Raw genomic sequence first — 229783 nt, 5'->3', positions numbered from 1 at the left:
GTTGGTGAAAATAAACATGAACTTTGGCTTGTTTTGTTTTTTTCCCTATTCAGGTTCAGATACCTTAATATCTATCCATGTAGCTCAGTTTAAAGATCCTATATCTAATCAAGTCCTCTCATATCAAAAATGAGATTAAGAAAAAGATTTTGAGACTGGCCTAACATCACACATTAAATAATATTATATTCATAATTTGAGCTCAGATTTGACTTCAAATTCAGTATTCAAATACTCTGCTGCCTTTGCTATTTCTTATTTTAAAATGATTTATTAGAAAAGTTAATGCTAAGGAGCAGCTAGGTGGTGCAGTGGATAGAGCACGAGCCCTGAAGTCAGGAGGACCCGAGTTCAAACATGACCTCAGACACTTAATAATTACCTAGCTGTGTGACTCTGGGCAAGCCACTTAACCCCACTGTCCTGCAAAAAAAACAAAACAAAAAGTTAATGCTAAGTATCAACACAACTCAACATGCTTAATATTTATCTATCTATATATATATATATGATTAAAATTTGGCTATTCAACCACTCTAAGTATCTGTCAGAATTGCTTTTATTCCGATTTATCATTGAAAAATTTTAACAGGTTCTTATTAATTTTAGATATCAAATTTCTATATGCCACAGAATCTAGGAGAAGGATTAGACCTATAATTTTATTGGCATGCCCTTTGTTATCTAAGACCAAGATGGCATCACTATGTTTGAGATAAATGACAGTGTGTCTGACTGTGGCTAATCGGCCCCCACATGAGCTCAGAATGCTCTACCATAGGTTGGGCACAAAGAGTCCACATGAACACCTTACTCTAAACTTACATATGCCATGCTTCCTTTGAGCAATGCTGCCTTCCTCAGAGCACAGCCCCCTCTCTGATGAGGGCACGCCATGCGGGTTGGGAGGGGGAGCTGTGCCAGTGTCTCCTGTGCTGTACAATCAAGTTCTTCAATGATATTTTCAGGGTATCTCGGGATCACTTCTGACCCCCTTCCCTGTGTGAGTTCTCCAAAAAATTGCCTTTTACTGGCATAAGCAACTTCACCTTTTCTGCACCTTATCGTCTACATCCAGGGGTATGGAACTAGTTCAGTTGCCGAGTCATTTCAGTTGTGTGGTCTTCATGATCCCATTTGGAGTTTTCTTGGCAAAGATACCAGATTTGGTCTATCATTGCCCTCCTGAGGCAACTCAGTAACTTGCCCTGGGTCATGCAGTGTCTGGGACCAGATTTGAACTCGGGAAGAGGAGTCTTTTTTGACTCCAGGGCTGGCACTCTGTACTATGGTAAGACCTAGCTTTCCCCTAACTAGCTCAGAATCACATAGTATGTGTCAAGGGGTAAGACTTGGAAGTATATTTTTCTGGCTCTGAAACCAGTTCTCTCCAATTTTCCATAGTTTCTCTTTTATCTGCCACAAGTATTTTTTGCAAATGTGTTTTTTTATCTAATAAAAATGACTTTACACAGATCAAACTTTTTTTTTATTGTAGTGTATCAGCACATCTATTTTGGTCTAATAACTCCTCATGGTTGTTATTGAATAGGAAAAAAATTACATTTTCCTGTAACAAGAAACAAATTGTTTTCCTCCAATATTAAGGTTAAGTCTCTTATAGCTGAATTTGAGATATAAGATGTGTAAATAAATTTATTTTCCACTAGATTGTCAAAGGACATTTGTTAACTCTTTTTTTTTTTTGAGTTTTCATTTTCTTAAGATTTACCATTAATCTTGTCAACATTTGGTTATATGTTTTGGGTATTTATTCTGTTCCATTGAGCTGGTTCTCTTTTATTCCTGTTTCCTAAATCGTTTTTATAACTGCTTTGTATTATAGCTTAAAGCCATCTAGGAGTGGCAAGACTACCATCAGCTTTTCCACTCATATCATTTTTGACCATTTATTTTTCCATCTAATTTCATTATGGTTTGATAGTCCTATAAATTTCTTAGTGATTTGATTGGTATTGTATTAAATTCACAAATTTATTTGAGGACTGTCATTTTTATATCCAGCCAACTCATTCATGAACACTGAATGCTCCTCTAAGTATTTGTTTTCACCTATTTCAGACATAATTTTCAAGTTGTCTTTTATAGAAGTCCTTTATAATTTGAGTAATTCCCAAATATTTTATGATTTTTATTGTTACAAATGGAGCTTCTCTTTTTGTTTTTCCTACTCTTCGTTGCTGGTAGATAAGACTGAAAATGATTCTTGTGGGTTAATCTTGTATTCTTCCTGAATATTCTTTCAATTGATTTTTTGGTTTATAGATAGATTTTTTTAAGATAACTTTATCACCGACAAATATTTTGAGCCCTTCGTTTTCAAAACTAATGCGAATGCTTATTTCCTGTCCTACTAGGATATCAAGTAAAAGCAGCTAAAGTGATCATCCTTATTTTGTACCTAGTCTAAGTGAGAACACTCCCCCCTGTCATGTTATGTTGACAGTTAATTGAAGACATTTTTGTACACCTTGTTGCCACCTTTATACTTGTTCTTTTTTGTTTTTAAAAATCACAAATGAATGTTGAATTTTGTCAAGACTTTCCCCCTGCATTTATTGATATTATATGGAATTATTTTGTTTTTATTCATATGTTCCATTATATTGATAGCTTTTCAGTTGCTGAACCATCTTTGCATGCCAAGGAGAAAACTTGCACTGGTTGCGATGAAAACTTTTTAGTGTTTTTTTAAACAGATTTATTTTTTTAATGAATAGAAACCTATCTTCTCTCCTTCCCCTACTCTACATTCCTCCCCCATCTGATTGTAAACTTCCTTGTGAGAAACATGCATAGTCAAGTAAAACAAATTGGCTGTATTAAAAATACTCGGTCTCACTTTGCACCCCAAATCCAGGATAAAAGGTGACTTGCAAGGTGCTCCAGCTTGAATTCTGGTCATCTCACCATTAGCCCTAGTTTCTGTTTCTCAATCAGCTCCATTCTCTAGTCTCAATCCAGTCTTCTTGGCAAAACTGATCTTGTGCCCTCCATTTTCTGAGGCAGGGGAAGTCCCCCATCTTCAGTCCCCGCCACTGCCATAGTGTGAGAATCATAGAGGACCAGTGTAGCTCACATTTCTCCCTCTTCTATCCCGATGCATGGTCTCTCTGTGTCTCCATCCTTTCTTGGCCAAAAGCCCTAGAAAGTTCAGAAATTTCTGTGTAATGCCTGCTCACTGACACTCTCAGGTCACCAGTCTCCATGGAAATAGCTCTGGGATAGAAGTTACAAAAGAAATATTTCAAGTAATACTCTGATATTCTAAGATTCTGACGTACTAGAAATATTAAACCCAGGAAAATATTTCATCCAATAAAGACACAATTCATAAACAACAAAAGGGCATTTGTGCTCAATTAAAATATGACTTTCCAAAGGGTGGTTGCAATGTAAATTCTCAGCGGCTAACAAAAGAACAAAGCTCTGCTTCTTGCTGAATTGTGATGTGCATTCCATCTAAATGGATGGAGTAGTTTAGGACAAAGTATGTTGGGATTTTGATACTTGAAAATAAAATTGGTCTGATGAACAAAAGGACCTTCTGCAAGGTCAATATTTAAAACTGCAACATTCAATACAAGGTAATAGCTTTGATAATTGATAGTTATTTATGGTTGACCATAAATCCAATCTGATTCAATAAGCATTTAATGATCACCTTACCATGACCAAGGCACTGGCGAGGGTGCTGGGCATAAAAAGACAGAATGAAAAATGTACCTATCCTCAAGAAGTTTATTCTATAAGAGGGAAATATAACATATAAACATAAATTATTTTCATCATAATTTAAAGGAAATTAATATTCATAATGAAAGACTTTCCCTAAGAAATGGTGCCTGAGCTGAGCTTTCAAAGAAACTAGTGATTGGAGGGAGAATTGAGAGAGTGCACCCAGTTATGAAGGTCCTCCTGTGCAAAGGTGAAGAGGCAGGTAGGAAACGGCATTCTAAATTCAAGGAATGGCAAATAGGCCAATTTATATAGAACTTAATGAATACATAAAGGGAAGGCTGGAACAGCAGATGGCAAAAGCCAAGCCACAGAGTTTGCATTTCATTCTTGAGACAATCAGCAACAATAAAGTTCTTTAATTGGAGTTTTGTGGTCACATGCGTTTAGGAAAATCATTCTGGTAGCTATGTAATACATAATACATGAGGGGGAAGCTAGGTGGGGCAACGGATAGAGCACTGACCCTGCAGTCAGGAGGACCTGAGTTCAAATCAAGCCTCAGACACTTAATTGCCTAGCTGTGTGACCTTGGTCAGTTAACCCCATTGCCTTTAATAAAATTTAAAAAAAAAGATGAGGAAAAAGAACAGGTGATTAGATTATTATATTTAGGAATTAAGTGATCATTGTTAACCTTGGAGAACAGGTTCAATTGGGTAGTGAAATCAGAAGCCATATTAGAACTGTAAAGTGAAAAGGTGGCTTCGTAGTTTGGCTCTGTAAGAAGAATGAAAGGACAAATAGTGTGAGGGAATGGCAGGATGAGGTGGAGGTGTTTTATGTTTGGGGTAATATGTTTGGAGGCAGCAGATGGGGAAAGACTGAAGAGATGAAGGAGATGATAGCTTTGGCCCATTAGCTGGGTCAAACTGCTAGAGAGGAAGGGAGGGGATGCTATCAAGGGCACAAGTGGAGGAGTTGGTTTCAGTACTAGAAGAGAAGAGGGTTTTAATGATGCTTTTTTTTTAAGCAAAACAATGTTTGATAAGAGATACATTGATAGATGCTGTGGAGAGTGTGCTAGACTCAACTGGAGAAATAGCCTTCTGGCAGTGAAAACCCAGTTGACAGTAGATAACACTATTTGTATGCCCTTAGATATTATCTTTGTGTTTCTGCCTGCTACCATTGTTGTTTAGTCCTTTCAATTGTGTCTGACTCAGCATGACCTTATTTGAGGTTTTCTTATAATGAGCTTGGATGGGTTTGCCATTTCCTTCTCCAGCTCATTTCACAGATGAAAACTGAGGCAAGTGGAGTGAATATAGCGGGTAAGTATCTGAGGCCAAATTTGAACTCAGATCTTCCTTCCTGTCACTCTATGCTCTATGTCCCCTAGCAGTCTACCCAGCACTTAAGAAAGGCTCATGGAACTCGGGACTAATCTTACTATCTTTCAGGTACTTGATATATATATATACATATATACATAAGGACTAATGCTTGCTCATGGACAATACATAACTACATACTTAGAAACAAGCATAATTTTCTTCTATTACTAAATCAATGAGAAATATCATTTATAAAAAGTGACAATACTTAAATCTTTACTAATTATGACAGCTAAACCACTTAATTCTATTCTCTGATAGGAATTCATTTACAGATTTATCCAAAACTCTGTTCTAACTCGATACCCACTACCTCTTGTGCATTTTGTCAACAGTCCTTGCCAATTAGTTGACAAGACTATTAAGCATCCACTTTTCCAGGTATTGTGCTAGATGCTGGGAATATTAACTTAGAAATGAAAGTCTTGGCCCATAAAGGGCTTAAAGAGTTTACATTCTTTAATGCCACTGCTCCTTAGAAAAGAATATGTTCATCTATTCCCTTCTGGATCCAATCACCATCTTTGGAACTTTCCAAATCAAAATACCCTCCTTTGGATTCCACTTGGTCATCCATTTTCTTCCCTTCTGGAAAGGTATACTCCTTGAGAACATGGGCTGTTTTAATATTGTGTCCTAAAACACTGCTTAAATAAATGCTTTTTCATTAATTCATGCTTGAAAAAATCAATTCCAACAACTCCATGATATGACCTCCCATAAAAAAAAGCTATAAACCAACTCTTTTTTGGTCTGTTTTTGTTTATAGATATTTCAGTCTCGCTACATCAAAGATTCCCCTTTTGTGATCATGTTCCAGTCATGTTGGTACCATTTAAACAAACTGCACAGTCCCGTAGGTTAAGCACACTTCCTTCCATTGCCCTGCAGAGTATTATTTATAGCTTTGATTACTGAGACAAATGCCATAATTCATGTCTGTAGTGGAACCCTGGGTATTAAATCAGGCTTTTCTGACAGCAATCAGAGCAGGGATTGTCAGTAAGTGATGCTTGGACAATGACAGATGATTTAATGACAGTTAAGCTTTCAAAAAGTTGACAACCACTACACACCTGGCAGTAAAATTATTCTTTGATCTTCATCTGTAGGGAATAAAGTAACATTATTCTGAGATACAACACAGTCTGCGCGTTGGTTTCTCATAAAAAAAAAGACTTGAATTAACATTTTACTAAGAGAACACTTCATAAAAAAAGCAGTTCTACTCACCAAAACAGATAGCGAGGACAGGCAGATGGAGACGGCCTCTCCAGACCCTTAGAAGACTGCTGCCCATGCCATATGTAATCAGATAGAGGAGAGCCATCTAAACCTGCACGGAACTGGATGTACTGTATCACAGTCAAATGTTTATGCAGACAGGACATTCTGCTGTCAAGCCTTAGATTAATGTTTTGGCTTTTTCCCCTTTTCCCATCCACTATATTTGATTTCATTCCTTTGTACCTGAAGTAACAGGGAAAGGGTAGAGAAGATGGCCAAGTCTACCAAAAATTTACAGAATAAGCACACAGGAACTTATATTTTTGGAGAACTCTGCTGTTTTCACAAGAGTCATTCCTGTGACGTAGGAACAGTAGCCTCCCAATTTATAGATAAGGAATTTATATGTTAATGACAAAAGAAATTAAAGTCACAAACACTGGCAAAGGGAAGACAAAATTATCCCTATTTATAGAAAATGTTTTACTTAGAAAAATCCAGAGAATCAGCAAAGAAATAGATAATAGCTCCTTCAGCAAAGTAGCAGTATACAAAAAAGATCCACACAACTAGTAGCATTTCTGTAAAGGAAAAGACCAAAGAGAAATTTTAGTGTGGGTAGGGAGATGCCTATTATTCAAAATGACTACAGAAACAAGAAAATATCTGAGTCCATCTACCAAGACATACACAAGAACTTACATAAATGCCAAATATGAAACATTATTTAAAAATTAAAGAATGATGAACAATCACAAGGATATTCAACTCATAGCTGGGTTGCAGCAATATAATAAAAGTACAACCTAGATTATTTTCCTTATGCCAATCAAATAACAAAGGGGTTACTTTATAGAACTCTTCAAAATAAAAATAAAATCATTTGAAGGACTAGAATTTCAAAGGATATGATGAAAAAAGATAGAAATGGAGAAAAGCATTAGCAGATCACACATTTACAAAATTAATAATAATATCCTGAGAAAGACTAGGTAAGAAAATTCCTGGAACAATTAAATTCCATCAGCCACAATTTGACAACCTGAGACCATAAGCTACTTAGGGAAGAATTTATATTTGACAATTTCTGGTGAAGCTAGGAAGAAGTCTGATAAACTTTTAACACTTGCTGAAGTTTATATCATTAAAAAAAATGATAGAAAAACAGAAGCTGATGCCTTTCACAACTTGACACAAGGCAGAAAACATTATAAGTACTGGATAAGTTTGAGTTCAATAAGAAAATTGAAAAGCTTTTGCACAAAATCAGTGCAGCTAGATTAAGGGCTTGCTAGTTGAAAAAAAATTCTAAGGGTCTGATTTAAGTGCTGAGTTTACAATTTCATTTGATCCTAACAATCCACTAGTGGCACCTACTTGCTGTGTGTGTGTATGTGTGTGTGTGTGTGTGTGTGAATGGATAAATGAAAATGGAGATGAAAAGTTTGTTTTCCAAACCATGCCACCTGCCCCCGACCTCAGCCTCCTCATTGCCCTCCCAATGAACCTTGGTTCCTGAACCTGGGCATCGATACCACTTCTGGACCATTTCCATATCATGATGCCACTCTTACATTTCCCTTATGTTGTCACATATCAAATGAATCTAAATTCCTTTGGACAGGAGGGGCTAGCTGGCTTTTTTTTTTGGATTTGTATCCCTGAAGCTGAGTACAATGCCCCTCTTGCCACATTCAAAAGAAGAATTACAAATTATAAATAAGCACTGGAAATACTCTTTCAGATCACTAGTAACAAATGTAAATCAAAACAGCTTTGCGGAGTCAAATCTGCAAAGATGACAAAGGGTGCCAATATGTCAGAGGAATTATGGGAAGAGTTTCATCGATACTTTTGTGCAGTTGTGAATTGGCTGAATGATTCTAGCAAGAAATATGTAATTATCTTAAGGAAGTATCTAAAATGTCCGTATCTTTTGGTTCAGATATCCCATGGCTTGGTATATAATATACTGTAAGGAGGTCAAAGACAGAGGAGAGGTCCCACATACACCAACATAGTCATAGAGGCACTTTTTGTAGTAGCAAAGGCGAATTTGTATAAATTAACAGCTAAATAAATCATGGTACATGGATGTAATGTATTTTACTTATACAATAAAAAAACAAGGAATATGACAAGTCAGAGAAGCATGAGGAAAACATGACCAAGTGAAAAGCTGAGAGAATGTACCTCCCTCCCTTCACTGTAGAGGTGAGGGACATGGCTGTTAAAGGGTATACATACATCAAAAATAGAAATGGATGATTTTGTTGAACTGCATTTTTTCCATCTTTTTTTAAAAAAAAATCTTTGTTGCAAGGCATGCATTTGACTTGATCAGAAAGGAAGACATTCAGAAATACATGTGATATAAAAATAAAAGTAATCAAAATAAAACTTTAAAAATGCTAATGACAAATTTGACAGGAAATGGTTCAAGTTATAAGAAGTAAACCAAATTGACTCATCTTGAATACCTGTATAATTTAATTAAACCATTCTAAAAAAAAGAAATTTGAAAAGAAATATGGCACTTAAAAATTTTGCTATTCAACCCTTTAGAACAGCAATCTCCTCATTGCACATAGGCTCCAGATAGAACTGGGATTCTGATCCCAGTCCCAATTCCAAATCCAGGCTTCTTTCAATGATGCCTAGTGGATTTGCCCCAAGAAGCTCCTTTTCAGTTACTTCTGAAAGGAAGGAATCCAGGAGACTTAGCATTTCTTGCTTTCTGCCAATTCAGTTCAATGGGCACTTTTAAAAGAACTGTGTCCATGGAGCAAAAAAGGTGGGAGAGCTCCGGAAAAGGGATTTGCAGAGTGGAGGAATGTAAAGATCCATAAAACAAAGCTCCTCCTGCTCTCAAGGATTTTCCAATCTAAGTTACTTAAGATTATACAGTCAAAATAGTCATTATAAAAAACATCTCATCCTGAAAAAAAAGTCTTTTCCCAATTTTACCTTTTTTTTTAAAGATACATTCTGGTGAAATATGAATAAAGTTCATTTACACAGGATCCTTTCAATTTACATTCTTCAAGCATTAATAAGTTATAAACAGCATTCATATTTATATAAAGAGACTTGCTGTTTATAAAGCACATTTACTGCATGATGGGAAATGTTACCTTGGGTTTTACAGAAGAGAAAAGAGGCTCCAAGAGGACTGACCTGAGGTTTTTTCTTCTACGGAGACTTGACTTATTTCATATGAATTCTGTTTATATCTGTATGTACATATGCATCTATATAGATACAGATATTATCTTCTACAGTAGCACATAAGTTTCTTGAGAGATTTATTTTTAAAAATCTTTATATTTACAGTGCTTGGCCCATCAGACGTACTTAATGTCTGATTTTCCAGGGGTTAATTTTGGTTTGTTTTAAAACAGGCTAGAGAGAGGTTAAAGTTACTATACATATCTTCAAATAGATGAAAGACTGTCATGGAGAAGATGGGCCAGGAAAACAGATTTCTAGCCAGAGAGTAAAAGTGACAGGGAGGCAGATTATGCTTAAGGAATCACTTAAAATCAACCGGACCTTTTCAGAAACAGAAAAGATGAGCTTTGGAGATATTGTGTACTACCCCCATCACTAGAAATATTTAAGTAGAAGTTTAATGTGTAAAGGGATCCTCAGTCACATGGGTGCTTAGATTTGATGATCCTGATAATATATAATAAAAATGGCCTCCAGAAATTCAGAAGAAAATTACAATAGAGGATGGGAAAGAATACAGGTATATTCTCTACCATCCTATTACTTTTCAAAGGATATTTTTATAGAACATGCAGCATATTGTCGATTACAAACCAAATTTATTCTACCACTAATGATCAAGCTAAGTTTGCTGTCTGTTATCTGTAAAATGGAAAAATGGAAGACCAAAGGTATCATTTCTTTTATGTCTCATCTGACATGGTAAGAAATAGTCAAGATTGTTGGGGGGGGGAAACTTGACAAAATAGTCAAAACCCTAGAAATGTTTCTTTACAAACAGCTTTTAGATAATGTACACAGATATAAATACATCATTCATTAAATACAACTCACATCTGGGTTTTATTATACTCCGTAAAATATACAGGAATCTTGATGTACTGAAAGAGTGCAAGTAAATACAGTATTCAAGCAGTCACTATTTCTATGTACATGCTCATTAATTTTTCAAAAACCCCACAAAATTATCAAATAGATCAAAATACTGTTCTGTGTTTTCACACTTTATGTTCAGAAAACCAGCTGAGAATTTACAATGTCATTAAGGTTTCCAGTTTCACAATAAAAAAAAAAAGGATAAAATTAAATTGGGAATTAATTTGCTGCAACTTAACTGTACTTTCTCTGAACATGCAAGATCTTGCAAGTCTGAGCAATTTCACTTGAAAAGCAGAACCAAATAAAATAGTTACTTTCCTAACAGCCCAAACCTCAGTTTTTCTTTTAAAAGTTGTAAAACCCTCTTTTTTTGGTGGGAAATTTCTGGCAGATTGCCTCCCCCCACCCCCTTCTTCATTCTCCTCTCAACAGTAGAGTGTTATAAAACACATGTCCAAACAGGATCCACAGGTTTGTGTTCTTATAAAAAAAATGTTGTACAACAAATAATTCTTCCAAAGAACCTGAACATTATATCTTTGGGTAATAGGGGATATTCTTTTTTGATGATTATTATTATTTTTAATCATATTCCAGGATTTAAATAATGCAAAATAAATGCAATGAGGAGGCACAAAAATAATTTCAGTAACCAATGTACATGTTATAAAAAACATGAGTTGCTGAAAAAAAAATTTATTCCCCAGGACCAGACAGACAGCTGCAACAGGGTGCCATGAAACGATCTTCCAATTTGCATTAAATTTCACTCTTCCCTTGAAGTCTTTTCAGTATATTTTAAATAATAGTTCAATTTTAAATTTTAAACTTAACCATCTAAAACTGTGCAACAATAATTGTTTTGGACTCCCCCCTCCATTTTTTTTACACTGTACATGTATCACCCTGACTGCATCGGTTAGCTGGTTTTTCAATATTAACATTATAAAAGTATGACAATTTTTCTTTAAAATTTTATCTAAAAGAAAAAACAAAACTTAAAAATACATCTGCTTTCTCTCATTGTACATTTAAATACAGTGTCAGAAGGCTTTCAGATTTTTGCTTATTTTTTTTTTTAAAAAATCAAACTTTAAAACCAAATTTGAACTTCATTTTTAGAAATATTAAAGTTTGGTTTAGATAAGTTTTCAACGAACCTATTCCAGTTTCCACAAAAAGTTATTAGATTAAAAAAACCTTTAAAGTATTTGGTCCTTTGGCAATTTGCTGTGCAACAATGCCCACTGTACCAAACTTTTATTGCCTTCAGATTTCATTAGTTTTATTGATAGGATTTGAAATGTAGTGTCTCCTTTTGTCTTGTACAATAGTGTTGCTTGTCTACACTAGCGTGTACAGTGTCCCAAAACGATGCCTTACACCTCAAAACCAAATTAAACCAAGTTGTTCTGATGTTACTTTCAGCTCTGAATATCAAGTCCACTTCAAGGCTTTATCTAGTAGCTTCTTTTAACAAACTTGGTTTTAGAGATCTTCCTCTACAGGTCAGCAATAGACCATCCACCATGAGCCCTTTTCCTTGAGGCTGATTTTGCATTTGAACACCGAGTGCTCCTTCTGGGACTGGACTTTAGTCTTCACAAAAGCACAGAAGCCATTCAGTAAGTCTCCGAGTCTGAATCGTTGAGTTCATCCTCTTCTGCATAAGAGTAGCCGTCTTCCCTGCCAATGTTGTTGAAATTGCAGTAAGAGCTATGCTCACTGCGCATGATTGGCAAGGGGTCAAATGTGACGGTCTTTGAGGTGTTAGTGTAATGATTAATGGCACTGAACGTTAGGGATGGTATTGTGCTACTTGATGAAATAGGCATCATGGTGGCCAGAATGAGGGCTAGACAATCAGCCACATCTTTATTGGGAGCACAGGCCAAAGCTGGGGTATACCCTAGAAGTAAACATAAGATGAAACCTTAAATCAGATTTTATTCAAAGTTTCTCAGAAAATCATAGAATCAAAGAATAATATATGCCTAAAAAAAGGACTGAATCTACCTCAATAAAACCATTTTATTGCTATGCATAATTCCTCCAACTGATGAGTATTCCAAACCCTTCAAACTTTTCTATCATATATAAATATATATGCACATATTTAGATACTTATTTGCTGGGTGACCCTGAGCAAGTCATTTAACCTGTTCAACTCAATTTCCTTATCTGTAAAATGAGCTGGAAGGGGAAATGGAAAACCACTCCAGTCCCTTTTGCCAAGAAAACTCCAAAGGGAGTCAGAAAGAAATGGACATGAGTGAACAATAACAAAAGCTCGGTCAACAGAGGAGACTATGGAGGGGAAATAAAGTATAAAAATGGAAAGGTAGGAATGGGCCGGGCTGTTCATGAAGAACTTTAAATGGCCAAATGACTCAATAGTTAACTCTAGAGGCAAAAACAAGTGGTGGAGATTCTTTATTCTGAAGTGGTGGAATGTGTTCCAAGCAAGCCAAGTTGGTTTTCTTGTGATTCAGCCAGGGCTACTAAATGGTTCTGGCTAATGGTGATAGAACAGAGAAAAACTGGCCCCCTCCACCCTCCACTCCCATTGCTCTTAACCTGGAGCAAAGAGCTGCAAACTTTTCCTCAGTCTGAGCCCAGGCTGAGGACGCTTTGTTCTCCACCCTTACTCCTGCCTCTGGCCAGTGCCCCTGCATACTGGCCCCTCCTTACTCTCTACATCTGGATGGGCTCCTCTACCAGCTCTAGTCTCTGGACCAAATCACACCCTGCTCTATAAAGCTCCAGGGACTCCCCAGTGTACCCAAGCAAGGTATTCTAACCCTTTCTCTTCAGGGAACTCTGCTGCAAGCTTCTCAAACACGCCAGACACTCACTCCCTGTCCATTTCCACTTGCTCAAATTCTGTGTTTTCCTTTAAGGTCCAGCTCAGGCCCAACTTTCTTCACCGGGCTTTCCCAGATGAACCTCCTCAAATGTGTTCTGCCCATATTGTGTTCTATATTGAATCACACTTCCTTGGAAGGGCAAGCCGAGTACTGTTTTTTATTAAATCGAGGGGTCCAAAAAACCACCCTGCTTTCTAAGCTTGGCTCCTGACCCTTTCTCCTAGGGGCTGGGGGCTCGAGGCCAGACCTGGAATGCATCATAAACATCTGTGAGTGGACTGAGAAGATAAACTCCCATCCTGCTTCTGGGAAGTCCTACTAAGCCGGACTCCCTAGGTTCAAAGCAGCTGCGCAGAGCTTCAGGATGATGCTGATCAGGTTCACTACGCAGGGGGTGGCAGATCATTCTCACTTCCAGTTCCCACAATAACACAAATTACAGACCCTTGCTATATTCTTTTTTAAATTACTGGAATCTGATTTATAAAATAGCATAAGTTGAAACAATATAGGTTTAAGAATTAGGAACTCTCCTTGAGTCAACTGCTGAGAACTTCCTCAAAGTCTCTCCCCACTTCAAATGCAGGTATGACACCCAGCTGGCTCCCTATGACTATCCACCCCGAGCCTTTCCTGCTCTCTTATCTAACCTCTCACTGCTGGGTGTGTCCAGACCTGATGACCCCTTCTGCCTCAGGGTCTCTCCGTGGTTGACACTCTCTCAATCCAAGTCTCCCAACCATCCTCAATCTGAGCAACTTCTCTCTGGGCTCTTCTCTTTGTAGCCCCTGAGCTGCCTCAACTTCATTGAAAGTTTGATTTTATCTAGGTATTTTGAAAATTAAATTTACTACCTTCTAAAAGTTACTGTATAAATTTCTATTTTGATCATGCACATTATTCATAAAGTCAATTTATCAACTTTATTTAGGAACCTTATCAGATTTCAGAAATCCTTCATTAGCTGGAAATTTCTTTTGTCCTATCCTTGTGGCCTTAGTATTTTGCAGGTTGAACTCTGGAGAAGCAAAAGGACTCAACAATTCTGAGCTTTAGTTTTTTTCATTTTAAAATTCTCTGAATAATGAGGAATCCTCAGAGGATACTAGACTACCCATAAATGAATTAAAACCATCTCTAAAAAATTTCCACCAAGTGGTGACTTCTGTTTTGCTTGAAGATTTCTAGTAAGGGACAATTTTCTTTCTCCTAAGGCAAACCATTCCACTTTGGGGTTAGCCAGTTGTGGTATTTTTTCTTTCTACTGAGCCCAAATATCTATTTCTCTATAATGCCACACAGTGCTTCTATTGCTTCTTGGCCAATTAAACAAAGCCCAATCTTTCTCCCATATAATAGCCCTTTACATATTTAAAAAAGTTATTACCCCCCCCCCCAAACCATTCTCTTTTTAAGTCACTCTGACCAATCTTAATACAATTTCAAGACCTTTTCTGATCCTGGTCACCAAAGGACTTAAAAACACTTAAATTTAAAGCATTTAAAAACATTTGCAGCATCTAAAGCATTTAAGTCAATTAAATTCAGATTTACACCAAGTAATGAGACTCCTTACCATTTTCATCTACAGCAAGCACACTTGCTCCTTTCCCCAAAAGTTCCTGTACGACAACTGTGAGTCCATTTCTGGCAGCAACATGTAAGGGTCTGAAAAAGCAGGAAAAGTGAATGATGAAGAACAATTTTGCAGTATAGAAAAACGATACAATCTAGTTAGCTAAACTGAAATGATAAACCCGAGCAGATGCCCAGAATCCAATGAAAAACAAGAGTGTTAGACCTCAATATAGAGAATGAAGAACTTGAGTCTAGACCCAATTCAACCTTTTTCTACTCCAAAGCTGAGAGGGAAGATGAATACTGGAGTGAAGACAAGAGTTACAACTGATTTAAACATCAGAGCTAGTTATTTAATCACTGGTCCAAATATATAAACTGTAATAGCTTCTCCTGCCATCTTAGTTTCTACAACTCTGGGAATTATAGAATGGAAGATGATATCAGAAGTCATCTCATTTCACCTCAAAACCAAAAACATGAATCTCACCTAAAAATCCCTGACAAATGATCATTTAATATTTATCTGAATAACTCTAATCATGGGGAAAGAAACTCTCTACTTACTAATGCAGCCCAATCTACCTTAAAGAAATCTGTCTGACAATTTTTCTTGATGTAGAGATTAAACCTATGACTGTAGCCCATTGGTCTTCCTTATGATACCATAAACCTCAAAAAAGTAAAAAACGAATATCACACAGAGGGCTATGGATGGTGGGTGTACAAAGGCTGTGACATATAACTTCTTTGAAAATGAACAGAAGGGGCAGCTAGGTGGCGCAGTGGGTAGAGCACCAGCCTTGGAGTCAGGAGTACCTAGAATTCAAATCCAGTCTCAGACACTTAATAATTACCTAGCTGTGTGGCCTTGGGCAAGCCACTTAACCCCATTTGCCTTGCAAAAACCTTAAAAAAACATAAAAACCAGAAAATGGGGGCAGCTAGGTGGCACAGTAGATAGAGCATCAGCCCTGGAGTCAGGAGGACCTGAGTTCAAATCTACCCTTAGACTGTGTGAACTTGGGCAAGTACCACAAAAAAAAAAAAATGAACAGAATAAAAAATGCCATCAGGGAAATAGATGATAGATAGGAAGATAAGATATGCTGGCAAGATTGCCACCTATCATCTTCTAAATGACCTCAGGGAAACTGTGAGTCTCTGAAGACAGTGATCATGTCCTTTTGTCATCTTTTTTTCAAGTTAGAAGTCTTCAATCACTTTGATCAGTATGATCATTAAGACTCTGGGGACTCTTACCTCATCCCCTTCTGGGTATTCTCCAGTTGGTCAGCCCAGACCTGGCCATGTCCCTCTCTTCTCCCTCAGCTTGAGGGTCTCCTTATGACCAGCCCTTCTGACAGAATGATGTCCTCTTCCTCTTTCACTGGCTGCTATGCCAGGATCTTGTGTCTCCAGGCAGATTTGGACTTGTATACAGAGACCCTGGCTTTCCCTTAATGGCCATCTCTCCACAGACCTCACAGGCTGGGCACTTAACCAATACTTGGTTTCAAACTGGTTCCCATTGAAATTTCATCCTTTTAGTTTAAAGTCACAATTTTGTGCCTGTCAAATTCCTGGATAACACTGTTTCATCTATCAGTTTAGTGACCTCTCTCCTTTCCTTCCTGTTTTACTATATCATCTATACAGAGATTTGCCACTCCCACTCTGCTCAAGGCTATTATTATCTCAATTGAACCCTACAATACTCTGGGACACAGGTGCTATCATTATCCCCATTTTACAAATGATCAAACTGAGGCAGAAGCTTAGTATCTTGTCAAGGGTCACACAGTCAATGTTTTAGGCTGCTTCTGACTCCAGGCCCAATGCTGGTCTCTACTGAGAGTTTTTACTTAAAAAAATTAATAAAAAGGTTTTATAGATGCTTTTATTTATTTTGGACCAGATCTTTGGACCAGATTTCATTACTGAACAACTAAGTAGCAGCAGCTCATCAGACTTCTATCAAGGAACATTCATATTAACATAGAATATTATAATTTTTGAAGGCATTTCTCCAAGTAATGGTTCTCTCAGCATCTTTATTTAAATGGTATAAAAAACAACTTAAACATTCTTTGAAGTTTAAGAGTCAATAATCTTTGGTAACATATCCTTCTGGATATGTTACTGGATAAAACATCACTTCTAAAACATTAGAAATCTACCCAGTTGGAAAAATTAAATTTTACCAGTATAAAAATTTATGAAATGTGACCATTCAATCAATGAACCATGAATCCAAACACACAAAATTCACTCAGTACTTTGCATTTATATCTTAGTATATAAAGTGGAAATGAGAAATACTCACGTTTGCAAAGCTGCATTGGTTGCATTGATGAGGTTTCTATCTGTTATCTTCTCCAGGATTAACAAGGCACTAGTTTCATGACCCTAAAAATAGAAATCAATAACTTTCTTAAGTGGACTATGTATTTAAGATTTTACCCTGGGTAACAGCAAACAGGTCTTGATATTTTATAGACATTTATATTTTAGAGACCAATAGATTAATTGAAGGTTTCTGCCCTAGTTACAATTTTCAACACAACAAAATATTTTGGTTGATATGATATGAAAACTTTATTTAAGTGATTGATGATAAAAATTTTGCCCCCAAATATTTTAAAGTTCATTTTTACTGCACTGTAAGATATTCTCTAATAATCCTGCATATGGTATTCAGTAATACTATTGCTTAAAATAATGTTTTTTAAAAATGAAAATATATACCAACCTTACTGCATGCCAAATGGAGTGCTGTGTTTTTACTGTTATCTTGAAGAGTCAGGTCTGCGTTAGCACTGCTAACTAGCATCTCTGAAGGGGAAGAGGGGAATTAGGAGGGAAAATTGCAGTAATTCTTACAGAAGGAATAGCATCTCAGTATTTTAATCACTCTCTGAACTGAGAATATAAAACAAAACCAACAAAATATCAGTAGCAAGAGCATTTCTGTTCATTTAAAGCAAAACTATTCAACTAGATTTGAAAATTTCTCAATCAACTGGGACAAATGAAAACATCAATTTAGTGACAAAAAATATAGTCAGCAAGGTTTGTAAAACTTCAGTAGCAAATACTCTTAACTACCAGCATCTTGTTCATTCTAGAAATAACAATTTTGCCCCTTTTTGTAGGAGGTCACTTTTAAATCTGTGGATTTACAAGCACTTATTTATAGGATTAAATGAATTCCTAGGTCATTTATTTACCAACAGTATTTGTCTGTCCATTTTCTGCAGCCATCATTAGAGGTGTTTTCCCAGAAGAATCCACAGAATTCACTTGAGCATTATGGCTGAGGAGCAGCTGTAAACACTCTACGTGATCTGTGAAGGCAGCTGCATGAAGAGGGGTTCTACAAAGCAACGAAGGTCACAATTATTAAAGCTCCATATTTTTTATTTGTAGAATAAAAATTATTCTTCAGTTTTGCAGAATTTTAGATCTGTAAAAGAACTTAAAGATATCTGTTTCATCATCTTCCTCCAATAACTAATTCTCCGATTTTTATATATTATTAAATTAAGGCTGAAAGGTTAAATTCCAGCAAAAAGGACAGATTTGAATTTTTCCTGATTCTCATTTCAGCATTCTTTCCAAAAATATCAAAGATTAGGATAAAATTGACAAACTGAACTGAAACATCTCATCCCCCTTTTTTCTATAATAACATTTGTGTTAGTAACTCAAGTGGATCTTGAATTAGAAAAGGACTAATTCAAAAGAGACATATTTAATTTTATTATTGTTATTGACCTTATTTGTCTAAACAAACATTTTTCTAGGAAAAAATCTAGTGCATTTGAACTAGATTCAATGTAATACATTCAATAAATAGAAACTGTTTTATCTATAAAATTGTTTCTAGGATTCTGAACTCTAAAAGGATTAAAAAACTTGTGTGTGTGTGTATATATATATATATATATATATATATATATGTTTATCTGAAAACTGACATCTTAATAACAAGTAATAACATGACAAGAACTAAAATGTTAAGAAGACAACATAGTATGAAAAGAAAACAGCTATAGGTGAACTCCTACCTTCCTTTAGTATCTGTTGAATTTACAATGCCAGTGCCCAATGTATCAATTAACATTTCAGCAGCACTTTCATTGTCATTTATCCTAAGAAAACAACAAGCTGGTTACTCAGGGCTCAAAAGAATTTATTTATAGTGTTGAAAACAAATGTAATTTATTTTGACTTTCTTACACAGCACAATGTAAAGGGCTGAAAGAATTTCCTTCCATTTTCTGGAAGACTTCTTGTTCCAAGAGTAGTTCGACACACGTCTCATGTCCTAAAAAAGTCAGATATTAAAATTCAAAGTTATTAAAGCTAAAATGTATGTTGTAGAGCTTAAAACAACTAAAATGATCAATTTATTAAATTCTTGAGGCAGCACACCATGTTCAGGTATCTGGTAGTCAGATGAATCTTTAAGACTCCTACCCAACAGCAGCAGGGCAACTTACCACAACATTTACACTGTTATTATCATCACTGACTCCCTTCTTTTCTTCTTCACTCTGAATATTTTTAGGTTGATAGTTTGGACATCACCATATCTAAATATATCCTTCTCCTTCCCTACTCATCAAATTGTTGCTCACAAAAAGAATTTAAAAAAGATAAAAATTAGTTTAGCAAAACTAAATTAAGTCAACAAAAGTTAATTAAGCATTTAACGTGTTGCCAGCCACAGTTACAAGTACTGAAGATTCAGATACAAGAATCCTGTTATCAAGGAGCTTACATTCTGGGGAGGCAAGAAAAGACATAAATGATACCGAATCATCAGGGTCAAAGGGAGGACTCAGAGAGAAGAGCTAAGGGCACTTCTCAAGGTTAGAAGGCAGCTCAGCTATGGCAGCAACATCCAGAGTCAAAAGCAGAGCTGGGAAAAGAATGAAGTTTGGCCTGCCTAGGTCTTCTTAAGTCAATAATCTTATTTGATAGTATATGCCATATTTCCCCCACTGCAGAAAAAAAAAAGAAAAGAGAGGAGAGAAGGTACATTTTCTCACCTCTTTTCCATGGCAAGTGAGTCTATTTCTAAGGCCCAGACTCATTATGAAGAAGTTTATCACCAGTAGGCTGGGCATTTGGTGATGAAGGTTTTCCTTAGAGAGGGGTAAAGTGGAGTTAAAAGAGATGGTTTTATTGTATGCTCAAAGATACCCAAGAAACTTATTTCTTGGGACATTATTGTCTCATATTAGATCTCATAATAGGCATTTGTGAAAAGACAACTTTGAAAATAATTGTGGTTCATTCACAAACACTGATTTCAGAGGATGAATACAAATTATATGAAGAATTTGATAAGATTCACCAAATTAAAACAACATATACTTTGATTCTCAGTGACTTCAATACAAAGATGGGACTAGATTAGGATGCTGAGAAATATATTGGAAAACATGGAGAGGAATGAGAAAGATCAAAGACTTGTTGACTATATATAGAAGCTTCACACCCCCCATATCAAGAATACTTCACTTGGAAAAAAAAGAATTAGAAGGGAGAATTCTGTAATTTAATCTCAGAAAGAGAAACTGAACAAGCTACAAATGAAATCCTAAAGAAAAAACCCTGAGACCAGATGGATCTACAAGAGAATTCTATCAGTCATCAAGGAATAATTAATTCCACTATTACAGAAATTGAATGAATAAGAAAATCAAAGAAAATCAAATTTTTATATGATACAAACACAATATGATCTAATACAAATACCATATATATGGACATTTATGCATACATTTATGTGTGCTTGCATGTGTGTATGTGTTTTTAAAGTGGAGAGCCAGAAGGAAATTACCTTTTGGATATATGGATAGAAGAGTTCATGACCAAACAACAGACAGGTGATCACAAAAGATAAAATGAACAATTTAATTAGTAACATTTTGTACTAACAAAACTGATGCAATTAAAATTATTTTATTCTTTGGGTTTTCTTTGTTTTTGTGGGGCAATGGGGTTAAAGGGACTTGCCCAAGTTCACACAGCTACTAAGTATCAAGCATCTGAGATAAGATTTGAATTGAGGTCTTCCTGCCTCCAGAGTTGGCTGCTCAGTCCGCTGCACCACCTAGCTGCATCTGCAGTTAAAATCAGAAAAGAAATTGATTGGGGGGGGGGGGGGGGGAGAAAGAAAGAGTATCTTTGCAGCAAGCTTCTCTGATAAAGACCTCATTTCTTAGATAATTAAGGAATCGATTTAATTTATACAAAAAAAGGCCGGTTCCCAACAAATCAAAGGTCAAGGATAGGGGTGGCTAGGTGGTGTAGTGGATAAAGCACCAGCCCTGGAGTCAGGAGTCCCTGGGTTCAAATCCAGTCTCAGACACTTAATAATTACCTAGCTGTGTAGCCTTGGGCAAGCCACTTAACCCTATTTGCCTTGCAAAAACCTAAAAAAAAAGAAAAAGAAAAAGAAAGAAAAAAGGTCAAAGATATGAACAATTTTCAAAGCAAGAAATTGAGGTAATCATCAAAAAATATAAAAAAAATTCCAAATCATTAATAGAGACATTCCACTTAAAATAACCCTGAGGTTCTTCCTTATCAAATGCTTCAGATTGACAAAAATGATAAAAATGTATTAGAATAGTTAAAGAAAAACATTAACCATGGTTCTGATAATAACTTAGCTACTTTTGGGTTTGAATCTTTAGAGATCTCAACTGTCTTGCATTTACAAGAATTGTCTTCAAAGTAGATTTAAAAAAAGCTACATTCATTAAATTTTTATGAATTAAAGTTCTTCTGTCCTTACAACCACCATTTATCCAGTTTTTCTGATGGGTCCCTTCTCTTTTTCACACAGTCATGACTTTCAGGCTCTCCTTACCTCTCACCTAGGCTGTGACAATGGCTTGACTCAAGTCTTTCCCCATTCTAATTCATCCATCTTCCCAACAAGCTGGCAGAATGGCTTTTCATAAGGCACAAGTGCTCTATATATCTTACCTCTAGGATCAGTTCCTCTACTCAGTCTTGAAGGACATATACAATCTGACAAGTCCATCCATGCCCTGCCCACTCTCAGATTCAGCTCCAATGAGTTTGTCCCTGCTCCTCACACACAACCCTCCAACCATTCAAGCTCCATGTCTCTGTGCTGGATGGTCTTCCCTATCAGCAGCGTCTGCCTCACAGAGCTCCATGCTTCAGTTCACACACTTCTTGCTGGATGCTTTTCCTGACCCTTCCAGTTTAATGCATTCTCCACTTAACAGCCTTGCATTTACTTGCATCATATATTGATGTATGTGCTCACTTCCTCAATAGAAGGTGGAAGAGGTTGTCCTCTTGCTTGGTCATCTGATCTATTTGCATTAGACATTTTCTTCACAATTCATGCTAAAATGTCACAATCTTTGGATTATTTTAAGACTAGGATTATAAATGTAATCCTTGAAATCCAATAGATAAATGTCATGTTTTGACAAAATTAAAAAATTGACTAAAATTCGAAGACATTGATTAACTTGGAAAAATTTTAATACTTCTAAATAACCTTAAAAAAATCAGGAAAGTTGGAAGAAAGGTAGATTTTAAGGGGGAAGATGATGAGTTCTGTTCTGCAAAGTTAACTTTGAGACATCTATGAGAGATCTGGTTGGAAAGGTCTTGTAGGCAGTTGGAATATGGGAGAGAGTTGAAAGCTGAATACTTAGATCTTGGAATGACCTAAATAGAAATGACATTTATAACCAGGTAAAGTGATGAGATTAGCAATAGAAACTAGAAAGACAAGAGGACAGATGACAGAATACTGGGGTAATTCTTATGCATATACAGCAGAAGTTAGGAAATGAACAAAGGCAGAAATTTTGTTCACATTTCTATATTGTTTCCTTTGAGTAAACTATAGTTTATAGCAGTGTTAGTATTATTTTACTTTTTGGTTATTACATTTAGATGCCATAGACTCCTTCTTTAATGCCTCTGTAGCATGGATATTAGATGACCATTCACTTTTGCAGACAAGGGAAGGCAAACTGATAAGTTCTATCATGCTGTAAAGTATGGTACTGAAAGAAAGATTCTCTGTGCTTTTTGAGAACCAGACTGCCGTGGATAAAGCACCGGCCTTGGAGTCAGGAGTACCTGGGTTCAAATCTGGTCTCAAGACACTTAATAATTACCTAGCTGTGTGGCCTTGGGCAAGCCACTTAACCCCGTTTGCCTTGCAAAAACCTTAAAAGAGAGAGAGAGAGAGAGAGAGAGAGAGAGAGAGAGAGAGAGAACGAACCAGATTGCCTAAGTTTGGAGAGGCTTAGGAGACTGGCCACTGGGTGATGAATTCTCTGGCCATAGGAATCTTTGTATAATAATTTTTTACAGGTTTATGAATTATTTGAAAATCAATAGCTTATGGAGAGTCAGATTATGAAGGAAAGAAATGAGACAATTGATATGGCAAGTCACTGAAGCAACATCAATCTGATTTTTATTTAAGTTGTTGAAACTAAAAAAAGTAAAAAAAGGTAAGAGAATAGAGGCTGACAGAGACTATCAATCATTTCCTAAAAAAATTTAACAGATTAAATCAATTGTCTTCATTATCAACAAGGGAGACTGAACAGATCAATGAATTGGACATATATCTCAAAATTGCTAGAAAATTGATTTTTTTAATATTTAAATACCAAATAGAAATTATGAAAATCAAAGTAGAGATGAACAAAACTGAAATAAAACAATCACTGAAATAATAAACTGACAAATTATTCACTAATTTGTTTTTAAGCATATCTTGTAATGATCACAATGCAATAAACTATTAATCAAATTTTAAAAACCCATTAAATAAGGGATTAAAAACCAACTGGTCACTAAACAACTTTATCCGAAAGAATTGATGGATCAGGGGGCAGCTAGGTGGGGCAGTGGACAGAATACCAGGCCTGGACTCAGGAGGACCTGAGTAACTGAATGATTACTTAGCTGTGTGATCTTAGGCAAATCTCTTAACCGCACTGCCTTGCAAAAAGAATCGACTGGATCAAATAATTTCAAAGGTAGTAACAATGATAAGACAACATTTCAAAATATTTGGGAGCAGCCAAAGTAGTGCTTAGAAAAATTATATTCTAAACACTTACATCAAAAAATGAAAACAAAGAGAAACAAATAGGCAAACTTTTATTAACAAATGAAATTTCACAAACCACACATCTTTATAGCTGTATGACTATACAGCTGATTCAAAGATGAAGAGACTATAAGATTCCACTGTATTTATTGCTTGCTGACTATAAATATCACTTTATTTAGAAGGATAAAATGACTTGAAAAGTCACCAAAGTATCTCCCAGGCAAAATACCAAAATCATATTACATATCTTTGAAAGATGTAATAACAAAGTTTTTTTCTACAACTGATTGGTGATCTCAAGTAAGGCTACAACAGGAATATATATAAACTTTCAAAAAATGGTTGTCACCAATAATGGAGGACATTCAGCATTGAGTCCAAAATAAAAGCTGAATTCCCAATAGATGCTGAATGAACATATCTCTTTTCATTAAATTTTATTACAGGGTAAACAAAAATCTTGACCCTAGAAATAAAAATTAATTTGATAGCCATGTTTTAACAATTGGGGGGAAAACTGTCAAGCAGTGAAGCAACCAGGGTTTGGAACCAAAATAGGGAGTTTAGAAGATTCAAGAAGATGTATATCCCTATGGTATAGTAGGAAGAGATAAGAAGAGATGTAGAGGTCAGATACCAGCAAGAATTTCTTTCCATTCTCTGTCCCATAAAATATACACCTTACCCATCCTGTGTCGCTTTTCCTTTTAGAAGAACCAATCTATCTTCTACCCTATCTCTACAATCAGTAAGGTTTTTCTTCATTGAAAGATTCTATTCCTTTAGTCCATAAACCACCTTTTCTCTCATGTCATGTGGGGAGGAATTTTGCTGAAGATTCTCTGGTAGTGTAGGAAGAACAAGTGACTCCACATCTTATTGGCAGAACTGGGTGGCCCTCTTTTCTTTAGATAGTTAGCACAATCCTTAATGATTATGGCATTTATTTAGAAGGTTCCATAGCACTCTGGGGAAAGTTCTTCATAAAGCCAAAGATATTATCTGTAAGGCACCATAGTAATTTGTTGTCTCAACAACTGATTATTTTATTTCCTTATATAATTTTCACAACTTAATAACAATTTACAGGTACATGTGCTACTTGCCTTAGATAGTAATTGACTTGGATCAACTACCAAAGTTGGTAAATATGGCTATAGTCTTATACTTTGAGGAGGAGCACGAGAGAAGTGACTTAAAGGAATTAGTAATAATATTAAATTGGGTCTATGGACACTTGGGAATTCAAACATTTAAAGACTGGCTAATAAATTTTCTTCTTTATTTTTTTGGTTAAGCAAAACTAAAAAGCTTATAACTACCATCCCTGCCCCCCCAAATAGAGTAATTGTCCTTCAATATCAAAAAAGATCACAATATGAGGGAGGTGATGCCATGGTGCCAATCTTACAATGCACATGAGATTGATTAAAGTGAGGAGGTGTTGTGCAAAGACATCATTATCAGTATCCCATGTGAGTCTAATGGTCTGACATAGTTATTAGATCAGGATAGTTAGTAATCAAAGGAAGACTTCGATCTTTTAGAATCAGATCTTTTCCATATCATCAAGGTACTGGCAATATGGTATCATCTCTGGATGGTCTAATCATCAGTATGGCAGCCTCATTCCCCCAAATATCCCTTTGTTTGTGTATTTTAGGAAGCTGAAACAGTGAAATAAAGACAAGGAATATGGAATTGAACCCTAGGCCTCCTTAGTTACAGAAGAAAAAAATATCTTAAGGATTTTTAAAGTAGTTAAGAGGCATTCAATTTGATCAGTGCATATTAACATAGAAACAATGTAAAGATTATCAGATTTCCTTCTGGGGGGGGGGGGAGGGAAGGAAGGGTGAAGGGAAAAGTGTAAAATTCAAAACCTTACCAAAAAAATGGTGAAATTGTATTTAATTTGAAAACAAATGAAATATTTATCTAAAAAAAGTACTTAAGAGCTTTCAAAGAAATTTTGGAGTAATAAGTCTTTAATTATAGAGAGACAAACTAAGGCAATGATTTTCTAGAAACAGTTTTCTGAGGTGAGAGAGAAATTTCATAAAAATTATCAGTAAAAACAAAAAAATTATCAGTAAAAACAAAGGAATAATGTGGAATAAGGCAGCTTTGTGTAAGTTCTCTCACCCCACAGCTGCCTGACACCAATGTCAAAAAAGTACATTGTAACACAAAACAAAACCCTTTTTGTTTTCTTGCTGTAAGCCATGAAGACAAACCTCAGAAACAGTAACAAATGAACTGTGCATGATATATTACAGTATTTTCCAAAAAGGATGACCAAAGTCATGGACTAGTTCAAGGCATTACAAATCTTTAGACAGTCTTTTATTTTAGAGTTAGTGTTATAAATCTGGTCACCTTTCAATCTTTTTACCTAATTTTATTAACACTTATTCCAAAAACTACCTTATTTAAAAAAAAACTTCAAAAAATATTTTTAAGAATGAGCTAATGAGTATAATGTAAAAGAATAACTTCATGTGAAATTTCTTTAATAGCTAAAAACAATCCTTTAACAATACTGCAGAGTTAATGCAAAATTGTGCTTTACTGTGATAGCCTTTCTTGAAATGTTTTCTTTTTAAAAATAAGTGAAATATTGGTACTCTGCTCTGGTATAAAAAATATTTTATCCTGTGATATGCTTCTAAGACAATATATGTATATTTTAGAATATGCCATATATTTGAATGGACATACATGTTATATACACTGGAATATGACACATTACAATGTCTAAGCTTTACAGTTTTTTGTTTTTCAATATATTTATAGTAGGATATACTCAAAATATATTGTATAAGATACACTGAAAAGAATAATGAATGAAACCAAATATTCAAGAGACTGGAGTGAGGAGGGAGAAGGATTTCAGGCATGGGGAATGGTCAACACAAAGGCAGTGAGACTGCAATGTCAAGCTGAATTTGTTGGCTCTGTGGGCTGCCCACTCATCTGAAGACTGAATGAAACCTTTCCTTTACATTATAAAAGAATACTTTACCATTGTAGCAGGCCCAGTGAAGCGATGTATAGCCATGATTGTCTGCTATGGCAGGAAGCACATCAGCGGATGCTGCTGCCTGTAACAGTGCTCCAAGAACACCAATATGACCACAGGCTGCTGACAAGTGTATGGGTGTTCGACCCCTACTGTCCCGCAGTAAACACTTGGCACCGTGTTGAAGTAATGCATCTACACATTCTTCATGACCTGTAACTGCCTAGAAAGAAAAGTAATTTGCATATTGGTAAAACTATACAAGAGTTATACTGTAAATGGCCCCAAATCACAAAGAGTCACACTATTGCCCTTAACCTATATTAAGATGAAACCATTATCAAGGTATTATCACTAGTGGAAAGACAGTTATTCTCCTTACTTTAGCCTTATGTGAACTCATGATTGCTATCCTTGCTTTTTTTTTTTGAGTTCAATGAGAGTAGTTCAAAATTTCTTATAAAATCTGAATTAGATTAGATTTCATCTACAAATTAATCTGGCATGTTATAAAAATGAGAAATTGAAGAAATTTTAAAAAGTGAAAGAATTCAGAAGAGAAAAGAAAGCTACAGTTGAAGGAATGCGATGGGGAAAAAATGAACTTAAGTTATGCTGTGGCACCACCGTATATCATCCTTGTGGGTCTTGGTTTCTTCATCTATAAAATAAAGACACTGGACCAGATAGCTTTAAGATTTTATGTTTTCAGTCACTAGACATTTTCTTATTTAAAATTGATCAGTACAGCCTAATTAACTGTATACCCTGACCTGATAATACTTTTCATATAATGGGTGAATTATTCAGGATTATTTGATGGTAAAATTTAATGAAGGAAATGAAAGGAAACAAAATTCAATGTGCATACATGTTAACAAAGAAAAAACTTTTCTTACCCCTCTATGTAATGCTGTTCTTCCCCACTTATCTTTGGCATCTACATTTGCTCCTTTGTTCAGTAGTGAATAAACACAGTCTGTGTGTCCATTCAGAACAGACAGCATCAGGGGAGTCCTGAGTAATGTGAGAAAGAGAGTATGATGTGCAAAAGATTTAATGGTAGCACTCATTTTACTATATGAAAAATAATGAATCAGAATAGTTTATTTCAATCTTTCTAAAGGTAGATAATATATATCTATATCTTGAAAGCATTACAATTTTAATTTAAGCATATTCAGTTATGCAGTTTGAAATATATATGGCCCAAAATAAAAAATATATGGAAATTTATATCCAAGAAAAGTATTTGTTAAAACTTACTGTCCATTTCCATCTTGAATGTCCACTGCATTCTGTGGCTCTGCATTCCCTATTAATAACCGTAAACACTCTGAATGGCCATTTGTTGCTGTAAATTAAAATATAAGGTCAACAGTGGAAATAATCAAAAATAATGATAGGTTAAGATTTTAATCATAGAACATGTTATCTTGTTCTGAAGACAAACTTCATACAGATACTTAAAAGTTACTTATACATCACGTAGGGAGGTCCTTTAAAGTAATGACAATGATAATAAGAGTTACCCATTTCCACTTCCAAAGCTGGAATTCTGTGATTCTACAATTCTCATCCATAAAGAATAACTAAATAGCATCCAGAGCCTGATGTTTTTCAAAGTAAGATCAATCAATCATCTACCAAATTTAGATCTAAACCTCCAAATCAACAGCCACCGAATTACAAGTAAGAGACCCCTGTAAGGTTTGTAAAGTACTGGACAAACATTTCATTTGGTCCTCAGAGTAATTCCAAAAAGTAGGTGCTATTATTATTATCCCCATTTTACAGGTGAGTAAAACAAGGCAGGTGAACGTTAAGTGACTTATTCAAGGTCATACAACTAGTGAGCATCTGAGGAGATATTTGAACTCAGCTCTTGACTCCAGGGCCCAGAGATAGAAGAAGGTACTTAGGGTATTAACTCCCTTATTTTACACAGTTAAATTTGGCCTGGAAAAGCATCTGCTGTCTTTCTTATTTAAAGGTGTCGACATTAGACTATTAAGAAGGTGGATGCTCCAAAGAACACTGAGTAAGTAAGTCCAATGGAAGCATTTTTCCAGTAACTATCAAGCAAAACATGGTGCTGCTCCAGGGCTTTTGTTAAGATATGTCCCTAACTTTTGTTCAGAGTCTGCAGACTGTCAGCTGCTCTTACTTTCTAGAAATCAGTGAATAGCTTCCACTGCTTTATTATGTTTATTATTTTTGCAGCTCATATTCAAATTGTTCCACTTCAACTTAAATAGAACAGATGTTTAAGAAGGGCCTACAGTCTAATAGAGAAAATTAGACATACACAGAAATAAAATATGAAAATCTCAATGAAAATAAGGCGCTACCTGGAGGAACTACTTTACAAAGGCTGACATCTAAGATCTCACAGGCAGGGAGGGAGCCTATCTAGCCAATTCATATTAAAGATGTGGTAGGTGTTATTGATGAAATTCTTTAGTTTTTCAGATGTATCATCAATGGAAGCCTCAACCCTTGCATGGAAGCATAGACCAGATACTACTTATATTTAAATATTTGGGTGAGTATTAAACATAACATATTGGCCATAGACTTATGGTAACCACAGTTTTCAAACCTGATATCAGAGCAGACAAGCTGAAAAAAAATAATTCCTTTTACAAAATTTCATTCGAAGGGTATTAACATATTTTCTTGAAATTAAGATGGACTTGGCAAATCTGATAGAAACAACTACTATAAGGTGCTTCAACTTGATGCTGCTAAAAGACCTGAAGTCTTTTTTTAAACAAATTTAAATTTAATTTTTTTTTTTACAATTACATGCAAAGATGGTTTTCAATATTATACTTTGAATGGCTTTATAACTTATCACAGCATCATAGGTCTGGAGCTAGAAGGAAACATTACATGGTATGATTTCTTATTTTTGCTGATGAAGATAAGGATCAACAGACTGATGTAATCAACATCTCACAGTTAGGTAAGCATTAACTTTGGAACTGAATCTAGATTTTATAATTCTGACAAAGATAAGAACTATCTTTAGGTAAAACACTGAAGAACAGGGTTGCAAATATCCTGAAGAATCACTGAATCCAACGAAAATAAGCTGAGCTTGACTTAAGAAAGCAGTATGGGTGCACCTGCAGCATGAATAGGTGTCCTCTTCACCACATAATCCTTGACTAAAATTGAGGCTCCTTGATTAATGAGCACATCCACACATTCCACATGTCCTTTAAAGGCTGCAAGGTCTAAGGGTGTCCTTCCATTGTTATTCCGCACATCAAGATCTAGCAAAGATTGTACCAACACTTCTAGTGCTTGATGATGACCATGATAGGCCTGAAAGAAAAATTGTAAAAATCCACATCCAATAAGATAGACTTTAAATAATTTCAGAAAGCACAAAGAAAATACACTCCTTTATACTACTATGTTTTAGATGAGGCCTAATATTTCATATTAAAAATTCTAATAGAACTATATTTTAAAAATTATTAATACAGGATATAAAATTAATGCCCTGGTTGCATTTATAGATAGGAAATGAAACACTGAGGTTGTTAACTTAGTCACTGTTGTTCACTCATTTTAGTGGTAATACTATTGAAGATTTTCTTGGCAAAGATACTGAAGTGGTTTGCCATTTCCTTCTTCAGCTCATTTTATATTTGAGGAAACTGAAGCAAACAATATTAAGTGATTTGGAAAGGCTCACAATTGAATGCCTTTGGTGTCTCTCCAACAGATATTCATTTTGTTTCTGCCTTTGTCTCTTTTCTTGACCCAGCTAAACGTTACATTTAAAAAATTAAAACTGTGGATTATCACATAAAGGGCAATGGAAATATGCATGGTAAGCAGCACTTGGGGCATGCAGATATACAGCCTATACCTGTTCATATGTACTATATTCACTGTGCATATACTGTTATACATAGTCAAAAAACTGTACCAAAAAAATATAAAAGATATCATCTAAGATACACATAATGAAGAAAGAAGGCAGGTTGATCATATAATGAAAAAGAGGGAAAACAGTGTGTGATTCAACAGGTGCACATATAAAAGTTAAGAGGAAAGCACTGAGGAGATCACAGATCCTCTGAAGCAGGTAGATTTAACTATAGAATAGTAACAAAAAAGCATCAATTCTGTGCCAAGCCTTTTAATAAATGCTGGGAATACAAACAGAAAAATGAGAAAGTATTTGCAATTTAGGAGTCCAATTTCTAATCATAATTCAGCTACAAGGATAGATGGTGCAGGCTCCCTGATCAAAGGACCCATAATAATTAGTAAGAGATGACCTAGAGAGATTGGGAAAAGCAGATTGGAGTCATTGGGGGAAGGGGTCCTATGCTGATCTGGTTGGTTTGGACTGCTAAGCACTTGTATTTTTCCAAGTATAAGCACATACTATCTGTTTGTTTTATTATCTTGATCTCAAAAAATAATTTTATGAATGAAAAATTCATCAGACAAATAAAGAACTAAGTAATTTAAGTAAATAATACTTACAGCTAAGTGCAAAGGGCTTATTGGTGCTCTGTTATCTGAATCATTTAACAAATCTGTACCCGAAGTTTCCATTAGCTAAGGAAAAAAAGATCACAATATAAATGTGGAAAATGTTGCTTTAAAAATAACACAGTAGTTATTCTCAATTTTTAAAAGTTTCAGGCTAATTTTTATTTATTTAAAAGTGCCTAAAAACCCCCAAAGATTTAAAGCTTTAGAACAGCAAGATATCTGAAGATAGACCAAAGGGGATTTGGAGGGAAGTTAACAAACTGTCAACACTATTTCGTTTTTTCTGGTTATTAGAGTTCCCTCTGATTATGCCTTCTATATGTAACACTGGCAGCTATGAGTTCAGTTAAAGCCACTATGACTGTGAAAGACAGGGGAAGAAAGATAATCTTTTTGAAGATAAGAAGGGAAAAAAAAAAGACAAAATGAAATCTCCTAGTGTACTTTAGGTAGAATCACATCTAAACAGTTTCAATAAAATATTTCAAGCATTATTTTAAAAAGGTATATACTTACAACATCTAAGGGAGTTTCACTGGCAATCTGAAATAAATTTTAAAAAAGAAAACATTTAATTTTATTTTTTGCAGGGCAAGGTCACACAACTAAGTAAATCTCATTATTTATTTTTATGTGCCACCCAGATGTCCCCAAAGCATATATTTTATACAGTATCACTAAAAATTAACATTCACTATAAAATAGTAGAAACATTCAATATTTAAAAAGTTGTTATTGTTTTGAATCTATATATTTGAGTGGTTACAAATCTATTACACTAGCTGAACTTGCTTTTCAAGAAAATAAAAAACTTCCCAAAAGGAGAAAGAGCAGTTTACATTGACTATTTCTGGATTGGATGGGCCTTGTTATTTTACAGATGTTGAGAGTTCTTAGTGATTGTCTATACCAATGCAGCTCTGAGGCCTAGGTTTTGGTTCCCATCTCTAACACATCCTGCTTATATGATTGTGGGAAAATTCATAGTGAATTGAAGTTTACAAAATACTCCTCTCTGCATCTTTATACAGTAGATAATGGTTGATATACTATTTTAGATAAATACTTTACTCTGTATTTTAAAATTTTTAAACAATGAATAATGTATTTATAGCTGCTACCAAAGAATTTAATTAAAATATACCTAAATCTGAATCTTGTCTTTTTTCCCTTAAAGTAGGTTCTAAATCTGTAATATATCCAAGAAATTCAACAGTAGGTCCTCAATCTTTTCCTTTTAACCTTTATTCCCTGTCATTTTTCCTTACAAAAATCATTAAAGTTTCCGATTTATTTTTTCTTTTCTTGTTTTAGGTTTTTTTTTTTCAAGGCAATGGAGTTAAGTGGCTTGCCCAAGGCCACACAGCTAGGTCATTATTAAAGTGTCTGAGGTCGGATTTGAACCCAGGTACTCTTGTGCTGCTGCTCTATCCACTGTGCCACATAGCTGCCATATCTGATTTATTTTTTAAAATGTTTCTGTAAGTTTTGATTTGATAAGGATAAAATGGCCATTATCTTATTCCACATTTTGGTCCTGACTCAGAAAATAAATTAATTCAGAACCAGTAGGGTCTTCAAAGGCTAGTGAAGTTAAGAATCTTGTCCAGAATCACATGGCTGGTAAGTGTCTGAGTTCAAATTCCAAATTTGGTGCCCTATTAACTATATCACATAATTTGCCTTGGTCAAGTAGGATAAAACGGTATGCAGCAATTCAAACCTAAATATATGAAGTCAATGTTTTTTTTTTTGTAGTGGCAAAATCTTAGCTAAATACTTTCCTCAATCAGAAGATGATGCCTTTACAAATTTCTGGAAGTCCTGGGAAGACATGGCAGATATCTAGCTAAAGGAGAAGTTAATCCTCAATTCTCCTTCCTTTTAGAAAGTTGCTATGTCACATTCAATTTGGATCAGTGTATACCATGGAAACAATGTAAAGACTGGCAAATTGCCTTTGGGGGGTGGGGGGGTGGGGGGGTGGGGGGTGGGGGGAGGGAAGTAAGATTAAGGGGAAAAATTATAAAACTCAAAATAAATAAAATCTCTAAATTAAAAAAGAAAGAAAGCTGACATGTAATGGAAGAGCCAAATTTAATTAGGACAAGTATGAATTTAAGATCTATGAATTTTTTAAACTTTTAAAACTCTAATTAGCTATCTATTCAATTGAACAAAGGATTATTCAAGGCTCTAAGAATGTAAAGAGGAAAAGGGCAGGCCCTAAAATTGAGCAGTAGGACAAGTGAAAACACCTGAGGAAGGTGAACTACATCAAGGATTTCTACCATGCTTCCTTTTGGGTCAGGTGCTAGGGCTAAGAGCTGGGAATATGAAGGGGGAAAAAAAGAATTCCTGATCTCCAGAGCCTTTTTTGTTAGTGGGGAAGGGAGCATGTTCACAAACAGCTGAAGCCATGATAAACAGAAAGGAAATGTAAGTAAACTTAAGAGGGAAAGCACTATCAATAGGGGAAGTCAGGAATGGATTTTTTACAAAAAGTGCATTAAAATGTAGATTCAACGTAAAGGACTGAGAAACTGAAGGAGGTGAGACCCCTTTTTAAATGGCTGAGGGAACAGAGAAGTTCCAAAATGAACTTGGAAGGGTTTGGTGAAGCAATGGGAAGAAACCCCAGACAAGAGAGAACATGCAGATAAAGGCCCCTAGACTGGTAAGGGCAAAGCTGATCAGAGATCATTACTGAAGAGAAACAGAGCTCTGATTTTGTGTCTCACAGTGACAGACAGGGAGTCCCTGAGGTTTCTGAGGAGAGAAGACATTATGTTAAGAGAATGGACTGGAGTGGGGGCACATCAGTGAGGAGGCAATGATCACACTCAAAATGAGAAGTCAGGGCATGAACTAGAGCAGCACCTATGTGAGTAGAGGGGACTGAGAGAATGGAGCTAATGACTATATGTGAAAGAGTGAGAGAGTGGGAGAACACCTCAGGAACTAGGAAAACTGGTAACATCAAATAGGAAAAGAAAGTTAGGAGGAGCAAGTTTCAGCAGGATTTTAACAGGATTGATCCAATTTGGAAGATCTAGGTGAGACAGTGCCATAACCAGGTTGGGCTGTCCACTAAGAAGGTGAAGTTGTGGTGAAAATGAGGGATGGGATTAGATTTGGTTGTCTTCTGTAAAATATAGAAGCTGGGGGCACAACTTAAGCATAGGCCTGAAACCAGGAAGACCTGGGTTCAAATCCAGTTTAAGACTCTGGGCCCCAGCTTCCTAGTCTGCAAAATGGGGATAATAGCAGCACTTCCCTCCCCAGATTTTGAGACTCAAAAGTAGAACTGTAAAGCATTCAACACTGAGCCTGAATCACAATAAGACCATCTAAATGGGAGTTATAATTACTCTCATTATTCATTTGTTTTTCTATTTATTCAAATAAAGACAGATTCTTTGCCAAAAGAAAGTTAGCCCTTACCAGTTCAAGACATAAACGGTGACCGTAAGCAGCAGAATAATGAACTGCATTATATCCTTGTTTGTCCCGGATCCCTGGATTTGCATCATTTCTTAGTAAATATTCCAGGCACCTAGGGAGTGACAATAAATTCATAATCAGAACATCCTCTATTTTATCTACAATCTCTCTGCTTCCAAATAACTATTCTCACATGGAAAACAGCATGTTCAGAACAGGGCAGGTGACACCTATCTTTTTAGGGCACTATGACTTTGCTCCTTCAAGAGTGGATACTCCTGCCCCCCCCCCCCAGTGTTCCATTGCTGGAGTGCCCCCTCTTTAGGGCTCCCCTTCCTCTAACATCCAGCCACTTCCATAGGAAGGAGGACAAGAGAAGAATCTCTTCTCTACTATTGTCATGTCCCAAGTCTAAATCTCACCCACTTTCCCAAATGTGAGTAACAAATGATATAACATGGTTCAGAGGATTACATGAATCTGGAGCTGGAGGTCTGAGACCTCAGAGGCAGACAGACAAACCTGCTTACTTTCTCGATATCTAGGCATGTCCAAGTTAAGAGAGACGGGAAGCATCTTGCAATTTTAAAGCCTACTCTTTCCATGGAATGATAGCTGTATTATTGTCTTTTCACTATTTCTCTGATAACCAAAAAATACCAAAAGGCTGATTAAGGCATATTTTCTATTACAGCAGATTGAAAAATACAACAGAGCATAAAAATAAATGGAGTTTTCCTTAATATGCAGTATCTATCTAAAACCATCAACAAATATATATAATGGGGATAAACTAGGAACATGTCCAATAAGATCAGGATGAAACAAGGATGCCCATTATCACCATTTGATATAGTACTAGAAATATTAGCTTTAGCAATGAGAGAAAAAATAAAGAAATTAAGAAGCAAAACTTTTACTCTTTGCAGATGATATGATGGTATTCTTAAGAGAATTTGAAAAAAAAATCATCTAAAAAAATTACTTGAAACAATTAACAGGATATAGCAGGATATAAAAGAAACCCATATAAATCATCGGCATTTCTTTATATGAACAACAAAGCCCAAGGAAAAGAGATAGAAAGAAAAGTTCCTTTTAAAGTAACTGCAGACAACATTAAATACTTGAGAATCTACCTTCCAAGATAAACTCAGAAACGGTATGAACACAATTGCAAAGCACTTTTCATACAAAGTCAGATCTAAACAATTGTAAAAAATTTCAATCATTCATGATTAGGTTGAATTAATATAATAAAAAAGGAGAATTGTATTCAAATTAAATTACATATTCAGTGCCATATCAAACTACCAAATAACTATTTTACTAAGCTAGGAAAAAATAGCAACAAAATTCATCTGGAGCAACAAAAGATCAAGAATATCAAAGGAACTGATAAAAATGTAAAGGTAGGTGGCCTTGCTCTACCAGATCTAAAACTGGCAGTCGTAAGTGGCAGTCATAAAAACTTCCTGATACTGGTTAAGAAATAGAGTAATGGACCAGTAGCAAATGACTATAGTAATCCAAAGACATTAAATGTTCTAGGATAAGAACTCACTATGACAAAAAATGTTGGCAAAACTAGAAAATAGTATGGCAACAATTAGGCATAGATCCACATCTCACATCCTATACCAAAATAAGGTTAAAATGGGTATAGAATTTAGACTTAAAGGGTGATACCACAGACTAATTAAAAGATCAGGAAATACTGTCAGATCTATGGAAAGGGGAGAAATTTATGACCAACAAGAAATAGACTATATTACAAAATGAATGATTTTGATTATATCAAATTAAAAAGGTTTTGCCCTAATAAAACCAATACTGCCAGAATTAGAAGGAAAACAGGAAGTTGGGAAACAATTTTCACAGTTTGGGGTTCTGATAAAAGTTTCATTTCTAAAATATATAGAGAATGGGGGGGGGGGGGGGGTAAGCTAGATGGTACAGTTGATAGAGCACCAGCCCTGGAGTCAGGAGGAGTACCTGAGTTCAAATCTGACCTCAGATACTTAATAATTACCTAGCTGTGTGGCCTTGGGAAGTGACTTAACTTCATTGCTTTGCAAAAACCTAAAAAAACTCAAACAAACCCCAACATAAAATATAAAGAGAACTGAATCAAATTTATAAGGCTACAAGTCACTCCCCAACTGATAAATGGTCAAAGGATATGAACAGATAGTTTTCAAATGAAGAAATTAAAACTATATAAAATTATATATGAAAATTAAAACAACAATGAGATTCCACCTCATACCTATCAGTTTGGTTAAGATAAGAAAAAGGTAAAATGATCAATGTATTATTGGTGGAGTTGTGAACTGATTTAATCATTCTGGAGAGCAATATGGAACTATGCCTAAAGAGCAAGAAAAGTGATCAATAGCCCCTTGACCCAGCAATTCCATTACTAGGTTTTATAACCAGAAGAAATCATAGGGGCAGCTAGGTGGTGTGGCGGATAAAGCACCAGCCCTGGAGTCAGGAGCACCTGGGTTCAAATCTGGTCTCAGACACTTAATAATTACCTAGCTGTGTGGCCTTGGGCAAGCCACTTAACCCTGTTCGCCTTACAAAAAAAAAAAAGAAATCATAAAAAAATGGGAAAAGTCCCATAAGTTCCAAAATACTCATAGCAGTTCTTCTTGTAGTGGCAAAGAATTGGAAATTAAAAGGATGCCCATCAATTGGGAAATGGTTGAACAAGATATGGTATAGGAATGTTAGGGAATACAATTGTTCTATAAGAAACAATAAATGGCTGGATTTTAGATAGAGAAGCACGGAACAAATTGCAGAAACTGATGCTGAGCAAAGGGAGCAGAATCAAGAGAACACTATGCACATTAACAACAGCATGATGAGTTGATCAACTTTGATGAATGAAGCATCTCTTAGCAGGACAGTTAGGATCTATTAAGGATAATGCCATCCACATCCAGAGGAAGAAAAACAAAAATGAAACAATATAAAACAAGAACAAAAACTATAGAATCTGAACACTATTTTCACTTTTAAAAAAATTTTTCTTATGTTTTCCCTTCCTATCTCATGGTTTTATTTCTTTTCCCTTAGTCCTAATTCCTCATATAGAATATTACTAAACTATAAACATGTTAAACTAATGTGTGTGTATGTTTGCCAGACTGTTTGCTGCTGAGAGGAGGGGGGTGGAAAGGGAGGGTGGAATGAAACTATGTAACTTATAAATATATGTATATATGTAGATGTATGTTGAAAAACTTTTATAACATGCAATTGGAAAATTATAAAATATCAATTGGAGAAAAACAGGAAAATACACTATTTTGAAATTTTCATGATTCTCAATCACTACTGTGAGATGTCCAGAAACAGTATTGGTTGGAAAAAATCCAAACCAAAACCAAAACCAAAACCAAAACCAAAACCAAAACCAAAAAGCAAAAAAACCAAGAGGTTGGAAGTCACTTAGCAAGAAGTAGGAAATAAAGAGAAATACAGGAACAACTTGTACTAAGAGCTGGGAATACAAATTAAGTTTCCGTCAAATGGAATCAGAACAGGGAGAGAGGATTGACTTTCCAGTTATCAGTTGGAGAATGGATTTTAAAAATTTTGACATATGAAATAATCAATGGAAAAACCATCCTGCAATGTTAAATGACAGATATAAGGAATTTAGGGAAATTTGGGAAGACTTATATATACTGATATTCTGAAGGTGAAGACAACAGAATTAGGAATTAATCTCTCAATCCACATAAAAACATTAAAATACATGGGAACTTGGTCATCTTGGTCCAGAGGAAAAATGCTCACTTTGATAGAAAGGTGGGAGATTATGTTATTTAACAAGGCTGCAAAAAAGAAAAGTTCTATAATGACAGTAACAATGGAAAATGAATTGCAGTTTGGAAAAAGACAACACTAAAACTTTTAAAAATTAAGTTAAAAAGACTTCATGTTAAAAAAAACAGAAACAAAAAACATTGAGTGTGACTCAGAGAATCCTAGAGTCAGAAGAAACCTTTTGGGAACACTGGATTTAACTCCTTAATCAATGATCAATTTAAAAAAAATGTTATGTATGAAGGAATGTTGTCAATTATAGGCCCCCTCCCCCCAATCTCAAAAGGTTACTTAATTATTCCTAGTTTCACTAAATACTTATTGGAATTTCTGTATTGGAATCATAAAACAATCCTGTATTTGCAATGCCAGCAAAATTTCTTCTGCTGGGGGAGATTTGATTTTGGAAAACAATTAGAAGTACAATTCATAAAAAGTAAGAATGAATACAATGCATGATTAAAAAATACTGTTGTGGAATGGAAGGAGAAATAGGTATGTCTACAAAGTAATGACCTAAGATGCCATTTACTTGCATGCCTTTCCAACTGGCTTAGAAAAGGAATTTTAAGAATAGTCATACCAGTACTGTGAGCAGTAGAATTATCAAAACAATCCTCTGGACCACACAAGTTCTGGTTAAGTTTGGGCACCTTAATGGTTTTTTCCATGGCAAGCCTCTGGTTTGCCCTTATTTCTCAAAGGCTCTGGGAGTGAAGTTGTGACATTTGGAAGATCCTATCATGAAGGTTTTCAGTATAAACAAGGTGACTAATCTGAGGATCAGAAGATAAAACTGGGAAGAAGGTAATCAGATGGCTTAGCTGGCCACCAAGTGGTTGTTTTGGTTTGTTTTTTTTTTTTAAACAAAGCAGCTTAAAAAGGGGAAGGGATTTCAATATATCAAAGGAGTACTCATACCAATGATATCCCTGGTTTCTCAAAATATTGAATGGACATTTGAGTACATCAGCATATGCTTGAGTTGTATTACTTTATTATAGTCACAACACAAATTCATTTTTATGTGAAATATGAAACACAATGAACAAATACTTTACACCTACGGGAATCATTCAAGTCTAATCAAATTTATTAGACTTATACAATAATAAAACAGAAATAATTCTACAAAGAGAAAAAATATTATACTATAAGCAGAATAACAATAAACATGAAGACTGAGTGCTCCTTTAAGAGCTGAAATGAAAAGTTATTTTTGGAAAAGAACACCTGTGATAAAGAGGGACAGAGGGTGTTCCAGTGAAAATGCTTCATACACGGTAACTTCTTTTGAAGCATACAATGTGCACGAAACAGTTATCTCATCTGAAAGATACTGACATAATAATTTTATCACTGAACCATCATTTCTCAGTTTTTTCAACTTCTTATAATTATGAACCAGAAAAACCTGGTTTTGCATATCACAAAAAATGTCAAATTAAATCCAAATGGGCACTTAAATTTTAGGTATGTCACATCCTCATGACACTTGAATGTTACCATATACTAATATGCTATTCATTATGAAAAGCTACTTTGAACTATGCCTGCAAAAGTTACTAACTTGTGCAAATTCACTATTTTAACAAGACTTCAATTAGGCCTAAATGCCAAAGAGATTAAAGAGGAAAACCTGTATCTGTGTACAAAAATATTTATAACAATTTTTTGTGATGAAAAAGAACTTGTAATTAAGAGGCTACGAATTAATTGCTAAATAGAATTCCATGATATAGGAATGCAAAAGAATATTACTTACCATAAGAAAAAAAACTATCAAAAAATTGTTTCAGAGAGACCTGGGAAAACTTGGATAAATGGATGTACTGTGAAGTGAGAATAATCAGAAAAACTCTAATATAGTTAAAAATTTGCATCTCTGAAAGACTTTGATCACTCAGTGATCAATTACAATTCCAGAGTGATGATGAAGAATGTGACCCATCTCCAAGAGGTGACAGATACAATATGCATCAAGAGACATATTCATGTCTCTTTCATGTTTGGACACAGCCAATGAGGGTATTTGTTTTGCTTCATTGGTGTTTTTTTCTTAATCAGTAGGCCAGATTTAAACTCAGGTACTCCTGACTCCAGGCCCATGCTCTATCTACTGCACCACCTAGCCACCCTGGGTTGAGTTACTCTTGACCGTACCTACATGTTCTTTTATTGCTATCTGGAATGCTGTATTCCATGTTCTCTGTTTCTTTACAATGGTGGCTACTAAATCATGGATGATTCTTTGGTACATAAATTCTATTTTTGAATGCTTGTAGTATTGTTTGACTTTGTTATTTCTGTACATTTTCATAAATTTTTATCGATCTAAGACATCTAGACAATTATCATCTTAGTCTCTTTTTATGGATTTCATCTGATGACATGTAAATTTTTTTCTTCTTGTTCTAATCTCTGAGTCACTCGCTTTTGTAATGAGATAATGTACATTTATTTGTGACCTATATTTTTTAGTCTTCTGACTTTTCTTTTAACATTGCTTATTGTTTCATTAAGTTACTGGCTTCTATTTGGTGTATTCTAATTATTAAAGAAACTGTTACTCGAGGAAAAGTTTTGTACATTTTGGACTAAGATATTACCCTTTCCAAATCTTTCTTCCACAGCTTCTTTTCTTTTTCTTTCTTTCTTCTACAGTTTCTTTTCCAATTTTTTTCCTTTAGTCCTAGTCCTCTCATTTAGTTGATTAAAAACATTTTTAAGTTTTGAAAATTCTTGCTTTATCTTTTCTAAGAAGTCTACATGAAATTGTGCTTCAGTTGCATTTTTCACCGAGCCTTTTTTTTCCTTGTAGATAGTCTCTTCCAGGTTTCAGTCTTGAAAAAGCTCAACATCATCATCATCATAGTTTTTGATAGGGTTTGTTCATTCCTCAGATTTACTCTGAGAATTTGGACTTTAATATAGTCAGGTTTTGCTCTTTTCTAGAGGAATGTCTAGGCTGGTGGTGCTGTTTCTTTGGATAATTCTAGAACTGCAGGGAGAGCTCGGGTTGGGAATTTGCAAGCTTTCAGTATTTGCAAAATGGTTTGATCAAACTTGATTATTTTCCCTGTGGGGGTCTACAACTTCCTGACATGGGTTTAGGAATGAGGAATACACCTATGGACATGTGAAATTCCAGGAAACTGTTGCAGGACTCAAGAACCAATAGCCAGTTGATTTTGAGTGACAGAACTATGGGTTTTCATTTGGTCAGGGATACCTGTCCTGATTGTTCCACTGTAGATTTTAGACTGAGTTGGAGGCTGGATATGAGACCTTGCTCTGCTCCCAAGATCAGAACCTGGTTCCTTGCTAGCCTGTGACCTAAATCTCTTCTCATCCTAAAATATATCCATATTTAGGCAAAATTCCTCTCCTCTATCAATAACCTGACAATTTCATGGTGAGAGATAAGAGTAGTCAGCTGGCCCCTACTTTCATATTTTACACAAGCTTAGGATCCTCCATGGAGGACTTGGGACCCTGTCTCATCTTGGTGTACAACCTCTCTCCTTGTGTTGGAATGCTCTTGGGCTAGACCTCATGTCCCCACAAAGACCTCTCCGTCTGGCCTAGAAAAATGACTCACTATATTGTTCTGTTTTTTGAGGGAGGGCAAAAGGTGACCATTTCTCCATAATTCATTCTGGTGCTTTTTTTCTGAACCTTATTTAGAGGAAATTTTTTTCTGTTTTATTTATAAAGGTAGAAAATACAAGGAAGAGAGTCACTGTACTTTTTTCATCCTTATATTCTACCATTTTGGCTCTGGCATAAATGATTTTCATTAACATTACCTCAGTCATCATATACATTTTTCTCTTGGTTCTTTTTTTGATAGGCATTAGTGCAAACAATTGCTCTTATGTTTCTCTGAAATTGTCAGGCTTATCTTCTCATGGTACTATAATTTGCCATTACACATACAGTACACAACAATTTGTTCAGTCATTCCCCAATAAAAGGGACTCTTAAAAATTGACTGGTTCCCTCAGTTCTATCAGATACTACTTCTTTACACCTCATCAAAATTAAGGGTTATTTTTGGCATATTAAGAATATCATGGGACAGCTAGGTAGCGCAGTGGAAGGAACACTGGCCCTGGAGTCAGGAGTACCTGAGTTCAAATCCAGCCTCAGACACTCAATAACTACCTAGCTGTGTGGCCTTGGGCAAACCACTTAACCCCATTTGCCTTGAAAAAAAAAAAAAGAATATCATTTTCAATCTATGCTGAATTTCTCTATAGAAATTCAGACCCTGGAATTCTACCTTCTTCTGGAAATTCTCTTCTCTCAAACTTATTGTGATACTACTCTCTCCAGTTTCTCCTACTTGTTTGATCACATTCCTTAACTTTTATTAATGTGTCTTCATTCAAGTTAGCAAGTTACAAAGGATTTTGAACTGGATGTCCCCCTGACACCTTAAATTCAACATGTTTAATACCAAACCATTAACTACCCTCTTCCGAACTTCCCTATTACATTTTAGAGCAAATCATTTTCCTTTCTTTATATTACATGCTTGCTCATTACAGTGAAGAAAATCAACCAAATCCTGGAAAAACAGGTTTCTTTTCTTATATACTCCTAAGAAAGTAACTACTATGCTATCTCAAAGAGGGACTCACCTAGTGATCATCCTTATAAGACTCTGTACTTCCTCTCACCCCTTATATCCAGTTAGTTGTCAAGTGCTACCATTTTATTCTGGCAACATCTATCATATATGCCCCTTCTCTCCTCTAACTCTGTCAAAACTCTGATGCTAGCCCTCATCAGCTCACATCCAGACCACTGCCAAAGCCTTTTTGTGTGTCTCCCTGACAGAAGTCTCCCTATTCTGGCCCATTTTCTACTCAGCTATCAAAATGATTTCCTAAAGAGCAAACCTGAGGGTCTCCCTCATATCTCTTTCTGGGATCAAATTGAAAATTGTCTGTTCAGCATTCAAAAGCTTCATAACATATACCTCCATCATTTTCCAGTCTTTTTACACCTTCTTCCAGCCCCCATATTCTCTGTGAGCTAGTAACACCAATCTCATTACTGTTCTTTTAAAGAAGATACTTTGTCTTCTAACACAGCATTGTCACTGGCACTGAATGACCTCCTCTCCTGGTTTCTGTCAAATCCTAGTTTTTCTTATCATCTACAGCAAGTTTTCCAGATGCCCCTTAATTCTAGTGCCTTCCCTCATTGATAATGTCCAATTTACCCTGTATAAATAGCTTATTTACACAAAATTGTTTGCATTTTTGTCTTCCCCATTAGACTAATTCTTTGAGAGCAAGGTTTCTCTTTTACCTTTTTTGTATTCCTAGCACTTAGCACAGTTCTGGCACATCAGATAGTTGGTACTTAATAAATGCTTGTTGATTGACTACTCATTTTTTTCTTCTGAATGTTTTGAAATTAGTTCTCCCCAAAATCTAGGGTACGTATCTGCCCATATTTGATTTCAACCCCTCTTCCTTCTTTACAATAAATTCTAAGGTGAAATGTTGGCTCCCACAAAAAAAGGATCCTCTCATTTCATTCCAAGCAATCATTCTTCCTAGCTAGTAAAATAAGACTGTTCAGCTGGGTTACAGGAAGGGGTTTGTGTAGCCAGGGTGACTTGGGTTGGAATCCAGTGATGGATGGCAAGTGACAGATGGAACCCAGATGCTGGAGTTGGGCAGGAAAACAATGATATCAGAACTAATATTTGCAAGACTAATCATCTAATTGGACACAAATAGACATAATGCAAATACTATATCTCTTACAGAAATAAAGGTCAGTCAGTGAAGAATTTAAGAAGCACATGATATGATATAGAGATAGACATACAGACTGAACTTTGATACTGTCAGCATCATACTTACTTGCCATCTGTATCGGAGGTGGCTGCGTAGTGCAGGGGTGTACAGCCTCTCTCATCCAGGTCATTCACACTAGCTCCTGACCCCACGAGAGCAAACAGGCACTGGTAATTACAGTTGGCTGCAGCATAATGGAGAGGTGTTCTTCCATGTTCATTTCGATAGAGGAGAGAAAAAGACACCAGTAAACAAATACATTAAGGAAGGCAGATTTTACCTAAGTCTTGACTACAGATACACAGAAATTATTTAAATCGATGTTATTCAAATAAATCTTCCTTATTAGAAGATTAATGTGGGCTAGTTGGAAAATCAGGAGAGAATTAGGGAGCAGGGAAGAGAAAAGGAAATCCCTGTTGTTATTGCAGAAATCAGGAAGGAAATACAATTTATACTAGGACTACACTCCAGGAGAGAAACATATGAGATGGTAGCACCTATAACCCTTTTTTTGACTGAAAGAGAAAAAATATCATGGCAATAGCAATAGAAAAAAAACTGATTGTACCCTTTGATTTTGTAATACCAATAGTAGAGCTATATCCCAAAGAAATCATTAAAAACTGGGAAATGTCTCACATGTTCAAAACTATTTGTAGTAGCTCTTTTCGTAGTGGCAACAAACTGGAAATTGAGAGGGTGCCCATCAAATGGGGAATGGCTAAAGAAGTTATGGCACATGGATGTGATGGAACAGTATTGTTCTAAAAAACTCAAGAGTGATCAGACTTTAGAGAAGCATGAAAATACTTGTATGAATTGATGTGAGTGAAGTAGGCAGAACCAAGAAAGCATTGTACACATTAACAAGAATATTGTGAGGTGATCAATTATTATGAACACAGCTCCTCTCAGGACGAATCTGCAAGACCTGCTATGATAGACTGTGCCATCCACAATCAGAGAAAAAAACTAAGTCTGAATGCAGAGGAAAGCATACCATATTCACTTTTTTAAAACTTCCTTTATTTTTTTCCTTTGTCTATTGTGATTTTTTCCTTTCCCCTCTCAGTTCTAATTCCTCTTTCACAATATGACCAATATGCAAATATGTTAAACAGAAATGTACATGTACAACTTTTTCCAGACTGTTTGCCACCATGGGGGGGGGGAGGGAAGGTGGTAGAAAAATGTGGAACTCATAAATTTTGCAAATGGATGAATGTTGAAAAACTACCATTGCATTTAACTGGAAAATTAAAATAAAATTTCAATTAAAAAAAAGGACTCTGGGATATCAACCAGATTTCTTAAACTAACAAAAATGTGTAAGTATGATGACTTGACAATTCAGAAGAACTGTAGTGTTTTAATGTCCAAAAAATATCTGCAGAACACCTTTTTTCTTCACCAATATTTGCAGAATGCTTTCAAAATATTATCACTGCATAAAAATTTGAAATGAAAAGAATCAAATTAAATACAAAGGTAACAAAGGAAATCATTTCTTCTCAAACCTATATAAATTTGAGAGTATAAAATACTTTATTAAACTCCAATTACCTAGGCAATTCCACGCTGGCTTTTCCTGAGCACCCTGTAAACTCTTCAACTGTCCTATAGACCCTTTCAGGATTTATGTGCTAAGGAAATACAGACTAACTCTGCTACAAAAGCATTATATAACCACTTAAAATCCATAAAATTAATTTTTCCATTAGCATTCATAATTAAGAGCTCTTTATAATGCATCTTAAAATAATTATGAAGTCATACGCATAGTTAAATCTTTTCTTTCCCCTTATAAAACATTAGCCACCATATTTTCTATTTATTTTCTTAGGTTGGAAACCCCATCATATTGCTTTATACATATCCACACATTCCTCCTCTCTACAGAAAGTATATGCATCAATGGGCCAAGCATTGGTCACTACGGGTATGGTACCCTGCTGGTTTCCTTCTCTGACTAAATCAACAACAAATAAGGAACATTAAAGTTTCTGAATGGTTGCTCTCTTCTTCTAAGATTCCTCCATGAATATAGACCATCTTCCTCAGTCCTACTCTCAATGCCTTCTCACACTCCAGTTCTTTGCCCAGATGTTGACAAACAAATTGCCTTCACTTTCCCTTGTTACTGTCCCTTCCAAAAAGGGCTATGTCTCTTGGGTCTTGCTTTTTTCAAATTGTATTCTCTCCTGGTTCTCCTACTTGTCCCTTTGTTTCTTTAAGTTTTCTCTGCTGAATCACCAATCATATTCCACCCCTAAGTATGAAGGTATATCCAGGGATATGTCCCAGGCCCTTCAACATTAGCTAACAAAGGGCAATTATAACCAAAACACAGATGATTCTCAACATTGACAATTTCGGCCCTTATCTGACTTGCAAACAGGGTGAAGTAACTTGCCCAGAGTTGCACAGCTAATGTCTGAGACTGGATTTGAATTCAGAAAAATGAATATTCCTGCTGTTTGCCCTCTGGACAACACCTACAGACTGTGTGATATGCTGGAGAGCTCTTGCCTCCTAACTTCAAGTCCTTCCAACACTCTGGCTTCAGGGCTCACCTTGACTTTAGGAATCCCTAATAAAAATACTTTGCTTTACATCTAAAGCAGAATATTTTTGTCTCTGAATATCCCAAACCTAGTGTGTGCCTTAGATCCAATTGGTACTACTAAATATGTGTTTCATTGAATTAGCCATACATGAGAGTTGAAAGGTTAGGATTAAGTCTTTTAAATACTCCTTAAGATCTTTAATGATTCACTGACATATCACCTAAATAAGCACCACCTACTTACTTTAGGAAATATTAGCATTAGAAATGATCTTTTCTGAATTCCAAGTTATGGCACATTAAGTCATAAATTTTTAAAAAAAGGCAAGAAAAAAGTCACAAAATTTAAGTAAATACATTACATCCTACCTCCCAAATTTGTCCTTTTTATTGAAGTCTGAGCCAGTATTAAGTAGAAGATTTAGGCACTCCAAATTCCTAGTAAAGACAAAATAAATTTAATTAAATGTCTCAAAGTTTTTCCAACAATAACAAGTTACTATTATCTATTATTTTAAAATTGAATTTAAATCGATGATAATGCTCTTAGTTTTAAATAGGCACCTTTTATAACACAACATATAATGGAACATTAGTAGAACTTAAAAAGATTAATCTTGTGCTACCTAAACTTTTAAAGTTATGTTACAAAATGAGTTATGTAGCTGGGATGAATAACTTTTAATAATAACAAGGACTAAATATCACATGTCATAATTCAAAACATTTACCCTTATTTTAAACACCTTACACATAAATGTAACACTATAGTTGCAGAATTTACAATTTAAATTCTGCATTAAAATACACATTAAAGCAGGTGCTTTCATATAATTCCTTTCAACTAATGAGTTTAGGATTATGGTTCTTACAATAATCATTTTGACAAATTACTGAGGTAATCTAATAGATCTTGTCTTTGAAGCCCACATGTTAACCCCTGAATAACAACAGTAGCAATGTTTTCCTCACTGGTCTCAGAAGGGACACATGGACAGGAGTGTTTTAGGGCACTAACTCAACTCAATGGGGCTGTTTGGCCAGAGAACTTTTAATGTAGGGAAGAAATGATCTGGACAGGGACAGAGTGAGAACATGAAAGATCCTGGAGTATTAGGCTAGAGAATCAGGAGTCATGAGAGTTGGTGAAGGTTTGACATCATCAGAGCTGACTTCAAGAAGACTGAACTGGTTACTGTACATGGAAAAGAAAAAAATTTAAATGCCGGAACTACTTAGGAAGTACTCTAATACTTGAGGTAAAGTAATGATGTAGTAGCACATCAGGGAGGGAAACATCAAAATACCTTAGTGATTGATTAGAAGAACGTGGTATCATAACAAAGAGAAGAGGGAGGATTGTGGCACCTCAAAATGAAACAGGAAAATGAGCAGGCAGTGGCATTGGTTTAGTAAGGAAGATGTTCAGTTTGGGAAATGGCAGGAAAATGTTAAAGGGTCAAATCAGTGTCAAATAAGTTCTGAGCTTTAAAGGAATGATTATCTCATCTGAATTTATGAATGAGCCATATGATTGATACAATTACATGCATTTCATGTAATAGTTCCTTCTCAGACCAAGAAATGGGCTTCATTTTAATTGGGCAAACTTTATTATTGTCTTATCTCTAAGGAACCTGATGGCAATTCATGCAAGTACAAAGGAAACCAAGGGAACCTTGCTAAAGGTTTAAGAGTCACTGTCAGGAATCTGCAGTGATCCCTGTACCTCTCTCTGACCTCTCTGACTGCTCTAGTCTGGTCCACCCTCCACAGAATTATCAAATCCATGCTCCTCAGACATACGTATGACTGCATGATGACTCTAGGGCTCCAGTGGCTCTCTACTGCCTCTAGGTGAAAACAGAAATTCCTCTATTTAGCACTGAAAGCTTTTCACCATCTGCCTTCAGTCTATCTTTTCATGCACATTCTATGGCTTCAGTCAATCCAATGTACTTGTTATTCCATCTCCTTGACTTTTTCCATAGGGTGTGAATGTACTCCACCTTCAATCTTAAAGCTGGGCTCAAAGAGTGTCCTACCAGAGGAGGCTTAGATGGCTTTTCCCCATTCGACATTCCCTGCTGTCATTTGGTAGTTACTCTTCTCTGCAGGAGAAAAGGATAGCCTTTGCCTGCATGTCCCGTCCCTAAACATGGTGGTCACTTAAATACTTGGATGAATGAATGAATGTACGATGAAATGAAACACTCATAAAGAATCTGCTCACCCCACTTGTGGTCTGTTTTCTGGATTGGAAAAGAGAGAACACAAATGGCTAACAGTGAGCTGAAGACCAAAAAGCATAAAAATTACAAGAGGAAAGAGGCTCTTCATATGCTCATGACACCAAATCCAAAGGATTTGGATGGAAAGAGCACACAGATGACCAGAGTTCCTGGGTCAGAGTTCCTTAGACCCCAGCTGGGGCTCTGTGTTCATTTAGAGGATCCATACTGAAGGAAGACTATGGATAAGCTGCAGTAGTAAGAGGACAGCTAGATGCCAAAAGGCCCTGATTTCAAGTTAAAAAGACAAGTAAAAGGAACTGCAGATGTGCAGCCTAAGGAAGTTAGGTCTTGCCTCTGTCTTCACTCATCAGACGGACTGTCAAGAGAAAATCACCTCATTCTGCTGAACTCAAGAGGCCAGAATTAAAATATAAGCTATTAAGAGAAAAATTGAAGCTAATCATAAGAAAGAACTTGTCAGGAAGGTGATCCAGAAGTAGGATGGGCTTGTATGATGGAAGCTAGTCAGTTCATCTTGCTTGGAGATCTCCAAGCACAAAACAAGAGGTGACCCTTATCCATCCAACAGGGAATCTTCTTGTTCTGGTGTGGTTTGGATTCTCTTCTCCCTGAGAGCCTATGAACCATAAATGTCATGGTCCATTGGCAGGTTTCTACTTTTTCTATGAATCATCATTTCTAAGAACATGGAAACCCTCAATCATCTAGAATCAAAATGCTTTCAGTTCAGATACCAAAAGATTTTGTGTATTTTCCAGGCTCCTGGTTTTCTACATCTATTTCCTGCTTCATGGGACCACACATTTGGAGGTGAAAGAATCTTCAGAAATCTTTCTGGTCATGCTTCATTTTTAGAGGTGAAGAAACTAAGAACAATGGGTTGCTAAATCCTGATGATTATTCATCTAGTGCTCTTTCCTTTACACCCTGAGGCTGTCAAATGCTTGAGCTATCAGAATATGGTGTACTGATTTAATAATTAAATTTTTCTGTGTTTGAAACTTCTACCTCTCTCCTGAAAAAGTAAAAAGAACTAGCATGGGAAACAATAAGCCTAAGCACATTCTCCCTCACTTTCTTTTTCTACTAAATTCCACTGACTTCTTGTCTCTTATGTCATGCTTCCTAACTAGTAATAAAAGCAATGGGAGAGAAAATTGCCATGATCAGTTTGCTTAAGATATATAAAAATTGTGAAACATACCCTCCGGCTGCAGCAGCATGAAGACAAGTCCTGCCAAAATCATCTGGAGTATCTATGTCAAATCCTAAAGAAATAATTAAATCTTTAAAGATATAAAGCATAATCCAGAGTTTTATGCCTAACATATCATTGATAACATCAGTATCTGTAAAGTTACTGAACTTGATACAAAATTCCTTAATGACAAACAATATCAGAAAGAAATTTATAGCTTGTGGTGATCTACTGTTAGTTATATGAGATTTCATGACAATTTTAAAAAAAAGCTTATTTTTTTCTAGATACTTTATTTTATCTCTAGTTCCTAATAGGAAGATGCAAAGGTAATGTAAATGAAACTCTCATTCATGCTTCTATATAATTGTTATTATTAGAAACAGTCAATGTAAGACAGGAGTTAAGATACATTCAATATTCACTGAGAAATATCAATTGAATAAGGTTCCAATACAAGAATAAACAACACTTTGAAAAATATCTAAAACAATACCTTATCAACTGCATTCAAGACTTTATCAGGGCTTATTTTTAGCTTTGACTATTTAGTATTCTGGACCAAAAATTTTATGGTCTATCTAACTGATTCCAAGGTTGATTATACATACTATTTTAAGGGTCTTTTTATAGGTCTTTTGGGCTGACCTAGTTTAGGAATATCTACTGATTTCTTGCTCTAATTAACAACACTCTCTTCTGAAAATGGGCATCTATTCTAGCTATGCCCTTGTTGGAGAGATCCTGAAACACCTGGTAAAATACATGTTCTTGACTTTTTAGTGTTAGACTCTTTGGCAATCTGGTGGAGCCAATGGCATCCTTCTCAGGATCCTGTTTCTTGTCTACATTCATAATTGAAAGAAAGGCTAAATTACAGTCAGGAATTAGTAAAATAGAGTTGCTCAGACTTTTTCATAAAGATTTCATTTTGCAAATATATAGAGAACTGATTCAAAGTCATATCCCCAATTGATAGAGGGTCAAAGGACAGGAACAGGAAGTTTTCAGAAGAAGAAATCAAAGCTATCCCATGGCAAATGAATAAGTGCTCTAAACCACAATTAAATAGAAAAATGTCAAATTATTCCTTCATACCCATAGCACACTAATGTACTATCATTTGCAGTTGTGCTCTCATCAGTGAGGGGGCTTGCACTCTATAAGGAAGGCAGAATTGAAACAGCTTAGAGGAAACATGACATCCATAAGTTTAGAGTACCCACCCCAGGTGTTTCCATGGACCATTTGTGCCCGTCCATGGTTAAAGCATTCCGAGTTCGTACTGGTCTGATCAGTCACTGTCAGATATACTGTCATTTGTCTCAAATGTAGTGATGTTGTTTTGGTCTCCTTTGATAATGAAGGTCAAGAACCAATCAACAACCCAAACAACTATCATCTGGAATTGTGAAGTGATTCAACGATTTTGAGAACAATTTGAAACTACACCCAAAGGGTTTATAAACAGTACATACTTTGACCTATCAATATCAATACTAGGTCTGTATCCCAAAAAAATCCATAAACAAAAAAAAAAAAAGGAAAAAAGGATTTATTTGTACAAAAATAGTTATAAAGCACTTCTTTATATGGTAACAAAGAATTGAAAAATGATAGGAAGTGTTATAATTGGAAAACGATTGAACTGGTTGTGGTAGATGATTGTGATGGAATAGTATTGTACTATAATATTTTAGTATATGTGTTCTAAGAAATGATGGATTTCAGAAAAAAACATGAATTGTTGCAAAGCAAAGTGAGGAAAAAATCAGCAGACCACTGTACACAATAACAGCAATTCTGTATAATGATCCATTTTGAATGATTAAGTTATTCTCAGAAATACAATGATTCAAAACAATTCTAAAGGACTCATGGTGGAAAATGCTAGGAAAGAACTGACAGAATGTAAATGTAGATCAAAACATCAATTTTTTTTTAGGTTTTTGCAGGGCAAATGTGATTAAGTGGTTTGCCCAAGGCCACACAGCTAGGTAATTATTAAGTGTCTGAGACTGGATTTGAACACAGGTACTCCTGACTCCAGGGCCGGTGCTTTATCCCCTGTGCCACCTAGCCACCCCAAAGCATCAATTTTTAAAAATATTTTTCCTCCTTTTAGCTCTGTCTTCTATCATAACACAACTAATATGGCAAAATTTTGCATTATTGAACATTTATAACCTTTATCAAATTGCTTATTGTCTCAAGAATGGGGGAGGGAGAGAGAAAATTTGCAACTCAAAAAACTTTTTAAATGAATGTTAAAAATTGGGGGAAAATAAATTTTATTTTAAATTTTATCTTACTTTTTTTCAATTAAACATAAAGGTAGTTTTCAATACTAATTATTTTGTAAAATTTTGTTTCACTTTTTTTTTTGACTTCCCTCCCCCTTCCTGACAGTAAGCAGTCTGATATAGGTTATATATGTGTAACCACACTTAATACATTTCTAAATTAGTCATGTTGTGAAAGAAAAATCAGAACAAAGGGGGGGAAACCATAAGAAAAATAAAACTAATTTTAAAAGGTGAAAATAGTTTGTTTTGGTCTGCATTCAGACTGCATAGTTTTTTTTCTCTGAGTGTGGATGGCATTTCCTTCATAAGTCTTTTAGAATTGTCTCTGTTCACTGGATTGCTGAGAAAAGCTAAATGTATCACAGTGGATCATCACAAGATGGTACTGCTACAAGATGCACAATGTTCTTCTGGTTCAGCTCATTTCACTCAGCATCAGTTCATTTAAGTCTTTCCAGGTTCGAAAAATAATTAAGAAAAAAAAAAAAAAGAGTTGCTCTCCTAGATTGTATTTTTATCAGTGTAAGTGTGGATTAGAAATACTTAGAACCAATGATTATCTTTTTTTCCACAGAGACTAGTGAAAACAAAGATGCCCCCCCCATTTAAGTTTGTAGACTGAAACTATATGAAGGACCCTGAGTGTATAGAAATTCCAGGCTAAGACTCCTTGACTGAAGATGTAAAAACCACCTTAAACTCAACAAGACGAAATAATGTATTAGAATGTCAGTGTTATCATATATTCAAAGACACAACAAATGTAACAACGGAAGAGTTAAAACTTATTTCTTCTTCTTGCCTATATTTTCTTTTCACACAACGAAATGGGTTGAATAAATGCAGCAAACAGAAATACTGAGTTGTTTATATAGACTTAAGGTTAATTATATTCTTTCCTTCTATAAAAAAGACCATTTCTAAGATCAAAACTTCAAAATTATGGTAGAAAAGAGTTGACATGCAAAAAGAAAAATCAATCTATTTAAATAATTATGACTTTTTTTATATTCTAGTCTCTTAATACAAACATACCAAAATGTATGATTTGCTTACCTGAAGAAAGAAGTTTCCTACAGCAATCTGAAAAACCACTTAATGCTGCCAAATGGAGAGGGAACATTCCATGTATGCCCCGTCTAAAGCAAATATTATGTTATACTGATTATAATACAAGTCAAATATATGCATTCTATCTTTTCAAATGTAGGGGAAGAGTAGAATAGAAATTTTAGTCCTAAAAAAAAGACAACACTTTGAGAATCAAGAAAATTAGATTTTGTGCAATTTAAAGAAGTTTTGAAAAGAGAATAACTGGTCTTTATTGACATATATTCCCTTCAAGATTAAAAATAATGAAAAAGTGTTATTAGAATCCAAGATTAATGACTACAAAACTATATAGTTCATGTTTGGAATAATCAAAGACAAGATTTTCTTAAAATATAAAAATTCACATGATTTTTTTAATCTCATATTTAATTGACAATGAAACATTTTAAATGATTGTGCCAACACACAAGTAGAGGGCATCCATGCAGATTGATAATCAGGCAACCATTTCTTCCCCCAAATCCAATAACATACCTTTCCCTGAAATAATATTGTCATTATTTATTTCATTTCATTCTGTATTGTGTAATCAGACACACTATCCAACTTGAAAGTGACTTACTTTGCTGTGTCAGCACCACTTGTAATGAGAGTGTTGATAAGTAGCTCATGGCCATATCGAGCTGCTATGTGCAATGGAGTATTTCCATTCTTATCTTTACAGTCTATTTCTGCTCCTGCAATAAAACACATCTATTTAGATATATGATATGATGCATATCAGGTTATAGTTGATAAAAGGGAATAATTTAACAGAGACAATTCTAAAAGACTTATGAAGGAAATACTATCCACATTCAGAGAAAAAAACAATGCAGTCTGAATGCAGACGAAAGCAAACTATTTTCACTTTTTAAAATTAGTCTTATTTTTCTTATTTTTTCCCCTTTGTTCTGATTTTTCTTTCACAACATGCTAATTTAGAAATGTATTAAGCATGATTACACATATATAACCTATATCGGACTGCTTACTGTCAGGAGGGGGGAGGGAAGTAAAAAAAAAGTGAAACAAAATCTTACAAAATAATTAGTACTGAAAACTACCTTTACATGTTAACTGGAAAAAAAGTAAGATATCTGTTCTGTTATGGCAACAACTAATAACATGCATGAGTCTTTAAAAATTCTTTTTTAAAGATTAGTTTAAAACTACATCTGAAAACAGAAACAAAAATACTTTTTACCACTCTGGATAATAGTTTGTGATCTTGAGAATCTGCCATGGATTGCTGTCATGTGCAATGGTGTCTTCCCATCTTTGCTCTAAAGAAATATAATTAAAAAGAATAGTTATTCTACTAGTTGTATTGTTATGTAGTATAAATATGCAATTATATTAACAATGACCAGACTTGAGGCTGGATTTTTGGGCATAATTATTGACTTTGAAGTACTACAATCTGAACTAAGATACTGAAAAGTATGCTAGTAGAATTAGAGAAAACAAGAACACACATAAAGAATCAGGCCTTCAGGTCAATGTTAAGACAGAAAAGAAAAAGCATAGATAGGAATTCCGAAGTTTGACTCAATAGTGTGGAATGAATTTTACTGACTTATTTTATGGGACAGGAATCAGACAAAATTTGCTAAAGACAAGAAAGTGAGACCATCAAAAATAAATATACCCTTTTCTGAGTTCAAGTTTCAAATATCAGAAATTGATGTGCTCCAATGGAATGAGGCCCTACCATAAAAAACACTTCTATGCAATAGGATTTAAAACAAGATTAAAACTACTCTAACAAAGGCTATATTCAAGAACATAATGAACAGGTTTTTACTATAAACACCTGCTCATATATGCTTAAACAATGAGATTCTAATTTATGCATAAAATTCATTGCTGACATGATTAAGTAAAATATTAAAGAAAAAGTAGTTTTTAATGTGTAATACTAGAATTGAGAAAATTTTAAATGAAAACAATTAAGTCCTTGAAAAATAGTGAAAGATATTGTTGTCTTTAAACTATCATATTCTAACAAAACGTATTTCACTGGGGGGCTGGTAAAAAGCATGAATTGTCTGGCCCATTAAGTCTCTCATTCAAGCATTCCTAAACTAAATATCTTGAAAGTAAGGGGCTGGGAATCAGAAGAAGTGTACTCTTTTTTTTTTTCATTTTTCCATCTACAGGAACAAAAAAGTAACTATTGAAGCACCAAATTTTATTGATGAAGCATATATTTTTGCACATATACCTGCTAACATTTGTATGAATATTAAAAAATCTTAATTAAAAGGCTATATTAATTAAATAATTTTATCAATACAAAATTATATTAGTTTTATTACCTCAGCAAAATTTAGTATCAGCTACATAAAAACTAGACATAATCATCCTCTTTAATTAGTTAAATAGAATGCAACATGGTCTACAGAAAACACTGTAAAGAAACAAAAGAAAGTTACTCAACCTTGGAAAATTGGGGAGGAGAAGGAACAGTAAATAATGTCTTGTATCCTATTTCTCTAAGTTAAAAGAACCCCTCTTTTAAAATTGTATTGGCTTTTCAAGGTCTAAGCTTTTAATAACTATAATTGTGAAAATGGGGAGGTGGAGGAAAGAAATTCACAACGGTCATTTATCCTATTGCTCAATTGTTTTCAATAATTTTTATTGAATTGAGTGCTAACATTAAAGCATTTGTGATTACCTCCATGTGAGGAGATTCTTTCTGCTGATACAGCTGACAAGCTTTTTTAAGCACCCCCCCCCCCACAAGCTTTTTTGCTTACATCAAGAAATCTTCCAAAGGAGCTACACTGGGTAGATGACACCTCTGGATGACACCTCTGTGTAGGGTCATAACTAAAAGAAGCTGTTGGGTTGTATCAGCTAAGTTCTTTAAAAATTCAGTCTTTACCAACTTTTACACTGGGTAAAGCAGTTAGTAAGGGCTCAGTGTTTGCTAAATTCCAAAGAGCTGATATATAAATAAACAGTGAAATAATAAATAGTGAAAAGTCACTCAAGCTATGTTGTAAACAAAAATAATTAATTTTAGAAACTTCAGATGGGGCCAGAAGGCAGCCCATATCTGTGCCCACCAGCACATGGCCCAAATTGTTTTTTCCTGATCTCTAGGGTTACTGAACTTGATTTCTATTTCATCTGAATTTTAAGGTATTTCAGCCTAAGAATAATCACTAGATGGCTTTTTAAGAATGTAACTGGAGGGGTCAGTTGCAACAAGCCATCTGCTCTGGAGTGACAGAGACAAAAGGTCATACAGAAAGAAGCCTCTCATTGTTAGGCAACAGCAGCCAGTCTCCAGGATGGAGATGACTAGACTTGTGGTTTCACTGATGCATGGAGATACTCCCTCTGTCAATTCAAGCTAGCATCTTCTCTGCAACTTACATTTGCCCAAGGCCCCACACAGCACTAGGTCAACTGTGGGCCTTGGACCTCAGTATTCTGGATGCCATCTACTGCCATGAGGTTTGTTCTGGAGGCAGAAGTTCAAACACAGCCTCAGATACTTACTAGCTGTGACTGCCTCAGTTTCCTCAACTGCAAAATGGAGAGAATCATAGCATACAACTCACTGGATAGTTGTGCGCATCAAATGAGATCATATCTGTAGAGCCCTCAACACAGTGCCTGTACTTAGTGTCTGTTCCTTTCCCATTGCCCTCTCAGTTCAATACATCCTCAAAATGATTTCAATGAGATCCCAAATACTAGAATAAGCATTTAATCAAAGCATTTCCTATTTTTTAGCCTTTGACTTATTTATTAATTCTTAAATTATTCAGATTTAATTTTGTGGCTGTTTTTTGCAGGCCATTAGACCATGGACTGGCTGTGAATGCATGATAAATAAATCATGAAACAATCAGTGAAAATATCTCTAAAGCTAATTATATTCCACTTAGTGGGCAAAGTGCTTGAGGTTTTGGTAGCATATTTCCTCAGAGGAAAACAGAAAATTGACCCCTCCATGATTCTCCAGATTTTCTCAAATTACTAAAATTAAAGTATTGAGTTTTGAAAAGATTTTGTATAATTATAGAAAATAGAAGCTATTCTTTGTATACATTTACAACTCTGATGTAAATATTTAAGTGATGAAGAGTGATTGACTTCCCATACCTTCATGTTTACATCAGCCCCATTCCCAACCAGGAGCTCCAAGCACAGGGCGCCATGTGTTGATGCGGCAGCAAAGTGTAAGGGAGCAAACCCTTTCTCATTCGTCTGATTTACATGAGCACCACAGTCAATTAGCTCATTCACGACCACGTCTTGTCCATTATAACATGCCACATGAAGTGGTGTGTTTCCATATGCATTTGGCTCATTCATCTGCCAGACAGAGAAGACAGCTAGTAAGTATATCACAGGAGGCAGAGGGAGGCAGGGTCCTTTTTCAACACAAAGCAGCCAATCTAGCCTCCTTTCTCTAAGAGGCTTAGTTTCTTCATGTGTAAAATGGGGACAATACTACCTGCAATATCTAGACTGGGGGGGGGTCATCTAGGGAACACTGCCCTAGGACTCAAGAAGATCTGAACTGGAATTCTCTGTCTGTGACACTGGCTAAGTGACGCTGGGGCAAGTGCTCTTTCTGAGTCTCAGTTTCTTCTTCTGTAAAATGGGAATAATTGCATGATCTACCTTATAGGGATGTTGCAAAGATCAAATATATCAGATAAAAAATAAAAACCTTAAGGCATTGTACAAATGCCAGCTACTACTTCTGACCCCACAGGGTTGTTGAGAGACAGACTTTAAAGAAAGCATTCCATACATGACTCTCATTAGAAAAGTCAGTGACTATTAACAATGATTGTGGTGGTTAATATCTATTGTTTACTGATGAGTAAATGTTGAAAATAATCAAGTCACCTAAGGCAAGGCAGAACTCAGACCTGGTATACTTCTGCCCCTTAAATATGCTGTAAAACATTGCCTTTTATGAAAGAAAGGGACATAGAAAAAGATAAAATTACTTTTGAAATGGATAATTTAAAAGTATTTTTCTTAGAAAATAATTATTAGTAATAAAACAGTATTTTTACATTAAACTACAGACCAGCAATGGCATGGATAGAGAACTGAATTTGTATGGATGTGTTCAAGATGATTTTATGGCTTGACTGCAAAACAGGGTGATTAGTGAAAGCTTGGGAAAATAAAAAACAAATTTTCTAAAATTTTTTTAAAACAACAACATAATCTTACAATTTTTTGCTAAAGACATATATGTGGCACTAAATTAAAAATCATAAAGGTTTTATATCTAAGCATTAACAATCACATTTTTCTATTGATAATTTCTCAAGCTAAACTGTTTATTTGAAAATAAGTTAGAGCTCAATTCAATAGTATAAATTGAAAATTCCAGTCTCTCTTTAGTAATTTATGGTTCCTATTTCTCTAAAGAACTTGCAATAGGTTATTTGTAGTAATGTATTTATATATGAATGTGTGCATTCGTGGGCTTATGTATGTATAAAGTGTGTGTGTGTGTGTATACATACACACACACACACACACACAGACAAATTTAAAACTAAAAACACAAAGAATGGAAAACAAATTTTAAAAATGAAGTGTAATCTAGGCTATATTTTCTATTTGCCTAATTCATGAGAAGTAAAACCAAATTTCTGGATATTTTCCAGACTTAAAAAGTTGGAATTTTACAAAAAAGCAAAGATTATGTTTTGGAATGAACTAGCTCAACCAAATAGAAAGGCTTCTTTTGGTTCAATGCTGTGGGTGGTGTGATTCCCACTGTCATGGTCATCTAGTATTCCTGGTCCTATCAATTTCACTTCTTTTTATTTTCTATCTTCCCCAACACCTAGTCCAGTGACTATCATTAAGTTAGGTGCTTTAAGAATGCTAGTTGAAAGAATGATTTCTTCAACATATTTTTGTTCAAGAAAACTCATTCTATTTTGCACCACAGAATTCACTTGTATAAAGTGGGAAATATTTGAAAAATAAAAATGATTCTAACAGTTTTCCAAGTTTCGTCATTGAAATCTTATTTCAACAAAAACACAACTTTTCCAATGAAGTTTCTGAGAAAAAACTAAATTATCACTGCATTTTTCAAATGGATGTGAAAATAATTTAAAAATCCTATGGGGATGCTGTTGTCAGTATACAGGTCTTTAACTGCTTTCTTTCTCTTTACTAATTTCTTTTCTGTGTTCTGTTTGCATATATCACTATACTCAGAAAATATAATCAAGTTTGTTAGAATTAACAAAGGGAAAAAACAACAGAAGCAGCTCTCTCTGGATAAATGAAGTGCTTCTAAGAAGGTACTGGATCAATCATAATAAAACAAATTTTTAGGACAAGCTGATCAGAAGGAATAATCTCCTGGAACCTACAGCAGTGACCAATAATACAACCTCTACTTACATCAACGCCAAGATCTAGAAGATACTTGACGACGCTGATCATTCCACTTGAAGCAGCAGCATGGAGAGGTGTATAGGATTTCTTATCCTTACATGTGACTTCAGCTCCATGAGCAACAAGCAGTTTTACAACTTCAATGTGACCTGAAATTAGTGAGTAAAGATAAATGTTTCAATCTCTTTCATTGCTGTATAAATCAAGGATAAAAATAAAAAAATATACAATTTGTTTTTCCCTAACCTACCATTTTTATACATTTAGATGCCCTTACTGGAAATTACTGAATACATATAACAATAAATCAGCAATAAGAGGTTTATTAGGGGAGGAAAGCTAAAAAATAAAGAACTATTTTTTTAGGTTAGTTGGTTTTTTTTTTTTTTTTTGCAAGACAATGGGGTTAAGTAGTTTGCCCAAGGCAACACAGCTAGGTAATTATTGTCTGAGGCCACATTTGAACTCGGGTACTCCTGACTCCAGGGCAGGTACTCTATCTACTGTGCCACCTAGCTGCCCCTAGAATTATTATGACATATGATGGTATATGCACATATTAATTTGAAATTTGTAGATGAACACTTAATACAAAAACAACTTGAACAATGGTTATTATTTATGATCCTAGTTTATTTCATTTAATAATTGATTTCTTCTAAATTATTTAAATTCACCAGCTCAATATTAAGAATATTCTTGAATTTAAAATAATGATACTACTTGACTTCACTATTTTCCATTATTTTTGAGGCTCTATAAAATACAGGAATGACCTAGGCCAATTTCTTGAATAGTCTAACTTATTAGTAAGTATTCAATTAACTGAATATATTTATCTCAGTCAAATAATCTCTCACTAAGCTTTCTTCTGTACAAATCTTGCTCTCCACACTCAATTTTAATATGCTGCTAAAAATAATTGCCATTTTCCTTAAATTTCTTAAATTCTGTATACCAGATAATCTTATGTAAAAAAACTTCACTTCTTTTGGGAAAAGGCATGAATTCATGGTTCCTACCTATGTTTCAGACTTTCTTCTTCCACTTCTACTTTTTTAGGTTTTTGCAAGGCAAACAGGGTTAAGTGGCTTGCCCAAGGCCACACAGCTAGGTAATTATTAAGTGTCTGAGACCAGATTTGAACCCAGGTACTCCTGACTCCAGGGCCGGTGCTTTATCCACTACACCACCTAGCTGCCCCTTCCACTTCTACTTTTACTAAATATCTAATTTCCTGACAACTGTGACAGTTCATGTCTTCCTGTCACTCTGGATGTGTGTGAGACTATTGTCTTCAAATCACTGAAATGTAGCTTACAACTTCTGGAATTACTGTAACATTACGATTTTTAGCAAACTGTTCTGTAACCGGACTTTAATATAAGATGCTAAAAATCAGATTAGAACATGGAATTCTAAATTTTAGTTTGCTCATCACAACATCAGAATCTTGTGATATAAAATGCTTAAGGGGTGGATATAAGTAGTAGAAAGCAATGCAGTTCCTACAAACAGATCTAGAAAATGAACTAGAATAATACCAATTCTTTATCTGGACCATCAGCATAGGGCAACATGAGTGAGTATTCTGCTGACAGGGGTGGTGGGGCTGGGGGAGTCTTGTGCCAGGGAAGAGGCACTGGTTCCTGGGCAAGGAAGATTCCAGATCCAGACCCACCCAGACCCACCAGGATACTGGGAAGAGGACAAGGGTCAGCTGGCAGTTTCACCAACCACTATTCAATTATAGATTACGGATCCCCAACAGATTGGAAAAGGACCAGAAAATGGGTAAGGGAGTGGGAATGAAAAATTTTCAGGTAGGGAGGTTCTGGGTGGAGCCCATCATGGACAAATGTTCAGAAGCAAGAACAGCAGCAGAACAAGGTCTCAAATTTAGTTTCTGGGGAGTAATAACCTGGCCAAAAGCAACCAAACAATTCTGTCACTTTTAATGAACCCAACTACTACATAGCTGGCTGTGTAGAAGTGGAAATTAAGTAGCTATCTCCTGTTGCTGACTTGAAATTCAGATCAGGAATTTGCAAAGATCATACAAGAAGGATAGCAATCAAACTTTGTTCTGAATCAGACTATTCCAGGAGCACAGAAAGCTAACAGATTCCTAGGCTGTCCTAGAGATCCGGGAATAAAACAACACAAAATGAATACCAAGAAAGAACAAGGCCTACCCTCTAAAAGTGTGGTAGTGCTCAGCCCTCATATTAAGCCTTAAGTCAAGAAGCAGGCTGTAAGAACTGGCAAACAAAAAAAAAAGAACCCCACCATAGTAAATAAATTCAGAAGAGAATGACTCCAAAAAATCAAAGAAAAAAAAAACACAGCTTGGCCACAAACTCAAATAGGTTCCTGAAAAAAGACGAAATTTTTTTTAAAACTAGAGATAAAAATTATTTAATACATGAAAGAAGAAATAAATAAATGAGGAGAAAATTAGCAAAGAAAGGAGAACTATGGAATAAAGAATTGGAGAGTGAATTAACATTTTGGCACAAGAGGGAGAAAACCTCGCCTAAGCAACACTCCCCGAAAATGAAAACAGAACAAAGAGAAAACAATGATTCTAAGAAAAAACAAACATATTAAAACAAAGTATGACCAAAAAAAGAATATGTAAATTATTTCATAATAAAAATAACTGACCAGTAAAAAGATCAAAGAAGAAATAAATTTAAGAATCACTGGACTATCTGAATGCTATGACAAAAAAAAGGCAATTTCATCACAATTCATGAGCTCTTAGAGAGGGTTACAAAGGACAATAAAACTGCATACCCTTTGACCTTAGAAATATCACTACCAAATCTGTAACCCAAAGAGATTATAAAGGAGGGGGAGAGAAATCCACATGGACAAAAATATTTCAGCAGCTTTTGTAATGGCAAGGAATTGGAAATTGAAGGGTGCCCATCCATTGGGAAATGGCTGAACAAATTATGGTATATGAATATACTGGAACACTTTTTTCTCCAAGAAATCTTGAGTAAGTGGACTTCAGAAAAGCCTGGAAAGATTTACATGAACTGATGCTGAGTAAAGTGAGTAGAAACAGGAGAACATTGTACACATTAACATCAACATTGTGTGATGATCATGATGATGGATTTAGCTCCTCTCAGCAGTTCAGCAATCAAGGACAATTCTAAAAAACTTATAATGGGAAATGCCATCCATATCCAGAGGAAAAACTGTGGAATCTGAATGCAGCCCAAAGTATATTATTTTCACTTTCTTTAAAATTTGTTTTATGTTTGAATTCTCTCATGTTTTTTCCTATTTAGTTCTGATTCTTCTTTTATACCAAGATTATATTGTAAATGGAAATATGTTAAACATAACACATGCATGGGTTATACATGTATAACCCATATCAGAAGAAAAGAAAAACAGAGGGCTAGGCTAAATGGAAATGTAAAGAATCCACTACTTGTATACTAATAGTATAAAATAAAAATGTCCAGGAACATTACAGTCAAAATCCAGAACTTTTAGGTCAAGGAAATAACACTGTGAGTAGCCAGAAAAAAAGAATTCAAATATTGAAAAGACACTGTCAGTCTTATCTCCAATGTAACTGGGAACACCATATTACAGAAGACAAAGGCTTGCTTTCAACAAAGAACAACTAAACCAGCAAAACTGAGTACAATGCTACAGGGGAAAGCATGATGAAAGAGGACTTCAAAGCACTTCTAATGAAAAGATCCAACCTGTGTAGAAACTCTGAAGTTCAAACATAAGAGTGTAAGGAAACATAAAAAAGGTAAACATGAATGACCAATGATAAAGAACTAAAGAAAAACTGCTTCCTTTCAGACGTGTTTATTCTGAATTCTATCATCAACAAGAGACACAGAAGCAGTATTAATTAGACATGGCTTGAGAATTACTCTGTTTAATTTCTTGGTATCATGATGATCTTGAGAAAAATGAAAAGGAGAAGAATACATTGAGAGAAAAGGAAAAGGAAGATTAGTGCAAATGAAGATGATGTTAGTCCCTTGTTCTTGAAGAAGACCATAACATCAGGGAGGTATGCTGGGACAAGAACACCAAATGGGATATAATAATAATATATAATAATAATAATTACCTAACCCATTGCCTTGCAAAAACAAATACCAAAAGAAATATCATGGACAATATACTACAATATTTCAGATGGATAATTAACTAAATCCTAGTAGTTATGATGAAGACATAGAAAAGATAATTTAACATGTAAAACTGAAAAGATTTTTACAAAAACAAAATCTATGTAGCTAAAATCACAAAGGAAGCTATTGATTAGGAAGAAAATCTTTTCAACAAACATCCCTGAGATCCAAAATATATATTGATTATGAATGCACATGTAAGATAAGAGTTTGCCAGTAGATAAATAGTAAAAAGATGTGAACATTTCTCAAAAAGAAAATTGCAAATTGTTAATAACTCAAAATCACTAACAATCATGCAAATATAAAGTTTCATTTATTATACAGCAAAGTGGCAAAGAGGACAGCCTAGGCAATGAGAGGTGTATATGTTACCTCACTGTCAATGAAAATGACCTGGTCCAAATATTAGTGATAACAAAGTGACTAAGATGTTTTTTCACTGCCATATATAACAAACATGGGGCATTTATTCGTACCAGTCTCTATGATGAGGCTTAGGAAGGGACAGAAATGAAAAAAGTTCCTATTAACACCTTTGATTAGAATAAAACTCTGCAAATGAAGCAATTCTCATTGAGAAATGTTTTAAAACATTGTGTTACATCAACATTAATAGAATATTTCTACATGAATAATATTAAAACATATGATTTACTGTAACTTAAAATTTATATGGCCCCGGGGTATTTTCTAATTGTACTCCTCACAATAATTATTGTGTACACGGAAGGTGGGTGCTTCTCTTACCCCATTTTAGAAATATAGAAACCTGAGACAGACAGAGGTTAAGTGACCTGCCCATGGCTATACAGTCAGTGCCTCAGGTTAAGTGAATTCAGGTTTTCTTGACTTCAGGCCTAGAATTCTGTCTATTGGTGCCTCCAGATGCCCCAGAAAAAAACAAAATACAAATGCAATGAATTTGGGGGGGGAAAATCATGAGAATTAAATGAAGAGATACAAAATAGAAAACCGTTAATTATATATAAGGAGTAAAAAATAGAAAAAAATTATCACTACTAATTTTAGTGTGAAAAGACATGAGAAAATGGACTATTGTCTTGCCCTTCTTTGCAAAGATGGATGACTGGAGGGGGAAGGGAGAGTAAGAGGAGGGAAGGAAATGGAGGTCAAGGTGCAGAAGAGTGCCTAGAGTCATACAGCCACAATTGATATGAAGGCTGATTCTGTTACAAAAGAACCTACTGGAAGGGCAGGAAAAGGATGTATGTAGAAATGACTGTGATATAAAACAAACAAAAAATGCTTTCTTAAACCACTATCAAAGTCCTACCAAGTATGAATATATATTTAACCACCAGAAACAAACAAAAAAACCCCCATTAAATAAAAAAAAAAAAAATAGAACAAAGAACTGTTTCTTTAACTGTGGCAGTTAGGGGTCATATGGGATAGAGTATCACATGGAAGTAAGAAAGAGTGGGTTTTATTAGCATTTAAAAAAACTGCTTATGATTTCTGTGGATTTACTTCAATCTTACAAGATTACGGATATTGTTTCAATTAATTTTTTAGTTTACTCTTGAGGTTTCTTTAAGTACAACACATCATTTGGAAAAAGTAATAATTTTGTTTCTGATTTATGCACATTAATGATTCAATTTCTTTTTTCAACTTTTATTGTTATAGTCAACATTTCTAGTACTATATTAAACCTGGTTCCATCCATAATTTATTGGAAAGGATTTAAGTTTATCTTTAAAATAAGCTTTTTGGTTTTAGATACAGGCATTTATCATTCTAAGTAAAGTCCTTCTTATGTTTTCTAGAGGTTGTTTTTTTTAAACAGAAATGGACATTCTATTCTCTCTATGTGTGTGTGTGTGTGTGTGTGTGTATTCACATACACACACATATGGGGGGAGCGAGAGAGAGAGAGAGAAAATGAATGTTTTTCACCTTTGTTCATTAGGGATATTTGAAGATCTATGACATCAGAAAGGTGTCTTATATCAAAACTAAGATCAAAATTGAAACAACAATAACTAGGAATGTTGGTCTGTTCTTTTATTTTTGTTTCACTCCATATCTATGTCATAAAAGGAGTTTGCTTGGATTTTTTTTGGGTATTTTTGCAGACGATTTATACAACTTTGTAATTAGTTGTTCTTTGAATGTTTGATAGAAAACTTAATATAACTAGAAAAAATAATAATGAAATTAGAGGCAGCTAGTTAAACAGTGGAAAGTGCCAGTCAGAAATTCATGAGTTTGAATTTGGTCTCAAGACACTGTCTAGCTGTGTGACTCTAGGCAAGTCACTTAACCTTGTTTGTCTTAGTTCCTCTTTTGGAAAATGAGCTGGAGAAGAAACGACACCCACTTCCTTGACAAGAAAACTTCCAAATGGGTGTCACAGACAGCTGGACATGACTGAAATGACTGAAAAACAAAAATAATGAAATTGATATGAATGTTAAAAAAAGTCAAGAACTTCAAGAGAAATAATGTAAAAAAGAATTAACGTAAAAAAGAAAAAAAGGTGGGCTAGCAGTGGCAGATTTTAAACCATACCATAGAGCAGTAACTAAAAGATAATTTGATACTGGCTAAATCATGAAAGATCAATCAGTGGAAAAGACTGCATACACAATACACACAAGGAAACATATCTAAGACTGCAGTATTCACTAAATACAAAGATCACATCTACTAGGATAAGGACTCGGTGATAGTAATAGTTAATGGAAGAAAAGCATCAATCAATGATTTAAAAAAAAAAGAGACGCTATCCAGATAGGGAAAGAAACAATCGAGGTTGTATTAGAACTACCAAGTAAAAAAATATACACAATGAGGAAAACTGTAAATTTGGTCATAATTTTGTTAAAATTCAGGCATTTTTTCAGTCATGTCCAATTCTTTATGACCCCATTTGGGGTTTTCTTAAGCAAAGATATTAGAGTGGTTTGCTATTTCCTTCCCAGTTCATTTGACAGATAGGGAACTGAGGAAATTGTGCTGAAGTGACTTATCCAGAGTACTCAACTAAGTAACTGAGACTAGATATGAGCTCAGAAAAATGAGTCTTCCTGACATTTCACTTTACTACCTCTAATCCAATATGTTGCCATTATTCCAAGGATATGTAATTAGAGAGAGCTCATATTCGGTCTCCTCCTCCTGTGGAAACTTAACTCAGAGCTTTGAAAGTGAAAGGACAGAGGCAGTGCTATAATAAATAGAATAGTTGGATGTCATAACTCAGAGGCCATGAAGCTACCCTTACTACACCATACTTAGACCTGACAAGAAAAAAACCAGAAGCACAACTAAAACAAACCCAAGAGATCTGAGCTCCATGAACTCTGCTATTCTGGGGAAGAACATCTGAGGCAGCTTATTGCTCCTCTACTTTCCCTTTCTGTCAGCAGCTCCAAACCAAGTCTCTGAGCAGGAAAGGTTTAAACTATGATTAATTTATTCCTTGTTTAACATAATTTCCAATTGCTAGGCAATTTCCATATTATCATTTATTTGGGAAATTCACTCTTATTGCTGATACACACACACACACACACACACACACACACACACACACACACACTTGAAAATACACACAAACATCTAGGAGAGAGGAGGTGTTCTTTATCTACCTCTCCATAACACATACTAAAGTTAAACTACAGTAAATTACTGTAGTCAAACTAATCTCCTGATCCTAAGTCTTGAATTAAGGTTTTAGTTGATAAAATGAGAGGCAATCAAGCACATTGACAATTGATAGGATTAAATTCCTGCTATGTGTCATATCAGGCACTGGCCAAGCCCTGGGGATCTAGAGAGAGGTGAAACATTAGCCCTGTTTGGAAGGAGCCCCCATGATCATGGAGGAGACCCTGGACCAGCAGCTGTGTACAAACAAGATGAACTAACAGATATACGACACTCCTATTGAGGAGTGTCAGGAAAGGAGGCCAGAGAAGTCAGGAGATGGAGATCAGGAAGGAAAGCCTTACAGGAATGGGGGACAGCCAGGGAAAGCGCCCAGAGGCTGGAGTGGAGAGTGTCTTGTGTGAAGAAGAACCGAGAAATCAGTCATGGGATTGCTGACTACGTTGAGGGGAATCAGATGCAAGACCAGAAAAGCCAGAAAGAGCTTTACATATGTTCTGGGAGACAACAGAGAGCCATAGATTTTACTTAAGTGGGGGGGGAGTGATTTTGAACAATGCTACTTTGATAGCTGAGTGGGGAAGAACATGAAGTCCCTCAGAGGTTTGTTGTAATAGTCAAGGTATGAGGAGGGAATGGGGACCACACCGAGGGGGCAGCCCCATCAGAAGGATGGGACATAGGTGATGTTCCAAGGGTAGAATTAACAGGATAGGAAGAATTTTGCCTTATTCACTACCTGTGTCCCAAGGCACCTTAACCTCTCTAACCTCAATTTTCTTATGTGTAAAACTAGGATAATAATACTTCCTACTTCACTAGATTGCTGTGAGAATCAATTATCACAATTATGTAAAACTTAAAACCTATATAAGAGGTGCTATTTAGTATTATCATTGAAGTTGTTGGTGATGTTGGAGACCAAAAAATGGACACTAGTCCATTATCACATATACTGTGAGTTCTGAGTTAACTCTAATAGGACTATAGCTCATGAGAAGAATAATTTTAAATGAGTAAGGAAAAAAACAAACTTAAAGTAGAATAAATGATTTATATGTTTATGACACATTTTGTTCTAGGAAGCAGAACTGTGACTCTGCTTCGCAAAATGTCTGGCACATGGGAAGCACTAGATTTAGATCTAAAGAGCTAAAAACTCAGACATTTAATCATTTATATTCACATGACTAGAAGCAATTTTATGATTTTCTTAGTAACTTCATTTTCACATTCATGATGGCAGCCATGCTGATTCAAGCTATCTGATATCTGACCAGAGGAAGGATAGGATTCAGGTTAAAAAGTATTTTAATGAATCTTTTTTGCTGTACTGTATTTATGATACTACAGATGTCATGCATTATGAAAAGTGAATATTGTATGAAATCAAAGTTTTTAAAATTTGAGTTATTAACAAAAGGTCACAGAAATCTAGGGAATTATTACTGAGAAAAAATATTTGGTTGTTACCAATTTTATCTTGTGTACTATATTTTATGAGTATTTTCAGGGAAACTATGCTAGAAAAGTTCAATTATCAGAATTAATGTTTTGTTGTATTATGCAGAAAATATATTTTTTCAGCAACCTCTAGCAAAAGTTTGGGTTTTTGGTGGTTGTAGATATCTAATCCCCCATTTCCCATGGATTCATGTATTAATGTGTGTTTCTGACTTTCAAACCATTTTCTAAGAGGATAACCTACAACAGAGGAGGATTGGCTATACAACCAGAGGGCTAACCTTGATCTTAAACTATATCAGATGACATATGGAGGGCAGAATTAAATACAATAGATATTAAACATTTCATATTAACAGAATGATTCAAAATATCATTGGACACAGCTTTTCAATAATGTTATGTGTATTCTGTATGTCATTACTCTCCATATTTTGTTCTTTCAATTCCTTAACTTCTACAAAAAGAATTAAGTCAGTCATTCAATTACAAGGATTATAATGTGTGTAACTTAAAAAATAAATAAATAAAAATGAAATAAAGATAGATACCCATATATGCTGCCCAGTGAATAGCACGTCTGTCCTTCTTGTCAAATGCATTAATATTGGCACCTCTGGATAGCAGCAGATTGACCATCTGAGATATAAATAAACAACAGAACTTCATATTACTTTATAAAATAGTTTCTTAAATTCCCTAATACTACTAAGAAGGTACTGGTGCACAAGGTCCAACTTTTATGGGCCTCAGTTACTTCTAATTCAAAAATAAGAGGACAGAACTAGAAAAAGTTCTTAAATAACTTAAATAACTTTTGAGAGTATATGGATGGCTTTTTTAATACAAAAAAAAAAATCCACTGGTCGCAAGAAAGTAGTTTAACTGCTTTTCCCATGCAAGAAGAAAGTAAAAAATGCCTAAAGGAAAGGAAGGAAACAAACTTTTTTGAGTGAGAAAAAACTGTACATTTTATTCACAAACCTTACAAGATACATCTTACAAGATACGGGTACCTCACTCCTAGGCATGAGGCACCTTTTTTTAGAGTGGGAAACAAACATTTATTAAGTGCCCACCACATCAAAGGCACAGTGCTAAACATTCCACAATCATCTCATTTAATCCTCACAACCACTTTGGGAGGTTGGGATTGTTATTATCCCCATCTGACAAATAAAGAAACTGAGGCAAACAAAAGTGAAATCACTTGCGCAGAAATTCCACAGCTTCTAAGTGTTTGAATTTGAGCTCAGATAGTCCTCACTCCAGGTCTGCAGTTCTGTTCTGTCCACTGTGCCATCAACCTATCCTCAAAGGATTTTATAAATAGATAGATAATATGAAAACTTGGACTTTATGATCCATTTTAAATTTCCTGCAAGTTACAAAATTCTGTAATTCTATGATAAAGAGATAAACCAAATAATGCAAGACAACAACCTAGCACTTAGCTTCCATAATCCTTACTGAAGACTGTATTGTTAAACAGAGCATACTATAATTGTGGAATAAAAAAATGAACTTTTAAAATCATGATAATTAAGATGCAAATGTCCTTTAGAATGAGTTTAAAGTTTTACTATGACTAAGGGGAAAAATGAAATCCAAACCAAAACTTTGTCCTATTTTTATCTTACTTTTATCCCAAAAGACAAAAATCACTCTTATAGAATATGAAATAATTGACTGCATACCTCAACGTGTCCACTGAAAGCCGCATGATGTAAAGCTGTCCTGCCAGCTCTATCAGATACATTTACATTGCTTAGGAGGGGGACCAAAGCTTCAGCACATTGGACAGCTGTGTTTGCAGCAGCTATGTGTAAAGGAGTTTGCCAATTTTTATCACGAGCATTAACATCTGCTGAATGCTTCAACAATACCTGGACAGCTTCCTGAAAAATTTGTGTAAATGAAAATGAGTGAAGAAAGATAGAGCAATTAAAGAAATATACAAATACCCACTGAGAAAATTAATATCAAACAATAAAAGTTTTTGTGGAGTTTACAACTCAAAGCCTGAAGCTTTTAATAGCATAGTATAGACAATTATGTAAACATATGACTTAACTATTCAGGTAACCTAAGATTTCTCCCAGATTGCTGATTGCTTCCAAAACTGAGAAATTCTTAATTCTAATTTTTGTTTATAGGTATAAAAAAGTAAAAATTGCATTAGCAAATGACCTATGTTTTTCTTACCCATTCCTCAAATATAATTTTGGTTTTTTAATATTGTCTTTCTTTATTCCTCAAAATGCAAATCAATAAGCAAGCATTTAAGTGCTAGAAATACAATGAAAAAAGAAAAGAAAAATAGTTGCTGCCCTCACAGAATTTATATTCCCCTTGGTAGACATGTACAAATATAAATAAATGACAAGATAATTTAACAAAGGAGAGAACACTCAGAAGATAGCATCCTAATTTTAACTTTTGGAAAGAAAGCATTTCAAGACTGGGGGCAAAGTGAGGAACATACAGAAATTGTCTCATTTGGACACCAAAGGCAGTTCGGATTAAGTTTAAACTCTAAAATAAGAAGCGAGAATGAAGGAACTTGTGCTTAAATCTACGGAAAAGAGGCAGCAGCAGAACCTGTCCTGGTGTTGAGTCAAAAGAGTTGAATTCAAAGCTAGCTCTGCCATTCACTGTGGGATCTCAGAAAACTAAAACCACCCATGCATGGGACCTGAGAACTGGAGAGAAGGGTTAAAATGTCTCTATCCAGCCATGATTCTAAGATTCAATATAGAAAAGGCACAGGATTAGACAACTACTTCAGAAATAGTCTTTTGTCATTAATGTGGAATTTTGGAGAGAAATGAGCATTTATTCAGAGTTCACTATGTGACTAACAAACTGTATACACTAAGTTCTTAACAACTGATCTCATCTGATGCTCTCAACTACCTGGTGAGGTAGATGCCATTACTATCTGGAAACGAAAGTAGACTGAACACATTTTGAGAAGAGGTCATTTTAGAATTATTGAGTTAGAGATACTTAAGGGGAAGAGATGCCCACTGGGCAAGGAGGAATGGGAGAAGAGATTAGAGACTCAAAGTTTCCCCCCTTGTGGTAAAAATTGTTTTGCTAGTGGCCACTAGATAATCATTTCTTCAAAAATTATGCTACTAAAAAAACATTTCATACCTCACTACAAGATGCAACTGCTCTGTGTAAAGGAGTCAACCATTTGCTGTCTTTGGCATTAACTCTAGCTCCTGCAACAAGAAAAAAAAATAAGTTGAAGTTTTTTTAAAAATATAAAATCTTTACCAAAGATTTTCTTTCAGATATTATGGTAAAAAGTTTAAGTTAATAAGAGTTGACAACGAATTTGAAGTTACGAGGTAAAATTATCATTTTAGATCATGAATAAAAATACTTAAAGTAGCATATACTTATTTTGCTAATAAATCAAAGTAATATATATTTCTATTGCTAGTCAACTGATTATTCTAAGGAATGTGTTCAGATTTCACCAATTCTTCTTCCCCAATATCTCTGGTAACTATTTCTACACCTTCATTTCAATAATGACACACTTGCACTATTGCAATTGGTTCCTGCCAGGTCTTTTCACTTCCATATTCCACATTATCTCCTCATTCTACTTTTTCATCCATACTACCATCATGCATAGGACCTGGTCACTCCTGTTTAATTGCTCCCTAAAATGCTTGAATGTTCTTTAACTGGCATTCAAGACTCTCCCAACACTAACACTATTCCATTTACTTTATTTCATATTATTTCCTTCCACTAATTCCACTTTTTAGCCAAAATGAATTTTTCTGGCTGCCTTCCATCTCACTGTTCTTTTGATTTCTAAATTTCCCTCCAGGTTGTAAAAACTAACAAATAGACCAAGTTCTCAAGTCACCATCTTTGACTCCCAAATCAGTAATCAGAACTTTGCTTTTCACTTCTTGAATTCAATTAGCTATAATATTGTATGACTCATAGATGCAGAATTGGAAGGAACTCTAGAGGCCATCAAGTCCTGAATACATGAACATGAGAATATTTTAGTACTTTAATAGATTTGTGATCTCCTTGATAAAGAAATATTCTCCAGATTGTTCCATAGATATCTACAGAAAATTCTCCCAACCTGATGGAGGCCTTCAAGTCTCTTACAGACTCTATACATACATTTTTTCAATGAGACTTCCCTGATTAGAAAAATATTACATCTTACTCGTACCCCCCCCCAATACATCTCACCATTATTTTTTGGGTGATTTGCAATTGTAATCTCTCAAAGATTTCTGTGTTTCAAGATTCAAATTCATAAAGTGACAATGGCAAAAAAAAAAAAAAAAAGAGATGAGTTTGTACCAGGTAGGCATGGCTTAGGATCATTAAAAAAAAAAAAAAATCACACAATTTAAGTTTCAAATGCATTCTCTTGTCTCTCTCCTCTTCAATTTTGTACCATTCACAATTCCATTTGAACTGAGTATGTTACTTGTGTAGTAACTCAATAGAAAATAAACTGGTCATTCATCTGTATATCAAAATCTAAAACACATGCAGTTAGTTGTTTAGATTTCTCTAAGGATGGTTAGGTTGTTCTTTCAAGTAATCATCAGTAATATAAGAAGTGAATATCTTTTTGATGTTCCAGGAGATGATCAGTAACCTAAAAATAGAAGCACTGTACTTTGCAATCTACAATAGACATTCTTAACTTTAGTTCCATGGAATTTTTTAAAAAATATATTTAGAGTAACTAGTTTCCTTTATAATTTAATGCATTTAAAAATATCATTCTGAGACTAATCCACAGGTTTTACCAGATTGTCGAAATGTCCATAACACAAAAAAAGATTAAGAATCTCTGATTTACAACCTTGATGGATGCAGTTTCTCTCAGTAGTTCAGAAAGCTAAGAAAATCCTAGGAGATCTGTTATAGACAATGCTATCCCCATTCAGAGGAAGAAAAACAACAACAAAAAACTCTGCAGAATGTAAATGAACACAACATGCATTTTATTTTATTTTATTTGTTTTGCACCTAGCTGCTCCTACACAACATGCATTTTTAAAAAAATCTCCTCTGTATTTCTTTCCTATCTCATGGTTTTCTTTCTTTTCCCTTAATCCTAATTCCTCATGAGGAAAATGTCTATTCTGTAAACATGTTAAATACAAATGTGTATGTACAATATTCACCTGGCTGTTCTCCACTGAGGGGAGGAATGTAGGAAGAGAAGGTAGAAGGAAATTATTTAAGTTAAAAATATATGGGGCAGCTAGGTGGCACAGTGAATAAAGCACCGGCCTTGGAGTCAGGAGTACCTGGGTTCAAATCCTACCTCAGACACTTAATAATTACCTAGCTGTGTGGCCTTGGGCAAGCCGCTTAACCCCATTGCCTTGAAAAATCTAATAAATATATATATGTGTGTGTGTGTGTGTGTGTGTGTGTGTGTGTGTGTGTGTGTATGTATGTATACACATATGAATATGAATACTGAAAAACTTTCATAACAAATAATTGAAAAAAATAAAAAAAATACCAAACACACATACACTCAAACACACAAGAATCTCTGATTTAAGGCGTAGGTGGTGCTGTGGATAGAGCACTGGCCCTGGAGTCAGGAGGACCTGAGCTCAAATCTCGCCTCAGACACTTAATAATCAACTAGCTCTGTGACCTTGGGCAAGTCACTTAATCCCATTGCCTTAAATAAAAAAAAATTAAAAAAGAATCTCTGATTTAGAAGAATTGCTTCTTCCATTTGGACTTCTATGTAAGAAAGTGGAAAACTTCTTAAGGGAACATAAATTTATTTGCTTTATGCCTCACTTGATGCAAAAGATCAAGGGCCAATGAATAGTTTCGTTATGTTTTGACAAATCTTATACTGTAATATTTGCAGGAGTAATTCCTTTTGGGGGAAAAGCACACATAGGTATAATTCTGTTTTTTTCATAATCAACAAATAATAATAGCATTTTAGAGTACCAGTGTACCTCTCCCCCTTAACATCAATTATGATTATATATAGATACAATTTACTATGTAAGAATTGTTTGCAAAAGTCTTCTTGTTCCTATGAAAAGTTTTTAAAGATGAAAAGTGTACCTCTCAGTCATCTAACCTTTGGGGTTTATAATATCCATGAGTCCCACCCCCCTTTTGTTTCTAAAGTAATCCAACACATGTTTTCAATTTTCTGTCAATTCCATGTTGAACTATATCCCTGATCTTGATGCTCTCTAACTTGATCATCCTTATGATCATCTGTATTTATTTATATTGACTTTGGAGAGATGTTAAAGTCTAAATGTTCTATCAAGAGTCTAAGTGTCATCAGTAATAAATTAAATTATTAGGATTTTTAAAAGTATTATTTAAAATTACTAAAAAGCATTATTTTAGGGGAGGCTATGTGGCACAGTGGACAGAGCACCAGTCCTGGAGTTAGGAGCACCTGAATTCAAATCAGGCCTCAGACACTTAGTAATGACCTAGTTGTATGGCCTTGGGCAAGCCACTTAACCCCATTGCCTTCCAAAAAACCCCAAAAAACCATTATTTTAAAAAGGATTAGAATTCACTTTTTCAAAAGAACTACTAAGAAAACCAGAATGTACTTTGGCAAAAATAAATACAAAATAGAAAAATGATTTGCATACAAATAAATTACTAAAAAAGATCAGGTAACTTTCCCTGCTTTGGTTGATGGGAAAGTAAGGGTTAGTGGTAATTAAAGGGAAACTAACTTAGCTTTTGCTTTTTCAAAATCAATATAAATAATATAAAAAGGTAAAATCATCTATCTCTCAGTCTCATAAGATATTTATATAGAGAGGGGAGAAAACATTAATATATAAAGGTCATTCCCCAACGTTATGATCAAATAATTCAAATAAAGAGTTCTCAGAACTGCACATAAACAAATTATGTATTTAGCCTGCCTGTGACCCCTTCTGTACCTTTAAGATTCTCCCCTCAACATTAGTTATCAAAGGTTAATTCCTAACTTCTATTTTTCTTGTAATTTTTGGAATGTGGCACTTAATATTTTGTTTTCATATTTATTGAGCTTATTGTAGTTTGTAGTATAAGAAGTCAGCTTGAAATAGGATTATTATTATTATTATTATTATCATCATCATCATCATCATCATCATCACAAAATTAACAGGTTTATCTAGCAAATTTCTGTCAAATAGAGCCATTCTCCCCTTTATATTCTGAGATTTATTCACTACTTCATAAGTGTTACTTTTAAAAGTATGTTTGAGAATCTAGTATTAAGGAAATTCTTTTAATTTTCAAAAGAAAAAATTAAAAACTGGAACCTCCCAACTTGGACCTATCCCATTTAAGCAAGTAGCATAAAGCTGAAGGTAGCTAGCCCTTAGCACTTCAGTGAGGATTACAGACCTTTTGGTAGTTTTCTTCTAAGGCTATAGATTGAGATTTCACATTGTATTCACCTTGCTTAACTGATTTACATATACTTTAGTTTCACTGATTCATATAAACCATAATAAGCTACATTTTGTTATAGCCAAGTAAATCATGTTTCTGGTAGATTGTGTTGTTTGTAGTTCTATTTATTTAAGAAGTATGTTTCATAAAGGTTACTCCTGTCGAAGTTTTTGTCTCTAAGGGACAAACTAAATTGATGAGAACACCACAGTGAAGAGGCAATGTGACAGTATTTAAAACACTGAATTTGAAAACTCACTGCTGCTTACTAGCTATTTGACCTTGATTTAGCAATTTCTCCTCAATTTTCTCATTTATGAAAAGAACAGATTGTTTCAGAAGACCTCTTTCTAATCTGAAATCTCATGTTCCTTTGAAACATTTCCAATACAACCTAACAGTTCATTACCTGTCATATGTAAAAGCAATATAATATGATAATGATAACAACTTAATTGAGCAAGGCACTGAGAACAATGACAAAATTCACAAAAGTAATATGCTATGACTATGGTCAATCTGCATCCTTTTTTCAGGTGATTTCTTTCCTTATTCTCCTGATCTCCTCTCTAGTCATTTGCCTCAAATAAAGATTTTCTCAGTTGTAGTGACCCATCATTCACTTAAGACTGACTGGACCAATTCCCAGCTTCAGCCACAGTGCATCTGCATTCTCTACTTTCTTCTGATGACTTTCTGACCATAAGGACATCTGAACTGATCTAATTTAGTGACACTTAAAACTTTCTAATCAAACCTTTAATGTACCTTCCTCAGCATAAAGTGAGAAATCCTAGTTTGCTCTAATTTTGGAGTTTTTAATTCTCTTGTCATCTCTGGAAAAGAAGCATCTGTCTGATTTAGAATTCATGTGGCTATGCTGGCCTGAGTTCATGTATTCATTCTCCAATTTTGAGCACATTTTCAGTCAAATCAAGAAGCCTCCTGATGGCATGGTAGACCCTCTATTAATACTTCTAAGTTATCAATTGCTCTCTCCTTATGGGACAAACCAGACAATATAAAATCAGTGTAGAAACTGTTCACACTGTGTAAGAAATAATCATTATTTTACCAATAATTAACAAAATACAACTCTTTCCTTAAACACCACATCAAGAAGTTCTCGAAAATTTTTCAGGAAGGCTAAAGGCAAATTAAATGGAGGCATCAGTTCACTAGAAGTGCTCCAAGGCCTAAACTCTAAGCAGTCAGGCATACTGCCTTAAGGTGACACAGGTTTCTGAAATCCAGAAGATATCTGGACTCATAATTATCTTAGGTAATGCTTAAATATGCTTTAAGAAGTCAATGGGGCAGCTAGGTGGTGCAGTGGATAGAGGACCAGCCCAAGAGTCAAGAATACTTGAGTTCAAATCCAGCCTCAGACGCTTAATAATTACCAGCTGTGTGGCCTTGGGCAAGCCACTTAACCCCACTTGCCTTGCCAAAAAAAAAAAAAAAAAAAGTCAAGAAAACGAAGAAATGAAATCTTAATTCAATAATCCTCCAGGTGCAGGAATGGGAAACCTTTTTCTGCTAAGGGCCACTTGGATATTTTTAACATCATTTATCAGCTATATTTGGTCAAACATTTAATTAATTCACCCCTAAAAATTTCCTAGATTTATTGAATTTTGAGATCTGTCTGTGGCTGCCATGGTAGCACCAGACCTCGAGCCTTATATACAGCCTAGGGGATATCCCTTGCCCTTGCTCTAGATAGCTGAATAATGATTTGTTATGAAAGGATTTTGCAATGTATAACCTATTTTTTCATCTGAATGCCAAATTTTATCTTCCAGAGAAACATTTTACAACCTGCACATTTACATGCTGAAATCAGTCTGCAACAATGTTTTCAAAAATGCAAAGACTGTGATAATAAAAAAAAATAATCAAATCAGTTTTATTCTGTTTGGGATACTCACTAAAATGCCTATTTTCTAGTTCTTTTTAAAAAATTCATGAGAATCAATTAAATCTTTGTTGATACTGCTTTTTCCTTTACTTTTTCATTTTAGCATGGCAGCTATGTCAATTTTAAATCAAAACAGTTATTTCAAATTATGAGAAGACAATCTAACCATCAAGAAAAAGTTTTTATTATCTCAAAACTGAAAAAGTAAATTTTTTTTTCACAACAGTTTGAACAATAAGACCTTCTAGCACAAAACAGACATCAGGAAAACACCATAGACATAAGCAAAAGATAAGAGAATGAATTCCAGACTCCGTAACCCGACACTGAATGACTTCAATAAATCTGGTTTTTATAAATTCCATGTCCTAGCTCATCAAACTCCCTTCCATCTTCACTATCTTCTTTCTATGTATGGAAAAATACTTTGTGGTTCCTAAAATAAAGTCAGTTCTCTTGCTGAATACATGAGGCAAGACCTAGTTCAAATACTTCCTCCTGCAAGAGTCTTCCTTGATTTCCCCTAGTCAAAAGTTATATCTTGGTGATTTAACACTGCACTCTGTCCATTATAAATTTAACAATTTGATTTTTGAATGAAATATAGGTGAAGCAGGATCTAGCTGACAAAATGGGACTTCATTTTTGCCTTACACATAAATCACATTAATGCTTATCTAGATAAGCAATTCCCAATGGTTTTTATCTCTTAAATTCCTTTCATCAGTAACAACAAAAAAGAAAATGTGTTATGGATCCCCAGAGTAATTTTATCTACTACTCATAATATTAAGTGTTTTTATAGTATCAACAATGCTAATTTTGCCTCAGAAGTTCAAAATTAAAATATTTTATATTTGTAATTAATTTAAATTTTTATTCTAATTATAATTATTAAAACTTTAAATATAAAATTGTAAGGTAATTATTAGCATTATTATATAGGACATTCTGCAAAAATTAAAAGAAACAATCCAGTTAAGACTTCATATGTTTATTTAATTATCTGACCTTAGTATTGTGCCTGGTAAAGTTAACTACTTCATTCTTAAGTTACAACTTAGAAAAAAAACATTTTTTTTTAATGTTTTTGCAAGGCAAGTGAGGTTAAGTAGCTTGCCCAAGGCCACACAGCTAGGTAATTAAATATCTGAGGTCTGATTTGAACTCAGGTACTCCTGACTCCAGGGCTAGTGCTCTATCCACTGCTCTATCCCTGAAAATGTTCAACATAATAATTACAGGCACACTGAATTTCAAACTTTATTTAAACAAAGGCTTGCTAAAATATTTGGCTCAACCCCACAAATCTTAAAACTGGTTCCACACTTAATTACAAATTCTGATTTAAGATAAGAATAAAATGAAAGTGCTCACACAAATATATGGAAGAGAATGGTACAAGAATTTATAAGTTTTCTGAATAGCTAGTTGCAACATAAAATATTTACTTTTCTACTGGCTAATGACAAACTCATTTTTATAAGACAAAATCTCTTTAGTCTTGATCTTCTCTTTTACCATTTACAAATCAGCTACACTTTCTCATAAACTACTAACTCATCAATACTGCCAACTAGCTCATTTGAAAATCTGCCAAATAGAAAATTTACTTAAGTGGGAAATAAGTTTAAATTGGAAAAGTTTTTACTACTGAAATGAGTATTTCTAAAGAACTTTTTTTTTTGCCTTCAAGGACTTTGCAATTTTTTAAAAAGAAAGATTTTGGTTTTTTTGAATTTTACAATTTCCCCCCAATCTGGTGTCCCTCCCCACCCCCCACAGAAGGCAGTCTGTTAGTCTTTACATTGTTTCCATGGTATACACTGATCTAAGTTCAATGTGATGAGAAATCATATCCTTAAGGAAGAAAAATAAAGTATAAGAGACAGCAAAATTACATAAGAAAATGGGTTTTTTTCATTAAAAGTAATAACATTCTATGGTCTTTGCTTAAACTCCTTATTCTCCATCGCAGATACCCCAAAATTGTGCCTGATTGCTGCACTGATGGAATGAGCAAGTCCATTAAGGTTGATCATCACCCCCATGTTGCTGTTAGGGTGTATAAGTTCTTCTGGTTCTCTGCAGAACATTTTTGATAGTCCATGATGGTTTTAAAATGGATGCAATGTGTATGCCTAACAATCATGATTTCTTTTTTGTAAATTTTTTTAAGGTTTTTGCAAGGCAATGAGGTTAAGTGGCTTGCCCAAGGCCACAAAGCTAGGTTAATTATTAAGTGTTTGAGGCTGGATGCAAATCATGATTTCTAAACAGTCTGATATTTGCACTACAAAAATGTAAATGCACAGAATAGCTTGGTCATGTGATAACACAGGTATGATTACAGAGTAACAGAAGGGAACAAGGGAGCTGTTCTATTGCAATTCATAAACTTCAAATGAGGATATGCAAGTGCATCACACCATTCATTGGGAATTGGTTTGAACTTAAATACTGAGCCAAAGTGGTGGTTTAGAAATAGTTTGGTAGTCGAGAAACTGCAAGTATATTCTTGTCAAAAGCAGATTCTGGTGTAAAAGCTGAACAAACAACAATTCCCATATATTCATTTTGGATTATGAAGAAACAAACATATGATGTCACAAAGGAAAAATAAATTTGTAACATAATTTAGGCAATTATTTACTACTAAGGCATAGTGGATAGAGAAACAGTCCTAAGTCAGGTTCTGCCTGAAACAAAAACTGGTTAAGAGTCTGAGCAAATATGACTATACATTACTGTCAGTCAATATGCATTTATCAAGACCATACCTGTTGCCAGGTATTAGGCTAGTAAACCCAGGGAACATAAAGAAAAGCAATAAATACCCTAAAGAAATATACACTGAAATAGAGAAGTCAAGAAGTAAACAACTAAATGTAAGATAAATACAGACTAGATGGGAATTGCAAATCTATACTAATAGAACTAGTTTCCTTATGAGGAGTTCTTTATACCTGGGAAATCACAGATCTCTTTAAAAAAGAAAATAGCAACAATATTATTTTCCAAAATTTGTTTGTAAAAACTTGCTCTTTTAGTCCCTCCCAGTCCACAGGGGATGTAGCCAGCACCCTTGTAAATTGGGCCATGAGCCAAGAACTGGCCTTTTTCTCCTCAAACTGTAAATAATGTCCAATTTTGGCTGCTTACCAAAAGCAGTGAGTCCTACAGCTTTAGGTTTTATCATCAGGTTAGGAGTGGGAGGGAGTGAAGAGAGGAGGGGAGGGAAGGGTAGAGGAAGGAGAGAAAAAGAGAGAAAGCACATTTTTCATTACCTCACTGCCACCTATCAGTCTCAGAAAAATCACTCTTGCATTGTTTTTAATAGGGAACTCTAGAAAATAGTATTTTAGGCTTTGGAAGGGGTTATATAGACTAACCAAGAATCCAAGAAACTTCACAATTTAAAGCCTGGTTTCTTACAAGAATCATGCTGTAATTCATTTTGAACATTAAATTTGAATACTTAAAGAGGTTAACTTATAATGTAAATCATTTTATATATTTGCAATGGTCTTGGGCAAAAGTAGGTGGGCTAAAAATACATATTTCAAATGAGTTATCCTTTTAGAAAACAAGTGATACTCAGAAAAGAAGGCATTTTAGGCAGATAATAATAAAATGCCAGTGATCTCTTATAAATTTACTCTATATATGTGGAAGGAACGGTAGGGTAGAGAGAAAATGTATACAGTATATAGAAATGGTATAGAAAATATAACTTGCCTGTACTTTAGGTTTACTGATTGGCAGGCTGGAAGAAAAAAATAACCATTTTCTTGACTCTGTTGGATGCAGCTGCTCTCAGCAATTCAGAAAGCTTGAACAACCTGTTATGGACAATGCCATTCACATCCAGATGAACAAAATAAATTTGAAATACACTTTTAAAGAATCTCTTATATTTTTCCTTCATATTCCATGGTTTTTTCTCTTCCTTTGGTATTAATTCCTCATATATTCCTATATATATACATATATATATCTATCTTCCTCATACAGAAAATGACTAATATGTAAACATGTTAAACACAAATGTTCATATACAATGCTTACTAGACTCTGCTGAGGGTAGGGGGATAGAGGAAGAAAATTATGTTAACATAAACATGCATGTGGACGAATGTTTAAAAATTTCATAACACACAACAGGAAAAAGTAAAATACCAATAAGAAAAAATAAAAATAAAAAAGGTGTCCTTATCTGCATTTCTTGGTGCTTGCATATGTATTCTAGATTATGGCCATAGATCAAAGAAAGTGCATTTTCCATTAACTGTCCTTCTTCCTAGCAGCTTGTGCTGGATAAATTTTTCTTTTATCTCAAATTTTCCTGAGTATCTATACTATCTCCATTATCTCTAACCCTTTTTCCATTCTCACCTCATCTCATGGCCCTCAAATGTACATAATTGGTTGACCACTTATCAAGAGAGTTTTGAAGATGATTCCTGTTTATGTAGAGATTGGATTAGAAGGTTCTGAAAGGCTATGATTTTTTTCTGAAACAGCACTTCCTCTATCAAGGAGGATAGGTAATCAATCCACTTTTAAGAGAAATTAGAAAAGAGGGAGAAAGAGAATAAACAAAGGGATAGTTAAGGAAAGTGAGTTTTTAAAATTTATTGTAATATACAGCTTTATCATGAGAGAAATACAGCAGAAATGATGAAGTTTATTTTTAGAAACCAATAAATCATCTATTTAACAAATTAGTTTCTTAACTGGACAAAAATGCAACATAGATTAATAAAAATTTCCACATAAATATTCTGCAGTTAAAAAGCAATATTAAAATTACATGGATACTATTTTATCTTCCCGACACTGACCTTCTCTTTTGGATGAAAAATACTGTTGTTTTTTTTTTAGGTTTTTGCAAATGGGGTTAAGTAGCTTGCCCAAGGCCACACAGCTGGGTAATTATTAAGTGTCTGGGACCGGATTTGAACCCAGGTACTCCTGACTCCAGGGCCGGTGCTTTATCCACTGTGCCACCTAGCCATCCTGAAAAATACTGTTCTAAGTTATTTTGTATGTCAATAATTGTAACTTCAAAAATAACTGTTTTATGATGTTTGCTCCAATAATGGGAAGAAGGTTAGCTAAGAGGATAAAAGGAAAAGAGAGGGGATTACTATTTAAAAAAAAATAGGGGTGGGAGCGGAGCCAAGATGGCAACAAGAAAGGATCCAGTCTTAGGCGCTCTCTGATAAAACTCATCAGCTAAGGACCCTAACTAAACTTTCGAGAGACAGAACCCACAAAGGGACCCAGTGAGTCAGTTCTCCTACTCAAGGTAACCTGGAAAACAGCAGAAAGGCTCTGCTCCCCGGGGTCGGAGGGGTGGCCCACCAGAACCAAAGAACTTCAGCCTCCCGGAGGCAGTCCCAGGGCGCTGGGAGTCTCAGCTCACAGCAGTGGGGGAGTCTCCTGAGCTACACCTTGGGGAGCACCAGGCACAAAGTGGGGGAACAGTGGGGGACCTCTGCCAGAGGGAGCACGTGGAGCCCAGCCCTCAGGGCACACAGCGAGCTCTTTCACCAGCCCAGATCCAGGAACAGAAGCAGGTGGAGCCAGTAAGCAGGAGCCCCCAGGGCATGAGCCCATTGAGCTGAGGGAGGAGAGTGAAGAGAGAGAGACTTCAGAGCTCTGTCCTCTGCCCCTGGAACAGGACTCTGGGGCTCTGACCACATTCAGATCCTGATCCCAGTCTAGGCCCCCCCCCCAATAGAACAGCAGGGTTCCCCTCCACCTCAGCTCCGTGGCAGAGGGGGGCACCTATGGTCATTCACAGACCAGGAGGGAGGACAGAGCCTCACACACTGAGACCCTTGTGGGAGTGTCCCAAAAACTCAAGAAACACCACAAACCAGGCCCAGGCTGGGAAAATGAGCAAGCAGAGAAATAAGAGGAAGACCATTGAGAAATATTTTGCAAATGAGCCCAAGAAGGATCAAAACACTCAGTCTGAAGATGAGGAAGCACAAGCTCCTGCATCTAAAGACTCCAAGAAAAACAGAAATTGGGCTCAGGCTATGACAGAGCTCAAAAAAGACTTTGAAAATCAAATGAGGTTGTTAGAAGAAAAACTGGGAAAAGAAAGGAGAGAGATGCAGGAAAAACATGAAAAATGAAGTTAGCAGCTTAGTCAAGGAAATCCAAAAAAATGCTGAAGAAAATAGCATGCTAAAAAACAGCTTAGGTCAAATGAATAAAACAGCTCAAAAAGTTATTGAGGAGAAGAATGCTTTAAAAAGCAAAATTGGCCAGATGGAAAAAGAGATAAGAAAACTCTCTGAGGAGAACAAATCCTTCAGACAAAGAATAGAATTCAGGGAGATTGATGAATTTACCAGAAATCAAGAATCAATACTTCAAAACAAAAAAAAAAAATGAAAAATTAGAAGAAAATGTGAAATATCTCATTGAAAAAACAACTGATATGGAAAACAGACATAGGAAAGATAATTTAAAAATTATTGGAATACCTGAAAGTCATGATCAGGAAAAGAGCCTTGACATCATTTTCAAAGAATTACTACAAGAAAATTGCTCTGATATTCTAGAAGCAGAGGGGAAAATAGAAATGGAGAGAATCCACCAATCCCTCCAAGTAAGAGACCCCAAAAAACCAACCCCTAGGAATATTATAGCCAAGTTCCAGAACTCCCAAGTCAAAGAGAAAGTATTACAAACAGCCAGAAGGACACAGTTCAAATATCGTGGAGCTGCAGTCAGGATCACACAGGACTTAGCAGCAGCTACATTGGAAGCTCATAGGGCTTGGAATATAATATACCAGAAGGCAAAAGACCTTAGAATGCAGCCAAGAATGAACTAACCAGCAAGGCTGAATGTCCTCTTCCAGGGAAAAAGATGGACTTTCAGTGAACTAGGGGAATTTCAAATGTTCCCTCTGGAATGGCCAGAGCTGAACAGAAGGTTTGATCTTCAGATACAGGACTCAGGTGAAGCGTAGAGAGTGGAGGAGAGGGGGAAAATATGAGGGACTTGATGATGAACTGCATCTATTCCTGCACAGAAAAATGACACTGATAATACTCATATGAACCTTCTCAATTAACAGAGGAGGTAGAGGGAGCTTTTATAGTTGAAGCACGGGAGAAAGCTGAATTCGAAGATAAAATATGGTGTAAAAATGGAGTCAATAGGAAAAAAAGGGAAATGTAATGGGAGAAAGAAAAAGGAGAGGGGGAATAGGCCAAGATATTTCATATAAGATTTTTCTTTATTACAATGAGCTATTGCAATGATATGTCAAGGTGGGGGAGGCAAGGGGGAATGAGGGAATCTTCGTTCTCATCAGAGGTGGCTAGGAGAGGAAACAGCATATATACTCAATGGAGTAGACATCTGGAGTAAGAAGGAGAGAAGGGGGACAGGGGGAAGGGGGTATGTGAGTGATGGAGGAGAAGATGGACCATGGGGGGAGAGTGGTCAGATATAACACAATTTTTTTTTTTACTTCTTGCAAGGGGTTGGGATTGGATGGCCTGTCCGGGACCGGCTCAGGGCTTCTTGGCCCCAGGACCAGGGATCTGTCTGCTGCGCCACTCAGCTACCCTACGGCAGAGTCAGAGTGAAAGGAGAGAGAAAATATAGTACATGGTAGTGGAGAAATACAAAAGGGGGGAGTTGTGATCAGCAATGGCAACGGTGGAAAAATATGGAAGCAACTTTTGCAATGGACTTATCATACAGAATGTGACCCACCTGTGACAGAGTTGTTGGTGTTGGAACAAAGACTGAAGTACATTTTTTATTATTATTATTATTTGGGGGGGTGTGCAGGGCAAATGGGGCTGGGTGGCCTGCTTGGAGATGCATAGCAGGATGATTGTTGGTTGTCTGAGGCCAGATTTGGACCCGGGTGCTCCTGGCTCAAGGGCTAATGCTCTGTCTGCCACCCAGCCACCCCTACTATTATTACTGTTTTATTTTATTTTGGGTCTTTTTTTCCCTTTTTTTTCTTTTTTCTTTTTGGTTTTTGCAGGGCAGTGGGGTTCGGGTGGCTTGCATGTCACACAGCTGGATAATTGTTGGGTCTACGGGGCCGGATGCGGACTTGGGTGCTCGTGGCTCCAGGGCTGGTGCTCCGTCCATTGTGCCACCTGGCCATACCTACAATTATTACTATTATTTTTTTTAATTTTAATTTAATTTTTTTCTCTCCCCTTTATTGCTCAAGCAAGTCTATATTTATGGGGGGAGGGGCTATTTTATTTACTCTTAAACAAGAATATTTTATTAATATAAAAAACATTTGTACAAAATGAGAATAAATATTTTAAAAATTCTATGTAATTGGGAAAAAAGAAAATATTAAATTAAATAATAAAAAAGAAAGAAAAAAATAAATTTAAAAAAAAGAATAGGGGTGGCTAGGTGGCACAGTGGATAGAGTACTGGCCCTGGAGTCAGGAGTACCTGAGTTCAAATCCAGCCTGGCCTCAGACACTTAATAATGACCCAGCTGTGTGGCCTTGGGCAAGCCATTTAACCCCATTTACCTTGCAAAAAATCCTAAAAAAAAAGAATAGTAAAGATTCAAAGTCTGGGAATAATGAAAAACTATTCACTTAAAGAACACACAAAAAGTCACACTACTGCTACTTTTTTTGTTACAAATTTCTTTTCACTATCTAAAAGGAAGAAAACAGAAAATGTGATCTTACATTCTATTAAATTGAATGCAATTATCTTTCTCTTAAGAGATAAAAGATCAGTTGAAAATTTAAAAACCCAAATATAAACCAAAAAAATCATGAAACAACAGTTACCATTGCTGATATTGTAAAAATGTTTCAATTCTGATTGATTCAATTCAATAAATTTTAAGTTAGTATCCAAGTATATGTAGCACAACACTAATGGTGTATACACTGGTAGTACCTTCCTCAGCTCTTTGCAATCTTCCTTCCATCCTCAATTCCAAGCTGAACTTGCTCTCTCCAAGGACATCAATGAACTTGTAGAGGGTTCTTCATTCTCATCATTCTTGTCTTCAGCATCTGAGAGTATCTCCTCCAAGTCTAATGCTCCTTCCTTAGATTTTCCTGACAGTGCTCTTCCCTGAGTCTTCTACTTGTGTGGTGCTGACTCCTACTTTTCCTTTGGAGGAAAAGTGTTGCCATCACTTTGTGAGTGTTCTCAAATCTCTACTCTTCTCTAATTGATCTTATCACTTACCTCCCATAGTTTCAACTATCTCTGTAACTTGGACTCAAATCTATATTATTTAGCTCTTATGTCTTCCTGAGCTTAAAGTTCAAATCTCTCATTGTCCCTATGGATATATTTTAGAGGGTCTGTGAATATGGATAGGAAAAATGCTGCATCTTTATTTTCACTAACCCTTAAGTAAAATATGGCTTCTCTTTCCATTATTAATGTAGACAACAAATTAGATATTTTCTTATCATACTACAGTTGATTCTGCTAACTGGAAAGATAATTTTCAATTATCATTCCCTCAAAGTCATGGTGTTTTCATTAGACCAGTCTTAGATATTCACCCATAGGAGGCATTTCCCAGCTCAGCTACTTGTCAGGTCCTCTAATCTGCTAACATTTCTTGGTGTGTATTTTGTCGTTTTAGTAAGGTACACATATTTATCACCCAATCAAATGTAGAATATTTTTTTTTTATGCAAGGCAAGGCAATGGGGTTAAGTGGCTTGCCCAAGGTCACACAGCTAGGTGTATCTGAGGCAGGATTTGAACTCAGGTCCTCCTGACTCCAGGGCCGATGCTCTATCCACTGTGCCACCTAGCTGCCCCATTGACTTCTTAAAGCGTATTTAAGCATTATCTAAGATAATTATGAGTCCAGATATATCTGGATTTCAGAAACCTGTGTCACTTTAAGGCAGTATCCCTGACTGCTTAGAGTTTAGGCCTTGGAGCACTTCTAGCGAACTGATGCCTCCATTTATTTGCCTTTAACTCCCTGAAAAATTTTTGAGAACTTCTTGATGTGGCTTAAGGAAAGAGTTGTATTTTGGTAATTATTGTTAAAATAGTGATTTCTTACACAGTGTGAACAGTTTCTACACTGATTTTATATTGTCTGGTTTGTCCCATAAGGAGAGAGCAAGTGATAACTTAGAAATATTAATAGAGGGTCTCCCATGCCATCAGGAGGCTTCTTGATTTGACTGAAAATGTCCCAGGGCACAGCAAGTACTTAATTAACACTAGCTGAATTTAACCAAATATTAGGCTTTTCCTTCCTTCTTAACATCCCTGTGGATCATAGTCCATTCTACTGTTACATAACCACCCACACAATCTAAATATAAAATATAAACCTCTAAACAAAACATAAGGGAAATCTAATCAATAATAAGTACTTATTAAACACCTACTGGATGCCAGATGGTATGCTATAGACCACAAACACAAAGGACATTGCTTCACTTCAAAAAAGCCTGAAATCTTCCAAAAAGGTCAAGTACACCTAACTAGGTACACTCAATTCTGGTTTAACACAGCATCCTGTAGATGTCCAATTATTTTTTTCAGTAATGTCTGACTCTTTGTGACCCCATTTTGGGCCATTTCTTTTTTTTCTTTAGGTTTTTGCAAGGCAAATGGGGTTAAGTGACTTGCCCAAGGCCACACAGTTAGGTAATTATTAATTGTCTGAAACCATTTGAACCCAGGTACTCATGACTCCAGGGCCGGTGCTTTATCCACTGCACTACCTAGCCGCCCCCTTGGGCCATTTCTTGACAAAGAAACTAGACTTGTTCTGCTAGGCAAGGAGACAAGTTAGGATATTATTGCAATAGTCTAAGCCTGAATTATGGTGATATATGTGTGAGGGGAGGTCCAGCAACACTGTTCAACTACAACGGACCTAGCTTTTCTCAGAATAATGATTTATAATATTTATAATCAAGGACTTGTGATTGAACACGTCACTCACATCTGGAGAAGTAACTACAGAGTCAAAATGAAGGCCAATGCATAATATTTTCAATTTTTTAAATTTATTTTATGCTTTATGTTTTTTCCCCTCTCATGGATTTTCCCCCTTTTGTTTTGGTTCTTCCTCCACAACATGATCAATGTGCAAAGATGTAACAATTTTATATATATAACCTAATAGATTACTTGCTGTCAAGGGAGGGGAGAAGAAAGGGAGCAAGGGAGAAAAATGTGTAATGCAAAAACCTTACAAAAAATGAATGCTGAAAACTGTAGTTGGAAAAATATATTTGTTATTAAAAGTTTAGTTTCTGATCTCCCTATACAACTAGGCTTGACACTGTCCAATCCTTCCTTAAAAGCTAAGCCAAATTAATCCTCCTAAAGTATTAATTTTCCTGTATTTTGATGCTTTGGGACATTGGTTATTATTTCCTCCAAAATCATGCTTCAGAACTCATCTATATCTGCTGACTCTTGTCCCTTTATAGTACACTCCTAGTCAACATGAATTTTCCAAAGGAGTTTTATATAAGATGTTGGAGGCTTTGCCTCTACTTCTACTGGCATTATATAAATAATGACCAAGTGCATGGGATGTCCTTAGTTTATCCTAGAAACCTTCTATGACATTCTGAGGGCTTTTTTTTTTACACAAAACTTTTGTATAATTCATTTATGCATTTTCCCATTATGTTTCAGTTGACCCTAAAATTTAAATTCTTTTGAAACTGACATTTCATAATTCATTCTTATAAAATATCACTGGAATTAGACTAGAATTGAAAAGATGGGCCATAACATCAGGAAGAAAGCTGGTATCATTAAAATCATTGCATTTTGTTTGCTTCCTCTGGTTAAATCTCGGCCCAGAACACTGTCCACAAATATTCATCATTTATCAAAGACACAGCTACTGCTAGAACAGCTGAAATTTTTGCATTTAACTGCATGTTAAAGTTTCCCAAAACAAATTCTTCATCCACAGGGGTTTTCTGATGTTGAAATGATATACAGACCAACACTTCTGAGTGATTTATCTGATGGCTAATATATTAGGGTCTGATGAGGATGTCACCATCATAAGAAATACCTGTTCCAGCTATATATTGTGCTTAAAATTAATTTTTTTTAAAAAACTTTTTATTGACATCATTTTCACATAATTCTCCTCAGTATCCCTCTCCCTCCCCAGGGTCTCATAATGAACAATATTTCTTAACACAAAAGAGGGGGGAAAATTCTGCATAGCTTATCAATACACTGAAACAGCATGGTTAGTATGCTTTAAAGAAAATTACTTTGATAGCTGTGGACAGAAGAAATGAAGTGGAAAGACAATTGAAGCTAGCCACCTGCAGCAAAAAACCTAAGTGAGAAGAATTAAAATTGACTGCAAGACATGCTGTGGAGGTAGAAACCAGCAAGATACAACAACTAACTGGAAGCATAGCATAAGGGAGACTGAAAGAATTGTGAAATAGGGAAGATTGGAAGAAGGGTTGAGTTTGAAGGGGAAGGGAACCAGTTTTGGAGCTGCTAATACGGTTGAGAACATTAGTATTATATCCAGACTGAAATGTCCAAAATGCAATTGATGATGAGGAATTGAAGCTAAAGACAGAAAATGGAGCTAGATATATGTCTCAAGGAGTTGTAAGAATAGAAAATGATAATTAAACCATAGGAACTAATGGGGTCCTAAGAGAGGGGAGGCAGCCTAAAAGAGCACTTTGAGGAAACACTGGCATGATGACCTAGCAAAAGAGGTTGAAAAGTAAAGAAGGAGATTCAGAAGAGAGGGTCAGGAAAGCCCAGAAAAGAGGAAGAGAGAACTGTGCAGTCTAACTTCAGTTACTGTGACTATAGTGCTTTGGAACAATAAAGGACCACACACAAACTATTATTGGCTCTTTGTGCTTTGGAATTTCTAGTTCTTTTGGATAAAACAAGCAGTCCAAGATGTATACTGGTTAATAATTTTGCTAGGAATTAATAACAGAATGTGTCATGACAAAAAGGACATTAAAAAAATCATATTCAAGTCTTAGATTTGTGATCCTGAGAGATGAACCTTTAGAAGACCATTTGCAATTCTGTTACAATTAATTGCCTTGAAAGAAAGAGTGTAAATTCCTATGCAAAGAAATTACAGGTCCAAAAGAAACTGCAGGTCTCTTAACAATGGTAACAAAAAGCAGACTAAATTTGGTGTCATAAAAGATGGATTTGAGTTGTGGCCCAAACATCTTTGTCAGGAAAGAATATTCAATATTAATTGGCTAAGTTTAGAAACTCGATCAGACTTCTCTCTGTGGTATTTGTTTTGTACCAGAGAAACTTTTGAGAAATGTTAAAGATGAAATTCAATGTTTTCATTTTTATCTATTTTATCTATTCCCCTCTTTTTCTCCAAGAGCAACAATTTGTTGGAGTTCAACTTTATCTTCTAATGTGGACCTTTGTTCTAACTAGTGAATAGTTGATTTGAGTACAAACAGAAGACAATCTTATTATAAAGTTGGTGTCCAGTTTTTTCAATCCATTAAAATGTGTCAATTTTCTTTCTCTCTCAAAAACTATTTTTATCTGTTTCATTGGTTTCAGAGCCAAAGAATTCATCAGTTAGTAGTAGTAATTCAACTGCTGGTGATGGCCTTCTTTATTCTTAGCTAGACTGGTTTTTGCACAGAAGACACCATCAAAGTCACAACTTGCGTAAAGTCCTTGAGAACTCCTGGTCAGTTCTGTATAACTGAGATATTAAAGTAGGGCTCTTCTGGAAGATGATTATGAAATTCAAATGAAGAGATCATATTTGAAATGTATAAATGCTAAATGAAGTAAACAAACTATTTTCTTTTTTATAACAGAATAAAATTTTTTTAAAAAGTTTCTAGCTAGAAAGCATAGTAATCTTGTAAAGACAAAATTGTACTATAGTTATGACTATGGTCTGCAGTTCTTAATTTGGTCGATGGCTTTGGAATAAATTTTTTTCTTATTGTTGCTTTGTATTATGAAGAACTCTATAGGCCCATTCAAAAGAGACTTCAAAACTTAACCTGTGCCAAGCTAAATCCATATTCATTTGCCTACCTTCAGTCACTCCCCTTGAACTAAATTCCAAAACTAATTAGAACACTTTTATATTCACTGCTAATTAGTTCAGTTCAATTCCTTGAAATTTCTTCAATTTTGTTCTGCAGATTTCGTTTAACTTCCACCTATGGAGATTGTGCTCATTTAAGGCACAATGGAGGAGTAAAAGGGCATTGAATTATGGGCAGAAGCGAGGAAATGCGAACAACAGAAGAGGACTCTGAAATATTCATAGTGTTCATTTGCTGATAAGCGCACCTAGCTGCCTGACCATGTCATAGAGGTATAGACCCAGATAAGTGCATACACCAAGGGATTCAAAGGGATAGATATCCCATGGAGGATTAAAGGGACAAGTAGGAACAAGATTAACAAATCACAAACTGGTATTATTTGGGTTTATAATCCATGCAGGAGTATCCACATGGAAGAATTAATATACAATGAAATGTATTCTATGTGTGAAATAAGAGAAACATTCACATTATCCTTTGGGCAGATTAATACAAGGAAATTCATTAAAATAGTTCATTGTTACAACAAATTTCAGTGCGATATAAAATAACAAGAGAAAGTGCAGAAACAGCAAACTAGAGGACAATGAGGGCTAGGCAAGAATAAGGACTTGAACTGTGACAAAAAGAAAGAACTGAAAGTTTTAAGCAAAGACAACACTGAATAACAAAGGGAGGTCACCTGTGTTTCAGCACTACCTCTGCGATACACTGGCTGTGAGACCCAAGACAAGGTTCGACCTCCAACACCAAATACTGCATCACATACAATCTCCTTCACCCACAAAAAGACAAAAAATAATAAGACTAAGGTGCATTAATCTGGCAAGTAAATCACACTGAGCTCCAATGGAAATAAAGAAAGGACATTGGCAGAACACTTGTCAGGAGATACTGAGAGCCCAGATGGTTGTTAATGAGGAATAACCTCCAATGACAGAAGAGAAGGGCAAGATTTGAGATGCTGAGGTAACATGGAAGGACTTTGATGAGTAACACAAAAATTGTTCATCTTTTATTTCTCTTATTAATTTATTTTTTAAAGGTTTTTGCAAGGCAATGGGGTTAAGTGGCTTGCCCAAGGCCACACAGCTAGGTAATTATTTAAGTGTCTAAGGCTAGATTTGAACTCAGGTACTCCTGACTCCAGGGTTGGTGCTCTATCCACTGTGCCACCTGTCCACCCCATCTCTGATTAATTTCAAAAAAAAAAAAAAAGAAAAAAGAAAAAAGAAAAGAAAAGACCTGTTTGCCAGCTTTGTTCAGTGGTGCTTTTATTATCTCCTTAACAGTTCTTTACTCTTTTTTTTTATAGGTTTTTGCAAGGCAAACGGGGTTAAGTGGCTTGCCCAAGGCCACGCAGCTAGGTAATTATTAAGTGTCTGAGACTGGATTTGAACCCAGGTACTCCTGACTCCAGGGCCAGTGCTCTATCCACTATGCCACCTAGCTGCCCCCTTTACTCTTAACTTTTTAGAAACTGAAAAAGACAAATTAGTCATAAAGTGCATTTCTGTAGAATTTATGGCCATCTTTCATGCCCAGATTATTATTCTTCCTGCCTCCTAATCTTTGGTTATCTGTCACTTTTTTCAAAGTTATCTCTCTCTCTCAACAAAAAACGTGAAATGGTTTCCTCCTGCATTGCTTTTCTAGGTGCTATTGAGAAAGAACTGATCAATTGTTTTTTTCAACCATCATGTTCTATAATCTACTTCCTAGTAAACATAAAATTTTTAAAGAGCTAAATTAGATTCAAGGGGGGAAATGTTTTTTAAACTAAAGAAAACTGAAAACGTTGATTGAAAACATGATTGTTTCTAGGCCTCAAGTTCATAACCTATAAAATAAAGCAAATGAACAAGATTCAATGTATTTTTTCTATTCTAGAATATATGACTAAGTCTGTGAAAGTAGATTCATCATAAAAATACCATTATAACTGCTATAATTATAGCAAATGACATAAATCATTTTAAGTAGAGTATGAAAAATGCCATACTATGTCCTATTATTAGCTCGAAACAAAAAAGATAGTTTTTCACAGAAATGTATTGAATCCTGTCCCCCTCAAGTGGAACAATCAGGAAGTGGATAATCAAAAGACTTGGGCATATAGGCTTAAATCAGTTGAATAACACCTGTTGGTGATCATAGGAAAGGTAATTTTTCACCTTGCTGAGCCTCAGTAATTAATAAAATGCAAGGGTTGGACTGATTATATGATCTCTAAGGTCCTTATTTACCTACTAATTGTTCAAGGGACTCTCAAAAATCTCCAGCATTACACTTCAAATTCTACAGTATTTGGCCTTCTTTATAGTACAACCTTAACAGTCATACATTGCTACTGGAAAAACCGCTAACTCACTATACATTTTCATCACAGTGATATCTCAAGAATATAAAATCTGACACTGCTTCCATTTCTTCTTCTATTTGCCAGAAAGTGATGGAACCAGTTGCCAAGATCTTAGTTTTGTTGATGCTAAAGTTTCAAGTCAACTTTTACACTCTCCTCTTTCACCCTCATCAAGGAGTTTCTTGATTTCTCTTCACTTTATGCCATCAGAATGGTATCATCTAAATATTTCTTCTAGCAACCTTAATTCCAGATTTTCCAGTCTGGCATTTCATATGATGTACTCTGCATATAAGGTAAATAAATAAGGTGGTATTCCTTTTCCAGTCTATCAAGTCTATCATGTTTGGTTCTAATTGTTGCTTCCTGACAAGTTCTTTGGGAGACATCTTTTTAAGGACTTACCATAGTTTCTTGTGTTCCATACAATCAAAGGCTTTAGTGTAGTCAATGAAGTAAATGTTTTTCCTGAAACTACCTTGTTTTTGCCATAATTCAGCAAATATTGGCAATATTATCTCTAGTTTTTCTGTCTCTTTGAAAAGCAGTTTGCTTTTCAGGTAATTCTTGTTTCAGATATTGGTGAAACCTGCTTGCAGAATCTTAAGCATAACCTTGCTGGCATGTGAAAGGAGAGTAATTGTTTGGTAATTTGAACATTGCTTGGCATTGTCCTTTCTCAGCATTGGGACGTAAACTGATCTTTTCCAATTCAGTGATCATTGCTAAGTTTCCCAAAATTGCAGGCATACTAATGCAACACTGTAGCAGCAATTTTTAGTATTTTAAAAAGCTCAGCTAGAATTCCATCACTTCCACTGGTTTATCAGTTCCTATGCCCAAAAGATTTTATTCTCCAAGATATCTGGCTTAAAAATCAATAACCATGCCATTATGGTTATTAATGATATTTAGGTTCTTGCTGTATATAGTTTTTGTGTAAACAAAAATCCTTACCACCTATTCTTAATCAGTTTCTGTTAAGTCTCCCGTATAATTTAATGAAGCTATAAGCTATAAGTAGGGTCACCAAAACAGACAGGCACAGTGAAAAGTTCTTTAAAAAGGTGATGCACTGAAAATACTCTGGTATTTTGCCAAGAAAACCCCACTGACAGTTTTAAAATAGTAAGAAAAAAAAAAAGATGGCATCTGAAAAGCAGTGCTCCTCAGGTCAGAAAAATGTCCATTTTACTCCGGGGGAAAAGTGGGGAACAATTACAAGGAGTTCCAGTATTAACAAAGCAGCTGAGTCAAGGTCAAAACAAAGCTCAGATGCTAATGTTTCTGGTGACATAAGGAAAGTCTGATGCTATTCTCCTTACATTTTTTCTCCATATTTTTTGTAAATTGGTATGGATTGTTTAATTTGTATCCAGAGTCTAGCACAGTGCTTGGTACACAGCAGGGTTGTAATAAACATTTGTTAAGAGATTAACATAAATACACAACATGTGAGTATCAAAGAAAACAAGTTAAAAATCTTAATGCAAGGAGGCAAATTTGACCCTGTATCACACTGAAATCAAATCTAAAAAGGGAGCATGACTGTTTTGCAAAAGAAAAAGAAAGCCTAATGGGTCGGCAGGTGCTGGAAAGCACCATCCAGAAAGATACAATGTAAGGGAATCTTGAAACCAGAGGAGGGAAGAAGCATGGAACAGTCTTTTTTGTCCTCTTTGGGGAGGCTTGTAGATCCCTTCTTAGAATCATATATTTAAGCGAATAAAATATAAAGGATTCTTAGAATCATATTTAAGTGAATAAAATGGAAATCAATATCAAATGTAGTTATCAAAAGGTTGTTTTTTTAAAGTTCATAAACCCAAGCCTGATTTTCAATAAAAATCAGCTAGGTAGTACAGTGGATAGAGCACCAGTCCTAAAGTCAGGAGGTTGAGAGTTCAACTACGGTCTCAGAAACTTGACCTATAATAGCACTGTGACCTTAAGCAAGTCACTTAACCCTGATACTCTCACATCCAGGACATCTCAGTCATCCTGATTGGTATCTGGCCAGTGGACCCAAATGGCTTTGGAGGAGAAAGAGAGGCTGGTGACTTAGCAAAGCTCCCCACCCCCCAGTTCAAATCCAATTCATGTGCTTGTCACCACATCACCTCCCTGACATCATAGTCTTCTTGAAGAACAAAGGACAAAAATCATCATCATCATCATCATCCTCAGTAAAAATCAATGGCAAGCAGAATCGGAAGCAATATCATCAAAATAAACTACAGATTTCTTCAGTGGAAAGAGGAAGCCATCCAGTTATCATAATTTCAAAGCAGAGCAGCTAATAATTACATCCTTCAAAACTTGGAAGAATCAGTGGAAACAACTATTGTAAACCTGACCTTCACCAAAAAGGAGGAAATGGCTGCTTAACTATAAACAATATTTCTCCAGCTGAAGAGAAGTGCGCACAATCCAATTTGAACTCTATGGAAGAGCATATTTCCTAATGTTTTATAAGAGAAGTATTCTACACAGATTCAGTAGAGGAGAAATCAGAAGCTTTTAATGATCTCATTCTGAAGACAAAAAGAAAAACTATTTAAATGAGGAAAAATGAAGAACCATGCATAAAACATCTAATGTGATAAGGGATTGACCAGTTTGACCTTATTTGATCCTCACAGCAACCCTGGGAGGTTAAGAATAATGAGGCAGACAAAGGCTAAGGGAATCTCTGCCCATTGTGAACCTAATGTCCAAAGCCATGTCTCAACTCCTAAACATGGTTTTTCTTTTTTTTTTAGGGTTTTTTTTTTTTTTTTTTTTTGCAAGGCAAATGGGATTAAGTGGCTTGCCCAAGGCCACATAGCTAGGTAATTATTAAGTGTCTGAGACCGAATTTGAACCCAGGTACTCCTGACTCCAGGGCTGGTGCTTTATCCACTGCATCACCTAGCCACCCCAAGATGGGTTTTCTTAATACTCCAAGTTGATAATGCTCATCCTCACTCAATAACTCTGTATATACTTTGTATTTGTCAATCTGCTTCACATGGTTTCTGAGCTCCTGTGATGTATTTTTCCAGATAATATAGGCTTCATCCCAGTAACGAATTAAAATATATTCCACTAAAAACTTATGTGAACTGCTGTAGAGAACAATTTAAACAATAGTAACATTATAAAGAAAAACAACACTGAAAGACTTATGCAATGTCCAACCACAATTCCAGAGCATTCATCATGATGGAAACATGGACTCAAGATACAAAATAAAAAAGATATTTTAGGTGTGGCCAATGTAGGTATTTATACTGTTTACAAAGATTTTGTTTGTTGTTTTCTTCATACTGCCAACCCAGCCACAAAAATTGGTAGTTTCTGCAAAAAGTAAGAAAAAAGTGGGGGAAAGGGAACATCACTGAAAATATCCAGAAGAACTGAAGGAATAACAGAAAGAATCAAAGACAGCAGAACAACTTTGAAAAATTACTTACTGAACTCATTATGTATTTTTAAAATAAAGTACATAAAAGATAGTAAGTCTTTTTCTATTCTACATAAACAAATTCCCCCAAAGAAAATAAATCCACCACCAGCACAGTTACTTTGATTATTTCACATCATGGAGAGAAATATGTTCAAAAATAATGTGATTCCCTTTCAAAAAAGCAGTACTTGAAAGAAATATTTCAGTCTCTTTGTGGTGTCTATAATTAGAAAGATCTATTTTCAAAAGTATGCTACCAGTTCAAAGAAACCAAAACTTCAACCAAATAAGGATCTCATTATCATTTGAAAGTCACATTCAAAAAGTTCATAACATGAAGATAGGATGCCCATTATCACAACTACTATTCACTATTGTATTAGAAATGTTAACTTCATCAATAAAAGAAAAAGAAATTGAAGGAATTAGAAATGGGAAGGAAAAGACAAAAACTCTCAATCTTTGCAGGTGATATAATGGTATACCTAAAGAATTCCCAAAAAATTATCTAAAAAAACTACCAGAAATACTTAACAACTTTAGCAAAGTCGCTTTCTATATATGACTAGCAAGATGCAGCAGAAAGAGCTAGAAAGACAAATCCCATTCAAAGCAACCTCAGACAATATAAAATACCTGGGAGTCTACCTGCCAAGGCAGACTCAAATTTTTTTTTTAAGTTTTTGCAAGGCAATGGGGTTAAGTGGCTTGCCCAAGGCCACACAGCTAGGTAATTATTAAGTGTCTGAGACGAGATTTGAACTCAGGTACTCCTGACTCCAAGGCCAGTGCTCTATCCATTGCAACACCTAGCTGCCCCTCAGAAACTTTTTGAAAACAATTAAAAAACACTTCTCACACAAATAAAATCAGATTTAAATAACTGGGCAAACATCAACTGCTCATGGATAGGGTCGAGCTAATACAATAAAAATGACAATTCTACCATAATTAAACTACTTGTTTAGAGCCCTACCAATCAAAATTCCAAAAAATTACTTTAATAACTTAGAAAAAAATTGTAAGTAAATTCATAAGGAGAAATAAAAGTCAAGAATTTCCAGGAATTCAATGAAAAAAAGTGCAAAAGAAAGTGGCTTAGCCTTATCACATCTAAAATTAAATTATAAAGCATTAGTCATCAAAATGATCTGGTACTGGCTAAGAAATAAAGTGGTGGATCAGTGGAATAGAAAAGATGCAATAGCAGGAAATGATAATACTAATCTGCTATTTGATAAACCCAAAGAGTCCAGCTATTGGGATTAAAAACTCTCTCTTCGATAAAAACTGTTGGGAAAATAGGAAGTTAATATGGCAGAAAATTGGATTAGATCAACACCTCACACACTATGCCAAGATAAGATCAAAATGGATACAGAATTTAGACATAAAAACAATATAATAAGCAAACTAGAAGATCAAGGAATAGTTTACCTGTCAGATCTATGGAAAGGGAAGCAGATGGAGATGGAGATGGAGAACATCATTAAAAACAAACTAGACAGTTTTGATTACATTAAACTAAAAAGCTTGTGCACAGACAAAACCACTGTAACCAAGATCAAAAGAAATGTAGTAAACTGGGAAACAATTTTTACAACTAGTATTTCTGACAAAGAACTCATTTCTAAAATATACAGAGAACTGAGTCAAATTTTCAAAAAAACAAGCCATTCCCCAATTGACAATTGGTCAGAGGATATGCAAAGGCAATTTACAGATGAGGAAATCAAAGCATAATCCATAGTCATATGAAAAATTGCTCTAAATCATTACTTATTAGAGAAATGCAAATTAAAGCTTCTCTGAGGTACCACCTCACACCTCTCAGACTGGCCAATATGACCAGAAAGGATAATGATCACTGTTGGAAGGGATGTGGGAAATCTGGGACACTATTACATTGTTGGTGGAGCTGTGAACTCATCCAACCTTTCTGGAGAGAAATTTGGAACTACATCCAAAGGGCAACAAAAATGTGCATACCCTTTGATCCATCAATACCACTACTGGGCCTATAACATGAAGAGATTATGAAAAAGGATAAAAACATCATTTGTACAAAAATATGCATAGCAGCCCTGTTTGTGGTGGCAAAGAATTGGAAATTAAATGAATGTCCTTCAATTGCGGAATGGCTTAACATCTGTGGTATATGTATGTCATGGAACAATTAGAAACCAGGAGGGACAGAATTCAGGAAGTCTGGAAGGATCTGCATGAACTGATGCTGAGTGAGATGACCAGAACCAGAAGAACAGTGTACACCCTAACAGCAACATGGGGGTGATGATCAACCTTAATGGACTTGCACTAATGGGATCATTAGTGCAACAATCAGGCACAATTTGAGGGTATCTTCGATGGAGAATGCCATCTGTACCCAGAGAAAGAATTGTGGAGTTTGAACAAAGACCAAAGACTATTACCTTTAATTTTTAAAAAAGGCATTTTATTATATAATTTTGCTCTTATACTTTATTTTTCTTCCTTAAGGATATGATTTCTCTCTCATCACATTCAACTTAGATCGATGTATATCATGCAAACAATGTAAAGACTAACAGAATGCCTTCTGGGGGAGAGCAGCAAGTGTAGGAGAAAAACTGTAAAACTCAAAATAAATAAAAACTTTTATTTAAAAAAATACATTCACTAAAAAAAATAAATTTTTAAAGTACAAAAAAAGTTCACACCATGCAATTATTACAGATCAAGTAAAAGTTTGTTGCTTGACTCTTTAAATGTAAAAATGCACTTAAAATGGAAATTGAGTATCCAAATTTTGAAGTCTTTTACCACAAACCAAAATTTCTCTATGTGGAATCTAAAACACTTCAAAAAGAAAAGCAAATATTATATGAGTCACATATGCCTACATTGACATCAATTTTAGTCAAAAGCATTCAAAGTTCAATATTAGGCCATGAATATTAAATTGGACTAAAATGACTTTAGTATTAATATTATTCAACAGAATGAAGACAAATCTTTGAAAATGGTTGTGAAGCAAAATTTTCCAACTTGCACATCAAAAAAATGACATTATTTCAAAGAAAGGGGATTCTTTAAAGAAATGAACCGGTTGGGGGGAGAGAGCGGGAGGATAAATAATTCACCACTAGGGATTATATACTTAATTCTCCTTGGCAGACTGCAAATGAAGGTGGGAGGAGAAGGTAATAGTACCTTTCCACCTTTGCACCAAATCACTATATGGAGAACCAGCTAATCATTTCAGAGTGTTATAACTGTTTGATAATTTTCAATTTCATAAGCTTAAATCTTCAGATAAGACTAGTTTATCTTAATTTTTCTTTCCGACAAATGTTAGAGTACCAATTGAAGCAAAGGGGAAAGGGGAGAAGGGAGGGGGAAGAAAAAAGGAAATGGTGGCATTTCTTCAATTTTAGTCTTTTACATTTTAAATCTCTACCAATACAAATAAACATGAAGAACCAAGTCATGGTAAATATTTTTACAACCTACATTGAAACAGGAACTAAGATAATATGCTTTCTATTAAATAAAGCTTAACATACCAGATAAAATAAGTAGTTCAATAATCCCTGCATCTCCCAGATAAGCAGCAGCATGTAATGGTGTCCTCTTTTCATTGTCCTATGATAAGAAGGGGAGAAAAGTTTTAAATAGAAAATTCTCTTAAGATATTCTATTTAAGGGGAAAGATACCAATATAAATTCCCAAAACTGAAATGATCCATTTTCCTAACTTTTGAAGATACATAGAAAAAGTATGAAACAAAGACCAAGAAATCTGATTCAGGAAAGATATTAGTGAATCACTTAAAAGACAAAAAGCATCAGACATTAAAAGACTTATGCCAGATTTTTAGTCCATGTGATATTATGAAATGATTTCATATTTTATCTATATAATGAACTTCCTATCAGAAACACACATGATACACCTATTTTTAACATAATACTTTCTTATGTTTTCAAAATAATGTGCTTCAAAAGTCTTTGAACTTTAAATTTAGTAACATGAAACTTATATCTTATTTTAGGTAAAAATTCACCAGGATTATAGATTTAGAGATAAAAGAACTTTAAGAAATCATCACCCAATGCTCTAATTTTATATATAAGGCAAGGAAGGGCCATACACATTAAATGAATTGTACAAGAAATGAAAGGAACTTGGATTCAAACTCAGGCAGTCTTCCCAAATTCAATGTTCTTTCCAATAAACAATACTGTCACTACTATAGATTTGACCCCATTTTGAAAGAATTTTATAAATTATAAAACAATAGGTAGATATGGGTTGTTATTATTACTGACACCAATTAAAGTTATAGAACATCATTAACAGTTTAAAACGGCACTAAGACTTTTGGAACAGCTGTATTTAAGATAATTTAGTAAGAAATAGTTCTACTTTGTTCAAAATAGCAACGAAATATTTTTTTTAACAATTCAAATTGGAAGTGAAAATCAGATAATAGTTTTTTTTTGAATTTTGAAAATCCTGAATTATTCAGTTTATTGAAGAAGGAAAGAAATTTAGGTCATAAAAATATATTCGAGGGGCAGAGCTAGATGGTGCAGTGGATAGAACTGGTGTCAGGAATTTAAATCTGACCTCAGATATTTAATAATTAGCTGTGTGACCTTGGGCAAGTCACTTAACCCCAATGCCTTGCAAAAAACAAAACCAAAAAAAAAAACAACAACCCCAAAACAAAACAAAAAGCAAAAAAAGACTATATCAGAGAAGAGGGCAAAAATGATCATTAAGTCTGTTTAAGAAATATATGCTCATGAAAATTAACTGAAAGTTTATGAAGTTCTAAAGCCAAAAAGAGATTTGTACACTTGCTTTAGGAATATTACCAAAATGCATGGGAAGTTACAAGCAACCAAATAAAGCCTAAAACATCATTTGGATGTTTAAAAATAAAGGAAAGAAGGAAGAGAAAAATCTAAGAAAAGATGAAAGGAAAACAGGAGAAAATTAAATAGTTAAAACAGTTATACATTAAATATGAAATGACTGAATTCATCAGTACCTTTTATAATAGCAAAAATAGACAAAATGAATAGTTATAATGCAATAATATTGAAGGAAAACTTTCTTCAAATAAAAAAAAAAACCCAAAACTCAAAAAGAAAATAATCATCATCATCACCACTATGGACCAATTACTGGCCTCAATTTATTCCATGTCAGCCTACAAATCAATCTCAACCAAAGATGAAGGTCCCAGAAGTCACAATACAAATAATCTACTTTCATCAATACTGTGTGATCACTCAATCTGGCATCAGATCCTTCTATAACAGGGACCCTTGCTTCCCACCTATCTGATTCATTTTGTGTTATCAGGAAAGAGTTCAGAAGCTACTGTCAGACTGACTTCAAGGTAGGAGTCCAAAGTTCTACATGATCCCTCCACTCCCACAAAATGACTTGTTCTGAGAAAACTGCATGTTAAAACTGATAGAAAGCAAAATAATCAGAACCAGAACAACAAAATACACGACAACAACAACATAAATCTTATTTTCAAAGCAAGAAAAGCTTATTAATAGCCAATTACCAATCTCAGGGTCTGAGAGAAGATAATATCTCCATACTTCTGTAAAGAAGTGAAGATGCAGAATACAGTATAATCTGCTAGAGTGGGGAATGGAAGGATTAATCAAAACTTGAACATAAGAAATGAGAATACATTAGCTACAAAGCCAGGAGAGTAGCTGAAAGGCTACTAAAAGAAATGAAGGAAAAGACATAGGATGAAATTGTAAGTACTAAGGAAAATCTTAGAAGAACCATTAATTTAAATTTCTGAAAATCTTCTCAAAGTACTGGACATGGAAAAAGAGAAAGGATATAACAGAATTTAAAAATCCAATGATGCCACGAGAAATATTGCTGCAAAGCAAAAAAGTATCAGAAAACTGTCAAACACGAGATAAATATTATCAAAAATAACTGACCTGAAAAAGAGGGAGATAACTTAAAAATTGCTGGACTTCTTCAGAAGAATTGCTAACTATTATAAGTACAAAGTAAAACAAAACCAGACAGAATCCTCAACCCACCACCTATATTGATTTTTTTCAGGACTAGAGAGACATCAGATAGGGAGGAGAGTGAGGGGAGAGAGAGTGACACACACATACACACAAAGAAAATGTGTGATTATGACTTTTTCCTGAGCACAGTGGGGAAGTCGGAGGAGTCCTATGAGGGAAAAAAAAAAACCATAAGTGGATGTAGTGAGCAAAGGAGCATACCATCAGAGGAATGGGATGGAGAAGAGGTCTCTATTAGAGGTATATGGGCAGGGTTCCTTGACTTGGATGAGAACTTGGAAGTAGGATTTTTTTTTTTTGCCTAGTCGTGTTCTGAGTGGGTTGGGGATAATGGCTTCTGATGGGGGGGGGTGGGGGGTGGAGTCCCAAGGAGACTAAGAGGACTCAATGGCATAATGGTGTCTCAATGGTACCAATTAAAGAAACACCTGAAAGAAACCCTCAGTTAAACACACCTAGAAATGCAAAGGTCAAATATAAAATATAAGGAATTTAGAAGAATGGAGAGATTTGTTTAAACTGACACAAAGTATTCAGAACCAGGACAACAAAATACCAAAATACACAATGACAACAACAATATAAAGGAAAACATTTAAAAGCAATTAAAACCTATTAATAAAAATTACTAGTTTCAGGATCTGAGAGAAGATAATGTATCTCCATATTTCTATGGAGATGAAGAATGCAGTATAATCTGCTAGATGCTGTATGAGTGTGGATTTGTTAATGTGTGTGTTCATATAAAAAGTATATTACAAACTATATAACATAAAGGCAGAGGCCAAAGAAAATGTTAAAATAAATATAATTTCCTATTCATCCTCTTAAGTTTTTATTTTTCCAATTAAATTTGTATTTTCATTCTAATATTTTAATGCTAATGTGATAGACATAACAATAATTCTAACATGATAAAAAAATCTTATAGCCAAATCAAACAAAACTAAAACATGAGAACTCTTAACTAGAATATGGAATATAGATTGTTCTCTTCACTTTTAAAAATTAATTAAAGGAAAAATTATTAGATTGGAATACTGCAGTGCTGTAGGAAATGATGAAATGTGAATTGAGAAAAATATGGAAATTCTTGGTCTTATGAAGGAAGATATTATCCACCTTTAGAGAAACTGAGGACAAGTTGAAATAAGCATAGCACAGTCTTACATATATGCATATGAATGTGTGTATGTATATGTGCTAGTAATTTTAGCTTCTTGGGGACTTGAGTAAGAAAGGGGAGGAAAATAAAGTAAATATTGCACACATCAAAGAACAAAAGAAAACCTACAAGGAAACAAAAAAAGATGGGTAGCTTTGAAGACAATGTACAGTATTTATTATGTATAGAAAATTTATTGCTTTGTATTTTGAATACTCTTATGTGGATCCTGCAGTGCATATGGCAATGCTGTTTCTTTTCTTATTTTGTATTTAAGTTTAAAATAAATTTTAAAAAGAAAAAAAAGAAAATTATAGTGATTTCCTCCTCTTTGCAGGTTTTGGAAAAATAAATATTCAAACCATAAATTTTGCTGAGAAGTTCTTCCTTGGCAAGAAAAGATTACAAATACAGCAATGTTTGCTTCTCTCAAAGGAACTTCTCGCAAAGAAAATATCACATTCCATGTAGGCATAATATTATACTTTGTAGGACTGGGAAAGTGAAGCAAAAGACAGGGCTAATAATCCCATGTTCTGAAAGTGAACCTCATAAGCTTCTTAAATTTTTTTAATTTTCAAGTACAACATTCAACTTAGAAATCATAAAAATTAAGCTAAAATATTCAAATGAGATCTCATCAATCTGAAGTTCCTTCCAAAGTGAAGACCACAACCTATCCAGGTCTCATGCATGTGCATAGAACATACTGGAGACATTTCCTTGACATCTCCACAAAAACAGAAGCAGAACTCTCTGGCTATTTAGCCATCCTGCCTGCCCTTACCTCAGCAAACCACTACCTCATTTTCTGTCATATCTTTGTAATGACTTCTTTTACTTTTCTTTTTCTTTGCACTTTTTAATTGGCTATGTGTCGTGCACCTCTTTGCTAATTCTAGAACTGTTGTTTTCTTTTATTACTTGCTGAAGATCTTTCATAATCTGAAACGAATAGCACAATTTCCATCTTTCTTGGGCGGGGAGGGTGAAGAGAAGGAAATGTCTTAGAATGATTACTTAAATGAGTGGATTAAAAAAAAAATACATTTACAAACCTGCCCTAGAAAAGTGGTAGAAAGGTTCATCTCAGGTCCTAATATCATAAAAAAATAAACAAAACTCCCAAAAAATATATACTCATTGTTAAAAGAAACTGCATGAAAAGGAAGGCAAGGAAACTTAAAATTTACACATTCAGGAGTTCAAATCTGGCGATATTTCATAGAATATTAAAGAAGAAAAATTGAGGAATAAATAGGAACCACAATCATTATGTGATATTACCTTGATGGACTGAACTGATCCCCAACCAAGTACCCAATAACAATTGGAGTCCCCAACTTCTACTTAAAGAGATTAAAAAATATATATAGCAAACTATGCTATTACACAGTAAAGCAGCTGGACTCATCTACTTTAGAAACAACTATTTATTGTGCTGGAATAACACAACAAAGTCTTGTATAGCTGGGTATGTCAGCCCATTGTTTTGTTGAAAAGGATATCTATAACAATTGTAAAATAGAAACACTGCAATCCCCTCCTCCCTTCCCTCCTCAGGATGCAAGATCTTTTACAAAGACTAAACTTCTTTTCCAGGTAGACAACACAAACCAAGACACAGTTACCTCAATCCAGTAGATTTGTGTCTTAACTCATTCTGAGGATATCAATTATAGAGCATACTGAAACAAGCACTGGAGATGACTTTGCAACTGACTTCCTACCGGTCTTATGGGGACACAGGAAGCACACAGGAAGATGTCTCTAAGGTTGGCATCCGCTCACTGAGAGGAGACCTCCTCCTAGGAACTTCCAAACTGAGGCAGGTCAGTCCTCCTCACTCCTTCCTTCATTCCCCAGCTGGCTCAAGTGACTCTCTAAACTTAACCTCCCATAATCCAAACTCCTAAATCACACCTTTTGTGTCTATTTTACCAGAAGAGAACTGAAGTTCTTCTAAGCTAGGGACTCTATTTTTACTTGTATTCCCAGCATGGTGCAGTCCCTGACCCACAACTGCTGACTTAACAAGAATTAAAAATCTATATTCTAGCCATAGGTGAAAAAAAGAGATTTCTGGTTTGTCAAGCAGAGCAATGTAAACTACACTAACATACCTAACCTCGTCTGTGTGAAAAGTTATGATCCTATCATCTGTCACAATAAAAGGCAAAATATCAATCTGGAAAAGTGGTATTAAAAAGATTCTAACTATGAATTCATCATGTTCTAACAAATACTGTCATCTAGCACATTAAAAACTCCATTAGATCTATTTGATTTTTTTTAACTGCAAAGAAATCTGGCAGAAATTAGGCTTAGATCAAGACTTTATACAACTCTATAGTATATTCTAAATGGAAAAGTTTAAGAGAAATTGATCACAGGCTTTCCACAACTTTGCTTAATAGAATTATTCTTAACCAAACAAGAGATAAAGCCAAAATAAAAAGTTAAAAAAAGGTAACCTTGGACTTACTGAAACTGAAAAGGCAACACAGACAGACAACATTAACACATCCTAGGATGAGGATGGAAATGGTCAAATGGAAAAAAAGAGAAGAGAAGTGGTCAAATGGTGGGAAAAATACCAAATACAAAGAAAGGTTTGGTATCCAAGATATAGAAACAACCAAGAAATACACACATATGACTAACAGTTATCTTTCAATAAATTATCAAAGGATATGAATAAACAATTCTCAAAAGAACTCCAAAGTAGTCATTCTTGTAAATTATTTTTAAAAATAAAATGAATTGGAGACACAAGGACTCAGGAAATCTGATCAAAGAGAACATTTATACATCAAGGAAGATTTTGTGATGTGCATATATACAGAAAAGGAATTAAAATCACAGATTTTCATTTCATCTTTGAAAACTAAGGAATTAGCAAAGTGCTACTTCTTTGGCCTGGGTACCAGAAATGAGATCCTGAGATTCAAGCTGGACATTATTGTTAAAATAAATGAAAAGTCTCATTAAATTTTATAAATTAGTATAGCTAATATGGGGAAGTTTTTTTTTTGCTTATTTTCCTTACCATGTCTTTTCAGTAAAAACCTTTACTTTGAATTAGTATTCCCAGGCTGGCTGGCTCTTAAAGGTAAAGACATTCTTTAAGTCTTTCTTAGAAGTCATTCTCAGAAGAAATAGAATAATATAGACCCACAGAGCACCTTGGTCATCAGATAGTTGTCCACTAGCTTGGGCTGGGGGATTGTCCCTAGGAGGTCACAGAGGCCATCATTAAGAGATGTTATTCCTTTTGGTTAACAGACCAATCTAAACTTCACTATAACTATAGACAGCCTTTTCAGAGGTGCATATCCATCTTTGGTGTACAACCAGTCACCCAATTCCCACCTGTGACTCCAAGAAGCTATAGCATGAAGAAGCCATATGTTGTTTAAACCATCTCAGTAGATGGGTTAAACCATGTGGAGGGTAAATAGGCCTTAAACCCATCAGTGAGTTGGATGGGGAAAGAGGGGTATCTACCTCAAGCATGTGAAGACTCCCCTCCCCCAATGCCCATGAAAGTGGTTGAAGCAGGCTCTGTACTGTGCTTAGAGCTCAGTCAAACAGAGATTCCAAGGTCATCAACTGTATCCTGAGCCACTGCTGGGTCATCCTGACTTTTGTTCTGCCACTGGACTCACACAACTCTGCCTCTCTTAAATTCAATTCATGCAAGTGAGGACATCACCATAAATATGAATAGGCTAGCTGAAATTTCTCCTTAGGGTACATGTCATAAAAGTTCATGATTAAGAACAAAGTCAGTTCAAATTCTGTGGTATGAATCTCTAGGTTTAGCTATGTGACTAGTAAGAATCACTACATTAAAGTACATTAAATAATGTATCCTTAAGGGGAAAAATTAGCCAGTTTACAGTATATTAATTATCTGATTTACAGATGAAGATATTCAGGTACAGAGAAACCATAACTTACTCATGATTAAACAGTTAATAGCCATCAGCAGCAGGGTCTAACACAACTTTCTTTTGATTCAAGTCTATAGCTCTCACACAAGCTCTATGGTACTCACCTAGCATCATTATGAAAACTAAAATAACATTAAAATTTAGGCATTGAAAAGACTACTAAAATAAAAGTTCTTTCTCAATATAAAGATGTTAACAATAAATACAATTTCTTTTATAAATTTAGGAAGTAGCTTGCTATAATCATTAGAATTAAAGAAAATACCAAAAGCATAAGACCTAGACCTAGAAGAGAGAACTCACATATCATCTAGTTCCCATTCCTCTTGGTAAAGAACTGAAGGCCAGGAAGGATTTAAGTGTCCTGCCCAGTGCTAAGTCAGTAGCAGCACTAGAACTGAAACATAGCTTTCTCTTTAGGGCACTGCCTCCAGACTGTAATGTTACTTAACTGATAGTCCTCAGTATTTAGCTCTAAAACTGTAAATCCCAGTGCACAAGTATGAAATGTCAGTACGTGCTAAATGGATATGATCAAATTAATGTAACTATACCTTTTAAGGAGTGGAAAGAAATATGTACCTCTTACACATTCAAGTTAAGCTGGCAGTTAATTAACACAAACCAAATTATTATTCAGAATTTTAAACCCAGGTGTGAGATATAGGTGATACCAAAGTTAAATATTAGATAAGATGAAGCATGAACACATAGTTATACATAATACTTTCTGTGCCTCCTATAAATTTCTTTAGTAAGTCTAGTGGTACATTTCAATAAACCACCTCTTCTCCATTCAAGCTGCTATCTGTAAACAGGTATTTTTACAGATGCTTTTTGTTAACTAAAGACAAAGTGACAAATTCTGAGTAGAATAAAGCATATGACAGGTGCAAATGCTTATTTAGCTAATAAATTGCCAACAGTTACATCAGATTTTTTTTTAAAGAAAATACACAGTCTTAACTTGGAAAATAACAAACTAAAATAACACTAAATATTTAACAAGTCATGCCATAAGAAAGAGAAAATAAGACATTTAAAATTTCAAGTTCAAAAATGTCTTGGGGGTGGCTAGGTGGTGTAGTGGATAAAGTACCGGCCCTGGAGTCAGGAGTACCTGGGTTCAAATCCAGTCTCAGACACTTAATAATTACCTAGCTGTGTGGCCTTGGGCAAGCCACTTAACCCCATTTGCCTTGCAAAAACCTAAAAAAAAAAAAGTCTTTCTCCTTTCCCCAATTTGGTCATTATAGTTTTTCTTGGTAAGAATCATGTCACAAAAAAAATCTAAAAATGCATATAATTACAAATACATAATATAAACAAGCAGTGTGATATAAATTGAGTTACATGGCAATAATCTAATTCTATAAACGAGGTGAGTCTCATTATCTCTAAACAGTTCTTTCATCTGTAAATATGGAGTTGGAAGAAGATCTGGGACTCAACCTAGGGCTCAGTAAAATATTCTGAAAGCTGGTCCTAAGTGTATTTTACACATTTTTCAAACATTCTGAACTGAGATCAGGCCACCGCTTCATTAGACAAAGGGACCCACAGTATAAAAAGGTTTCAGAATCCCTGGACGAGACAATAGCCAAAGTTTTTACCTAAGATTATGTTATCTTTGACTGCTGATAATTTTGAAGGTAGATGTATAACTGAACAGAGAAGAGAGTTGGAACAGGTGAACTTCCACAAGAATGGTAGATCTATTTTCTGAAGTTTAGCAATTATTCTAGATAGTGAATACACGAAAAAACATTGTTTTAAAAAATGGGAAAGAAATTCTCTACATTCACTCTGTGCAGCCAGGTGGGACAGTGATTTAACCACATATACTGACTAGCTCTGTAACCCTTGGGCAAGTCATTTAACCCTATTTGACTCAGTTTCTTCAACGTCAAAATGAGCTAGAGAAGGAAATGGCAAACCACTCCACTGTATTAGTTAAGAAAATCCCAAATGGGATCATGAAGACTGACTAGACTGAACAACAAATTCATTTGGGTTTTGTGAAGCAGGAATAAATGCTTTACATATGATCCCATTTAAATATATATGAATATACATTTAAACCCCATATACATTTAGAAGTCCCACTTCATTTCTCCTACAAACCTGAATTCAAAATTCTACCTCCAACAATACTATGGGATTTTGGACAAATCATTTAATCAATTGTTTCAGTTTCCTCATCTGTAAAAGGGGATAATAATATGTCCAGGGCTGCTGTGCAACTCAAATGATAAAATATTTGGAAAGCACATGGCGAAACTTAAAGCCCTATACAAATATAAGCTATTTTTTATTATTAATAAAAACATTAACAGACTCTAGTATTTTCACAAATAAGTAGAAACTTTGAAATTTACTAAGTCATCACTTAGATTTCTGAAAATTTCTCAGTCCATATTTTGCAATACATAAAACAATGTTGTTATTTATGACATTTTCAGTAGTCTAACCAATAATAAATTAGAAATTTTTTACTTTAGCATCATAACTGAAAAAAATTGATTACAGTTTCAACTTTCCCTAAATAAAACACTGTGGTAGATGAAATCAATGCCTGCTATGAAAGCCTAAAATAAGAATTAAACTCTAGTAGGGCAATTTCTACTGAAGAGAAAGTATTGTTGGGTTTATCATTTCTGGTATGATTCTCGAAATATTGGATAATTTCTGAATTACCAAATTTTACTATCAGAAATTTTTTTACTAATGAAGCTAAATCCATTCTTAAATGCCTTTAAAAAAAATTATTTTCCATATAGTTTCCCTGTTGAAAAAAAGCAAAAAATGAGAAATTTCTAAAAATCAGTCTTTCTTGCTTTCTTTCAGTCATGCCAGAACAGGATTAAATCAAAATTCAAAACCCAATTGCTTCACAAGGCAAACTGTATATTTCTAAGAGCCATTAAATAATATAAATTTGACTATCAATACAAAGAAACAGCCAAATATTATCCAGACTAAAATCTTACTCTGATATTTCAATTATGACATAGAGGTGACCCAAATTTTTCTGAAGCAAACTGACAGATCTTATAAACTGGAAAAACTTCAAAGTACATATCAGGCAATCGAAATTATGAAATGGTCAGAATCAGCAGCCTCAGTTATAAAGTCCTGAAGAATTCTACAAAGTTAAGGACTTCATTGTTCATATCAACAATACTTAAACCTCCTTCATTCAAGTCAAATGTCTGATAGTTTGATTTAAAAATTTTTAAATGTATTTTTAGTTACATCATCATCTTACAGAATATTAGAAATCTATAACTCATAGGACCACAGAATTATGAAACAGGAAAGACCAGACAAACCTAATCCAACTGCTTTGAGAAAAAGGAAACTGAAGCTCGGAAAGTCCAGTGACTTGCCTAAGGACAGACAGTAACTTACTAGACTTGTTCCTACATCTTTTTATTCTAATACATGTGGGATGGATAAACAATTCAAAAGTTTCCAATGACTACAAAATCTGGACAAATTGAGTGAAATGAAATTTAGTAATATACTTTTTGCAGAAAAACATGTAGCTATTTTTGGTAACATGAGGGAGCAATGAATCCATGAAGGGCTAATTCCCTAAGAATAATTTAAAAATTACAGTCCATCTAAATTTTATTTCTTTATTAGAAATATATTTACTAAAAGACATGTTTGAGCTATGCAAACATATCTTAAAAACAACTACAAAATCATTAAATATTGAAACAAAAAATTCACAAACTTAACCAAAATCAAGAGTCTACATTTGTAGCATTTAGTGTCATTAAGGTGGCAGAATAAATAGAAAACAGAAAAGTAAAAAAAGGGATTAAAGTCACAATTAGGAGCAGCTAGGTGGCGAAGTGGATAGAGCACCAGCCCTGGAGTTCAAATCTAGCCTCAGACACTTAATAATTACCTAGCTGTGTGGCCTTGAGCAAGCCACTTAACCCCCACTGCCTTGCAAAAACCTTAAAAAAAAAAACTGGGAGAAACTTTTTTTATGTAAAGGTTATCAAATAAAGACCTTGCAAAAACATAAAAAGAAATCTGTCAAATCAATAAGAATACCAGTCATTCTCCAACTGATACATGATCAAAGGACATGAGCAGGCAGTTTTCCAAAGAAGAAATCAAAACAATTTTTAGTTATAAGAAAAAAAAGTTTTAAATTAAAGGAAGAACTATAAATAAACAGAACAATTTTACATACACACACAAATATACACACAAACACACATCTATTTGTGTCTAATGGTGGTCATGGGAGGGGAAGGGGAAAGGAAATGGAGAAAAGGGGAAATAGAAAGCAAGGAAAGGGGGATTTAAGAGAAGAAAAGAAAAAGTTTGCATATTTGAAAGGAATACCAAATTTGTGTATAGATTATAGTTATGCTATGGAAATGCTTATTTTATTCTATAAATTAAAAATAAATTTAAGAAAAGTAAAATAATAAATAATATATATGATGAGGAATAATACAAATTAAATGAATCCCTGAAAGTCTCCTTACCTCCTACAATCAAGAAATAGTGAGAAATAGTATGTACTGCTATTTGGCCAATGCCAATATCCAATCATTCTAGAACTGCCTAGAAGTCCCCCTTAAGCCTCTAAAAGCAACGCTTCAGGTCTTAATGAGAGATATTATGAACAAAGAATTTCAGAGAACACCTAGATCAGAGCTATCCAAAAGTATGCGGCCCGCAGTGGGTTTACTAAATGTCTTAGAAAATGAAGCCCAACTACTGCAGAGCTCTCACTAAAATGACAAATCAAAATATATTATCTGTTGTTTCAATAAAAAAAAAATTTATTTAAAACTTTTTATTTATTTTTGCAAGGCAATGGGGTTAAGTGACTTGCCCAAGATCAAAAGAGAAGTAAGTATTAAGTGTCTAAGGTCACATTTGAATTTAGGGCTTCCTGACTCTAGGGCTGGTGCTCTTATTCACTTGCACCAACTAGCTGCCCCCTAATAAAAACTTTTAAAAGTAAGGTTGGACCTGATCTAGTTGAACATTTTCACTAAAAGCTGGGGTTTTTAGTGACCTGGAAGTTGGATGTATAAGAAGGGACAATCAAGAAAACGAATACAATTTTTGGCTGTACTCAGAAGTTCAGTGCCAAAGTCTAAAGCAAGCTGTTTCTGGGATGAGAAAATACAATATAAGTTTCAAACTATTATCATTGTTAGTATCTTGGATGTAAAATTAGCCCTGGTGATGAAGAGATAACTTATTATAAGCTTGCTCTTGTTGAAAAGAAAAGATACAGCTCAGTAAATGTTTAGCATTAAAATTGTATTATAAAATAGCCAAATTAAATAGCAGCTAATCAGTTTTTTAAAAACAAATTACTTATGAAGCTATAATAAATTATATAGGAAAAATTAAACAAATTAACAGGGAGGAGAGAGATCTTTTTGGAATGACTTTCAACTATGGTATTCTGGTTCAACCTACTCTGAATAGTCTAACTTCATATACTAATTCCACAAGTATTTAGTCCAATCAGTGAGGATTTAATAATAAGCATTTACTCTGTGAGAGATATTATGTGAAACAGTCGCTGTCCTTAGGGAGTTTACATTCTGATGGGGAAGACATGTCAACAACTAGGCCCATATGAGATATGTCAAGAGTAAGCAGGAGGTGATCTCAAAGGGCAAGGCAGCAGCAGTTGGGGGTGCAGGAAAGATCTCCTGGCATAGGTGGCGTTTTGGGTAGTTTTAAAGAAAATAAGATACAGTTGAAGGTCAGAGTTTCCCAGGCTTGAAGGACAGTTTGTACAAAAGCAAAGACAAGAGACAAGGAACTAGAAGTAGATTAGTGTTTTGGAACACAGAGCAAGATCTAAAGAGGACCAAAAAAAATCTGAAAGAGGCCATATTAAGAGATTTTAAACAGTTCCTGTCCTCAACAAGTGCTTACATTATAAGGAAGACCAATTTAGTCATGTCAATTTGTGTGTGTGTGTGTGTGTGTGTGTGTATACACCTGTAAAATCACTTCCTATGATTTAGCCCCAAAAAGAAGGCTAACAAAAGTTTTCAACTTTTCCAAATGCTTTAAAGATATCTTGATAGATCTTACCCTGACATGCAGTGAGATTTCAATGTCTTTCATTATAATGACATTAATTCTGTCATGGCTTGGTAAGGATGCATTTATATCAGGAGTTGAAAGAATGTATCTTGTACAGTGTGGATATTAGCTTTTAAGTGATAAAATGAATACTTCAGTATGTTATCCAAAAAGACTTCATAATCTGACAACATGACAAGCAATTCTCCACTTTATATATGAATACTGTTGCATTATATTCCTTGCCCTTAGAGCACATATGCAATCTCTCTCCTAAGCAGAGAAAAAATTTACAATTAAATCAGATAATTTAGTGACAGTGAATCACTAACTTTCTATCTTAATTTGCAAAGGCTAATCTAAACTATAAGAAGAAATGCTTGTCAATTTTTTCTGATAAAAATGTTACAAGTTATGCATACAACTTAAGATATTATGGTTTTTTTCTCAAGTTAATCAATTATGGTTCCATGATTGGACACACACACACACACACACACACACACCAAACATTGTATAGAGGAAGAAAAAAAATCAATGTTCATTTTTCACTTAATTATTTACTAACTAATAATATAAACATGAAGCCATTCCCTTCCCTATTTCTCTCTCCAGAGAGAGAACTGATAAGACTTGGAGTAAAACCTGAAGTATAATTTTCTCACTTTATTTTTCCTTGCTTTTTAAAAAATTATGGATTATAGAGAAATGTTTTACACAATGTCACATGTATAATTGCTACGTCAGTGGGAAGGAGAAAGAAAGGGAGGGAGAGAATTTGGAATTCAAAATTTGAAAATAAAAAATATCAAAACTAAAAAATAAATTGGGGGGAACTGTACCCACAAAGTCAGCCGAGATTGGTGGTCAGAGATAAGGTCATTGAGATAAGGTCTGGTCAGGAGTGGCTTCATGGAGCCCCCCCAGCACACAGCTGTGTCCAAGAGCAAGAGGAGATCACACACCTTGACAGAAGGGGACAGATACCAACTGGCAACTATGCTACCTACTATCCAGTTCAGAGTCACAGATCGAAAGCAGGCTAAAAGAAGACCTGCACCTGTAGTGGCATTCAATAAGAAGACTCTGGAAGGTGCTGATAACAGAGCTGATTCAGAACCAGAAGAAATTTCTGAAGACTGAAGAGGAAAAACCAGGACAACCCCCCCTCAAACCCAGGGCAGTTCTAGCATCCCAATCCAGCAAACAGCACAACTGGCTGATATCAAGTCTACTGTTGCTCAGATGCTAACCCAGATGAGGAATTTGCAGAGAGAGCAGGGATAGACTTTATCCAGAAACAGACCACTTTGGAGATAATGAACTGTAGATCCTCAGTCTGGGATCCTTAAAAAACAGAGCACTGAAGACGCTAAGAAAGCAGCGATGGGACCAATTCAAACCTTCCCTCCAAAATTGCACAAAGCCTGACCCTAAAGACCAAGTCCAAAGTCAGAAAGTAGGCTGAAGAATGAGCAAACAGCTACTGGAAAAGCTGAAGCAAGTTTAAAAAACAAGACCTATAGCTTCCATGAAATCAGTAACAGAGAGGTGAAAAAACTGTGTGTCTGTGTGTGTGTGTGTGTACAGAGAGAGAGAGAGAGAGAGAGAGAGAGAGAGAAATACAGACACACAGAGACAAACAAAACAGACACACACACACACACACACACACACACACACACACACACACCCCTGGACCTTTGCTTGACTTTACTTTGTTTTGCTTAGTTATACATGTTTTATAAGAGCAGTTCTCAAATGGAGGGGAGGTGGTTAGGTCAAGAAAGGGGAAAGGCTAATTTTGTGCTAATTTTTAAAATTAGTACTTCAAAAGACAATGCAGATGGGGCAATGATTAGAAGAGTAAGCTAGACTGCATTTCTGAATCTGGGCATAAAGGATGTCAGCAGAAAGAACTAGAACAGAAAAAGGAGACTGGGCTAGTCATATAAATGAGACGAAGAGATAGATAACAGCTTGCTTGCCCCACTGGTACCCAGAGATCTAGGGCAAGACCTTTAGATCCCCCAAATGAACCTTCTCTGAATGGCCTAAAGGAGAAGAGATGAGATATACAAAGGAAGGAGTTGTGAATTATGGTCTGTATCTTAGGAATGATGGTGAAATAACATCAGTCAAAATACTTAAATGTAATTTTTATCTAGTCAAAGAAATTAGGTAACTTTTTCTTGTCAACATGTTCTTTTAACATTTCGATAAAAATTAACATGTTCTTTTAACATTTCAGTAACAATTAAAATAAAACTATCAGGGGCGGAGGCTAGGTGGTGTAGTGGATAAAGCACCGGCCCTGGAGTCAGGAGTACCTGGGTTCAAATCCAGTGTCAGACACTTAATAATTACCTAAGCTGTGCGGTCTTGGGCAAGCCACTTAACCCCGTTTGCCTTGCTAAAACTTAAAAAAAAAACTACCAATAGAGTTCAAATGTTTCACAATAAAGAAAAATAAGCTTTCATATATTTATAATTCTAAAAATGAATCAAAATGATCAAATAGTTCCAAAATGAGCAAATGTTTCTCATAGTTTGAGTAACTGAACAAAATCATTAAGCAAAATCTTATGCATTTTATTCTGTGAGATAGTGTACTTTTATTTATTCTCTCACCCTTCATGAACCTTAGAGACCTAAACACCTATAATGAGAACTCAAGAGATTAAATAAATGATGAACAGGAAACCTCTCTCTCATTCCTCTTTAATATTATTTACGAATAATAGGAAAAGGGAAATTTTTAAAAAATGCGCTAAGAGAATAAAAAGAATCAATTTTAAAGTTGTAACATCCATTTATATAACACAACTTCAATTATCCAGAACATAGTCTTGAACTTAGGAAATAACATAATAATCACCATTCCTCCTACACATACACTCATATCCACTCAAGCTCATTAACTGGCTGGCTGTATAAAATAACATATCCAACTGTAATAACAAGGAAACCTACAATGAATGCAGGAGGTTGGTCTTAAACCTCTCTGACATTAATGAAATGCACTTTAAATGACTATGAGCTGAAGGTTGTCAATGAAACTAGTCAGGGGATCCTTTAACCAGATTGGCCCCTTCCAAAATAAATGGAACCTATACTCACCTAGATCAAGAGGCAAAGTTCACACATAACTAATCCAGAGTTAAACATATTCTAAAAAGGAAGGACAATGCTCTCCTGTATTGTGCTCCTTTTTAATTAAGTAACCAATAGCACTTAAAAGAAACAAAATAGGAAAAAAGGTTCTTTTATTTAGAGCTGAATAATTTTAAACTCATAAACCCCATTTTATTAGAGCTACTTTCTAGATCACATGAAATAGCAAGACACTACTTTACTCACAATATTATAGAGAAACACTTGTTTCGGTGGAAATGCATTAATGGGCTTGATCCTACTAAAGTAAATGACTAACTTTTATGACCCAGGAGCAAATTACTAAATTTTAGGAAACTTCCTTTTAAAAACTCACTACATGGTAACTCAGGCCTGAAATATCAATTGCAAAAACAACAATAACAAAATGTAGACAAGTTCTTCTCTTGCAAACAAAGGATATTTGGTTTATATGTGCTCAATATCTCTCTACAACTACATTTATAGGAAGAAATTGTGATTTCAACATTAAAAAAACCAAAACAAAAAGGTCAAAAAGCATATGTCATTAATTACTTTAAGTACATATCACTCTTTTCACAGAAGAAATTTATTTTTTCTTCATTTGAAAATTTGTAAAATAGAAGTCTTAAAAATACAATTCAAGGAGATTTGGAAGATTATCTAAATTTAACTCTGCTTTTAATTACCTGAAAGTTAACATCTTCTTTCTTAAATATTAGTTCCTGAACTTCAGCAGGATCTCCATTAAATATAGCTTGAACCAGTGATGGCTAAAATATAAAAGAAAAGGGGTATAAAAAAATCATCTTTGGCCATAAATTCTTTATAAAACATTTTTGCTTCTAATAATATGGACATTAAATTTCTAAGGCAAGAGCAACAATAAAAAGCATTTCCTCTACCCCCCCCTTACCAATAACTAAAAGCCACTATCTAGCAGGAATCTGTATGAACTTTGTTATGTTTTCTTTGCAAACTGCACAAATGATTATTATTACCTTTGGAGAAGAAAAAAAAATGGTAGGACTGAAAAAGATCATCAATATAGTTTAGCCAGAACAAAATAATTTAGCCAGAACAAAATAATGTAACAATCCAGATACATCTGAATTGTTTTAAGACTAGGTTATAAATCTTACAATAAAATTGCTTAAACTAAAGGATCTAAAATTCATAGGCCCAACTATCTTACTTAGGTAATTCCTGACCAATTTAAAGGTCCATTAAAATAAAGTCTTCTTGAAAACACTTTGGGTGTTTACAACTGAAGTTTTACCATTGAATATAGCATAAGAGTTCACAATCTAGAAATTTACATAAATGATTCAGTTCCCCTCTTCTTAGAACAAGTACAGTATGTCTGAATGGCATGATTAACACACACAAACACGTGTAAGTCTAAATATAAGTTTCCTAATCAACAGCAGAAGTATCTATGATAGGATATCATGTTCTACTAGGCAAAGAAGAAGCAGTTGACAACAGCTTTTAAAACAAGGCTAAAGATAACACAGTATGAGATAAAGTCATACATGTAAACAATATACAAGCTGTTACATGCCAGGCCTTTCGTGTTACTAGTAGCAGTCAGTCTCTCCTAAAATAGGCAGAGCTGCCAAATCTTGGTACCTTGATTTCACAAACTACAGACTAGACATAGAAAGGAAGTGAAATTCAAAATAGATGCTATAGGCAATCTAAAGTCAGACTGAAATAATTGTATAAAAAGAAAGTTAATTTTCTTTTTCAAGGCTGAAAATATGTAGCCTGTGTCCACTCAAAAGATTTTTTTCATCTCCAAGAGTAACAGAAATATATTCACTTTATATTGTAACATACCTGGAAACTGAAAATATATAAACAAACTCAAATTATTAAAAATTCTAATTTTAAAATGCAAAAAAATCATTCATACATCAGAATAAAAAAATAGATAAGAAACTATCATTATCTTACCAATACATTTCCAGAAGTTGAAGATGAAAGGAATTTATTTTCCTGAGGCAATTTAGAATCAAATGGTGGAGATTCATCCTCTATCTCCTCCAAAACAACAATACACACCCGACTCATTCGTTTAAAACACTGAATTTCAAACTATATAACAAAAGTTACGGCTAGTATATCCCAAGTAGTATGTCTTCCTCTTCTGGGCACAGTTGCGAACATTCTGTGTCCTACAGCTGGCATTTAAAAGTTAATTTTAAACTTCAGTTTTTCCAGTGGTAACTGACCCCCAGAGCTTTGAAACATCCTAAAATTCCCAGGTCCTATTATTCTGTTTAAAGCCACCAGTTTTTTTATATAAATTATTAGTAGAAGTCAGAACCAAACCTATGTAAACTAATTCCAGGTATAATCTAAATTCATTTTAAAATTACCCTCTAAAAATGTATGCCTCTTTAGTATCACTTTTCTTCCCAGTAGAATTTTGTCACCACAGAGAAGTCATTGTCTGAAGTGACATGACACCACTTTGTATTGACTGAAAGGAAAGACAACTGCAGTGACAGAGTCGATCCCAGCTAGCCCCAATTCGGGCAAGGTCAATTTGGTTCTGGAGAACTGGCTCACTTGGAGCCAAAAACAAAAATTTCCAAATCTTCACTATTCTGAATCCAAACCATCAAGTCTTCATTTTTTGAGTTTCACTGGTCTTAATGCTGATAAATACTCCAGGGAAAAAAAAAATCGTCTGTGCTCAGCACAAATTCCAAACATGGAGCTCAGAGGTTGACAAGTCTTTCTATGTTTAAAAAATAAACCCACTCTTCTGCATCAACGGCAAAGCTGCAATACATTTACACGCGATGAGTCAGACCACGAGGGACAATCGGAAGATTCCTGGGGTGAGAATATAGCCTGGTTTGTCGAGATTTCCCAAATGACAAAAAAACGCAAATAGCTCTATTTTCATCAATAGCAGAGGCAATGCAGAGCCTTCATTTCTCCTCCATCAAGCAGCAGTTGGCTGTGACTGCTCTAGCAAACAACCCACAACAAGAACCCTTTGAGCAAAAAAAAAAAAAAAAAAAAAAATCGTAACGGTTTGAAGGAGCAATGAAGCTCAAATAACTCTCCAAATTACAGCTTCAGCCTTTTTTCTCCACAAAGTAGTTTATCACTTGAGTGTTTCCTTTGATCTCTGCTTGAATCCAGCTTCCATTATACAGTCCTCCTTCAGGGGACAAAAAATCCTCCGTGCATCTTCTCTGCTGACTACTCTTCCAACATCTGGGCTGGTGCCAATCCAGTTTCCTTCCACCGCTGGCCTTTTGAGGCGATTTCAGATGTTTCTGTGTCCGGTAGCTGATCTTAAAAAAGCCACAACCCCTTGAATGAACTGATCGTTAAAAAGAATGACAAAAAATCAGCCCCGGGACCTGAAAAGGCAGCTCCACAGCAGCATTCCGCCTGAGCCTAGGCTGAAGAGCAGACTGCAGACCCGCAGGAGAAAATGCCTAGTAATGCTCACATGTTACACTTACCACAGAACTGAGCCACTGCTCAGGATGTAACTTCCTCTAGCCACCCCCCAAAATGGGCCACATTTGTAAAGTCTTCACAATCACAGTGCCCATGCCAGTTCTGTGACTAATTCAGATCAGACTAAATTCTTTAGCTGAAAAATGAGCATGCTTTTAACATTTTCCACTAAAAGCCACAAAGAAATCTGGTATCCTGCTAGAGTGCCTCTGCTGACTAACATCCATTTATGCAAGTAAACAGTTCCAAACAGCTTAACTGTTTTCATATGGTACTGTATAGAAGACATTTAACCCTTTCATGCTAAGCAGAACTGTTAAAATAGATTTCTTATAAAGTTGTTATCCATCTTTGGTGATTTAGAGATAAATTTATAACCAAATAAAGAATACAACAGATAGACAACTGTCTATCTAGCTAGACAAAAATTCTTCAGGAAATTTCAAACCAAAATACCCACCAATTTTTTTTTCTATTAGCTATTCATAGTATAACTTCATTACATTTCAGTGGCTTCAGAAACTGGGATAATAATGCTTTAGTGATCTACATATGCCAGTACCTGAAAGAATATGTCTTTTGAGATTCCTATAAATTTATCATATTGACTCACATCTCTTTTAAAAATAGCTGCATTTCCCCTAGCATTTGTTAAGGGCTTACTATGTGCCAATCACTATGCAGAGCACTGAGGATACAAAAAAGGGGTCAAAAAAAAAAATAGATCCTGTTCTCAAGAAGTTCACAGTCTAATGGAGGAGAAACAAGCAAACAATATACAATGGACAAAAAGGATACAAAAAAAATTCTGGAAATCTGTGTGTGTGTGTATATATACATATACGTGTGTGTGTGTGTGTGTGTGTGTGTGTGTGTGTGGATGTATAAGGATAGGTTTGTTTATTGGCCAATAGATCAGATCCTCTCCCGCTCTCCCAGCAGCAGTCAGACCCTTCTCTCCAGCAGCCTCTCCACACAGAGAAATGAAGAAGTTAGTTCACATAAAATGTCATTTACATAATGTGGGCCAAGTCTGAGGGAGGTTCTGACTTTGAAATTTGGATGACAGAATAAGGTGATACGAAAGGGTGTTTAAAAAGCACTCCCCAGGTGCCAGGCACTGTGCTGATAAGTACTGTCTATAAAGATCATCTCAAGGATCTGATCCTCAAAACAAGGCCACTGTTCTACAGCAGAGAAATTGAGATGAACAGCTTCAGTGACTCGACTAGGGTCCCAAGAATCAAGTATCTTAGGTCAAACTGGAACCCTGTAATGTCACTTAATCAAAAGGGCTGTTTTGCTAGCTTCCAGGCTCTCCACCACAGCTCCTGCCTTGAATACACTTTTCCTCATTCCCCAATTTGGTATGAAGGGGGGGGAACTGGAGAACTCCTTGCTTTCCCTGCCATTTCCAGACTGCGCCCCTCCCCCCCAATCACTCTTCTTGGAGGCTCATGCTTTCCAAATCAATTACCCATCCAGATCCTCCACCACCTCCCACAATACCACCAATCTGCCTTCTTCCTCAAGGAGTTCAGTGCCTGGCTGGATCCCAATCTTTCTTTCCACAGCTCCTTCCCTCACACTTTGATTGTTTCCTCAAATACCCTCAATTCCCATGACCCACTTACTCTATGTCACTTCCGCTACACACAAGGATGGTCATATCCTTGATAAAGGGTATCACAAACAAGTGGTCCATTTCCATGTTAACTCAGAAATAACTTATTTATATCAAACCCATCTTTCCTTTTGCCTTGTAACTCCAACATTTTTCTTCAGTCTCTTCACAACTACCATTCCCTCCACCTCTCCACTGGTTACAATTGCCTCACTTTTTTACCTTAACTGCTTCATGAACTTCATTAACTGCTTCCTATCCCTAATCAAACCTTGTCAAACTCCTACCATCTGCCACACTTCAGGGGCCACCAAGTGAACTAAAAAAAAAAAATCAATCTCAACTGGATCCTTATTACAAAAAGGCAATCATTCTACAACTATTTAACTGGTTCAATATTCCACCCTCTAGAATACTGTTCTAGACATGGTTTCTTCTCAAGTCTTCTACTTTTTATCTTGTGTATCCCATTCCTCCTCCTGAGAATCTCAACTTATACTTCACCTTATGTCCTCTATCTCATTTCACCTCATTCAGACATCTCAAGTCACTTCAGCCTCAGTTAACCTCAAACATGCTTCAGTTTCCTCAAATGTAAAATGGAGTCCTACTTCTCATAGTAGTTGTGATGATCAAATGAGATATCTGTAAAGTTCATAGCACATAGAAATGCTAGATATTATTACTATGTCTACCCAATCATTAAAAAACTCGCCTGATCCTGTTATACTTGATAGGTGTCATCCTTTATTTTTCCACTCTTCCTCTTTGAGAAAACCACCTTACCACTGGTTGCTTCTCCTTTAAAATCTTCTGCATTCTAGTTTCTAGCCTATTATTAAAATGAAACTACCTTCTCCAAACTGCCTAACTAAATGATTTTTTCTCAGTTTTCATCCTTTTTGACTGCTCTGATGAGAACCCTCTCCTTTCAGATACTCTCTTCTCCTTAGGCTTTAATGACAGCCTTTTCTCCTCCTCAAATCCCCTTTTCCTGTTTTGAACTTCTAATTCTTCTCTTATCTGACCAACAGCTGCTTTGTCAATATCATTTGTTAGCTTGTCATCCATGTCAAGTTCATTAGGCATGACTCTAGGTTGGGCCTTCTTCCCTTTTCCCTCGATATTACATAATGATCACAATCAGTTCCCCTGGGTTCAATTATCATCTCTATGCAGATGATTCCAAGGATCTAGAAACATCCCTTGCTCTCATGTCATATCATCAATTTCTTTTTAGAAATCTTAAACCTATATCCCTTAAACACCTCAAATCCAACATGTCTAAAACAAAACTCATTTCTTTTCAACTTCTCTACTACCACCATCCTCTGGTCAATCAGAACAGCAAAACTTTGGTGACATCCTCAATTCTAACTCCCAATCGCCTCACATACCTAATCTATTATCTAATCTTATCATTTCTTTGTACACATCTCTACTAACTGTCCCCTTCTCTCCACTAGCATAGAACAACTAACCTAGCTCATACTTCATTCCCTTTTGCCTGGACTACTGCAATAGCCTTCTAAGTAGTCTCTCTCCCCACTCCAAGGTATATAGTGATATAGTGCTCAGTAACTATATGAACACAAATATAAAATACTTTTACACAAATGCAGATCTAAATATAATAAAAATGACACTACCCAAATTAATTTACTTTTTCAGTGTCACGCCAATCAAACTACCAAAGGATTGCTTTACAGAAGTAGAAAAACAATAAAAATTTATCTGGAGGAACAAATTAGAATCTCAAGGAAATTAATGGGGTAAAAATCAGACGTAAAAGGACAAGTACCAGATATCAAGCTATACTATAAAGCCATAAATACCAAAACAACTGATTAATAGAGGGGTTAATCAGTGGAATAGATTATCTACAATATACAGTGCAAATGGGCCCTGTAGCCTAATACGTGATAAACCCAAAGATCCCAGCTTTGAGGTAAAAATTAACTATGACAAAAACTATTGGAAAACTGTAAAGTAGGCTGGAAAAAACTAGGTACAGACCAGTATCTCCCATCATCTACAAGATGAGTCCAAAAGAGTTTGTAACTCAGAAATAAAGGGAATTATGATATTAAAAAATTACCTGCAACACTATAGAGAAAGAGTTCATGATGGGGCAGCTGGGTGGTGCAGTGGATAGAGAACCAGTCTTGGAGTCAGGAGGACCTGAGTTCAAATTCGGCCTCAGACACTTAATTGCCTAGCTGTGTGACCTTAGGCAAGTCACTTAACCCCACTGCCTTGCAATGGGGGGGGGGGGGGGCACAGAAGGTAAAGTATACAATTTTGATTACATAAAATTAACAAGGTTTTGCATAAACAAAGCCAATGCAGTTAAAATTAGAAGAGAGAAGGAATCAAGTGGTGGGAAGGGAATCTTTATTAACAAGTTACTATGATAAAAATCTCATTTCCAAGATATATAGGAAATTGACTCAAACTTATAGTCATTTTCCAATTGATAAATCATCAAAGTATGAAGAGTTTTAAGAGGAAGAAATTTAAATTATCAGTAGTCTAGAGTCAAGAGGACTTGAATTCAAATCCATCCTCACACACTTAGTAGCTAGCTATGTGATCCTTGGTAAGTTACTTAACCTTTGTTTGTCTTAATTACTTCATTTGTAAAAGGAGCTGGAGAAGGAAATGAAACCCCCCCCCCCAAAAAAAATCTTTTGCCAAGAAAGCCCAAATAACTGAATATGGATAAGACCAAGGAAGTGGGAAGGAGTGGGGGTGGAAGTAGAGGGGAGGACAGTTAGATGGTGCAGTGGATGGAGTATCAAACCCAGAGACCTGAGTTCAAATCTTGCCTCAGACAGTTGTGATCTTCAGCAAATCAAATTACCTTATTTGCCTCAGTTTCCTCAGTTGTAAAGTGAGCTGGAGAAGGAAATGGCAAAGCACTCCCAGTATCTTTGCCAAGAAAACCTCAAATGGTGTCACAAAAGAGTTAGACACCACTGAAAGGACTAAACAAAAATCACTATGAATTAGAGAAAAGCAAATTAAAACTCATCACACATCATATCTTATCAGATTGGCAAAGTTAACAAAAAATGAAAGTGGCAAATGCTGGAAAAGGCTGTGGGAAAATAGGTACATTAATTCATTGTTGGTGGAGCTATGAACTGGTCCAGACACCTGAAAAACAATTTGGAACTTATACCCCCAAAGTCACTAAGCTGTGTATATCCTTTAAACTAGCAATACCACTACTAGAGCTCTACCCAGAGATCAAAGGAAAAAGACAAGGACTCATAAGTTTCAAAATTATTTACAGAAACTCTTTCTGTAGTGATAAAGAATTGTGAAACAGAAAAGATACCCAACAATTAGGGAATGACTGAACAAGTTATGCTTATGAATGTGATAGTATACTATTGTGCTAGAAGAAATGATGAAAGGGGTAGTTACAGAGAAATCTCAAAAACTTGTGAAATCGATGCAATGTGATTCAATGTGAAGTGAGCAGAGCCAGAATAATAATTTCTACAGTAACAATAACATCATAAAGAGAATCAACTCTTAAAAGTCTTAAGAACTCTCACCAACACAATAAAATGACATCACTTTCCAGAAGAACACTCACCCTCTGGTAAAGAGACTTGAGGATGGAGAGGTGGATGCTTTTGGGGGGAATTTATTTTGGAGAGAGAGGGTTTTACCTGTGTGTAACAACATTCTATTTTTCTTGCTGGGGGGGAGGGGAGGAGAGGAGGAGAAAATATTGAAAAAATTTAATGCAGCAATTTTCTCTAAATGTCCAATCACCCTGTCATGTTCACTATCCCTATTACAAAAATATTAATGCCTGAAAAGAATACAACAGTATTCCGATTCATTTTCCTCTAATTTATCCAAAGCATTATTCCTTACAAAATGAATTTATTTTATGCTCCTCTAATTTGCACAATTCCATTTTAAAAATAACTAGTGATTTGTGGACTTATTAATTAGCTTTTAATTGTAACTCAGAAGTCACCACTGTAAATGATTAATGTTTATGGCAATAATGGACAAGTTCAGAATAAGAAATATGAGAAATTTCAGATAAGGAAAATCATAACATCCAAGTCATTGTTTCCCAACTAGCATCCTAAAGACATTACTCATATATCCTGGCAAACATTTCCCTCCACAATTCAGTTCCTGCTTTTCTTTCATGGAGTACCCAATGCTGCCCTTACTACCTTTCCTTCTGCTTACTGTCATCCTCCTTTCAACATCCCTCCTTGTCTAACTGGAACTCAGTAATGAAAGGAGCACCAGAGTTGAAATTCAGGCCTTCTAAAACTCCCAGTCCCAGCCTTACTATCTCCAAGATCTACAAACCTTGCAAGTCATATAACACCTCTTTTTTCTTCTCATACACATCAGTTTTTTTCAAATGTGAAATAAAAATTATTTTTATATTACTTGCATACTTAAGAGGACACTTGGAAGGAAAGCACTTTGTATATCTTTAAAATTAAATATTAATACGTTATTGTTTTTATCAGTATTTTCAGAGAATTGTAACAAATAAGGTAAATCTGTAGCATAAAGTATTCCCTTTTCCTCTACATCGTCCCAATTAGTGCCAACATTGCTGATTTACACAAGAGTTCTTTTCTCTCCCTTTTCTCAACATTATTGCAATGTGACATAGTTTTTTCAAAGGACTAGTTTCCCTACTTCCCCTTGCATTTTCTTTTGGTGGATTTGTGTCCTTTTTGACTCCTTTCCATTTGCCCACATATCAAATCAACTGTAACAAAGTAAATATGATTTTAAAAAATGCATTAATGAATCATATACACTAAACTCTTAAATCCTTGGATAAGTAAGTCACTGGATCCCTATTTCCTCATCTAAAAAAATGAGTATAATACTTATGTTACCCACATCATAGGTGTAGCATAAACAAAATACATAGAGCAGCACTTAAAGTACATGAATATCAGATATTAGGAAGGCAGCATGATGTAACATGAAGATTAGAGAAATAAAAATCAAAAGGCCTGGGTCCAGGTCAAAGTTCTCTGACTGTCAGATCTCTTTGTAAACTAAATCACCTCTAAGATCCATGTCCAGATCTAAATCTTTTTGTGAACTTAGTACTGTAGTTTAAAGATTGACACTCTAAAAATATGTCCCTATTTAAATAGCTGCTTAAATTCCCCATGTATAGCAGACAATTGCTAAGAAAAAGTTCAAACAGAACAGCACAGCATATGCGGACATTAATTATATATCTACTAGATTAAATAATTTTGATAGTACTGAGAAATAGAATATACAGGGAACCCTCCATCTACAAAGAACATTTAAGCCCACTAGTAAATTTCAATATAACTTAGTCATATTTTGGAAGCAAATTATTAAAATGAGATAAACTGCTATCCCAAAACAACAGCACAATTGTAATGCTTCATTTATTTAGTCTACTGGAGAAATAAACAGTATTTTAATATTTTCTCTTTTGTAGAAAACTTTCTACAGCCTTATTCTTTCTTAGTAAATTGTTGAAGACTTTGGGTCATCATTAACAACATCAACTATCCTGTGCATTCTGCTGTCAGAAGAACTAGAATTATTTCCTAATTTGATAACACCTGCAGTCCTGAATATGTGAAGTCACTTTTCAGTCAGTTTCCTCAATTACTAAACAGAACTGATACTACTACTTCTTACATTTCCCCCTTGAATCAGAAAGCATATACAGGTTGTCCCAAAAAACTTGATGCAATTTAGACCTTTACTCATTTCTTTTGCACTTCTATTCTACTAAAGCATATTGCACTTAAAGATTTCTGGAACATATAAAAAATAAATGTTCCTTTCTCAGTATTATGCCCAGAGAGGTTATCATAGCATAGAATCTAGTTCCTGTTTATGCTATTTCCCTGAACCTCAATGTCAGCTGTCCCTTTTCAGTGCTATCTGTTCCTTCTAGGAACTTCCCCTGATGCTCAGCCCATTTTCTATCTGTTATTATCTAAAGAGCATATTATCAAATTTGTTCAAAGTTAGTACCCTGGTGCTCAAATACAATGTTTCGGTAGATTCTGGCTGGAAGGTGGCTCTACTTCTTTCTCCTAGATTAAAATTCATGAGCTTTGTGATTTACTTTTGCTCAAAAAATGCTCAGAGACTTCAATACCTGAAGTTTTTGCAACTGGATGGCTGAAGTTGTCAAATCTTGTCAAGTACAAAAGAAGTATAAAATGTTTACAATCCATATACCAGCATTTCTATTTTCTCTGTTGGAAATCAGATTAGATTTTCTGCATATATAATGTTTCTGTGCCTCTCTTCTAGAATTTTGCTTTGAGTTTATTATTGCCTAGCCTTTTTACAAATATTCTCAAACTCTGTTGTTATCTCACCCTCTCAAGAGTTCCAGTACCAAACTATTTTCTGGGTGTACTAAGACCATAAACAATATCTAACATTGAATGTAATACCTTTCATCCAAAATAAGCAACTCCCCCACAATTTCTTCTTTTCAATTAATGGCACTACCTCCTGGCCCATTTCCTCCCACACGCATATAATCATGAGTCATATCTTTTAGTCAGCTCATTTAATCAGTTCAATCCTGTCATTTTAACATAATATAACTCATATCTGGGCCCCTCTTTCTACCACTCCCTCACAAACTAAATTCATGAAGACCTTCCCTTAGTCTTAGCTCCCCAGACTTTCTGTCTTCAATCTAACAGAGTAATCTCTCTAAACCACTATGATCATATTAGTATTTCAAACACCCAAGCAAGTCCGAGAGAAACTAAATTTCAAAGCCCTCCACAATCTGACTCCAAACTATTTGCCCAGCCTTACTGCATCCCACTTCTGGTCCTACTCTACATTCATTATCACTCTGCCATCTCATATGTCTCACTACATCTGGTCATGCTCAAAGTCTCCATGCTTAAAAAGACCCCTGGGGTCCATCCATATTCCTGGTTTCCCTCCAAGTCCAGCTAAGCTGCCACCTCCCTCTCTGATTCTCCCATTAAGTCAAAAGCAATCTCTCCTTTCTTGCTCTTTCATTGTGTCTATTTTCCCTTCTTTCCTTACTTCCCAGCCCCAATTAGATCATAAGCTACTTGAGGGCAGAGTCTTTATTTTTGTCTTTGTAATATCAAGTGCTTAAAGGTCTTCATAAATAGTTGCTAAATGAACACTATGTTGAATACAATTCCACTATAAATCAAATTAATTGGTATTGAACTTCAATGCTATTTCTTATACAAAAATCTATGTGAACTAATCTATGTGGAACTTACATTTCAAAAATTAGTCTACTATAAACATATTCCCATTTTTCATGATTAATTGGTTCCCAAATAACATAACTTTATGAGAAACAACATTGCAGAGGGCAAGCACTTAGTTCCAAAGTAACAATGCTATTATTAATAGAAGACATATTCTGATCAAGCTGAATTCAAAATATAGAAATTTAAGATTATCATAGAGAAATCTACAACTATATCATCTTCATAGTATTAATGCCAACTGTCAAGAAGACACCCCTAAAGCATCATCTTCTACCTGAAATTTCTTGGTAGGTAATGGGGATTCTAGGGATAACTCCACATATGCCCCATGGTGTGTCTGGGCTTGTGGGAGACAGTAATTAGAAGAAAGAGCAATGGTAAAGGTTAGGAGAGGAGCCCAAAATTTGTGAATCTGAATTTATGAGTTGTAGGGCCAAGTATGACCTCTCAAGTCTTAATTTTCTCATCAACACACTGGTTGAAAATTTGAATACAATTTAATTTTTTTTAGATTTTTTTTCCCCAAGGCAATGGGGTTAAGTGGCTTACCCAAGGTCACACGGCTGTGCAATTAAGTGTCTGAGACGGATTTGAACCCAGGTACTCCTGACTCCAAGGCTGCTCTATTCACTGCACCACCTAGCTGCCCTACAATTTAATTTTAATTTAATTTGCACAACCTATCCCATACTTGTAAAGTATGAAAAGCAATGTATGGGGGGGGGAAGAAGCACAGAAAGAAATATTAAACCTTAAAGCACTATACAAATGAATTCATGAATCATTCTCTTTAAGATAATTTTAAGCCATTTCATAAAACCAGGTAAGAAAATATGAATTACATAAGAAAATAAAGTTTCCTCCCTTCAAGTTATTAACTCAATGGTTTGTTCCTTGGTTCTTTTTTTTTTTTAGGTTTTTACAAGGCAAATGGGGTTAAGTGGCTTGCCCAAGGCCACACAGCTAGGTAATTATTAAGTGTCTGAGACCGGATTTGAACCCAGGTCCTTCTGACTCCAAGGCCGGTGCTTTATCCACTACACCACCTAGCCACCCCTGTTCCTTGGTTCTTGTCCTTTGATATCAGAAAATAGGATAAAAGAAGATTAAATTAAGCCTACTAAGTTTACAAAAATGAAAATTACTTAACCAAAATACTTAATATGCCTGACTTCCAGTGGAGAATCAGTATCACCACATATGTAACAGTAGAGGGAAACCTAACATCAGAGATTTTAGTTAAAATATTTGCTAAATTTGAAATCAGCAAGTCCATATTTCTGCATCAGATACTTCCTAGCTGTTTGATCCCATGCAAGTTACCTGCTTCCTCATCTGTAAAAACGAAAATAATAATGTTGTGGAAGCTCAAATGAAGTAATGTACATAAAACATTTTGCAAACCTTAAAGGATTATATAAATGTGATCTTATTATCTATACTTATTCACCAAGTATCAAATGAAAAGCCAAGGAAACAGGAACTTAACATTAAGATATTGTTGGAATAGTTTTGAATTGGTCATTCTATTCTGGAAAACAATATTCCTCAAATTCCACAAATGGTGTATATCCAGATATATAGAACTAAATCCATATTCTAACTAGATCAAAGAAAGAGGAAAATGACCAAATTAAAAAAAAAAACGCTTCTAATAGCTCTTTTTGTAGTGCAATAGGACTGGAAAAGGAATGGAAATTAATGGGATATCCATCAGTGAGAGAATTGCTGAAGAATTTATGACATACAAATGTAATCTATTGATTCTGCAATAGGAAATGATGCAATGGATGGGTTCAGAGAATGTCAGAAGTTTTATTTAGTAGAATTAGTAGAATCAGAAAAAGAAAAGACAAATGACTTCAATTGCCTTAAGATCTAAGATAAATACAATGACCAACAATGATTTCAGATTGATGCTACCTATCTGCAGTGATGGATTAAAATGCAGATGTACATTTCTGACAAAGACACTGTAGGAATTTGTTCTGTTTGATTACATATATTTGTTAAAAGACTTATGGGCTTTTTCTACAAGTAGAGAAAAATACATTTTAATTAAAAAACAAACTTAATAATGAAATAGGGAATGCCGATCAATTGAAGAATGATGAAACAAATTATAGGTTTTAAGCTTTTGGAATTTTATTATGTTTTAAGAAATGAGAAACAGGACAGTTTTTCAAAGAAACCCAGGAAGGTCCTGAGAAAAATTTCTAACAACAATATAAGGAAAAATAACTCTTAGAGATAAAAACTTTATCAATGTAATAATCATTCATGATTTCAGAACAGGGATGAAACTCATGATGCCAAATAAAATATATAGAGATTCCTTTTGTGTCACTATGCATATTTGCACAAATGCTTCCTTGTGCTTTTCAATATATTTTGAAATTCATTTTGGGGGGGGCTTAATTTTAAAAAATAATCATCATCATGCACTCAATTTTGAAAAGCAGAGTTTCATTTTTTGTTTTCTTTTGTTGTTTCCAGAGGCAGGTAGATGGTACAGTGGACTGGAATCAGAAGGATGAGCTCCAATTTGGCCTCAGTTTCATTATGTGTAAAACTGGAGGTAACAGCAGCAGTCATCTTGCCCCCAAACCACACCACAAACCACCATATCCCCAGGACTATTGTGAGGATAAAATGAGATAATATTTGTAAAGTCCTCTATTAAAAAAAAAACCTTAAAGCTCTATATAAACATTAGCTCTATTTTTTTGAAGAATCAAAAATTCCAATTCAGACAAACTCCTTCCTAACAAGAAACAAAATCAGAATAATAAATCTCACAATGACAACAAAGAAAAATAATACTGAAATGGTTTTAAGAACTCTCATCAATGCTATGATAAAATATAACTTTGGAAGGTTTGAGAGTGAAGAACGGATCCTTCTTTATAAAAACAAATCATGAGCTATATATGTGAGATGGGGTATGCAATTTTAGATAAGATTAACATATTGATTTGTTTTGCATGATTGTACTCATTTGTTAGGAGAGAAGGCTCTTTTAGGGATATAGTGGGAAGATACAAGGATGTAGGAAAAAAACTTAAATAAAACTTTCTTTCTGAAGCATAATCCTAGCAGGTAACAGATTATATTTGAATTCCTACAGTGTCTAGCACTGCTTTTTCAACAGGAAGTTAAATACCAACATAGAATTCCATTGTTAGTCGGTTCTAACAATTCTACATTATCATAAAAGTAATTTATCATTACAAGATGGTCAAAAAGATAGCAATATAAGGGATACTGAGAGCATTCTTGCAGAACATGGTAAAAATTAGTTAAGCAACTACTTCTAGAAGCTAGGTGCCATGCTAATTGATGGGGATACAAATTGAAAGGTTTCTGCTCTCAAGGAATTAAACTCTTTAGCTTAGACTGGGAGGTTGGAGAGTAAGCTGCTCAAAGAATAAATTCAAAGAGCAGGCTGCTGGTAATGGTAATGGGATACTACAGAGGCCTTCAGGACTCCATCAATCTTCAATCAAAGGGGAAAGGAGCTGAAAAGGTGATAAGCATGATCAGCTCATCTCCTCCTAGGGGAGATCTGATTCCTCTGGAGTCTGATCAGAGGAGCTGATGGTAAATGAAAATACATATAGAATTTTCTCCCAAAGATCCCCTTAGAGTTGGGTCTTCTTTGTGACTCTATTTTTTTTCTGGAGATAGTTGTTCATAAATCTTTCTTTTTAGGCCTCCATTTTATCACTGCTGGCACTTTTTTGCACTGTAGCATGACATTATTAACCAACTTCTTCCCTTGGATATAGATCCTCTCTGGGTTTTTGGATGTCCTCTGAGCTGCCTAAGCTCTCCTCACAATCCCCCTCTGGATCATTGTTATCTATTTCCATCTTCCATAGCTCAGGGACTCAGAGGCTTCCAAGTCATACAGAAACTTCATTTCCTGCTCAATACTATTAGAAACAACCTTTTTTGACTCCTCCAGACATACTTCAACTCATGCTTATCCAAGTTGGCACAGCCTGTCATAATTATTTGCCCAGAGCAGGCACCAGATTCCAATAGTGTGGCAGTTGGTCAGAAAAGACTAATGTGACCTTAAGGCTGCAATGAGAAGATAACAATTTAAATGTTGTGTTTGGTTTTGAGGATCCCATTTTTTGGAGGGGAACTGATTAAACTAGAGAATATCCTGAGAAGGGAAGCCAGGTTCAAGTAAGTTAGTAAACATTTATTAAACTAAGCACTGAGGACACACACACAAAAAAGAGATCAATATTGTCCTTGTCCTTAGGGAGAACCAGAGTAAACACCAGATTTGAGAGATAGAGTGGAGGTCTTGTTTGTGGAGCAGAGGCCAGTGTCCCTGGCCTGAAGGGCACAGAAAGGGCAGTATAATGTAGAAAAACAGAAAAGGGAGGTTATGATGGGATTTGAATGCCAATCAGAGCATTTAGCCACCAGAGTATGCTCTGTTTGGCAATACAAGAATATATAATGGAAGAATCTCACATCTCCAATTGCCTATTAGATAACTTGAACCGCTTATGACTGAGAAATCAACATTTCCAAAACTGAACTTGACAGTCCTCTCCCCCAACCCTCTGATCCAAACTTCCTTATTACTGTCAAGCATACCACCCTCCTAATCACCCAAGCTCACAATCTAAGCATCCTCCCTCTCTCTTAGCCCCTATATTCAATCAATTGCTACGTTCTGTAAATTATGCCTTTGAAACATCTCTAGTACAGTCCCCCTTCTCTCCTCTGATACAACCAGTATCCTCCTGCCTGAACCACTGCAATAGCCTTCTCATTCTCTTTACCACAAGTCTCTCCCTACTGTAAGCCATTCTTTGTTCAGCTCAGCTATCAAAATGATCTTACTTAAAATGCAGTTCTAACCAATGTCACACATGACATTCCCACTCAGTAACTCCTATTACCTCTAGGATCAACTATAAAATCTTCTGTTTGGTGTTCATAGTCTTTCATTACTTGGTACTTCTCCCTCCAACACCGCCCCCTCCCTTCTCCCATCTTTCAAGTTTTCTTATTCCATATTCCTCTCAAGGTACTCAACAGTCCAGTTACATGTAAAACACACCTTATTAAAGGATACTAGATGTTTGATCATCTACAATTTATCCTGTATCTTGTGATTGTTTACAGGTCATTTTTCTTGTCAGGGCAGTTAGGTGAGCTGGAGAAGGAAATGGCAAATCACTTTGCCAAGAAAAACCAAACAAGGACAAAAAAAGTTGGACAGGACTGAATTGAATCCCTCAAACCACGAGCTCCTTATTTTTGGTATGTTTGTTGCTTGGGTTGGTTTTTAAAATCTTTCTTCATATTGTTTAGAGCTTAGTGCAGTGTACAATACATAGACATTAGTCTTTAATAAGTATTTGTTACTTCAACAGACTGAATGGCTGTCTCTCATGCCTGGAATGCTCTCTCCCTTCAGCTAAAGCCTTACCTCCTTTAAGAGCTTTTTCCAGTTAACCTTAAAAGTGAACATCTTCTTTCTGAGATTACATACAATTCATCTTGTGTCTATGACTTTTCTTCATAATGGCTGTTTCACAAACCAATTCCTCATTTATTTTTATTGACTATCTATTTATACTATCAATGTATTAACAATTAACAATATTAAAACTAATTTGTATTCTGAGGTATATGTGTCTCTGCAATCTATTTACACTACTCATTTATTAAACAATCTTTTTTTAGAGACAGTTCAGAATATAAAGCTAATACCCAGGAGATATCTAATTGTCACAAGTTCCTGTCCACATGAATAGAAGCTGAAAAAGTAAAAGAAAACTGAAAAAGTTAGCTGAAACTCATCTCTAACAGTATGTGGTCTTTCAGTACTAGAAAAAGCCATAGTATAATGCGATCCTCAAAACTGAAGGGGAAATTTTCCAGTTAAAAATAAGTTACTATAGTTACCAAGTGTTTGCCCTTATAAGCAAGACTTAAATGAAATGTCTGTGGAATTCCCACTTGTACAGTAAAAAGCAGTTGGGAGTATACATCAGTTATTTCACACACAAATTAGGACTTTACCACTTCCGTTTCAAAGTAGCTATTATTTGGGAAACACAAGAGAATATGATTCATGTTTTTCTGGGTGGAGATAGAAATACTGAATGTAACTATTTAAAAATCCTAACTGATGACTCAGAACAGTCAGTCTAGGGGGCCTTTTCATATTTTCTGTCCCTTTTTTTAAACAAAGTAATTATACTTAAAGAATTCATTCCACTGTTTCAAAAAAAGGGAAATATGGATGGGGTTTTTTGAAAGTGATTTTCATTCTCACTATAAATAAATGTAAGACCGTTAAGCTTATGAAAATATCTTCCCTAAGTAAACTTCACAATTTACTAATGTCCCTTCAGTGAAAACAGAGTGAACTCTTTTCAAAGCAACACACTCTGAAACCCTTAAATGGAATTATGGGGCCCCGCTGAGAGTTGTCAACTTGCCCATTTCCAACTGTGTGTACAGTTCAACTAGCTGCCAAATACTGTGGCTCTCAGTTAAAATACCCATGCATGAGTTTGCCTGTGCACGTGCAAGACACATACAGACACAAAGACACACAAGTGTGCACATAGTTTCTTAGATGTTTGTATTTGTATTCTGTACCTTAGAATTAAGTTTTTAAAGAATACTCTAGGATATTATGGGGAAGAAAAAAAAATAACCCATTCTTCTTCCATGATCCAGGAAGTAACAGATTTATGCGCTTTGCAGATTTCAATGTTACTGATTATTTCTTTTCAAGGACAGAGGATGAAGAAAAGAGAGAATAAGCATGGATATAGTTGAAGAAGGCTGAGGGGCAGCTAAGTTGCACAGAGGGCAGGGTACCACATCTAGAATTAGGACTGCAAACAACTCCTAGCTCTGTGACCTAGGCAGATCACCAAAGCTAGTGCTTTTCCCCCAACACCACCAAGCTACAGCCAGATCCTGAAGTCCTGTGTTCAAATCCAGTCTCAGATAACTAGGCAAATCACTTTTAAAAAAACTAGCTGAGCAAATCACTTAAATATCCTTGGGCAAGTCACTTAAACCTGACTGCCTCGTATCCAGGGCCATCTCCAGTGTTCTGCACTCATATATGACCACTGGACCCAAATGAATCCAGTGTGAAAGTGAGGCTGGTGACTTAGCACAGCCCCACTCACTCACCCTTTATGTGCTTGTCATGGCATCCCCACCCTGACATCATGGTCTTCTTTGAGTACAAAAGACAAACACCATCAGAAGGTAAAAATGGTCTTTTCCATATTTGTAACCCAGGGTTTAGCACTGACTGGCACATAGCAGGTCCTTAATACATAATGACAATAACTTTTTTTTAGGTTTTTTTTTGCAAGGCAATGGGGTTAAGTGCTTGCCCAAGGCCACACAGCTAGGTCATTATTATGTGTCTGAGACCGGATTTGAACCCAGGTACTCCTGACTCCAAGGCTGGTGCTTTATCCACTACACCACCTAGCCGCCCCCTGACAATAACTTTTGAAAGTCTTTCAAGCACAGTAGAATCTGCTAGCATATGTGTCCAGCCTGTGGTTACATTTGATTATTGGGTCATATGGGTTACCCTGTAGTCATAAATATATATATGAAATTCTATATTTGCCCTTGACAAACTTTTGTTGGGCAGTACAGCCCAGAAGAGCTACAAAGTTGGACATAGTAAGAGTTTTCACCCTGCCAGCATGGCATTCTAGAACCATTTTAAAGAGAATTCTTTCCCCAAAATAGGTCTCAGACCATGTCTTCTAGAAAAGACTTTCTAGAATTCTTTCTAGAAAGGAATTTTACTGCACAACTACCAAAAAAAGGTTTTCTTTTCATAGCACTGGAAATTGATCATGTATCTGTCGAACAATGCTATCATTTGATAGGAACATACAGAAGTATAATCCTACCTTTAGCAAGCCCAATCAGGTAAGAAACTTCAGCATAACTGACAGAATTGTTGACAATGGCCCTGTCACCTTTGAAGCTATGTACATTACTTCATATTTCTTCAAATTCTACATTTCAAACTGTACAAAAATGTACATTACTTCAAATTTCTATGAACATACAAGACCAAGAAAGGAGACATTAATATTAAACTATTTTCTGAAGCACTATTATAGGTTAGTAACATATTAACTCAATCTTTAATCAAGTTATGGTGCTTTTAGAAAGTGGCAAAAGAGATTTCAATACCCTAAGAATGAAATAATTGAAGTTTATTAAACTGTCATGCTTGCACTTTAAAAGAGCATGTAGAAACAATTAGGAATATATGAGTACTAAATTAACTTACTCATTTCCACGTATGTATGAAAAATGATTTGACATTTACATGTCTACCATGCAACATTATTCTAAGAACAGGAAATATAATTTTTTTTAAAGTGACAGAGTCCCTGATCTTACATAGTTTACTTTGATATGGGAAGCCAACAGACATAACAGAGAGGTATTTTCTTTTGGGAAGTGGAGAGGTAGAAAGAGGTACACAAATCATAGCAAGTAAATGGCGAGATGATGTGAGTAGATGGGTAAGATTTAAAGCTGAAGTATGGTCTCTCATCTTTTATAATCATCTGTAGTTGCTAGTTTGTACACACTCAGTTCCTGGGCTGGACTCTAAGGAAGTAGTTCAAAAAAATGAGTGTTTTTGACTTCCCCAAGGACTGGGACCTAGGTTCTAGAAAACTCAAGATACTGGTCTACTAGGAAAGGAAGTTATCTAGGTGAAGAGAAGTGGGTCAGTTATCAATGGCAAATGCTGAGATGGTCTGGGTAGATGGTTAGCTAGGATATTAAGCTAACATTTTAAAATTCTATACACACAGCTATCTATATTTAGAAGAAAATTGAGTTTAAAAAGCTACAATTACAGGAAAATAAATCTTTATGAATTGCCTGCAGAGAAATCACAAAAAATAATTCACCCTGGTATAGATTCCTACAATATTTTCCCCTGACGGAAAGTAATATTTATTTTTGATGACAACTATTCTGTAGAATACAACTATCAAAAGCAAGAATCTGCTGCCACCTAGTGACATACCCTAGAACTGTATAGTATCTGCTATTTTAAAAAAACCATAGAACTGGAAACTAAGAAATGGCCAATTTCATTTTTATATGCCAATTTCACAGTATAGACTGAAATTTAGCTTTGGTTCATCTATGAAGCTGTGACTGTGCCAATCCATGTCTTTATGTGTCTTCTGATACAAAGCTAAAAGTTACTTTTACATTTACTTTCAACATTAGTCAGTAGATTCTAACAATCTGTATAATCCTGGAACAATCAACTAGATTTCTCTTTCATATAAATATTCTTTCTGGTGACATATACAGTACAGTGCAAATATCAAGGAGAATGTAGCCTAAGAATATCACAAAAAAAAAAAACTCGTGCAAGAACTCAGAAGGAAATCTTCCAGATGATTCTGAGGTTTTAACGAGAAAATGACATTTCAGTGTGTGAAAGTGGTAGATGGAAGTCAGAATGTGGAGTCTGTCTGAGCAAGACCTGGCATAGAGGCTGTGATAGAGAGTATATGTTAAGGAGGAGTGTGAGGTAAGGGCATAGTTACATAGTTTTAATAACAAATTATATTAGAACAAAAATGCATAATACTCTATTGGTCCCTTTCTGACTTTTCTAAAGATGGTGGCCAGAAGTAGCAAAAAAGGAGGCAGTTGTCTAACTTAATTTTTTTTCACTTATTGGTTGGTACTACATATTTATATGAGGATTTATCCAGTGAACAAGTAACTTTCCTATACAGCAAAGATTCTCAATAATAAACTTTTTTTTAAAGAAATTCAATTTGTAATGTTATTACTTTAATTTACTTACTTTTCAAACAAATAAAGCTAGATTTAAATAATGGGCTAAATTTAAATTGTTCATGAGTGAGCAGAGCCAAAATAATGACAATTATACCTAATCTACTATTAAATGCCATCCCAATTAAATTACAAAAAAAATGTATTTTGAGCTAGTAAAAATATATATGGAAGAGCAAAAGGTCAAGAAAATCAAAGGAACTGATGAAAAAAATTATAAAGGAGATTTAGTACCAGATCTTATAAGGCAGCAATTATCTAAACTATCTGGTACAAGTTACGAAACAGGAAGGTGAATCTGTAGAACAGGCTAGATATACACTGCAAAGTAGTAAATGATAATAGTAACCTTGTGTTTGACAAATGTAAAGATTTAAATTTTGGGGATAAGAATTCTAAATGTTTACAGCAGTTCTCTAAGGTGGCAAAGAACTAGAAATTGCAGGGATGCCCACCAACTGGGGAATGGCTAAGTAAGCTGTGGTATATGACTGTGAAGGACTACCACTGTGCTATCAGAAATGATGAGCAAGATAATTTTAGAAAAACACAAAAAGACTTGCATGAAATAATGACAAGTGAAATGAGCAGAACCAAGAAAACATTCATTGTATACAGTAAAAGCAATGTTGTTCTTTTTTTAAATTTATTTTTATTAAAGATATTATTTGAGTTTTACAATTTTCCCCCCACCCCCTCACGGAAAGCAATCTGTCAGTCTTTACTTTGTTTCCATGTTGTACCTTGATCCAAACTGAGTGTGATGAGAGAGAAATCATATCCTTAAAGAGACAAGAAGTCTAAGAGGTAACAAGATCAGACAATAAGATATCTGTTTTTTTTCTAAATTAAAGGGAATAGTCCTTGCACTTTGTTCAAACTCCACAGCTCTTTATCTGGATACAGATGGCACTCTCCTTTGCAGACAGCCCAATATTGTCCCTGATTGCTGCACTGATGGAATGAGCAAGTCCTTCAAGGTTGATCATCACCCCACTGTTGCTGTACAATGTTTTTCTGGTTCTGCTCATCTCACTCAACATCAGTTCATGCAAATCCCTCCAGGAGTCCCTGAATTCCCAACCCTCCTGGTTTCTAATAAAACAATAGTGTTCCAAGACATACATATACCACAGTTTGCTAAGCCATTCCCCAACTGAAGGAAATTTACTTGATTTCCAATTCTTTGCCACCACAAACAGGGCTGTTATAAATATTTTTGTACAAGTGATGTTTCTACCCTTTTTCATCATCTCTTCATAGACCCAGCAGTGGTATCAGCAATACTGTTCTAAGAATAACTGTGAACAACTAAGTCTGAGTATTGTAAGTACTCAAATCAACTACAAAGGACCTATGAAAGAAAATGCCATCCAAATAGAAGTATGCATAGTCTGATTTTGCTCAGTACTATCTGACTCTTCATACCATTTGAAGTTTTCTTGGCAAAGATACTGGAGTAGTTTGTTATTTCCTTCTTCCAGCTCATTTTACAAATGAGGAAAATGAGGTAAACTGGGCTAAGTTATTTGCCTAGGTCACAAAAAGCCAGGAAATGTCTGAGATGGAATTTGAACTCAGGAAGATGAGAATTGCTAACTCTTGACCCAGCAGTACTCTATCCACTGCACCACCCAGATATAGATAGACAGACATATTATAGATATAAATAGGTATGTATTATCTATCTATGTCAAATGGTGGTTTTTCTCTACTACAGTGTCAGAAGGAGGAAAGGAGATAGTTCAGAACTAAAACAAACAAACCACAAAACAAAACCCAAACACCAATAGTTACAGTATACTTAGAAAGAATGCAAAACAAAAGTGAATGAAACAATAAAAAAGTAATTCCATTCTGGATCTGATTGATTCTCACTAATAGGGAACTGGTACTAAGGTAGAAAAAAAGGGAACCTAGGCAGGTGGACTTACCAACTTTTTCCCAAAGTCTGATAAAAAAAAAAGTCACACAAAATCTGGCAAGTACCCTAGGTTTTTGGAAAGCAAATTTCATAGGCTTCATCAAAAAAAAAAAACTTTTGACTTTTGTAGTGGAAAGAATCCAATAAAAATGGTGACAATGTTACACAAAATAAAAAAATGATCACAAAAATCTAGTATATGTTTTCATCAGAAACAAATATGCCAAACCAATCAACCTTGCTTCTTATTTTAAAAGGATTACTAAAATGCTAGATCAGAGAATGCCACAAATGATTAACCTTTACTTATGTAAAATGTTTAATAAAATATCTTTCACTGATCTTACAGGAAGATGTAAGATGTTGAAACTGAGCAATTGTACAGTTAGATGAATTTGGAGCTAACTGAAAGGTCATATTCAAAAAAGCAGTCACATGATTCAGTGTCAACCGTGTGAGGTCTCCAGTGGAGTCCAGATTTGGTACCATGTCAAACATTAACATTTCTATATATACAACTGACTTGGATAAAGGCAAAAATGTCATGTTCAAACATGCAAAAAGTTAGAAATTATAGTTAATACAATGGATGAGAACACAAACTTCTGACTAAAACATTTGGATAAATGCAAAATCTTACACTTGACTTTAAAAAAATCAGCTTCACATATATGAGATGGAGGAACTGTGGGTAGATAATTGAGTGAAAAAAGATATGGCAGTTTAGTGGAGTAAAACCTCAGTGTATCATATTAATATATACTATATCTGGTGAACTGCACAGAGGCATCACCCTGAGGAAAAAGGAGGCCATCTCTGAACTCTGCCCCAGTCCTACCACCTCTGGAGTATTATTTTCAGTTTTGAATGTTCTATTTTAGAAAGGAGGCCTGAGTTCGTGCTAGATGAGGAACAGCTGAAACAGAATCTCAGTCTCAGGGTATACATGACTTTTCCTCAGGTTTTTGAAGGGCTATTAGCAGAATGACAAATAATGTGTGAAAACTGAAAAGAAGATTTAGGCCTGATGTCAGGAAAAGGTTCCTAAAAATTACAGGTATTCATTACTAGAAAGAGTTCCTTTGAAAAGTAGTGAATCATAAATTTTCCTTCACTGGAGATCTAGCAGAAACTGGATGTTCACTTAATAGACAGGTTGTAATGGGAATTCTTTTTCAAGCACAGGATAACTAGATGTCAAGTAGAGTGATCCCTTCTAATTCTGGTTTTTGGGACAGTTAGCTAATTCAATTTACTTAGAACAGTAATGCTAATCCTTTACCTTTTGGGGGCAGCAAATACTAAAAGAAGAAATGACAGTAATTAGTGATCTAACTTATTAGCTGCACAAAAGTGGGAACTCAAGTAACAGGATTTTAACTAAAAGTTTAAGACATCTTCAAAAAGAAAAATACACTGTGAAGCTGGTAATACAATAACTAATATCCCCATTTTACAGATCAGGAAACTGCAGCTCTGAGATGTTATATCACTTACCCATTTTTAAATGCCTATTTAGTGCCACAAGCCTCATATCAAAATCCAGGGATTTATCCCAATATCGTGCTGCAAAAACATATAGAGCTATAACAAAGTCCTAGGACAAATGCTGATATTTAAGTTCACATTGCATGATCATAGAAGACTACAATTAAAAGAACCCTCTCTTCTGTTCTCTTATATAATTATAGAATTTGGGAGTAAATCTTAACTCCCTTAAAAATTCTCTGAATGATATGTTCTGGATCAAGCAAAAAGCAATGCAGTAAAATCATTAGTGTTAGTGCAAGAAAAAATATTATATGGTCTCGTTAATAAAATAATTCCATCTCCCTATTTAGCCAAACTCATACACATCCAATCATCAAAACACTATCCAGACTTTTAATTTGTAATCCCTAGGGCTTAGTTACTAATATCTAATATATTACCTATCAATAATCAAAACCATTTGACAAAACTATAAACTCTGCTTTCATTACTGGAAAATAATCATATAGCAAAATATGTACCAAATCTAGTAATTTGCTTACAAAATGATGCCTAGTAAATTTTCTCATAGCCAAAAAAATCAACCTGTTTAGATTCAAATCAGGGAGAAACAATTTATACGTAACATCTATATATGCAATTTGGCAACAAGATGCACTCATCTTTATTTATTACATCTAGACTATTTTTGACTTCCCACCTTTCTCCAACATACTATACAATGTTTGGTGTCAGGAAGTCCTGTCTTTGACATACTGTGTCTACAGGATCAAGGGAAAGTAGTCCAGATAAAAAACTTTTAGAATATAAATTACATCTCACTTGCAGATCTGTTTTGGCAAGAAGTGTTTTCTTATCAGAGCTCCCTAACTAATAAAATCACAAGTTTAATCATTTTCCCTTCACCACTGAAAACAAAAGCAAAAACCCAACCATACCCTTTCCCTCTTCATAGAAAATAAAAACAAAAATTAATTATGGTTCAAAAGGCAAAAGGCTGACAGAAATTTAATTTTCTACAATGCTAATGAGACAAAGATTTCAAGGTAGTTTTGTCAAAGTAAAAAAAGTATGTACCAATATAATCCAAAATAAATTTTATGTTGTACTACAATGATTCATGAAATCGGGGAACTTGATCATCTGAATATAGTTTCATTTTGCGACAGGGTAGAGTATGATTAAGTTAACTGAAAATCTCATTTAAAAATTATATCTTTTATTTTTATGTAATAAAACAAGCATTTCCATAATATAGTATATTTAACTGCAAAACTATTAGGTTACATCTTGCTATTCCTTTTAAATATATAGTTATCAATATACATTTTTTTTTCCACTGTGAACAAATGAAACTGAACTGGACTGCTTTCCACACATTTAGTTAGTTCTGTGACAGTTGCTGTTTGTTTCCATACATAGGTGTTTGTTTATTCTTTTTTGTTGTGGTCTTTAAATCTTGTGGTTTTTGTAAATATGCACAAATATGCAAAAATATGCACTAAAGTCATAGAAGTCAAGTATTTCAAAGATCAAACAAGCTCAAGATGAAACTGGATCAAAGAAAAAGGAAAAAAAAAGTAGTTAGAATTGCAAAGACCTGATATTTTGGGGCAAAATAATGTTCACAAAACAAACCAAGATTTTCAGAGGGACCTAGAAGCTACCTGGAAGCAGTGCAGTGCAGAAGAATCAAAAAAAAAAAAACAAAAAACAGCTGCTTACCATTACACAATAAAGAAAAAACTTGTCAAAGGCAAAATAGCAAAAACCAAAAAAACTGGAATGCTGAAGATTTTTTCTTTTATATTTCTCTTCCAAATTCAATGACTAGAAGTAGTAAAAGGATTAGAATTTAATTCTTCAGATTTTTGATTTATCCATCTCAAAGACAGAGCCGATGTTGTCTAAATACAGACTGAAGCATACTCCCCCCACACACACTTAATTTTTCTTGAGGTTTTTCTTTATGTGTTGGGGAGGGGTGGTTTTATTTACTTTTACAATATGACTATGGTTGTAATGCTTATCACAGCCACATATTTTTAATCTACACCAAGTAACTTGCTTTCTCAATGAAGGGGAGTGAGGTGGGAGGAAGGGAGAGAATTTGGAACTCAAAATTTTGGAAGTAAATGTTAAACCTTGTTTTTGTAGGTAGCTGGAGGGGGGGGAATTTTAAAATAATAAAGAAACTACTTGCCACAAGAAAAAAAAATTTTAATCCTTCGGAGATAACTTTTCCTTTCTACTCTGCAAGTCTTCTGACTTGTTCTGAAGAGCCAGAACACAATCCTGACTGCTCCCATGCACTGGTTAACAAAGAAGGCCCACAGGAGTGGCTAGGTGGCGCAGGGGATAGAGCACTGGCCTTGGAGTCAGGAGTACCTGGGTTCAAATCCGACCTCAGGCACTTAATAATTAGCTGTGTGGCCTTGGGCAAGCCACTTAACCCCATTGCCTTGAAAAAAAATCTAAAAAACAAAACAAAACAAAGAAGGCCCACTCTGATCTCTTATTTGTCCTGCCCAGCATTATCCCCTCACTGTCCCCTCATCTCTCCCATCTCCATTGACCAGGCCTTCCCATACACTCTCATAGGAACATACACCCTAGAGGACCTGGAGAGGGCAGGTTCTATATGTGCTTCCAGTACAATGACTAGTACACACTAGTACACAATGACTTAACAATTAAAGCATCTCCAGAGCACGTCTAGGTTCCCTTACAAATACCAGCTCCTCCATCTCCATCAGTAGATGCTCTGATTATCCCCATCTAACCCATGAAGCAGCTGAGGCTATGAGCTGTTATAGGAGCTGCCCACAACCACAGATTTACACCTGGGTCAGCACTCACTCTATCCAATGAGTTTTCTAGCTACACACATGCCTTTACTTGTAACCATACATGTAAATACCATCCCTATTCTCATCCTTTAATCAACTCTACTTACTAATGTAGGCAATACATTGCATGAAAGGTCCTTAACGGTTGAATTTTCCAAATCTCCTTTTTTGGCAAGAATCAAGATCCTACAAGTGGTCACAGACTATAAATAAAATGAGAATTACAAACTACTGACAACCACAAAATGATGCTTCAAATCTGCACATCAAAACGTCTCACCCAGTAAATGGACAATGACAAAAAGATGAAAAAGTCAATGTAGGAGGAGTTGTGCATGAGAAGACAAGCACATTGATTTATTAGTAAACCTATAAATGAATGCAATTATTCTGGAAACAATTTGGAATTATGCAAATAAAGTAGCTAAAATGTCCACAATGTTTAGTCAAAATGTTTTACAGCAGCATGATGTATGATAGCAAAGAACTAGGAAAAAATCAGATACCCATTGATTTAGGAATGGCTAAACAAATGGTGGTACATAAATATAATGGAATAGTATTATGCTATTAAAAAATTATGAATAGGATGGCCTGTGTAAGCATACCAACACTTATAACAACTGATGCAATATGAAATAAGAACAAGAACAAACACATACAATGAGTACAACACAAAGGGGAAAAAACAGACCACCACAAAAATAATAGAAAACAAAGAGCAAAATTACAAAGAACACACAGAAGAGATATGAAGAACTCTCACCCATCTTCTCTGCAGATGTAGAGGTTCCACAAGAATGAAACATTCATGTGTGAACAAACTTTTTTCAACATGGATTGGTTTTGCTGGTTTTTTCCTTTTCTTTTTTAAAAAACATCTTTGTTAGAAAAGAAGGAAAAGGAAAAAATAACCCTTGTTAAAAACATCTTTGTTAGAAAGAATGGATCTTTGGAATAAGACATGTAGATGGGAATGGTTATAGGGAGAAATTTAGGAAATAGAAAAACAAAATATTTCATATAAATTTAGAAAAAATTTACAATGAAAATGGAAAATAGAATACTATAAAGTATTCTCAAAGTCAACATGTGGAAAACTAAACTCATTATCTTTTCCCCTAAACTCATCCCTCTTCCCAGACTCTCTATTCCCAGCAACACTATTTATCCTTCCAGGCTCACAAACTTAGTGCCATCCTAAATTCTTCACTGTCACCCAATTTATTTAATTGGTTGCCAAATCTTATAACTTCTCGATAATATCGCTTACCTATGTTCCCACTTCTCCTTTCTCAAAGTTGCATCATCACTGCTCTCCCTGTCTCAACTTTCTCCCTATTCCAATCCATTCTCCATCTAATCACCATGTCATCCCATACTCAAAACTACAGTGGCTCCTTATTACCTCTAGAATCATATACAAATTTCTCTGGCAAGTTAATCTACTTTAATGGCCTATTTATACAATATTCACTTCCATTTACTCCATGGCTTAGTAGAAGCTTTTTTCCCCTGCTCACACACTAATATCTATTATCATTTTCCATCTCTCATCTTCATGCCTTTGCATATATATAGTTGTAATGTCCCCAAACCCTACCTCAGACACATATTAGCTGCAAGACCCTGGACAACTCACACACCAGTAATTCTCTTGGCCTTGGTGATTTCTTTTTAAAATTAGGAATTCGAATTGGATAGTTTTAAGATCCCTTTCAGCTCTAAATCTGCTCTGCCTCTTGAAATTTCTAGTTTTTCTTCAAGATTCAATTCAAGTCTGTCTTAACCTTCCTTCCTCTTAAATTACTGGCACCACCCTCCAAAATTACCCTGTATCTGTTCTGTCTGTGTCTTGTTTATATATCTACATAGATGTATGTTATTTTATCTTTTCCTTTAGGACAGGAAAGGGTTTTTTTTTCTTTGCATTAGCTAGGTACAATTCATACTAGGTGCTAAATAAATGCTTGTTAAAAGTTTTATATTTCCTGTAGTAAACTGGGAAACACTCTTTACAACTAATGTTTCTGACAAAGGACTCGTTTCTAAAATAGACAGAGAACTAAGTCAATTTTTTTTTTAAAAAGCCATTCCCCAATTGACAAATGGTCAAAGGATATACAAAGGCAATTTACAGATGAGGAGATCAAAGCAATCCATAGCCATATGAAAAATTGCTCTGAATCATTACTTATTAGAGAAATGCAAATTAAAGGTTGGAATTATGCCCAAAGAGCAACAAAAATGTGCATACCCTTTGATCCAGCAATATCACTACTGGGTCTATACCCTGAAGAGATGATGAAAAAGGGTAAAACATCACTAGTACAAAAATATTCATAGCAGCCCTGTTTGTGGTGGCAAAGAATTGGAAATCAAATAAATGTCCTTCAATTGGGGAATGGCTTAGCAAACTGTGTTATATGTATGTCAGGGAACACTATTGTTCTATTAGAAACCCAGAGGGATGGGATTTCAGGGAAACCTGGAGGGATTTGCATGAACTGATGCTGAGTGAGATGAGCAGAACCAGAAGAACATTGTACACCCTAACAGCAACATGGGGGTGATGATCAACCTTGATGGACTCACTCATTCCATCAGTGCAACAATCAGGGACAATCTGGGGCTGTCTACAATGGAGAATACCATCTGTATCCAGAGAAATTATTGTGGACCACCACAAAGACCACCAAGGACTATTACCTTTAATTTAGAAAAAAACTGATATCTTATTATGTAATCTTGCTATATCTTCTATTTTATGTTTCTTTCTTGAGGATATGATTCTCTCTCATCACATTCAGTTTGGATCAATGTATACCATGGAAACAATGTAAGACTGACAAATGCCTTCTGTGAGGGGTGGGGGGAAAGAAGTAAGATTAGGGGAAAAATTCGAAAACTCAAAATAAATAAAATCTTTAAAAAAATTTTTTTAAAGTTTCACATTTCCTAAAATTTTATACTGCTTTCCTATCACTAGAGATAATTATTCAAAATAATGAGATAATAGCTAATAATACTCAAGATTCACATATTACACTATGGTTTATAACACCCTTTACATGTTCCCTACATTTAATACAACCTTAAAAAGTATTTATTATACCCATTTTACAGATGAGGAAACAGAGGTCAAGAAAGGTTAAATGACTTGCCCATAGTCACACTGTCAAAATTTAAAACAAGGTCTTATATTATTCCAAGTCCAAAGGCATCTGTGTACTACATTGATCTGCCTCCCAAGGGAATAAAGGAGAATACTTTTCACTTTACTGGAACCATTTCACTTTACTGGAACTCATGACTAAATCTTTCACAGAGGTAGACACCCGAACACAAACTATAATCTATAGCAAAGATGATAAACATCCCAATTTTATCATGTCAATGTGTTAAGTTCTCTACCAGCATTATCAAAATCATAGTGGTGAGTAAAATGAGGTACTTAAACTAGGTCATATCTGAGATCCCTTCCATCCCTATAGGCTAATTCACAAATCAGAATACAAAACCCTCAGCTCAGCTTGACGTTCAAAACCCTCCATTCGGAGTGGCTAGGTAGCGCAGTGGATAGAGAACTGGCCTTGGAGTCAGGAGTACCTGAGTTCAAATACGACCTCAGACACTAATTACCTAGCTGTGTGGCCTTGGGCAAGCCACTTAACCCCATTTGCCTTGCAAAACCTAAAAAAAACAAAAAAAACCCCTCTATCAATCATTATAAATATAAGGAAAATACAAAAAGCGGCCACTAGAAACTCACTATCCACGAAAAACTATAAGCTGTCAAATCCCAGTATTAAAACTGTTGCTTTTCAGTAGTTTCGAATTTTCTAACATTATTTGTAGTTTTCTTGGCAAAATCTCCAGATTATGTTACAGACAAGGAAACTGAAGCAAATAGGGGTTCAGCCTCAGGTTAGTCTCATAGCTGGTAAGAGTCTAGATTACATTTGAACTGAAGATGAGCCAGGCCTGGCACTCTATACATTGTGTCACCTAGCTGCCCAATATTATAAATACAAACCTGAAAACATTCTTGAGAGTTCAATGAATGAACCTGAACAGATATAAAACCAACTGCTATTTCCCAATTGATATGTGGTTAGGTTTAATTACAGTTGGAATTTCAAAGGATAATAAAAGTTTTCAAAAGAATTACAAATTATTGACAAACATGAAAAATTTCTCAAAAATACTAATGGAGAGGGGCGGCTAGGTGGCGCAGTGGATAAAGCACGGGCCCTCGAGTCAGGAGTACCTGGGTTCAAATCCAGTCTCAGACACTTAATAATTACCTAGCTGTGTGGCCTTGGGCAAGCCACTTAACCCCATTTGCCTTACAAAAACCTAAAAAAAAAGGTACTAATGGAGAAAGGCAAATCAATACAATGAATGTTTCACCTCACAGCTATGAAGGTGGCAATGATAATAAATAGGAATAGTAAATGTTGGAGGTCTGTAGAGAACCACTGCTGATGGAGCTGTGAATTTCTATAACTGGTCCAGAAAGTAATGTGGAATTATATTGTGACTCAAATGCCAATATTCTTTAATCCAGAGATTCCACAGCTAGTATCATCACCAGCATTCTCACCAGCTTGGAGAGACATGCTTTTCAAATTGATCACCCAATCTCAGCCTTAACCCTAGACCAATCTCCCTTTCCTCAATGAGTTTGGTCCCTGGCTCACAATTTTTTCTACCAAATTCTTGCCCTCACAGTGGGAATTTCAACCTACATAAGTGAAGCTCCCTCAAAGCATCTTCTCAGCCTGGAAAATTCCTCCACCATGCCAGCCCTCTTCTCCCATTGGTGAGTTTCTCCTAGAACCATTATTTTGAGGACAGGTCCAGGCCAGCCAACTTTCATTCTCCACCTGGTTCCATTTTTGATTTTCAGTTCTCTCCTGCCACACACCTTAATGCTGTTGCAAAGCTGTCTTGTCCCATTAGAAAGTTAAGTTCCTTGAGAACAAAGACTGTCTCTTTTTCCCCTTTTTATCTGTATGCAAAGGCTTAGCCAAGAGCCTGGCACATAGTGAGTATTTGATATGTTATTGTTGCCCTGCCTTCTGCAACTAGCCCCTTCTGTGGATAGATATATTTCGAAAACCACTGTTGATTCTCTAAAATAATACACAGTATGAACTTCTAGTACAAGAGCATCTTGTTGATTCTCATTCCATCTTTAAAAACACATCTATCATTGCAAGACAACAGTTTTTTAAAAATGACCATATGTATAAGTATCTATTTTGACAATACAAAATATAATACATTCTGCAAATGCTTTTATCATTTTCCCATTAGTGCAATTAGATATAATTTTCTAGTATTCGGAATTTTAAAAAATACTTTCTTTAACCATAGTAACAATGGTCATAATTTATTATTTACAACATACTTAAAATGAGGGTGCATACTTCACAAGAAAAAAAAACCTCAAATACCTGTTCCTTCAATTGCTTTATAAACAACTTGACTTTTATACCCATACCTATCTTCTCCCTCTCCTCTGGGTATCTTATAATGTTCCTCTTAAAAAGTGAAACACAAGGGGCAGCTAGGTGGCGCAGTGGATAGAGCACCGGCCTTGGAGTCAGGAGTACCTGGGTTCAAATTCAGTCTCAGACACTTAATAATTACCTAGCCGTGTGGCCTTGGGCAGACCACTTAACCCCATTGCCTTGAAAAATCTAAAATGAATGAATGAATGAATGAATGAATGAATAAATAAATAAATAAATAAATAAATAGTGAAGCATGAATTCCAAAAGAGACCTATTATTTCCTATTGCCTCAATGCTATGCTTCTTATTAATGAACCTAAGACTTCCTCAACATAAGACCTTTAACAACTAGTAAGTTATTTACTTTAAGTAAAGCTGTCTTTCCACTGTACAGGAAATTAGGTGGAACAGTGGATCGAGAATGCTGGGCATGAAATCGAGAAAACTCATCTTCCCTAGTCTGTATCTGGCCTCCTAACTAGCTGTGTGGCCTTGAGCAAGTCTTTAACCTGGTTTGCCTCAGTTTCCTCATCCATAAAATGAGCTGGAAAAGGAAATCACAAAGCACTCCATTATCCTTGCTCAAGAAAACCCTACATGGGGCCAGAAAGGGACAGACAATTGAAAAATGACTCCACAACATAAAAATTATAAAATTAAATTAAATTTAAATTTGATTTTTTCTCAACTTGTCCCATGACTATTAAAATTTATTTGAATAATATTGCTACTGAGTTCCTGTTCCAAGGAAAAAAGAAATGCAGTTATTATTCACTATCTTCAATAGTATTTAATGAAGCAAAGAGCAGTCACTATTCCAATGATAAGGACCAATGACAAAGCATTTTCACTAACTCCTGGATGTTTCAGGTTCTGAGCTAAGGAAACAAAGAAAGCAAAAATGTACTTTACCCTCATAACCTAATGGGGCTGAGTCTCTATGTTACAAATTTGTACAAATAAGATACAGACTAAATAGAAACTTAGCTATTTACCCACCCCCAATAAATTGGAGAAGGTCTCAAAGTAAAGTTGCTAGCTGACTTCAGCTGACTCTCCAAAGACACCAGGAGGTGGGGGTGAAAAGGAAGGCACAGATCTGCAGAGATTCAAAAACCAAAGGAATTTCCACTGGTCACTATCCAAGTTCGCTGAGCAGAGTTGATGGGTTCAGATGTTTGAAAGATGAAGGGAGGATGGACTGGACTGGAGGACTTGTAACAGAGATACCGCTGCAACAGTCCAGTTGCGAGATGAAGGGGGCTTGCACCAGATGGGAGTCATCTCAGCAGAGACTACTGTCATTTCGTTATTTTTTCAGGCGTCCAACCCTTTACACCCCCAGGATCACACAGCTAGTATGAGTCTGAGGACATGTTTGACCTCAGGTCCTCTGGACTCTATCCACCTTGGAGACAAGAGGATGTGAAAGATGTTAAGTAGGTAGAAATGACAGGACTTGGGAACCAATTGGACATGAAGGATGAAAGAGTCAAGAGTCAAGAATGACAACTAGTTGTTAAGCCTGGAAGAATGACTGGTAGGATGAGGAGGAACTTGGGAGGGGAGAAGGGTTTATATGAAAAGATAATGAATTCAGTTTAAAATGTCTACAGGATATTCTATTCCAAATCTAATGGTAGTTACAGGTATAAGAATGAAGTTCAGGGGGATTATACAAATAGATATGAGAATTATCTGCATAGGAAAGATCATTGAATTCTTGAGAACTAATGAGATCAAGAAAAATGATATTGAGCAAGAAGAGGGCCCAGAATAGTGTCTTGGGTTAACAGACACAACCAGAATAAGGATCTAGCAAAGGAGAGATAGAAGTAGTGATCGTACATGCATAAGAACCAGGATAGCAGTGTCTTGAAATCTTAGTAAAGAGTACTTTCAAATCTAATAGTTTACAATTTTATAATCAATTCTAATCCTCTTCCTTTTGTTGGGAGATTCTATTTTTGCAAATCTAACTTATTACTCCCATTATAATGGATCTAATTTTTCTATGTTGGCTGTGCACACTCTAAAATCAGGAAGAAGTCTTCTGACCATTAAACTCTGAAGATGTGCATGTGCTTAGGTATGCACAATGAGAGTGGGAGCTGATTTTATCAGTCACCAGCATCCAAATATGAAAAAAAAAGTCCTAGCAGGCATTGTGTTAGGCATTGGGAATACATTGATACAGTTATTTGAAGCCTAAGATACAAATGCTTGCTTTGTAAATTCCTCTTTGGCTTCTCTGCCTTTCACCAGCTCTAGTCGGACAGCTTCTTTTATCCCATGCTACTGACAAAGGTAGGTTTTCCATTTTCCAGAAGTATTTCCTTCTCTCTACCTTTTCTATCTTCTAGTTAACTTGCCATTCTTCATATACTATAATTCCCAACTTTCCTGTCTCTCCCCACCTCTCTGCCTTAAGAATATATAATTTCCTTCCAAACTTGGTTCAAACACAATCCTCTAACAGACTTCAGATTGTCCTTGGCTGCCCCTTCCCCCCATTATTATTTACTTCTGTGTCCATTTTCCCTACTCCCCTCAGGGGTAAAAAAAAATGGTTTCAATCTTCGTATTTCCAATGCCTAACACAATGCTTGGTACAGTAGACATTTAAGAAAAACTTGATAATTGAGACTTGTTAGCTGACTTTGATATTGATTTAAGGTTTCCAAAGCACATAGATGACCTCATCTCACACCGGGGACAAGTAAATAAGGACAGAGATAAATGGTAGAAGGGAAAGTTAGATGCTAATCCCAACTGTGAACTCTGGAGGGGAAAAAAAAATCAATGAATGACAACTACCAGCTAACAATCTTCTAAAGAGATGGGGAAGGGATTCAGAGCAGCTGTAACGGACCCATATGACAATGAAAATAAGTCCATGGGCTTTTCATTTCTCTACTATAGTGCTGTAATTTCATTTCTGAGAAGCAAGTTGCATAGTCTTCACACAAGAGACAGACCCTTTAAGATGGGGGAAAGTTTCAACTTCCAATGTCTTCCTGAGTCACACATGAGGTTTCTTAGTTTAGTTAAAATTTATGATGACTATTTTTATAGTTTTCTTAAGTCAATCAACAAATAATTCTAAGTGTTTCTTGTGTGTCAAGAACTAAGCTAAGCTGTTAATAAAAAATAAAATAAAATTGTTCCTGCCTTAGAAGGACTGATTATACTCTAAGGGGATAGTTCATAGATAAACACATGGAAAAGACTACAAAATGGTGTTTGTCTTTCATTCTTGTAGACCATGACATCAGGGGAGTGATGGCATGACAAATACATGAATTGGATTGGAGTGAGGAGGGGGCTGTGCTAAATCCTCAGTCTCACTTTCTCCTCTGAAGCCATCTGGGTCCAGTGGCCAGACATGGATCAGGACAACTGGAGATAGTAACCTTTGGATGGGAGACAATCAGGTAAAATGACTTGTCCAAGGTCACACAAGCCAAATTTGAACTCAGGTTCTTGTGCTCTATCCAGAGTCATCCAGCTACCCCTGAAAGGTTGCATTGGCCAGGAAACAAATCTGGGTCAACTGCTAGGAAGGTAGCTATGCTCATTACCATACTACCAAAGGAGACAACCATACAAAATAAATTCATAATGGGGGGATGGGGGCAAGGGGGAGAAAAGTAGACTGGGGAAAATCGGGGGGGGGGGGGGGAACCTCTTATAGGAGGTAGTACCAGAGAAGAATTTAAGAGAAGGAAGTGATCCCAGAGGGAAAAAAGAGGGAAAATAACTACTATCTTTTCCTTTTTCTATTTGGAAATTCAGCACTTAACACAGTACTTTTCACATAACAATCATTTCATAAGTCTCCATTTTTCTCCTCTAACTCTCTAACTCTCTTCTTAAATGTTACAATCCTGCTTCAGATTTTATCATTCCACCCTAAATTGTTCTCTCCAAAGTCAGTGATCTTTTAGTGACCAAATCAAACAGCCTTTCTCAATCCTCATTCCACTTGACCTCTGGGCAGCCTCTGTTCCATTCCTCTGCCTGCATGATGCTCTTTTCTTACATTCAGGCCCTTCAGGACACTACTCTCTCCTGATTTTCCTCCTGCCATTCTGACTGCTCCTCTTTTATTGGGTTCTCCTTTAGATCATACCCTCTTTACTAACTGGAGGTGACACTCAGAATTCTATTCTCAGCCCTCTTCTCATTTTATTAAAGATTTTATGTATTTTGAGTTTTACAATTTTTCCCTCAATCTTACTTCCCGCCCCAAAAGAAATCAATCTGTTCTGTCTACATTTTTTCCATGTTGTACATTGATCCAGATTGAGTGTGATGTGAGAGAGAAATCATATCCTTAAGGAAGAAACAAAGTATAAGAGATAACAAGATCAGACAATAAGGTATCGGTTTTTTTCCTAAATTAAAGTTAATAGTCCTTGGTCTTTGTTCAACTCCACAATTCTTTCTCTGGATACAAGATGTATTCTCCATTGCAGACAGCCCCAAACTGTCCTTGATTGTTGCACTGATGGAATGAGCAAGTCCATCAAGGTTGATCATCACCCCATGTTGCTGTTAGGGTGGACAGTGTTTTTCTGGTTCTGCTCATCTCACTCAGCATCAGTTTATGCAAATCCCTCCAGGCTTCCCTGAAATCCTGTCCCTCCTGGTTTCTAATAGAACAATAGTGTTCCATGACCTATATATACCACAGTTTGCTAAGCCATTCCCCAGTTGAAGGACATTTACTTGATTTCCAATTCTTTGCCACCACCAACAAGTCAGCACTCTTCTCTTCACTACTCCCTCTACACCTCTTTTCATTTGGTGATCTCCCATGGATTTAATTATCTTTACACTGATGATTCTCAAATACTGTATACTTTTTCTGCCCCAACCTTTCTGTTGAACTCCAATCCAACATCTCCAATTACCTTTCAGATATGTTTAACTGATAGTCCAATGGTCAGCTTAAATGAAACATAAACAAAATTCATTATCTTTCCCCTAAAGGAACCTCCACCCACTTCCTACTTTCTCTATTCCTGTAGAAGGTATCCTCCAAGTCCCAGGTTCACAGCCTATGAGTCATCCTGAACTCCTCCCTCTATCTCACCATTCAAATCCAGACTATGAACCAGACCTGTAAGATTTCACTTCTTGCCTCTGACACTGGCACCCCTCTGGTGCAGGCCCACATCTTCTCTGTAATAGCTTTGGGTCAGGTTGTCTGTCTCAAGTATCTCCCCACACTTATTCATTCTTCAGTTAGCCAGCAAAATGATTTCCAAAAAACAACACCCAATCATGTTACCCCCCTTCTCTATCAGTTCTAGTGGCTATCATCTCTAGGATTAAATATAAAATGCTGCTTGGCACTCATAACCTAGCCTACTCCTCCCTTTCCAATCTTTTCATACCTGACTCCCCCAACATATACTCTTCAATTCAGGGGCACTGGCTTTTGGTTATTCTGAAAGCAAAATACTGAATCTCTAACTCTGGGGTTTTTCTTTGACTGACCTCAAGCTTGTGAAATGCTCTCCCTCTTTAACTCCTGTCCTACTGACTTTCTGACTTACTTCAAGTCCCATTAAAATTCTAACCTTTAAAGGAAACCTTTCGTAATTGCTGACAATTCTCATGCCGTTCCTCTATTAACAATTTCCCATTTATCCTGTGTATAGCCTGTTTATATATATGGACATTTGTTTGCACATTGTCCCCCCCATTGGGTTGTAAGTTTTTTGAGGTTAGGAGTTGTCTTATGTCTCTTCTTATATTCCCAGGACTTAACACAGCAGTCAGCATATAATCAAGTGATTGATTCTCAAATAAGAGGTGCTTAATAATTGTTGAGAAGGAAAGTTGTTTAAAGATAACAGTCAACAGCTTATAGTTTGGCTGGGGCATGAACTGCATTAGAGAAAATAGTAAAAAAAAAAAAAAACAGGCCAGAGCTAAACAGTGAAGGGTTAAAAATACTAGGCATTTATAATTTCTCTTAAGGGCAATGGGAATCACTTTAAATTCTTGAGCAAAGGAGTGAGAATTTGTGAACGCTGCTTAAGGACTGTCAACTCAGCAGGTATGTGAATTAGAGAAGGGAGAGACTAATGCACTAAAGCTAAACTGACATTAAAGCCACAATGAAATTTTTCACACATCTTTTGACTCTTACATTTTTAAAAACTACTTGTTAACTAAAAAATGTTTAAAACAGTGATACAAGGCTCCCTTCTCTTTTCAAACCAAAATGTTCAAAATATAGCACTTATCCTGTATAAGAACTATACATATGTCTTAATGGAGCTTCTTTACAATGGTGGAGAAAATGAGTTACACACACACCTACAACATAAAATATCTTACAGTTTATACAGGAAAGTGGCCCTTAAGGAAGTATTGTATGATATTTGTGGAGAAGATCATCACTAATGAGGAGGGACCAAGGAAGATCTCATAACAAAGATAGCATTTAAATTGGACTTCAAAGGATTATAGGAATTCAACTGGCAAAGAAAGGAGAAAGGAGTACTGCAAGTGTAGGGAATGATAGGAACGCAGTTAAGAAAAGTCAAATTAGAAATGTATTCAAAGGGAAGAAATTGGGAAAGAACAGTATAAGATAAATAAGATGACACAAGATTATTATAAACCAGGAGGCAGCTAGGTGATACTGTGGATAGAGCACTGGGCCTGAAATCAAATCAGGTCTCAGACACAGGATACTTATGCTGTGTGACCTTGGGCAAGTCACTTAATCCCACTGCCTCAAGAAAACCAAAGAAAAAAGATTATAATAAGCCTTGAATATTATGCAAAGGAATTAGATTCCAGCAAATCAGTGGTTTCAAAAGAAATGTAATAGGGATTATAGAACATAAAGCCAGGAAGAACCTAAAGATCATATATTTCAACCTACTCACTCATTTGAAAGAGAATCATCAAAAAAAAAAAGAATCATCACTGTACATATATAATCTATATTAGATTATTGGCTGTCATGGAGAGGAAAATTAAAGCCTTCAAATTAAAAGATGGAGCATGAAAGCAACTCAAATAATAATCACTGAAAGAGTTAGAAATTAGCCATCCAAGAAAGCATATAAATTCTTTGATAAACTTTCATCAGCTTAAAAATGTTAAATACATATTAGATAATGGATGTTGGTATCGCGTTAGGGACAGAAAGAAACACAAATGCAACAGTCTCTGTCCTCTAGGAGTTCCTATTCCAAGGAGAGGTAGAATCCAGATAACAATGCTCATAAAAGAAGAAAATGGAAGGAAATGAGTCCACCCTGGAAGATGGGGGGGGAAGGGGAAGAGGAGGAATGGTGGGATCAGGAAATAGGATTTGAACTGACACTTAAAAGAAGCAAGAGGCAGAAGTGAGGGGAAAGAATATTTCATGGGATACCCAATGAAAAGGCACAGAGGAAGGAGGTGGAAAGACTAATGAAAGGATGGTAGACTACATAGAAGAGAATCACATCTCAGATCCAAAATGTAGGAAGGACCAATTAGGCTTTACATATCAAGCAGAGATTTTTATATTTAATCCGAGAAAGTAATAAGAAAGGCACTAAGAGTTTTCTGAGAAAGAAGATGTAAGGTCAGACCTCTGCTTTAGGAAAACTACTTCAGCAGTTGAGCAAAGAATGGATCTGGATTGGGCATTCAATTTCAAAAAGCACTTGCTTCAAAGGATAAAAGATAATTGACACATGATGGCACAGGGAAGTTAGAAAATGATGAGGGAAGGGGGAGAGAAGTATTCTGATTTCCTCACTACAGCTAATATGGGATATTAAGTTAAAATACAACTAGTCCTAGAAAAACAGAGTCATCATGAGAGAGACATCTGAGTGCCAGAAAACTTAAGGTATAAGAAAGGAAAAGGTAGTACGAAAACAAGTTTGTTAATTATTGGAGTAAGCATTTCAGGTAACATACTGGAAAAGCAAGATAGATCTGGAGTGGAGTGAGATACTGAAAGGAGGTGATGTTGAGGGGGATAAGGGAAAGGAGCAGAAGGCAAGAATAGGGAGTGAATGGAATTTGTACATGGGCAGCCCAGGGTTCAAAATCACTAAGATGTGGAGAAGACAAGAGAGAAGGAATGTGATAATTATTAAAGATAATTAGATAAGGCAGTCATGGTTGGAGCAAAGTATGTTGAGCAAGGCAGGTGATTAAACTATTCAAGATCTTCCCTGTAAAAGACTACCTCAAGGAAGGTAAGCCCACTGTATAGTAGGCATGGACAGGAGATGATATGGTGTGAAAAGGGTCAAAGTTGGCAGTGGGAGATTGGGAAGCATGTGACCAGATGTAGGCTAATGGAAGGCTTGAATTTGTCAAAGGTTTTAGCAGTTTTGAATTAAATACTCTTCTTAAAGCAAACCATATTGCTAACATAAGTAGTTATTTTTCTTCATTATAGCATTGTTTAAACATTTTTTTAAAAACTGAGTCCATTTTCATTTTCTGTGAGTCACAGATCGGCAGCTTCTATTCCTCTCTTTAGTCCTATGTTTCATTTTTCTTCCACTAAAATCTCCTAAATAATTTCAACATTTCCACTAAGAAATGATATTCTTAAAGGAAAAGGCAAACTTCAAAGCTTCAGGTAAGCATATTTGGATACTAAAGAATATGGTGAATAAACTTACCTTAGCAGATTCAAGTGTCTAGTTCTTAAATAAAAGCAAACATGTCAGATGTAGCAGATGCTACATTTGTTAAAGAGGTCAGAAGGTGGTGCTATTTAAGAAAGTGAATGTGATGTTAAAAAAAAAAGATGAACAGAGAGCTTTTAATAAAGTAAAAGCAGATTGCATTGATAATATCATTTATATAGTGCTTTAGGGGTTTACAAAGTGCTTTCATATGATCTCAACCTAATAATGAAGCAATCATGAGAGATGAGAGAGCCAGTTCTGGCTTAAGCAATTATTATATCACTACAGTGAATCAATAACCCAGTGCCTTTGAAAAGAGATTTTTGGACTTGGATAAGGGTCTCTAAATAGTATCTCAAAATAGTATGGAGAGCTCACACAGGGCCCTGGCTGCAAGGCAGCTTTTGTGGTCTCAATGTAGATACTTTACCCAGAGGGCAACTTCTCTAATGCCTTTTCATCCTGTTCAATCCTTGACCCTATCTATCTTCTCTTGAAGCAACAGTGCCTCCAGGATAAAACACGCTGTTTAGAATCCCAGTTCTGCTACTTACTTTTTGGGGGAAATAAGTTATCTGGGAACAGAATAAATGGTAGTGCAGAAGAATAGGATGGGGGAAAATACAGCTAGTAATAGCAAGTATGAGAGAAAAAAATACTGAAGCAACTTCTGTAATGGACTTCTTTTTTCTTTTTTAGGTTTTTGCAAGGCAAATGGGGTTAAGTGGCTTGCCCAAAGCCACACAGCTAGGTAATTATTAAGTGTCTGAGGTCAGATTTGAACTCAGGTACTCCTGACTCCAGGGCCTGTGCTCTATCCACTACGCCACCTAGCCGCCCCTGTCATGGGACTTATGATAAACAATGTGAGCCAACCCAGAGACAGTCAATGGCATCTGAGAACATCTGAAGAAGACTTCCCCCCACCTTTAACTTTATTTTTCTTGAGGTTTTTCTATCTTTGTGTGGTAGTGTGTGTGGGGGTTACATTTACATTTACAAGAAGACTACTGTAGAAATGTCAAAATAAATAAATTCAATGTTAAAAATAAATGCTTTGGGCCTCAGCTTCCTCAACTGTAAGATGTCAGCTTGGTGCTTAGGTGACTTCTAACATCTCCAGCTCCCTAAATCTAAGCAAACAAAATGAATCTAGTATTTTAATTGTTTTACAACTTAAATTTCATATAAAACTGACTTAAATTGATATATTAACTCATGATTCAAAACAAGAAAAGTTTCCAATAAGAATCCTTCTTTATTAGATCCTTATTCTAATGAAGTTCTCTAGTTTGAGAAATCCATTAGTATACTACCTACCCATAGTAACATTATTCTTTTTGATTCAAAGTTCATATTACAAAAATCAATATTAACAGGGAAAGGGATGAGTAGAAAAGAGGGTTATTTTTTTAACAAACCAGGAAAAATTACTTCTTAATAAACTGTTCCCAAAACTTCATAATCTCCTCATGCATCAAGGGTTAAAGGTTGCCTGCTTTCCAAATCACAATTGCTGATTTTTTTCCCTGGCCAGAAAGTAATTTATAAAAATCTATGTGAAACGCTATCAACCAAAATAAGCTATCAAAAGATATGAGCAGGCAGTTTTCAAATGAAGCTTTATGTTTATGCTCCATTATCATTACTGATTAGAGAAATTCAAATTAAAATAACTGTAAGGTTCCACCTCACACCTATCAGATTGGCTATGTTTGTCCTTCATTCTTGAAGAAGACCAGGCCATCAAGGAGGTGATGCCATGACAAGAACTTGAATTGGATTTGAGTGAAAGGATGCTGTGCTAAATCTGGGTCCAGGGCCAGATAAAAATTAGAACTACAGGAGATGGCTGCAAGGCAGCTAGCTAGTAAGTGTCAAGTATCTAAGGCTGGATTCTAACTCCTGTCCTCCTGACTCCAAAGGCCAGTGCTCTATCTGCTGTAAGATTGCTGCTTAAGATCACCCAGGCAGGAAAAGATACAAGACACTGAGGTACTTTATAGAACTAAACTGCCGAGCATTCCAATATTACTACAGAGAGTGCAACTACAACAGGCTGGACACGATGTTAGAATGCCAGACATACTCTTGTCAAAAAAAATAATTTATAGAGAGCTCACACAGGGCAAGCACTCACCAGGGGGTCAGAAGAAGTGATACTGAGACACCCTGAAGATCTTACTGAAGAACTTTAGAATTGACTGCACAGCATGGGAGACCCTGGCACAGGACTGCCCAGCATGGCATGCCCTCATCAGTGAGGGGAATAACAGAGCCTAAAGACTGAAGGATGGGAAGGAATGGGAAAGGTCCAGAGGGGGAGGCCCATGAATAGAGGGGGGGGGGGGAAGGATCAGGCAAAGTAGGATGGCATCAATCAAGGAGATTTTGTCAACAAGAAAAGGTTAGACTAGATATGAGTAGGGGAATAACAAGAGTTGCTTTTTAAGGATCAATTAGACTGCAATATAGAAGGTAGATTAGAGAAGAATGGAGACAAGTTTAATGGACAGTTCTAGTGACCCGAGTCCACTGCATGAGTCACTGAAGGACTGGATTAGAATAATCATAAAAGAGAAGATGAGCAGCAAAACAGAGGCATCCCTCAAACAAACATGTACTAAGAATGTGCAGAGAACTATGGTAGACACTGGGAAAAATAAAAGGCTTAGTTAAACATGGGCCTTGTCTTCCTGGAGTTTAGTAGGAGGATGGTAAAAATAGAGTGGGGAAAAAAGGAGCTAAGGAAATGAATGAGTCCAAAGCTAATTCCAAGACTGAACTTAGTTACATGAAGAAATAATAATTTCTGTGACAGGAACGAAGAAGTCAGTTTCAGGTGGAAATAATAGATTAAACACATTAAGTCTATTCTTTATAGCAGCTCATGCTAGAGAAAAATCATCAAAAAGGAACTTGTGGATATGAGAATAAAGTTTAAGCACAGAAAGAAAAAAAACAATCACACAGGTAACAATAATGATAATGATGATGATGATGACGACGACGACGACGATGACGATGATGTTTGTCCGACGACGACGACGACGACGACGACGATGATGATGATGTTTGTCCATCATTTTCGAAAAAGACCACAACATCAGGGAGGTGATACCCTGAGACAAGCCCGTGAATTGGATTTGAGTGAGGGAGTACTGTGCTAAGTCATCAGCCTCACTTGCTCCTCCAGAGTCATCTGGTCCAGTGGCCAGCCATGAATCAGAATGACTAGAGAGGGCCCTGGATGCGAAGCAATCAGGATTAAGCGACTTGCCCAAGGTCAGACAGCTAGTAAGTGGCAAATGTCTGAAGTTGGATTTGAACTCCTGTCCTCTTGAATTGAAATCCAGACATACTCTTGTCAAAAAAACTAATTTATGGCCCTATCCACTGCTCCACCATGAGCTCTCCCCCCATAGTGACCCTTTGCCCACTCAATTCAGGTCAGCCATCATCCTTCCCTCCAGGCACTCAAGGCTCAAATCTAGGTATCTTCTGTATCCTGTCTGTTGTCATGGCCAGCTGAGTTAATCTTCCAAACATCTCTCATAGACACTCCTTTCTCTCTCCTCTGACACCACCCTCACCCTAGCCCACCCCTTATCATTTCTGGCCTACTCCCCCAGTCTCTCCTTATTTCAGTCTATCCTTCACTCACTCAGTTTGCCAAAGTGATCTTCCTAAAGCCCAGGTCTGATTCCAATTCACCACCCCATTCAATAAACCACAAAGTCTCCTTTCTGATCTCCAGATCAAATACAAAACCCTGTTTGGAGTTCAAAGTCCTTCATAATCAACTCTGCTCCCCTCCCAATAAAAGGCAACTTTCTTTTTCAGGCTTTCCACACCTTTTCCCCACCACCTTGTACTCTTGGATTCAAGAATACTGGATTTCTTGGCACTGTTCCTCCTTCCCTCTCCCAATGTTTCCTTCTCTGAAAAGGTTGGTGTCTCTCTCTCTCTCTCTCTCTCTCTCTCTCTCTCTCTCTCTCTCTCTCGACAAGTCACTTAACCTCACTGCCTTGCAAAAAAAGAAAAAAAATAATCACTTCCCTCTGGGAGCCTCAGTTTCCTTGTCTGTAAAATGAGAAGGCCTTCAAGTTCCCTTTCTGCTCTAAATCTCTAATCTTTCACTCTGTTGTAATCTGTTGTATTTTGGACCCAAGACCTGAATATAATTACATGAAGATTTTATTAATTTAGAATGAATTTGAAATTAGTGACCATGCAAACCAGGCCTGCCCTCAATCAATTTTTACTTCTCCACTGTGAAAAATTCAATTCATAAAATATTTTAAAAGAAATAAATGAATGTTACCTCATAATTATTCAAACCCCTAGCTAAGAAACTGTCAGCTAGAGGTCTGTTCAGACTTGATTTGATGAAATGAGAAGAGTCATCTATAATTAGAAAAGTTTGCAAAAAATAGTCTCATTTAAGTGATTTAGACACTCTTTTAAAAAGTAGGTTTAACATTACCTCTATAATCTTATTTACTGATTTTGTGTTATGACAGAAGCAGTAAGGCTTAATGAACCAAAAACTGGCTTCAAAAGTCTTAAAATATGCACATATTAGCTTATATACAAGGCAAATCAAATAACTTTTCAATAGCACAGATATGGGAGGAAGGGCAGCTAGATAGTACAGTGGATAGAGTACCAGTCCTAGAATCAATCAGGATAATCCAAATTCCAATTCTGCCTCAGCTACTAACTATGTGATCCTGGGCAAATCACTTATAACCCTGCTTGCCTCAGTTCTGCATCTGCAAATAAGTTGGAGAAGGGGCAGCTGGTGCAGTGACTAGAACAGTGGTCCTCCAAGTCAGGAGAACCTCATTTCAAATCCAGCCTCAAATACTTATAATCTGTGTGAACTTGGGCAAGTCACTTAATCCTTATGGTCCCTCTGTCCTCAAAAATGAGCTAAAGAAAGAAATGGTAAACCACTCCAGTATTTTTGCCAAGTAAATCCCAAATGGGATCAGGGAAAGTTGGACATGACTGAAATGACTCAACAACCAATATAAGAAGATAGACTGAGAAGGTAGCAGCCTCCTTTGGCAGAATAAGTTCCTCACCAAAAGATCCCTACATAAATGAAATTACAAGTCCATCAAAAAATAAAAATAAAGTTATAAATTTAAAGTTTTGCTGTGGTCAATCCTAATTAATCCATGTGTGAATCACCCACATTGTACATAAATTTTTTTAAATTATCTAATGCACTTATTCATATTTGAATTCATGTTATCTACGCCTTCATCTTATCTCTGCCTTCTAGACAATAATCTTGAGGTTATGAAATAGCTAATGTATATTCTTCGTCAAATTAGTACCAAACTAGCAGAGTGAACGGTACCTGTTCTGTCATTTCAGTTGTGTCCAACTCTTCTGTGACTGAATTTTGGACTTCCTTGGCAAAGATACTGGAGTGGGTTGTCATTTCCTTCTCCAGTTCATTTTAAGAATAAGCAAGTTAAGACAAAAACCAGGGTGAAATGACTTGCCTAGAGTCACAGCTAAAAAGGGTATGAGGCCAGATTTGAATTCAGGAAGATGAATCTTCCTGACTTCAGGTCTGGCACTCTATTCATTGTATCTAGAAGATATTTAAAGTCTGGGTACAAACTTAACCAGATTTTCCTTTCACACAGGTGCACAGGATACTTCTCTCTTCAATCCAGGTAATGAGTAAAAACTGTTTTGTTTAAATTAATATAAAAATTAAAGGGGGGAGGGAAATTGCCTGGAAGACACATCAAATTCAAATGCACATCCACTCCTCCCAGGATAGGTCACTATAACAGTATAACCCTTTAGTATAAACCTGTATCACAATAACATTTCAATTCAAAAAGGATTAAGTGTCTAAGTAGAAGGTACTCTGCTAAGATGCTGAGTATATAAGACACAAAAACAAAGTATACCCTGCCTTCAAGGATTTTCCTTTCTATTGAGTGATGTAACATAAAAATAAATTACTGTGACCAAATATATTCAAATGGATCTATCATTTCATAAATATGGGTATGCCCTCCAACAATGCAGATCATCTTACTTAACAAATTGTGGATGTAGTGGGGAAGGGAGAAGGAAAATTCATCTAACATCTGATTTCAAATCCCTTTAACTGGTTACCTGCCTACTTCTCTTCCCTATCTACAATTCAAACAATTCTTTGCAAAATTGCCAGTGGCCTCCTGATTTCCAATTCTGATGTTTTCACTCAGTTTTCATCCTTCTCAGTCATCTCAATCTCTCTCAGTCTCTTCTACTGGCTTATCAACTATATCAAACCCCTAATCATATATACCCTCTTTTCTTCTCCCACTCTCCTCTCAGTAATTACCATCTCCATGCAGAGGACACCTCAAACTCAAGTCTAAAAACCCTTTCTTTTCCAAACTTACCTATTTCTGACAAAGGCAATACTATACTTCCATGTCTCACTGGTTTGTAACTTCAAATTATCCTTCATTCCTCAAGATTATTATATAATAAATTGTCAAAAATATCCAATAAATTCACGAAACATGTCCTATCCATCTCCAAATCTCAAACTCCATTTCTTCCTCTTTGCTCACACAACTCCCTTAATTCAGGACCATCTTCATTTCTCAACTGGATTACTCCTGATTGGTTTAAAGATCTCAAAGAGTTCCCTCACTGCCAGATCATACTTCATACAACTATCAAAGTGATCTTCCTTAAATTAAATCCTCTCCCCTACTTAATCAATTCCAGGTTTTCTAACAACTAGAGGATAAAATATAAACTTCTCTATTTAGCTTTTAAATTCCTTCACAACTTGGCCTTAACCTAATTTTTCAGTCTCATTGACTCCCCAACTCAACTGTACTTCAGTCCAGCCAAAATGACTTTCTCTGTTCCCCACATGCCACAGATCTGTGCCTTGGCACTGGTCATCCAGTCCCACATACCTTCCTCATTTATACCTCAGAATCCTATCTCTTCCTTCAAGACATAACCCAAGTATCATCTTCTATGTGAAGCCTTCCTTGATCCTCTCAATTGTGACTGATCTCTCTCTCAAATTACTTTGAATTTAACTACTACATACTTTCTTTATATTTACTCTTATGTGAGTCCTTATCTCCTCCATTAGGATAAAACATTCTTGCGAGTAGAGATAGTTTCAGTTATTGGATTTGTATCTTCAGTGTCTGGAATATAATAGGTACTTCTTAATACACATTCGTTGGTTCCAGGCATCTGAAACAGCCAGTGAGAGGTGAACAGAAAAAAGGTCAGTTAAACCAGTTCAATAACAGAGGGTGGAAGGCTGGGAAATGAGGGGAAAGGCCGAATCATCAACTGGGGAAAGACTGAATTTACTGTAGGATATGAATGGAAATGGCATGCGTCTGTGATGTAAGAAATGAGGAACAAGATCATTTCAAAGAGGCATTGAAAGACTTGTATAAACTAATGAGTGAAGTAAATAGAGAACCAGAAGAATAATTTATAATGTAGCATCAATAATATTGATTGGGAAGGAGGCATTTGGGATTTAGTACCTTACTCCAGAGTCACACAGTAAGTGTCTGAGGCTGGATTAGAACATGGGTCCTAATTCAGGGATAGTGCTGGATTCACTGGACAACCTCAATGCCCCTAAACATCAATTTATAAAAACAATTTTGAAGACTTGCATAAACAGAAAAAAAGAATTAAATTAAGCACAACCAGGAAAACAATTCATACAGTAACAAAACAACGTAGTTACAACAAAAGCTCTAAGAACTCTGATCAACACAATGACCACCCATGATTCCAGCAGAGTATAGAATGAGACATATTTTTGGATACCACAAATGAGGGAATTTGTTTTGTACATACGTTACAAGGATTTTGGTTTGGGTTTTATTTTCCCAATGGAGTGATAGGTGGAAGGAGGAGAAAATGGTATTTTCACCAGTCACCAATAAAAGGTCCTGAAACCCTTCCTCCTCTCCAAACTTAATGTGACTGATATTGGAAAGATAAGTTGCCACAAGATTGTGAATGGTTTTAAAAGAATGGTGGTGTAAAAGGAGGGAAGTTAAAAGAAATGTTAAGTTTAGGAGAAAAGAAGAAATTGTTTTGAGAATGTTACATTAAAAATACCTAAAGGACATCTGTTCAAAAAATAGTGAGTAGGCCTGTTTAATTGGATGCAGAGAAAGCAAAGTAGCATGAAAAAAAGAAAAGCCAGATGGGATCCTGATTGCAAAGAGACCTTGATCCAGGTAGTGGACAGTAGTTTAAAGTCTTTCCTTAGGGGTGTGACACAATCAGATCTGTGCTATGCAAAGGTAATTTTGGCAGCTGTATGTCAGATGGATTAGAGTGGTAAGAATGAAATAAGATGACCAAAAAGAAGACTATAAAAAAACAGTCAGCTCAACTCTCCATACAAATTAAAGAGTAATCCACATTAATATGAGGTTGACTATGAGTTCATTCCTACCATCTTAAATATGGTCAGTATGTTAATTTATGGTTTGCTGATATAATAGTCACCTAACTGATCTCATTGCTTCATGTCTTTACTCAATCTCTCCTACACAACTTTAAAACTTTTAACTCATGACTTTCTTCCATCCATCATACAAAATCCAATCTCCTGAACACAGCAATCAAGATGGGGCATCACTCACTCTAACCATCTTCTTCCTGTTACTGCCTCCAAAGTACATGTCTCTTTGCCATCACCCCACAAACATACTTTCCACTTTCTTACAATTACCATCTCCCTTTCTCACTCTAAACTCTAAAATGACTCTAAACTTCCTTCTCTATCAATCTGAATTGTGCCAACCCCCATTAGTCCTTCAGGTTCCAGTTCAAATCCTACCTGTCCCCATTTTCCCAAACATTTTGATCCATATTAATATCTCCCTTGTATTAATTTCTACAGGATCTAAAGCAGAGGTTACCAAACTTTTTTTTAAGAGGAGTTACTTTTACTTTTATGACACTTTAAGATGGTGGGAAAGGAAAGGGACTGAAACCAGTGGAGTGTATGAATACAGACAGAAAAGTACCAGCCACACTAGTCCCCCCCCCTTGCTGGGAATACCCTGGGTTATTGCAGTGGCCATTCTAGTGGCAAAAACTGTTAATTCATCTTCAATATCTACTAAGTAGGGATTCATACCTGACAAAAGTAGAAAATATTTCATTATATAACATCCTGCATTGTTCCCTAGAACTCTGGTGAATGCAATCATAAATCTGTAAGCCTTAAGAAGGTAGGACTCATACCTTTTCTTTTATCTTCCAAGAGAGTGCACACTAAGTGTACATCAGTTGCTTCAGTCTCGTGAACATGCACTTTCTAAAAATTGAAAATAGATTCCTTGAGGTTTTAAAACCTATGGGGTTTTTTTCCCCTTAAATTTTCCTAAAGTGTGAACAGAATGCTATGACATATTAAAGCACTCTTCATTCCATCTAAAGCAACGACTCAACTGGGATAGCAGGAGATGATGGAAAGAGAAGTAGAGTCTCCAATTGTCAGCAAAGTCTAGGTTCAAGTCCATTTCTGACATACTATAAAATGCCTTATCCTGGATTGAAGGCATAACCTCAAAGTGCCCCAGACTTGTTGGGCAACAGGTGTCCATTAGCATAAAAAGAGGGAGTTCCCAACACCAATGAACCAGATTTAATCCCACCTCCCACCTAAGTGTGGAAAGTAGTCAGTTAAGTAACAGCACTCTGAAGTCTTCCTCAGGGACCCTTAAAACAGATATTTAAAATAAAATCAAAATAATTTTAAATGAAAAAATCCTATAAAATAAGGTAATCACAAGTTTATGTACATTAAATTTCTCTTTAATAAAGGTGCATCATGGGCATGAATCATGGGAAAGAAACTAAACAGTAATCTAGTAATCACAAGAATCATTTCAATAAGGGTCTAATCAGAAATCACCAATGTCATCTCTTAGGGGAAACTCTCTTTTGTCCCTAGCAAATTCTTTACACAAATTGAAAACTCCTTTTGGACAAGAATTGCCATTTTCTTTACAGCTTTAGCGCTGATGCCAACACCCTGCAGTAGTATAAATACTTAGCTAATTGACTTTATATCATACTAGATAGTTGTGTGATTTTGATTGAGTCACTGAACATTTTGGGATCAGTTTCCTCTATAAAAAAGGGAATCAGACCAGATGACCTCTAAGGTCCTAAAGGAATGAAAGCATATTTAAACTCCTCCAGAAGAAATGAAATTTTAATAAAATTTTAATAAAAATATAAGTTTACATACAATTCTAGGTTCATTTAACCACCTATAAAAAAGTACCACATTCTAGAGCTTCTTACTCCCATAATTACAAATAAGTTGGGGAGGGCTGTTATATTCAAAAGATTATTTTGCTATTTGTTGGAAAGTACTATCTCTGCGTACTAGGACAAGGACTAGGGTTGGACTTCTGATTTTACTGATATTAATGAAGAAATTTCCTCTATACAGATCTGTATGTGTATATAACTGTACCTTCTTGTCAACACGTAGCAACTTCTCTTTCCAAGAAGTCATGGGAAGAGTTGTCTAAGGTACCAAAAGATTAAGCGTCAACTAATCCAGAGTCACAGGCACAATGTCAGGAACAGAACTGGATTCAGAGTCAATTCTCTATCCATAATGCCAACTTGCTTTTTCCACCTTTAGGCAGTCCCTAATATTGCTGGTGCTGGACTACGACATAGTGAATATAAAAACCAGACTGGGAGTCAGCAAGGTCAGACATGGAACAGCTACATGACCCTAGTCTTAAATCTCTCTCAGAACCTCAATTTTTCCTCACCTATAAAACCTGAGGTTGAGGCTCTTAAAGGGCCTCTTAGGGAATCTTTCTAAACTTATCATCTCATGATCCTTATGCTCCAGAAGCTTGTATGAATGGCACAGTTCTGATAGAATACAGAATGCCATCAACTTCAGGACTATTTTTTAAATCAACTGGTCAGAAAAAAATGTTGTCCAAAAAAACCAAGAAGACAATTTCTTAATTCTAGAATGTACTTTCTCACCTGTAAAAGGGTCATTCTCATTCTAAATTTTTATATGCATATACAAGGTGTCCCTAAAGCCTTTGTGCAGTTTTAATCTTGGCTTGCCCAAGTCATTTCACATTCAACATCCCTTCCAAATGCGTATTATTAGTAAAAAACAGTTTATATAACTATACAGTGTTTGCAAAGCACTGCCCACATTATCTTATTTGATGCTCACCAACAGTCTTGGTGAGAGAGAGGTCATTATTTTATAGATTTTATAGATGAGGAAAGTGAGGAAAACAGAAGTTATGTAATTTGCCCAGTCACAGAGCTGGTATTTGAGGTAGGATTTAAACTCAGGCCTTCCTGACACTTATGTTCAATGCTTTTAGTCACTGTACCAACTATATATTATACACTGGAACAAGTAAAATGACTTAAGGAAATAGCTTCCCACAAGAAATTCCAAAGAAATTTATTATTTTCTTTTTAGCTTTTTGCAAGGCAGTGAGGTTAAGCGGCTTGCCCAAGGCCACACAGCTAGGTCATTATAAAGTGTCTGAGGCCAGATTTGAACTCAGGTACTCCTGGCTGCAGGGTGAAATTTAATTATTTTCTCAAAATTCACTAAAGAAAGATGGACGGCAGTTGACCAAATTCACAGTTTGACTATGGGATGGTAACAGTCTTATTAACCTCCCCAGGTGCTTAATCCCATTTACTTTTGCTAACTTTAGTACTTGAAAAGCACATATCACTAAATGTCTTTAAGCTACAATAATGGATTCGGCCCTCCTGCATTTTTCCAGGTGACCGATCACAAATAGGCTGGAACCACTCAAGGTGAGCTCTAGACTTATCTGGACTGCGGTTCCAATAGAAGACCACAAGCAAAGCCTTTTTTAAAGTACACTGAGGTTCTAGGTTGACAGGAGCCCCAGCTTGTTCCCTCACGTTTGAGGAGCACAGCCCTTCTCGTCAGTGGCTTCGGGGGCAGTCTGGGGGCGCAGGGCCGCGGCGCTGCCCAGCTGGTGCCTCCAGGCTCGCGGCGGCTCCTGGGCAGCCCCTCAGCCGCGGGGAGCCGCCGCCTGGTCCGACAGCTTCGGAGCGGGCCCAGGGCAGCGGCCAGCTTTTCCGGCGTCGGCCCCGGCGGCGTCGGCCCCGGCCGTGTCGGTCCCGGCGGTGTCGGTCCCGGCGGGGAGGTGTCGGTCCCGGCCGTGTCGGCCCCGGCCGTGTCGGGCCCCGGCCGTGTCGGTCCCGGCGGTGTCGGTCCCGGCGGTGTCGGTCCCGGCGGTGTCGGTCCCGGCGGGGAGGTGTCGGTCCCGGCGGTGTCGGCCCCGGCGGTGTCGGTCCCGGCCGTGTCGGTCCCGGCCGTGTCGGTCCCGGCCGTGTCGGTCCCGGCCGTGTCGGTCCCGGCCGTGTCGGTCCCGGCGGGGAGGTGTCGGGTCCCGGCCGTGTCGGCCCCGGGCGCTGGGGGCGGAGGCTCCCCGGCTCGGCGCGCTCCGCGTCCGGCGCCTCCGGCCAGGGTGCGAGCCTCGGGGCTGCCCGTCCCGGCGTCGGCGCCAAGTTCAACGTGAAGCCCGTGGCAGGCGGCTCCCGGGGCTCCGGGGCTATTGTTCCCGGCTCGGGGCTCGGGCGGAGGCGCCGCGTGCAAAGTTCACAAAGAGAAGGCTCGGCCCGGCCCGGGGACAGCGTGGCGCGGCTCTCCGGCTCGGCCCGGCCCGGGGACAGCGCGGCGCGGCTCTCCGGCTCTCCGGCCCGGCGACAGCGCGGCGCGGCTCTCCGGCTCTCCGGCTCTCCGGCCCGGCCCGGGGACGGCTCTCCGGCTCGGCTCGGCTCGGCGCGGCCCGGCTCTCCCGCCCCCGCCCCGCGCCCCCCGGAGGCCGCGGCCCCACCTGGCGGGGCGGGGCGGGCGCAGGTGCCCCCCCGCGGCGGGCGCGCCCCCGCGGTGCCCGCGCGCGGCCCGGCCCCCGCCCTCCCGCTGCCCTTCACCCACCTGGTCCCGGAGTTTGAGGAACACCATGGCGGGCGCCGCCGCCAGCGCGCACCATCCGGCGGCCGCCTCCGCGCCCCGCGCCAGCGCGGGCAGAGGGCGCGGCCCGGGCGCCGAGCGGCGAGCGGGGCGGGCGGCCGGGGCCGGCCGGGGGGGCGCGGGGCCGGGGGCGGCGGCCGGGGGGCGCGGGGGCCGTGCTCCGCTCCGCCTGCGCCTCGCGCCGCGCGCTCGCTCCTTCCTCCCGGGGCGCCTCGCCCCCGCCGCCGCCGCCGCCTCGGCCGCCCGTGCCGCCCTACTGCCTCGGCCGGGGCGGCAGCATCCCGACTCGGCTCCACAACATTACCGCCGCCGCCACTCACCACCACCGCCCGCCCCGATTGGCCGCGGCGCGGGGGACAGGCCCAGAGTAAGCGGCGCCGCGATTGGCCGCGCCGCCTCCGGGCCCGCCCTCCCGCTCCCTCGCTCGCTCACCTTCTCCCCCCCTCCCCCGCCGCCCCCGGCGGGGGCCGGGCCCGGGGGGGGAGGGGGCGCGCGCCCGCGGCGGCGGGGAGCGCGGAGGGCGGGGGCGTGCCCCGGGGCCGCACGTGCAGGCGGAGGAGGGGGCGGGGCGCGGGGCTCCTTTGTGCGGGGCCGGGGGGTGGGCGCGGGGGCCGCCCCACGCGCGGGCACGCCTCCTGCCCGGGCACGGCGCTGGGCATCCCCCGCCGCCGCCGGCTTTCTCTCCCATTCAGGCGCCAGGAGGGGAAGGGGCTTGCCGCCTGCCCCCGGCCCCCCGATGCCCCGCAGCAGAACCCCCAGGGGGGACGTCACGCTGCCCCCGGCCCCCCGATGCCCCGCAGCAGAACCCCCAGGGGGGGACGTCACGCTGCCCCCGGCCCCCCGATGCCCCGCAGCAGAACCCCCAGGGGGGACGTCACGCTGCCCCCGGCCGCCCTGCGGGACGGAGTTCTACGGAGAGAATCTGGATTGGAGGCTGGGGGGGGGGCTGGGCCGGGAGCCTCCCTAAGACCCTGCCCAGGACCCCCCAAAGACCCCCGAGAAAGGCGCCCAGAAGCACCTCCCGGCCGCGGAACGCCTAAGGCTGCTCCCCAATTTCTCTGCGGCTCATGAATGGGGTATAAAACTTCCTGGGATCGGCCGCCCCATCCATGTTCACCGCAAATGTGGAAACTGCGCCCAAAATAGCTTTCAAGTTATCCTAAAGACCCCAAAGTCTCCCGGCTTAAAGTACGCCCGGGCCCTCCTAACCCCCTCGTCTCCGCCCCTGCCGGAGGGCTGCGGCCCTTACCCAGTCCGTCCTAAGTGGCACAGAAGCCCCAGCTGGCACGAGCGCGGAGCCCAGGCTCCCCCGGCTCAGGCTGCCGAGGCGGCGGCCGGGTACTCTGCCCCCTGCCCTGGCAAACCCTGGGTGTGGCCCCAGGTGGCCAACGCGCGCAGCGGCATGCGTGCCTGCATCCCCGGGCAGCAAGGGCAGCATCGTGAACTTGATCTTTGCTTACAAACTTAGACCTCAGACTTCACGCTGACGACGCTCAGTGATTGCTGGGGAAGAATTTTTAAGACTGCGTAAAGCTGTGAAAGTCTGAATCTTAATGACAGTTTGGGTTTGGGTTTTAATAGTCCTCAGATTGAGAGAATGAAACTTTGATAGTGCCTTCTCTAAAAGTTTCTCTTTAAAAATAATGAATGACAACTCCTTATAAAGCATGCCACCCTTGTAGACGCCGCTCATCTTAATCAGAGTGCTGGAACATTTGGCTTCCACGTCCCTGACTTTACATTTTAATTGGGAACATACACACACACACTAATATTAAATATTACTATGGCAGTAATGCATAGTGAATACAGTGAGCTTTGGCATCAGGAATACCTGAGCTTAAATATGAACTGATCCTCACTTCTTATGGTTCAGTTGTGTCTGACTCTTCCTGACTCCATTGGAGTTTTTCTTGGCCAAGATACTGCAGTGATGTGCCATTTCCTTCTCCAGCTCATTTTACAGATGAAGAAAGTAAGGTACACAGGGTAAAGTGACTTGCCCAAAGTCACCCGGTAAGTGTCTGAAGCCAGATTTGAATTTAGGAAGCTGAGTCTTCCTGACTTCAAACCAGATATCCATCCTATCTACTGCGCCATTTAATCATCACTGACTGGGTGAAATTTGGCAAATCTCTTAACTCTTCTGTGTTTTAGGCAACTCCCAAGGATTTATCTAAAGGATATAATCAAGACTTGGCTAGACTAACTCTAATAGGAAATCATTTGTGAATGCCCCAGATCTCCCTGATACTTTTTATTAACTACATGTACACATGTAAACATACATACTCATGTATGTATATATTTGCTGGATATACTTCTCAGTCTACATATGTTTTTCCTCCAGTAAAATGTAAGCTCCTTCAGGACATAGGCTGTTATTTTTTCTTATCCATTTTTGTCTCCTTAGCCCCTGCCAGTATCAAGAAATAGTGTGACATTGGGCAAGTCACTTAACCCCATTGCCTTAAGGAAACAAAGCAGGTATCTGTTGTAAGCTGATTGAATTAGAATTTATCTCCTTAGTCTAGTAATGGAAGAGAATTCCCAACTCAGGTTCCCTATGCTGAAGAAATCACAGTCCCAAGACAATATAGAATGAAGTTCTAAATTCTAAGTTCCACATGCTAGGATACATAGAAGAATACATGTGCAACATAGAAGAAAGCAGTAAGGACTGGAGTAATCAGAAAATCAATCAATCAGATTGGAAGTGTTTGATATCTACTATGGGTCAGGCACTGTAATAGGTGCTGGACCAGTGAAGACAAATATGAGAACCCTGTCCTCAAGGAGCTTCTATTTACAAATATGGTCTATACCCCCTCCCCCCAGTAGAATATAAATTGTTTCTCCCCTCCCAATAGAATCTATAGTCCCTGAAGGAATCCATGATTGTTTCAGTTTGGTCTTTATTTCCAGTATGTGGTATTAGCTAATAATAACAACTCACATTTATATCACATTTACCTGTACAAGACACTTTACAACTATCTCCTTTGGTCCTCACAACAATCCTAGGTGGTGTAGTGGATAAAGCACCGGCCCTGGAGTCAGGAGTTCCTGGGTTCAAATCCAGCCTCAGACACTTACTAATTACCTGGCTGTGTGGCCTTGGGCAAGCCACTTAACCCCATTGCCTTGCAAAAACTAAAAAAAACAAAAACAAAAAAAAGCTTACTGGTTACTTTTTGAATTCAGAAACAGCCCCCCCCCCCCCTTCTTTTTGAATTCTAAGCTTTGTCCTCACCTGTTAAACATGATCTAGTCACCAGAGAGGGAAACCATCCCTCCATCCTTATGGGTGGAGATCTAATCCACAATGAAGCAAGGCTGAAGAGAACTAGAGAAACATTAATGACTATGAGAAGCAGCAGCAGCAATATCTCAATGGATCTGTGACTTCATATAGGTGGATGTTTCCACGATTCCAAGTCCCTCTCATCCATACTTTCTCATATTGCATGACATTTATCCAAGTTTCCATAGAGAATTTCTACCACAAATCTTGTTTTACCCAGATCTCACAACATGACCACTTTTTCCGATCATATGTTTTCTCAGTGATGTAAATCCCTTGTGCCCCCTTTTGTATATTTTCAATAACCTACTTGCACTTCCCTTCCCACCCTCCCCATTAGACCTTAAGGACAGGGATTGTCCATTACCTGGTTTTATATCCCCTACTTCACATATTGCCATATAGTAGAAGTTTAATAAATTTGTATTATTAAATTGACACTATATGTCCCTTTATTGTCCTTTTTATTGATTTCTTGGTGATTGCACCATATCAGCATTCGCAACTGTGTAGCATCGATAGAAACTTTATATGTAAAATATTTCTTTGTACCAAGAATAAGTTGGGGATTATGAAAGGTACTGTATAATTTCTGAAATATAACATCATATTCTTTCTTGCTATTCTATTCTACACCCAAGTCATGATCTATTCAAAATACTTGTCATTAAAAAAAAAAGTAATGATGCGTTTATTCATTTGTCCAGCCTTTATTGTGGACCTGCGTTGAGCCCATTAAAGTTCATGTCCTAATCATGAAATAGATAATTTTCATCCATTTAGTTTTGCTTGTATGAATTGTAGAGACAATCTCTTTTGAATAATCTAGGAACCCATTGAAGTAAGTGAGCCTGTAAATTCCTGGGACTTCTTGTTCCAGGCCAATAATAAAAGAAGTTGTTATTGTCTGCTCTCTGTGCTTGAAGAAGACCATGACATCAGGGATATGATGCCAAGACATGCAAGTGAATTGGATTTATGTGAGGGAGGATTATGCAAAGTCACCAGCTTCACTTTCTTTTACCTTTGACCTAGGTAAGCTCTGCAAAAGAGGAATAAAAGAGACAATAAAAAAACCAAAAACGAAAATGGGCAGCCACTGCTATGTGAACAAAGAGGATTAGCTATATAGTCCTGTGTCAGGAGAGATTTTTAGTTTTTTTTAGTTTTTTCCATGAAAACTATTTTTTAAAAAAGTTATAGGTTTTATATAATGTTCTTGGTGCTGGCAATCACTCTGGTCACTTAGCTTTACTTAGGGCAAATTTGTTCAGTGACTAATGCAAATAAAACATTTAATAAATATAGGATTGATCATCTTGAGTGACTGAGAATCATACCCTGGTGACCATCAAAATGTAGGCATCCAACAGGTTAAGGAGCCACCTGAGCCCACTCTCTCTTCTCATAATACAATCTTCAAAACCAGGGTTCTTAACCACTTTTATGTTGTGGACTTGTGAATCCTCTGATCTCCTCAGAATTGTTTTTAAATACATAAAGTTCATAAAAAAGAAACTGATTATGTTGAGATACAGTTAAAAATTTTGAAAAAGTTCATGGGACTCTGGTTAAGAACTTGTTTTTAAATGCTTAACAAGATTTTTTTTTTAAACTGCAACAAGGTTTTTAAAGAATTCTTGTAACTTTGTATCTCCCCCATATTTGTTATTTTTATCTCCTTGCCAAGGGTTGTGTGGTTACTTAAGGGCGTAGGAGAAGTTGGGAGCCTGCCTCCTGTTTCAAAGTGGTCCCAGGAAAAGAACTCTGGTTGGAAGAGTTGTCATTGACATCAGAACACAGAAAAAGAGAGGCCTGTCAGCAGCTCTTACATCACACATTTCTACATATCAGCTACACTATATTGCATGTAGGAAGTAATTAATAAATACTTGGTTGGTTGACTATCATAGTGGCTCCCTGGCTATTCTCAGGATTGGTATAATTGAAAAATAATTGATCATTGATCATTCAAGATATTTGAAAATCCAGGGACACTCTCAAGGTCTCTCTGAAGAACTTTAGTAATGATTGACATGAGAGACAGTGGTATAAGACTGCCCAGCTTTTTCACAGAAGCAGAATTGAAATAGCTCCACCCTAACATTCACATAACCTATTTGTGCCCTATGGTAGAGCATTCCATATCATAGTGATATGATCAGCTATTGTCGGACATACTGAAAATGATGTCATTTTAGTCCACTTCAAGAAAGAAGGACAGCTATTTGAGTTCCAGCTATGACATGGTTGTGTAGACACAGTCAAGTCAATTAACATCTTCAAAACCTATTTTTATTCTCCTTCAACTACCCTGATCTCTTTCCCCTCCCCCATTCATCCTGATTAACCCCAGCTTCCCCAATACAGTTTCCTGGCTTGGGAGTAGAAAAGGTCCCAACCAAGTGTAGAAAGGTCCTCTAAGACTTGACTGGCACCTATGATCATGCTAGTCACCAAAAAGGTTATAGGTTTAATGTAGATATGATGACATATCAGACAGATTTTCCAGTGTATTTCTGTGTAGTCTGTTTTGGGAGCAAAGTAAACCTTCTGTAAGTCAATGACTCCTGAGTATCTCATTTAGTCCCAATATCAAACCTGATTTAAGAGAGTTTGGGGGTTAGAATCTCATCTATAACACGATAAGGAGAGAAGAGCATTACCAAATTGATTTCATACATTCTATTTGTATTACCCTTCAGGGAAGCAGTGTGAACAGTGAACATGGCTTCATATCTTGTCTTTACCACTAGACCTGAATGACCCAGGGCAAATTCATTTTACCTCTTAATTTCCTCATCCTCTTAATGTCCTTCCAAATATATGATTCCACAATTTTTAAAGGATTATTTTTAGGATCAATTCATCAACAACCAGGACCAGGAACATAGCATAATAATAACAAAATTATCATTAATGATGCTATATCTATATTCTATATCACACAAATTATATATAATAATAAAAGCTAGCAGTACTCTAAATTTGCCAAGATCTTTGCACATTTGATCCTCACAGCAACCTTAGGAGACAGGTGTTTTCATTATCCCCATTTATAGAATTATAATAGGGTACTGAGATTAAGTGACTTGCCCAGGGTCACACAATTAGCAAATGTCTGAGGCAGAATTTGAACTCATGTCTTCCTAAGATTAGATTCGGTGCTCTATCCACTGCTTTCTTTAGCTGCCTAATCAAATAACATAATAGGTCAAATAAGATAATGGATGTGAAGTTGCTTGTTATGATAGACACCTATGGATAATCTTTGTATGATAGATTTAGAGTAAAAAGACCTGAGGTGAATCCTGGGTCACCACTTCTCTAATTATATAATGTTAATTAAATTACTTACCTAAAGTTAACTCAAGCCTCAGTTTCCTCACCTATAGGATTCTCTCAAAGGTACCTTCCAGTTCTTTTATTTCTAAATAATAAATAATACATTTAATAATAAATGTGAGCTTTTCTTATAGCTAACCTATGCTTTTGGACACTCCATTATCCAATGTAACATAATAAAGACTTAGACTTTGCCTCATCTTTCCCTGTTCATTCTGTGGTCAGAATCATAGGCTCACAAATTTAGAACTGCCAAGGACTTTTAAATGAACATAGTCCCAATCCACTCATTTTCAAATGAGGAAACTGAGGTGCAGAGATAACGACTTGCTAAAAGTCATATAGTCAATGTAAAGGCAAGATTGAACCTCAGTTTTCCCAACTTCAAATTCAACCCCATTCTGCTTTTCACATTCTACAGAACATCTAGTATCATTCCCTAAATCCCTACCTGATAGGCACTGAAGCCTGACTTTTGAGCTTAGATTTTACAAGGGAGACAGCATCTGCTATTTCTTTCCTGTCTCTGGGACCTTTTTTGTGTTTTTATCTGGAGGATGTTCAGTGGATGAAGTTCCAGGCCCTGGAGTCAGAAGACTCATCTTCCTGAGAATAAATTCAGTCCCAATTTCAAACCTGAATTAAGAGAGTTTGGGGGTTAGAATCTCATCTATAACACAATAGGGAGAAAAGAGAATTCCCAAATTGATTTCATGCATTTTACTTGTATTACCCTTCAGGGAGGCAGTATGAACAGTGAACATGGCTTCATATCTTGTCTTTACCACTAGACCTGAAAGGCCCAGGGCAAATTCATTTTACCTCTTAATTTCCTCATCCTCTTAATGCCCTTCCATCTCGAAATATATGATTTACTATCTATTTGACCCTGGGCAAGGCACTTAACCCTGTTTGCCTTAGTTTCCTCATCTGTAAAATGATCTGGAGAAGAAAGTGACAAATCATTCCAATTTCTTTGCCTAGAAAACCTCAAATATGATTAGAAACAGTCAGCCCTACTGAAAGACACTACACCAATTCCTGAGTACACAGTTTTTGCACATACTAGAACTTAATGTTTCTTGAAATGAATTGAATATTAAACTGAATTGAATAAATGATCTTTAAGGTCCCTTCCAGCTTTAATGACTGTGAACCTTTGTCTAAATATTAATAAAAATTCTAGTTATGATTCAGACTATGTGAATAGTTTATGGAAGAGAAAGTAATTTTTGATGAGTTTGATGAGTTCTCAGATAGGCCAAGATGGTCCCAACTCTAGGTCATAGTTGTTCCTTATTTCTAGGAAATGTTTTTGACCAATCTAGAAATACCATGAGTTAGGCAATCAGAAGGGTTTGTTCTTTAACAATCTGACTAATGCTAAGAAAAGAATGAGAGCAGGATTAGTTTCCCTTAATTTGAAGGGCATATGCAGCTTCAAGAAGAAAAACAAGACTGGTAATTGTTTGGGCCAGGAGAAAAGGGGAAAAATAAAGAAATCTAACCTAAGGAAGGAATGAGAGTTTTTCTACAGCAAGAATTAGTAATAAAAATTTACCATTTCTTACAAAACCCATCCTTCTTCCATGTGCATTGAAAAATATGCATTAATGATTATTAAATTGGTAATTAAAAGTAAAATTTACTTAAAAAGTCCTTCTATTTGAAAAAAATTACTTATAGATTATGGGAAAATTTTGAGGAAATTCATGGTAGTCAAATTGCTTTGGCTTAGCCAAAGACTTAATTATCTTATAAGGAAACTCAAGTAACTACTACCTTCCTTCAGCCTCAAAAGTACAAGTCCAAATTAGAGACACAAATAGGGTCTCTGATCAAGTGAGAAATAGCCCCAGGAAGTCTTCCTAGGGCATATATTGTCAGATGATCCCCAAAAGGATTGCGTTAGCTCTTGAACACCCCCCCCCACCAACAGACCTACTCTAGGATGTACCCATATAGGCTAGTAAGGAACAGGTATGAATCTTACCTCATAAGCAGCCCAACCTCACTGAATGCAAGGGAAGCATGTGAAAAGAATTGTTCTATTTCTGCAGCAGACAGCTCTAGAGATTTACAATTTAATTTTCCCAATTTTCAATGAGATCCATGATTAGAGAACCAGACCTGGAACTCTCTAACAAGGAAACTCACCATTTGTTAGTGCTTATTGGTAGAGTTCTTTCACTACTACATTTTAAAATTCAATAGTATGCTCACCTCTGCTGGCTCAGGCCTATTATAAAAGTTGGCAAGAGGCCCATCAGTATTACATCATTCTAAATTTAACTAATCTTAGGCATACAACTCCAAGAACAGTTCTGTGCAGTTTATCTTTTACAAGCATTTTCAGACTGTCCCATGTACCCTTTTTTTGGATTGTATTTAAATATACAGTATCTTTATCTATTACTGTGGCTTTCCACAAAGGGAGGTTGTGAAAAATCACCAATGAAAAATCCTATATTCATTCTCCCCTGAGAGGAATTCACATAGAATTTTTAAAATTCTTACTGTAGTTGAAACTCATAGGAGGAAATTTTACTTTTGAGAAGAAAAAATTTCACTTTTTCCCTATAAAAATACTTTGATAACTAGTGAGAATTTAGAAGTCACATGCAAACATGAGTCAAACAAATACTTTCTCATCTTAAAAGATGAAGTGGCTGGGGGAAAACCAAGACTTAGAAAGGCACAAAAGACCTGCCTTAGTCAACTTGGGGGAGTTGTGATGATTTTCTGAAAAGATAAAAAGCATTTCTTTGACAGCAAAGAATGTGAAAGATAGCTTATATTGATTCTACATCTTAATAAACACTTTCATGTGTGCAGGTTCTTTTCTTTCATTCTCATGAAAAACAAAATTTGTTTAGATGAAGTATCCTTAAAGAAAAATCTCAAGTTAAATAAGGTCAGCCCACTTTGTTAATTAATTGTCTGATCAACATGCACATATCATTTTTATGTTCCAATTCTATTAGTAGGTTAAAAGAAATTAATTTTGCATCTCATTTTTTTGACTGTCACTATATAGCTAAAACTTTTCACTTATTCTCAGGATAACAGACTTTCCAAGTTAGAGGAGACCTCAGAGGTTATCTAGACCAACCCACATATGAATAGCAATCTACAAGTGGAAGAATTCCAGAGATGGGGTATGTACTCTCTGACATTTCAGTCCATTCCAATTTTGGACAGGAATAATTGGAAGGAAATTCATCTTTGCATCAATCTGAAATTTGCCCTTCTAACACCTCCTTTTGTCTGATGGGGTCAAACGGGACAAACCTAATCCCTCTGGTGGTATAGCAGATATAGCACTCTGGCCTTGGAGTCAAGGGTATGAAAACTTGAATCCCACCTCAGACACTTGATTCTCACTAGCTGTGTGATCCTGGGCAAGTCACTTAACTCTGATTGTCTCACATCCAGTGCCATCTCCAGTTGTCCTGATTCATTTCTGGCCACTGGACCCAGATGGCTCTGGAGGACTTAACACAATCCCCCTCACTCAAATTTAATCCATGTGCTTGTTATGGCATCACCCCCTTGATATGTTTTTTTTTGAAAATGAAGGACAAACATTTCGAAGACAAGTACCTTGTCTCCCCCTACATATTCTCTTTCTCCAAACCAAACATCCCCCATTCCTTCCTAGCCCTTGAATGATAGGGTTTTTCCTCCAGTTTTCCAGTGGTCTTTCTAAAGCAAAATACCTAGAACTGACCATGACATGTCCAATATGGTCTGATCAGGATGGAGTACCATGGAACCATGACTTTGTCACTGGGTTTCTGCAGTTGCTTTTGCTGCTTTGGTAAACATATTATGCTGTTGAATTATATTGAGTTTACAATCCATTAAAAAATTCAACTCATTTTCATGCAAACTATTTTCTATTTGCTTCTCCCTAATTTGGTACTTGAGATGTTTATGAGGAGAAGCCACCATTGACTGCATTCCAGTTACACTCACCCTCTGACCTCTTTCCAACACTAGCTCCCCTCCTCCTTCATTAGAATGTAAGCTCCATGAGTAAGGATTAAATACTCAACTTAGTCAAAAGTAAGTGCTTTGTCTTTGTTGCTACTGTTGCTGCTCTGTCATTTCAGTTGCGTCTGACTCTTCAGAATCCCATTTTTGGGGTTTTCTTGGCAAAAATGCTGAAGCAGTTTGCCATTTCTTCTCCTGTACCCTCATTTTATAGATGAAGGAAGGAAGTATATAGTAAGTGCTTAATCAATGCTTAAACAAGGGCATAAGACTAGATTATCTTGTTTTTATGACTCAAAACACATTGATGTGAGTATCCTATTGGTTGATTTGGTTAGACTTTATTCTTCTGGATGTTCTCCAACTTGACTATGTCCTTCCTAATGTGTGATACTCAGAATTTAATGCAAATCTATATGGAGTCCCATTTCATTGAATATGGGGTTATCACCTTCCTCATTCCAGACACCATTCCTCCTTTAATATCACCATGGAGCAAATAAATAATTTTGGTTTCCTCATTTTATTATTGAATCATTGAGAATACAATTTATTAAATCTTTCACATCTTTTCATATGAAAAGAAAAACAACTTTTCATATGAAAAAAACAACTTAATACTCATCTACTTCCTTTACAATATATGTATACATATATATATATATATACATATATATATATATACATACACACAGTGTTTTATATTTATGTCAGCTCTTTTTATAGAGGCAAAGAATTGGAAATTGAAGGAATGTCCATCAACTGGGTAAGGGATGAACAAGTTATAGTATAAGAATGTCATAGAGTACTTTTGTTCTATAAGAAACCATGAGTGTTGGGGCGGCTAGGTGGCATAGTGGATAAAGCACCAGCCTTGGAGTCAGGAGTACCTGGGTTCAAATCTGGTCTCAGACACTTAATAATGACCTAGCTGTGTGGCCTTGGGAAAGCCACTTAACCCCATTTGCCTTGCAAAAACCTAAAAAAAAAAACCAGAAACCATGAGTGGTCAGACTTTAGAGAAGCTTGGAAAGAACTACATGAACTGATGCTGAGCAAAAGGAACAGAACCAAGAGAACATTATACACATTAACAACATTATGACATAATCAACTATGATGGATACAACTCCTCTCAGCAGTTCAGAGATCAAGGATAACCCTGAGAGACTTGCTATGGACAATGCCATCCACATCCAGAGAGAGGAAAAAAAAAACATGGAATCTTAATGCATACTATGTTCAGTTTTTTAAAATTTCTCTTATTTTTTTTCTTCCTATCTCATAGCTTATTTTCTTTCCCCTTGGTTCTAATTCCTCTTACAAGAAATAACTAATATGTAAATGTGTTAAAAACACAAATTTACATGTACAGCTTTTACCAGACTGTTCACTGCCACAGAGAGAGAGAGAGAGAGGAGGGAAGAAAAATGTGTAACTCATAAAATTGCAAATGGATGAATGTTGAAAAGCTACTATAGCATGTAATTGGAAAAATAAAATGAAATTTCAATTTAAAAATATATATATACATATATATGTATATATATAAAGTTTGAAATATAAAGTTTTTGAAATATAAAGTTTTGGGTCTCAATGTTGGTCAGAAATGAAGGCACTGGGGTAGCTAGGTAGCTTAGTGGATAGAGCACAGCCCTGGAGTCAGGAGGACCAGAGTTCAAATTTGACCTTAGACACTTAATTGCCTAGTTGTGTGACCTTGGGCACTTAATCCCTTTGTCTTAAACAAAATTTAAAAAAAAAATCTCTTCTTTTGTCCCTCCCTTCAGAGGCTCTGCTTGGTTTTTTCTCCATGAATATCATGTCTCAAGATAAATTGAAGACCTGAAATTTCATTAGAAGTATGAAGGATGACTCAGGTTTATACTATAAACTTTTTCAACTCACCCTCAGTTACCTCTCCTCTTTAATCAAAGGACTGGAGAATGGATCCCATTGTTGTTGTGGGTTTTTTTTTTAATTCTTTATAGACATATTTTTCAATTTCATTTTTGTAAAACTTTCTTCATCTTTCCTTTCCCTTCCCCTCCCCAAAACAGCAAGCAATCTGATATGTTATACATTCACAATTGTGTAAAACATATTTCCATATTAATTATGTGTGAAAGAAGAATGAAAACAAAAGAAAAAAACATGAGAAAGAAAAAACAAATTAAAAAAAGTGAAAATATTATGCTCTGATTTGCATTCAGACTTCATAGTTCTTTCACTGGATGTGGATAGCATTTTCCATCAGAACTCATTTAGAAAGCGGGGTTCCAAAGTTCCAAACCTTTCTGGTAATTTCCATCAGTTCTCTCCTTGGCTTCCACTTCCTGCCCTGTCAACCTGCCCCACACCCCACAATAAGCTGGCCCCTGAAATCTCTTTACAGTGTCGATTGATTGACTCAGTTTTTGATACTAAGCATCTTGATGAGGGTGGGCCTGGGGTTAGGAAAACCTGAATTCAGATCTTATCTGTGTGATCCTGGGCAAGTCATTTAACCCTGCTGACTTCAGTTTCTTATCTGAAAAACAACTAAACAGAATCCTTTCAGCACCCTTGATTACCCCTCCCTTCCAACTGGGAGGGTTGGGGGGTTGGAGTACTATTCTCTAAATCTTCCTTTATAGATGGTTTAACTCTTCATTTTCAATTAGCTACTCTGCTTGGTTTGGACTCCACAAACATGACAGCCCCCATCTCACTCTCTGGTGCCCTCCCTTTTTTTCAGATTCCTTTTGAGTATTGTCTTTCTCCCATTACACTGTAAATTCTTTGGAGGCAGGGACTGTCTTTGTTTTTCATATGTATATATATATATATATATATATACATAAGAACATTGTTTTTCTTTCTTCTTTTTTTTTTGTAAGGTAATGAGGTTAAGTGGCTTGCCCAAGGCCACACAGCTAGGTAATTATTAAGTGTCTGAGGTCGGATTTGAACTCAGGTCCTCCTGACTCCAGGGCCAGTGCTCTATCTACTGTGCCAACATTGTTTTTCTTAAAGCTTAGCACAGCTCCTAACATAGTAGGTGCTTAATTTGTTGGATTGAATTGAATTTAAAAGAGTGGGATAGAGAACCGATATAAAGGGCTACTGTAAGTAAGGGGAAGGGCAACTGAGGGGCACAAAGGACAGAGCACCAGACCTGGAGTCAGGAAGACTCATCTTCCTGATTTCAAATCTGGCCTTCAGACACCACTAGCTTTGGGATCCTGTACAAATCACCTAAACCTGTTTATCTAGTTTTCTCATCTGTAAAATGAAGAGATAGAAAGACAGAGAAGAAAGTGGTAAACCACTTCAGCATCTTTATCCAAAAAAACTAAATGGGATCATGAAGAGTCAGACATGACTGAAGCAACTGAACAACATGAGCAGGAGAAACAAGGGGTAGAAGTGATAGAGAGGTTAATTTAGGCATAATGTGTGTGTGTGTGTGTGTGTGTGTGTGTGTGTGTGTGTGTGTGTGTAAGAGAGAGAGAGAGAGAGAGAGAGAGAGTGTCCCTCAAATGCACAGGGACTAACTAACTAACTCTAATAACAGCACCAATGTTTTAGACCCACAAAACCTGAAATGTAGGTGGCAAAGTAAAACCATTCCCATTTTATACATGGGGAAACTGAGGCAAAGGGAGGTTGACTGATTTGCCCAGGCTTACAAAGCTTGTATCTGTCAGAACCAGTCATCCTACCCAGCCAGGGCTCCTCATTCAGTGTCAAGAATTTTTCTCTTCAATCATCCTGCATCTCAAGCTCATTATGAACATTTGGAATTTTGAGTATTTTTGAGTTACCAAGGCAGCAACCTGCATTGGTAAAAGGAGTTTCCTTATCTAGAAGTTCCTCATAATAATGACATCATAGGTCCAGTCTCTATACTCTTTTCTCTTCCTCCCATTCCAAATTCAATTTAATTCAGTCCAATAAGCCTTTTTAAAAGCTTTATCAACACAATCTACCAGAGCTACAGGGAACATAATCCAGGTTATGTGGTATTATCTTCTAGCATTGTAATTTTCATTACAGATAACTAAATTTGATGATAAAGTATGTATACATTTTAGTTAAACATTTATAAAGTTGCAAATAGATACCTGCCATTTTATTTGAGAAATAAAATCTTCCTGATGTGGCTTAAGTTTCAGAACAATAATTAAATCAAGATTGTCTAACTTCTAATATGGATTATGACTTCATTTAGTGAAAACTTAAAACTCCTTTTGCAAATACTCTCCTGATATTGGGCATTTTCCCATCCCAAAATAATGGGCATGATTTACTCATTTGTCCCCTTTAATACAAGTCCTGCCATCATTTTATGGATACCTAAGATTTAATGAAATTTTCTGCAGCCAAAGAAAGAGTTTATCACATTGGACATTTCCAAGAAATCCATTGCTACATGATGACCTCTAAGTTTCATTTACCTGGAGCCATTCATCCAAGCCAATCCCCTTTCTAGGTATATTTATGGCTGATAACCTAGGAGTCCAATTCTTCTGTCATATTTTGACCTGATAGCTTATGAAGCAATTTAGAAAGCTTTGGAAAGACAAGTATCATATAATTGTCAAGTGCTATCATTATTGGTCCTCTCACAAGGGCAACACTCATACATTTGAGAAGGTAGACTGAGAAGGGACTTAAATTGTCTTTATAGAAATGACTGTAACAACTAAATTTGGGGGGATAGCCTGGAAATTCATGATTCTGCAGGTGCTATCAAATAGCTTCAGCAGGACTTGTATTCTGACATGGGCCCTAAAATACATACTATGTCTCTGCACCCCCATATCTTTTCTAATATAAATGTTGCATTCATATTTATAACTGCAGTAAAAGTAAACTTTATTACCATGAATGGCATTGCAATAATTCAGGGCACTACATTTTATAGAGCAACTAGAAGCTACAGGATTCAGCAATATAAATGGAACAAGGCTGGGAATCTTCACCACTGTGGTGAGGGTAAGCTATAAATCTAGATCAACTGTATAGGTCCCTGAAGAGAGATGAGGCTTACCACATGGGAAAGTTTTCTTGATTGTCTATGAGTTTGATTGTGAGTTCTTTCTGTATTCTTTGTTGGGTGCAATAAACTTGTTCTATGTTTTATGCTTTGTTAGCTTGATGCTTTCAAGGGAACAGGGGTAACTAGACACAAGTTAGAGTCTGTTGTTTTCAGGGCAATACCTAGTTGAAGATATGAACCAAAGAATACGATTATTGAGATGCCTCCAAAATTGAATCTCTGCCCAAGTTCTGGGCAATGGCAATGAGTTTCATGTATGTCTTCAATCAATAGGATGGGAATGAAGCACAGCAGTAATTGAGATGTAGAAGAATTTAATGCCGTGGGCATATTTCTGGGTTGCAGAGTTGGAAACTGAGGCAGGATAGTAAAATGCTAAATGTCCTGGATTTAGAGTTAAAGGACCTGAATGTGAATCATGGCTCTGGGCCACTGACCAGCTTTGTAGATTTGGTAAGTCTTTTAGGCTCACTGAGGCTCAGTTTCCTCCTCTGTCAGATGAGGATAAATAAGGCATTCTAGGAAATATTTCAGTTCTAGTATTCTATGAAAACTCTATGTCTGAATCATAATGTCTAGGGAAATGTCAACACTGAAAACATTCAATATAATTCTGAGGATCTCAGGGCTATCATAAAGCTGTAACTTTTTCCTGAATCCCTTGTCCTAGACTAGATGCTAGTACTCTCTCTCCCTCATTAGGAGCAGGGAAGGGTTATCTATTAAGTGACTGTGCTAAGTGCTTTTAAAATATTACCTCATTTGATTCTCACAACCAGCTTGAGAGGTAGATATGACTATTATTCCCATTTTACAGTTGAGGAAATTGAGGCAGAAAGAAGTTAAGTGACTTGCCCAGAGTCACATAGCTGATAATTATTCAAGGCCAGATTTAAATTCAATCACTTTCTATCCACTTTGTATATTTTACATTATATACATATTTAAATATGCATATATGCTATACATATATTCATTGTATATATGTGAATATATGCAAATATATATATATACTGGGTATTGCATGTGTATATACCTATAACTATATCTTCTATCTCCACTAATAAAATATAAGTGGTAGGAACTGTTTCACTTTTGTCATTTTAACCCCAACTCTTGACATAGTCTGCTTTATAGTACATAAAGATTTCTCTCATTAAGCACATAGTGGGTGCATAATAAAAAGTTTTTGATTTTTTTTTTTTAGTATAATCACCTGATACTCAAATTATTGTACTTTGAGTACACTTTGATGTGAGTACCCTGGCTAAAGGATTTAGATTGAGTTATGTGAATCAGAAGCCACACTTGGCAATCATTCTTAACTATGGAGTCATAAGCTCTGCACATTAGTATAATATAATGACCCCCAGAAAAACTAGCCTTTTTAGAGGGTTTTCTGTTGCATGAAAGAACCACATGCAGTTTTACAAATGGCATCAGAGAACAACTGGTCTAGATCAAAATTCTGTCTCCGATGGTTGAACACATCTCTCTCTTTTCTCTACTTCCTTCTTTCAGGCTGCCTTGGGCATGAAAGACAATCCCACTGATCTTCTGAAGTGCCATCTCCAAAAGTTCATTTCTCTCTGACTTTGGAATGTTTTTGTACTCAGATGATGTCTAGGTTTTTCGTATATCCTGGGAATTCATAACAACACTTCAAATAAAATATCAATGCCACCTGTGTAAAGGCATCCAGGAAAAAAATATGGAAATCTTCAGTTTTCTCCCATTACCCATTGGCTATTTTTTTCTATTTTCTTGAGAGTTGACATTTACACAAAATGTGAACTCTGCATCCTCATATTATGCTGGGGACAGACAGTATGAACTCTCTGCTTGATTGATGAAGAGCAATGAGGGATCTGAGGATGATGACTTTTTGCAAGCTCCCTGGCTAATTGGTTCATGACTTCTTGGGAAAGGTGGGCAGAGAAGTAATTGTCTGCATTTAAAAGCAGTCTTTTTGGATAGCTAAACTGGAACTGGGGGAAGAGAGACTATATATGACTCAGGAGGAAACTCCAAATTGCTGCCGGCTGGATTAAATCAGTAGGAGGTAAGAAAGTCAAATGGAGGGCTTTTAAAAATGCCAGTAATCTGCCAAGTGATCAAAATAAATTATAAATATCCAAAGAACAATGAATTCATTTAGGAAAGCTATTTTATAGAAAAAAAAAATGAGTCATAAGAGCATGGAAAATATATGGGATTTGAAGTCAGAGGCTCTTGAGTTTGAATCCTGGTACCACTTGCCAAATAACTTTGGGCAAAGCCTCAGTTTCTTCATCTGGAAAATGAAGGGCTTAAACTAGATAATTTTAAAGATCCCCTTTCTCTCAAAATTGTTCCTGTAAATATTGTTGGAGAAAGGACATCTATGGTTCCTTTTTGTGAGGAAATCACAGAACTCTCTGACTCAAGGAGAGGTAAGGAAAGCTTAGACTTTAGTTTACAAGTTAAGGCAAAGTTTCACTACAGAAGTTCACAAGTTACTAAAAAATTCACAAATTAGTTGCTTTGGGTAAACAGCTACATATTGAGCTTCTAAGAAGGTTATAAAGTTAAGCCAAAAGAAGCTGTTGAGAGAGAGTAGCAAAGAGGATAGTCAAGTTACAAAGGTGGAAAAGGAAAAGAAAACAGCTACCAGGTTGTGACTGGGCTTAGATCAACATAGATCCAGCTTCATGGAGCTGGGAACACATTGGTCCAGCTGAATGGAGCTGGAGCCTGTGGATCCAGCTTAGACAAAGGAAGAAGAAAGGGACAGGAACAACCCAGCTGTTGAGTTGAGTAGAAAAGAGGGCGAGTCACGACAGAATCCTGCTCAAATACATTTCCCTAGTGGGTGGAGGGGGGGGGTGCATTTAAGGAATGGCTAACACCTGGTGTAGGAATAGTAGAGTCCTCTGCCCATACTCCAAGGGCTAACACCTGGTGTGACTGGATATGAGTAGTATTGATTTTGTTTGTTTGTTTTTATCTGCACCTGCCTCCAGGGCACATCCACCAAATCAATAACTTATTTCAGATTGCTTGCTTTCTTTGGGAAGGAGGAGAGAAGAGAGAAAGAGAGAGGGAGAAAATTTTACAAAAATGAATGCTGAAAACTATTTCTACATGTAATTGGAGAAAATAAAATACTATTAAGTTAAAAAAAGATAAGAGAGATTTTTTTATTGGTAATTGCTAGTCTTACCCAAAAAAACCCTTAATGAGCATGGAGAGAAAAACAAAATCTTTCAGATTCTCAGATGTGTTTTAAGTGGTTGAGGTTGCCAAAAACTTACATGCTGGAAAATGGAGTTACTGCAGTGTAAGGGAATATTTCCTGTCTGTTTTTAGAAAGTACTTCTTATAAAATAATGCCCAGACCAAAATTCCCACTGGGTTCACAGATTGAAAATCAAAGAGTAATATTTGTACTTGCTCCACTTTAGTTATTTGCTTGTTTGTTTATTCATCTATCTATCTATCTATCTATCTATCTATCTATCATCTATCTATCTATCTGTTTATCTATAGCAAGGAAAGGCCTCTTTTGGGATGCAGTTAAATCTTAGTTTTTTGTTCTCTAAGTGGAAAACATTTCCTGCCCTGTCAATCAGATGGCTTGGTGATCCAATCAATGTCTTCCAAATCTAACTACCATAATCCATCCTATTATTAGTGCTAAATTTGGAGTGATTCCAACTTTGCATTTGACTGAACTGTTTCTCTAGAGTCCAACCATTCATGGTTTCCTATAGAACAATAGTACTCTATAATATTCAGATACCATTTCCCAATGGATGGGCATCCTCTCAATTTCCAATTCTTTGTCACTTCAAAAAAGAAGTGCAATAAATATTTTTGAACATATGGGACTTCCCCATTTTTTTTGGCTAGGACTAGTAATGGTATTGCTGGGTCAAAGAATAGGAAGGAAGGAAAGAAAAGAAAAGAAAGAAAGAAAGAAAGAAAGAAAGAAAGAAAGAAAGAAAGAAAGGAAGAAAGGAAGAAATTTAACAAATACTCTAGTCTAGCATTTAGTTTTTTAATTTTTTTTAATATTTATTTATTCTCTTTTTTGTACAAATAATTTTTTTATACATTAATAAAATATTCTGGACTGGTTCCTTCTTGTCTCCATGTGTCTAGTTAGCTCTATAGGGTCTGGTGACTCAGGGTCTCATACATTAGCAAAGTCCAAAGGGTTCCAAATCTGTGTGATAGGCCTTTTTATGCCCTTGGATGACCAGAAAGCTTTATCACAATAACCAAAGGCTTCTAGGAAGCTGAACCAGGACAGGAGTAGCTTGAACCTTTGCTTTCTGGACCATCAAATCTTAAGGCAATTTTATTGCATTTTGAGGAAAGCTAACTTAATCTTGTTTTAGGTGAAGTAGAAAGGAAGGGATAGAAAATCCTGGTATAGATGGTCCTGTCATAGAGAAACTAATCTTCAGGTATGAATTAGCATATACTTTACTCAGGAGTGAAGCCTTCCTCTTCAGATAGGATTATATGTGAAATTAGCCTTTCTGATTTAAGAAGCTTTTTATCTCTTTTGTTAATCTTAGGAAGAGAGTGAGGGAAGGGGTGATGCTACAAGCTATTATACCAAGTGACAAAGAGAGAGGAAGTGAAAGGGAGGGAGGAAACTAAAGCAGCAGAATTGCTTTCTGCAAGGCAGTCTCTCTGGAGCCTACAATTGTGGCCATCTCAGTAAGCCCTGAAGGCAACACTGTCTGTTGGCTTCATGTTCATAATGGTGATCCCCAGTCAGCAAGAAAAGATTAAATAGTGTTCAGAAACTGCTTAAAACAGCAAGAAAAGGGAAAATAGACTCTTTTTTTAAAAATTTTTTTTTTTTTTTATCAAAACTTAAAAAGTGTTTTGTTACCTAAAGAGAAAGTTACAGTTATCAGGAAGTCAGTCATTAGATAACATTGGTCTCTGCCCAGACTATCTAAATACAGGGCTGCTGGTCACCACTAGCAAGGACACCAGCTATATTATAGGAGTGATTTTTCTTCTTTTAGATTTTCAAGTCACTTTGTACCTCTCTATAAGCACTTTCCATGTTCTACCTATAATGTATTACATATCACTTCATTAGTGGCCAGAGGTGTCACAAAACTCTAGTGAGGGTAGAATTAGATTAAAATGTATTTGGGAAGTGTTTAATTATGTAATGTTAATCTGTGGGTTTTCTAAGTCAATATATAGTCTTCAGTCGGGGGCAGCTAGGTGGCACAGTGGATAAAGCACCGGCCTTGGAGTCAGGAGTACCTGGGTTCAAATCCGGTCTCAGACACTTAATAATTACCTAGCTGTGTGGCCTTGGGCAAACCACTTAACCCCATTTGCCTTGCAAAAAAAAAAACCCTAAAAAAATAACAAATATAGTCTTCAGTGATCCATTTTTTCACTCATTGATTCTTGGTGTTTTTTGGTGACTAGTATCTGAGACCAAATTTGAACTCAAGTTCTCCTGACTCCAGAGCTGGTACTCTATCTGCTGAAACTCCTAGTGGTCTCTGATCCATATTTATTTGGGTTTGACAACACTAGTAGAGAATTCCTGGCAAAGTCAATTTCCTCAGCCAATACAGAGCAGTAGAAAATTGTAGTTCTGCAATTTGTAGGTCTTAGAGGTTGGCCTAGGGCACTGAAAGTGATTTGCCTAGGGTCTTGAAGCCAGTAAGTTTCCATAACAGACACTCATCCAAGTTTTCTTGACTCCAAAATCAGCCTTTTTTCATCTATGTCATGTTACTTCTCATGATAAGTATGTACACTCTATAGAGTAATTGGTAATATATATATATTTCTCATTTTATATATATATATATATATATACATATACATATATATATCAGTCTATAATGTATTACCTACTAATAGATATCTAGTTATTTAACTTCCCTCACTTAATTGTAATGTATTTCAAAATAATAACTAACATTTATAGATTGCCTTAAGGTTTGTGAAATGTTTCAAAAATATTATCTCATTTTTATTCTCACTGTAAATCTGAAAGGTTGGGGACTTTTATTACCCTCATTTTATAGATGAGGAAATGAAGGTGAAGAGACTAAAATGACTTGCCCAGAGTCACACTAGAAAGTGTCTAAGGCAGGATTTAAACTCAGGTCTTTTGAATTTCAAAACCACAGTTCTACCCATTGTGCCACCTTGACTCTTTTTTTTGTTAGCATTTATTTATTTATTTTTATCAAAGATTTTATTTATTTGGAGTTTTACAATTTTTCCCCCTAATCTTACTCCCCCACACACACACACAGAGGAGGCAATTTGCCAGTCTTTACATTGTTTCCATGGTATACATTGATCCAAATTGAATGTGATGAGAGAGAAATCATATCCTTAAGGAAGAAACATAAAGTGTAAGAGACAGCAAGATCAGAAAATAAGATATCAGGTTTTTTTCCCTAAATTAAAGTTAGTAGTCCTTGGTCTTTGTTCAAACTCCACAGTTCTTTCTCTGGATACAAAAGGTATTCTGCATCTCAGATAGCCCCAAATTGTCCCTGATTGTTGCCCTGATGGAATGATCCGGTTCATCAAGGTTGATCATCACCCCCATGTTGCTGTTAGGGTGTACAGTGTTTTTCTGGTTCTGCTCATCTCACTCAACGTCAGTTCATGCAAATCCCTCCAGGCTTCCCTGAATTCCCATCCCTATAGAACAATAGTGTTCCATGACATACATATACCACAGATGTTAAGCCATTCCCCAAGTGAAGAACATTTATTTGATTTTCAATTCTTTGCCACCACAAACAGGGTTGCTATGAATATTTTTGTATGAATGATGTTTTTACCCATTTTCATCATCTCTTCAAGGTATAGACCCAGTAGTGGTATTGCTGGATCAAAGGGTATGCACATTTTTGTTGCCCTTTGGGCATAGTTCCAAATTGCTCTCCAGAAAGGTTGGATGAGTTCACAGCTCTACCAACAATGTAATAGTGTCCCAGATTTCCCACAATCCTTCCAACAATGATCTTTCTGGTCATATTGGCCAGTCTGAGAGTCCACCTTGACTCTTAATGCCAGAGGTTATTATTTATCTTTTTTATTTTTGCACATATACTCCTCCCAAAAGTGTGACTCTGGAGTGTGCATTCAAAAATGTTTGTTATATGAACAAATGAGTGAAGTATTTATTATATTCTCTAAAGACTCCATAATAAGAATGGCAGAATTGATACCTTCATATTGTGATGCTGGAGAAGATTTTTAAGAGTCCCTTGGAAAGCAAGGAGATCAAATCAATCAATATTTAAAGAAATTGATTCAGGCTACTCCCTGGAAGGTCGAATACTGAAGCAGCTAGGTGGTGCATGTATAGAGCACTGGCCTTGGAATCAGGAGGACAGAAGTTTAAATCTGGTCTCAGACATTTGACTCTTACTAGCTGTGTGACTTTAGGTAAGTCACTTAACCCCTATTGCCTCATATCCAGGGCCATTTCCAGTCATCCTGATTCATATCTGGTCACTGGATCTAGGTGGCTCTGGAGGAGAAAGTGAAGCTGGTGACTTAGCACAACCTCCCCCTCTCAAATCCAATTCATGGGCTTGTCATGGCATCACCTCCTTGATGTCTTGTTCTTCTTCGAGAACAAAGGACAAATATTATTAAATACTAAAGTTGAAAAAAAATATGTTGGCCACATAATGAGAAGACAGAACTCACTGGACAAGACCCTGATATTGGGAAAGATTGCAGGCAAAAGGAGAAAGGAACTGAGATGTTCAATAGTGTCATGGAAGCAATGAACATGAGCAAGGGCAGACTGCACGATCGTAGAAGATAGTAGATGATAGAAGGGTCTGTCATGCAGTGGTGACAAAGAGTCAAACACAACAAAAAGTCTTAGGTCTGGTGCTAGCAGCATGGCTCTGTTGGAACCTCTATGGGCCTTGCTTTTCTTCTCTGTAAAGTAGGAAAGTAGGACTTGATGAACTGGAAAGTCACTTCCAGCTTTGCTATTCTCTGTTCCTAATTGAAGTAGAATGCGGAGCATCAACTCAAAAGATACAATGCTCTAAAAACATTAAACTCGAATCTTTTTATTGATCCAAAAAGTGCACTTTGCCCTCATTTGGCTTACAGTAAAATCTGATTTTCAGTAATGACATGTAAACCCCTAAAGTTAGTAATATGGGGTAAAAATGAAAACATCAGCACAGGGCTAAAAATATATTTTTGTTAATTTTTTTTATCATCAATTAATTTTTTTCATCATCAGTCAAGTATAATATAAAATATATTTTGAGTTGAAAGGAATTTGGCTGATATTTTTACATCTTTTCTTATCATTTTGATTTGTGTTATGCTGAGCATAATCCATATTCAGCTTTGACCTTTTCATATATTATTAGATGCTGATTTTGTGATAATGATGATGACACATATGAAGATTAAGAGAGTACATTAGCAGTAGGGTTGGCAGTTCTGGGGACATGGAAGGCTGTAAGAATGCAGAGAGGGGAAGAAGTTAAGATGAGGAAAGACTGTGAGGGTAAAGGTCAGGCACAGTACTCAAAAGTCTAGAGGAAAACAGAATCAAATATCACAAGTCAAAGTATGGGATCTGGATTTAGGTCACAATTGGGAAAATGAAGTCAGAGCATATCAGAGGCCAGCTGTAACAGTAGGTGTAAAATAAAACAGGCAGGTGGCATGAAAAATATAGGAGAGCCAGTAAACGAAGATGTAGGATCCTATCATCATAGATTAAGAGCTGGAAAGAATTTTAGAAATGATCTAATCCAAAGCCCTAATTTTAAAAAAGAGAATACTGAGATGCAGAGACTTGCCCAAGATCATATAGGGAGCAAGGTGGTCAAAAAGCAGAAGAGGCATATTGGGGCAGCAGGGGCAGATCAGGAACAAGGCAGACAAGCTGACATCAGCAAGAATCATGGCATCAGCAAGAAGACTTGAATAACTGAGGTAATACTATCCCATATAAAATACATTTGTGTATATTGTCTCCTATGGGGGAAAGCAATCCTTAGACATGGGAAGCCAAGAGCCAATAACTAGATAAATAAGTACATTTGTTTGGGAACAGAGTGTGGTAAAATAGGAACAACATGATGGTGGAGCATCCTCAAGTACCCTAGAATTAAAGCCATAATTCTAAACAATATTATAAACATTGGTAAGCAGTTCAAAATTAATTCTGTAAGACTGCTCCTGCATGAGTCTCCATTGCCATACTGTCACTGCAGGATATCCATTTAGGCTCCCTGACAAGTTGAAGATATAAGGGATTGGGAACTAATCTAGGAATCCAGGATGCTAATCTGGGGAGACAGCAGTTGTTGTTCACTCATGTCTGAATTCTCATGAGCCCATCTGGGGTTTTCTTGGCAAATATACTGGAATAGTTTGCCATTTTCATCCCCTGCTTGTTTTACATACGAGGAAACTGAGGCAAACAGAAGTTAAAGTGACTTGCCCAGAGTTCCACAACTAGTAAACATCCGAGATCAGATTTGATTTCAAGACTGACTCTTCAGAATAGTAGAAATCAAGGAGCACACAGCTATCCCAAGACAAATCTGACATAAATGGGGGCAAGTTTCTAGCATAGAGTGGATTGGGGTAGATGCTGGTATTATCCATAATAATACAAGGGATAAAGTAAGTGAAATCCATAAACTGAGCATAAATAGAACTCCCTAATACTTTGTAGTATAAGGAAAACCTTCAGGCAGAAGTAGTTCAGTACTTTGGATAGCTACCAGAGTGGGAAGATGTTCTGATGCTGTCTCTCAAGAGCCTGAGAACTGTTTTCCTCATAAATCAAAGCTTATATAGTTAATATCCTCTAATTCACTACTTCCATCTATGAAACTTTGACTTGGGGGGGGGGGTCTTGTGCCTATTTATTAGGCTTAATCCTTACTGAATCAAGGAATCATCTTCACTGCGCCAAAACTTGTGCCTTCTTTAGAAAGTGAGGTCACATCTTTTGCATACATGGGAGATTCATTGGGTTAAATAGGTCCTCCAAAGTCACAGCAGGTTGGGAAGAGAGGTCCTCAGTGTCTTCATCATCAAAATATATTTTGTCATCTAGAAACTTGGGCCTAGGACTGTGACAATTTTTAACTCATGAAACATATAAGTAATCCATTATTTGGATAAATAACTGAAACTTGAAAGTATGGAAGCAAGTTGCATGAATTGAACCTACTGGATAAAGTACCATGTTCCATTTTAGCAAGCTATACTTCCTTGAAGGTGAATAATGTTTTCAGTCACTACAGAAATCCTAAGGATGCTTATATCACAACTTCTACCACTATCCTATTCAGAAACTTTATTATGTATTCCTTAAGAGCCTAAAGTCTTAAAAACCATGCCAATAGACATGATAAATGAATATACATATGTAGACAAAGACAGTGAACACACATTCAATATCAGATTCTAAACCTTTTACCCAAAGACTAGCATAGCAAAATTTAGGGGGCTTGATCACCAGCAATATGGATACTAAGTAATCAATTTTTGGGGGGTCAAAACAACATGGCATTGAAATTGCCCACTAAGTTAGAGAAGAGTTATGATATATGCAGCAGTGGAGGGTTGTCCATATGGATGAAGCTCCAGATCTTTTGAGATTTGAGTTTATACATCCAGTATTAGATCCAAAACCCTAAATATTGGGGGGGGGGGTTTGATTTCATGATGTAGCAATTTGAAATGGACTAATGTCAATGAGCGTCAGGGAAATACTTAGTACAACTAAGCATGGCTTTGGATAGGAATTCTAGGGTTCTTATTTATCAAACTTGAGATCAATATACCTAGTACGGTTGTGTCTATGTGGATAATAAACAAAGACAACAATATGCCAGTTATTTACTATAGTTTTGTCTTTTGATCTTCAAAACAATCCTGGGAGGTAAATGCCATTATTATCCCCACCTTCCAGATGAGGAAACTGAGGCAAATGGAGGTTGAATGACTTGCCCAAGTCACACTAGTAAGTGTCTGAAGCTGTATTTGCCAAGAGTATTGGTGGTAGCTGACTCTCGGTCTTCTTTCATACTCATTTTGATTGTCACATGGCTCAGTAAGGACTGGAGTAAGAAATCAAAATATAGATAATGAGTGCATTGAAGTGTAACTATAAATACTTTTTTTGAATTGTCTGTGGAAGCAGAGAAGGGTCAGAGAGGAACACAGTCCAACATATTTCAATTTGTCACAGCCATACTTTTATAACTCATGACTCTAAAACAGCTCTCAGTTGCCAAAGGTCAGGTTCAATCATATAGCCTTCTCACTAAGGATCTCTCTGGCATATGCTACCAGCTAAGATGTGTGCTCTGCTCCTTTCCCCAGGATATCCCCCAAGATTTGTCTTGGTCTAAGTATCCATTACAAGGGGAAAAGGTCCTAGCTCCCATGTAAGCTAATAAGATATTAAATACAAGACAAGCTTTATTCAATGGCAAAAAAATGGAAATGATGTGTATTCTTTTCCCTTTCCCTTATCTTTCTCATGGGTTTCCAGCCTCCTCAGGCACATCCTCGAGGATCCACTACAAGGAGAAACACTTGGAGTTTAGAGAGAATCAGCTCCCCTACTCTGGTTTTCCAGGATAGGTTGGTGCATCTCCACACTAGGGTCCATTTGCTCTAGGATCTCCTTTACTCAGTTATTTTCATCTGGCTTATGCTTCTCCACACAACCAGGCAACACAGCTCTCTTAGTAGCCTTTCTCTTCTTTGTGTCTTTAGATGTCTAGTGTTCAAGAGTGTTCAGTTTTCAAAGTCCAAGCCTAAGAGCAGACTCATGAATCATAAATCATTAATCATTATCAATTTGAAATCAATATAACCAAGGACAAGTCAAGTTCACACATCATTCCCAGAAGAGAGGCATCATGGGCAGGGTAAGGTAAAAAGAGTCTAAGTAAGGGGAATTTATATCTGGCTGGAAATTTTCCCTAATCCAGATAAGATCTCAACTTGTTCAGGATATAGTAAGAGGGAAGAAGGTCCCTAGGAGTCAAAGCTAGGAAAATCCACTGCATTGTCTAAGTCATCTAATTAGTCTATACTAGCAGCTGTGGTGATAAGTGGTTTAAGTTAAAATGAGTGACTTGGAATGAAATATAAAGATTAATTTTTTCCTTTGAATGGAAATTGGCAAAGGAAATAAAGTGCTTAGGAAAATGTCCCTGGTTAAAGAATCACAAAGATTTTTAGTTGGAGATTTAAAGAAGGTGAAGGAGATGTTCATAATTACCTATGAATAGGGGCGGCTAGGTGGTGCAGTGGATAAAGCACCAGCCCTGGAGTCAGGAGTACCTGGGTTCAAATCCGGTCTCAGACACTTAATAATTACCTAGCTGTGTGGACTTGGGCAAACCACTTAACCCTGTTTGCCTTGCAAAAACCTAAAAAAAACAAATAATTACATATGAATAGTCACATCATCATAGAACCAGAGACCTAGACCTAGATCTTGAGCTAGACCTGGACTATCCAATCTGATTCCCCCATTTTACAGATGAGGAAATTAAGGGTGCAGTTGATTGTCCCAAGATCACACAGGTATTAAGCATCACAGGCAAAATTTGAACCCATGTCCTCTGATTCCTTAGCCAGTGGTTTCTTTTGTTTTGTTTTGTTTCCATTTTGGAACACTGCTTCTCCAGGTCTTGTCCACTGCTCCATCTGCAAGGCTAAAGAAAATGTTGGAAGGTTTGGTTCGCATAGCTAGATGATTAAGTTTGAGAATGATGACAGAAAAGTTAAATTTAGATAAAGAAACAGATTTAGTGGCAATGTGACAGAATTCCTCACCAGTTCCTTTGCAACAGAACTTGAAAGTATATCAGGGGAGAAGACATTTCTATATCCCTTCTCCCTAAGACCTAGTTGACCTTGCCTATACTCTCCAAATGGAAAAGTACTTTGTCATTCCTAGTTTAGGGATACACTCTCCCCAGCAAAATAATAAGAGAAGGGAAGCAACAGCTGCCTTTGGCATCACCAGTGGAGATGAATTACTTATTAGGATGATTTTGTATTGAGATCTTGAGAATCATTTCTTTCTATTGGTGATAATGCTACAGTAGAAAGACCACAGGATTGGAGTTCAGACACTGAATTCAAATCCCATCTCTGCCACTTAACGTATGACCTAGGACAAGTCACTCAGCCTTTATTGAACCAGTTTACTCATCTATAAAATGAGATTTGGTTGGGTCAGAAGACCTCTAAAATCTCTTTTAAATCTGTGATCTTATACAGAAATGGTTGTTCTCTGAAAAAACATAACACACTCTGACTTTGAATTTGCATTATTAACAGTTTCTCCATCACTTTCTTAAAGTCTAGACAACCAACAAAACAACCAATCAAAACAAGATTTATATCAGTTGCCAATTTCTGAGGTGTAAAAGCTTGCATTGAAAGTTTAATAGGTCTAGGTCTCTGGTTCTATGATGATGTGACTATTTATATGTAATTAGGAACATCTCCTCTACCTTCTTTAAATCTCCTAAGCCAGCTAAAAATCTTTGTTATTCTTTAACCAGGGACATTTTCCTAAGCACTTTAATTATCTCCTTTACCAATTTCCCTTCACAGAAAAAAAATAATTTTTATATTTCACTCTCACCAAGAATTTCAAAGTGACTCTAGCATACTCATGGACCTGGGAATTTGGCCATCCTCTATTCAGTGGAAAAATTAATTATAGAATCATAGATTTGGAACTGGAAGGAACCCTAGAAATAATCCAGCCTAGGGGTAGCTAGGAGGTACAGTAGATAGAGCACCAGCCCTGAAGTCAGGAGGACCTAAGTTCAAATCTGACCTCAGACACTTAATAATTACCTAGCTGTGTGACCTTAGACAAGTCATTTAACCCCATTGCCTTGCAAAAAAAAGCCCCCAAAAAGAAATAATCTAGCCTAACTCCTTCATTTTAGAAATAAGGAAACCGAGGCTTAGAGAGACACATAGTAACTCTCCAAAAGTTTCAGTTGTTCTTCATTCTCAAAGAGGACCAAAATGACATCACTATGTTAGATTCAAGATAAACATGTCTGACCAAACCAAAACAAGTTCAGAATGTTCTAGCACAGGTCTGGCACAAATGGTCCATGTGAATTTTTGGGGTGGATTTTCTAAATTGCATATTTTGTGTTTCTTTTGAGCTTCTTCAATTTTGCCTTGCTCATAGAGTATAGTATTTTCTCTAAGGAAGGCATGCCATACTGGGTAGTCCTGTGCCAGTATCACAAATGTTACAGTCAATTCCAAAGTTCTTAAAAGAGACCTTGAGAGTGTCCTGTATTTCTTTTTCTGACCATCATGTGAATGCTTGCCCTATGTGAGATCTCCATAAAATAGCCTTTTTGGCAGGCACACATTTGGCATTTGAACAATGTGGCCAGCCAAAGGAATCACAGCTAGTATGAAACAGACCTACTGGTATTTGAACCCAAGTTGTATTGTGCCAAAACCAGTGCCCTTTCCATTATATCACAATGTTTTACTAATTATTGTCACTAATTTTCAAATACACTTTTCCACATACTGCATTTCTTTCATACTAATAAAATTTCCAAATTGAATGTCAAAGATTTCAGTTGAAATAGGATTGAATTTACTCTACATAAAGCAATAGATATTTCAATTATAATAATTATCAAGGGTTTTTTCTGATTTTTAAATAATTAATAAGGTTTTTATTCCATACCTTTAAAATTAGAATTAAAAAATGGGTCATATTTGGTCAGGAATCTCTGACTTACCACAATGAGAAAGAGTGATGATGCTGTGAGCACCTGCCCTGGAGTCAGGAGGACCAGAGTTCAAATTTGTCTTCAGAGGCTTAACAATAGCTATATAATCCTGGGCAAGTCACTTAAGCCTGATTATTTCACATTTAAAAGGGAAAGAAAGTGATGCTATGGAAAGAATGATGTATTTGGGTTAGGGAAGCTGGCTTTGAATCCCACTTTGGACACTTTTTCACTCTTATAACCTTGGACAAGTTATTCAACAACCTCTCTGGGACTGAATCTCCTTATTTATAAAATGATGTTACTGGTCAAATACTCAAATCTTCAGTACTCCTAAGTGTGCCCATACCAGATTAAAATGTAATCGGAAAATGTTTAACAAAACAAAAATATAATAAAGCATAGATAATTTAATTTCTGACTTTATGAGTCAGTATGTGTATTGGGGGTCTACATTTATTTGAGCTTGATTCCACTGGTTTCCAGGACTTCTCAAATCCCAACCAGAATCCATCTTTTTCCCCAAGTAGTTTGGCTAAGTATTTTAACCAATGATTTTTACTAACTATGCGGGAAGTTCACTTTTTTCCTAAATGAAACAGATTTAAATTGCATTCTCTTAATATTCTAATTTAACTCTAAATTCTCAATGGTAAAATTAGTTGGCGAAGGACATGACAAACCACTCTGGTACCTTTGCCAAGAAAACCTCAAACGGGATCATGAAGAGTTACATGCCTGAAAAGAGAGAATAACAATCCTCCAAATTAGTGTTGATATCCACTATATGATTTTTTTCTTAAAATTAACATTATAAAGAGTGAATGAAATGAATACTTAGGTCAATACTTATTTTGAAGTAATACTTCGGAACAATGAAAAATAGAATTCTTCCATAGCCTAGTTAAGTGAATTGCTGTGGCCAAAAGAATTCATCACTACCAGATGGTCAACTTTGTGAATTGAGCCTCTCCAGACCATGTAAGCTGGTCCTCAGATGACCCAATCCCAAGCTTTCTGTCTTGGAACTGAGACCTACTAGAGTTTAAGATTCAAGAACTCAAGGTCCTCTCTATTCAAGCCATAATGAGGCATCATAGGAAGAGCTAAGTAAAAGATCATCAGAGTTTTGATCTATTATTTAATAATTTAAAAAAATCTTTGACTAAAATTGAATTAATAACTGCTATTGTTATTAAATTTCATGTTCCAAATATTGTGTTTAATATTGAAGTTACAAAGGCAAAACATTTATATACCCTTAGTTCCTGCCCTCAAGGAGCTTACATTCTAGGAGTGGCAGGTACACAGATTAAATAAATGAAAAAAAATATACAAAGGAAATACAAAGTAATTTTGGGGAGGAGAGCACTGGCAACTGAGAATGTAAAAGGCACTTAATAAATGCCTATTGATTGATCAGAAGAAACACTTTAAAGGAAATGACATTTGAGGCACATAATGTAGGGAGCTAGGGATTCCAAGGGAAAGAGATGAGGAAGAAAAGCATTCTAGGCATGGAGAAGTCTGAAAAGAGGGAGGCAATGGAAGGTCACAAGCAGACTGATTTGACTTTGATACAGATTGTGTGAGGTGGGGGAATGTGTAATCATTCTAGAGAGATCAGTTGGAGTGAGAGCATTAAGAATTTGAAATATTTAATAGAGTTTATTTTTTTTAAGTTTAACACCTTATCTTGAACTGGACTTGCAATTTTATCATTATTGGAAAATTTCCATGAAGAAATGGTCAATGAAATTATTAATAAACATTCCAAATAGCATGTAGAGCTGGAAGAGTCTTACATACCACCCAATTAAAAAACCTCATTTGTTAGATGAGGAACCTTTGGGTTTTGAGAGATGAACATGACCAGTCCTTGTGAACTTTGAAAGACTAGAGGATTTGGATGGGGATGAGCATCTTCCAAATTCTCAACATGTAAGTTGTAAGGTAACAGATTCAGGAATGAATCCTTTTTTCAAACAACAGAAAACTCTTTGGAGAATGGAATATATATATATATATATATATGTATATATATATATATATATTTATATATTTATATATGTGTGTATAATGGAATATATACACACACATATATGTATACACATATATACATATGTATATAATGGAATATATACATAAATATAATTGAAAATATAGATATAATGGAATACACATGTGTTTTATATTTTATATTTGCACCACCAATATATTTCACAGGAGATAAACATCCCTCACCTCCAAGTGTCTTTGCCATATATTTATATGGTCACATAAATCCTTGGTTTGAGTACATTGCTTCCACCCCAAGAATGCAAACTAGCAGGAAGCACCAAATAATCAGTCCCTTTGAAACAACCTGAGAGGCACTAAATCTTTCTCTACTACTTTCTACCACTATCTTTCTACTACTCCCAGGTAGGTTAATGAAGCCCCCAAGCAGCTTCTGTTTCTCAAGTCTTCTAGAGCTGGAGAGACATCATCAAGCTTCTCATTCAGAGGATGTTTTCATTGACTGTAGAAAGGGTGTATATTGGGGGTGGACAGCCAACTTTAAAACTCATGCCCTGTGAGTTTTAAAAGCTGTAGCCACAACTGTTCAAGAGGGATCTTTTTTGGTGTTCCTTGAATAAGATGCTCTTTCTACCATTCCCAGCATCTTTATAAAAGCTGCTCCTCAAGACAGTGTAAGACTGGGGGTGGGGGGGATGGGGGATGTTGATTGAATCAATCAATCAATCAATCAATCAATTCAACCAACCCCCATTTAAAGTGTTTAGATGCTATTTAAGATGAGAACACTTCTGTATTAAATGAAATGATTATAAACTTCCAAGCTTGATGTATAGAAAAAGTCTTTGATCATTTGAGATGCTCTTGAAAGTCATAGGATAAACTGGAGTGACATCACACTGAATTATGTTCAGATAGGTTGAGGAAACATGAGTATGCCCAGTGGGGCAATCTATAAAAAGTCAGATGGTTTATAACCCAGGTGTTTGAGAGTCTGGTGAAGACCCAGAGAAGGCATATCTTAGGGAGGAAGGACCTCAGCCTCCCACTCTGCTCTGTTCCCTTGCTCTTTGCCAGAGAAAGTCCCTGTGAACTTCTGAAAGACTAGAAGAGTTAGGGGCAGCTAGGTGGTGCAGCTCTAGAGTCTGGAGGACCTGAGTTCAAATTTGGTCTCACTTAATAATTTCCTAACTGTATGACCTTGGCCAAGTCACTTAACCCATTGTCTTGCAAAAAGTAAAAAAAAATAGAGAATTTGGATGTGGGATGAGCATCCTCCATTTTCTCAACATTTTTAGGCACTGAGAGTAGAGGATAGACAGAAAGAAAGGAGAAAAAAGGTATAATTGAGGCTGTAGAATAAGTCCAGCAGAGAAGCCAACTACATCTAAGGGGCATATTTTGAGAATTCCTGCACAATGCCTTCTAGGAGCTCTGTGTTCTTCAAGGTGGACCCCCTGGATTCTATTTACTGGTGAGAGAATATATCCCTAATTTTGTACCAACTATATCACCATAATTAATGCCATTTCTAAAAGCTAATTAAATCTGCTTAAGACTAGCTTTTCATTAATCATTTATTTTAACAAACATTTATTTTCTCTCCTTTTTCCTCTCCCTATCAAAAAAATAGAGGAAAAACAAAGGCAACATGAATGCAAAAGCAAATGAATTCTATTATTTGAACAGTGCTCTAAACAGAGCACTGGCCCTGGAATCAGGGGTAACTGAGTTCAAATCTGATCTCAGACACTTAACACTTCTAGCTGGGTGACCTTGAGCAAGTCACTTAATTCAGATTGCCTCACATCCAGTGGTCTTGATTCATATCTGGCTAGTGGACCCAGATGATTCTGGAAGAGAAAGTGAGGTTGGCTTCTGTTAAGTTATTCTCTGAAATGACTGATTGATGAGAGTGTTCTAGCCCTTAAGGTCCATACACACCTCTCTGACAGGAAGCATCAACCTTCTTGAATCATGCTCAATCATGCCATTAATTAGAGTTTTTAAATCTTTCAAATGAATTATCTTTACCTTGTTGTTCTTGTAAAAATCATTCTGGTTCAACTCATTTCACTCTACATCACTTCAAATAACTGTTCTCAGGCTTGATCTCACAGCACAATGGTATTTAACAATATTCATATTCCAATGTCTTACAGGATCAGTACTAGATGAATTTATTGTGGAAATAACTTCTAGGATTCTCTTGGAGTCGATCATCAGAATCACCAAGATAACTTGGCTTACCCCTAATCCTACTGAACACTGATGATCTCAGGAATCCTTAAGTAAGGAAATTTGATGTCACCTGAGAATGTGATAAGTATGGGCATTACTGGTTGAGGGGAGACCAAGCTCAAGAATATCAACTTAGAATTCTATTCTGAAGTTAATGTTGAGGTTGTAAGGAGAGTGGCTAAAAACAAATCTTCAGGAAAGGCAGCTCATCTTATTGAACAGAGATCTGACCTCGAAACCAGGAAGGTCAATGATATCTAATGTTTGTCCTTCATTTTCAAAGAAAATCATGACATCAGGGAGGTGATGCCTTGACAAGGACATGAATTGGAGTTGACTGAGGAGGGTTGTGCTAAGTGACTAGCCTCACTTCCTCCTCTGGGCCCTTGACTGGATATGAAGCCGGACAACTGGAGATGGCCCTGGATGTGAGGCAATTAGGGTTAAGTGACTTATCCAAGGTCAACAGCTAGTAAGTGTCAGAGGCTGGATTCAAACTTCCATCTTTCTGACTCCAAGACCAGTGCTCTATCTATTTTGCCAACTAGCTGACCCCAAGGACACCTATTGGGTTTATGACCTTAGGGAACCTCTTGGTGTCCCCCTGCAATTCTAAATTACAGGTTAGTTATCAGATCTATCAGCCCTTCATAGGGAGTCGTTATAGTGCTGAAATTATAGATCTCGTCATTACACACGCCAAAAGAATCTTCAAATGCATCTGTGTAGATCAGCTCTAAAATCTATGATCTCTCCAGGCAGAGTGATGTTATAATAAGAACAACACTGGATCTTGGGTCAGAGGAAAAGGAAATGGGAAGGTGACAGTATTTATACTATGTGCAAAGGCACTATCCTAAACACTTTAAGGGTCTGAGTTAGAATCTTGGCTCTACTATTTGTAACTTGAACCTCAGGAAAGTCATTTCTCTTCTCTTGGCCTTAGTATCCTTATCTGTAAAATGAGAGTTGGACATATGGATAGGTGAGAGAGATAGATAGAAGGATGTATGAATAGATAGACTAGATAGATGGATAGATAGATACATGGATAGATGGTGATGATTGGATGGATGAATGGATGGATAGTTAGACAAGATGGGTATAGAAGGAAAGACAGGATGGTTAGATAGAGATAGAATGAATAGCACTGATGAAGCCCTTATTATATGTCAGACACTTACTAAATACTATAATATACAAATAAGGATTGAGAAAAATTATTTTCCTATTATATTAATAACCAATTATCAATTTGGGATCCAGGATTTCCTCTTTTATTTCCTCATGTAAAAGTAAAGACAGACGCTATTAAAAAGTTAGTCTCTGAAAGACATGACTGATTGATGAGACTGTCTTAGCCCTTAAGGCATCTTCCATCTTGGGCAGGACCCCACCCAATTAAGAAACCTATTTCTATTTAGAGTATTGTTGTTGGTGTTGATGTTGCTGTTTGTCCTTCATTCTTGAAGATGTCTATGACATCAGGGAGGTGATGCCATGACAAGTAGGTAAATTGAATTTGAGGGAAGGAGGATTGTGCCAAGTTTCCAGCCTCACTTTCTCCTCCAGAGCTATCCTGGTTCAGTGACCAAAATGTGAATCAAGATAACTGGATGCAGTGCAATTAGAATTAAGTGACTTGTCCAAGGTCACCCAGCAATTAAGTGTCCAGTGTCTGAAGCTGGATTTGAACTCAGGTTCTCCTGACTCCAGGGTCAGTGCTCTATCCTCTGCACCACCTGTTTAGAGTATAACTAGAATTCAGTCTAGGTGACTTCATATGGAGGAAGAGCCCCTGTCCTTGCAGCCCTCCTTTAGAGTTTAGGGTGACCCAGTTCATGAAGGAAGCTGGACTCATAATCAAGCCACATTCTCAACAGAAGGAGCCAAACTCCTAGCATACTTCTGCATTAAATGTCCTCCGATTGGGCTTGACTGTTACTTGTCAGGGATATTCCCTTTTGTAAAAATTTTAAGACTTTCAAGTTCTCCATGTTTTTGTCTTTGGTTACCAAGAGAAATCACTGAAAATCAATGTGTTGACTACCAGTTAACCTAATTAATAAACTGATTATTCATTACCCAGAAACTTTCTTGGGGTTTTTCTTCATCACAGTAAGTCAGCCCCTACCCTCAATGACTCTACATTCCAACATGAGAAGACAAACCACAAAGGGAAGCCAAAAAGCAGAAGGGCTGGGGAGTACTTTGATAGTAGCTAGTGTAGAGATGACCTGGAAATAGCATGGAAGCCTGTCCTAGAAAGATAAGGTAAAGGCTCCTCTTTTAGAGGTGAGGGGTCCAAGGTTGTGGTAGGTTGAGGGAGATGAGCATGATACACCTTGTAGAAACAGCACTGTAAAAAAGTAGCCAGGATGGAGCAGAGCAGAGAGTCTTCATCTTTTTTGTGTTGTGGCCCCTTCTCAGATTAATGTTTTGTAAATGCATAAAAAAGTATCAAAAAACAATTGAAAGCTATTATATAGAAATACAGTTTTCAAAGTTTTAAAACAAAACAAAAATCCCACACATTCCAGACCTTGAATTAAAAACCTCATAACTAGATAATAGTTATCTAACATCCCTTCTATTTTTAAATACTGTGATGGTTATATGACTGTAAATGTTGGTAAAGAGTCATTCTATATTTTCACAGAAGAGAGTACTTGGAGGCCTGTGATTTCAATTACAAGAAAAGGGATTCATGTTTGATAATGAGAAGATCTTTAGCAGAATGACTGTGAGATATTAGAATGCCTCATTGGTCCAAAGGAAACTGTGAACAGATCTTCTTTAATGAGTGAGGATTTTTTTTTTTTTAGTGCATACAAATTTCAACTGATGAAGTCCTTCATTGGCAGGGAAATAGTTCATGTGTCAAACAAGAAGGGAGACTTGGGTGCGATGCCCCAGCAGGAATAGTGAGCTTGGATTATTGTTTGTAATAAGAGAAGGGAGAAAAGCAACAATGCCAGAGTCACTATAGGTAGTGCTGGCCTAGGACCGAAGGTGGAAAAATAAGAATGCTGTATGGTTTCATTTCACAGTTAGATGCAGCACAGTTGAAATGCATATACTATGTACAGTCAGAAAAGATTAAAATAGTCTTCAGGAACTCAGCCAATTTAAAACTTCAGCATAATATTCTGTCATACTATCTATCTTTTCTGTTTCTCTGAATCTCTCTATAAATCTATATACAAACACATACATGTAAATGAACAAGTATATTAAAATTCAGAACCAAGAATGTCATAAAATCCAGTCAGCTCATTTTACAGCTGAGGAAACTGAGGGTCAAAGTGGTTAAGTGACTTGCCCAAGGTCTCTGAGACAAAATTAAAATTCCAAGGTCAGTTCAGTTCTCTGTTCATTATGTTCTCCTCTCCCCTCCACTCCCCTCTCCTCTTCCTCTCCATCTCTTTATCTTCCCTGTCAGTCTCCCTCTTCCTCCCACCTTCTTTCTCATTTTTCCATATACAAACACTATATACAATATACCAAAAGACCTGCAAATTCCATCTTTACTACTTATATGATCAGGGGTAGCTCAATCTTTTTGGCCCTTAGTTCCCTCTTGTATAAATGAAGGATAAATGACCTTTGGGGTCCATTGCAAGAGGCAGTCTCCAAGATTATACATAGAACTAATGACTGAACTAAATCTTCTCTTCTTCCAAGATTCAGCTTAGGCGCCTCCTCTCTTCTTAAAAGCCTTTTTTTGATTTTCCCAGCTGTTAATGTTTTCTCTCTCCTCAAATTATCTTGTATAGATTTTCTGTCTCTATGTTATACCAGTCTCCCCCCACCATAGTAGAATATCAGTTTCCAAGGGCAGGAATTGTTTTGGTTTTCTATTCCTGGTGACTTGAAAATTGTAGGGGTGGATCAATATTAATTGAATTGCCTTGGAGTGAATTTTGGGGTGGAAGAGGCAGAGGCAAAGGTAAGTTTGCCTCTACAGACCCACGGCTGCTCTCTTTCTGGGAGGCTTTCCATAGAGTCCTGCCAACAAGTAAGTTGTCTTGGGTCCTACTGAATTTCGCCAGCCTTCAGGTCTGGGCTGAAGCTAAGCTGGCTCATTCTTGTCCAACTCAGGCTTAGCACCAGGGTGTGGCAATGAATTCCGGTTTATTTCCCAGGAAGACATAGATCACCCTTGTCAATACAGGAGAGCAGCCCTGTTTTTCTTTGGGGGAGGGAGCAATACTTGGGAAAGGGACTGGACCTGTGATTTTATTATGATAGGGAACTTCAAGGTGAGGAAAATGTTCTCCACCAATGCCAGTTGGCACCTTTGGGGCAACTTAAAAGTCTTAGAGAATTTCCTTGAGCACTGAGAAAGTTTAGGAAGATTGAGCCAGGATATAAAAAATCATATTTTCATGACTTTGAACCCAGCTCTCTATTCATTATACTAGATTTTCTCTTTATTAGAGAAGAGAACTCTATTCAAATTATGTATTTCTACAAGAGATCTTTCCTTTCATCTCCATCTCCCTTTTCCTCTGAGATGACCTTCCATTTATGATTTGGGCAGCTAGGTGGGCAGCAGTGGATAGAGCACCAGCACTGGAGTCAGGAAGACCCGAGTTCAAATTTGACCTCAGATTCTCAATACTTACTAGCTTGGGTGACCTTGAGCAAGTCACTTAATCCTGATCCTCTTGAATCCAGAGCCATCCTGATTCCTATCTGGTCACCGGACCCAGATGGTTCTGGAGAAGAAAGTGAGACTGATGACTTAGCACAGATCCCCTCACTCAATTTTAATCCATGGACTTGTCCTGGTATCACCTCCCTGATGTGGTCTTCTTTGAGGATGAAGTCAAAACCATAACAACATCTATAATGGTCACAAGTGTTTGCATATTGTCTCCTGCATTAGGATGTGACCTATTTAAAGGATGATTTTTTAACCTTTTCTTTGTATTCCCTATAGATCTACCATAACATATCTGAGAAATAAGAAACTCTCAGTAAGTGTTCACTCACTGCACATCTGAGGAGATCACTCCAACTTGACTAGTACTCCAAGGCAAGTAAATAAAGACTGTGCTTCCTAAGGTAGTCAGAATTTGTGGATAGGTTAATCAATCAATCAGTAAGCATTTATTAAATGCCTATTGTGGATCAGTTGTTATCCAGTTGGTTTTTGCTTTGTTTTTAAGTAGGTCAGACTCTTCCTCATCCAATTTAGATTTTTCTTGGCAAAGATCCTGGAGGGTTTTGCCATTTCCTTCTCCAGCTCATTTTACAGATGTGGAAACTGAGGCAAATGGGGTTAAATGACTTTGTCTGAGGTCACACAGCTAGTAAATATATGAGGTCACATTTGAACTCCCATCCTCAGACCACCAAAGCTGGCACTGTCCATTGTGCTACCTAGCTGACTGGTGCTGTGAACCCGACACAGTGCTAATTACTGAGTGAATCTAAGACAAAAATGAAACACTGCCTGTCCTCTGGTAGGTTACTTCCTATGGGTGGAGAAAGGGAAGGAGTCTTTGAATATCTGAAATCTTTTCTCTGTTCTGACTCCTCTTCTCCCCATCCCCCCCATGAATCCAAATTCTTAATATATACATATCATCCCAATCTATATATACCTGGTTATATAAATATATATTATACATATATATTTCATTTAACTTTTTTTTTAGGTTTTTGCAAGACAACCGGGGTTAAGTGACTTGCCCAAGGCCACACAGGTAACTATTAAGTGTCTGAGACCGGATTTGAACTCAGGTACTCCTGACTCCAGGGCTGGTGCTTTATCCACTGTGCCACCTAGCTGCCCCCGAGAATTTAATTTTTTTTAATTAATTTTTTAAATTTAATTTTTTGAAAAGATAGATGAAGGGACAGCTAGGTGGCACAGTGGATAAAGCACCAGCCCTGGAGTCAGGAGTACCTGAGTTCAAATCCGGTCTCAGACACTTAATAATGACCTAGCTGTGTGGCCTTGGGCAAGCCACTTAACCCCATTTGCCTCGCAAAAAAATTAAATTCTCTCCCTAGCCCCTCTTTCCCCTTCCCCCTTGAGAAGGCAAACAATATATCACAGATGCTCATTCTTTAGAGTGAGGCCCAGTGATGCTCTGAGATAATCTGCCCTCTTCATTGAATGAAAGATCATTTATGTTTAAAGAGGGATGCAGTGGTTGGGGTGAAGGATGAATAGGAGAAATCTTTACCTGGATCATCTTCAAGCATGATATGAGGTAGGTAGCATTGGCTTTTGAAGCCTTTCTTATCTTTCTTACTACCCCTCCCATTGTCATTTGAAATAATACTTTCTTGTTTTTTAAAAAATGAGATGATTTTGAATGGACATTTCTCTGTGACTCTGGGCAAATCACCCAACCTTTGTTTGTCTCATTCCCTCAATTGTAAAATGTAGATAATAACAGGACCTACCTGCCAGCATTGTTGTGAGGATCAAATAAAATAATAATTATAAAATGCTCTCTGTTATGACACATAGAAGTTGCTATAAAATACTGGCTATTATTATTGTAATTTAATAAAGATACATGATGGGAGCAGAAGTGACTTCTGAAAACCTACAATAAAGATAGGGCTGCTCATGGGGATGAGGGAATTGGAGATTAGAGGTGGAAGACAAAAGGCATCCAAAAGGAGTCCAACCCCTTCTTTTTTTAATATGAAGAAACTAGGCCTAGAAATGGATGGTTCAGTTGCAGTGGTGTATTACAAAATATCAAAAGAACCAGTGGTAAGGGATTCAAGAAATACATTTTGGAGGGTTTATGGAAATAAGTTGCTAAGAATGATATAGAGGAGAAGGTATGGATGAATTTGATGATATAGTGGTTAGTATGTTCCTGCTTTAAATACCTAAAAGCTGTGTCTGTGCCTTAGTTTCCTGATCTGTAAAATGGGGGGAGTTGGGCTCAGTGCCCTGCAAGGTTTTTCTAATGTGACAGCATAATTTCTCTCTGTAGTGGTGAAGGAGAAAGAGCTCACATGCCATTCAATTTAATTGAAATTTATGAAGGAACTACACTACAATAGCAAGATTCTGGATGTATGGCAAGGTCATTGGAAGGGAAGCAGAAAAACTGTCTGCAAAAGTTGTGGCCTTGGAGGTGGTCAGGAGGGAAAGTGTATTGAAGCTGAGCCTTGAATGAAGATAAAGGTTCTAAAGAAGAAGGGAAAGCATGAAGAAAAATCTGTGCAAAACTTGGAGGCCTAGGGATGTTGAGCCTAGGGAAGATGAAGATGCTAGTTTGGCTGGGACATAGTAGGAAGGACAGTAATATAAGCCAAGCCTGGGATTGTGGGCACAAGCCAGACGAGAGGGGTTTAAATGCCAGCTACACTGGCCTCATTTGTATGAGTTTATCTTGTATGAATGTTGTTTGGTCACCATTCCAGGGAAATTTCTTTTTGAGCATCTACTTCCTCCAATCTGTGAGTCTTAAAAAATGAAGGAGATGGGGAGCAGAAAGAGGCAGCCAGCTCCAAAGGGAAATAAGGAGAGAGTGGTTGAGCAGGGAGGAGGGAGGAGCTTTCCCATTCACTTTGCCAGGTAGATGTTGGCACATGCCTATGCCATCGCCCTGTTCTTCCAATTCAGAGCCTACTCTCTGAGCCCTACCACCTCCCGACTGTCCTCTGACTGCCTGCTAGGGCTGCAATGCCCCTCCCAGGCCTGCCCTCCCCAGGTAGGGTCCTTTGTCCCTGAACTTTCCTTCCATTCATTTAATCCTCAGTATCAAGATGTGCCTCTCAGGTGTCTTATCCCCTTAGGACTCTGCTCTCTCTAGAAACAAAAGAATCTCTGAAGTGTTAGTGAGAAGGAGATAGCCCCCTGGCTTTCCTACCATCTCAGATGACAGATGCTTGTTTTCAACAGGGGCCTTTTGTCCATTGAAAAAGATCACCGAGGACCTTGGCTGGGATCCTGCTACCTCTGCCATTGATGACCTTGGGCAAGTCACAAACATACTCCTCTATGAAATGTGGGAGTTGAAGAATTCCTTCTAGTTCTGATCCATGAAACTATAATTATCTTGAATCCCAAATCTTTTCTTTAAATTCCCCCTTGTCTTCATAGAGTTAGAACTAATGGTGTGATGAGGCTGGTTCTGAGAGCCAGTTGTTAAATTTTCAGTGTGAGTATTCACACTTTGAAAATTGGCAATAATATAAAGCAGGCCTTGATTGTTTTGTTAATTGTCTAGGATTAAGAAACCAAAGGAGAAAATATTAATAATAAAGATTCACTTTTAAAATGTGTGGTTGCTCATACATATTTGCCCTACCTCTGTTATCAATAATCAGTCAAAAAGCATTGTTAAGTACCTACCTTTTGCCATGCTAGGGAAATAGTCCCTGCTCTCAGGGAGTTTATCTTCTATTGAGGAAGGAAACAGGCTTGTTGAAGTAAATGGTTTACCTTAGAGCAGAGTGATGAATTCAGAGGCAATGGCTCAGAATTATGATGGACAGAAGTGATCTGAGTTCTATGAACTAACAGGATTTTGAAGACAGAAAAAAATTTTTTTTCAAGACAATGGGGTTCAGTGGCTTGCCCAAGGCCACACAGCTAGGTAATTACTAAGTGTCTGAGTTCGGATTTGAACTCAGGTACTCCTGACTCCAGGGCCGGTGCTCTATCCACTGCACCACCTAGCTGCCCCTGGGAAAAACTTTTTAATTAAAGATTTTATTTATTTTGAGTTTTACAATTTTCCCCCCAATCTTACTCCCCCCCCCCACAGAAAGCAATCTGTCAGTCTATACATTGTTCCATGTTGTACATTGATCCAAATTGAGTGTGATGAGAGAGAAATCATATCCTTAAGGAAGAAACATAAAGTATAAGAGATAGCAAGATCAGGCAATAAGATATAAGGTTTTTTCCCCCCCTAAATTAAAGGGAATAGTCCTTGAACTTTGTTCAAACTCCATAATTCTTTCTCTGGATACAGTTGGTATTCTCCATTGCAGACAGGCCAAAATTGTCCCTGATTGTTGCACTGATGGAATGAGCAAGTCCATCAAGGTCCATCATTGCCCCCATGTTGCTGTTAGGGTGTACAGTGTTTTTCTGGTTCTGCTCATCTCACTCAGCATCAGTTCATGTAAATCCCTCCAGGCTTCCCTGAATTCCCATCCCGCCTGGTTTCTAATAGAACAATAGTGTTCTATGACATACATATACCACAGTTTGCTAAGCCATTCCCCAATTGAAGGACATTTATTTGATTTCCAATTCTTTGCCACCATAAACAGGGCTGCTATGAATATTTTTGTACAAGTGATGTTTTTACCCTTTTTCATCATCTCTTCAGGGTACAGACCCAGTAGTGGTATTGCTGGGTCAAAGGGTATGCACATTTCTATTGCTCTTTGAGTGTAGTTCTAAATTTTTCTCCATATTGGTTGGATGAGTTCACAGCTCCATCAACAGTGTAATAGTGTCCCAGATTTCCCACATCCCTTCCAACAATGATCATTGTCCTTTCTGGTCATACTGGTCAGTCTGAGAGGTGTGAGGTGGTACCTCAGAGAAGCTTTAATTTGCATTTCTCTAATAAGTAATGATTTAGAACAATTTTTCATATGACTATGTATTGCTTTGATCTCCTCATCTGTAAACTGCCTTTGCATATTCTTTGACCATTTGTCAACTGGGGAATGGCTTGAAAACCTGTTTAAAGGGAAAGGTAAGAAAAGGAGGGTAAGATAGGAGAGAGTGGGGAGGGCTTAGGGGGGATACTTTCTGCACAAGTGTGGTTTGGGGAATCACATCAAAAGGATAGTTTGCTCATTATTTGGATAATATTACTATTTCAACATTGTGTGCCTCAGTGGGGGAGATGGTTCTAGTTCACATCTGGTGCCTGATAACTTTCATGTAAGGCATGGAGTTGTTTACTTTACAAAAAGGGTATAAGGGGGAAGATTTTTTGACCAGATACAAAGTATGTGAAATAGTAGATATTAATACAAGGATGGCACAGAAAAGCACAAAATGAGTTTTTTTCCAGGGATGTTAGAAAAACTTAATATTACATAAGATGGACATTGGAGGGAGAAAGTCAACATGAAAAAATACAAGTTTAACTGTTTGCTTGCTGCTCAGTATTTCTACTTCATCAGCTTCATATTAAGATCTATGCAGGGGTGGCTAGGTGGCACAGTGGATAGAGCACTGGCCTTGGAGTCAGGAGTACCTGAGTTCAAATCCGATCTCAGACACTTAATAATTACCTAGCCTGTGGCCTTGGGCAAGCCACTTAACCCCATTGCCTTGCAAAAACTAAACAAAACAAAACAACAACAACAAAAAAAAGATCTATGCAGAATAAGTATATAAAAAATCAGGTCTTGGGCATTAGTTGCTTGGGTCAGGAGAATGGCCATAAAAAGCTTCTTGCAGAAGATAGTATTTGAGCTGAGTCTTTAGGGATTTTAAGAGGCAGAGCTGAGGAGAGAAACCATTCCAGGATGGGGATTGGAATATGTGTGTGTGTGTAAGGAACTGAGATATGTTGGACCATCACAACCAGCAGAAAGGAAAGTAATGTGCTGGGAAATAGGGTGAGGTCAGGTTGAAATGGGCTTTAAAAGCTAAGCAATATTAAACTGCTAAAGCAGTATCTATTTGGTCCTAAATGAATCACTGGAAATGAGCAGAAAAGGGACCTATGCTTAAGAAAAATCATCTAAGCAGCTCTATGGAAGGGATTGAGAACTGGGAGGGGAGTGGAGAGAAATGTAGTGGGGAAGAGAGAGAGAGTCCAATCTGGAGCCCTTTTGCAATACTTCAGAGGAGAGATTAGGTGATCAAGGTGATTGTGTGAAGTGCGATATGCAGTCAGATTCAAGAGATGTTGTCAAGGTAGAAATAGCTAGTATGAAGTTACTTGGCAGCATAGGAATTGTTTAAAAATTAAAATGCATTTTTAGAATGTCTTTATTAAGAACCAACCACTGAAACTCTGGCTGACATAAGAAACTTCATTTTCGAGTTTAGGAAATTGAATCAACTTCATTTGGGAATGGAATGGGGAATGTCCTGTTGTTTCATTAGCTGGTAAATAATACTTGAAGTCACTTGCTTGAATGGCTATATAACCGAGTTAGCCTATGGGATCTAGCATTAGGAAGTCCTGGATTCAAATCCTACCTTAGATACTCATTAGGCAAGGGACAGTTATTCAGAATCTCGGTTTCTTGTCATTTGGGATAAAGATGGCGGCCAACTCATAGGATGATTGTGAGGGTCAAATGAGATATTGGATGTCAAATGCTTTATAAACCTTATATACAAATGTGAGCTATTTCTATTAATGACTTTGGGCAAGTCACTAGATATCCTATCCCTCTTTTCTTCTCTATAAGATGAGGGGTTGGATTAGTTCCTCCCAATTCTAATGATCCTGTGGTCTCAGGGTAGATGGCTATTTCAATGCAGTTACTCCTTGGGCCCATAATGGTTCTATGAGGATATTCATAGGTATTGTTCACAAAGAAGTGAATTGAATCCAGTTCCAGTGATTGAGATAAGCTTAGACTCAACTGTTTGAATGTTTGTATTTTAAAAACAGATGGTAACCAAGTAAGACTCTGGAAATTAGGTTCTGAGACCCCTCCCTCCTTCTTGCAAATGGTCAGATTTTGGCTGAAGCAGAATCGGTCACTTTTCCTTTCTAAGCATCTTTTCAAAATGAGATGTTCAATTACTGGATGTGAAGATTGCCAAGCTCCACCTATGCTGAAGAGATGTTTCCTTCATTTTCTTAGTGTGCACAGTGACCTTGACATGGCATGATTGTAGAGTGTAAAAATAGGAAGTTGTGTTGTTGTTGTGTGTGTTTTAATAAACCATTTGAATAGAAACATTAACTGGGACAAACACACACACACACACACACACACACACACACACACACACACGAGTCATATTTTTACTGTGTTGACATTTGTAGAGTCCAGGGATTGTCCCTTCTAGCCTCTATTCTTGGCACTTAAGATTCTTTTCACGTGTTCATTGATTTTGTATACAAAGGGCTCTGGTATCATAAATAAGAAAGAAAAAGAAAAAAAAACCCGACCAACTTCTTTCCAGGATGTAAACATCCAGGCAGCAGAAATACCAGGAACCAAATGACCAACCAATGTGAAAATACTTTTCCTGTCCCTTGGATTTTATTAGAATTTTTCCTTTCCTAGTTAAAAACCTCCCCTTCAACACTATCAACCAGCATTGGTTTATAAATGCTTATTATTATTAAATATCTTTACTCAAAAGACAATGCCATAGCACTCTTGAAATCTTTATTTTATGGAATTAAAGAATTTAGAGGTAGAAGGGTTCTGAGAGAGGAACTTGTCCAAATCCTTTATTTTATAGAAGGAAAAACCGAGACTCAGAGAGCTGAACTTATTTGCCCCAAATCAGATAGATAGATAAATGAATGGAGAGATGATGGAGAGATAGAGAGATAGATGATAGACAGATAGATGATAAATGGATAATGGATGGATGGTTAGCTAGCTAAGTAGATAAGATGGATAGATGGATGGATAGATGACAGATGGATAGATGGATGGTTGGATGAATGAAATTAGATGATAAATGGAGAGGTAGATGGATGGATAGACAGATAGGTAAATAGAAAAATGATAGAGCAATCATTCCTGAAATACTTATGTACCAGGAATGTGTTAAGCACTGAGGATATCATTATAAGCAATGAAATCTGACCCTGCCCTCAAGGAACTTATATTATTATGAGGAAAGACAACACATAAAAGTGAGTTGGAAGGGGGACTTGAGGCAGGTGGAGATAATGGCTAGAGAGTTGTGATGGCAATGGCATGGAAGTGAGGTATAAGCCTGGATCTGGTCAAAATTAGGTAAAAACAAATCTTTCAAAACATAGAGTGGGTGAAAGGGATGCAGTGAGTGCAAGGTTTCTGGAGGTGGAGATGATGACCACAGTTGCATGGTGCAGAGATAAAAAGGAAATGACATAGAAACTACTAACAGCTAGTAAGTGGTAGAGCCAGAATTAGTCCTCAAAGACCTTTCTAGAGCTCTTTCTTCCTTTACTCCTCAGTTCTGTCTGATCTGGGCCAGGTCACTTACTTTCTCTGTGCCTCAGTTTTCTTTTCTGTGAAATGAAGGAGTCATACAAGATGACCTTTAAAATCCCCAGCTCTAAACCTATGATTTTATTTTCCTTACTTAACTAGTTCTTAACTAATGATGTTTTATTACTATTTGACTGTGAACTCAAGCATTGTTGTTAATGATCTATTTTACTTGTGACAGAAGTACCACAGAACCAAGTGCTTTTGTAAACACAATGAAATCTTAAGCCACTTTTAATGGACCCACTATTAACTTTCCAAATAAGGAAAATGGAAACATGTTATTCTCAATGTCCAAATTCCAAGTTGTAAAAAACCAGTTTGACTGGAAGTCACAAGACTATGCTTAAGAACATATTCTATGGACATTCATAGAAGGGAACTTACAGGTAGATTAGCTAGCCTGACCCCAGTCATTTTATGGATGAGGAAAGGGGCCCCCAGAAATGAGCAGGCTGGTTGCTTGGTAGATAGAGAGAGGCCTATAGCTGCACAAGGCCCTAAGTCATACCTTTGGTTATGGACTACAGATCTCTGATAAGGGCAGTGGAATGAAGTGGAAAGTGGAAAGTGTTGACAATACTAAATACTGAAATTCCACCTCTTCTCCACTAACTACCTATGTGACCTTGGGTAAGTCACTTTTACCTCGGTTTCTTCTCTCCTCTCCTCTCCTTCCCTTCTCTCTTCCCTTCTTCTCCCCTATTTTCTTCCACTCCCTTCTCAACCCTCTCCTTTCTCCACTCCTCTCCTTTTTTAGCTCTTTCCTTGCCTCTTTTTCTCTCCCCTCCCTTCTCCTTTCCCCTCTTTTCCTTCCCTTCTCTCCCTTCCCCTCTTTTCCTTTCCTCTCCTCCTCTCACCTCTTTCTTCCTCCCTTTTTTTCCTTTGCTCTTCTCTCTTCACTCTCCTCTCTTTTTCCCTCCTATCCCCTTCCCATCTATGTAAAGTGAAGGCATTGGACTGTATGGTCTCTTCCAACACAGAAATCTGATATCCTTTTTAGAACTATGTTTCAGTGACCCATATTGCTTTCATGAGGAATTAATAGGCTTCATTCACCTTTGTTGCTTTGCTCCTGTGTTTATTGGGACTAAGAAGATCACTCACTGCAAAAATGTCAAAATAATTGACTATACCATTTTAACCCTTAAAAAGGGTAATAATTCCACCTAGGTAGGTGCTTTCCATGTGGCTGTGGCCAAGAAATCCACCTCCTGTTGGATATTTCTAGCTTGTCCTCTGATGTTCCTCCCTGAACCAATATTGAAAACCTTGCCATCCTGGTATGTCCTGTAGAAACTTCAACTGGGCTGGTGGAATATAGGAGAATTTTTTTTTCTCTTTCTCTTTAAAATCTTTGCATCTCTTAAGATCCTCCTTTTAGGGATCATTTCCCCCAATTCAACATCCTTTAATTCTTATGTCAACTTAATCTGCTGACACCAGGTAGGCTTTTTTTTTAGTTTTTGCAAGGCAATGGGGCTAAGTGACTTGCCCAAGGTCACACAGCTAGGTAATTATTAAGTGTTTGAGGTTGGATTTGAACTCAGAGACTCCTGACTCCAGGGCCGGTGCTTTATCCACTGTGCCACCTAGCCACCCCACCAGGCAGACTTAAAAAAAACCCCCAACACAATCTTTCCATCTTTTTTGCTCCCTTTGTGTGTTTTTCTTGTGACTATCTCTGTCTCTGTTTCTCTCTATCTCAGTCTCTGTCTCTTTATCTATCCATTTGGTTTACCCAGTCCTGAAGGTACATTCATCAGCAACCTAACTAAAGTCCCCTTTTATTCTTTCCTGAAGTCTGGGCAATGTGAAGTCCTACTATGCTTTGCCGCTGCAGTGGGGGAGGTTAGCTAGAGGAGTGAGAACAAATGCCAGTCTGGTCGCTTCGCTGGCATCTGTTCTTTCAATGGCCCGTCCTTGATGAAGTCACTGCTGGGGCAGCTCTCCCCCCCCCCCTCAGCAGTGCAGGTGGGTTGGGCATCAGACAGCTAGCTGCTAGGGAACTTTGGAGGTGGGGGGAGAAAGCCTTCTACTTTCCATTCCCAATACACAGAAGGATTTTGAAATAGTTCAGAACTGCTGTATCTGGCATAGCCCTCCCACTTACACTCCAGAAAGTAGGAGGTAAAGTCAGGTGGGTGTTTTGTTCCCAAGGAAGATGGAGGGGGGGGCCTGGCTTTCATTTGTTGTCAGTCCTCTATTATGGGTCTTGAAGTTCTCTCGACTATGGGTGAAATCCTATGAAAAGATTGAAATATTAAAACTGTAAGGCATCACTTGCTCATCCCTTATGTAACTATGCAATGCTTTTTATTTTTTATTTTTATTGATATTCTGTTATATTTACATCACTTTCTTTTCTGAATATATCCAGCCCCCTTACCCTTAGTCTAGAAGCCATTCTTTGTAACAGAAAAGAAGGGAAAAAAGAAGACAAGATAACCAACCAACATGTCTATAGGAAATATACAGTATCTCACACTCATAGGTCTTCTTCCCAACCTCTGCAAAGAGGAAAGGAGAGCATGTCATGCTTTTAAGATCAATCAGTGGCCATTGATGAACCCTCTGCTATCTAAAGGACCCAATATTAAGGACAGTAGCTGATAAAAAGCAGTGCATCATGGGCAATCTCTCCTCTCAGGGAGATTGTATAAGTAAATTGAAGAGGGAAGACAAAAATAAATGAAAGTTAACTATGAATATAAATAAGTATATGACTAGTGGCAACAGTCAAATCACTCACATCTTTATTAAGCTGTGAGCTTTGCAATCATCATCCCATTTCCATCGTCACATCAATACTGGTAGGTAGCTGTTATTATTATCTCAATTTTACAGTGGAGAAAACTGAGGCAGACAGAGATTGTGACCCACCCGGGGTCACACAGCTGATAAGTGACTGAAGTTGGACTTGAACTAAGGTCTTCTTGGCTCCAGGATTAGTTTTTTTATCCACTGAGTCAATCAGTTCCATATAATAGGGACTTAATTATTTCTTGACTCACCATACCAGTGGACATTAGCTATATACTTAATGTAATTGATAGTTTAAATTTAATTTGTTCATTTGTTTTATTCCCTGAAAGTAGAGCATGAGGGATAGGATTGTGATTCAGGTGTGAGGCCCTGGAGTCAGGAAGACTCAACTTCCCGAGTTCAAATCTGACCTCAGACACTGGAGAAGGAAATGGCAAACTACTCGAGCATCTTTGCCAAGATAATCCCATATGGGATCACAGGCAAACATGACTAGAAAAAAATGAATGACAAGAAAGGTGCTAAGTAGACGAGGAAAGGAGAAAACAAAAGGAACAGAAACAATGGGAGGCCATGGCTGATTAGTTGCCAGAGACTAAGGAAAAAGAAAAATTAAAGAAAACTACAAGATTCTATTATCTGGGGACTAGAAAATAATTCTATAATATTCATTTATCTATCTATCTATCTATCTATCTATCTATCTCTCTATCCACTGAAAAATTATCCAACCACCTGACAGATGATGTATTTAAGATACAAGATGAGACATATTTGGGGCATGGCCGGTGAAGGAATTGTTTTGCGTAATTATGAATATATGTCTTTCTTTCTTTTTTCTAAATAGGAGATGGTGCTAGAAGGGATAGAAAATGTAGATTTATTAATTTTTAAAAATGAAAAATTAAAAAGAATGCTTTTACAGAAATAGAGAAATCCTGAAAATGTCATCCAGGAGGCAGAATTTAAGCTAAATCATTTTACTTCTGAGTGAATATCTAGCAGGCAGTAAGAAGAGAAAAGTGACAGAATTTTGGAGCTGGAAGAAATCTTAGGGGTCATTGGTCAGCCTCCCACTTAGTGAATAATCCATTCTCCAACATCCCTGACAGATGGTCAACCAGACTAAGCCTAAATAACTCTAGTGGAGAGCTCATTTCTCCACCCTGCCAGGGCTGAATATTTTTCTATTGGAGAGCCCTGTTGGTTAGAAAGGTGGTTTTTTTTACCCCCTGATGTTGACCTGGACTCGGCCTTCTATCTTTCACTGATTGGTTCTTATCTGGCTTAAAGAACTCCACAAAACAAGTTGACTTCCTTTCCTAGTTGGCAGTCATTCAGATATTTGAAGATTTCAATCATGCTTCCTTTTGATCTTCTTTAAGCTAAACACACACTATTCTTTCAACTATCCCATCATAGAACAATTTTTCTGGAACATCATTCAGGTTATTGGATAATAGAATTTTTCAGATTTCTGGGTTAAAATTCATAAAAGATTTTATTTTTTTTTAGGTTGGGAGAGCTAAACCTCTTTCCCAAGCTATCTTTATCATCCATCTTTATTTTACTTGCTAGTGAGAGTAAGATAAACCTAGAAATTCCATTGGGTGATACCTCTACCTTTTTTTTGAGGCAATTAGGGTCATGTCTGAGACTGGAATTGAATTTAGCTCTTCCATCTAGCTGTTCCTACCTCTATTATATAATGGATGATATTACTATTAAGACAGTCTAGAAAGGCAGTGTATAGAGCATCAGTCCTGGAGTCAGGAGGACCTGAGTTCAAATCTGAACTCAAACACTTAATAAGTACCTAACTGTGAGATCTTGAACAAGTCACTTAACCTCATTGCCTTGCAAACTTCCCCCACTCCCAAAAAAAGACAATATATTAGCTCTTCTGCTTTGGGCTGAAAGTGTCAGCAAAAGTCCCATATCACTACTATATCATATTTTTGTGCCACACTTATGATCTGTTTCATGACTTCCTCACCCAATTCTTCTTTCTGTCCAGGTGATCAATAGCATAATATTCCAATGCCAACGTTGTTTTCTCTTTTCACTGATTTTCATCAAACAGCTATCTCCCATACTTCCTGGATTTCCTCACTGGAGTATTTCAAAAGTTTGAGGATGTATTTATGCTGCTCATGTAGGTTTTATATGCCTACACACACACACACACACACATATAGAATGGGGGAGAGATTTGAGGCAAGCAGACCCTCCTGCAGCTATTTTTTAATTGATTTTTTAATTTTATTTTTCCAAATACAAACTATGAAAGTTTTTCAACATTCATTCACATGCATATGCATATTTTCCAGTTACATAATTTCCTTCCACCCTCCCTTCCCACCACCTTCCCCTCAGCAGTGAAAAGTCTGGTGAACATTGTACATACACATTTGGTTTTACATCTATACAGATTAGTCATTTTCTATATGAGGAATTAGGATTGAGGGAAAAGAAAGAAAAACATAAGAAAATTTTTAAATAAGTGAATGCAGTGTTCATTTAGATTCTATAAGGTTTTTTTGTTTTATTTTTCTTCTTCCTCTAGATGTGAACAGTGTTGTCCATAGCAGGTCTCCCAGGGTTGTCCTAGCTCTCTGAATTACTGAGAGGAGTTGCATCCATCAAGTTTGTTCATCTCACAATGTTGTTAATACATATATTATTCTCTTGGTTCTGCTCCTTTCACTCAGCATCAGTTCTTATAATTTGGTCCATGCTTCTCTAGGGTCCAACCATTCATGGTTTCTTATAGAACAATAGTATTCCATAACAATTTCCCAATTGATGGGTATCCCCTCAATTTCCAATTTTTTGCTGCTACAAAAAGAGCTATGAATATTTTGGACCATGTAGGACTTTTCCTATTTTTTATGATTCTTCTGTTTATAGGCCTAATATTTGCATTGCTGGGTCAAAGGGTATGATCAGTTTTATTGATCTTTGGGTAGAGTTCCATATTGCTCTCCAAAACGGTCAGATCAGTTCACAACTCCACCAACAATGCATTAATGTCTCAATCCTCCCATGACTTCTCCAACACTGATTGTTTCCCCTTTAAATCATCTTAGCCAATCTGCTGAGTGTGAGGTGACCTTCATCATTGTTTTAATTTGCATTTCTCTAATCATTTTTGGAGCATTTTTATATGATTATATGTAGCTTTAATTTGTTTATTTGAAAACTATCTGTTCATATCCTTTGACTATTTATCAATTGGGGAATGACTTGTAACCTTAATTTGATGCAATTCTCTAAATATTTTAGAAATGACACCTTTATCAGAACCCCTAGCTGTGAAAATTGTTTCTCAGCTTTCTGTTTTCCTTCTAATTTTGGCAGCATTGGTTTTATTAGTGCAAAAACTTTTCAATTTAATTTAGTGAAAATCATCCATTTTGCAATTTATAAAAAAAATATTTCTTGCATGGCCATAAATTTCTTCCCTTTCTATTTCTTGATATGTTAATTAGTCTATGGTATTACACTTTATATCTAAATCCTATACCATTTTGACCTTATTTTGGAATAAGATGTGAGATGTGGGTCTATGCCTAGTTTTCTGATAACTGAGGCATGAGATGATGAAGGCCTGTACCAGGGGATGACAATGTCAAATGAGAGAAGGGAGTGAATCTGAAAGATGCTGCAGAGGTGAAAACAATAGATCTTGGTCATAGCTTGCATTTGGAGAAGAGATGATTCTTAGGTTTTGAGCCTGAGGGGCGGGGTCCTGTGAAGATAGGATTGCTCTCTTCAAGTAATAGGGAAAGCAGGAAGCAGGGAGGGTTTGGCAGGAAAGATAAAGAATTCTATTTTGAATATGTTCATTGGACATCCAGGAAGAGATATCTGA

General features: G+C 36.5%; 1 protein-coding gene across 4 annotated transcripts; it reads right to left on the bottom strand.

Moving 5' to 3' along the window:
• Nucleotides 1-10378: 10378 nt before the first annotated feature.
• On the bottom strand, nucleotides 10379-175294 carry ANKRD28 (ankyrin repeat domain 28). Of its 4 annotated transcripts, none has more exons than XM_074195761.1 (28): nucleotides 175218-175294; nucleotides 120165-120248; nucleotides 102609-102687; nucleotides 72944-73014; nucleotides 71482-71682; nucleotides 70336-70423; nucleotides 60507-60649; nucleotides 58218-58430; nucleotides 55300-55378; nucleotides 54676-54790; nucleotides 54057-54139; nucleotides 50701-50764; nucleotides 47611-47679; nucleotides 44739-44879; nucleotides 35011-35122; nucleotides 32083-32109; nucleotides 31555-31629; nucleotides 30174-30375; nucleotides 28309-28396; nucleotides 27942-28059; nucleotides 27046-27265; nucleotides 19121-19208; nucleotides 18949-19032; nucleotides 18109-18254; nucleotides 17631-17713; nucleotides 17205-17287; nucleotides 14877-14968; nucleotides 10379-12342 (listed from the first exon to the last, which is right to left on the bottom strand). In XM_074195761.1, the coding sequence occupies exons 1-28, from the start codon at nucleotides 175242-175244 to the stop codon at nucleotides 12056-12058; spliced, it is 3162 nt and encodes a 1053-aa protein (XP_074051862.1). In that variant the 5' UTR covers nucleotides 175245-175294; the 3' UTR covers nucleotides 10379-12055. The 4 variants fall into 4 exon arrangements, with proteins under 4 accessions (XP_074051862.1, XP_074051861.1, XP_074051863.1 ...); XM_074195760.1 differs by lacking the exon at nucleotides 175218-175294 and adding an exon at nucleotides 121435-122959; XM_074195762.1 differs by lacking the exons at nucleotides 102609-102687; nucleotides 120165-120248; nucleotides 175218-175294 and adding an exon at nucleotides 88098-88233.
• Between the last annotated feature and the right edge of the window lie 54489 nt (nucleotides 175295-229783).

The sequence above is a fragment of the Macrotis lagotis genome, chromosome 7 (assembly GCF_037893015.1).
Source record: "Macrotis lagotis isolate mMagLag1 chromosome 7, bilby.v1.9.chrom.fasta, whole genome shotgun sequence".
Lineage (NCBI taxonomy): Eukaryota > Metazoa > Chordata > Mammalia > Peramelemorphia > Peramelidae > Macrotis > Macrotis lagotis.
The sequence above is the reverse complement of the archived record's forward strand: the minus strand, read 5'-3'. Positions and strand labels throughout refer to the sequence as shown.

Coding starts and splice junctions, on each gene's coding strand:
- ANKRD28 (XM_074195760.1), bottom strand. CDS start 121,551: ATGAGTCGGGTGTGTATTGTTGTTTTGGAGGAGATAGAGGATGAATCT. Junction 54,140..54,675: donor AGTGGTGCTGACACAGCAAA/GTAAGTCACTTT, acceptor TATTTGCTTTAG/ACGGGGCATACATGGAATGT. Junction 50,765..54,056: donor TAGGAAACTTCTTTCTTCAG/GTAAGCAAATCA, acceptor TTATTTCTTTAG/GATTTGACATAGATACTCCA.